General features: G+C 39.2%; 8 protein-coding genes and 1 long non-coding RNA gene across 12 annotated transcripts in view; 5 read left to right on the top strand and 4 right to left on the bottom strand.

The window, feature by feature from the left end:
* Positions 1 to 3,147, bottom strand: part of parp4 (poly (ADP-ribose) polymerase family, member 4) — an 18,720-nt gene extending 15,573 nt beyond the window's left edge. The window contains exons 1-7 of the mRNA XM_033986454.2: positions 3,080 to 3,147; positions 2,606 to 2,733; positions 2,112 to 2,289; positions 1,291 to 1,408; positions 1,120 to 1,198; positions 941 to 1,045; positions 328 to 486 (exon numbers count right to left, since the gene is read on the bottom strand). Of these exons, the coding sequence (XP_033842345.1) occupies positions 328 to 486; positions 941 to 1,045; positions 1,120 to 1,198; positions 1,291 to 1,408; positions 2,112 to 2,289; positions 2,606 to 2,731 (765 nt within the window). The 5' untranslated portion in view covers positions 2,732 to 2,733; positions 3,080 to 3,147. The remainder of the gene's footprint in view (positions 1 to 327; positions 487 to 940; positions 1,046 to 1,119; positions 1,199 to 1,290; positions 1,409 to 2,111; positions 2,290 to 2,605; positions 2,734 to 3,079) is intronic.
* A 7,203-nt stretch (positions 3,148 to 10,350) lies between these two features.
* Positions 10,351 to 12,174, top strand: LOC129457269 (uncharacterized protein KIAA2012 homolog). The gene is made up of 3 exons (XM_055230374.1): positions 10,351 to 10,437; positions 10,642 to 11,027; positions 11,929 to 12,174. Exons 2-3 carry the CDS (start codon positions 10,770 to 10,772, stop codon positions 12,172 to 12,174), a joined length of 504 nt encoding a protein of 167 aa, XP_055086349.1. The 5' UTR covers positions 10,351 to 10,437; positions 10,642 to 10,769.
* Positions 12,175 to 14,219: 2,045 nt separating this feature from the next.
* On the bottom strand, positions 14,220 to 139,347 carry ddx18 (DEAD (Asp-Glu-Ala-Asp) box polypeptide 18). Its single transcript, XM_033987511.2, has 15 exons — positions 139,212 to 139,347; positions 137,549 to 137,743; positions 136,432 to 136,575; positions 135,450 to 135,585; positions 135,269 to 135,369; positions 134,639 to 134,838; positions 134,204 to 134,318; positions 133,801 to 133,940; positions 133,000 to 133,161; positions 132,576 to 132,728; positions 132,099 to 132,212; positions 131,695 to 131,751; positions 131,434 to 131,611; positions 129,813 to 129,957; positions 14,220 to 14,233 (listed from the first exon to the last, which is right to left on the bottom strand). Coding segments are annotated over exons 1-15 (1,944 nt in total). The 5' UTR covers positions 139,315 to 139,347; the 3' UTR covers positions 14,220 to 14,232.
* trpm2 (transient receptor potential cation channel, subfamily M, member 2) lies at positions 22,765 to 50,206 on the top strand. 3 transcript variants are annotated; one of them, XM_055230348.1, is made up of 33 exons: positions 22,765 to 22,918; positions 26,129 to 26,202; positions 27,551 to 27,716; positions 27,994 to 28,174; positions 28,644 to 28,810; positions 29,586 to 29,766; positions 29,835 to 29,896; positions 30,741 to 30,941; positions 35,104 to 35,206; positions 36,238 to 36,359; positions 37,418 to 37,783; positions 38,150 to 38,284; positions 38,356 to 38,485; positions 39,309 to 39,454; positions 39,532 to 39,644; positions 40,333 to 40,431; positions 40,513 to 40,738; positions 41,169 to 41,287; positions 41,379 to 41,511; positions 42,069 to 42,240; positions 43,143 to 43,323; positions 44,119 to 44,300; positions 44,905 to 45,037; positions 45,190 to 45,277; positions 45,882 to 45,969; positions 46,041 to 46,186; positions 46,487 to 46,542; positions 47,245 to 47,271; positions 47,343 to 47,429; positions 48,360 to 48,438; positions 48,772 to 48,873; positions 49,442 to 49,567; positions 50,032 to 50,206. In XM_055230348.1, exons 1-33 carry the CDS (start codon positions 22,784 to 22,786, stop codon positions 50,155 to 50,157), a joined length of 4,452 nt encoding a protein of 1,483 aa, XP_055086323.1. In that variant the 5' UTR covers positions 22,765 to 22,783; the 3' UTR covers positions 50,158 to 50,206. The 3 variants fall into 3 exon arrangements, with proteins under 3 accessions (XP_055086323.1, XP_055086324.1, XP_055086325.1); XM_055230349.1 differs by lacking the exons at positions 40,513 to 40,738; positions 41,169 to 41,287; positions 41,379 to 41,511; ... (12 more) ...; positions 49,442 to 49,567; positions 50,032 to 50,206 and having other exon boundaries at positions 39,532 to 39,669; positions 40,333 to 40,388; XM_055230350.1 differs by lacking the exons at positions 36,238 to 36,359; positions 38,150 to 38,284; positions 38,356 to 38,485; ... (18 more) ...; positions 49,442 to 49,567; positions 50,032 to 50,206 and having other exon boundaries at positions 37,418 to 37,544.
* si:ch211-45c16.2 (mitogen-activated protein kinase kinase kinase 13) lies at positions 55,566 to 104,620 on the top strand. Its single transcript, XM_033987510.2, has 15 exons — positions 55,566 to 55,629; positions 70,719 to 70,793; positions 92,281 to 92,993; positions 93,762 to 93,945; positions 94,374 to 94,565; positions 94,899 to 95,057; positions 95,467 to 95,625; positions 95,841 to 95,949; positions 96,038 to 96,147; positions 96,891 to 97,007; positions 97,322 to 97,465; positions 97,981 to 98,710; positions 99,081 to 99,148; positions 99,762 to 100,053; positions 100,805 to 104,620. Exons 3-15 carry the CDS (start codon positions 92,348 to 92,350, stop codon positions 100,901 to 100,903), a joined length of 3,009 nt encoding a protein of 1,002 aa, XP_033843401.1. The 5' UTR covers positions 55,566 to 55,629; positions 70,719 to 70,793; positions 92,281 to 92,347; the 3' UTR covers positions 100,904 to 104,620.
* LOC117389789 (glycerol kinase-like) lies at positions 106,179 to 128,374 on the top strand. 2 transcript variants are annotated; one of them, XM_055230351.1, is made up of 20 exons: positions 106,179 to 106,356; positions 112,834 to 112,907; positions 113,483 to 113,589; positions 113,848 to 113,925; positions 114,264 to 114,343; positions 116,121 to 116,258; positions 116,982 to 117,091; positions 117,837 to 117,903; positions 118,499 to 118,534; positions 118,714 to 118,781; positions 118,869 to 118,911; positions 119,312 to 119,392; positions 119,870 to 119,948; positions 120,030 to 120,126; positions 120,263 to 120,347; positions 120,449 to 120,569; positions 122,410 to 122,553; positions 124,421 to 124,507; positions 124,845 to 124,919; positions 127,186 to 128,374. In XM_055230351.1, the coding sequence occupies exons 1-19, from the start codon at positions 106,303 to 106,305 to the stop codon at positions 124,916 to 124,918; spliced, it is 1,623 nt and encodes a 540-aa protein (XP_055086326.1). In that variant the 5' UTR covers positions 106,179 to 106,302; the 3' UTR covers position 124,919; positions 127,186 to 128,374. The 2 variants fall into 2 exon arrangements, with proteins under 2 accessions (XP_055086326.1, XP_033843407.1); XM_033987516.2 differs by lacking the exon at positions 124,845 to 124,919.
* Positions 139,348 to 148,798: 9,451 nt separating the features above from the next.
* Positions 148,799 to 150,478, bottom strand: LOC117389798 (uncharacterized). The gene is made up of 2 exons (XR_004542891.2): positions 150,413 to 150,478; positions 148,799 to 148,928 (listed from the first exon to the last, which is right to left on the bottom strand). It is a non-coding gene; the product is annotated as an uncharacterized LOC117389798 (long non-coding RNA).
* A 50,845-nt stretch (positions 150,479 to 201,323) lies between these two features.
* On the top strand, positions 201,324 to 221,624 carry LOC117389792 (indian hedgehog B protein-like). The gene is made up of 4 exons (XM_033987518.2): positions 201,324 to 202,084; positions 211,675 to 211,832; positions 212,178 to 212,281; positions 219,175 to 221,624. The coding sequence occupies exons 1-4, from the start codon at positions 201,791 to 201,793 to the stop codon at positions 219,819 to 219,821; spliced, it is 1,203 nt and encodes a 400-aa protein (XP_033843409.1). The 5' UTR covers positions 201,324 to 201,790; the 3' UTR covers positions 219,822 to 221,624.
* A 10,360-nt stretch (positions 221,625 to 231,984) lies between these two features.
* On the bottom strand, positions 231,985 to 254,528 carry LOC117389796 (myc box-dependent-interacting protein 1). The gene is made up of 21 exons (XM_055230373.1): positions 254,182 to 254,528; positions 248,190 to 248,270; positions 246,976 to 247,030; positions 246,796 to 246,890; positions 245,871 to 245,966; positions 244,923 to 245,033; positions 244,590 to 244,682; positions 243,545 to 243,630; positions 243,085 to 243,160; positions 242,867 to 242,922; positions 242,264 to 242,308; positions 240,851 to 240,920; positions 239,647 to 239,769; positions 238,699 to 238,707; positions 238,098 to 238,175; positions 236,767 to 236,787; positions 234,952 to 235,464; positions 233,767 to 233,823; positions 232,935 to 233,027; positions 232,756 to 232,857; positions 231,985 to 232,149 (listed from the first exon to the last, which is right to left on the bottom strand). The coding sequence occupies exons 1-21, from the start codon at positions 254,266 to 254,268 to the stop codon at positions 232,048 to 232,050; spliced, it is 2,049 nt and encodes a 682-aa protein (XP_055086348.1). The 5' UTR covers positions 254,269 to 254,528; the 3' UTR covers positions 231,985 to 232,047.
* Positions 254,529 to 256,670: the final 2,142 nt, after the last annotated feature.

Genomic DNA, 256,670 nt, shown 5'->3' with positions numbered 1-256,670 from the left:
TTGTTACCTTTTTAATGTGATAATAATCTTTATATTTTTCTAGTCACTGTCCATGCGTTTAACTCACAAAAGACTGGTGTAACGTGAATTATGCACAATTTTGCAGGTACATTCGAGTCTAATTGTAAATGTATGTTTTTTCACTGTTGTGATTGGTCGATTACTTTTAATGGGGCAGTGAACCAAGACTGAGACAGTGTGCAGGAGTTTTCTTAACCTTACTCCAAAAATAGTAAAATAATTCAATTGGGGATTGACTGTGCTGCCACAGTCTTGGTAGAAGCCTGTGGAAAACACTGCTTGATGGTTGTAAGGGTTGTAACGAACCTGCTGTAGTGGAGCAGATCCAATCTCAGAGACTTGAGGAGGAACATCTCTCTGTTGCTTCAGACCATCAGTCTTCATGGAGTCTGTGAGGTCCTGGAACATCGCTACTGCCTCTTCTGACTTGGACAGAAACGCCATATGGTCCCTCACAGCCACTCCCTGTAAAAACACATGTATTTACGTAGACATGGGCACAGCTAGGCATCCAAACAGTGATATTATCCTGAATATTGTTTTGAAGTTAAGCAGAATTTGAATATCAAGTATGTAAGTATATATATTCTGTTGTTCTGTCCTTAGGCAACACACTTCAACCACCATAGAATTACCATTTTATATTTTATCTCAACTAATTTCAATTACTGGATTGAAATGATACTGTAGTATAATAATATATAATGTAGTAATCAAGATAGTCCAAAAAATATCAATATTGATTCATTTTTGTCACCTGTCCAGTCATGGGTGTGGCCAGTTTAGTCATGTTTTTGTTTATTGCGTCAGTGATTATCCATCACTTTCCTAAACACAATGTCTATTCAGGCTTTCGCTTTTACTCTTCCTCGTGAGACTATTAACATTTAATATGATACTTTTGTCACCATTAAATTACCTTGGATTGAATGTCCTCCTTCCAGTACTTGACAACACGATACTGCCTCCCTGTCTTTCTTTTAGCACTCTGCAGCTCCAGCAAACACCAACACTGACTGTTAGGCTACAGAAAAATTAAAACAAATTATACCTAAAGTGAATTCCATATTTAAGCAGAATCAAACATGGTTTTAGTACCTTTTGAAAGACTGAGTATTTGGCCACTTGAAAATTCTTAGGAAATTTGGGCAGACCATGGTCCATTTCAGTGTATTCTCTGTGAATGTATTGGAAGTATCATGCTGAATTTGTTTAAAATATTTGGACATTGAATTGTGTAATAATGCTTAATAAAGTATATATCCCAACCTATGTTTGTACTGTACGACACTTGTTCTGCCCATGGGAGACTTCACTCTCTGCGATACAGGCTGCAGAGGTATGGCCTGGGAATTGGGTGCAGTATCTTTACTCTGAGACCAGTTGCCTAAAAGAAATTAAATCAGTTTAACACGGAATGATCAAACAGACTGAAATCTACCACGTTTGGCACATTCCTCAACACTGCCTTAGTCATCAGCTCTTGAGAAAACCTTATGCACACCTCATGAACAAACATACCAATCTATAAATGCAGAGTAGTTAAACCTCAAAAAATGTACTCAGGTGTAAAGCTAAACTTTTCAACCCCCTAATATTTTAAAAATAAAACACTGCTCGGTTTTAGTTGAATTCACACACCTTCTAATGTTCTTTTTTTTTTATAGCCCTATAGTTTTACTTTAGTTGCACAGTGATCGCTTTTGGTATCTTAACTGTATTAAAGTTATATTGTTGAGATTTAAGCCTATTTTTAATAGTTAGTCATCTGGATTTTTTATTGCATATTTCTATTCTACTGCTGTTCGCAAACTTATGTGGCACACATAAAAGGTTCTCTTATCTTACAATATTATGCTAGTCAATTTTTCCATCTTTTTAACATATAGGTCATAGCGTTCATTATGGTCTATTATGGTTGTACCCTCTACAATGCTCCACACTTTAAGAACCACTGGTCTAAGACATTCCTTCTACAGGCAGGTGCTACAAAACAGAAAGTATCTGCACTCTGAACTATTGCATTCATATTATTATACTGTATAATAAGTGATTGTAAAACTTGAACACTAACATATAACACACCAGACCTTTATTTTTAACAGGAAGTGAAATGCCCAACTTGAAATCCTCCACTGGCAGTCGACAGTTCGCCTCCAGGCAGCGGTGCACATACTCCACTCCAACCACAGGGATCTGGTACTTCACAATGTTACGAACTCTGCTGGGACTTAGACTGGACACACCACTGGCCACTACCAGAGAGCACTGGAGAGAAGAGACTAGGTGAAGACCTGCATTATATGATGCCAAAAGGCCATATACAGTACTATCAATGGTGGGGGTGGATGGAGGCGATGCTGTCAATCAATGTGCATTTAAATTATACTGTTTACAACTTTATCAATCAATCATCTATCTATCTATCTATCTATCTATCTATCTATCTATCTATCTATCTATCTATCTATCTATCTATCTATCTTATACTGTTTACAACTTTGAATTGAATTTCAAGTTTGGTCAGAATGTAATAATACAAGTGAGTTCCTGTTGTGTTAACCTGAATGGAGTGATAGCTCACCTGTTTACTGGCCACAAACGCCATATTCCCTCCATTATCAGTCACTGCGAGCTTGATCTTCTTCTTGTCTTTGAAAGGCAAACCCTTGAGCTCAAAGAGCACGGAGCAGTGCTGGAACACAGACATGTCTGGAAGGAAAACACACACTGTACATAACTTACTGATGAGTATTGGCGCATGGTGATTTCCCGTAAAGGAAAAGCGGAAGCAACTTGTTACGGCTCTTAAATACAGCGACATGAACTATGAATACTCACCCATCTAGAATATAATGCATGTTATTATGTTAGACAGCTCATTGTTCGAGTTTATGCATAAAAGAAGCTTTTATAGCTACGTGCCTGAGTTGGCAATTACAGATGTCAAGAGCTACGTCAAATAGTTGTTTTAAAGTCTAGCTTCCTCTCACAAATAGGCCTAGTATTAATGTATAAGTGTTGATTTTTATAATATAGAAAAAAGGACAAAACAAACCTGCGCAGTGACTCTCCTGTCCCCCTGTGACTGCCCCGTCTGCGCTTCAAAATAAAGAGCTCAACACCAGGAGATAGGAGACAGGAAACAGGTACGAATCAACGTATCCACAGTTTCAAAATAAAAGCTTGGTACATTTTAGTAAAACAAATCTGAAAATAAAACATCTTTATCTCTATTTGAAACAACTTTTCTCCGTTTTTATCATCATCAACAGTCTACGCATTAGGTAGGATACTATCAGGTTACAGTTAAGAATAGTCTTTTACTTTGAATAAACCTGCTGCTTCGCGAATCTGCTGGAACCAATGTAACAAACTTTACATTGGAACGGATCTAGAGCTAAATACAACTTTGATTAATGCTCGTATTTCATCCCTGTAAAATAAAATTAACTGTAAGTAAAGGAAAACCAGGTTAATTTTGATTGTACAAAGTAATCCAACTGCTTCCGACCTATTTGTATGTTGGTGAGAATTTTATGTTTGTGTGTTACCTGCAGGAGCATGGCCCAGAGATGGTATGGCAGGAATGTGCTATTCATATATTTTTTAGTATGGGTCTTGAAATAATGTGAAAATTATAATCTTTCATAGTGTTTTCAAGGTCTCCTTGAAAATACAAATACAAATAAGAAAAGGAGAATAAGAATGAACAAACAAAAATAAAACAAAGATTTTAAATTGAATAAAAGGGAGGAAAGAAAAGGAAAGATAGAAAAAGGAAATACATAGACAAAGACGTACATATTAATGTAAATTTAAGGTGCAGTTGTTGGTCAGAGCAGGTGAACATAATTTAGGTTGTCTCTGTAGTTTATGTTGCTCTATATAGCAGCAGGGTGTGTGTGTGTGTGTGTGTGTGTGTGTGGGGGGGGGGGGGTAGTGTATGTGTGTGTGCTGCAGCCACGGTAACAGGAACACACAGTACCACCTTAAACAAGTCTAGCAACAGGGATTAAGTCCAAACACACTAAGAAGTAGCTGCTGTCAGGTAGGCTAAAAAACTCATCAATTAAAGCATGTGTTTTGGTGTGTTATATAATGTTATGCTTCATGTTACAGATTTGCAGTTGTTTCTGGCAGAGAATATGAGATATGATGGATTTGCCACTGTCAGTGCTAAGTCGAGGGTGTGGTCAGTTTGTCCCATGTGAGGGGAAGCAAAATGGACGAGTAGATGTATGTTTCACATCAGAGGTATAACTGAGACACTGATTTATAATTATTTTACTTTATTAGTCACAACATTAAAGCCACAAAAGCCACTTTTTAGCCAAAAAATAATTTTGGTTGTTTAATGCACTGAAGAACTTAGAAAAAACATGCGTCCTTGCTCTGAGTGGGCTTGCATCTCTACAAACCTGACTTTTATCTGGCCTGGAGTAGGGCCTGCTCCTGCTTGTTTTGCATTGAAATATTCCTTTGGCTAAAATGTCCCACATTATGGAATAAAACTTATCTATCTCCATGGAAAATGGGTTTTTTTTTATGATTTATTTTTCCTGGTACAATATGTGCAACATGCCGACTTATTTGGTGTGAATAGAGCAAGTCATAACCCTTCAATTCAAGATGAGCAAAGTTTTTATAATGATTGTCATGATATAATTGTTTTTATATTAGTACTATAGTATTTAAGTACTAAGTGTTTTTGCAGATTATAAATGTGTTAACGCATTTATAAATATAAATGTAAATATAGTTCTAAACTGTAATCTAAATACAGGATTACCACCTTTGGAAGGCACATGGCCCTGTGCTGCGACTGTCCACCAGTGACTGTGTGTTCACAAGACCAGAGTCTACTCTCCCCAAAACCTTCAGTACCCGGAGGGGCACACTGCTACTATACTCACAGGTATTAGGAAATCATGGAAATTATACATCATTTTATACATATTTAGGATACATAATTGATTGAATTGTGCTTACAGGGTATGGTCACTTTGACTATGTGTACATCAAATTCTTATGAAAGAAACGAATATGGAGAGTGCAGCGCTCTGCCAGTCCAGCAGGAGAAAATCGCCTCACTTTGCTCTATTCTGAAGTACAGGGGAGAAAGTGTAAGGAAAAAACAGTATTTTAGTTTGTAGCTGTAGTTTTTATAAAATACTGTTCTTATTAGGAAATCAATCATGGGCTACCCACCACCACAATTAGCAACTCCCATCCTCCTGATAAAAAATATTTTGGGACTGTGTATTGTAAGGAGCCCACAAGAGCCCCCCAAGAGCAGCCTGTGGGAATACAAACACTGCCACTCTCTGCAGACAGGGGCATTTTATCTGCAGAGCGTCGACATGAGGGTAAAATACACAATACAGAATTATTCATTAGGTTATGTTCATGATAATTACTGCTGCTCCCAGGAGAGACAGATCATTGTTTATAGATTTAGAGATATTTAATCATCAATTTGATATTGTATTGTATTGTCAATAAGAATCATTACTTCATTGAAGAGTATTTTCTTATAGATGGACACAAAATGAGGATGCCCTCAGTTGCTACAGACTCTTGGAATAACATGGAAGCATCTGAAGTTAATAAAGACTTAATTATATTTGCCAAAGGTATAATGTAAAATACAATTTCAGTTAACCTTTTCCCATTAGAATCCATTAAGGACTGGAGAAGAGCAGCAATCACATTCAAACAGCAATAATGATCATGGTAAAAGATATCAGGACAAGGCATCTCCTAAACAGTCAAATACAAAACAATCTGAACAAGGTAAGTGTTTTCTCACAGAACCTTGATCCATTAGAATTATATAACTTCATATGGGTAATGCTCTCATTATTATTTCTATCCAAAATAGGTGGGTTTCTTCCTCCTCTGAAAACAGGACAACCAGTCAAGTTTGAATCTTACAGAGTGCATTCAGACCGGGCAAGTGAACAACCACAAATAGAAGTTATTTGTGCATATTGTTGTATACAAAAAGCCTTATTGTGTCACTTTTTTAAAAACTGCATTTATATAACATTATATCTGCCCTGGCAGATGTAGTTATTATGTATTTTTGTAGGTAAAAAACAGGTTTCTCAATGAACAGTGTCCAAACCATCTACCCTCAATAGAAGAAACAGCAGTAGGGAAAATAAGAGGTTTGAGTCACAACCCATCGGACATCAAACCTTTAAAAAACACAAATGGACCTACGCAGCCCTTCCTCCCTCGACTGGTGCCTGATGAATATGAAGGTCAGAGAAAACTTACTTATAGCTGTACTAGACTTGATATTTGAATCTACATAATGTGTATTTATATACCCCGCGTACTGTCTTAAACTAATCTTAAACACATGCATTCAAATAGAAATAATTAGAGACTTACTAAAAATCTTTTTGGAAATAAAAAGATATAAAATGCCCACAAATAACGTATATTGCTTTTGGTACAGTAGTTATCCTTAGACTTGGACAAACTGATCCACAGTAGCTCACACATTACAATATAATAACAGTGTTACTAAAGTTTAAAGTAAGTAGCAAAAATAGCAAGAGGCATGTAAGAGGCAAATAAGACACAATTATACAAGTTGTTTATGTTTACTAAACCCAGAAGTATGTATTTAAAATATACCGGTATGTATTTTAAATACATTTATTTAAATCATATCATATTTAAGTTTGTAATTTTACTGCAGTTGTAATTCCAGAGTGTACGGCACCATTCGCACTGCACACTGGAAAACGAGGCTCGCATCGTCAGAGGCCCAGAGACCCCGACAACGCGGAGGTGGTGAGGGGCATCTTGCCACTGGAGCTCAGAGGTAAGACAACTGTGGAGTCAAATTATTATATTGTTTTTTATTTTGCAAGACCAAAACATAATTGTACCCTTTAGATTTGAACGGTCAGTCTGTTGGGAGTCTGATCTTGGGCCCAGATGGTGAAATGATCCAACTCTCAATGTTTGACAACGCGCAGCGCAGCACTCAAGAACAAGGTAAAGTATGTAATGGTCTAAAGTTGGATTATGAGTTGAAAAGAAAAATGCTACAGTTTAGTATATATATATATATATATATATATATATATATATATATATATATATATATATATATATATATATATATATATTTAAAACCCCAATTCCAATGATTTGTAAATCCTTTTCGACCTATATTGAACTACAAATACATAAACTACAAAGACATGATATTTAATGTTCAACCTGGTAAACTGTTGTGAATATTTGCATTGTTTTTATTATTTATATTCACTCATTTTCAATTTGATGTCTGCAACACGTTCCAATAAAGCTCGGACAGGGGCAACAAAAGAATGGGAAAGCTGAGGAATGCTTAAAATACACCTGTTTGGAAGATTCCACAGGTGAACAGGTTAATTGGAAACAGGTGAGTGTCATGATTGAGTATAAAAGGCATCCCCGAAGGGCTCAGTCATTCACAAGCAACGATGGGGCGAGGTTCACCACTTTGTGAACAACTATGTGAGCAAATATGTGAGCAAATAGTCCAAGAGTCTAAGAACAACGTTTCACAATGTACAATTGTAAGGAATTTAGGGATTTTCTCTGCACTCCACTGTCTGAGACATTCGCTGAGCACGTCATCTGTTGGGGCCTTGTCCCTGATGTACTTATGGATCTTGGATGTTTCATCCTGGACAGTGGCTCTCACATTCACTAGTCCTCGGCCTCCTTCCTTACGGTTCACATACAGTCTCAAGGTGTTGGATTTAGGATGGAACCCACCAGGCATTCTCAGGAGCTTTCGGGTCTTAAAGTCTGTGGTCTGATTCCTACTGGGTATCTGATTACTGACAGGGTGTAGTTTATTGGCCGGGTCTTTTCCTTGCCATTGAGCTGACTCTTAGGACTTGCCTTACTCGTTGGAGGTATTTGGCCGTGGCTACTTTACTTGTTTCCTCTTCAAGGTTGCCGTTTGCTTGTGAGATACCAAGGTACTTATACTTGTCCTCAATGTCTGCTATTGTTCCTTCTGTGTGGACGACCTTCCCTCTCTTTTTCACCATCCGAATACTCAAACCCAAAGACATTGATGATTTTGCGGAGGAGGTTCAGACTTTTGCAGAACAGCAGTGGGGACAGTGCGTCTCCATGGTATATGCCATTTGCCTCAAGGGTGGTTTTCCACAATCTCATCGAGTTTGCAATGAAGGCTCTTAGAGTCCTGTTGATGTTGTACAGCTCCGGGCATTCAGTGATCCATGTTTGTGGCATTGAGTCGTAGGCTTTCTTGTAATCAATCCAGCCAGTGCACAGGTTGGTCTGAACCAGGAGCTGTTTGGCTCCCCGTGTAGTGCAAAATGCCCAAGGACCCACACTGGCTGTTGGTAACCAATTGCTCATTACGCCCTAGGGGGGATTCGAACCTGGGTCCCTCATGTGAAAGTCAGATTTTTTTTTTTATTAGTATCCTCAGTATCCTCTCACACACAGTATTCTCAAATACTTTATTCAAGTCAAGTTTGTGTTTAAAAAAATACAAGACTGTAGGTTTCTAATAAGATGACTGTTCCTACTCTGATTAGCTCTACAGGTGGTGTCTGCAAAGGGAGAGGAGCTGCCTTGGGTTGTAATGATGCAGCCTGAACACTGCATCACAGGTACAAGTATATAATAAGAAATAAAGCTGTGGCCATATTAGTCTTTTCCCTCTCAAGTTTCATTTTAAATCACTTGGGATGATTTTTGATCTCACTATTTTCATCTTTCTAGACAAATATAAGAAGACAAGTTTACAAATGATTAACATTCAACAAGGCCAATCTATTGATACGGTGAGCTTGAAATATACCTTCAAAACAAAAAACAAATGAAAAGAACATCTGCTTTGGTGAAATGGTACAATGAGGAGGTGGGGCTTCAGTTCTGCAGTTATGAACAGAAGGTCAAGGGATCTGTTTCTATTATTATTAAGCCGTTATCAATATTGCAGTTTACAATGAACACATGTCTGCTTTAACTGTAATGAGTAATACTCATACTTACCATTCTACTACTGAATTCTTCTCAAATCCCCAGAGATCAGCAGGTTCTGGTCCTGGATCTGCTAAGACCAATTCGGACTCAGGTAATTAAGCAACATATTGCTGAACACTTGTGGTCTGGTTTGGTTTTATATTATTATTAACATGTTTATTAAGTTTGCAGACATATACTTACAGATGCCACGGACAATAGAAATCTTATGGATACCAAATCTGTAATAAAAACAAGACATAAGAGCACTAAACTAGATGAAGTTGATAATATTGTCCCGTATTTGTCCGCTCTGGATGGGACAGAATTGGATGCAGAGACAAGAGAAGACACTGCAGTGAAAGCCAAAAAGGACCTCATAAGTGGACAATTGTCTCAACTACAGCAGCGGTTAGTGTCATTCTATCCTTATGCAGATTTGTTTATTAATACCAAACATGAGAAATATTTAGGAAGTATTATTCCTAAGTATTTATTTTGACTGCACAAGTTTTCTTTTTTACAGAGTAGTGACAACAAATAAACCAAATGATGCACCCAAACTGAAAGATGTGAAAGACAGTGAGAAGCTGATTGACATAAAGGGAACTGAAGAGGGGTTTGTATCCAACAATTAAACGCATCATCTCATTCACTAAGATCTGACCTGTTGCAGATTTACTCATTGTAATTTTTTGATTTTGGGGAAAAAGAAAAGACGTGAGATCAACTACCAATCACCAAGTTGGTTCAGGAAAAGAAAGGGAAGAAAGAATAGCATTGCATGATTCTTGGCCTGATAGTGGATCAAATCAGAACAAGACCAAGACTCCTTCAACAAACACTGTAAGAAACATTAATTAACATTCTTAAGACTAAACATCATTTATTTTCAGAGGTGGTTAGAACTTCCTCTTCCAACTGTGAGTAAGTCTACAAGTGACAAAAGCTTTATGTTGACAATATGAAATGATTTGAACATTTGTGTTTCTTGCACCGCTCCTTCAGATATGATTTAGTTTGTCTCATTTTTGTGTCTATCCTTTGAAAATACCAGATTTTGTGCATTACTTAACATTTTGTCCTTCAAATTACATTCACTTCAAATTATAAATAAAATTCTCACTCTTCTCCACTACTTTGTACTTCTACTTGAGTAATAGTTATTAAAAGTAACATTACTTTTACTTGAGTACAATGTCTGGCTACTCTAGACTCCTCTGTTTGTTTTAAAATGAATTCAGACTAAAGGAGTAAAGGACACAGAAGCAACGATAAGAGATATAAAGAAGACAAATGATAAAAGTGTGAATAAAGATGCTGTTGAAGTGGAGGATGCAGCAAGTGACAGGAACAAGAAGAAAAGAAGAAGAAAGTCAAAACATAAAGGCAGCTCAGGTAATACATCCAAATATTGGCCTTACAGATAAGAAAGAGAAATATGTTTTTTCCTAATAAATATCATTATCAAAAATAGACTTTCTTTTCTGAAAATTCACTGTAGTAATGGCTCGAGGTTACATTTGTTTTTTGTCAGGTGAGCCAGATTACAATACATAGAAATTACAGTTGAAATTGAATCATTATTTCTCCTTTCTTCAGACAAAATTACATCCGATATTTTGGGAACTGAAGCAAGAATTAGCCGCCAGGATATTGAAGACGAAGTCAACAAACAAGGAAGTATTGGTCTTTCTGCCAAACAAAAACACAAAAATACAAAGTTGGACATGATTGAAGATCGTTTTGCCATAAAAGAGCCCGGACTGAAATCGGACAAACTCAGCAGGTCTATGAGGTCTCTAAGAGGGGACAGTGGATCCAGTCTGAAAAGTAGCAGCTCTCAAAAGTCCCTGTCCTCATCCTGTGAAGGCAGAACATTCCAGGGGACCCCTGCTCACCTGTTCCTGTCCCGCAGCCGTCTGTCCTCCTGCTCCACAGTCATGATCCCAGAGGAGCGACTTATGCTCAATCCAACCAAATCTGATGTAAGAAGGACACAGAGATAAGTGATTGATAAAATGTCATTTCTATAGCTGTGTTCACCACATACAATTTGGAACTAAACTGGAATTAAACCAGGACTAGAAAAGAAACAAACCAAGTTTACATCAGGACTAAACTGGATTCAAGCCAGGACCAAACCAGGACAAATGTGATTGCACCATTATTGTCTATTCCACAAAATAATACAATCAAACAGAACATTATTACCAATGATGGAACGTAACAAAGTAAAAGTAGTAAAGTACTGTACTTAAGTATTAATTTGTATCTGTACTATGTCGATACTTTTTACTTTTACTTCACTACATTTGAGAGCAGGTATCTGTACTTTGAACTCCACTACATTTTTGAACTGGAAAAAGTAAAAGTATTTTTCATTTCATTCAAGGCGAGGGTTTATTTTTATCATGTTCACAATTTGAGAAAACGAAAATATACAAATAAAAACAGCCAGAAAAAAAACAACTGATTCAGTTATTTCTGTTGAACAAAATTCCGCTCAAACCCTAAGACCTCAAAATCTGCGCTAAATACTTTTACTTTTGACTCTTTATGTATATTTAAAAGATGCACTTTAATACTTTTACTGTAATCAACTTTTTTATGCGATACGTTTACTTTTACTTGAGCTTTCTTTTGCTCCGGTATCTGTACTTTTACTTAAGTAACAAAAGTACATCTTCAACCACTGATTATTACTATTCACCAAGGGTAAAAAATACAAATGATTATTCAGGACTTCACATGTTCTTCAAAAAGATATATTTGGAGGCAGGTCTGTTTTGGGAAGTCAGAATTCATGTTAAACACACACGGTCTGACCAACAATGTTTGAGAGTGCATGTAATCACCACATTCTGTTCTCATTAACATCACATTCAGGAGGTCGAGACAAAGCAGTCCAAAATAAACCAAGACGATAACGCCAAGTTTCATGAAGCTGAGAAAATGAGGATCCAAAGAGAGGAGGAGGAGAGGAAGAGGAGGCAGGAGGAGGAAGAGCACAGACGGCAGCAGCAAAAGGAGGAACTGGAGCAGAGAATGAGGAGTGAGCTGCAGAACGAGAGACAGAGGAGGGCAGAGGAGAGCAGGTGTGACAAGTTCATTCATTATTATTTGGAAGTGTAAATATATCTCAAATTTACATAAGTAATCTGTAAGTTTTGTATTAACATTCAAGACAGTAAAACAGAAGTGCAATTTTATAGAATACATATCAAAGCACACATTTTTGTTTGTTTTATTTTCTGTTTGTTAAAGTTAAAGGTTAAGTTAAAGTTGCACTATGTAAGTTTTCTGGTGGGGGCGCTATTTATTTTCAAAATTAGTACAACTGCACTTTTTGCTCTTCCAGACTAAAAAAACAGAGAGAGGAGGAGGAGAGACAGAGGCGTGAGGGAGAGGACCAGAGGAGAGGACAGAGGCAGCAGGACCAACGCGAGCGAGAGATCAGGAGGAAACAGGAGAGAAAGAGACAGATGGAGCTTTTCCAGAGAAAGAGAGAAGAGGAGGAGCAGAAGAGAAGGGGTAACTGTAACGCAGACATGTTCATATATTAGTGCTTTTCCTGACACATAATTATTTTACATTAGATTATTTACTCGCTAAAAACGAAGCTGTCAATATACATCAGCCCCCAATCCAACATTCAGACACATACCACAAGTGTCTTGCTTAAGGACACAACAACAGTTTCCACTAGAGCCACAACCCCACTCTGGCACTTAGTATTCCATTCCAAAATCTAACAAGACCACATACAAGCAATTAATGCACAAAGAATGTTTTTAATACAACAATTTGCTTTTTTGACAGCTGAAACAGAGCATTTGAAACTGCTTGAGGAGAAAAAGCTCCTAGAAGAAAAGTTTAAGCTACAAGAAATGTCTGTGAGTGAAAGAGCAGAGTACCAGCGTAAAAAGGAGGAGGAGGACAAACGAGAGAAGGAAGAGGAGGGACAGAGGAGGACAGAGGACGAGGCTGCTTTTTTAACTGCAGAGAAGGCCAAAGTCGAAGAGGAGCTATTGGCAAGGTATAATAAAACCATAACAAAGACACTGCTGACAAATTATAATGACATCTTATCTTTCTGAAGGGAGACGGCCCTGTTGCACCAGAGGTTTTTCAAAAGGGGTCTTGTGGTGGAGTCTGAAGGTTTGGAAAAGAGCCAGGGCATCTCCAGGCCTTGGACTTATTCATACTTCACTTTGTTACAATTGTTGGGTCTGTCCTCTGCAGGAGAGCGCCACACCTGAGCTGCAATATATAACTTATGCAAAAAAAATCTATAAATGTTTGTCTAGAATCTTAGTCATTAAAAAGCTTTTGTTAAAGTTGATAAAGATTAAGGCTATTGTTGTGACCAATTATACACATGGTAGACAGAAAGTTATTTGCCATTAAATGGAGATTATGAAGAGGTCCAGTTGGTTACACATCAACATTCCACACCTGCAGAAGGTAGTAAAAGGCTACTTGTAAACTGATGAAGAATTATTTTTGATGTGATTAATTATGCACCATATTTACAACTGTCCCGTGAACAGTGATAGGAAGAATACTTTTAAAATGAATACTGAGCACTGGGCCGAGTGCTGTATCAGGTAAGGAAGACATGTCAGCTGAAAGACCTTTGAGCAACTTTTGTCTCTTGTTCATGTTCTACAAGATTCTTTATTGAGTTGCTTTACTGTGCGTAACACTACGCACTGGCCTAAAGCGCCTCTGCCACAAATGCCCCACTTTTGCAAAAGCAGGACATGTAACCGATTTCCAGACTTCCCTGGATTCGCCCACCTATTAAGTCCCAGGTATTAATTCAATTAGGATTTATTAAGTTTTTTGTGGGTGGTTTGTCATTCTAGGTTAATGCTTTGACACCTGTAAAGCACTTCACCAAAAATATAAATTTTTGACACAATGAAGTCCAATCGATACATAGGCCTAAACAACTGTGTAAAAGTATTTTAAGACACTGAGTCATGACTTTTTTTTATCATTAGTATCATTAAACAAAGCTCAAGAGCTTCATAATGTGCCAAGTGGTAAGCACCATGCACAGTGCACTCCCTTGTCAAAAAGATTATATAATAGGGCTATACAAAGCCTTGCTCCTAATGAAAAGAACTCCTTTACTAGATGTGTTAATATTTATTCTAGACATCTCACGATTCAGGGAGGAAGGTCCAATTCAGCCATGCCCCTTTTCAAAGACCCAGAATGGTAAAAGAATGAGTCCTGGTATAAAGATAATCCATGGCTAGAGTACTCAGCAAGTAAAAATGCAACCTATTCTTTTGCTTGCAAGCATTTTTCATTATCTGACTCCATGTTATTGTCTGAAATGGACTTCATGTCCAAGTTTGGGTTTTCCAACTGGAAAAAGGCACTTTTTAAAGATGCTGGATTTAAACAACATTCAAGGGTAGGTCAGCATAAAAATGCAACATATGCCTGCACTGAATATAAAATAGGTATTGATAGTAATAAGACCATATTTGATGTTTTGAATTAAGTTTGGAAACAAGGTTGAGGAAAACAACCTTGTAGACTTACTAATAATGAGCACTGCTGGGCACAGACACACACACAGACAAAGTAATGAGTTTAACAGACATGTCTCTTTATCAGATACTGCATTGTAGCATTGCAGAAATAGAGGCATTTTTCACAAAAGAACTGTGAAATAATGGTGGGATTGCAGTCTCTTGACCCCAAAAGACCATCCTTTGTGAAAGAAGAACTACCATTTGCCTTTGACAGAACATTTGAGTCCAATTTAGATGATCTCAAACATGAGGTGTCCCAAACCAGGCGATCTGCTGAGGAGACAAGAAAATGGGTTAGCGAGACCATCTACTATGTTGGATTTTCTTGTGTTTCTAGAACCATATTAAGGTATTTCATGATTTTTTAGACTTACCAAGATTTCTGTAGTTATTCCAGTCAGTATTGCATGCTGAGAGAGACGTTTGTCTGCGCTAAATCTAATAAAGACCTCACGACATCTCAGGACTACCATGGCAGATGACAGGTTAAGTCATATTGGTATGCTTAGTGCTGAGTCAAGGAGGACACTTTCCCTCAACATGGATGAGTTTGTGAAACTTTTTGCTACTTCTCACAATGACAGTTATTTGGCTGAAGTTTAATTACAGTACATTTAATACACTAAAATATTATTGTCATACACTTTATGTTCAGACTTTGCTGCTAAAAGTATTGTGTACACATATTTTGATTGTATTGTTGTTGATACTAAATTGTGTACATTGTTGTATTTATTTTATTAATTTAAAATCTTTTATTCTTTTTTGTGGATCTTGACTAGATCTGGCTTCACCTGCCCACTGCCAATAATGTAACCAAGGAAACAAACTGTGAAATTCACATGTCTCAGCCTTGACAAAAAGATAATTTCTTTGACATGCTCCACTGCAGAATGGGAAAGGATCAATGTATTGTGAAGATATACAAAAACACATTTGTTCAGGTAAACTCTCAGAACATCATTTACGAGAGCTTAAAAAGCTGAAGGGGTGTTTGTTAATCCAGTGGCATTACAAGATACTTAAAATGGCCCAGAGTTGCAATAAAAGGCAGTTTTTCCTTCTTGAATTCAAACAAGATAGTCAAGGTGTGGTACTCTTTGGGCACACTGGACAGGTCTGGAGGCATAGATGGTGAAGGTGTAGCACAGACTGCAAACAAACAGAATGCACTCCAACTCATCACTTTCCCCCCATACCCAATCAAAATGTGGGCTGTGACGCTTTAGCCAGGGGTATTCAAGAATGAAAGGGGAATTAGAGGAAGACATAAGATGAAAACTGATCTTTATGATTCCCAAAGAGGAAAAGGGTCAGTGAGAGGTACAATGACTAACCTTAGCAAGGAGTCATCTGTCTAAGGCATTGACAGCCAGAGGAATATTGATTAGTTCTATTGCCAAAGCAAATTCAACATCTAAAATGTTTTTGTTTGCTTCAGAGTTAATTAAAACTGTTAAATAACATTAATTTTAGCATTAAAGTACATTAAATTTAGCATTAAATTACTAGATGCAGATCCTGAGGGTTATTTTTCTATTAGCAAACTTTATTAAGAGATTGTCATACACAAATATGTAAAACAAAGTACTTTACAGAAAATTACAAACATTCTCACATGCATTTCCATCCAACCTGTCCCCATGAAGACCTTATCCTACTAGGGGTTCCACAGATTTTTCCTTCCTGTTACTTTCAGGCAGTACATTGCTAGCCCCATGTCATCCATTTAGTGTTATCACATGTAATACTGTAGGCGACAGGAAATAACTTAAAATCTGTTCAAGTTGCAGGCGAGCTCTGCTACTCAGAAGATATTCTGTTTTCTGTTGGTTGTTTGTGCCAGCTGTTAGTCAGTGGGCGATACTTCAATAGATCCATGATAGTGTTTTCCGATTGCCAGGATCCTGAGCTTCTGAACCACTTCAGAGATCCACGTCCTCAGAGCGTCCCCTGGTGGTGTTCCGATTCCCCCGCAGCATGAAAAAGTCCCACAATGTACTGTAACTTTCATTTTTTTAAGAACTTTATTTAGGCAGTAAAATGCATTTAAACAAAGTCATTACACAATAAACAAGACCTAAATCTTTTTTTTTCTTTTTAAACCACATTGTTGCAGATAACACTATTATCAGATCAAATGAACTGAAATAAGGACAATTTCAGATTTAGAATTAATCACTTGTTTCAATGAATGCTGACACAACGACACTTTTAAATATGTTTCATTTGTAAAAGCATTGTTTTGTTTTTTTAATCAAAAAGAGCTCCCTCCTGAGCCTGTCCCATACGCTCCAGGCGGCAGTGAGAGCAGGACACTTCGGTCATCTTATTCCAGTGGTTAAGGACGCTTGTGTAAACAGCTGGTAGATTAAATCTCAGTCCCCAATTTCTGTTCAAAGAGATTAAAAATAGCTTCTGGGTGGGAGCCTAAACGTCTTGATTGCAAAAAAACAGTGTCCGGATGACCACTGTTAAATCCTTCTCTACATTAAACCCCTCCTGGACAAATGAGGGATTACACAGTCTTGATTCAAGAAAACAAACAGATCGACATACTTTTGTAAACACAGACGTTTCCTCCAGTGACCGTATTGAAATCCATCACAGGTGTAAATTAATTATGGGTTTTTTTAATAGTGACAGTCGCCGAATGAATGAGGGAATGATATTTTCTACAACTGAAGTGAGAGCTTTTAAACTACAACCAATACAACCAGGGATAGAGAATAAGAGGAAAAAGTAAGCGAACTCGCCTCAAACTCCCGGCGGACCCGCGCTCACCTTCAGGACTGTGACAGTTTTAAAGCCTCGTGTCCTGTTGTCCTCGCTCCTCCACGCGTTTGTTTAATTCATAAACTCACAGAGGAGCGTATCACAGTAGGACTCATATCTGCCTCACTATTTAACAGATATTTTGTTCCATTGGACTTATTTTCTCCGCTAACGTGATAGCACTGCCGCGCGACATGTAAACAAACAGCGCACAGCGATGACGTCACAGGGCTCGGTTGTGCGAGTGTGAGTTTATTAAAAAAAAAACAAAAAAAACAATAAGCTGAGAGAGATAAGATGAGTACGACGGAGTATAAGGGTCACTTAAATAAAAAAAAATGCGGGCACTACGAGAATAAAAGTCGTAATATTACGAGAATAAAAGTCGTAATTTTATGAGAGTATAGGCTGCTGTGCGTGAATGAGTGACCAGTGCGTTGTGTGTTATGGAGAATTTGGAGCATTTTGTTCAGATAAACTTTCAACTGGGGTTTACGCAGATGAAAACTGTCTTTTAGCCCTCCATCACCGCACTATCATCAGTATATGTACTTTGAAGGGACACTGCAAGCGTTTGAGTTTGTGCGTGAATGAGTGACCAGTGCGTTATGAAGAATTAGGAGCATTTTGTTCGGATATAGCAATTTCTTCTAAATCTGTCTGGTTCCTCCGACTAAACAAACTCAAATGCTGGCAGTGTCCCTTCAAAGTACTTATACTGATGATAGTGCGGTGATGGTGGGCTAAAAGACAGTTTGCATCTGCATAAACCCCAGCTGAAAGTTTATCTGAACAAAATGCTCCAAATTCTCCATAACACACAACGCACTGGTCACTCATTCACGCACAGCAGCCTGTACTCTCATAAAAATACGGCTTTATTCTCGTAATATTACGAGAAAAAAAGTCGTAGCGCCCGCTTATTTTTTTTTTTTTTTTTTATTTAAGTGACCCTTATACTCCGTCGTAGATGAGAGATGTGTCCTTTAAACTAATGCATCAAATTTACCCTACTTATCAATTTATGCTCATATATATCAGAACAATTGACCCTAACTGCACTTTTTGCAAAAAAAATACCCGAAACGGTAAGTCATCTTTTTTGGAAATGCACTATTACAAATCTTTTTGGAAAGACTGCTTAAAATTGATAAAAGCCCATATTGACCCTAAGTTTTTACTAGAATTTGAGCATATATCATTTTTTTAGTATACATGATAAGAATTTGGACTCAAATAAAAAAAGGCAATTAATTTAAGGATTATATTTGGCAAATGTTATATTCACAAAAGTACATTTTCTTGTACATCTTTGTTTTTTACTGTTTTTATTAAGCAATTAGAAACCTACCTATCTACTATTTCCATATTTGTGCCCGATCCAAATTACTGTCAGATGTTTTATGTTTTTTTCTTGAGTGACATAGCAAAAGACTAAATTAAATCTGCCAACTGGACAAATCATTCTAGGAGTGAAGACGTTTTGTTGCTCATCCAAGCCGCTCCTTCAGTTCAAGCTGCTTGTTCAAAACTGAAGAAGCAGCTTGAGCAGCAAAACATCTTCACTCCTACAATTTGTCCAGTTGACAGATTTTATTTCATCTTTTGCTATGGATCAGACCTGGACGATTGAGGGATTACACAGTAACTGCACCGCACTGACCTCTAACCTGCTCTTGTTTAACTGCAATGCTTCACGTCACTATAAAACTAATTACTAGGTTTATATGGATAACAGGCATTTCAAAGATATTTTTTTCTACATTATGTTTATACATTTATGATGCAAACACCTCCACTAAAAGTATAGCAGATACCTTTTCTATGAGAGCAAAACTTTACTCTGGCCTCTGAAAGTTCTGAAAAGTGCTTATAAACTCATCATGATGAATAATTAGGATAAGTGAGGAATAACTTTGCACCACTGTAAACTCTTTCAAATTATCTAGTTCTGTTTTTCATTTAAGACAATAAAAGTCTGGCACAGTGCCTTTAACAAGAAAAAAACAAAAACAAAACTACACATTTTAATTATCAGCCATTTTTTCAGGAATATGTAGTTTACTTTAGTACTAAATTAGATCAATTTCATAGGCCAAGCACGCAATCTAGGGAGTTACTGTAGTATGGAGACACAGAGCTGTGGTAGTGATAAAAAGATGAGTAAAATGCAGAGGCCACATTTCCAACAAAGTATAGCCTAAACCTTACCCCTCTGGTCACCTGGAAAGGCCTGGGGGTCATTTTAACCCCTAAGAATCATGGATCGAGGTAAATTTTAAAATGCCACCATGATTTTTTTTTTTTTTTTTTATCTCACATGCTCAGTTCAAAGGCTAGAACAAAAGGGTTTGTTTATCACCTCGGGAACCTTCGATGGTTCCTATTTTTAAATGGCCATAACATTCATATAGATTTCTACTTTCAAAACTCAAATCTCTTCATTTACTTATACTCATACATGTGCAGACTTCATATTATATATATTTGAGGCATTTTTTTTAACATTATAATGCCATTTTGCCATAAAAGTACACCCAAAGTAAAATGGTATATTTTCAGTATTAAAAGAGGGAAGTGGGAACTGATTATATGTCAATAATTGAGAGGATTATGCAAAAAATTATGTTTCTCAAACTTTATATATGCATTATATATCTTTTACATTATAAGCCAATTTTGCAATAAACATACAACCCAAATAAATAATAATTGAAATCAGGGCAGTCATCTTGTTGTTTTGGCCTGAAGGTAAAGCTGACTTCAGACCGGACACAGGCCTCCCCATCACTCTTCTTCTCTTTGTCACACTCCTCTCTGCTCTCCCTCTTCTTTTGTCTCTTTCCTTCTCTTTGCTCTTCTATCTCCACCAGCCTCCAACTTATCATTTTCCTCATCTAACACATTCCTGAGACTTGTGCTGGGATCTTCTTTGGTTTCTCCATAAGTTGAGCTTTAATCCTCCTCATCTTGGCTGCTGAGATCCTCTTCTTCATTGAGCTACACAACAGCATCAAAAACCTCTAGCCTCATTTTCTAACTCAAAAAACTAAAAAATATAAAAAAATATATATCTGCCAACTTTATGTGGGCCAATCAGAGGAAAGATATTGTTGTTTGGGGGGCACTTGTTTTGTTCACACAGGTGCCACAGGGGGGGTAGTCACAGGGTCCCAGTGTCTATGCTGGACTCACAGCCAAACTTTACCTTCAAACCAGAACAATCAGACCAGTTTTGTCATGATTTCTGTTGGAATCCATCTTATTGTAATGTGACATACATTTATAAAGGTCAACCTCTCCCATTCAAAACACAGTGATGCACCTTTTTCCCATTATGAATAATTCACTTATGCTGCAATAAATTTATCAAAGAATTTCAAATTTTGGAAAGGCGTTATTTTTAGATATTTATTGTTTACTTGGGGTGTACTTTTATTGCTAACTTGCCTTATAATGTAAAAATATGCATTGTGTTTATAAAGTCTGGACATGTATGAATAAATGAGAAGTAGTTGAAGAGATTTGATCTTTGAAAGTAGACTGGATTTTACCATTTAAAAATGGTGACCCTCGTTGGGTCCCTAAAGAGATGAATGTGACGTTTTTGCATAAACCTCTCTCATTCAAAACACAATTTTTGCCAAGAATTATAGACATAAACTAGTCTTTAATAAATATAGCTGAAGTTTCCCACTTCACTCTTAATTTTGAAAAGACATTTTTTTCAGTTTTCTTTGGTGTACTTTTACAGCAAAATAGCCTTATAATGTAAAAAAGTTACATCAAATATATAAAGTCTGTACACGTATGAGTCGAGAAGTGTCTCCATAAATGGAAATTTTCATTTATTGCCATACTGTGGACATTCTAGGTCAAGCACTCACATCTCAAAGGACACAAGCAGATGACAAACCTCCCAGAAATCTTACATAGTGCACCTTTAATATTATGTGACATATGATGCTATCCATCGTGCTTCCTAATGCACATTCTAAACAGACAAAATCATTCATAAACTGTAAATTGAATCATTCCTGGTGTAATCGGAGGCACCGTTTGAATCTGGGGGTATCTGGGCAACAGAGACAGTGACAATAGAACAAAAGAATACAACACAACTACAACAAAAATCCAACAGAATGTCAGAGGGTCTAAGGTGTAAACTCTTGCACTCTGCCGAATGTTCCTGACGCTTTTCCATTCATCGGGAGCCACTTACAGTGAGTAACGTCTTCTATTTAATGATTTATGCCAAGAACTACTATAGAGGTTATTCAGATGATGTCACAAAACACTGGCAACATTATATGAGCGTCAATGGTGAGTGATGACATTTTCTTCTGTAAAAGCTCAAAACATCTAAAATGTGAAAGAGCTGCTACAGTCTAATAACAAATATAAAAGTCTGTAACTCTGCTTTTTTTTGTTTATACCTGATATCTAAAAGAAAAAAATCAAGACAACCATAGTACAAAACCAGTTAACAGTTAAACGACAGGGGCACTGCAGACTACACCCACAGTTTGACCATGGGCTTCTAGAAATTATTTGTTTAAATGTATTTGGGGGTTTTTCTTGAGTTTTCAGATGATCTAAACACTTTTGTCAGTGTTTACTAATGTGTGCATTGTGTCACCATGGTAAATAATGAACATTACTCCTTATATACATGTACAACACCTTCAGTGTAAAATATCAATTAGCAACATTGTCAAAAAAGATTTAAGATAATCTCAAAACTCAAGAGAAAATACATAATAGATTTAAACACCGCATTTTCAGGAGCTTGTGATCAATACGAGCATTCATGGTCATGTTTAGGAGATTAATCAGTTTGATTTTCAGTAAAAAAGATGAGTGACTGACTGTTGGTTAATGCTATCTAGCTGCAATTTTATTTGAGGGACTTGTTTAACAGCACATGTCACCTCAACTGTTGTAGTTTGGCTAGCTCAGTTGTTTCTGTTCAGATTGTGTCAAAATAAATCTTGGATTAAAGTCCAACTTGAGTAACAGAGCTTCAGACAGAGCAGAGCCTACAGTAAGTGTTACACCCCCAGGGAATGATGAAGACATCAGCTGCAAAGTATAAATTATGTGAGGTCCTTTCTCTCTCTCTCACTCTCTCTGTCTCTGGAGTGGTGTCACATGACCTCCCTGACAGACTCTAATGTTCTGACCACAGCAGACATAATGTGTTTGTAAGAGGTTACTTAGAATCTGTAATACCGGAAATTCACCTTCCCTTTCACGAATCTCGAGATTACACGAGCCTGCGAGTGTGCACGAGTCTCTGAGCGTGCACAAGCCTCTGAGCGTGCACGATTCGTAGCACATGCACCTGCGGTATAGGGTTCAGCTGGGTAGATAAGATAAGCCCTTAGAAGTCCACAGTCCCTCCTTGTGTCCTCATGTCTCTCCACCGCAGACATGCTGTTTATGTCCTCACAGAAATGCTGCCAGAGTCCATCAACAAGGTGCAGCCCACCCTCTTCTCCGGGCAGCTCGAGAAGACCAACTTCAACCGTATCATCGGCAACCTCAAGGTAAGTCCGTGGTAGGGAAGAACGACTTGGGAAAGCATTGCTGTTCTCATAATAATAGAATTCTGTACACCGTCACATTTTAAATATCCAGAAGAATTGAGAAAAAGGCAGAAATATCAACTAATACAACTAACTAATACAAGAATCATATTTCAGAACATGTTTGTATAGACCTAAACTACAGGGTTAGTAGTTTTTTATGCAGAATAAGACAGGAGATTTTGTTTTTTATGGAGGAAATGATGGCACTTCAAAAATCTATGTTCTTTCTAATTGCAATTTTGATTTGATTGTGATTGCTGCTGTGGAATAGAGTTACAAGATTAGTGTCAAGAGCAGGCACACTTGAACAGTAGAGCGTGTGGATGTCTCACATGGAGCAGGAGTATTTATGTGTCTGTTATATGATACCTAAGAAATATCAATATGTGAGTAAAAAATGAATTTCTTGATATATATGTTTTAATGTTTGGACAGTGTGCGCTAAGATGCTTGTAAATGTCTCGGTTCACTTTCAAGTATTGCGTAAAAAGTGAATGGACAGTAAAATTAAAGAGGCAAGTGCAGAAATATCACTTTGCACCCTCATTAAGAAGCATTTTTAATTTGCTCAGCTATACATCACTGTATGTAGCTTGCACTCCTACTGATTTAAAAATGTACGACAATCACAAATGAATTCCTCCAGAATTCACTCACTGAGCTGTAGAGGCTGCACTAGCACTCATTCATATTGGCTGCAGGTGCTGGGGTTTAGATAGTGACCATTCAGATCAGAGAGAAGCCTTTTAGATTTTATTCCAAATGGTTTTAATTGTAAAAACTGGCAATCCAAATGAGAGATTTAGAAATTCCAATATGTTTTATGAGCCAAAACACCAACAACAGCCACAATGTTTCTGTAATTAAGAATAAATCAGCATTGCAGTTGATATCAGTAAAGACTATATTTGATTTGAACATGTTTACCTCGAATCTTGAGACACAGATAGGTCATGCACAATATACTTCAATATCTTTATACTGCCTTAAGGTGCTAATTAAAGCCATCTGCTCCTTCTGAGAGTCCACACTTCATCGTGATTGGTTAGATCCACCTGTCACTCAAGAGCATTACACGGGTTACTCCAGACTCACACTTGTTTCTAAGGACAGTGACTCGTGGCTTGATTTGAGATTCAGACTGGACTAGGGCTCAGATCTGTCAATCAAGAACTCAGACTTGGACTCGGATTGGACGAGTCAAGATGAGAACAGGAAATGTATCTAAAAACAATATAAAAAAGTTTATTTCAAAGGTGCTACAGGTTTAAGGAACCGTATACAAGATTTTGATTCAAAATTCCATAAACATGACTTAACTGTGTCCCAAGATACAAGTGCATATCAAGTTTAAATCAAATACAGCTTTGACTGATAACAATCTTAATGCTGATTTATTCTTAATTACAAAAACATATTACTCTGCTGGCCAAGTTGTTTATTATAATTTGCTGTTGTGGATGGTTATTCAGTCAGATGCTGAAATCTAGTTGGTTTAAACCTAAAATGACTCTCTCTGATCACTTGCAGCCAATCATGAATCAGTGGTAGTGCATCCTCTGCAGCTCAGTGAGTAAATTCTGGAGGTTCTGAGATTTCACATGAGGCATGACCTGTCCATATATGAAAAATGAGAAAAACTGTGTCCTTTATCTGCAGGTCAAGGCTATGGTAACACAGGTTCAGTTGTGATAGTAAGTTTTTTTTAAGAGCGCAGGCTTTAAAGATGAGTTACAGTACTGCCAGGTTTTTAATGGATGTTCAAAGGTTTAAACATATACAAGACTTTACAGATAGAAAAAATAGGACAACTCTCGCTTCATGTGCTAAAACTGGGACTCAGATTTAGATTCATGACACAATTTGACTCAGACTCCTCCTACTACACCTATAGCTAACAAACAGATACTGTAAACAAATAGGTGTGTTAGTTTCAGTGTAGTTAGCTCCTCTGTCCAGACAGATATGAGACAGCGATCTGACCAGAACTGAAGAAGCGGCTTGGATGAGCAGCGAGACATCTTCACTCTAAAACTTTTGTCTAGTTAACAGAATTTTCTTTTTTACTTTCCCACGTGGACAAGTGAGGGATTACACAGACATTATGGTTGCTTGGGAGAATGTGAAGTACCTGTTAGAACATGCAAACTCCATACTCAATAACTACAGTAAATACTTGAAATGATTTTACTAGAGAATATGATCTAGCAGCAGTATTTTGTGCAGTATCGATCGCCCCTGTGCTGGTTTTCTGTCCTGACGTTGGCTCACTGCAGTTCGTGACTCAGCACAGCTCTGCCTCCCTCTCTCTCTTTCTCTCCATCTCTATCTCTTTCTCTCTCTGCTTCCTATCACATTCCATCACTCTCTAGTCTACTCTATTTAGCCCTTTTCTCTTACCGCTCGCTCATCCACCTTTGCTTTCCCTTCTTACACTCATCTCTTTCCTTCCTTTCTATCTCTCTTCTCTCCCTTCCTTCTCTACCTCCTCTCTGCTTACTCATCATCTTCTCCTCCTTGCTCTCCTTTCTCTCCTCTTCTTTACTTCTCACTTTCTCACTCTCTGTACCTCCCCTGCCTTCCCTCCTCCCCCTTTTCTCCCTCCTCCATTTTCTCTACTCATCATCTCCCACTTTGTCTGCTCTTTTTCCATCCCCTCTTCTATTTCCTCTCAACCTCCCCTATCTTTCCTCCTCTCTCTTTATTCCCGTCCTCATTTTCTTACCCTCTCCCTTCCCTCTCTTCTCTCCCTGCTTCATTCCCCCCTCCCATCTTCCCCCTTTTTCTCTCCTGGCCCTTCTATCTCTCACTCTCCCTTTCTATTTCCTCTTTCCCTTTTCCTTCCCTACTCTTTGTTCCTTCTTCCTTCCCTTCTCATCTTGTGCTCTCAGTTTTTCCTTGCTGTCCCCCTTCTCTTACTCTCTCCTTTTTCTTGCCTCCTTCACTTCTCTGTCTCTCTTTTTTTCTTTCTCTCTCTCCTCTCTCTCTCTCTTTCTTTCTTTCTCTCTCTCCTCTCCTCTCTCCACACACTTGACCGGTGCACAGGACTAGATCCAGCCTCTGGTCCGGTCCGGTTGGGGTCTCGGACTGGCGTCTGGGATCATGGGTCAGTCTGAGGAGGGTTTGAAAGTGACCACTGCCCCTCTGACCACATCCTCTTCTCTGCAGAGGTACAACTACTCGTCCTGGATCCAAGGACACATCTCTAAGAAGGAATGCTGCTACTACAAGAGCAGTGACAGGTACTACTACTTTTGACTCCTCCTCCCATTGACTTCGTAACTCAAGTTCAGGAGGAATTATCGAGTTGTTAAGTGATGTCACTGCCAGGTTCAACCATACTGTAAACTTCACAACTGATTTTTTCTTTTCTTTTTGTTCCTTATTCATCAAACAAGAGACAGTTACCTTTCAAAAACATATGTTTAACTACAAACTGTATCAAATATGTAAATAATGTAGTAATAATCCACCTTAACATATAATTACCAGTGTGTTGATTTCACTAACTGCTGGTCACTGCTTACCAACGGTGGAACGTACCAAAGTAAAAGTAGTACTTAAGTATAAATTTTAGATATCTGTACTTTACTTAAGTACTTTTTAAAGTGGATACTTTTTACTTCACTACATTTGAGAGCAGGTATTTGTACTTTCTACTACACCACTACATTTTTGAACTGGACTGAAAAGTAAAAGTCTTTTTCATTATTATTATATTCAGAGTTTGAGCAAACAAAAAAAAACCCAAACAAATAAAAACAGGTAGAAAAAACAATCTTTATTTTAATCGATTATTTTTCCATACCAAGGTTTAGTTTTCAGTTTTGTAAGACCTGAAAATCTGTGTGAAATAGTTCAACTTTTTACTCTTTGAGTACATTTTTAATACTTTTACTTAAGTAGATTTTTTTAGGTGATACTTTTACTTTAGTACTTTGTTGCTCCGGTATCTGTACTTGTACTTAAGTAACAAAATTGCCTACTTCTTTCTCCACTGTGGCTAACACTAGCTTACTCTAGTCCAGCTTCTTACCTCATCCTCCGTCATAAACTGTCACAGTTTAACCATAGATCCTTGTTAGCCTTAAACTGCTGCAATCTCTTTTTAACATGACATGTGTCGTCAATAAAAATTTGTAAATTATAAACATGTTTATTGTTTTTAAACAGCTGATGGACCCGGAAGTGACATCACACTTAACAACTGCCTACTCTACTTCACAGTATGGCATTAAACTTTACTATCTCTATGGAGGCAAGGAAATCTGATCTGTGAAGTGCGCACGCAGGTGTAAGAATGATTGATGTTCAAGTTTTAGTTTGAGCAATAACCCGATAATTTAAACAAAAACATGTCAGATAGGTTTAATGCCATGGGATATTCCATAAAAAGGCCTTATTATGTATTTATTGTATCATTATATTACTTTTGTCACTAATTGTGTCACGAATAGTAACCTAATATTCTACTATAAAAAGGAGCATGTTACTTGGTAATTACATTACCCAAGTACAGTTAAAGTAGCACAACTGTTGTGTAACTACAGCTGTTTACTAAGTGTATCACTGTTTCCTGTTGTGTGACAGTCAGGACAGGTGCGAGTGTGGCCACAGCAAGAGCAGTCATGGGGAAGAGGCCCTCAAACCTGCTGACCACACAGAAAGCTGGAGTCTGCACAAACATGTCAGAGAGAGCAGAACGGACGCTTTCGGCAACATCTGCTTTGGAGGGCTGGGACACAAGACTGCTAAGGTACACACTACATACAACAAACATGTGGCCTTTCTGTCTGTCATACATGCATCATCAACATTAGACTGATATAGAACTTTTAACACCCACATACACATTTCATTAACTCACACTCACACTTAATGGGTACCTTTTTGTTATAAGACAGCCACTTCACACCGGAGCCACTGTGTTTTTGGATGACATTTAATTCATAACAGAATGAATCAATAGTTCTTGTGTCGCGTGTGTGTGTGTACATGTGTAGTACATGTCATATCTCTGTGTATGTGTGTAGTACGTGCGTGTTTCCTCGGACACACAGCCCGAGCTGCTGTATGAGCTCCTGACAGAACAATGGAAGCTGGCCACTCCAAACCTGCTCATCTCAGTCACAGGGGGAGCCAAAAACTTCTACCTGAGGGCCCGGCTCAAGAACATGTTCCACAGGGGCCTCATCAAGGTGGCCCAGACCACAGGTGGGGCCACACTGCAAGCATAAGTATTACTGTAGCTTGGACTGGATCGTATTGCCAAGTTTAGATGTTTTACTTACTAGACATTAAACATTTGATTGAGGATATTTCTGAAAAGTGCAATTGCTGGGTTACAGATGACATCAAAACATTCCCAATTTTTAGAATAAGTGGCAATTCAAAGGCAACTCTTCTGTAAAACCTCAAAACACAAAATCTAAAATGTGAAAGACCTGCTACAGCTTAAAAACAAATATAAAAGTCTTGCTGTGGAAGAGGCTGGCTGGTACCTCATAATATTAAAAGTATTATAATGACATTACATAGTCTTCAGGAGCGCACTTATCCTGCAAATCTGACAAAATGATAAGATAGAATCAGACTATCTGCTGATCAGAGTGGCCTGAGCAGACTTCCCAGAAACATGCAGATAACCTGTAAATATAGCCTGGTCTAATGTTGTCTGTGGCAGGAGCGTGGATCCTGACAGGAGGCACTAACACCGGGGTGATGAAACATGTGGGGCAGGCAGTGAGGGACCATGCGCTGAGCAGCTCCATCGGCGGAGGACAGATCGTGGCCATCGGTGTGGCCACTTGGGGCATCCTCCACAACAGACACACACTGGTCAACCCACAGGTGCTACAGTGGATTCCGTTTTTACACTCACTTTAGTGGCTTTCTTTTTTTTTATGGTGAAGCTAGATAGTCTAATAAAATTTAAAATGCATGTAAACTCGGGAATTACAATTGAGCTGTGTTATGATTCAAATAACACATCTTCTTTGTATTTATTTATACAGGGAGAGCCCAAAGAGAGTACTCAGGTTCTCCTTTTCATGGGTGCCTTGATTAAACTACAGAAAATTACAAATAAAAACAAACAAATAAGTCCATTTAAAGCATTAAACACGGGTACAGGTGTGATTATAAATGTTTGTCACATCTGGAGAAGCTGGTTCATACTCAGATGCCCATTGCACGTAACCACACAGCCCGATTTACATTATATGCAGAGTAGGAGAGGCGTTAAACTGCAATAAATAAGTACCAGCCTTGAAATATTAGACATGTTTGGATGGATAGTCATTTTAGATCAGCAGTGATGACAAACTACTGTCCCTCCACTGTGGACTAACATGTGTTGGCTCATTGTTTTGGTCTGCTACTTTAAAGTGAAAGTGAAACCTGAAAATCAAATGCTCACCATAAATGAGATGTTACTTATGCTAAAAAGTGTGGTTTTAGCTGTTTTTTTTTTTATCAGCAATTCTAGCTACAAAGTTGTAGTGGTAACTTCTCGTGGTCTTACAATGAGAAGTGTATTCAGACCACACAAAATATAGTAATATAACATATGACCAGTTTTCTTGTCAGGACAATATTTCTGACCTTATCTTACTCTGTGGCCTAGGGTTGCTTCCCTGCTCATTATGACGCAGACGTGAAGGGTCAGGGCCAGTTGTGCTGCCTGGACCACAACCACACCCACTTCTTGCTGGTGGACAATGGTACTCATGGACAGTATGGAGCTGAGATTGAACTGAGGGCTCAGCTGGAGAAATGCATCGCCAGGAAAAGGCTCAGCAACAAAGGTCAGGAGGAATGGCTTAGTTTATTCAGTGTTTTTGATATGGTAATAATACTGATTTGGTGACTTTAGCAAGTGGAGTGACCATCCCTGTGGTGTGTGTGGTGTTGGATGGAGGACCTGGAACTCTAGATGTAAGTCTCCTCTTCTTCTACTAAACCTAAGCCTGGTCAACCAACTTTAATTTCAAACATTTTCTGGTGTTTTTTGACAACAAAAGACTTGGGCCCGGAGCGAGAAACTGGGCCATTATTTAATTATTATAGTAAGAGAGTCCATTCTGCGACAGAGAAAACACACTCTTTTGACAAAGATGGCCTCTTCTGCCAACTGTGGATCACTGCTTTTCTGCCTGTGGTGTTCATACATCTGCTGAGGTTTTCCATATTTTTATTGTGTGAAATCTTCAATAATGATACAATTGTTTTATACAGTGCTTTTTGAACAAAGAAGCTTTACATTGCATTTTTACACAGTGGTGGTAAGCTATTATTGTAGCCACAGCTGCTCTGGGACAGACTGACGGAAGTGAGGCTGCCAAGTGGCCTTTGACCAGTTTCACACTGTGGCACATCCCAGCGGGCTTCCATCCAAGAAATAACCAGGCCTGGCTCTGCTTGACTTCTGAGGTTTGACAAGGTCAGGCATTGACAAGCAGATATGGACACATGTTCTGTCTAAAAAAGATTGTTAGAGAGAAGAGTCCAAAAGGCAAAAAACAGAAAACTTTTATAATGTAACCTGATAGACCTTACAAATGATAAGATACTCCTCTACAGTGTTTTACAAGGGACGTATTAAGTCAGGGCTTAGACCAGGCTGATTCTATCAATTCTTAAAGTTGCCAAACCTTCCCCCCAAACTTTTTGAAACCCCTGGGTGACTGTGGGATCACACCGGTACATTACATGAATAAGAGCTTTTCGTTGAATAGTAAAAGTAAATAAAGGCTTTTGGATCTTCTGTATCTCCTCTCAGACCATGTACAATGCCATGCTGAACGATACTCCGTGTGTGGTACTGGAGGGTTCGGGCAGGATAGCAGATGTGGTGGCTCATGTAGCAGACCTGCCTGTGAGCAGGGTCACAATCAGCCTCATCCAGCAGCTCATGAAGAGGTTCTTTGGACAGGAGTATGAGGACTTCTCAGACGCCAAGATCATCGAGTGGACAAAGAAGGTAACACAACATATTTCTAGCTTTCATATTTCTATTTGAATGTAGTTTGTCCACAGTTTTGCTGGATTTCTTCTTGAATCAAAGAGCATAAGTGTCTACAGTGCTGATACCAATAGAGTCTTTTGTCCTTGGCAAAGTTCAGTTCTATACTAGTTTATTAAAAGGTATTATGTAAGGGTCATTTTCTTAGCCACAAATGGGCACCCAATAAACACGAAACATCCACCATAGCTCAGATGGTAGAGTGCTTGTCCTCTGATCCGAAGGTCAGTGGTTCTAATCCCATTTCTGGCATAATCATTATTGGTAAAGCACCAAGATTCACTGACCAACAATTTGACGGTTAAATCTCAAATCCCACAGATGAATACCACTGTTGTTGTCTCCTTGGAGACCCACCTAACCCCCAGAGTCTCCATACACTGGTGTGTGTGTGTCAGTGTGAGTGGTTCCTTAATGTAATCAGAATCAGAATCAGAAGACTTTTATTGCCATAGTCTGTGAACACAGTTCACAAACTAGGAACTTGATTTGGTGAAAAAGTGCAACATAAACACACTGAATAAATACAAATACAAATAAGGGCATGCACAAAGGTAAAAAGATATGCTTAAAAAAATCAAATTAAATACTTAAATTGAGAAAATATGTACAACAGCAGCATCAGAACAACAGTGCAAAGTGGCTTATTAAAGTGACTGGTGTTATTAAGTGTCCAGTTTAGTGCAGATATTATAAAGTGTTCATGAGACAAGAAAGGCCTACAGTTAATGAAAAGATATTCCACGGCGGGAGAGCAGTGTTGGGAGATCACAGTTACATCCGTACACCAGGCGTTGTTGATGTAGAAACAGACACCTCCACCTTTCGTCTTTCCCACGGAGAGTCCCCGTTGTCTGTCCACGCGGAGGAGCTGGAATCCCTCCAGTTGAAGCACACAGTCCGGGATACGCTCGTTGAGCCATGTCTCCGTGAAGCATAAGACGCAAGAGGAAGAGAAGTCTTTGTTTCTCCTCATCAGCAGCGCCAGTTCGTCCGTCTTGTTGCTGAGTGAGCGAACGTTAGACAGGAAAATTCCAGGTAGGGGCGTGCGAGCGCCGCGTCTCCGGAGGCGCACCAAGGCCCCTGCCCGCTTTCCTCGTCTTCGGCGCCTCAGTCTTTTGGCCAAAGAGTAAACAAAATCTACTGCAGGTACTAAAAAGACTGGCAGTAGATCAACAGGAGTTGTTGTTCTGATTGTTAAGAGCTCTTCACGGGTGTAAGAGCACGCAGACACAGAAGAAACACACAAAAACAAAAAACACACAGCGCACCAAGTCACCAGGGCGACTGTACGTGGCGCCATCTTGGATCATCTGGGACTCAAACTGTAAACCTTTGAATCAGAGAACAGTATAGGACATTTTTACTTGAGTAAAGGTTTAAGGTACTCTTCCCTCTGTGAATGAGTCTAGTGACACAAACTATATAACAGTTAACAATATAAAATTATTAGTTTTTGTGGTCTATCCCTTATACCAGATAACAATTCCAGATTGTGTATATTATTTCAGTTTTTTATCCTTCCAATTGCATTACTCTTACTTAATTGAGTACTAGTTATTATTTTTACACTTGTTTCCTAGACCGCTACTTTGTACTTCTACTTGAGCAACATTATTTTGAAGTAACAGTACTCTTAGGGCCACAGTTATCATTCCAGGTGCTAAACTACAAGTATAAACTTAAAAATTGCTTGTGCAGTTTGTGTGTGTGTTACATATGATTTACTACTGGGAGCTGCAATATTATTTCTGCTGCAAAATTGATCTATAAATGAGAGTAGTTAGTGAGTGCTTAAGTTGCATGACTCTGCTCCTATGGGATATTGAATTGCTGAAGTGTTTTTGCATGTTTATGATGTTGGTTGGTTGTAGCAGTTAAAGCGGCGGTTAAAATCAATATCTGATGCTTTATAGGTGCTCAAATTGCAGCAGTTTTCCTGTTTAAAACCACTTAGCGTTCCGACGGCCCGCGGGCCTTTACGTTACAACTTTACAGCAATGTATGTGTATTTCTGCGTCACCCACACAAACAATCTACACATCAAATGAAAGCTACGGCATTCATCTTTCTGAATATGTAAACCACTTACACCTCTAGTCACCACAGTGCTGACAGGAAAGCCGTTTTTACAGAGAAGTCAGAAATGTGGATTTGCACTGCACTTACCATTGAGCGCTCTGGTTCTGTCAAACATCAACATATTCACAGAAAACTGGTCTCATTCGTTCCGTAAAGGTCCAGAGAATATAATCGTGTCAAGAAATTATGTCCACAAAGGAAGTTAGAGCCTCCATGTCCAATCTGCTGCAGGAAAGTGAAATCTGTTCCGTCGCTTCTCTGCATTTCTTTTGTCAGTTTCAGGCATAATAAACTTCTGACAGCGCCAACTTTGTTCCTCAGTGCAAAACAAACTTGTTAGCTTGTGATTGACACCAAAGTTGGCCAATAAGGTGGGGGCTGTGGGTTACTGGAGCCGCGGACAGTGAATGAGAGCTACAGATGACTGAAAGAGTACGCCCCACTCTCCCCCTTGTAGAATCAAGCTGTTACATTACACACGTTTAGTGATGTTTTCCTCTTAAAGCCCATGAACTGCGGAACACGCTGATGCGTGACATGCAGTGGTTTACTGCAAACAGACGGAGTTTGCTGCGTGCGTAACAAGCCGAGGCTGGATACAAAGATCCGCGCGTAAAATTACGCGCGCGAGTTGCGTAATTTTACGCAGCAGTTTTGCGTTTTAAACATGACGAAACGGACAAAACAAAGGAAGTGCGCGACCGAGGACACTGTGGATGTTTGTACAAGTTAAACTAGAGGCATCTCGGACCCGGAGCGGTTCGTGGAACCGAGTGAAGATCTCATGATGGACTGAGGAGCAGAGGACCTTATGTTTTGATGGACTGGATGCTGTTCCTGATCGGTAAGTGTGGTTTATTCTGCTATTCACTTAATTGTGTATCATGTGTAAGGCATTGGCATTAGCTAATGCCAATCTGCGCCCCCCGACCCCCACCAATCATCACGCACACACCACTTGGGTGAAGTGTCTTAGGGCACTAAGGACACAATGACAGAACTAAGGACACAATGCAATGGTTGCGGGACCAAAGCTCTAACCACTGAGCCACTGTTGCAGAATGACTGTCTCACTGTACGATCATGTACAGTGTGTTCTCAGTTTCCAGTGTGTGTTTGTTTACATTTTGAAGCGTGTGTGTGTTTGTTGATTGTTTGCAGTGTGTGGTTTGTAAATATATATTTATTTTGACCCATACCACTTGTTTTGACTGTATTTTATATACAAATATAAATTTTATAATGTGTTTTGATATGATATATAAATGTACAGTAATAGAGCAGCTGGGTGTGCAGATACAGATTCCTCTCAGTGTGAGTTTTCAGTAGAGCCCTCACTGATGTCTGTGGGTTGAAACATTCAAAAGTTATTGCACTTTTTCCAAACGTTCTCCAAATGTCTTCATTCGGATAGGTGTGGAGAGGCCTGGACTTACTCATGATAAAATGATTGTAAAACTCTCATTTTTATAGGTATTGACCTCAAATTTGAAATGTATGTGGTCAACAGTCTTGTCAGTTGAGGTATGGTGTATTTTTGTCCCCAGCTCCCCACTGCAGCTTTCTACACCTTCATTTTCACAATTTTTTTTTTGGCGAGGATGACAAAAACATTTTTTTATGTGTGTTCCAAAGTGTATAAATGCTCAGCAGACAAACTTACAGTGATTCTGACACCTGTGGGTAAAACTATAGGGACCCCAAACTAGTGCAGTTACTACTGAGGGTTCAATAATGGTGATTATTTTAATTTGGAGAGGTCAGAACAAAGGCAATTTCACCAAAATCACCCGGAATGCTAAGGGGTTAAAAAGTTTGCACCTGTCCCTCTAGCATACTATATTATCACACCGATCATGCTGTCAGAGCTGTGATAAATCTTTCCTTCAACTGAATTTTTGCCCATGTTGGTGAAAATGTCCCATTCCTCTTTACCATCTCTGTGATAAATTATTTCGCACATGAACAAATGCTTGAGAAATTAGGTCCTTAGTACAATTTTTGACTCCTATCCCCCCTTGTGCTTTTGCTTCTTCAGATCCAGGACATCATCAGAACTCCACATCTGCTGACCGTTTTCCGGGCAACTGCAGACAGCGATGGAGATGTTGACGTGGCTATTCTTCGGGCACTCCTCAAAGGTCAGAGGAAGCTATTATGTTAATAGATCTACAGCGAGAAAGCATCGCAGTGATTACAGAAAATGGACAGAGCAGAAACAGCAGCGCTAGTGTATTGTAATGTAATTTGGATGGTAAAGAATGATGAGTTTAATGGGGTTGGAAGGATTTAGTAGACCAGAGTAGATCATCTAAACCAGGACTATAGCAGGGTTAAATTATGGCTGTACATGGTCTTAAAGAACACATATTATGCATTATTTGTATTGCTACTTGCCTTTAGTACCTTTGCTTTGGCATTTCATATTTTATAAGTTAAAATAATGGCTAATTAAAGAAGTACACCTTATTTCAAAGTTCTGCTGCAGCTTGCCATCTAGTGGTAACAAAGGCATTACCATAGGGAAAACAATTAAAGTAATTGTATACAGGGAGATATATGAATGTATACATGCTGATATATGAATATAAGCGCGCAGCATTAATGAACGAGAACATGCTGTGAATGACACCAAATACAACTCAAGATATGTTATTGTGGTATTATTTTTTTTATAATGAGACTAACTAATAATTAATCCAAATGAGGACCAAACATTTATAGATTTGTTTCTAAATAAAACAAATACTCAAACTGCAGATTGCCCTGTGTATTAAGGGCACATATACCACAGTTTGGGAAACACTGTAGTATCTATTTGAATACTTGCTACTCAAACGATAAGAATAAATAAGATTGTACCAATGATCGAGTTTAAATAAAATATTCAAATTGCTCGCACATCACATCAAAGCCCTAGTGTTAAAATGACAAAGCCTTTAACACTAGGGCTTTGTCTTTTTTTCTTTTTTACATGTCTACAGTCACAGTTCTGACTCTGGAGGAATACAAAAGAGTTTGCATTGTCTAGGTTCATTAACTTTACTACTACTAAAAGCACTTTATAAATAGAAAAAATCCTTGCTGCAGATTTGCTCATATACTGTAGAAGTCAGATGTGGTATTACAGTTAACAATACAGTAGTAAAAAAAATCCTTATTGTTCTCTCAGCGTCCAGGAGTGGACAGGGCATAGTGAGTGTGGACTATCAGAGGCAGCTTGAGCTGGCTGTGGCCTGGAACAGAGTGGACATTGCCAACACCGAGATATTCACCGATGAAAGCCAGTGGAAGGTAAGCAGTAGTTTACACCAAACAAAAAACAACTGGGACAGAATTTATTCATAGTACTAAGTATGTATATAAAGATAATGTTTTAGTGGCTTAAAATTAGGCTAGGTTTTTTCACAATCTGATGCAATTCTCAATACATGGCTCCTTGATAAACTGATATGATAATTCTGTGATAATCAATACAAACAAAACAACCTAACAACATAACATACATTTATATTATTTTCAAAGAAACAAAATCTATTTTTTATTGAGCCTAAAATGGCTCATTTTGTTATTACTTTGCTTATTTTATTTATTTATTTATTTATTTTTTATTATGGTTTATTTATAGCAGAGTGGGCTTGCAGCTCCACAAACCTCACTCTTATTTGGTCTGAAGGAGGGTATTCTCCTGCCTGTTTTGATGGCAATGTTGTTCATTTGACTATAGAAGTCCACAGTATTATAGTATATATATATATATATATATATATATATATATATATATATATATATATATATATATATATATATATATATATATATATATATATATATATATATATATATATATATATATATATATATGAAATTTCCAATCGCTACCGAACAAAAGGTAAAAAGTAGCTGTTAACTTGACATTACATGAGATCACAAACTGGAACAGAGCATTTTGAGCTTAGAAGATGTAGACAGACTAATAATAAAGCATCACTCAAATGTGTAAATGAAATGAAACACAACTCCAGGTATTTTAGAAGGTAACAACATTCTAACATGGCTTAAAGCTCACAAGAATTCAATTCAATTAATTTTATTTTTTTAACGCCCAAAATCACAACAACAGTTGTCTCGAAGGGCGTTCATGTTTTGGTTGATGGGGGAAACCGGATTACCTGGAGGAAACCCATCCAGACATGGGGATCGAACCAAACCTTCTTGCTGTGAGGCATGAGTGTTGCCACTCAGCCACCGTGCTGCCTACACACAAAAACAAACAGGAAAATCAAACAACAGGAAAAATCAGACAAAACAAGAAAGAATCCATTTTGTTTTCCTTGTAACCCATTTCACAGTCGGAGCAGCTCCACAATGCCATGTTCTCAGCTCTGGTTGGAAACAAGCCTGAGTTTGTGAGTCTTCTGCTGGAGAATGGGGTGAGCCTGCGGGACTTCCTACAGGAGGAGACCCTGTGTGAGCTCTACAGGCAGCTGCCCAACTGTCTGTTCCTGAGGAGGCTAGCCAAACGCGCTAGCTCCTCCCAGCGCACCAGAAGACCGCACTTTGGAATGCGCCCGCGAGCCTTCTCCACCCAGAGCCAGACCATCTCTTTGACCCACGTGTCCGAGGAGATTCGCCGTCTGCTGGGGAGCTTCACCTGCCACATCTATTCCACCTCTGATACTGTCTACCAGCTGGATATGTCCACAGCCTCAGATTCAGTAAGCCTCATTCAAATACTATATAAAAAAAATGATTTGAGTAACAATTATCAGTACAGAGCCTCTGATGAGGGAAACATTCATACAAAATTGCCCTTAACCTTGATATAACGTTGTTCCCTTAGCTTTGTTGTTGGTTTTCACATTTAATGCCTATTGCAATCAGCAGAGGGAGCTTTAACTCACATCTTATTAATATATAAAGTTCAAAATAATGCAATAACAGGATCTAAATGCATTTCTTAATCAAGATGGAGGTGAGAAATGGCAGGATGGATTCCTACTGGGCTTAATTCCGTATTAAATAACCTTCCTGGAATAACCCGCACAAGATGATGTTCCACATGCTCCTTGTTTCTCTTACAGCTCTCCAAAAGTCTTGGATCTCAAAGCAGTTTCAAAGAGAAACCTCCTGATCTACACAGAAACCCAGAGAGTGACCTGTTCCTGTGGGCCATTCTTCACAACAATAGAGCTCTGGCAGAAATCACCTGGGAGGAGGTGATTACGACTCTGAATGTGTTTTATGAATGAAGGTCAGTGAGCAGTGTCTTGATGTTTTTTCATGGCAGTGTCAGGACTGCATGGCCGCTGCTCTGGCTGCCAGTAAGATCTTGAAAAAACTGGCAGAAGAGGACAAAGATGCAGATGAGGCAGAAGAAATGAAAGAGCTAGCCAAACTCTATGAGAAGCGTGCCATGGGTAAGAACTATCGTACATGTGCATTTAAAAATGTAACCTGCTATACGAAGGAAGGAGTTTCAGAGAGTTCCTGGTGAAAGACAAAAGTCGGCAGTTGGGCAAACTAGACTGAGAGGCAAGGATGGTTGCACATTCTTTAAGAATGTTTTTGAATGAGATGAAGTGGCTTGCCCTCTCCAGGTGGGTGGAGAGTCCCTGCCTCAAGTGGATGAGTTCAAGTATCTCAGGGTCTTTTTCATGAGTGAGGGAAGGATGGAGCGTGAGATTGACAGGCGGATCGATGCAGTGTCTATAGTGATGTGGTCACTGTTGCGACTACATTGGACTGTTGTGGTGAAGAAGGAGCTGAGTCAAAAGGCAAAGCTCTTGATTTACCCCTCAGTCTACCTTCCTACTCATGAGCTTTGGCTAATGGCAGAAATTAAGCTGATATGAGCGCTCCCTTAGACCACTGGTAAAGTGTTAGGAGCTTTGTCTCATAAGAGGAGCTTGGAGTAGAGCTGCTGCTCCACCACAGTTTAGGTGGCGTGGGCATTGTTTGGGCTACGTCCGCCTTGTGTGGCCTGGGAATGCCTCAGAATCCACCTGGAGGAGTTGGAGCCAGTGTGTGGGTTGAGGAAATTTCAACTCTCCACACAACCTGGCTCCAGAGAATACGCTGAAGACATGGATGGATGAAGTGCTCTGTCTAAAATACTGTGGAGGCTATTCTGTAATGTGAAAATAATGATGTCATATTAACACTGAATATTATATTAACACTAAACCACACACTTGGAAATACACTCAGAATGACAGTGTGTGAATTTCCATTGAATCCCAGATGTCTTCAGTGAGTGCTACTCCTGTGATGAGGAGCGTGCTCAGAAACTGTTGGCGCGAGTGTCACCATTTTGGGGTAGAACCACTTGTCTGAGGATGGCACTGGAGGCTAACAACCAAAGCTTTGTGGCCCAGTCAGGTGTTCAGGTAATCTGGGTTCTCTTGTCATGATTTACACAAATGTGGCAGATTTGTGTTGACTTTGCACCATCCTCTGTGTTCAGGCTCTGCTGACTCAGATCTGGTGTGGAGAGCTGTCAGTGGAGAACCCAGTTTGGAGAGTCCTGCTGTGCCTCCTGTTCTTCCCTCTCATCTACATGCACTTCTTGGACTTTAGGTAGTTGTTGATGAAACAAGAACATGTAAGCCCAGTGGCATAAAGTTAGCCTAGGTTCTGTCAGTGGAAATAATTGTATATATTCTTACTGTGAGCAGGCTTACCTCTTCCTAGACTTAACTTTGCTTGGTGTAAGGTTGCTGCTTCTCTCCATGGAGATAGTATCGCTTTGCCTGGAATTTTCCATGGAATGTCATAAAAAGAAACAAAATGTAACTATGGATCTATGAATCCCGGATTACTTACAGGAATTTGTATTTATTTATTTATTTATTTATTTATTTATTTATTTATTTATTTATTTATTTATTTATTTATTTATTTATTTATTTATTTATTTATTTATTTATTTATTTATATGATTGGGGCAGTAATGTTAATGGACACACATGATACAACATGAACACACTGGATTATAGCTCAAGGTTAATTTCTATTCGTTGTCCCAGAGTTTTCATCACTGCCCTCTGACCATCAGGAGATCATGGAGAATATTCCAAATCTTGATTTTAACTTTCCTGCCACCAGAAATCTCATATAGGGGTGCTTTAAATAGAATCTAATGAAAAAAAAAATCTACTTACAAACAAACATTACATCACTGCATTGTGCTCAGTTGTGTAGTTTTTGCTTTGCTGTTGTAATGTTGGGACTAGTAAAGGTTCCCTTGTCTGACTGACTTCCACAGAAAAGATGAACTGATCCAGAGAGAGGCTGAGAGAAAAGAGGAGATGAAAACCATCGAGTCGGTCACAGGAAGTGTCTTGCACATGAAATCTGAAGGCCTGTGCGTAGCATTTACACTTTCACAAGGCTTTTGAATTGGAAAAATGTAAACTGTCTTGTTGAAATGTTCATGTCTCCTCAGTGAGTCATCTCAGGACGTAGAGTTGAAACCCTTGGATGGATGGGCACGCCTGGTGTCTCTGTACACCTCTCCTCAGGTCAAGTTCTTCATGAACATTGTGTCCTATTTTGCCTTCCTGACATTGTTTGCTGTGGTGCTGATGGTGGACTTCCAGACCACTCCTTCAGGCTTAGAGATCCTGCTGTACATCTGGCTCTTCTCCCTGGTCTGTGAAGAGATCCGACAGGTGAGACCATTTTGATCATAACACACAAGGCTAAATTAACTTCTTTGAGTCTTTTACAATGCTTTTCTTCATAAGTCTGTTCTCTATCACTGTCTGAACCTCTATTCAGTTTGCAAAGTTTGCAAATTGGTTCAATTGGTTCTGCTCAACTGCTGATGCCATGTCCACTTCAACACATGCAGCACCATCACAGTTAATCTGATGTCCCTCAAGAATGTGTGCTGAGTCCCCTCTTCTTCACTGTGTTTTTACTTCCTTTTACTTACTCAAAGATTTCAAACTCCAATAAAATGACTATTTCACTTTTGTATCTCATTGACCCTAATCATTTTCACTGAAGTATAATTTAAATTGAGTAATTTATTTTTCAATATATAATCTAACTTTATATAATCTAACTTTGTGCTTCTTCTTTAATATGTATTCACAGCTGTTTCATGATCCTGACGGGTTTGGGTTTCGGAAAAAGGTCAAAATGTACATCAACGACGTGTGGAATATTTTAGACGTTTTGTCCATCATCCTTTTCATCTTTGGCCTTGTGTTCAGGTTAGTAGGCTTTTATTGAAATAACATGTACATTTCTGTGTGGGGTATTATTTCCATCATTTTGATAACTGAATATGCATTTTCCATTTAGGTTAATTGATGGCCTGTTTTATGCTGGAAAAATCCTTCTCTGCATCGACTTCATTGTGTTTTGTCTGCGTCTCATGGCTATCTTCACAATCAGTCGAACTTTGGGACCAAAGATCATTATTGTCAAAAGGATGGTGAGGAGAAGCCTTACAGTGTAATCCTTAGTTTACCCTAAATGTGGTATGTGCCTAACTCCTGGCTACCAAACCTGACAGACCTCACACACCACATTCGCTGCGGTGAGTGAACGTTTCACAGGTAGTCGGTACCATGAGCAAAGCCATAGGCCTCTCATCATCATGTAAAAAGATTGTACCATGTGTTCCTATATTTCTTTATCAAACTGAGGAATTTCATCCATGAGAATATTCAGTCTATTAATATCTAGTCTATCTGACGTCAAGGCATCTGTTTCTTTTCTGGTGTGGTATCAAGTATAATAAGCCTCTATATTGAACCTCTTGAAGTCCATAGAAAAACATACAAATGAATTTGTCTAATAAAGAAGTGTACCTGTTTAGCCTTAGTTTGTGAATAACACATTCTCTTATCTGATACACTCTGGAAGTATGATTATAAGACTGAACCACATTCAGTGTGAACCAGGTGTAACAGTGCCTTAAAATAATGTAAGTATATCTCAAACCATATTATGAAGAGTAACCTGCTTCTTCTGACCTGTTTGCTGCAGATGATGGACATGTTCTTCTTCATGTTCCTGTTAAGCATCTGGGTAGTGGCCTATGGAGTGGCCAAGCAGAGCATCCTCATCCACAACGAGGACCGGTTGGGCTGGATCCTGAGAGGGGCGGTCTATGAACCCTACCTCACCATATTTGGAGACATGCCCAAAAACATTGACAGTAAGTGCATTTTTATACATTTTTGTCGGTACTGCTTTATAATAAGTAATCCTTAAAGAGGGTTTTTTTATTTTGGATTTTGGAGCTTTTTACTATTATAACTTTGTTCCCTGAACAGATTTTAGATGTCATCCGTGCATGTTTGAGTAATTTAGTGATCTCTCCCAGGCCCTATTCAAGCAATACAATCCTATTATAGGACAAGATTGTACTGCTCCTTACAGTTACCTGTACGATTTGAAAAGCTCAGCACACAAGCCTAAGTCACCCATGCTTCAGCATAGCCATTTTTCATAAATATGCAAAAGCAGGATACAAAGCAATACACTATAATGTCACAAATCTGATGCGATGTACGATAGTTTTTTTAGGTGGCTGCGTGCTGATTGTGGTGTGATAGTGCTGTGATGGGGGAGTGCCTTAGTGTGGAGAGAAAAAGGGAGGGGAGACTCAAAGCATCAAAAACAAAAGTGAAATTTCTAACTCATGTAAATACATTAGTACTTTCATTACTCGCACCCCCTCTATAAAAAAATAAAAAAATAAAGCACGAACAAAAACATTATTCATCCTGGACAAATAGTTTATATAGTTTATTGCCATTTTTAACGGTTTGCAGTGGTCCATGTTATTCCTCACTTACCTTATGCATTCAGAGCATCCTAATTAGTCACCATGATACGTTAATAAGCATGTTTGTTTGTTTGTTTTTTTTACAAACTTCTAGAGGCTAGAGTGAGTTTTTTTCATCATTCTTTATCAAACATTCTAACATGCTAATAGCTCACTTGCTGATTCTAGGGGGATGAAACTCTAAGGCTGAATAAAGTGTAGTTATTATAAAGGATTATCCCTTTGTCCACACATTGCTGGAGTACAGTGGGTCTCTTTGCTGTTTGCAGACACAGATTTTGACATAAACTTGTGCAGTATGAATGGCAGCGACCCGCTCAAACCCAAGTGCCCGATGTTGAACGAGCAGGAGATGCCTGCGTTCCCAGAGTGGCTCACCATCCTCATGCTCTGTGTGTACCTGCTCTTTGCTAACATACTGCTGCTCAACCTGCTCATAGCCATATTCAAGTGAGTGGGTATCATTTTGTCTCAAATACATACATGCTGTTTGATTTTCACTGCCCACGACCCTGTTCTTATTGCGATTGTTTGAAAAATACTGGTATATAGTTAAGAAATATGCAATGTTTGAATGAAACACTTCCGGTTTTAAGGAAACAGCATTGTAACATGGTTCAAAGCTACAAAACAGTCAATTTACCGTCAGTTGAATTAGTAGGATTTAGGATTAGCCTGGAGAACCAGCTTTTCCTCTACTTTCTGTTTGTCAGTAAAGGGTTTGGGGTCAAGTACACAGCAAATCTCTATCACATTTCTTTTTGAATATTCTCATTCTTAACAAAATCTGTAACTTCTATCTCTCAGATGAATGTTTTGCACAGTTACCATGTGTTTCTTTGATTAGTTAATCTACCTGTGAGTCAGTAGCTGCAGTTACATACACACTCAAAATTAGATTATTATCACATTGTTAGAGTTCTAAGATGATTGAAATGTAAACAGCAAAATCATTAGCAAATCATCCTAAAGGTCCAGAATTCATATTATAATCATATTTTGGTGTGTATGTAACCACAGCCAGAAACCTTTCACTAGACCCTGTAAACTGCTATATAACAACAAAAATATAATTTTAACAATATTCATTTCCCCCATTTGGATTATTTATTGTTGGCTGATAGAATGCTGTGATTCATTTAAAACCCACCATTAGGAAAAGTGTGTAGTCTTGGTTAGCCACAAAGTTGGCCACAAAGCACAAACAGAGCTTTTAAAATATGAATAATTTGTGATGTGGGACAGCTTTACCTTCCAGGAAGTGCAGGACAACACTGACCGTATATGGAAGTTCCAGAGGTATGAGTTGATAAAGGAGTACTACAGCCGGCCCGCAGCCCCACCCCCTCTCATCCTCCTGAGTCATCTGTACATGTTCTTGAGGAGTGTGGTGCTGCGGAGAGCATCCAACCCATGGACCGACTTCAGTGAGTTTGTAGTGTGGGCCCAGAGAGATTTATATTTTCTCATACTTTTACATCAGTTAAGTGGCAGTTTCTGGGAAAAAATAAGAAGTAAATTACAAAAACACAGGAAGTAGCGCCGATTTCCAAAACAGAATACCTCTACTCATGTGATAAGCACTGAAAACACATTACCTATGTCAACACGGTAAACTCCATCCAAACTGCAGGGACAGTTTACGCACAAGAAAAGCGTGGCAGTTTCAACATGAATTTAACAAAATAAAGATGTTGTAATTTATATTTTATTAATGTAATCATAATCTGTGTCATTTTGAAATGTTTTAGCTCTTGTTAATGTTGCTAGATTATCCCCTTTATCACACACACATCTGCTGCCCATGTCCAAAATTATCAATAATTTTTTAACTATATATTATATATATGTATGTTAAAAATGTTAAATATACATATATTCACTGTTCAAATGACATGAGTAGTCTAACCTGTCATATGCATTTCAAAATAATTGTACTCCTACAGTTGTAGGCGCCTGAATCTCCCTCTATCCAAATGGTAAAGTAACTACACCATGCTTTTGCCTGACAATTGTTTTTATTCCTTGTAGAACACAAGCTTTCTCAGACAGAGGAGGAGGAGCTTCTGTCCTGGGAGCAGCTCATGAAGGACCGATACCTGACGTCCATGAAGCAGGAGCAGATGCAGAGTACAGAGCGCAGGATACTGGACACTGCACAAAAGTGAGAGACACCAATGGCCTGCTCATGAGTGTTTTAAAAGCATTGAAACGGAATGTGTCAAAATTCTATATACCATATCATTTAGAAATGTATTTGTATTTATCTGTCAGTATATTTTTCTATTTTGTGTTCTATGTCTTTTTGTCCTGCAGAGTGTCCACTCTCTGTGAGCATGTGGACCGAGAGGAGGAGCCAAGCTCTGGCCTTGTGGTCAGGCGCCTGGCCCGGCTTGAGGAGCAGGTTTGATTACTCTTACAATAGTCTGTATCAAACACTTTACAATATCCCATTATTGGATGTAATATTACATTATAATATTACATTCTGTCTGATCCCACAGCATAAACAGATGTGATAGTTAGTTTAGTTTAGTTTAGTTTATTAGTTTATTTCATAGGGACAATGTGCAAAAACATTAAAGATGCTTTGCACCAGATTATAGCCGAAGCTAGTTTCCATCTGTCGTCCCTGAGCAGGTGAGAAATACAATACAATATTACATCATATTACATAGATCACATTTTGGCCAAAGTATTGAATGAAGAATGTTAAAGGTGCCTTCTGTAACTTTTCCATAATATAATGATATCCTGCAATTGCAGGTGTTTTTAATGCTTGAAAATAACTTTGGTGGTACAACCTGCTTGTCTCCATGGAGACAGGCAGGTGACGTACCCTCAGCCAGAAAAGTTACTTAGGGCACATTTTGTTGCAACATGTCCTTTTCTTATTGATGTATATATTTTCTATGTTGCCTGCAAAGTATAAAACTATTTGTACATATATTCACAAAGTGCTATCTGGCCTCTACTTCCTCTAAATGTCTCCTCTTTGTTTCCATCAGGCCATGCAGTCTGCCCGCGCTCTGCAGTGGATCATGGACAATCTGAAACTGGCAGAACTCAAACCAAAGGATCCACCACCATCACTGAGTAAATAATTTATCCTCAGTAAATTTCACCTGCATACTTTGGTAGTTCTTACCTTCATGTTTCCTTTACAGATCTGATATTAGTAGGGGATGTCACTGACAGCATAACAAACCCGAAGGAGAGAGAGGAGAGCTACCACGTGAAAGCGCGACGACTCCACTACCCTGACAGCAGAGTCACTCGCTTCCCTGTGCCTGAGGAAAAGGTGCCCTGGGAGGTAGGATTTTCAAAACTTTTTTGAGAATTTCTACTTATAAGGGGACCTTTCTAACAACATATTTTTATTGAAGTGATAGTACTCTTACTGGAGTACACAATTTGGTTACTTTTCCCACTGTGTAAGTCTACAAGTAACAAAAGCTTTATGTTAACAATATGAAATGATTTGAACATTTGTGATTTTTGCACTGTTCCTTCAGATATGATTTAGTTTGTCTAATTTTTGTGTCTGTCATTTGAAAATACCAGATTTTGTATATTATTTAATGTTTTGTCCTTCCAATTACATTCACTTCAGGTCAGCTTCAGCTCCTACAACCCTCCATATTACTCCTCTCCGGACAGCATGGATGAGTATGTCTAGACCTGTTCATGTTATTAAAGCTGCACTGCGCAACGTTTTTGTCAGGGATGTCCAAACTTTTTTTCACTGAGCGATAAAGAATGAAACATACTTAAAGCAGAGGTGGTACACTAAACTACTAGGCTTTTAGATGGGTGTATTTAACACAGTTTTGACAGAGCCGCCGTACCTTTAATAAGACTTTGAACTTAAATTTTCTGACTGTGTTACAGTGCAATTATTTGTTATTGAGGTTATAGTGGCAGAAATACTTAAAGTGGGACTAAACAGCTAAACTCAGCCCACAACCACATTTCCATTTTAAATTTTTAGATCAACTTATGATTATTCAGAACCAATTCTCTAGCATTGATTTTATTACTGATGATTTTACTTCCCAAAAATATCATAAAATGCATTCTTCTTTAATGCTCCAGGTACTGCTCGGTTTAGCAGCTCTATTCGAAATGTGTTTTTTGGTGGAATTTAGGTATTTAGTCCCACTTTAACTTGACAGGTAAAATATAATCTCCAACAGAAAAGTTACACACTGCAACTTTAAATGTTTTGTTAAAAAAATCTATTCTATCAAGTTGTATTAAGTTTTCAGTAATGTTCCCATCCAAATTGTAAAGACCTGATTACATCCATTGCATTACCATTAGCAAAACATCCATATTGCAAACTCTCACTGATATTGTCTTTTGTTGTAGGTCAGAGCCTGGAGCTCACAGTTATAGGTAGAGTTCACACCATTGTAACATAAAGTTTAAGTACTTCTTGTGACTGATTGTGGATGTGTTGTACACAGTAACCCTGGAGGCAGGACTGGGCTAAGAGGCCGTGGGGTGCTCCCCCGGCTGGGCCCCAACTGCAGTCTCGACCTCATCCTCACACGGTAGGGTTAAAAGCTAGAATTAAGGGTGTGTTATTAATAAATAATTATGTTGATAATTATGTTTGGATTCTATGTGCTAACATTTGCATGTGAATGATTTGTTTTACAGATGCTATATATTCTTTGGCTTTAATTCTCTTTTAAACATGCTTTTGTCGCCTTGAGATTTGACCACAGTCTGTTGATGGTTTATGGACCAAGAGTCTGTAGTCTAGAGTTTTATCTATGACGCAACAATCTAGGCAAAATGCCAATGGTGCATTCTTGAGTGCTCAGAAAAAAGTATTCTTTAATCATCTCTTTTTTTTTTATAACCTTTCTACTGTGGACTGCTTGATATTGTATTTTTTGTAATAAATTGTTATTTCTTCTGCATTCACATACACTGTCCCAATCAAATAAATAAATACATAACATACAGATCTAACTGCAAACTGTAAACCATTTTAGATCTGAGACCAGTGCTCAAGTCTTTGCACTGGCTGCTGTAGCTCAAAGAATAGACTTTAAAGCAGCTCTGCTTGTGAACAAGTCTCTCCATGGCCTAGATCCAAAGTACATCTCTGACATGTTAGTGCCATATAAACAATCTCGCACTCAGAGGACTTCAGGGACCGGCCTCCTGCTGGTGCCCAGAGTCAGAACTAAACATTGGGAATTGGCGTTTCAGTTTTATGCAGCTAAAACCTGGAACAATCTTTCTATGTTTAACTCCAGGCTCAAAACAGTTCTCTTCAGTTGTGCATATAACTGAAAGGTTTTTATTCTACACTCTTCTGTTTTAATGTTAATTTTATGGTAATTATTTGTGATTATTTATGTTTTGATTTGTGTGATTTTAATGTCTTTCTTATTCTGTAAAGCACTTTGAATTACTTTGTGTACGAATAAACTTGCCCTGCCTTACCAGTCCATATGTGTGTTTTACAGGTGGAGAGACAGAGCGTGTTCTGAGCTGGAATTTCTGGCGCTCAGGGATGAGCATCAGAAATCCCTGGTGTTACCCGGGGTGAGTGTGTGTGTGTGTGTGTGTGTGTGTGTGTGTGTGTGTGTGTGTGTAACTACAATCACAAGTGAACCTGGGTTGCTAGTCCTTTAACCTGCAGATAGAGGTTAGAATAAATAAAAGTCAGTTGTAAAATACGTCTACTTTTTTATCTCAGAGCTGGGCCTAACTGCTAAACATAGCAGTCGACTAAACTGAATTTTCTGTTGCTATGGAACCTACCTGGACAACTGAGGGATTATACAGACAGCCAAATTATTTTAATTTAGCTCCAATATTCACCCTGACAAGACCCTAACCACAACTGGCCCTGTGCTGTCCTCGGGCTGTCCTCAGGGAGAAGTCGACTCTGTGGACGATCTTCCTCAGACTCTTGTGAAAACACTGGGGAAGAAAGTGTCTCATAAGATCAGTGAAGTACTCTCAGAGAAAGACAAGGTATGTCTGATCTATGTGTCCTTAAACTGCTCACTGTGCTGCAAATTTACTCTTGGGAAACTTTTGTCAAAACACTATACAAGCTTTCATAACTTTATTCAAATTTAAAACGTACTGTTTATCTTGATATGTCTAGTTTTTGAAAAGTTTAGTCAGCCAGGTTAAAATTATTTCTATCTTTTTATCGTGTTTGATCATTTTTATACATTTTCCAATCAAAAATACCTCAAGAGTTCTGAAATATAGTACATTTATTAAGGGTGGAATGAAATGCAAGATGAGACAATATTTTGACATAATAAATTGTAATAAATAAATTGTGCACATCAGTTGGCCTCACATTGTTAAATTCAGAATGTATGTATTTATTTATAATACCACTGCATTTCACTACAGATTGTCAAGGAGGTGAAACTCTAGCATGTTTTTTGTCCAATGCAAACACAAAATATTTTACTCATTCGTGCACAATCTTTGTCTCGTAAGATCTTGTGGCATGAGATCTTGTCCCATCCCTAATATTATAGATGAGGAACTGTATAGTATATTGGAATGGTGTCTTCCTCAGGTGTTTGAGCTGTATGAGGGTTATGTGGATGACTCCAGGAACACAGACGACGCCTGGGTGGAGACCACAGTCCTGCACCTGCATCTGGACAGAGACTGCCCCCTGCTGGCTGACATCAACAGAACGGTACTGACAGAAACGCCCCATATATTATAACTTAATATAATAGCCAACAACAAAATTAGTGGGACGGGGTGGGCAGCTTTGTATCCAATTTTTACATGGGGACTAGGTAAAAATGTACTATATCTCAACAAGCAGGGGAAGCCATCAGGCTATAGGCCACATTTATGAAGAGAGGAAACCCTCTCATTGTGAGGATGGCATGTTTTCCAGTGGTATTTTAACCACTGAACACACATCTAATCGAATAAATACAAGATGGATAACACCCAGGGATTTCATATTCATATATTTCATTTGGTGACCAACTTAATACATTTCTGATTTACAACATTGAGATGAAAAGTTATTTACTGTAATAAATATTATTGGTCATTTTACTATTTAAAAACATGAAAACCTAAGCTACATGTTGACAGAATGATTTTAATGGTTTTAAAAACTTGATGGTTAATATTGATTGGCAGGTGATCCGGAACAAGCACTCCATCCAGTCTTTGGAGTGGCAGGAGGTCAGTGGGAAGACCAGCCTCAGCTCAGACCAAAGAGACTTCCTGAAGAGAGTGGCCCAACTACACAGCAGCAAATTCTGAGCCTGGCTCATCCATCAAGCCGTACACGGGGCCAAACCTGAGAAGAGTGACTGGGACATAAGAGCACTGATGTAATGTGTCATTGCTGTATGCTGTATGTTAGTGGGTGATCCTCCTATCCTTCAGACCAGCTGCACTCATTTACATACTGTATAAATGTCTCATACTTGTTGCTGTAAATATTTATCCTATACATCCGTAAAGTGGGAATTACAGAAGGTTCTATGGAATCCCTCAATCTGTGAATACACAAAATCCATTCAAAATGCTGGGAGAGTTAACACGCAAGTTGCAAAATCTGTAAAAATATAACCTTCGCGTTTTGTGAACTGACTAGTCTAACCTGTCATATGTGCTTTAACCTCATCTCATACTACTAAAAAATCAGGGTCCAGTGCAGATTGTGCCTCAAACTAGTTTACAAATTACTTATTTTTATTTATTTTATTTGTGCATTAAGTCAATAAAGAAATACTATGTGGCCATACCACCTTGTCAGTGCTCGATCTAGACAGACTTCAGTGAGCTTGCGAGATCTGTCATTCTACTTTTTCATAGAGTGCATGAGTTTTTAATTCATCTTCTGTTATGAAACGAAGGACTGAGTGAAAGAGTGTACCTAAAGGTTTCAAAGTTGAATCTGAAGTCTGCACGTATATTATATCTCCATAATCCAGTACAGAAAGAAAGGATGCTTGAACAGTTTCCTGCTGGTTTTAAAATTGCCGGATCAGCAGAGGGAGCACAAATGTATGAGGTTTTCTCTTAAATTGCAACCAATGTAATTCATAAATATAGTAATAGCAGCAGGCCCAAAACTGAACCTTGGGGCACTCCTTTGCTTAAAGTTAAAAAAAAAAAAAAAAAAAGGTTAAACTCATTGGCTACTACTGCCTGGGTTCTGTTTGCGAGAAAATGTTAGAACCAATTACATGTAGCATAGTTAAATTCAATATGCTTCAAGCGCTTCAAGAGGATTTTATGATCTACTGAATCAAAAGCTTTAGTTGCATCAATAAACAGAGCTACACAATCTTGTTTGTACTATGCACTATACCCTTTTCTGAAACCCAATGGAGAAGACTTCATTCAAATCAATTGTAACTTGATTTGCAACTAACTTTTCTAAAACTTGTGCTAGACAAGGTAATTTAACTCTTCCCCTGACCTCCTTCCAACACCCCAGCTGTCTCCTCCTGCCCCTCCCATCCCCCTGACACCTGCCTGCTGATAAATGTTGCCCTTTTCATCTTCAGAGTGGTCAGGTTTCTGTATTGTTTTGAAATGCACACAGAGGTGAGTGTGCTCTGTCACAGCTTCACACCCCATCAGGAGACTTTCTCATCTTAGACAGTGGCCCCTGTGGCACTCATTGCTGCTGTCAGCATGGCCTCTAATGACTCTTTTGACAGTGTTCTACAAACATTCACGACTACTGCGTGTGGAGTGAAGCATTGTGCTGCATCATTTAGGAGAAAGGATGCACCAATCCAGCCTTTTCAGTTTCAATACCAGTTTTGATACTAAAGCTTTAAGTATCTGCAAATACCTGATACCAATCAATACCAGTATAAATATATATATTCCTATGTATATTTGAGCAATACAAGTGTGTAATGAGTAAAATGCATAATAGATCAGTTTAATGTCATACTGTGGAACATTCCAGTCCAGAGGTGGGTAGCACTCGGCTACAGTTACTTTACTTTAAAGAAATCATACTTTTCTAGCAACATACGTTTACTCATACTTGAGTAATATATATATATATATATATATATATATATATATATATATATATATATATATATATATATATATATATATATATATATATATATATATGTATATATATATATATATATATATATATATATATATATATATATATATATATATTTATTTATTTATTTTTTATTTTTTTAATTGAAGTAACAGTATTTTTACTTAAAGTAAATATTTTGTTTACTCTTCCCATTGTGATAAGTCTAACGGTGAAACAAATCTTATGTTGACAATATGAAATGATCTAAACATTTGTGTTTCTTGCACCAATTTGTTTTTCTAATTGTTGTGTCTATCCTTTGAAAATACCTGATTTTGTGCATTATTTAATCTTTTGTACTAATTACAGTCACTTTAAATAAAACAGATGTTACGTCCCTACTCTTTAAGTTACTCTTACTTGAATAGTAGTTTTTTCTAAATACTTTCACTTGAGTAATTTCTTGGACTACTAATTTGTACTTCTACTTGAGTAATATTACTCTTACTTGCGTTCAATTTTAGGCTACTCTACCCACCTCTGTTCCAGTCTAAGCAATAACATCTCCATGGTGATAAGCAGCAGAAACGTTACATAGTGAACCTTTAAATAAATTAAGTGAATTAAAAAGTGCACATAATTCAAAGGGTAGGGGATTTTAGGAATGTCACATTTAAAAGACATGTCTGAAATATGGATTTTTGCATTTCTATTCACGCGTACTTTGTTTTGTTATTGCGGTTTTCCCCTTGTATTTTCAGCACTGTTTGGAGTTGTTTGTGTGTCTGGAGTTGAACTTGTCGGACGTGCCACGCTCTCTGCCAGTATCGGCGCACGCGGCTCCAGCGCGCGCTCATTGGCTCGTTCTGAGGTGGCCGGACTGCGCACTGGTATCGGTCTCACTCCTCTCCTCTCTCCTCCCGCTGTGATCAACCTTCAAAACCATGCTTATATCCTGGGCTACTGTCATTGACTCGACTGGGAAGTAGTAGTAATAGTTTCTCTGGCTACCCTCTCCACCACTATATAGGCTATATCAGGACCTAAACAAAAGCATATGCCTTTAAATATGTGACGTTTTCTGTTTATCTTTTCTTTTTTTTCCCCTTTTCTAACGTTAAATGCGATGATTAAATTACGCATCAAACGCTGCTATAATCCCGCTGTGGCTGTAACGCTCGCAGCCTTAGTTTAGTTTTGTCCCGTCCCGTAAATCCCCCGAGCCATTCACGAGAAATAAAATGCTATTTATAGAAACTACAGAGATAAAAGCAGAAGACAGAGGCACCACTGCGGACTGAAATCACAGACACAGGATTTGAAGTGGATGGAGACACGGGCTAAACACTGTGCTGAATAAAACAATTAGGCCTGTAAAGAAAAAAAGATTTCTTCACTATTTTGATATTATACAGCTGTCTCTGTCTTGCTGCAAAATAAAGCATGACAATAAATAAAATAAATAAATAAATAAAATAAATAAAATAAATAAAATAAATAAAATAAATAAAATAAATAAAATAAATAAAATAAATAAAAATACAAATAAATAAAAATACAAATAAATAAAAATACAAATAAATAAAAATACAAATAAATAAAAATATGAATGAATGAATGAATAAATAAAAATATGAATGAATGAATGAATAAATAAATAAATAAATAAATAAATAAATAAATAAATAAATAAATAATGACCTAGTATGAAAAATAAAACTGGCACAGATTTTAGCACCAGCATAAGGCAAATTTATTTTTATTAAATTATTTTATGTAGTTTTTTTTTCTATTAAAGCCAAGTACTGAGTCCAAATGCAACTAAAAGCATAACAATTTCACTTCTTGAATCAAGCTCTACAGTTGACCACTATTCCTTTTCTCACACACAAACTTATTTAAGGAGTGTTTAGTGCAGAAATATCCAGAGGAGACGAGAGTAGCCAATAAGTCATACTCTGGTGGTAGTGATAAACTACTCCTGAAACTAGGCGCCCTGGGGCAAACTGATACAGGTTTGGCAATGAATCTGCTCCAAAAGCCTCTCTGGCCACCGTCACTCACATCACTCAGTTGGTTGAAGTGTTTTGCCCAAGAACACAACAGCAATACGCAGTTGTTCAGAGCTGGCCACTCAAGTCACTGCTGCTGTGGAAATGTATGTGTTGGTCAATATACTCATTAAAGTGTTTTAGCTGTTTGGACCAATGAAGAAGAAAGCCTGAGCCAGCAGGTCTGTGGTCCAGGCCTTTACATCAAATAGAGCAAAAGTGGTGACATTTAAATGCATTTTAACATTTTCATTTATCAATAACTATAAATAATACTTATATGTATCTATTAAGCATTTGTCAATTACAGGTGTTATTATTACTCATAAGAAGAAACAGACATGACCTGTAACTTGGCCAGGTAGCGTCACCGCTTGTCTCAACAGAGATAGATAATTTTAATGCCATACTGTGGAGCATTCCAGAGGCAAAGCATGGACATTTCTATAGAGTAAGGCATTTGGCAGACCCTCCTCCAAAAAGTTCACATGCTTTAGCTAACCTGAGCCATTGTAGTGTTTGGATTTGAAAGGAGGACTACAGACAAAAAACCCCATAATAAAACAAAAACTAAAAAATAACATGGCCTAATAATAGTAATACACCCAACCAGAAAACAATGACAAAACATTTGAAGAAGAAAATATAAAAGGTGAACTATGAAACTTTTCAGGTGAAGGGTCTATTACCTGCTGGTTTCCAAAGCATGAAGGACAATTTACAGGTAAGATCTGTAGGGAGATGACCCTACTCATCAGTAAGAATGCAAGTTTTTCAATAAAAAATATCATAATTGAATAAATGTAAGGTTTTTAAAATACTGTGGAACATTACCGGCAAAGTACTCAGAATCAGAATCAGAAGACTTTTATTGCCATTGTCAGTAAACACAACTCACAAACTAGGAACTTGCTTCGGTGAGTGCAACATAAAAACACTGAAGAATCATGCTAATAATGCTAATGCTAATAATAATAATGATAATAATGCTAATAATAATAATGCTAATACTAATAATACTACTACTAATAATAATAATAAGAGTGCAACATAAAAACACTGAAGAATCATGCTAATAATGATAATGCTAATAATAATAACAATAACAACAACAACAACAACAACAACAACAATAATAATAATAATAATAATAATAATAATAATAATAATAATAATAATAATAATAATATAAAAAGTAGAAATATAGTTATTATAATAAAAATATATATACAACAGCATCAGAACTACAGTGCAAAATGACATATTAAGGTGTTTAATAACATCTCTGTAGAAAAAACAGACGCCACAACCTTCAGTGGAAAAGTTACATACCGCATTATTTATTTTTGTTACTAGTACTTTTTTTTTTTTTGCATTGTTTTATACATAAAATAAAAATAATCTACAATATATTATCATAAAAAATACTCATTTCCAGACTAGTAGTGGCCATCTCGCCCAGAGCGGATCTTCGGAGCGGATTACAGGTGCACGGCTGGAGCCAGAGTGTCCGGATGTGACGTATGACGCTCCCGGTCTGTCCCTCTGCGCGTCGGGATTGGTCGAGGCTGGTCGGACGGTAAATAGATGGACCGAGCGAAGCGAGCGAGCGGCGCTGTGTCGGACATCTCCCCGGATTACCAACGCGACAAAACGGTAAAAAACACACACATTATCACCCGTATTCCTCCTATGACGCTTTTAAACACGTATCTAAAACTTTATTCATTCGCACTGTTTATTGTCAATGTTTATTTTGATGAATGTTGACGTGAAAAGTGAATTGTGCTGATCGTGCCAGCTGCTTATTACGCACAAATACAGAATACGAAGAGACTACAAAAAGCGATTAGATTCAGCTTTACATGGATATTAAATAGGTAGATAATTGTGATTGACGCTGTATTATAACGCTATGTACGATTAACAGCAGGTGACAGCTCGTGCTTGGTGTAAAAGTATTAAAATGTTGTTATTATCGATGTTATTACGTAAGTAGTGCATGCACGGGGTTGCTTGCAGAGAGGATAGTAATTTCCAATGGTGAAATTATGTTCTTGCATGGGACAGAACACGGGGTGATACGGGACAGCACGGGACAGGGCAGGATGGTGGTGCAGGGTCAATGCGTAAAAACTAGCGCCAAGCTAATGTGAGGGTTGTTCAGACGGATCAATAGCCTACTACAGCGTAAAACAGAATGCTAGGGGATTTAGATATTAAGCAGTTTTAGTACAGTGAGTTATTATGGCATTAGCCTCGGTTTAGTGCTGGTTTAGAGCTTGTTTCGACGTTGTATTGTTTGGATTTGGTGGTTTAGAGTTTGTCTTGAGCAACTGTAGTCGTGTTTACATCTGAGTCTGCACTACTTTTTTACTGGATTAGATCTTGGTCAGACCTGATTTGCTCTTGGTTCAGTTTAGACCTGTCTGAAGTCTGGTGTAGTCCTGGTTTAGTCCTGGTTTAGATATGGTTTAGTCCTGGTTTAGTCCTGGTTTAGATATGGTTTAGTCCTGGTTTAGTCCTGGTTTAGTCCTGGTTTAGACATGGTTTAGTTCTTGTTTAGACATGGTTTAGTCCTGGTTTAGACATGGGTTGGTCCTGGTTTAGAGATGGTTTAGACATGGTTTAGTCCTGGTTTAGATATGGTTTAGTTGTGGTTTAGACATGGTTTGGCAGTCCCTTGGCTTATCATCCCTGGTTTTCACATGGTTGAGAGATAGACTTGACATAGTTTTGTTTATATTGATCCTGCTTTAACCCTGGTTTAATCCTGATTGTTTTAAACCAATTTAAATTATAATTTAAAAGGTTCAGTATTAGCCACCTGTTTGTCTCTGTGGAGATTTTATTGCTATGTTCAGAATTACAGATTTCTGTGGGGTTATAACTGCCAACACATAACATATTTAGAACATCATGTTACCTTTTATTGTTCTGAAAATGCCAGATTGGTCAAAAACAGTGTATTAACATGTCTTTTGTTTTTGAGTCCCCCTTGCTATGCTGTCCTCACTAAGTTACTCCCACTTCAGAGCGCTGCCACATTACAATCGGCTTGCATTTCACTAATGAAACTACTGCACATCGCATCAGATTTGTGAAGTTGTAGTGTTTTGTTTAGTATCATGCTTTTGTAAATGGAAACGTGGTTGACGTGTGCTTGTGGACTTAGACAGGATTGTACAGGAGGGTTCAAATAGGGCAGGAGAGATCGCAAGATTAGTCACAATTTTGGATGTGAATTCAGGCATGTTTTTGATGAGGAACAACATTGGAAAGTAAATTTAGCAAAATACCCCCTCTTTAACAATTATTTTAGTAGTTGACTAGTTAAACATTATGTCTGTTGTGCACTGAGACTTTTAAAATACATTATCAACCAAATAAAGGTTGAAATGTGCTGATTGAAGGCATGAAATAGAGAATATTTACAGATAAAGAGTATAATTTCTAAAAATCTGAATTGTTTATTATTATTATTTTTTACATTTTTATGTAGGGTTAGTAATACCATAAGAATGATTGTTTTCCGAGGTTGAATGTAAGATATAAAAAAAAAATTATGCTGTACTGTGGAACATTTCGGACAAAGCATCTCCATGGAGAGAAGCACTAATGGTCTCCTACAAGAAAAGTTACATAGTATACCTTTTAACACTGGTTTGAACCTGGTTTAGTCCCTCTAACATTCAATTTAAGTTCTGATTTAGTCCTGGTTTAGACTTGGTTTAGTCCTAGTTTAGACCTGGTTCTTAACAGGTGAGCTCATGCCCATAGTGCCCTTTGCCTTCACAGATAAATGTTATTGGTGTTGGTTAGACTATGATCCTGTACTAAGGCAGAATTTGTAGTTTTAACACAGTACTTGAATGTTTGTTTCATTTGTATAGAAAAATACTAAGTATACTACTAGGTCTGATTTGATTTGTATTTTGATACTAAGTTATGTTTTTATAAAAAGCATTCTAGTAGTACTAATTACAGTCCAAATATTACCTGTCATTTTGTTGTTGCAGGTAAATTAACTTTAATGGGGTTGTCAAAAGTGCCAAAATTCAGATTCTAATTGATACTAAAACTAGTATCAAAGCTATTGATAATAAAAAAAAAAAGTCACATTCACAGGACACAAATTAACTGCGAACCAGAAAGTGTGGTGTTGGCATGCTAGTTGTTGTTAGCTTTACAGTGACTGCAAAAGTCATCCGTCTGGTCTCTGAAAGTTGTGAAAATCATTTATTTACTCATTGAATATAGGAATAGGAATATATAGAATATAAACAGTTTGAAATTAGAGGTGAGTAGAGTAGCCAAAAATTGTCCTCAGGGAAAACTAACATTAATTCAAAATTTCATTACTCAAGTAGAGGTAAAAAATGTATTCGGGGAAACTCCTGAGTAACTTAAACAGTCATTAATGCGATGTAACATATGATTTATAGTTTGAAGTTAATGTAATTTGAGGGACAAAACATTAAGTAATGCAAAAATCTGAAATTTTCAAAAAATAAACCACAAAAATGAGAAAAACTACATTATATCAAGAAAAGCAAATTATTTCATATTGTCAACATAAAGCTTTTGTTGCTTTTAGAATTACTCTCAATGGGAAGAGTAACCAAAGTTTTACTCTCATAAGAGTACTATTACTCAATTAAGTGTAAAAGTATGCTGGCAGAAAAGTACTTGGAAAACTACAATTTCATTAAAAAGTTACTCAAATAAATGTAACTGAATACTACTTACCTCTGTTTAAAATGAGCTAGTCCTGTTTTGACTGTAGAAATCAGGTACACAGATTTTAATATTGATTAGTCATTATTTATTGTAGACCTAGTTTACCTCCGGCTCAGTGGTTGAAACTTCACATAATCGAGCATTCCTGTGGTCTTGACCTCTGACCCCCTCATTGCTGTGTACTGTTGTTGTGGTTGTTGTTCAGTGGCTTAGTTACTGGAGTCCCTGACACGGAGCTGCATTGTGTTCCCTGACCTCATTGTGCAGAGTGGAGGTGTGCGTTTGGCTAATGATGAGCAGCCTCTCCTGTAGCTACTGGGAGCCAGTAGTGCATGCACAGGTCAGAGCCAATCTCATAGACACTCTACACTAACAGCTCATAGAGTGAAATTCTTAACACGCAAAACCGGTGTGGCATTAGTGAAGAGGAGCATTCTGATGAAGGTCATCAAGGCTGATACAACAAGTGTGGACAATAAATAATGTTATTGGAGTCATATCTACAATAGTAGTATATTTTTGTATTGTGACATCACTAGTCTTTCACTCCCCTGTACATTTAGCTAGAATAAATACCAATAATCCAATTGTAGTTTAAATGCCTAAATAGTACATTGTCACACTGTTAAATAGTAGAAGTTAACCCTTGAGCAAGACACTTCCTGTACTAGTAACTGTGTGTGTAGTTGGTGTTCATGGCTACTTGCCTGGGATCCAGAATACACATATCTTCAATTGATGGTCCTCTTTTTTATACAGTCTTTGTGAACAAGACTAAAGGAATGTGAAGTCACCCATAGCGTTCGGCTCCTGTTAAATGAAGGTCATTGATGCTAGTGGTTAGCAGCTAGCCATTTATATATATAAAGTCTATGCTTGTGATTGCTGAATCCTCCCAAGTTCAGATGGGCATGACTGACAGGTGGATTAGCCAATCAGGAACATGCATGGTCCGACTGTATCAAAACAAATATGGCTGCTTATGAGGGGAAAAGAAAAGAACAAAATATCACATGGGACATAAAAACATTGAGGATTTATGCAAAATTATTGAGCAAAGCACTAAACTCACTGATCTGATTGTAAATGACCAATGAGCTCCTTTGTTTCACATGTGTCATCAAAATAAACAAATCTGACTGCACAATCACATTTGGTTCTGGAATGGAGGGAGCGGTGACCAGACTGATATTTCTCTGTATGAAAAAATACAGAGAGATATCAGTCTGGACTTGCCAGGGAACAGGGACACTATTGACAGAGAACTGACATATTGTTACAGGTCAAAGTCTCAGTCACTACGTTTACAGATTAGAGAACTCCAAGTGCGCTACCAAACAATCAAATTGAAATCACCTTTGCCCCAAAACCTGTCAGACCACTCTTGTTCCAGTCTACAGCAAGTCAAAGAACCAAATAGGCCGGCTAAGAGACATTCAGATAGCATCTAGTAATTATTAGATTACATTATCACTAAAACTTTGCAGCTATAATTGCCGATAAAAAAATCCTATCATACATATGACCACACTTTTGGCAGAAATAGATAAGTGACATCTCATTTACATGGAGCATGTAATTTTTAGACATGTGACGAACTGCGTTACTCAAGTTTTTTGCTCCTTGCAGCTCAAATATTGCCTACATTGAAGCTCTGGTAAGTTTCATTTTCACTTCAATAATGGACCAAAACAAAATAACTTGTTTTTTTCGAATATTTCCTTGACTGTTTCTTACCTCGTGCAGTTGAATGCCTCTCCTAGTCTGCCCCTTCTGTAAATCGGACTGTGTTGTTACATGCAGCAGATATCAGAGTACATATCGGCTTCTCCAGATGTCTTATTAGGATCTTTGAGGTTCGATTCATGACCCTCAATTGTAGTTTCTGGGTTTTACTTGCATTTGTAGGTGTCCGGTTTTCCTGCCGTGAATATAAACGCAGTGAATGTACAGCAGAAAGAATAATTTGACTAATCAATTAATTGAAAATATAATTACTGACTAGTCAACTGCTAAAATACTCATTAGCTCATTATTTGTAGCTGTAGTCATGTGTCTTGGGCTTTATGTAAGTGACATGTGTAGTAACAGCATCAGAGGGCAGATCTAATCCAGCCTGTGCCCACACTGTTTGTTTTCACTGAGCCATGCTGCTAAGCTAATGAGCAGGCTTATACTCTGGGCTTTCACTGTCAGCAATATATAGTTGAAGAAAATATAGATGACAATTGAAACTACCACTGACACAATGACCTGAAAGCAGCACTATCACTAAAGATAAATAGCAGAATGAAATACATTTTGTTTGTATCTGAGTTATAGGAGCTATTTATTCAACCGTCTACAAATCTTATTGTTGTACAGAAAAATAACAATTTTCCCACTAGTACCGGTACTAAGAAAGTACCCATGATAAATATTGGCCCCCAAAACAATTTTCCCTTATATCATTTATGGAAGTCAGTCAATAATAGTAATTATCATGACAGGACGCTTGCTGTGTTGATTTTAACCTGCTAGGTTGATATTCGCTTTAGTTGTTTTGTTAATAGTGATTTGTTATTGTTGATCTAATTACATTTGCACCATTTTGGTGCACTTTTGGTCAACAACAGTTGAATTGATCATGGCATGTTTGCCCCCCCCCCCCCACACACACCACACACACACATATAGTAAAATGGGTGATGTAGGCTTGTGGGCTGAGCCTTGTGCAGGATCGTACTGCTAACCATAAGGGGAGTTTCAGTTCTTTGAGATTACTCAGACATGAATGGATTACTTGGACCTCATTTGCGAAACTTACGTCTCCTACTGCCTGGCAAAACCAAGTAAAGCAGCCTACAAGACACATTACCACACCACGTGACACTTCTGAGGAAAGCTTCAGGAAGTAGCTGAAATTTCTAACTATTTTTATAAAACTGAAGACAGAATGAGCTTTTACTGAGGATTTCTTGACAATAAAATTCTAAATTCTTGCACTGTAAGTCAAAATAAATGTGTTAATAATAGAGTGTGCTCCCAAGTCCCTCACCTCCCCCCTCCTGGACCCTCTGCAGTTTGCCTACAGAGCCAATCGGTCTGTGGACGACGCCATTAACCTGGCCCTTCACTTCATCCTCCAGCATCTGGACTCCCCGGGAACCTAAGCCAGGATCCTGTTTGTGGACTTCAGCTCTGCGTTCAACACCATCCTCCCTGCTCTGCTCCAGGACAAGCTCACTCAGCTCAACGTGCCTGACTCCACTTGCAGGTGGATCACTGACTTCCTAATGGACAGGAGACAGCGCGTGCGGCTGGGGAAGAATGTCTCGGACACTCGGACTATCAGCACAGGATCTCCACAGGGCTGTGTACTTTCTCCCCTGCTCTTCTCCCTGTACACCAACTGCTGCACCTCCAGCCACGACTCCGTCAAACTGGTTAAGTTTGCGGATGACACCACCCTCATCGGACTCATCTCGGACGGCGATGAGTCTGCCTACAGGAGGGAGGTGGACCGGCTGGTGTCCTGGTGCAGCAGCAACAACCTGGAGCTCAACGCCCAGAATACAGTGGAGATGATTGTGGACTTCAGGAAAGTCACAGCCCCCCTGCCTCCCCTCACCCTGACGGACTCCCCCATCACCACTGTGGACTCTTTCCGCTTCCTGGGCACCTGCATCACCCAGGATCTCAAGTGGGAGCCGACCATCAGCTCCCTCATCAAGAAAGCCCAGCAGAGGATGTTCCACCTGCGGCAGCTGAGGAAACGCAAGCTGCCAGTCCAGATGATGGTGCAGTTTTACACTTCCATCATTGAGTCCATCCTCACCTCCTCCATCACTGTGTGGTTCGCTGGGGCCACTGCCAGGGACAGACAGAGACTGCAGCGCATTGTGCCCTCTGCTGAGAAGGTGATTGGCTGCAGCCTTCCATCTATACAGGACCTGTACGTCTCCAGGACTCAGGGGCGAGCAGGCCGTATAGCAGCTGACACTTCTCACCCTGGACATGGACTATTTGAGCCACTTCCCTCTGGCAGGAGGCTACGGTCCATTGGGACCAGAACCTCTCGCCATAAGAACAGTTTCTTCCCCTCTGCTGTTTGTCTCATGAACACTCTATAATATCTGCACTAAACTGGACACTTTATAACACCGGTCACTTTAATAAGCCACTTTGCACTGTTGTTCTGATGCTGCTGTTGTATATATTTTCTCCCTTTAAGTATTTCATTTGATTTTTTTTAAGCATATCTTTTTAACTTTGTGCATGCCCTTATTTGTATTTGTATTTATTCAGTGTGTTTATGTTGCACTTTTTCACCGAAGCAAGTTCCTAGTTTGTGAACTGTGTTCACAGACTATGGCAATAAAAGTCTTCTGATTCTGATTCTTGTGTATGATGTATCACAGTACTATAGCTCGTGGGGAGGTGACATTCCCCAGATCTGATGCTTTGGAGCTCAGTACTGTAGCGGACAAGCTGAAGCACTCGTGTGGCTAACACGCTCCCCATGAGGTGCTCCGGGGCTGAGGTAAATATAGCAGCCAGCAGACGCACCACATTCACAGCAGTATAATAGTCTACTGAAAACAACACAATAGCCCACACTGAGAGCACTGAGAGAAGAGAGGAGAGGTTTAACCAGCACAGAGCAGTCTTTTTGCCCTGGGTCTATGCTCTTTACGAACACAAACCGCTCACCCATTCACACACATGCTGGTACAAAAGGCTAGGAGGGTTAAGGGTCTTGCCCAAGGAGACAACAGCATGTTCTGCTGGGAGCAGGGATCAAACCGGCGATCATTGGGTCAGTAGGTGAGGGAGAGCTGTATCAACGGTCACCCAAATACAAATTGAGAAATCCAGATGGCTTTTATTTCTTGCTGTATGCATATTGTCAATCGCAGGATTTACACAAATGAGCGCAATAACGCTAAGAAGATAGCTTTTTTTTACGTTAAAATGAGCGATATGCAGTGTGGGATGAGGTGTGAATCAGCTGCGCAGCGCTACTATTTGTCACCTGCCTGTGCTCTGTGGCAGGACATCTCGGGCTGATACGTGAGCAAATCTTAAATCCAGTAGCAACTGAACTTTTGACCATGGATTGTGTAGGAATATTACACACCCCCAGGCACTCATAAGTTTCATAAGTAAAAAAAAAGCCAGAGAAAGTAAGACCATGGTCCCCATCATAAACTAATCTATCAATGAGAAACACCAGAGTGATTTGTGCATGTTTGAGCAATCTTTAATCGCTTACTTTCAAGAAGCCATTTTGCCCTTCAACCCCTGCTCATACTTTCTTCTCAAGTTTTATTTTGCATAGGATTCAGCAGCATTGTGTAGCCATTTTGGTAGAAATGTAAAAGAAAATGCTACTCGCTAGCATGATCTGCAGCTATCCAACTGAGGTGTCAACAGCTGTGATGACGTTTACGATAACGTCTGCTCCCATTGGGCACCACAGTTTATTAACGCAGAAGTCAGAAGACAAGAACTTTTTTTATTAAGTTGTTTTACATTAATATTGTGATTTAAAGTGCACAAATTATAACATAATGATCCATGGGTGTCATAGATTATAACTATATAGCAGGCTCAAGCACAATATGTCTTCTTTAAATAAAGTAAATCAACAATTGTGATGCCAAAATCGTGAACAGAACCATACAATTTATTCCAAATATTGTAATAAATTGTTTTGTCGATACAGTTCAGTCCTACATATTGTGATGAAGTTTTCCACTCTACAGAGAAGACAGGAGAACAGCAGATGGATCTAGGCCTGAGCTTCCAGTCCAGTGCCTCCCCGTTGTGCATGTGATACACATGCACGCACACACACGCGTGCATTTACACATATGACTATATATGTCAACTCTCTGCTTCATAACCCACATAGCATTATTTCATAACCACCAACAGACACACAGCTGATGAACTGTAGGTGACAACAACAAGAGTCCTAATTGACAACAGTGTTATGTAACCAGGGACAGACCTAAAGAGTGAGGTCAGAGTAGGCTGTGTGTAATTTGTATAACATAATTTTATAAACATGTTTTATCTTTGTCCCCACATACAAATTGAACATTGCTTTTACTGATATCAATTGTAATGTTGATTAATGCATCCCTACTCAGACTGCTGCCACTGGGACCTGGCCCCGGATGAAACGAAAGAAAATGGGAGGATGGAAAGTAGAATGAGCCTCATGTTTAGCTTGCCAGTACTGCCAGTACAAAAATTCCAGTTTGTTTAAACCTAAAAGGACTGTCTTTGATCTGAATGGTCACTACCTAAACCCCAGCAGCTACAGCCAATCATTAATCAATTTTGTCTCAATAAACCATGATACACATTGAGCCTTCTCATACAATGTGTCAGTTTAAGAGCAAGCAGGCCGTATAGCAGCTGACGCCTCTCACCCTGGACATGGACTATTTGAGCCACTTCCCTCTGGCAGGAGGCTACGGTCCATTGGGACCAGAACCTCTCGTCATAAGAACAGTTTCTTCCCCTCTGCAGTTTGTCTCATGAACACTTTATAATATTTGCACAAAACTGGACATTTTATAACACCGGCCACTTTAATAAGTCATGTTTGCACTGTTGTTCTGATGCTGCTGTTGTATATATTTTCTACCTTTAAGTATTTTATTTGATTTTTAAGCATATCTTTTCTTTAACTTCGTGCATGCCCTTATTTGTATTTGTATTTATTCAGTGTGTTTTATGTTTTATGTTGCACTTTATCATGAAAATAAGTTCCTAGTTTGTGAACTGTGTTCACAAATGATGGCAATAAAAGGATTCTGATTCTGATTTTTTTGTGGCTCCAGTATGACATTATAAGAGACCTAAACACTGGTGCTGGGGTGAGGAGGAGGAGGGTGGCTGAGGAGGCTGATGGTTCTGCTGCTGCATTGAAGATGGGTTAGAGGAGCTGAAGATGCAGGAGGAAGATGGGCAGAGAAAGTGCATTTGTATGAATAGCTTAAGCTCGTTTTATTTGTTCCCAACAAATCAAAACAAATGTCTTCACTGTTGCACATATGCAGGCTGCAATTGAATATGCTGAATATTGACTATTGACTTTTGTAGCATTAGAGTTTGGGTTAGGCTTAGAATTTCTGAAGGTAAAGGAAAATAGATTGTACAAACTTGAACAAAATTGTGGTATTCTTGCATTTGTGTGACCCTAGATTCCTCCTCTTTCCAAACTTGTGCAGCCTGGCGTTGGATGGTTATCTAAAGCTGGTCATGTGCATTAAACTGTCGCTCAATCCCTCAGGGCTACAGCAGCAGTGGCGGTGCCGGGGGATTATCAGGTGCAGTAGGTGGGGAAGGATCTTATATAATTTCCTGTCATTGCGGATTGGGCAGATTGGGCCGGGCCGGGGGCGGGCTCAGCTCTAATCTGGTGCTGTGAGCAGGACAGAGGCAGGGACCACTGTCAAGTTCTGATACCGATTTTGACCGATTTCAATGCAGAGACTGACAACAGCATTTATTTCCTTTAAACAATAATAACAAATGACAAAACTGCTCCAGATGTGTTATGTAGCTGTTATTTATCCCACAAGTCACTACAGAACAGCTTTGTATAAATAAAAGGTTGAACAACAGCAGTAAACAGCCTTATTGCATGAATTTATTTATTTATTACCATTAGAAGTCACTGAGTTTTGATCTGAATTAAAACTCGATCAGTTGCACAGCCCTAGTTTTCCGCTCTGTCCCTTTCTTGGTTGTTGCGTAACCCTGAGTACAGTGGTTATGCAGCAGTGCGATGGCAGATTGGAACAGTAAACCTGAGGCGGCCTTGTGTCTTATTGATGCTGGGACACAAGAGCTGTCAGTGCCGCTGTCCTGTTCCGCTGCGCCCGCTGAAATAGTAATGAGCGCGGACAGTGTGCTTTTCCCGGGCAATGCCAGGACGCTCATGGGTGCTGCGAGCCGGGCGTCACAGCGGGGATGGACGCACAGAGGCAAGGAGACGCTACAGTCGAGACTCAGGTCAGACCACCGTATCTACTGCAGAGTCTGGGGTTAGATATAGTTTAGTCCTGGTTCAGACTGGTTTAGCACTGGATTAGACCTGATTTAGTCCCATTAGTCCCTCGTTGTTCTTGGTTTAGACTGAATGTAGGGCTTGTGGTATTTGTAAAGCCTATCTTTATTCTCTCATGATACTTGTTTTGTGTTAAAAATTTCGCTGTATTTCAATAGATTTTGCGTAGAGAACTATCTACGTTAAATCTCCAACAGTGGCTGATATTTTGTTTGGACCAACTAGCTGCCTAAAGAGCTTTATTTGAACACATGACATTTGTGATAAAAAACAAAGAGCTCTGAATGAGTTTGTTGTAAATTTTAATTAATTCATCATTTTTTGACCTACATATTGGACCAAAAATATCAACAGAGCTTATTAGGCATTGGTTTCACTGGATTCTAAACAGGTTTGACATCAGTAGGAAAAAAACAAAACAAAAACATGTCATCTGTATTTTCATTATGTACTTACTTGGAGACTTATAATAGATTGATTGTTTTGGATGGTCGTTTACTTACGGCTATTTCTCAAGCTTCACATATCATAACATTTGTAACTTTATGTTGGGTCTGAGAGGGACAAAACTGGAACAACAACTTTACTTATGTTTAATATTTCTACATTTTGTTCAGCAATCCATAAGGCTGTGCAACTAATAGAACAAAATGAATGAATTGTGATCATTAAAACCTATAATTACAAAAACTGAGTAAAAAAGTTTGAGTTTATTCAGCTTCCTTTTTTCAAGATACGACTCCTACTTTCATTTTCATCAGTTTGTTTGAATTTTAAGTGTTGCGCTGGGCTCTCTGTGTGTGAAAATCCATAATCAAGCAGCCCTAACATTATCCTAATTAATATTAAATGTTCTATAATCTATAATGTTGCCAAAAATATAATATTGGAATCAGTTTGTGGGTTGTTCATGAACATCTTTCTAATGTAATTTTGTGTTTGTTTGATATTTGTCGATACAAACACTGTGCCGGATGATATTGGAAAAATAAAGAGTTCTGTGATATTATTGTATTATATTAGGTAGTGGTAGTAGTTAAACCAAGTGGATTTCTGCACAATGTGACCGAGAGAGATCAGGAGACAGAGCAGAACCAGATCCTGCTCCACAGTCCCAGCGCTTTGACTTTAGGGAATCTTAGACGCCTTTAAACATTCATCACGACTTCTTTGATTTCTTTCATTATAGAGTTAGGTCGAGCACAGACTGGCACATGCTGCTCTTCTGGACTTAATTTAGGTGTTTTTTTTTTAAATAGGAGACATATTGTGCTTTTTGGGATAATAATATTAAACTATAACATATGTAGATCATTATTTTTTGTTCATTGTAAACAACATTATTGATGTAAAACGGTTTAATAATAGAAGCATGTAGAAAATGATAAGGGAAGCCATTATAACATACAAGTCAATTTTACATAATGTCCCCTTTTACAGAATATATAAATGTTTTCATGCTGCAAGTTTTTATAACATCTTCTGTGGAGGTTCTTTTTGTTTTAATGGCTGCGTAATGCTGAAATTACTGCGAGATAGAATAAAAAACAAACAAACATTAATTTATTTGCCATATTGTCCAATCCTTGATATTATTACACTTCTATGTGGTATTAACTGCTAACACATAACATATTTAGATCACATGTTACCTTTTATTGTTGCTAAATGCTATTATTCACCAAAAACAGCATATTCACTCTTGTTTTTGATGCACTGAGCAACCTTCTCTTTGCTCCCTGTGCTAAGTCACTCCGTCTTCAGAGCGCTATCATAACACAATTAACGTGCATCTCTAATGAAACTACTGCACATCGCATCCGGTGTTGTGTATAGTTTTGTGTCATGCTTTTGTTTATTTATGGAGAATTGTCGTGTGGGAGCATGGATAATGTAGGCATGTGGGCTAAAGAGATCGCTAGATGACTCAAACATGCATGAATAACATCTAAAACCTCTTCTGGCGTGTTTTTGATGAGGGAACATTATAATATGGTAGAAAGGTCAAAAAGTTGATTTTGCATAATATCCCCTCTTTCCATAAAATGAAATAAAAATAAATAAAACTAAATAAGTGGAAAAATAGAGAGTCAATAGAATGTCTATGATCAAACTAAGCATTTGATCATAGACATTGTTAAACCGTTTTGATATTGCTCCATATTGTCAGTAATGTTACGTCATCTGAAAATACAGACTGTCATGTGACGCGTGGAGTTTCGGGCTGAGGCGTCAAAGGTCGTGGCGGACTCACAACTTCAGTCTGCTCCATCGTATCTGCAGCTCTGGTCATTATTTAACCAGCGAGCAGACTGTTTATGGGAATCCTGCTGTTTGGAAATATGCTCAGGCAGTGTGTGACAGGCAGGGCAACACTCTCAGAAGTATGACCTGATTCTAATATTTGATTTCAGAAATACTGCAGTGTTGGAGGTATTAAAAGACTGATTACTAATAATAAGTCAAAATTTGTTCCTCATATTTTAGCATTGCAACTTACCTGTATAGATGGACGTTTGAATATCACACAAAAGTCATAGTATGTCACTTTTTAGTCAAAAATAGACTGTAATAAAAGCATTTCGGTTGTAGTATTGCACAGAGAAACTTAGAAAAACAAGGGACCCTGTTGCGAGCAGGCTTGCATCTCCACAAACCTGACTCTTATGTATGTATGGTTTTCCATGGAATCACATAAGTGACATGCCACCTCCAGAAAGATAGTTTTAATATCGAATGGGCTTCGATTTTTTTTTCACAACCCCATACTTGATACAGCGAAAACAATAACCTTGCTTTATTGCTGCCATAGCCCACATTTCCCTGTGTTCTGTGTCAAAGCTTCAGCCGTGCACAAGAGACACATTCTGACTCTCCACAGACCCCATCATCATCCGTCATACTAACGCAGCAGCTTGGACATGTACCCCATTTAAAAGTGCCATTTCACGCTCTTAACAGCCTCTATACAGCCTCTATACAGTCTGGTCTGGAGACAGTACCACAGCCCAGCCCCTTGTGGCAGTGTGCCTTGGTGTGCCCCTCCCCCTGACCCACCCCCAAATCCCACCAGTGCCCCTCCCTCCTCCATCAGGTCCCAAGAGAGAAGCTCAAAGCAGGATGGAGTGGAGCATCTGTTTGTTTGGCCTATCCTCTTACCCCCTCTGTGTGTTTATATCCTACTGCTTCAGTCAGGCTGCATAGGCTTTACACCTGCCAAAGATTAAATCGAATTCAGGACGGAAATATAACTAATAGCATTATTCTGACAAAGATTTAATTTATAGATCTTTAGTCAAGATTCAGTTCATATTGCATTAAACAAGTCTATAGAGACAGTATAATTTTCCCCCATATGTATTTATTTGATTTGATTTGATCCAATAAAAACAAATACAAATGTTAATTCACACAATACAGACATTGCCATTTAACACGAAAATTTCTCCAAAGTCTGAACTCTATGCCCTATTATCTATGTCCTGTATCATCAAAACTGTAATACTTCCCACAATCAAAGCATGGCCAGGCTTGAATGGACAATACCACAGTGTGTTCACAGAGACATGCACGTCTCTGTCATGGTAAATAAACCTCTCCTGGATTAGACTTGGTCTTATGCCTCTTCTTACAACTTATTTTTCATTTTTGTTTCTACTTGGTTTTGAGTTTGATTTGACTTTCTGTATCATGGCCACACTTTAGGCAACCTAGCCCAAAGTTAGGTCGATGTTTAACAGCTGTAAAGGTGCAGTGGTCCTGTACCTCCGTTAGAACCTTAGCTCCTGCTGCAGTCTTGTGATGATCTCATGACTCTCTCCTTGTTACAGATTTCTACAGCTGCTGGATACGCTGTTTTCAGGGTTATATACTACTATGACTGTGCTGGTATATTCTACTGGCTTTAAATCTAACTCAAAATGTGTGTGTTTTTCAGGTTAAAAGCCAGTCACAGCCAAAAGTGAGGCACCAGCTCAGAGGAGGACTGCAATGCTCACAGGGTCCTGTACAGGTCAGTTAATTCAGACGCAACTGCACAAAAATGACACCACTCAAGTTTACGGTTCAATAAAACTGTGAATCGACCTGCTGGTTTGAGACCTGTGTTAAGGAAAATTTAACCCTCGATCTGCTGATGATAAAGTATTGACTTCTTTGTAGATCTACCCACAAAAATGTTCACATTTTTCTCTCTATTCAACTTAAAATGGTTGTTTATATTGTAAGCCCCACTGTGTAACATTTTAAACCAAAAATTTACTAAAATATATGTTTTAATTTTTTCAAAAATGTAGAAACACATGTGCCCTTATCGTTAATCTTATTTGGTCTTGAGGAGGACTTCCCATTTGTTTCCATGGAAATGCTGTTTCTTTGGCCATAATCCACCAGGCCATACCATAGTATGGTATAGAACGCATCCATCTCCATGGAGAATGTTCTGAAGTATGGTTTTAACCAGTAGGCGCTGGTGGTATATTGGGGACCACCAATTGTGTTTATGTATTTTTTCATACAGAACCAAAACAATAAGTGATAAAAACTATTGGCTACACTATGCATCCAAATAATAGAGTTTGATTTTTTTTTCCTTTTTTTTGGCTGATGCTGATTGTTTAGAATCCAAACTTTCTCATTACCTAAAACACATATTCATGCTATTGATAATGGAATTTTCAATACTGATAACCTATAATTTCAAGATGTTTGAAGCTACAGCGCTCATGCACAGACAGGTGCAGTCTCAGCTACCTCATGTTTTCACACTTTTACATGACTTGTTGCATCTAATGTGAGAAGCCTGTATCCCCCTCTCCTGTGTCGTGGGGCTGGTACAAAGCGGTTACTCTTAAATATGTTTCCTTCAAATGTAACAAAAACGCTGATATATGTAAACACTTGTCCTATGCCCTCTGCCTCAGACCCAGGGCTGCTCTGTGTGTGCCTGTGGGTGGAGTTGGGGCTCAAAGTGAGGGCTATGATGAAGGAGACCTTGGAGGAAAAGCAGCTGAATCTGTGTATTTTTGGCTTCTAATTATCTAATTTAATTAGCGGTCAATTTTGTTATTATTGGAATTATCAGTGTGATGTCATAATTGCCATTATCGGTGATGGTTATCAGTAACTGATATTATTGTGCAAGCCTAAACAAAGCTATTTCCTAACACCGCAGAATGTCTGCTGAGTTAAGTCATTCTGAAAGATCTTATAAATGACCTGGGAAGAAATGCTATTTGCCTGACATTTTGGCCCTGGCATTTCTGTTCCATTCTTCCTGTGGACCCGTCATGTTAGCCCTTGAGCCAAGGCTAAACCTAGACAACCACATATCAACACACATTTCTCTTCAAATGAATCAGTCATTTCTCCGTTTTATGTGATAACAGGAAGAGAATTATGGATCTACCTATGATCTAGTCACTGGTGATGGTAAAAATGAAAGGATGGGGAGGCTGAGGAGGCTTATAGGCTTATTCTGCTGCTGCGGTGGAGATTGGGCAGACTAGAGTTGATGCTATGCTGGCAGAATTAAAGGTACACTATGTAAGTTTTCTTGTAAAGAGCCCACCACCTGCTTGTCTCCATGGAGATGGATACAGAGATTACTGGTCTCTGAAAAAGCGCTTATAAACTCATTGTGGTAAATATGATTTTTAAGTAAAAATCTGGTGCAGCACCTTTAAGGATGGGAGAGAGGGTGTATTTCTATGAATATTCAAGAGGTGAATCATTAGTGACTTGATTCATTTTTGACAGCGGAGATAGACCCAAAATGATAATTGAAGATTAGAAATTAATAAATCTCAATTAGATTCAAATCAGATTAGTCTGATTGGCTGACAGTGTGACGATCGTCCTGGTTGGATGTTCTCTTTCTTCTAGTCTTCAGTGTGGTCCTGTCCCTCCATATGAAGCCTGCATTGGGGTTCTTGTGGGATGCAGAGACTGCACGCTCTGAGTGAAGCGATTGGGCACAAAGGGATTTTGTCTTCGCTTTGTCCTACTTTCACCAGTGCTGGCATATCATGTCCCCTGTCTCCCTGTATGTGTCTCCCAGTGTCTCCCAATATGCCTATATACATCTTCCTCTGTGTCTTTCTTTCTCCTTGCCTTTCCCTGTGTCTATAAATATTACACATTTGTCTGGGTTTCCTAAATGCACTCCCGCTTCCCCCGTCAAGCCAAAAGATGCATAATAAGTCGAATCCTCCAGCTAAGGTAGTCCTGACCAAGACTAGCTCAAGATCTAGAGTCCCCAGGCACCTCACAGCTTCTGACAGATTTAACTTAGTTGAAGTATGTTTTAATAAGACAATGATAAGGTAAGAGTAATTTTTCGTCTGCATTTGAACCATCCATCATCATTCAAAGCACAGTTGCAATGCTGTTCAGCCCTAGTGTAAAAGTGATGTAATATTGCAGTTATTTACTTATTTGAACCTATAGCAAAAGAAAAAATCCATTCTGTCAACTGGACAAAAGTGTTAGAGTGAAGACAGTTTGTCGCTCATACATGCCGCTTCTTCAGTTGTGGTCAGGTCGCTGGTGAACACTGCCTTATATCTATCTGAAGGGAGGAGCTAACTACACTGAAACCAACACATGTTTGTTTACAATTTCTGTTTATTGACTAGGTCTGTTGAACTGAGTGTGACCTGTGCCTGAGTCATATTTTGCATAATCATTCAGGCCCTTAATGAGTCTCACATTTATTAGCATACTGGCTATCACTATAGTTTTACTTGTTTTGATTTAGGTCTGAGGATGGAGTTATAAATAGGAGGTAAATGATGTCTAAGGCCCTGTCTAGGTTTCTGTCTTAAAGTGTTTGTAGGATGGAAATAGACTGGGATTTCCTGAAAATCCTTTGAAGCTCTTCAGTCGCACCAGCTGTGTAGGAAATAGCTACACCTTTTCTTCTAGATTCGGATTCTCTGTTGTCCTGTTTTTTTTTTTTAGCTTTCTTAGATCTATTGAAGGCCCATTTTGGATATCCACAAGCAAAGAGGGTTTTCTGCATGTGATGTTTTCAGTCTTCCCTCTGTGCTTGTAGGAAACACTTGAGCCCAGTGTTGTATTGTTAGTGTTTTTGTGCTGCAGTGGATGGTGTGAATCAAACAGCAGGTATTGGTCGGTGTGTGTGGGCTTTCTGAAGACTTCTACCTCGAGTCGCTGGGCTTCTCCTAGTTACTGTGCAATCTAAGGAGGTCAAGTTGTTCTCCTTGGCCTCTTCCAGTGTGAACTTGGTGTTCAGATTTGATAAGTGCAGTGAAAGGTTCCTACTAAACCCTAAAACTAGTATGGAAATAACATTCTATTGTCTAAAGAAAGAGTGTATATTATTATCATTGTGGTATCAGAATCAGTATTGAGTATCGAGTCTATTCCGTATTATCAAAATCAAGTTTGAAATTTTTGTATTGTCACGACACTAATATCTCATAATATCTAATAATATTACCATCTTTCTATCAGTGCGAACAGACGCTACGTATCGGCACTAACCTCATTTTTACTGTCCAGCCGTCTTCTCCTCCTCATCCTCATCCTCCCCCTCCCCCTTTTTGCTCCACCCCTCACCCCTCCCATCCTCCATGCCCCTCTCCCTCCTCCACCTCTACACCCTCCCACCCCCCTCCGTGTCCTCTCCTGCGTCAGACCTGCTCCATTCATGAAAACCGTGACGTGGGCAGAGACGCTTTACCTTGGCTCCTCACTTCTCGCATTGCACTCATCTCCCCCACTCCACTCTCTTCTACAAGCAAAAATATCAAGCGATCAGATATTTTTTATCTATACATGCCCGGATCAACTCTTTCTCCTTTTGCTACTATGGGATCATGATTCTTAGTAAGTATTGTCCTTTCATTGTCCAGATTGATGTCTTTGTAACACCCTTATGTCCTCTGTTAACTGGTTTGGAGTGAATGGGTTCGAAGATGCTAATGTGAAATGCTAAGTTCTACATGGGTCTTGTTTTGGATGCTAGTCGTGAGTGGAGCTAGCCTAGCGTTGGTGCGTGGTTGTGCTATTTTAAGCTCGCAGTGATGGTGATGCTGGTGCTCTGATGCAGTGCCCTCTCTGAAGGACGGGCTCAGGGAGAGATAGAAACGAATAATTATTATAACTTTAAAATAGATCTGTAAATGTGATCTGTATTGATTATTGACTGGTTATGACCATATGAGGAAGTATTGTGTTTCATATGTTGTGGAGAATGTCTGACTTAAGGGCTAATCGATTTTGGAAACATGTAATTTCAGACTTGAGAGTTATTGATAAAACTCATTTGTGATGTTTTTTAGGATTCTAGACAGGTTTTTCAAGACAAGACATGTTTTTCTTTGTGTATTAAAGGCACAGTATGGAACTTTTAAGCCAAATACTGTTCCTTTGGCTATAATCTCCCACAATATGGCATGAGGAAGTATTGTGTTTCGTGTGTTGTTGATAATATTAGACTTGAGAGCTGATCGATTTTGAACATGTAATTTCAGACTTATTGATCTACCTACTGACTTATGATATATTTTTTTAAAATCATAGTATGCTTTTGTTTGAGTATTAAAGTCAAAGTATGTAACTTTTTGGCCAATTGTCATTAATTTGTATATATATAATATATAATGGCATAAAACCTATCTATGTCAATGGATAATGTTCATGAATGAAGCGGGGTTTTAACTTCCTGTTTCCATAGAACAATGCAGGCAACTTGCCATCTCTAAAAAGTTACATACTGTACCTTTAAGTATCAAACTGTGACCTACATAGATAATGGTCTCAAACATGCATGAATCAATCAAAATACAACTGTAAACTAATGATGACAGAAAGCTATAACATGGTTAAAAACTCATAAAAGTTGATTTTACATAATATGTCCACTTTAAGATTCAGTTTACAGTGCATATTTTTTTAGGTGGTTAGTTGCACTACCTAACTTTGCTGGTGGGATGCCACCTGATTGTCTCCATGGAGATGTTATTTTGCCTGGAATGCTCCACAGTATGGCATTAGACGCAAGCGTTTTTATTGCTCAAAAAAACATTGACAAACATGAATTCTTACTCTGAGCGTAGTCGCCTCTCCACAGATCTGACCTGTAATTGTGCCTGATGGTGCCACCTTCTTGCCTTCATAAAGATACATGAGTTTAATGCCATACTGTTGAATATTCCAGCAAAGCAATTACATCTACAGGCATCTACATTAGCAAATTGCAGTCCCTCCAGCTGCCAAGTTATATAGTGCAGCTTAAGTAAATTGCAATTTATGTTTTATTTGACATATTATGCCAATAAATAAATACAGAAATACATTTAAAAAATCTAAAATCTAAACCAAACATTACTGCAACTATATAAATTAAGCTATAACAAGTATAGTTTGACAAAATATATAAATAACATGTTCGCTTTTGTAGTACTTAGACTATCTATCGCAGGTAAATTTGGCTCGTTACCTGTAGTGTTTTACACCACATTCATCATTTCATATGTGCCTTATTATATTGTACCTTTTCTATTGCAACACTGACATTTTCCCATTGTGTGACCATTAAATATTCTCTTATATATTATATATATTAACTTAAACATGTACATTTGAGAGAAGACTGAACTAATGCAAAGGTCTAAGATACAAGGTTAGCAGCTTTACACAGAAAACAAGTGTCCTGTGTCCCTATGGAGACACAGGACACTTGCAATCTTTATAATTTGTGATTCTGCAGTTGTGATTTGATCTTTTAAAAATAGAGGTGTGCAAATTTCACATATCAAACAGGTTCAGAACAGCTGATGAAAAGACTAAAATTTTGCTCTTTGGGACTCACTCAGCTAATGGTTTGGTTCAAACATGGCCGATATTCCACACTTGTACTTATCAACAGTGTGAATTATACATGGATTGGCAATGTCCATTCTCCCATAGCTGTGAAACCCTACACTGGCCTTGATTATGGTACAGTCCTATTCTTAACCTTGTTCCATTTGACCCTGCGTTTGAGATTTCTGCCCTGGATTTCCGCAGGTCTAATTGAGGGCTACACAATACATCGCAAAAGTATTGATATCTCAACAAACTAAATATATCACAGTAACACAGTTCTCCATCTGACAGAAGTTTGCCATTTTTATTATAATGTGTAAAAAAGATTAAATGAAAAAGATGAACTCATTTACTTACCGGTACTTTTTGTCTATGTCAAAAGGAACTGCATGGTACTACAATGAACCTGTGTTGCCAGTGCCATAACCTGCAGATAGAGGACACATACAAGTCTTTCTCATTCTCAGTATATGGACAGGCCAGGTCTGTGAAAGCTCAGAACATCCAGAATTCACTCACTGAGCTGCAGAGGCTGCACTAGCACTGATTAATGTTTGGCTGCAGGTGCTGTGGTTTAGGAAAGGATTAGAGAGAGTCCTTTCAAGTTGAAACCAGCTGGATTTCAGCATCGGAACTGGCAACTCAACTGCAGAAAGACTGCTTTCTGATTGGTTAATTGAAAACCAACAGATTGAATTATAACATACACAACTTGAACATCATGTCCAGTGCTTTTGTATAAGTTAATCGGCATAATAGTTATCAGTAAAGGCTATATTTAATTTGAACAAGTTTATCCCATATCTGGGGCACACGCCATGTTTATGGAATTTAAAATCACAATCTTACATGTAGTTTCTTTAATAATAAAAATAGGTCAATTAATTTCCTGTTTAAAAGTGACATACTGATTCTTGCCTACCCTTCAACCCCACTTTGCCCTGAACATCGTGAGAACAAATATCCATGCATAAGGTGATGTTATGCCACTATGCAATCCTGATCTAATCAAGGCTTATAATATTATAGAACAAACTTCTGGCGTCATAACTGCCCATGTCATTTCTTGGCCAAATTGAGTGTTGTCAAAGACCCTGCTACAACTGTAGGTGTCATTGGCTCGGCCCTTGACCAATCAGAAACATTTTTACAGCCAGTTTATGTATTTTTTATTTACTAAACAACTTCACAAGGATCTGTGCTTGGTCCAATCCTATTTACTCTGTATATGTTGCCATTGGGTAACATTATCAGAAAACATGGCATTAATTTTCACTGCTATGCTGATGACACTCAGCTGTACTTATCAATGAAACCAAATCAGACTGATCAAATAGATAAACTCAGTGCCTGTGTGAAGAACATCAAAACCTGGATGACCTTGAATTACCTGCTCTTAAATCCTGAAAAAGCAGAGGTCATTGTCGTTGGTCCCAAAGGTCAAAGAGATTCTATGTCGGACCAGATAATCTCACTCGACAATGTGAGTATAGCTTCTAGCCCTACTGTAAAAAATCTTGGAGTCCTATTTGATCAAAATCTCTCATTCACAGCCCATGTAAACCTAGCTTGTAAAACCGCATACTTTCACCTGCAAAATATAACTAAAATTAGAAATATTTTACCTAAAAACGATGCTGAAAAACTCATCCATGCATTTGTTACTTCCAGACTTGATTACTGTAATTCTCTGCTCGCCGCCTGCCCCAAAAGTACTATAAGGAGCCTCCAGTTGGTCCAAAATGCAGCGGCCAGAGTCCTAACAGGAACTAAAAAAAGAGCCCACATCAGTCTTGTACTAAAATATCTGCACTGGCTTCCTGTCGAGCTTAGAATCAAATTCAAAGTCCTCCTCCTGACATACAAAGCCCTAAACGGTATGGCCCCATCCTATCTGCAAGATGCTATTGTCCCATACCAGCCAAACGGAGCACTCTGCTCTCAGAATGCAGGACTATTAGTGGTTCCTAGAATGTCCAAAAGTACAGTGGGAGGGAGAGCATTCAGTTACCAAGCTCCTGTGCTATGGAATCAACTCCCTGCTGATGTTAAACAGGCCCCCACAGTCTCTGTATTTAAGACCAGGCTTAAAACCTTCCTCTTCGGTATAGTGTATGACCAGGTTACATAGTGAGGGACTCAGGGACATTAAAACCTGGGATAAGACGGGCTGCAGTAGGAGATAACTAGCTGGGGGAAGTATGGCAACCTGAGCACTATCCTCTGCTTTGTCCTATTTTCTCATCAGCAATGCTATTCACATGTTGTCCCCTGTCCCACTCCCCCTGTGGAGTGTAGCTCCTTCAGATGCCCCGATGACAACTGGACCCTCTCCTCCTCGCTCTGGCCCTCCTCCACCCGCCTTCCTCTCCTCCTCGCCCGGCTCTCCTCCTCCTCACCTGGTCTTCCCCCTCCTCGCCTGGCCCTCCTCCGCCCCCCTCCCTCCTCCTCGCCTGGCCGTTTTTTCTTGTTTTGTCTGATTTTTCCTGTTGTTTCATTTTCCTGTTTGTTTTTGTGTGTAGGCAGCACGGTGGCTGAGTGGCAACACTCATGCCTCACAGCAGAAGGTTTGGTTCGATCCCCGGGTTGCCCAGGCCTTTCTGTGTGGAGTTTTGCATGTTTCTCCCTGTGTCTGGATGGGTTTCCTCCGGGTACTCCGGTTTCCCCCATCAACCAAAACATGAACGCCCTTTGAGACAACTGTTGTTGTGATTTTTGGTGTTACAAAAATAAAATGAATTGAATTGAATTGAATTAAACTTGAAAAATGACATAGACAACTATGCTAGGAGGCTAACGGTAAATGTATGTCTCAGTCACTGCTCCACCTACAACTTCTGTAATGCTAATGCTACCTCCATTAGCATGTCGGACACATCATGTGTTGTACACGTGTGTCCTAGATAGATTCAGCATGGCCACCAGCTACAGCTCTGCACCACTAGTCCCCTGCACTCCTCCTCTCTGTAGCCTAAATGTAACGCCGGCATACAATTCAAATAGACTGAGGGTGTATGATTTTGAAAATATATCAAACCACAATTTTTTTGCCAGGCATTGTGATTACGGTTTGATTTATATTTGAATGTTTTTGACAGTAGGATTCTATCAAAACATTCAAATACAATTAATTACAGAATTCATTTCAGAGAAGACTAAAATCTGAACTGATAAACTACCACAAGAATCTCCTGCACATGTGTGCAGAGGTCTAAACTATAGGGTTAGCTGTTTTTCTTTACATAATAAGACAGGTGATTTTTATAAAGGAAATCATTTTGGCAGAATTATTGTAGTTTTTGCAAATTACTAATTACGACAAATTGTGATTTTCATTTGATACTGGATACTGGAACGATACTGGAAAAGAGTGTTTTGTCACAAGATGATAATCCAAACAGAACGCACAATGACCCTCGCAGGACACTGTCATTTTGGGTTGACAGTTCCAATGCTGAAATTCCAGTTGGGGTTAAAAGGACTCTCTCTAATCTGAACCCAGGCACCTGCAGCTAATCATTAATCAGTGCTAGTGCAGCCTCTGCAGCTCAGTGAGGCATGTTTACATGAGGCATGGCCTGTCCATATACTGAGAATGAGAAAAACTCGTATGTGTCCTATATCCTCAGGATAAGGCTCTGGCAACACAGGCCCAGTTGTGATTGTAGTAACTTTAAAAAAAAAACAACAACTGTAAGAGCTCATGCCACATACAGTTCCTTTCATTAGTCTTAGATCAGTGTTATGATTTACAGTGCACACAATGTAAAAGAACAACATGTAATAATTTACTAAAACGTGGTAATATATTTTCTTTAAAAGTGCACGTCTGTGCTTCACACTCTGGGTGGGACATCCAGTACAAACAATAACACAGATCAATAATGTACATCCACTTTAGGACCACACTGACATCCTGTGTGGAGCTGTCCGGTTGGTGAGTCTCACAGATGGGGGCAGAGTCCTGTGTTCTAAGCATGTTTATGTAACTCAGTGAGTAGAGAGTGGCTGGCAGCAGGCTTTACACCACAACACCAGAGAACAAGAGGAGGGAGAGAGACAGAGAGAAAGAGAGATACCGAGAGGGAGAGAGAGAGAGAGAGAGAGAGAAATGAAGAGGGAGGAGAGAGAACGAGGGAGACATTGGAGAGGGAGACAGAAAGAGGGGGGAGGAGAGAGATAAGGAGAGGGGGAAAGAGGGACAGACTGACAGAGAGAGAAAGAGAGAGAGGGAGAAAGAGGAAAAGGGGGAAAGAGACGGGATGGGGGGGGGGTCATCCATCTGGAACAAACAAGCTCTATGCCTATACAGCATACTGCACAGGGAGTCCAGAACATTTAGCATACAATGTGTTATTTGCATAGAACAAATAATCACTTTTTTGTCATTGTTTTACAGCTGAGCTAAAGCAGCTTTGTACAATATGCTTGTCTCCTTGGATGTAAATGGCATTTAACATTTATCTTGCAATTATTAAATTACCAATGCTCAAAAATACCATAGAAAACATGCAATCTTACTGTGAGTTGGATTGCCTCTTTAAAGATCTGACCTGTATCTTGGTCGTGGTGGCGTTACCTGTTTGTTTTCATTGAGATAGTTACATTTAATGCCCTACTGTGGACTATTCCAGGCAAAGCAATAACATCAAAATGGAGACTAGCAGGGTCTGATTCTAGAGATCTTTTTTAATGACTCTTTTTTATTGACTAATCCGTGGGCACATCTTTAATCGACCAGGAATTTATTCAGTTGACTTCAGCCCTAGGCCAGGACCAAACCAGAACTAATCAAACCAGGAACTAAACCAGGTGACCCCAGTCTTATGGGTCCAAGGTTACCTGTGATCCAGAACCTTCTTCAGATGGGCGTGGTTAACAGGCAGAGTAGTGGCTGCTTACGAAGGAAAAAGAAAGGGAAAAAAAAATATCACAGGGCCTGAAAAACAAACCAGATTTTTGCAGCATCAATGAATGAAGCACTAAACTGTCTTAATGTGAGGTGAGAATGTAATTTCCTTCAAAATTATGGGTGACCAAGGGGCTCCTTTTTTCACATGCAGCACTAAAAACAGACCTGCCCTGGACTGTGCCTGGAGAGATTTTGCTGGTGACATTGTTCCACACAATCAACATACCCGACCACCTCATCAACATGTCCAGCACTGCACTTTAGAAGCATACACTACACGCACGTTTGGACAGACATCTCTTTTCTGTAGGAGTTGTTTTTTAAAGATATTGTAGTACTTTAAACACAGTAGTCCATGAACAACCCAGTGTTGTTTCCATTGTCACGAGCCATGGTCATGAATGAGCATGAATATTAGAGCTGTAGTCTTTAAGTCACAGAGTTGTTTAGTCGCTTTATCGACTGATAGTATGTTAGTAATTTTATTTAAATTTTAAGAAATGGTGAAGGGCAACTGCAGCAACAGCAAGTTATGTGATGCAGGTATAGTGAGTGAGCTGATTGAAGATGAGTTTTTTTTAATTTTTATATATAAATAGACAGATTCCTAGTATTTTTCTGTATAAATAGTTGATTTTGCATGGACTCTTGTGCAGTTGTTTTCTTGCTAGTGCAGCTTTGATCAGATACATGATCAGATTTGAGAAATATTTAATAGTTCTGAGATGTTTTGCCACTCCCTCTTTTTACTTGACTAATGGATCGGCACGACGTGTGTGTCATTAGTCGACCAAGAATTTCTTTAGTTGACTGCAGCCCTAGCGAATATTGATCCTTCAGCTTTGTGTTTCATTCCTAACAGTAGTAGCACTTGCTCTGTACATATTGTTTGCCTGTGGCTAAGCTCTGGTCTGGAGCAGACAGTCCTCTTCTCTCTGCTCCTCTCTTCTCCTCTCTGTCCTTTGTTATCACTGTGAAGCTTTCTTTTCTTTTCCTGACAAAACAGATAGAGCTTTGGAAAAGTCAAATGAGTCAAACGCATAAAGTGCCCCAAAATTTCTAGATTTCAAATATTTGTGATTCTTTCTTATTGTGATTAGGGTTGTTAAAAATATTAAGAAACTTTTCCTGAATCGCTTTAGAATGTTCATGCACCCCCTACATGAACCTACCTGGATGACTGAGGGTTACATAAGGCCACATGGTAATATAAAAGAAAATACTACGTTGAAAATCACATTCTATACATTACAATTTACTTTTGATGTAATCCTTGGAATACTGGGAGAAAATAACAATCATACTATCTAATGTATACATTTTTTGTCATTCAATTCTTTTGCAGGTATTCAAAGCTAATTTGGAGATTTCAAGTCTTACTGCCTGAAATGTATATCTTCAGACAAGATTAAATCATTACATATTTGTTTAAAGGGCCCATATTATACTATTTTGGATCTATGTTATAATGTTGTTTCCTCATCGAAAACATAACTGAAGTTTTGTTTTGTTTCATTCACACATGTTAAACACACATACCCTGCATATTTAGGCTCTTCTCTCAAATAGAAAAAACACTATTCCACCTTGTGATGTCATATGGTAATACATGAACCACTCCCCTCTCTTTTTAAACTCCATACACCTTCACTAGAATCATTTGGACAATTTCAGCCCTGGAATTTCCAATCTATACTGAACAAAATGTAAAAGGTATCTGGTAACTTGAAAACTACCAATACATAATATCACGAGGTGGAACAGAGCATTTTGAGATTTGGGGATGTAGACAAACTAATAATACAGGGTTGCTAAAACATGTGTGAATGAAACAAAACATAACTCCAGATATGTTTTTGATGAGGTACCAACATTTTAATATGGCGTAAAGCTTATAAGAGTCAATTTTACATAATATAGGACCTTTAAAGCAATAATTGTATTCTCTGGAAAATTCATATTGATGCTTATATAAGATTGATCTAGACAATGTGTGTACCGTGAATAGAATTTCACTAGATTTTGTTCAGAATTGAAAATGTTTTTAAATGTTTCTTTACAGTCATTATTTGTGTCATTACGATTTAACATGGTTGCTCACATCCCTATAGCCTTATGTCTTGAGTGACCTACTTTCCATTCAAGTCTCTATAGGCCTTGTACGGCTCTTTTCATGCCCATCATAGGTGCACGTGGACGGGGTCAAAGCACTCGTGAATGTCCATGGAGCTTCCGGAACAAAAAGTGCAGTGCCTGTGTGAAATAGCACAGAGTAGACAGTGTAGGCAGCTGGATAAAGGAGAGACCTGGCCTGGATACTGTCTGTGGAGATAGAGGAACATGTCCACGCACAGCTATGGATGTTCACCTCATTTTTGTCCATTTTAGCTAACTGCTACTAGCTCTTAGGGTCATAATAAGTTTGCTGTGTGCTGTCTTGTTAATAAAGCCTTTGGGGCGCTGTTCTCATGCTAGCTGTTGTTAGCATTGCTGTGACAAAACTCATGAAAAAGTTTTAAATGTCTTTTGTTTAAGACAGTAAAAATCAATAGAGATCCACTTTGTCCTTGATACCTGCTCAAATGTGTATCTGGTTTAAGTACTAATTGTAGAATAGATTTGGACAGAAGACCCTGGTAGAGTTTATTGTACAATTTGCTTGACCTGGTTGGATGAAACCTCTTGGTCCTCTGGCATGCCCCTGTATATGGCTAATGTCCAGTCCTAAACATAAGCCGATTTGAAGCTTTCTCCCTCAGGTATTTAGGACCAGTCAGCCTTCTCATCGTGTTCCCCTGAAAAAGAAAGTCCATCTGGTATAGCTCCACTGAGGTTATATTTCTTACAAAATGTCTGTGTGATTAAGTGATTAAGGTTGTCATAAAAATCATAATAAAAACAGATGCCACACTATTGATACTATGAATGGATATTTTAGTAATGTGAGAAGATGCAATATATGGCCTGAATTACCCTAAATGTCATATATGCCACAAAATTTCGTCTTTTAAAACTTTTTGACACCTTACTGTTGGTATTGCATGTTGGAACGACTTCCACAATAACTTACCTTGCAACCACATTGTAAAAATGGGCCAATACTTCCTTTTTAGATCTCAGCACTACTTCCTATAGTAAAAAAATAAAATAAAAAATCTTGTCATTTTTTCTTTACAAACTGCCACTTGTCTGCTGTACAACTTAAATAATAGGTAATAGGTAGATGATTTAGCCAAGAAAAATCTGCTCGATCACTCAGACATGCATGTATGAAACAAACCAAACTCAAGATGGCAGCTTTTGTTTTGACCCAGACAAGTGTTTTTGACCTTCCAATCATTTTAGGACATGTGAAAGTACGAGGCCGCTTCTGTTTACTTGTTTGAACTTTGGAGTGAGCATAAACATGCTTATGAAACACAAACACACACACTTTGGCTGGGTCAGATACACTGCAGTACAGAGACTGAGGAGCTCCATCGGTCTGGCAGGACTAACTAGTAGAGATGTTACTGTGTCAGAGTTAAAACTACTTTAAGAGGAAACAGAGGTGAGTTACCATTAGGGCTGCAAGATTAATCACAATTTGAATTGGTGTAATTAGCAAATCGCGATGGCTGCAATTTTTGAAGTACCATTATTGCAAAATATCCTGTTTTATTCTGCATAAATAATAATAATAATAATACATTTTATTTGTTAGGCGCCTTTCAAGGCTCTCAAGGTCGCCGTACATACATACAAAACATGTTCTGAAATTTTTGTATTGATTCTTGTATTATTTGTCAGTTCATGATTCTTTTTGTCAACACTTGTGGACGTGTTTAAAATATGAACTTTGAACAGAATCCTTTGCCAGCCAAATCCAGAATGATCTCTCTGTATTTTTTATACAGAATGATATCAGTCTGGTCCCCACATCCTCCGTTGCCGCTCAGTCAAACATGATCTTGCAGATCATTTTTTTTCAGTGACAACTGTGAAATGAAGGAGCTCCTTGGTCACCTATGATTTGGAAATACAATCAAATTTATCTCACCTCAGATTAACAGAGTTTAGTGGTTTGCTCATTGATTTTGAAGGAATTCGAGATGTTTTTTTTTTTTTATCTCCCTGTGATATTTTTTCCTTTCTTTTCTTTCCAATATGGACAAACCATGCGTGTCCTTGATTGGGTAATCCACCTGTCAATCAGGCCCATTTTTAAACTGAGAGATTCATTCGGTGACCAGACACATCTTCGTAAAGTATTGAAGAAGTGTGTAATAAACATACCAGGATCATGTAGAGCGGGTCAATACGAACATTTTAAGACCAAAATAACGAGACTGACAGCAGCAGTTACAGACAGAAGGGCGACAGTTTTCGATGGTGTGTCGATGGATCCTAAAGGGCGTCCATACTCACTTCCTAGTTGGAACGCGGCGGCTAGCAGATTAACTATGTCCACTTATACACAGTCTATGATTCTAGTCCTCTGTGCTCTTTCTGATTGGTCACTCCTTCAGTACTGTTGCTGATTGGTCTTCCCCTCAGTGCTTTTTTGATTGGTTCCTCCCTCAGTGCTGTTTGTATGCCTCAGTACTGTTTCTGATTGATAGTTTTCTCAGCTCTGGTTCTTATTGGTTGTTGCCTCAGTGCTGTTTCTCTGTTCTGCTTCTGATTGGTCTATTTCTCTGTGCTGTTTCTGATTGGTCACTCCCTCAGTGCTCTTTCTGAAGGTCAGGACGGATGCTGTGTCGTCATGGAGACCTGTGAATGATGCTGCAGGATGGTGTGGGGGTCTAAATTGGGCCTTTTGTCAGTGGAGCAGCTGTCACCTAAAGGACCTCCCCCCGGTGGTGTCAGTGGGGTTGGGTCTTAATGAGGAGGGTAGTGGGAGACACGCACATGGGACCCGGGTCGTGGAGGGACGAGGGAGGAGGGGGGGGCATGGAGAGAGGAGGAGCAGCCGCGGGGGTTTCATACATCTAAGGGCAACATCAGGAAGAACTGTGGAGATCTGCGGTAGATATTTTTATCACCAGAAAAAGGTTAGACACACATTTGCTATTTGGTATGCTAGCAGCGGTTCTCAAACTGTGAAATGCAGGCTTCTTCTTGGTTTAAAGACGCATTTTAGTCCTGGTTTAGATCTGGTTTCAAGCTGGTTTTGTGCTGTAGTAATCATGTTATAGAATTTGTTTAGTGTCTAGCTTTGTGCTTGTTTACATCCTGTTTTACTCCCGGTTTAGAAAAGATCTGTAGAACTTGGTGTAACTTAGAACACCAAATATTTAAAAGCTGGAGACATTGGCTTGAAATATGTTTCTTGCTTTGCAAATGATAAAATTTACTCTTTTTGTCAGCCATATGTATATTTTGTGATTTTTTGTTAACTATACTTTCAATTCTAATCAAGTAATAATCAGCTAATATTCTCTTTCAAGATGCCTCACATTGTATCTTAACTGGTACATATGAGAAAGAGACTGAAATCTGAACGGAGCTTGGGTCAAGGGAGGGTCAGAGGACAGAGGTACGGGACACGCCTGGTGAATGTGTGTGTGTGCGGCCTGTGGTCAGTCAGCCAAGCCCCATCCAGTCTCTGCTTCAGTCTGGACAAGAGCAGTTAGACTACCAAAAACTAAGAAAGGTTGTCTAGATTCTTTGACTTTAACAATATTCGTACAACTACCTTTGCCCAGCATTGTGCTAGAAACTTTAATTGATCTCAATGATAACACAAGCAAATTTAAATCGACAATCTACACGTCTGTGGCAGTAAGAGGGCATGGTGCTGAAGAGGAGTCACCGCTGTCTTGTTTAGGTGAAAGCTCTGAGTCACGACCACAGCTTTATTTTCCGTATGTCCTTGCGTTTTTACTTAAATCTACAATTTGACAAAAAGTCCAGTCTCTGCTTCCCTCCTGCCTCTGTGTGTGTAGTGCTGTCTGTCCTGTCTGTTTTCTCACCATTTATGAGTGAATCTTAAGATCTGATTTAGCGCACCGACAGCTCACATGTTACTGCCGATAGCGATAACATGTAAACGCTTTTAGGCTTAATATATTACACAAACTCATTCCAAACTTTAAATGTGGGTTATTGGTCTTATCAACACACTAAAAACTTGATCCTGACAACCTGCTCTTTATTTCTACCTGTCAATGTTTTTAATAAGATGGAAGAAAAATCTAACCGAAAATTGAGATCAATCAATGTGGGGAAACAAATCATGATTCTTTTTTTTCCCCATCTCGCTCAGGCCTAGTTATATGATAGCTGTGTTTATTAACTATCATAGCTCCATGTAAATGTAGTGAATGATTCTGGCGAAAAAAAAAAAAAAAAGACAAAAGGCAGAGGAGGTTCTTATAGTATCACTAGATGATGACAACATACCTGTGTACTTAGAGGACATTTTGAGATTAAAAGAGGGTGAAACTAAATGGAGACACAAAATTTTATTCTATTTATTTCTATTTTGTGTGATTTGACAAAAACCCATAGTAGGAGTGGAGCTAGTGACAATAATAATGAGTTACCTGCCGTTGTGCACAGAGCCTATTTGAACCCTAATTTAACAACATCATGAGATTGTTCGATGAGTTTAGTAGTACATGTTTCAGTCTCTGCGCAGATGTTATTGCTCCTGCACTTATTTATAATTTTGAGCTGTGAACTCAAATTTGATGTTAGGAAATAAATGCAATATTGTCTGAAAAAAAATAAATTAGATATTTTGTTATTGGGTGTTAAAAGTTTGTGTGATTGATTGAGTGTTCTGATCTCAGACTGGTCTGGACTTCTGCTGTATACTCTAGGGTTATGATTTGTTTGACAGGAAGTGTGTGTGCAGGGGGAGGGTAGGGGCATGGAGCTCTGGACAGGATTAAAGGATCAGTGCTGATTTCTCCTCCTCCCATCTCCCTTTCTCTGTAGATCTGCATTCTGAATAGTTTCCCTAAGGTCTGGGTGACAGCATATAACATACAGTATACTTGTGGGGCAGACCAATATTTCTTCTATTATTAGTGTAAGAAAGCTGTTTTAGGTGAACACTTTCTAGAGAATTAAACAATGGCCTTCCACACAATTTTTAATATTGATAGGAATTTCTCTACCTAGAAATTACTATCCTTATGTTTATGAGACACCAGCGAAGTGATATTCCATGTTGAAGTGATGTTTCCATGTTGAAGTGATGTTTCCATGTTGAAGTGATGTTTCCATGTTGAAGTGATGTTTCCATGTCTGGAGATCTGATTGTCGAGCCCCTTATGGCCCCTTACGGCATTAGACCCCCTGTGGCTGCTCCCGCAGGTGGTGGGCCCACATCACTCTTTTGAGCTGTGCCCAGCCGGCCCCGTGAAAGTTGTAAATAGTATTTATCACGGTGTATAATTAGGATGCTAGAAATGCATCAGTTAGGAACTTGAGCATCACTGCAAACAGTTTAAAATGAATTAGCTTTGTTTTTCACATTAGTCGTGATTGTCTCAGTGACCCACCTCTTCCTCCGGCCCTCTCCGCACGTCACCGACTCAGAGCACTGTCCTGGGGGTGGAATTACAGCTCGATTGTCTGGACTCTGGAAGGGCCGGATTTATTGGACACCCGATCAAGCGTTCTCCCCTTGCCCTGCACTCTCAGCAGAAACCTACATAATGCATGAGGCCGAGAGGAAGCTCAGGTTACAGGCTACATCCAGGACGGTATGGGAGATGCTACACGCAGGCAAACAAACACACGCGGCAGAACCCAAAGCCAGCTGCCAGGAAGCAGCTTCAAATGTACCAGTGGGTAACCACATCAACACACAGATGAATGATTAAAGACTAAAGAGCAAATTGGAAAGGGGACCAGAACCAACATCTTCAGAGATTGAGGCATAGACTGTATATTTAAGTGGACTGTGTACCAAATCGGACGTGAGCATGGACGCCAAGTGATTCCATCAGAGTCTGGGTCCAGTTGACTTCTATTGAAAAATTTTCCCCACTCTCCCTGTAACTGCGGCTGTCAAGCTCCTCAATCTGACCGTATTATGCAAAATTTATTGTTGTATTATGTTACATTCACATTTGTTTCATTAATCCATTCATCCAAAATCGTCTTGTGTGAGCATTCAAAAATGGTCCGTTTGCATTTTACCTGGATTGTTGTGTCACACTTAAAAATCTGGACTTATTCTGCACCATTTTTAGACACATAAACCATCACTGGATTCTGTGGTCAAATTGTGTTTACCACTCCAACTCTATTAGCATAGCATTCACATGGGATAAGGGCTTCAATAGTTAACTTTCCCGTTGCTGACAGCAGAGGGAGCTCGAGCGTCTAAATACCTCATTACACTCAGAGGTATATGCATATATTTTAAGTTAGAAAATCAGAAATACTTACCTCAGAGTTACCAAAAGCATAAAAGGGAATTAAATCCATTAAAGAATGCATATTGCATAATATGTATTATTTAAAGTGTTCATTTTTAACCCACTCTCCATGATCCTGGTGTCCCAGCCCTAGACACTGAACTATTCATTTAACATAACATCATACACATTTAAAGCTCCTTGGTAAATCTGGACTAAGCGTTGTCTGCTGCAGCGCACTTAACACTGGGATTAACCAAAAAAAAATTACCCCAATTCTTCTTACTCTGGCTTCTGATATAGAAATTGAACCACTCTGTCCAACACTGCCAAGTCAGTCTGTTATCGAGGGCTATATATAATACTCCCTACAATGGAACCATAGGCAGACTAGACTGTACTAGACTGGGATGGATAACACTATCACAGTGTGTTGAGGGTTCATGTCTCCAGGTGCTGGGTCCTGCTGATGGTAAATAAACTTCACCTGCGTTAGACCTCCAGCATCGTGTCTCTTCTCTTCAACTTTCTGGCTTCTACAATGTATTCTACAACAGCGTCTTCCAGTTCATTTTAGAATTGATTTTAAGATTTTATTGTTTGTTAAAATGTAAAGCTTTGAATATACACAAACATTACACTTAGATCATGCCAAACATTTAAGGAAGTTAAAAGCTGATCTGAAATACTACTATGGGTTTTCTGCTGTGTTGGCCGCCTTCTCGTCCCCATGGAGATGTTATTACTTTGCCTAGAATGTTCCACAGTATAATATTAGACCTACTGATCTCCACAGAGACAAGCCGAGTTACATGTCAGATCTGTGGAGAGTGGAGCGTTGCAGTCCATGATATCTCTTTGTAGTTTAGGCAAAGTATTGTCCCCTCTTTGAACAGATTGTGTGTAATAATACGTTCAGATTAAAATGTGGCCTTCCTCATGGCACAGAGAGGAGGAGAAAGAGGACAGGAGAGAAAAGACAAAGACAGTTGAGAAGAGGATGAGAGAGGGAGAAAAAGAGTAAGAAGGAGAAAGAGAGATGACGAAAGAGATAAAGTCCAGAAAGAGGAGAGAAAGGGAGAGAGATGAGAAGGAGGAGAGGAGAGTGCACAAAGGGAGGAGATAGAGAAAATGGGGAGAAGAAGAGAGAGAGTATAAAGAGGGGAGAGAGGAGAAAGAAATGGGGGGAGGATGGGGAGAGTGAGAGGAGAGAGAAAAGAAGGGGGAGGAGAAACAAGTGAGATGGGGAAGTGAAAGAGAAAGGACAAGAGGAAACAATTGTTCTCTACCCAAGAGAGAGGGTAAGGAAAAGGGATGGTAGAGAGGAAAGACAGGAGGAGAGAGACAGAGAGGAGAGAGAGGAGAGATACGCAGAGAGAACAGAGGAGAGGTGATACTCTGGCCCTTCTTTGTGCTGCTGCTGTGCCAGATGTTGCACTGTGGACTTGCACACAGTTAATCCCTCTGCTTCAGTGTATGTAGATTCTCAGTCACTATTGAAGGTTGCTGGTGCCATTCCAGTGTATGTAACGTTGTGTCCTTGAGCAAGATTCATGGACATAAAATTATCTTAAATTCTGGTGAATAACTTTAAAGAGGAAAGTGCGAGAAGGAGTGCATATAGAGGGTTTTATACATCAGAATATTTTTTAATCTACATATTTGGGTTTTGTTCTTGGGTTTTGTATCTTTTTAAAGTGTTTTTTTTTTTTTTCTAATGGAGCCCCCTGGTTTGTATCAATAAAAAAATTATATGACATGATGTGATTTTGTGGTATATCACCCACCGCTAGTTTTGATAATCTGAAGCAACTGCTTCTATATTTAACTGCAAATTACTTAAAATAAGTTCCCCAATCCCTTATATAGTGTACTGTGTACTAGTTGGCTGTACCAGATTTTTTTCCCATGTACAGTAGTACCACAGATATATTGTAAAAGCAGCTCTTGGGTCAAAATGAAACCGCAGTTTTCTGTCTCTCTAATTCTCTAATGTTTTATCCTCTAAGAATCAGGAAGTGCATTGTTAACATGCTAGTTGTTTTTAACATTATTGTGATGATTTTTTCAATAATAATGTAAAGTGTCTTTCCCCAGTACAGATTGGCTTTTTAGGGGTCAAAATGAGACCGCTGTGTTCTGTCTGCTGGTTTTCTGTTAGCATGCTAATTATTGTCAGCATTATCGTGACTACAAAAGCATTGGTCTCTGGCCGTTGTTACATGTGCCTAGAACTCATTGCGGTGAATAATTAGGATACTCAGAATATGTTGAAAAAGCGAAGAATAACTTTGGATCAATGCAAACCGTTTAACATGAACTAATTCTGTTTTTCTTGTTTTTAAGATGTCAAAATCATTTATAGCCCCTTTAACCCTGCCTTCTTTGTGCCGCAGGTGACATCATCTTCCACTCTTTGGTGCCTGCGCGTTAGCTTGGCTCCCGTGCCCCAGCAGGCAGCCCATGCACCCTCACGACACCATGGGTAGTTCTCCTGAGGTGCTGTCCTGGACCTCCTGCCCTAGCCTGCTTGTGGGCAAGCTCAAGGAGGAGCTCAAACTGTCGGTGGTGGGCGATGCCATGAAGAAGTCCTCCAACAACTCCCCCTATCCCCCGCAAGCTCCACCCACCATGCAGACCCCGCCCCCTCAGATCATCACCGACCTGGCTCCACCCACCCACCTACCCGTGCCGCTGCAGACCCCCGTTGCCGATGAGGACATGCTGGGAGGGGTCAGCCCGCAGAACGTGGCGCTAAGTGTGGACTCGATGCGGAGCGAAGGCGGCCATTTTGACAACAGCGTCCTACAGCTAAGGGAGCAAGAGGAGGGGTCACCCGGGTCTTGCGAGCACGGAGGGGAAGGAGGAGAGGGGGGTAGTGGTGGGGAGGAGCAGACAGGGGAGGGGGAGTGTCCCGAACATCAGCAGGGAGGAGGGGAGGAGGAAGAGAGGAGGCATCAGCACCCACACCCGGATGATATCAAGCTGCACTTCCAGAGGGCAGGCCCGGGGCAGGGGGGGTTCCTGGAGGGGCTGTTTGGGTGTCTGCGGCCGGTCTGGAACATCATCGGGAAAACCTACTCCACCGAGTACAAGCTGCAGCAGCAAGGTGAAGCTATCTTAACCATTCATATACCTAATTACAGACTGTTTATAAGTTTAATATTGTTAGGTTAGTAGGTCATATTGTGAACGTAAAACTAATGAGCGAGAAACATTTCAGTAACTTTACAGGAGAGGTAAAAAAAGGTCTAAACATAAAGATACACTATGTTATGGTGGTCCACCGCTTGTCTCCATGGAGACTCACCCACCAACAGTAAGAATGAATGTTATTAGAGTTTTTTTCAGTAATAAAAACTCTTAAATTTTGGTGACATCATGAAAGACTGCCCTGATTACAACCAGGAGTTTCTGATTACAAACACTTGGCTGCAACACTCATACTCCAAAACCCCGCCCTTCCTCCCCATTACTCTCCCCTTTAGTCCTCCAGGACTCCAGGAGTATGTTCAACTTATTTAATTCTTAAGTAGAAGTAGTTCCAAATATGGGGGGCATTAGTACAAATTATTTACATAATTTCACATCAGACTGAAAGCCCAGGGCCATAGCTGTGATCTGCATGTACATTCAATTATTTTTATTTATGAAAATATCAGACAATGTAAGAGTTCTACTACAGTCAGGTTGTGTTCACATTTGTCGGGTTTGACCTCATTTTAGTCCTGATGTGGACTCAGTTTGTTCCTGTCATAGTCTACACTCAACTCTGATCTGGTCCTGATTTTCAAACAGTCAAACTTGTTTTCTGTGTGGAAATTAGTTTGTCATTTAGCGTTGGCCTTGTTTCTCATGTTGTGCTGTGTACTTGCAGACATGTGGGAAGTCCCATTCGAGGAGATCTCAGAGCTGCAGTGGCTGGGCAGTGGGGCACAGGGTGCAGTGTTCCTGGGCAAGTTCCGCTCTGAGGAGGTGGCCATCAAGAAAGTGAGAGAGCAGAAGGAGACAGACATCAAGCACCTGAGAAAGCTCAAGCATCCCAACATCATCAGCTTCAAGTAGGTCCCCTTCCATCTTACATTTTTTTAGATAAACATTTTAATTATGTAAATGAATTCATATACATATATGTTTTATAAATAGTCGGTATGATTTATATTGTTTTAATGTCTGTATGAAATTACCCCAGGAAGATTAGCTGGCCCTTGTACAGCTAATGAGGATCCTAGTAAAAGAAAATAAAATGTGACTTTTCTAGCAGGGGCCTATCACCTGCTTGTCTCTATGTAGAGGATATTGTTTTGTCTGTGTGTATGTTCTGCATTATTATTTCAAGCTTTATAGAACATTTTCAATGTGACCGATATACGAAATATCAAATAATCATAGAATAGATAATACTTTATTGTCATGTTAGAGATCTAAAATTTGTTTAGGAAGCTCAAGCACCCCTGGTGGTCCTTAAACCTGTGTGTCTGTTCCTCAGGGGAGTGTGCACGCAGGCACCCTGTTACTGCATCATTATGGAGTACTGCGCTCAGGGCCAGCTGTATGAGGTGCTACGTGCAGGCAGGAAGGTCACCCCCCGCCTGCTGGTGGACTGGGCCTCAGGCATCGCCAGTGGAATGAACTACCTGCACCTGCATAAGATCATCCACCGTGACCTCAAGTCCCCCAAGTGAGTCTTGTTCAGCCACACATTTAAGGAACACGGTCTGCCCCAAGTCCCACTCTGAAACCTAAATAAGGAACTCTCAAATATCTCATTCATTACATAGCCCTGCACTCTCTAGTGGACTATTCAGTGCATTCACAGAGCGATTCGGACACTCATTACATACATATTATATTATTATTACATGAAATAACTATTTATCACTAACTGCCATTTAAGTATATATGAACTAATATAACACACAATAGAAAATCTGATAATAATGTAGTTGGTGTGAAATATTTATCCAGTAGGTACCATTACAAATCCTGCTTATGTGTGTGTGTATGTTTGCAGTGTGCTGGTGACTCAAAACGACACCATAAAGATCTCAGATTTCGGCACATCCAAAGAGCTCAGCGACAAAAGCACCAAGATGTCCTTTGCTGGGACGGTGGCCTGGATGGCCCCAGAGGTCATCCGCAATGAGCCTGTGTCCGAGAAGGTGGACATCTGGTAAGACATCAGCCACTCATGCTCAAGGCAGAAGGACATAGCAGGTTTTCCTATCCAACTCCACTCAACTAATCTGTTATTTACTGAGGACATATCAGATCATAGAGAGCTCTTTTGGGTTTAATGCAAGCTGGTTTTAGTTGTAGAATCTGGCAACCCCTCAAAAAAGCAAGGAGCTCATTCTGCTAACTGAACAGATAATCGTCGTGAGAACCAAAACACCAAATTATTCCACAAACAACTTGGCCAACATGTCCAATGTTTTTGCAATTAAGAATAAATCAGCACTACAATTTGATGTAAGCTTGTTCACTTTGTATCTGGGGACACAGATAGTTCATGTTTATAAAATCTGAAATGAAAATTCTACATGCTATGTGTCCTGTGTGACTCTGGTGGCTGTGTGCAGGTCCTTTGGTGTGGTGCTGTGGGAGCTGCTCACAGGAGAGATCCCCTACAAAGACGTGGACTCATCGGCCATTATCTGGGGAGTGGGCAGTAACAGCCTGCACCTGCCTGTACCCTCCACCTGTCCCGATGGCTTCAAGATCCTCATGAAACAGACCTGGTGAGAGCAAAAAACAGGACTGAACCAGGACTAATCCTGGACTGAACCAGGGCTGAATCAGGACTGGGTCAGGTGTGAACCTGTACTAAAACAGGACTGGACCAGGGCTAAAATAGGACACGCTCTAGATGTGTCCAGGACTGAATCATAAATAAAACCAGGCCTAAGCCATGACTGAACCAGCATAAATGTTGTACTTTTGTTTGTTGTTTCAGGCAAGGGAAGCCAAGGAACCGACCGTCGTTCAGACAGATCCTCCTGCACCTGGACATTGCCTCAGCAGATGTTCTGGGAACCCCTCAGGAGACCTACTTCAAGTCTCAGGTCTGAAGCTGGCCTGATACCTGTTCTGGTTGTCTGACTCCTTCTCACTCGACATTTAAATGCTGAGTTGTTGTGTGTTGCTTTCCAGGGAGCCTGGAGGGACGAGGTAAAGAAGCACTTTGAGAAGATCAAGAGTGAGGGCACGTGTATCCACAGACTGGACGAGGAGCTGATCCGTCGGCGCAGGGACGAGCTCAGGTCAGGAGAACACTGGAAATAATCTATTATTATAGTTTAGGTGATACATCGTGTCTTTATTGCCTGGTCATAGCTCAAATTTGGTTTAGAAGGGGCTCTATCTGGAACTAAACCTGTTTTAGCCTTGTTTTAGTCCTGGATTAGTCCTTGTTAAGGTGCACTATGTACTTTTCCGGTGAAGGTTCTGTCACTTGCTTGTTTCACTGTATGGCATTAAACTTATCTATCGTCATGGAAACAAGTAGGTTATACCACCAGGGTATTCTGTTTCTTTTCAAACCACATGCTTTGACTAACAGAGGATTGCTGTAGACCATTAAAAAGACACAAAGCCTAGCCCTATAATACTGTAATACTGTAGTGTCTTGTTACTATGCTACAGTTAGGGTTGGCAAGTGTTGAAAATCAGAAACTAATTGATACTAAAACTAGTATGGATTTTAGATACTCATTTGTACATTTATATAGTGCTTTTTTGGAGACTTAGAGACACAGTGCGTTATTCATTCACTCCACACTTGGTGGTAAGCTACTATTCTTGCCACTGCTGCACTGGGGCAGACTGACGGAATCGAGGCTGCCAGTTTGCATCATAGGCTTTTCTGTTGACCACCAATCACTCTCACACACCACTTTCATACTAGGTAATACGGGTGAAGTGCCTTGCCTAAGGATGTAACAACAATTTTTGCAGCTGGTGCCTCATTCTCCTCATTCACATTGTCCCACATATATTCTGTTAGGCACGCTCTGGATATCCGGGAGCACTACGAGAGGAAACTGGAGCGAGCCAATAACCTGTACATGGAGCTGAGTGCCATCATGCTGCAGCTGGAGGTGCGCGAGAAGGAGCTCATGAAGTAAGATACTTTCATGCTTAAAGGGGACTTATGCTTTTTTGTGCATTTTTTTATATTACCTAAAACATATGTAGATTATTATTTTCCAGTTCATTGTAAACAGTAACACAGATCTAAAACAGCGCAATAATAGAAAACAGGTCCTTTGACTTCACTGTAACAAGCAGCAGATTTTTATTTACTAATTACTATTCACAATGTTTTTCAGAAAAATTACAATTACATATTTTCCTAGAACAGTAGATACCATTGGCTTAGTTTTGACTTATTTAAAATTGATTGCTGAGTCTTTTTGTCCTGCTGCTGCCCACCAGGAGAGAGCAGGCAGTAGAAAAGAAGTATCCCGGGTCGTATAAGCGGCACCTCGTCAGACCCATCGTGAGGCCCAATGCTGTGGAGAAGCTCATCAAGAAGAAAGGCAGCCTGTCCCACAAGCCCGGATTGCCCCAGACTAAGAGGTTCGGTTTTCTTAAAAGAAAGGAGTTTTACAGTACATTTGTTTAGTTTTATGTTTTCATTTTGTAAACCAAGAGGGCTGCAACAGTTTTTTTTAGGTAATATAATGGTGCAGAGAATATGCTGTGCCTGTAGTTTAGATCTCTACAAACATTTTCTGAAATGTTCATGTTTGTCAGATGACCCTCTCTTTGTCCCCATGGAGTCTTACTCTGTGCAAAAGCTGCTAGTTTAAACCTCTACAAACATGTTCCGTAATGCATAGTAGTTTTGGATTAGTTTAGCTTAGTTTGGATGAGTACTTCAGTGTTCAGTTCTCAAATGTCAAAGCTCCTGGACGTGTTTATAATGCATTTTATATGAATGAAAAGAACAAATGAAGATAGTCATCTCATTTGATATTTTCCAATAATGTTAAGGACTATTTGCCTACAGGAGTAAGGGAGAAGATTGAAATGAGTTTGAAAATGTTTTGTAATTCAAACATTGAACATTCCTTGTGTCTTCTTCATATTAGGCCGGACCTGCTGCGCTCTGAGGGCATCCCCAGCCTGGACCCCCTCCCCACCCCTTCTCCTCTGTCGGCCAGCCCCAAAGTTTCCACTCCCCCAGGAAAGTCCCGCTATAGAAGCAAGCCTCGTCACCGCCGCGCTAACAGCAAAGGCAGCCACAGCGACTTCCCCGGAGCCCTCAGACCTAACACGGGGCCCCTGGAGGACACACAGTCTATACAGGACCTGCCCCCTGTCCACCCGCTTCAGGACACCTCCAGAGAGGTACGCGACGGCCCCTTCCTCCCTCTGCGGGGCCGAGAGGAAGCTGTTGTTAACTGTGCCAACAACCTGCGCTACTTTGGCCCTGCGGCGGCTCTCAGGAGCCCACAGAGTGACCACATGCAGCGCCGCGTGTCAGAGTCCAGTCCTGACCTCATCTCCACTGCGGTGGATGCACACACACGCCAGAGGACCCCTTCTACGGGCTCCAACCCTAGTGCAGGGGCCGGCTCTCTGTGTCCCTGCCAGGCACACCCCTTCTCTGGGTGCCAGCGCTGTCAGGTCCCCCCGCCCTCCTCCAGCCTCCTGGATGTTCCCACCTACCCTCAGGAGGGCACCACGACCCCTGCAGTGCCCACTAAAGAGACAGGCTCAGAGGCAGAGGACAGGCCTTTGGGAGGGCATCCGGAGGGTTTTAAACCCTCCTGCCCTGTTCCCACACCACTGTCCCGCACCATCAGACCGCTCAGGAAGGTATGCTTCCTAAGTTTTATGCTTTTACCATGGTGTAATATGTGCAATGTTATGTTACCTGTGTCAAAGCTGGTGTACAGGCATATTGTGTAAAGTTTCTGTCATTACATCCTCATATACAGTTGAAACCAGACATTTACATACACTATATAAAAGACACATACGCATAAGAATTGTCTAAAAAAACATCTCATTATTCTGGCATTGAGCAAATAAATAATTAAATAATAATAATTTTGGTAATTCTAATTGACCTAAAACTGGAAAACTTTAGTCTGCTTTCATGTCAGACACTGATTGAAAAAAGCATATGTGTCTTTTTATATAGTGTATGTACACTTGTGGTTTTAAACCTGTGGTTGTGTCTCAGGGTGATGATTCTTCAGAAGAAGAGGAGGGAGAGGTGGACAGTGAGGTGGAATTTCCACGGCGACAGAGGTAAATGCAAACACATTTGATTAGGGATGGTTTTGATTAAAAAAAAATCTGTTTTTGGATTTGGTAAATGCCAAATCACAATGCTCATATTCAGTTCACTAGATTTCTGTTGGCTTAGTTTCAAGGGCAGGGTACTTTCTTGGTTTAAAATAATTTTTTGATATAAATTAAGTAAAAAAAAAAAACTAAAACAAAAAAACACCTATTTATTCTTTGAACCTGGTTCATTCATGCCTTAAGATCATTTGAATTTGTGTTATACGTTATTATTATTATTATTATTATTATTATTATTATTATTATTATTATTATTATTATTAATAATAATAATAATAATAATAATAATACGCTTTACAGGTTTGTCGAAACCTCTCAAAGTGCTACACTTTTGTCATGATTCATTCACACCATGCTTGTTGGTGGTAAGCCCTGCCCTGGGGCAGGCTGACAGAAGCGAGGCTGCCAATTTGCATCATCGGCCTCTCCGACCACCACCAACACACACGCGCCACAGAAGTGGGAATTGATTTTGCTGTTTTGTCTGTACATTTGTTTAAGTGTAGAAATGAGTACTTCTTCTTCCAATTGATCACTTTTGTCTCTGCTTCTCCAGGCCTCACCGTTGTATGAGCAGTTTCCAGTCGTACTCCACCTTCAGCTCGGAGAACCTGTCTGTATCTGATGGAGAGGAGGGGAACACCAGTGAGCACTCTCACAGCGGGCCTCTGGAGCGCCTCAGTGCCAGTCAGGAGGAGCACCTGGATGAGCTGCTGTCCCACACCCCCGATATCCCCATCGATATCTCCACCCAGTCTGACGGCCTGTCCGACAAGGAGTGTGCCGTACGCAGGGTCAAGACGCAGATCTCTCTGGGCAAGCTGTGCTCCGACGAACACAGCTACGAGGTAAGAGCTCTACTGTCTGTGGGTGTGTGATACTGTATATGCCCTCTGTGGGGTGTACTACAAGTCATAGGTGGAGCACTGCTGTGTCTGTGCTAGGAAGCAAAAATGTATAATTAAATTGGCCCTACATATAGGTAAAATTCTTCAGCTAAGGTGGCCCTGACCAAGCATAGCTATAGATGTGGGGATGGGGGGTGTGGTCTAGGGTGAAAACACTGTTAATTCAATGGAAAACATAAGTTTTCCCATCTTTTAACACATATCCTGGAGGAATCTGAATATTTTAAGCACAACAAATTTAAGTCGGGTCATTTGACAAATGTTGGTTCTGTTGATGTTAAAATACAGTAGGTGGAGCTAGGATGGCAGCATGTGGTACGCAGCTACTGTTAACATTCAATTTTTAAAATTTTAACCACTGAATCATTTTTTTTTTCTTTTCCATGTCTTCCTGTCTGTATTTGGCTGCTCTAGTAGTTGTTGAACAGAGTGTGATAGAGCAGCTTGTCTACATTAAAATGAATGGTTTGATTGTTAAATATACCAGTAAATTATTTTTGTCAGACTCTGAAGTAGGTGACATGTAAACTTGTAAAGGAGGTAAACAGACTCACTCGTCTGACAAAAATAATTGATATTTAACTGACAGGAAGAACCTTTACCATTGATTCAATAATATGGATGTGTTCCAACCTTCTGTTAAAAAAATCCATATCGAAAAGGCTCTAGTAACCTGTCCCTGTGCTTTCAGAACCCTCTGCAGTTCGGAGACTCAGACTGTGACTCCTCTGAGGCAGAATGCTCTGATGCCACCATCAGGAACAACAAGGGCCCTCCCTCCTCGTGGTAATGGGCCCTCTGTCCTCGTGGTAATGGGCCCTCCTTCCTCGTGGTAATGGGCTCTCCTTCCTCATGGTAATGGGGCCCATGAGGCGCTCCTTTCTCCGGGCTCTCTTCGTGTCTGGATGCTCTCTGCTCAGCAATAACTCCACAAAACTCCTCTCAATCAAGCTCCCCAAGAACAAGTCCACCATGCTATTTTCCATCTCCGCTCACTACTTATAGCATCCAGGCAACCCATGGCAGGGATCCCCTTTTTGAATGATATTGTACAGTAGATAGAGATGCATTCATACATTTATTTTTGTCCAAGTTTTGAAAGAAAATTCAGGATTATCTTGTAAATAGGAGCTATTGTACCATAGGCTGTTGGGTGGGAAAAAGACTAAATAAGGCATTTGAATCCCCAACTGTTACTAGCCTGTCTGAACAACCATTTTTAGCTTACCATGAGCTTAGCTAGCTTCCCAAAACTCTCCCACATTTTGCACTGTGGCCCGGAAAAGTGAACGCTTGAATTAAACGTATGAACACCAGCATGAACAAAAGCAAACAAAACAAAAATAAACTCTCAGTTTTTTCGCAGAATTTTTTGCTGAGCTGTGCTAGCATGGCGCTCGGACAGCTAACGCTAGTGCACAACTGCATGGAGAGATAAACAGCGCCATTCCCATAAGTTTTAATGGAGCAAACGGCAAAAAACAAGTGATTTTTTTGTTTTGTTATTCCAGTTGATATTTTGAGTATCATTAGACATCTCAGGATCGAACCAGGACTGTGACCAAGTGGAGCGGACCAACTTGAGTACTGTAGGCTAGAATGTGGCGGACCATGCAGGGATATTAATTTAAGTGCTTGGTCTCGAAAAGCAACCCTTTATCACTGTAACCATGTGGCGAGTTGGGAGTTTGTGTGGTGTCCCAGGGGTATGTGCAACCAACTAAGCAATTTTATTTTCCTTATATATTTTTATTGGCTGTTCACAAATGAGCTTTAATTCCAGTATCCAAAAGAAAAATTCACTAATGTTGAACCCCCCCTATCTCAGTTAAAAATTACATCAATGATGTGTTGTGAACATGTGTAAAATTGGACATGACTTGAAAGGTAGATAAATATTAATACAAATACCAGCTAGATAAATATCTAATATTTGGATGGAAAGAACAAATTTTCTTGCAAAAATTAACAAAAAATACCTTTAAATGTACTGCTTCAGAAGTCTACGTATGTTAAAGGGAGCATATTAGGTAAAATGTACATTTTAACCATGTTATGCTCATGGTGTTCCCTCATCGTCAGGTTAATCAAAGTTGTAAATTGATTGTTTCACGTATATTTGAGTAATCATGTATTATTTTGCATTTGAGGTGCTCAGAAAATTCCAGTTTTCACTTACTCTCCATCTCTGCCCACTTTTCTGTACAGATTAGTTAAAAAATTCAGACTCTGGGTTACACATGTAGAGTTCAAAATGTCTCATAGTCATTATATAATAATTAAAACAAGTAGGTGAAAGTCCACAGCTTTCTACAGTAACATGCCATTATGAAGAGGTGAGTCCATTCTGCAGTTTTGAAGAGTCAAATGACCTGTTTCTAACAAGTAATGTATGTTATAGTTTAATACTAAATATGAGAAAATTTTTTAGAAAAATCAGCATAATTTGTCTTCTTTAACAGTCTGTTATTTAATTTAGCCCCTGCTGCTGCTGAAAAGGCTCTCAGGTGGAGGTGCCCACGTCTTCAGGCGTCTATCAGGCTTGGCTCATGTAGGCCTCCCCCCAGGTCTGGTTCACTGTCTTATGTGTCCATGCTCAGGTTTATTCTGTTGTTTGTCTTAAATGACAAATAGAAGCAATATATGATCCACTAGATGGAGACAGTCACAGCAATCAAAAATGAACTAGATTATTATTTAAAAATATGATTCTGAAGCTATTTAATATAGATTTTGTGTTTTATTAAGTTATGTTTATTAATTTTTGACCTGTCAAATGTTTACTCTTTTTTTTTTTATTTAAGGATCTGTTAACTTGCGCATATGAGACCAATATTAATAATAGCAATGTTAATTTAGCACTTTGATTTTTTTTTTTTTTTTACATGTATTAATATTATTTTTTGTTATTTTTATGTAATTACTTAAATTCAAAATAAGTATTATACAATGCCCTCCACTGATATGGGCACCCTTAACAAATAAGAACAGTGATACCCCTATACTATAGCTTGGTAGTTTGGTCTGTTACCAAGTTACCCTCACCCCCACCACTGTTTATTCGTACATGAGTGAAGGGCATTATATATTTTCTTGTTTTGACCTGGGACACTGCACTTAAGTTTGAGTTATGTCTCCCTTGTTTGAGGATGTGGCGTTTTTCTGTGAACCTAAAATGTTTGAGTGTACCGACCACTCACAGCTCCCGCTAGTGTTAGCTTGGTGTAATAATTATTATCAAATGATGAAAATGTGCCGTGGATTGTCCCTTATGTGTTTGAAAACCTTTCACCAAGCAGTATGGCTACACTGTTCCAGAGCCAAGAATGTGGCAATGTCCTCAGTATTCTATATTTATTCTATAAGAAATATCCAAGAGCTAAATCCACAATTGTTGAAACTGATCATTTATTTTAAATGATGTCCATTATTCTTCAGTATAATTCAGTAACCAGTATTTTCCTACATCCATCAGTGCTCAAAATGAGGAAATGTAATTAACTGTGTTTAAAACCAAACTGCGTAACATTTGTTGTTTTTTTACAGCACTTTTCTTATATTATTATTACTAGAAGCTACTCTGGGCATCTTTTTTATGGAGGGAAACCTGGCTTGTCTGCACAAATATGTTATCTCTTTCTTTGGAATATTCCACAGCATGGCATTTAATATTTCTGTCTTTGTTTTATTTCATGACATTTTAATTATCAAAAAATGTGAAAAACAAGCATTCTTACTGTGAGCGTCTCTCCACAGATCTGATGTGTAATTTGACCTTGTGATACCACCTTCTGAACAGATTTAATGCCATACTGTGGAACATTCTTGGCAAAGCAATAACATGTCCATGGAGACAAGCAGGTAGCAGACACTCCTCTAGAAAAGTTTTGCGGCGTAGCTTTAAGATGATTTTAGAAACATTTTCCAATTACTGTTAGACTCTGTTTGAAACTATAACTTTATTAAGTAGGGATCCATAATGTATTTCTTGCTCCATGTCACATACTGCTTGGTGGAAACTCCAAAATGCCTAGTTTTTCTAACCATGTCCACCGTCTTCTCCCCTCGTGAACAAACCCCCTTATGTACGAGTGTTGTTTTAATGAAGGAACTCCAATTATGATTTTCTTTGTAGCTGGCCTACATATGTAATTCTCTACTTTAATTTATTACAATGATCTATTACAATGAGTGTTCTTTTTGCATTTATGGCAGCTTTTGTTGTGGTGACCTCTCCTGACCAGTGTTACCCCGGAAGCACAATTGATCGGTGGACAGTATTGTTGAGAGACTTGGATATCATTTGCATTGGTTCCATATATACTTACATGAACAAAGCAGGGTATTACGGGGTATTCTCCTGTCCAACTGTGACTCCATGTTGCCTCTCCATGTGGTTTTAGTTCCAGCCCAAAGCCGGCCTCCTCGTCCTGTATTCTGTGTACAGTGCAATGGGACAAACCAGAGCAAACAGCTGCATGGAATAAACGCTGATGTGCTGTACCCAACCCTCTGTGTCAATGGTGTTTCTTGTGTCAATCATAATGTCTTTGATTTGAAGAATGTAACAAAGTAATTTCGCTCTATAAGTTATATGCCGATTTTCACAAGTACAGCACAGAATTTCCACACCTAAAAAACAATTGATATAGAGAAAGAGTTTTATTTAAAAGATTTACTAGGGGTAACTTTTCTGAAGTGCCTGCTATGCTTGCCTCCATTTGCTTAGGTTCCACACGCAGTATAGCATTAAATCTATGACAGATCATATCTGTGGGGAGGAGGGGCCTCTTACAAAAAGCATGTTTGTTTAAAAAAAAAACCCAAACATTCAGTTAATCCAATTCATCTGGTTTTATGTTGTTTCATTTTTGTTTGTTTTTTAGCAATAAAAACAGTACTTGTCATTGAATAAATAGGTTATGTCACACTGTGGAACACTCAATTCAAAGTAGTCTCCTTGGATACAAGCATGTAGCATACCATTCATTCGAAAAGCTGCACGGTGCACCTTTAATTTACCATCTTTTTTTTTTTTTTTTTTTGTGGTTTCTTTTTAATAAAGCTCAAAGTGATACTTGACTGATGCTCCTATTGGAAAATAACAGGTGCAGTGTGCAAAATGTACCAGCAGAGGGCTCCATTCATCTACAATCTCTCCACTTGGAAACTCCACATACACAATTCAAAAGGACCACATAACAAGATAACCATTTATATCTAAATGATGATAGGCTAAATAAAGAGTTATATTTGCAATTAATTCGTAATCCCTAAGAAGCACGATTTTTATGGCTAAATTTGCTGATATTTAACAAAGACTCTCCCTGTACCCTGGTAGACTTCTGAAACTAACTTATCATTATCTGCTCAGTGGTCTCCAGTTACTCTTTGACTTTGTAGGTGGTTTATATTTGTGCTGTGGCGCAGAGGGAGATTCCACACAAAGCCCACAGTTATTTATAGACTTTGGTACGAAACAGGAAGTAAGGAAACAGGTGTCCACTAGTTTGGACAGAGCCAACTTGAAAAGTAGCAGAGCCAAATAAGAATATAAGTATGTACGAAATTGGTAAAAAAAAAAAAAAATAATAAAATAAAATAATAATAATAATAATAATAATAATAATAATAATAATAATAAACAAAAAAAACAAAACAAAACGCAGCTATCTTGAAAATAAACACATTTCTTTTATTGTTTTTAGTTTTTCTTTTCCATTTTTCCTTTTTTATTCATCGGGTACATCCCATTTCTCTTCACTTGTCCCCTCAAAGCCTCCTACTCCTCGACTCCTCAGCTGTCAACCACACTCTCATGCGAGTATGAACCAAAAGCCTTTACATTTTTTTCCCCTTATTTTTTCCACAGTGGGCGGAATTAATGAACAACCGAGGAGCTGCACGTTAGGAGCCAAGGCACGAGAAATTGGAAACGCCACGCGCCCATAGTGATCAGCCCCGCGCTCTGATTGGCCAGAGACGCATCACGCCTCTAACGTTAAACCAATCCGCTCTCTAGTTTCAGCCGGCCCCTGCGTACACTTCCTGTCCGTACGTCCTGACAGCGCGGCGCGAGGGACAATCCCACCAACACCACCGCACTGTCCACTGTCCCGTGTCCTTTCTCTTGTCCAGGCACAGAAAGCGCTTTGTTCGGACCCGTTTCAAGGGGACTACCGCGGGACTATGGAGCCGTTAGTGGCCGCCATTGACCAGGGCACGAGCTCGACCCGGTTCCTGGTGAGTTTAGCCTCATTCATTTTTACGCTGAATGTCACTGGGTCAGTCTGATTATTGACACGTAGCCCACTCACGTATTTTAGAGTTTGCATCAAGCTGCATCGGTGAACTTACGCAATCTGAACATATTTGAGCACGTTTTGATTCGTACTAGACTGGTAACTATGGAAATAAAGCAAATAAGCAACAGTTGAGGAAATCTGATCTGATGAGCAAGAGGAGGAATGTAAATAACGAGTTAGGCTAGTTATGTCACGCTGCAGCGAAATGAGAGTGAATCAGACATTTAATAGTTTCATGTAATAATAATAATGCCTTACACTTGTAATGCGCTTTACAGGCTTGTAGTTTCATGTATGTTCACGGGGCATGATCCCACCCCAGTAGTTACATATAAGGGGGTGATTGTATAACTAGGGATACGTTTCACTTGATTAAAAAGTGAAAAGGTTTTGATCCATCAGGTGGAATACTCCCCATGACTGATACTTATATTTATGCATAACTTTAATAATTACACATATGTAAATTGTTTGTAGTAGTGGGGTAAAGGGTCTTGTTTGAGTGATGCCCTAAAATATTTAAGGAATTGGATGTAAAACACGTCAACTGGGTGAAGTTACACAGTGTGAATATGTTTGTTTATATTTATAGTCGCTGAATGAAAAAAAAGTACACTACATACATTACATACATTTGTCTTGCTTGAATAAAGTAAGACAAATTTATGTATCGTGCTTCAAAACGTTTAAACGTTTAAAAACAGCCACCACTAAATCTCAGATGACATATTACTCAAATGATATTTTGCAACATTTTAGGATGTTGTGCTTATTGTAAAACTTACAGTATTTCCACATTACAATGAACGATTCCTGTCATTAAGGTCATTCCTTTGCTCTTAGTAAATATAATTTGTATGTAATTCTACAAAAATATGTCCGTTATGCAATTGACGTCTGAAAAGTTTTGAGGGTGGGTACAGAATAAAGCAGGATGAATCTTTCAAAGAGCCAGGTTAAACCTGAGCAGGATCTTTTCAAATATCACTGAGACAGGCTGAGGCTTCATTGTGGTGCTGAGTTTAAAGTGAACCAGTTTTATAAGGACTTATCGAAGGTGTTACCCAGTTGACAAACATTTTTTGGACAAGAGATAATGAGCACAAAGGTTGACACATTTAAATCAGTCTTTTCTAACATTTAGGTTGTTACATAAGACAAAAAATGTCTACTCAGATATGGATTTGGGCTTTATAAATTAAGTGAAGCTTTGACGTTTTAAAAGCAGACAACACAAAAATGCTATTTACATCATATAAATTGATTGATTCTGCAAAAATCAATAATGCCACCTTATCCCAAGAGGGGATGATGGGCCAGTATGAAAACTACCATTCCTTCAAGGAAAGTGTATAATTGTATAAATATAGTTTCACAAAGGAGATTCAATACCTCTTGGGTTTAAGTGTTAACTCAGGGTTAATCTACCCTGAGAGAAACAACTCAGAGTTTTCTGTTTCACTAAACCGGTTTAGAGCAGACTTACAAAACTCAGAGATAGTAAACCTTGAGGTTAGCAAAAGACACAAGACTTTGTCAGTGGATCTTACAAAAAGAGGATTCACTGTAGCAACTGCAAACCTGAGGAGGCTTCTATCTTAAAGGGACAGAAAGTCATGTGACTGTGGATTAGTCAGGTTTAATATAAACAAAATGTGGAGGAGCACATTGTTTAATCAGCTTATTCTATTTTAGTATGAAGATTCAAATAATACTCAAAATAATTTATATAAAAGTATCCCGTTGAACAATACGCTCTTTTAGATTTTTAGAAAAAATGAAGAGTTCTCTCTGAAACCAAATGGATTTACTGGACTTGGAAAAAGGGTTGTCAAAAGTGTCAAAAATCAGATACTAATCAATACTAAAACTAGTATCAAAACTAGATACTGATATCCTACTAAAAACATCACATTCACAGGACAGAACTGAACCTTTCCTGAAGAGCTTTAGAATGATTTTGAGCTGTGTCAGAACAAATATAAGACCACATAGTAATATAAAGGAAAATACTCTATTTAGACAGTACAATGTGATTTTCAACATTAAATCAAAGAGTGTTTTTATTATCACTGTGGTATCAGACAACACTCCTTAGAAACAGAAATTCAGCATATAAAATGTACTTTGCATTTGCTTTGGTAATAATTTCCAACAGAATAACACAAGGTGACTTATTACAAATGCAGGTATTTAAAGCATAAAATGGATGATTTATTACACAGTGCCCTGACCTCTGCATTCATCTTTGTGTTTAAAATCCCGTCTTACACCCCACTACTTGTTGTTCAATATATGAAATCTGGAACAAAATACTTTGGGGCTCAGTATTTATCATGTGTACATTTTATTTGTTACTGGGGAGATTTGGAGTGTTTTTTTTACTAAGAAAATAACATTAATAAGCTGCAAAAGGGTGGAAAAGTAACTCCTGTGGCTAATTATTGGTTCCTTTGGCTATTTATCTGTTGCAGCTCAGGCCTTTTGAATGATACTGTCTATTAAAGTGTTTACCAGTATTGTCTTGTCTTATTGTATTTCTGTCAAGGGCATAAAGTAGTTTCAATATTATTGTGTTATCATAGTACTGTATATCTCTGTAGCAATATATCGTGCTTCAAAATGTGTTATCGTGAAATGCCAAGCGTAACATCTTATTTATAATTTGAAGTTACTGTAAATAGAAGGACAAAACGTTGAATAATACACACAATGTGGTATTTCAGAATCAGAATATATGAATTGTTGAAATGATTACATGATGGAAATAAATGCTGTGCTCTGTTTGTATTCATCTTATTCCGGAGGTTGCCTTGGGCGTTGCGTCCTCGTCATTCCGGTTGTATAATTTTACATGGGATTACTGATCATGACAGCAAATAAGTTCTACAAAGCCATTTTAAAGCCTCACAGAGAATTGGTGCAGTGTTGACTTGTTGATCACATGAACCTAGAACATTTTACACAAAACAACACTACTTTATATCATATTTTAGTGCCAAAACTTTTCCCAAATTCTCCATTGAAATGAATGGGATTCTCACTTACTGGAAGTGCCACCACAAACAAAGCTCAGTTTAGTTGCGTTTACAGCAAAAGTGGGCGGGGCTGAATAAAGTTAATAGAGTTGTGACCCAGTGATCTTTATCACTGAGTTCCTAGTTAGACCTTTGTCTTGTTTGGCAGTGTCGTCACTAAGCTCCTATCAAACAGAGTCGCTCATATACGTGTGCTCGGCTGGGCTATACTCAAATATTCATGCAAAATCAACTTTTTGAGCTTTCTACCATTTTTTAACATTGTCTGAAGAGGTTTTAGATGCCATCCATGCATGTTTGAGTGTTTTACAAATCTGTCCTGGGCCCTATTTGAACCCTCCTTATGGTTACCTGTAAGATGCTGTGCAATACTTCGCCCACAAGCCAACATCACCTATGCTCCCAGACGACGATTCTCCATAAATATACAAAAACATGATACAAAACAATACATTACAGCTTTACAAACCTGATGCAATGTGCAGTAGTTTCATTAGTGGGATGCATGCTGATTGTAATGTGAGACTGTTTTTGTCAAAACTCTGCCTTCACAAATACAAAATACGGTAATTAAATATGTTAATGCATTCTTAGCATTTTCAAAAGAATAAAAGGTAACATGGTGATCTCAATATGTTATGTGTTAGCAATTAATACGCCATAGAAGTAAAATACCCCCTTTTTAAGGTTGGGTTTAGTTCAGCCGATATTTGACCTGCTGCTTAGACTCATGACCAATATTTGATATTGATATCAGTATTTTAAATATTTTAAATGACCCATCCCTATTTTTTTATTTTGCCTTTTGGTACCTCCTTCAATACAAATATCTGTCAAACCATGATTACCAGTACTGTTAAAGTGACAGTATGTAACTTTCTGGAGTCCCTCTGCATGATTCCATGGGAATAGAAAGTTAAAATCATACTTCAGAACTTCATCCATGGAAATACATATGTTAAATGCCATACTGTGGAAAAATTATAGCCAAAGGAACACCGTTTCCATGGAGACAAGCAGGAAAGCCCTCCTCCAGGCCAAATAAGAGTCAGGTTTGTGGAGATGCAAGCCAGCTCACAATAAGGACACATGTCTTTCTAAGATTTTCAGTGCTATAAAAACATCCATGATGAAATAACATGCTTTTATTTTAGTTTATTTTGGAGAAGTTACATATCCTGGCATTAGAGCAAGAACACATTTCGTACTAATCTGGTTGTGAAGTAAAGGAAGTGTTTCGGAGTTCATAGGAGTCCAGTCTTTATGGAGCTCAGAGGTTATAGAGTTTGTGAGTTGCTCTTTAAGGTTAATATTTGTCTCTCCTCCTCCTCCCGTTTGTTCACTATCTCTGTCTGTCTAGACTGAACTTGGGCAGTCCGAACTTATCAAGCTTTTTACAAATTTTTATCAAATTCTTTTCAAATTATGTGTGTTCAGTAAATGAATCATTTGTCCCTAACGTACAAAGATGCTAGTTTAAACCTTGCATACTGTTATAAGCAAGAAACGCTGAACTAATTTAAAAGATGAGATAAACTTAATGGTCCCCAAGTGGAGATTTGCTGTGGGCTGTAGTACGACATATAAAACAACTTTCAATTCTTTCATCATAGAAATAGAGAAAAGTGCTTTAGTGCTGAGCAGTCTGTCCATCTGGCTGTGTTCATAAATACTTCATATGAATGATTTATTCATTAAAATTCTCAGTTGACTTAAACAAGCTGGAGCTATTTCAAAACAATTTCACTCTGTTCCCAGCTAAGGCTGCTAATGGAAGAAAGTGATCACAATTATAGTGTAATGATCAGTGTGTTTAATTCAGAGTTGACACTTTTTGTTGTCCTTGTTTATGTGTTGTTAATGTAATGGCTTTTGTATGTGACACCTCACATGTCTGAAGAGGTTTTATATGTCATCCATGCATGTTTGCATAATCTGGCGATCTCTCTCTGTGGCACTATTCAAACCCTCCTTAGGGTTAGCGGTACGATCCTATTCAAAGCTCAGCCCACAAAGCTACGCCACCCATGCTCCAGCACGGCCATTTTACATAAATGTACAAAAACAAGATACAAAACAATACACTAGAACTTGACAAACCTGATGCGACATGCAGTTTCATTAGTGGGATGCACGCTGATTGTGTTGTGAAAGTGCTAAGAAAGGGGAGTGACTTAGCGTGGAGAGCAAAGTTGTAAATATGTTGTTTTCAGTGAATATAGCGTTTTTAAAACAATAGAAGGTAACACGATGACCTAAATATGTGTTAGCAGATAATAGTCCATAGAAGTAAAATACCCCCTCTTTAAGAATCTTAACAACAAAATTTTCATTGAAATGTGATTAAGTGCAAAGCCCCACACCTTTTGCCTGCAACAATGGAAATTTGTATAAAACAGTATGCTTAAAAGTTTCAATTTCTGACAGGTAAAAAAACAATGCACAGAACTCTAGGAATACTTTAATAAAAAGCCTGAATAATACATAGTATAGGACAAAATGTCTTAAAACTGTCAAATCACCATAACCGTTTTAGCCGCTAGATTATCTGCTTCAGTCTCTGCTCCAGTCTGCTCCAGCGCTGATGTCAGAGGGGCTGTGTTTATCCTATTACCTAATCACACAAGTGCTGACATCCTTTGCTCGGCTCAGGATGACACTGTAGTACACCCCCCTCTTTTCCAAGAACTGGACTCTTGAATATAAATGACTAAAATTAGGGATGGGACGACACACATTTTCCACAAGACAATACAAGAACGAGACATCATGAGATTTTGACAGAATTTATCACATAATTGTGAGGTTGACTACAAACTCACTATCGCATAACCCTTTTTATTTTGTCCAAGCCAAACGTAAACAGTTTCCACATGTGTACACAATCTTGCAGCACTTTTATCTGCAAGATTAATGTAACAACTGAAATGTAACGCGCATCCCTATTGACGACCTCGATCACTTTTAACCAATTACAACTGCTTCAGACAGGTTGCCCCAGCTACACTGAAGGATGGGTCAAATGCAGGGGACACATTTCCAGTGTTTCCTATAGACTTAGTTTAGACTAATTATTTTGATTTGAATAATTTAATTTGTGGAGTATAAATGTCACTTGCCTATATTTAATCTTTATTTGGCCATTTTTGACCAGTGCAGTCTCTTTTGTAAGTTCATGATAATACAATGAGCAACAAAGTCTAAAAACAACCTGGACTATATTAGCATAAAAAATTTGACTATGGGGGAGACTGTGGGGGGCCACCATAGTCTCCTGTATTAATGGGAAGCATTGCACTTTTCTACGGAACAATACTATTAATATACCTTAATGCTAAAATGAGTGAAAAATGACATTTGTCTGTTGTGTGTTGTAGGTGTTCAATGCACGCACAGCAGAAGTGGTCAGTCACCACCAGGTGGAGATCTCCCAGAGCTTCCCCAAAGAAGGGTGAGTTTATCACATACAGGGAGGATACAGGAAATGCACACAAAACATTAGCTGTATAAGAATGTTCTAGAGTGAACTGTAGTAGTATGAAAACTGAAGAGAAGAGGTATGAGAAGTTTATTTACCATCTGTAAGAGACCCAGCACCCTCAAGACATTATGTAGGGAGTATTATACCCCTGATGACATAGGCCAAGATAACACTGAGCTGGCAGTGTGGGGCTGGCATAGTACAGCAGTTTCTCTATTAAAGAGGGTTGGGAAACAGGCAGAGGTGCAGTGGGTTAAGCACACGTAGGAGTAGGTCATATTTTATCTGAGTACTGTTGTGTTCCTTGGTTAGGCACATATTTTCCACTCTATTTGACTGGTTGGGCATCTAGAATATTGTCACCAATTTATTATTATGACAGTTGAATACATACTTTGTGGTAAATGTAATAATTTAAACACAACATACCTGATTTTGTTCCACGAGTGAGAAACCACGATAGTCCCAGACAGTTGCTTCCACATGGTCCATCTTCCTCAGAGCTGCAGATTCTGATGGCGTACCCCATGCTCTGTGTGTTTCAGCTGGGTGGAGGCGGACCCAAAAGAGATCATGCAGTCTGTGTACCAGGTGATGGAGAGAACCTGGGAGAAGCTCCACCAGCTCAGAGTGGACATCTCCAGAATCAAAGGTCTGCACACCACTGGATTTCAAAAGCAAAATGCCAAAATGTAAAAATATATCAAATGTCTTCATGGTCTGAGTAAATGCTTATGTTTAAATTGTTTTTTTAATCAGGCCGTCTGAACTGGAATTTAAAAACAGTCTCAAAATTCTACGGCTATTACAGTTTTCAACATTAAACGCTTATTTTGTCTCTTGAAGCCTTAGCACTTGCATATAGTTACTCTAAGTCCCACCCTGCTGACTTCGTGTTACTTCTCAACAGCCATCGGAGTGACCAACCAGAGAGAGACCACCCTGGTGTGGGACAGGGAGACCGGAGAGCCCCTCTACAACGCCATTGGTAACAGCCGCACGCCATCATCTCACTAAAGGGGCTATAATCTGCTGAAGTAAACCTTAAGAGTCATCCCTGTTGTATGTGATATCTGCAGTCTCCCTCTTCACAGCAGAAAACACTGTGGGGTAGAAGTATTTATCAGTTGTTTGTTTTTCCAAAGAAAGAGGAGAAAATGCAGATGGAGTTGTGCAAACTTTGGGAAGGTTTAGCACATTGGAGAGACAGATGTGACGTTTTGTACTGTATAGACTACATCCAAGCTAGACTCAGTAATTCTGGTTATTGTTTAAAGTTTTGTCTGAGTTTTTGCTCCATGCTTATCAGCTGATATCTGTGTGTAGTGTGGTTGGACTTGCGCACTCAGTCCACAGTGGAGAGACTCATCAGCAAAGCTCCAGGACGAAACAAGAACCATCTCAAGGTAAGGCACGGTGCATGGTCTGCCACAACTCAAGTCACATGACCTTTCACATTTTATTAAGTCTAGAAATGTTATTATTAAGGCAGAATTTGGTCAGTGTTGGGGATAAGCAGCAAAAATCCCTATAGCTGGAAGTTTAAAAAGTGCAAATGTGGGATCTGTCAAAAAATTATGAAAGATAATTTGTTTAATCAGACTTATTTTAAATGCCAATGAATATCTCACTTTGAATTTCAAGGGTTTAAAAATTCTAAATAAAAAAAGTAAAATAATTTAACCATTTAAATATTCAGCACAGTCATAGAGCCAAGATGCCAAGGTCTAAGCAATTGATCCTAAGTGAGTCGATCTAGCTTAGTAACAACCAGGAAATGCTGTTAAGGAACAACTCTGGTCAGAATTAGCCTCATCAAAATCTCATTTCTTTGGTTCCTTAACTCTAAGTCCCGCCCACTGAAGAGAAAGCCCAATAGGAAATGTCCTCTGTCCTCCTCAGTCACACACAATGGAGCGCTTGTGCCTTGGCATCTTGGATCTTTTCTGCAAATTTTTTCACTGCGAATTTTGACTGCTGAATTTCAGGGCTTGAAAATATTTGTGCTGAATATTTAAAAGATGATTTTTTTTAATTAACTACAAAGCAAAACCTGTGCAGTGGCATATAAATAAACCTAACCTATCCGCATTCAACACAGACTAGGTTGTTCCATGATTTGTGAATTCACCAGGTCTGAAATCTATATTTGGTGACAACAGCAAGCTCAGTCCATGTAGTGTCTTGGATTTCATCACAAAAGTAGGACATGCAGTTTGAATGTGCTCACACCCTCTCGCGAGCACTTGCCCTGTGCCTTAGGGTGCTGTGGGCTCACATGATCACCGCTCTCTCCTTCACCATGGGAGCCAGGTCAGGGCGAGGTTTTGAGTTTGAGTCTATTGTAGTTGTATTGTTATATTGCAATACAGAACCATTGTATAAATCCAGTTGGTTTAAACCTAAAATGCCTCTGTGATTTGAACGGTCACTACTTAAATCCCAGCACCTGCAGACAATCGTTAATCAGTGCTAGTGCAGCCTCTGTAGCTCAGTGAGTGAATCCTGGAGGCTCTGAGCTTTCACATAAGGCGATGCCCTTCCATATAAGAATGAGAAATGAGGTTGTAGTCATTTTTTGCAAGCTGCATACTCTACCTTAACATAAATTGGACAATGTGACGAATGACATACATTTTAAGAGGTATGAAAACTCTTAAAATTGTGATTGGTTTATTCCACCTGTCACTCGCTCAGATCACAACTGAGGTTGACCAAGAGAAGGAGTGGGTTGGGAAAATGTCTGTTTTAGAGCTGCATTACAGAGAAGCACTGGATCACTGTTTTGAATTGTGATCTGTTATCTGTGACAGTATGTTAATTTAGTGATATAACCAATTTTAATAGCCATATTAAATTATAATTTTCCAAAGCCCCCCTGTCCACCGTTGTCCCTCTTTTAGTTAGTCCTCGTGCACAGTCATGTAGTCCCCCGCTCGCACCACTTATTTAGAGAATGATTATTTCAGTCTTCTCTCAAATGGTAATTCTCCTGCAGTTTTTAAGTGCATTATGAACAGAATTCTTCTAAACATATCAGTCATAATAAAACAAAAGCTGAAGGTAGGATTGTGAATTTTCCAAGTCCATCCCTCCATGTCCCATCACATTATTTAACCCTCTATTTGTACAATTTGCGGTGGTCAGTAGCTCTGGTTTTGAACAGTGTTTGTGTCCCCACAGCATAAGACAGGCCTGCCCATCAGCACATACTTCAGTGCGGTCAAACTGCGCTGGCTGCTGGACAACGTGGACGAGGTGAAGCAGGCGGTGGTCAGCGGCAGAGCCATGTTCGGGACTGTGGACTCCTGGATAATCTGGGTATGTGTCATCAGAGACGGATCCTAGCAACTAGCCTCAACTATGTCCCTTTTTAGACAATTGATACTTTATAACTGAAATCCTCTACAGTCCCTGGGAGTGTGATGCTAATGTGGGCACTGCTCTGTCTTTATACCTATAAACAAACTACAGTCTAAACAGTCTAATGTTTAATATAACCACCTTTTAACACCAGGGTAATGCATTTGACTGTTTCTATTGCTCTTGAACCAAAGTGATAATGCTGACTGTTGTATTTGTCATGGACATGTAAACCCACTTATTAACTATAAAAATAAAGACCTCATTAGTGCTGGGTTTATCATGCATGTGTTATCTGCAGATATAATTACAATAGCACCTGATAAAGCCTGCTTCAGCTAAAGGAATGCAGGCTTCACTATTGTAGTTTAGTCTGTAAAGAGTATCGTATTTAAAGGTAGACTATGTAACCTTTCTAGTGGAGTGTCTGGCACTTACTACTTTCCATGGAGATATAGATGCAACTAAACTAGTAAACTGTTAAAATATAATAAAGATAACAATTAGTCAAAGTTTTCACCATTTGAGAAAAAAATATTATGTTACTTTAGAGAGTTTTTAACCCTTTGAAAATGTTGCTTCCTTGGAGTTTAATTTAGTTTCATTTACACATTTGAGTAATCTAACCACCTTAGACATTAGCAGAGTTTGTTGATTATAATTGTGTTGTTTCGACTGCAGTGTCTGACCGGAGGCAGAAATGGAGGGGTCCACTGCACAGACGTGACCAATGCCAGCCGCACCATGCTTTTCAACATCCACTCTCTCAGCTGGGATAACGAGCTCTGCAGGTCAGCACTATGCTTACTACTTCTACTCTACTCTACTTTTTATAGAACCTACTACAGCTCTGATTAGTGTTTAGTACTTAAGCTGCAATATATTTATACAATGGCTATGTAATGAATCAAATTTTCATTGAATTGAGACTTTGGAGGAAGAAATGAGAGGTTAAAACATGAATAATACAGTATATAAAGCCAGACAACTTCAAACATATTTATATATTCATTTAGGTATGAATTTCTTTTTGATTTTCAATTCCAAAAAGATGACCTAACTGTGTCTCCAGATATGAGGTTAAACCTATTCAAATCAAATATAACTTTTACTGACAACTATTGTAATGCTAATTTATTCTTAAATGCAAAAATATATGCTTTTTAAGAAGATTATCCAATCAGAAAACAGAATGAGCCTCACGTCAGTCTATCATTTGGGTTTCCAGTTCCAGTGCTGAAATACATTTGGTTAAAACCTAAAAGGACTCTCTCTGATCCGAATGGTCACTACCTAAACCCCAACAACCCTCCAGTTTCTGAGCTTTCACATGACCCATGGTCTGTCCATACACTGAGAATGTTAAAATCTTGTATGTGTCCTCCATCTGCAGGTTCTGCTGTGATTGTAGTACATTCTTTAACACAGTACAGAGACAGACCACATACAGTTCCTTTAAACAAGTCTTTGCTCTGTCTGTCCTTAAACCTTTAGCGTGTATTTGTGCTTTATTTTCTCTTCTGGTGTTGTTTTTAGGTACTTTGACGTCCCCATGGAAATACTTCCCAGAGTCCGGAGCTCATCGGAGATCTACGGCTACATGGTGAGATCAATGCGCTAAAAAAATTCCACTTTCCTTAGATGTGCTCAGGATAATACAACAATCATAAATGTTTCTTGATGAGAAAGCCTGTGGTTATATGGCCATGAAATCTGACAGCTGATTTTATACAGTGTAATATAATGATTACTTCAGTGCTATCTCGCTGATTAATGATAAGATCTCAGGCCCTCCCAAGATATCAGAATCAGAATCAGAAGACTTTTATTGCCATCGTTTGTGAACACAGTTCACAAACTAGGAACTTACTTTGGTTTAAGTTTGGTTATAAGATAAATGCTAATTCCAGTCTTGCAAAACATAGTTCAAGAACAGCAGGAGAAAAGAAATATGCAATTAAAATGTTTGTACAGATCTAAACTACAGGATTAGCAATTTAGGCTAAATGAGACAAATATTTTGTAGTTTGTGGAGGTTTGTGTGATACTTCAGAAATCGCAGCCTGTGTGATTTCCTAATTGTGTCCATTCAAATTGTGATTTCGATTTGATCATGATAAATCTAAATAAGCACTAACCTTTTCTAGAGCCATCTGCAGCACAGAGTAAACACTTTGTATTGTGTTTTTGTTTTTCAGAGCGCTGGGCCTCTGGCTGGAGTGCCCATCTCAGGGGTAAGTACTCCCTCACACACTACTGTATTTCCATCTTTCTTGGATTGGATTCTGAGACATGCACACACATTCACTTTTGAAATGATAGTACATTTACATGGCCAAAAAAATACCAATTACCAATTACTCAGTGTTATTGCATATGAGTGCTGTTTACTTAGCTGAAGTGTGTGTTCCAGTGTCTGGGAGACCAGTCTGCGGCATTGGTGGGTCAGATGTGCTTCAGCAAGGGCCAGGCCAAAAACACGTAAGAGAGGATGAAACATAGTGTTTATAATACTCTGTGAAAGATAAAGTTATTCACCTGATTTTAACATGTTCATGCCATGTTCAGGTATGGGACTGGATGTTTTCTGCTGAGGAACACTGGAACTAAGGTGAATGGGTGTAATGTTGTCACAATACTCAAATTTCAAACTTGATTTCGATACTAAGGAATTGGCTTGATATTCATCACTGATTTTCAATACCACAATGATGATAAACAGATAAGAGTGGAATTTTCAGCACAAAATAATAATTATTACCATGTTGTTGTCCTATTTTAAGCAGTATTTTTTTTTTTAGTATTGATACTTGTTCAAATGAGTATCTAATTTCCTGACTATTTTTGGTGTCGTTTATTTCTAATATTTGATCCTTGAAATGTGTGCACACTGATTTGGGACTATGATGTCAAATTTTAGCTTTGCAGTTATTCTGGGAATTAACTGTACATTTATTGATATTGTTTATTCAGATACTGTATTTCTCTTCTTGTGTTGTTGTGCTGTGTAGCCCCTGATGTCGGAGCACGGCCTCCTTACCACTGTGGCCTATAAACTGGGCAAAAACCAACCAGCACATTATGCTCTTGAGGTGAGTCTGGGGTCGAACAGAGGTGGTAGAATATCACACAAATGTTTTCAAGTAAGAGTTCTGTCACAGCTGTTTAAACAATCTGGTCAGATCCACACCATCCTGGCTGATCAAAAGGAGCAGGTTGTACAAAAGTCTCAGGTAGGCTAACCACTCTGCAAGCATGGACAACAAATCTCTACTGACTGGTATTGGTCAACGTCAAATATCCATGGGTTTCAGAATGATGGAAAATTAGGAGTCATGCCCTAGCTGTTAATAGTTTAAAACAAATGATTATCTTTTGAAAGGGGAAAATGTAGCCTATAACGGCAACAATAGCTCCTCTGACTCTTTGTAATGCAGTGCTCTGCTGGGTAACTGCAGAATGATAAAGTCTGTGGCATCTTCAACTCTATGAACCTAGTCCACATAACTACAGTTGAGCATCATCCCTCAGTCATCAGCCAAGTTAAACAGCTGGTCTCTGTCCCTCAGGGCTCTGTGGCCATAGCAGGAGCTGTGGTGCGCTGGCTCCGGGACAACATGGGCATCGTGCAGTCCTCAGATGATATCGGTACAAGCTTTATAGATTATATCCAGGCTATATACTCATACTGTGGGGTTATACTGTATTCTTTTATTGGTGTGATTTCAGAAAAGCTGGCAGCCGCTGCAGGCACTTCCTATGGCTGTTACTTTGTACCAGCATTTTCAGGACTCTATGCCCCCTACTGGGAGCCCAGTGCACGAGGGTGAGACTATTGTCAACTTTTATTTGCATTTAAAATCAATGTAATGTCTTGTGGCAAGACACTTCATGTAGCCTACTGTGTCATTGATAACAGCCTGGTTAGCACATACACTGTATAATGTGTTGTGTGTTGGCAGGATCATCTGTGGACTCACACAGTTCACAAACAGAAATCACCTGGCCTTTGCAGCTCTGGAGGCCGTCTGCTTCCAGACCAGAGAGGTAAAACTCTCCACAATGTTAGTACATATTCGACACATACTGAACATGTGCAATATAGAGACACAGTGGTGTATGTGAACCCTGTGGACTCTGTGTCTCAGATCGTGGACGCCATGAACTTGGACAGTGGGGTGGAGCTGTCTCAGCTACAGGTGGACGGGGGTATGACGTCCAACAGGCTGCTCATGCAACTGCAGGCCGACATCCTCTGTACAGCTGTGGGTGAGTCTGAACACATGTGTGCACTCTTGTGGGTGGGTCTGATAATATGTAATGCTTGTAAGGGTTTGTAGAAGCATCTCAAATAGTTACACTGTAGTAAGCCTAAATGATAACACATTTTATTATGCAATATATTGCTGAGGAAAAAGTAGACGATAAACTTTTATAATGAGACTAATTCATGTCACTGACGCAGTGACTCTAAAGCAGGATTCTCCCAAAGTAATCATTCTAAATGTACAATATTAATATAAACCGTGAGCTTTTATAAATAAACAGCAAAAATTAAGCAATTTAGTAGTTAATTTGTATCTATAATAAGTTATTAATTCAACCCTCTTCAGCTCATAGTTCAAAAAACTAATAAAAAGTTCCCACTAGTACAAAGAAAAAGTCCCCACGATAAATGCTGACCCCCTAAAATAATGATTCCATCGATCATGTATTGAACAATAAGTAATTATTGTGAAAAGCCTGCACTAGTGATTATTCTTTCACTCCACACACTGGTGATATGCTGCTGTAGCCAGTGTCCTGAGTTACTGAGTCCCTCTGTATGAAAACACAGTGGTTATCTTTGCTCTGTCTCTCTCTGTCTCTCTCTGCTGCACTTTGGCCTGTTTAAATCCATGACTTTTGTCCCACATCAAACAAACATTATCTCCAACGGAACATGCCAAGTGTCTCATTATGTTTGTCTTGTCTGGGTAGACTGAAAATGTTGTCCCTACTTTAAGTTATGGTCCAATACAAGTGCATTTAGTTTCAATACAGTTTTTTATAACAGTTTAGACTTGTTATTTTTAAGTATTTATTTTATTTTTGTTGCTAATAAGTGACTAAAAATTAAGTTTCAGTGAGATTTTGAGGACTTTTGACCTTACAAAAGATATAATATTTAGTTGTGAATTGTTGATTGCTATGGTAACGGTGCTGATTTTTTCATCTCTGTCACACCCATGGATAGCGCTGACTGGTCAAGTGATGTTCTATAAATGGAGAGGACATTGCATGGGGCTGCAAAACCAGATTTAATTACATACAGATAATACATTTGAGTATTTTTACTACTACCACCATACAAAGTCTCAATACTACACAGTAACTTATTAGTTTAGGATCACCCCTGCCTCACAGTACCAACAAATTCAAGCTTGTTTTCAATACTAAGGAAATGCTTAATACTTGAAACAATATACAATTTTGATTATTACATTATAGCAGTCTTCAATGTTACCATCAGGTCGTACACTAGGTCTGATAGTAATTTGAGCAAGTATTGATTTTAAAATAGGGCCCTTTCTTGAATAGTACTATCTAGTTTAAATAGTAGCTTTTGTATCGATTAGTAGCTGTTGTTTTGTTTTGACAACTTTCCCCTTTCCCCTATATCCTGTGTGGCGCCAGAACTTGGTAGAGTGTGTCCTCTGAACCGAAGGTCGCCAGTTCAAATCCCACAGATGAATATTACTGTATTTGGGAAAAACACTGACCCATCTCTCCTCACTGTATTCGTAAACTGTTGTATGAAAGTGTGTGAATGGGTATTTTTTGAGTGTCTGAAGGTGGAAAAGAGGTATATAAATGTGACATTTATCATTTTTATCCTAAAAATCTCTGTAGTAACAATAATTTTCCTGTTGTGAAGGCTTCCCGTACAGACTCGTATAATAATATGGTAGATCACAATGCATACTTACTGTTTCTTGTAGTGTTCTCATGATATTAAAATACTTGATTTTGATAATAAGGAATAGACTCGATACTAGTTTTAGTATTGATTAATATCTGATTTTTGATACTTTAGACAACCCTAGTCTCTTGTGTGTCTTTGTACCAGTGAAACCGTCCATGCCGGAGACCACGGCTCTGGGGGCGGCTATGGCAGCGGGCGCAGCAGAGGGGGTGGAGGTGTGGAACCTGAGCCCAGAGCAACTGCCCCTGGTCAGTGTGGAGACGTACGAGCCGCAGATCAACATTGAAGGTACCTGCTGCTACTGCTACTACTACCACCATGACTTCTATTACTGCCAACTACCACTACTACTACAATTACAATAACATCTACAATTTCTATGAGTACTACAACTACTAGCACTGCTATTACTACTATAACTACTACAACCATAACATCTAATACTGCTATTGACACTACAACTTGTACTACTACTACGCCTACTGTTTACTACTATGACTACTACTATAAATGCTACTGCAACTTCTACTACCACTACTATTACTGCTACTACTATAGCAAAAGACGAATTTCAAATCTGTCAACTGGACAAATCGTTGTAGGAGTGAAGACGTTTTCCTGCTCATCCAAACCTCTTCTTCAGTTCTGGTCAGATTGCTGGTGGACACTGCCTTATATCTATCTTAAGGGAGGGGCTAACCACACTGAAACTGGAAACGGCTATTGTCTCCAGTTTCAGCTGAAACTATCCTATTCAGCCTTTAACGACCCTGCAATTGTTCTCATTGTTCTGGGTCTGAGGATGGTGTTATAGATGAGGGAGAGGTTATGTCTCAGGCCCCCATTCCTGTTTAAGGAAGGATTCTCTTTCCAAACAAAAATAGCTTCTTTAACTCCTCTCTCAAAACATTTCTTTTCTCTGGCTAAGATCTGAACTTCACTATCTTCAGAGGAGTGATTAGTGGCTTTGAGATGGAGATGTACAGTGGACTGGGGTCCAGAGGAACTCTCCCGTCGGTGTTGGTACATCCTCTTATGGAGTAGCTGTTTAGTTTCTTCAATATAACGCTCACTGCACTCTTCACTACACTGAATGGAGTAGACTACATTACTTTGTCTATGGCTCAGGGTTTTGTCCTTTGGGTGAAACAGTTTTTGTCTTAAAGTGTTTGTGTTTGAAAAAGACAGGAATCTCAAACTGCCTGAAAATTCTCTGAAGTTTTTCAGACACACTGACTGTGTAAGGAATAGTTACACCTTTCCTTCTGGGTTCAGAATCCCCGTTGTCCTGTTTTTTAGCTCTCTTAGATCTACTGAAGGCCCATTTTGGATATCCACAAGCAGAGAGGGCTTTCTCCACATGTTGCTCCTCCTTCACTGTTCCCTCTGTGTTTGTAGGCACCACTCGAGCTCTGTGTTGTAGAGTACGGATCACTCTGAGAACTTCGTCTTTTGCTATGGATCAGACCTCTACACAGACTACTACTACTATACCTACTACTATTGGTTGTAATACTAATAGTGTTGCTGCTATTGCTGCTACTACTACTATGACTGCTACTGGTACTATTACTACTACTGCTGCTACTGCTTATTTGGAACTACTTGTAGACAATACAGGTGTATCACATTTCACAGATCACAGTACTATAGTATGTGTAATGTAATGATAGAGGCAGAACAAGTACCTGTCCCACAATGTGGAAATTTTACGCAAAGTACAGGAACAGCAGTACAATATAATAGTACATAATAGTAATAATGTATAATAATTTCTGAGCATACAAAACAACATCAAATGACACAGTGACTAGCTCTATGGTGGTGCCCCTGAGGCTAAACACAATAGCTGCTAGTTTCAAAGGTGAAGTCAGATTGGGTCTTAAGTTTTTGTCATTTTTGCTTCTATCCTTTACGTAATGCACAAAATCTGGTCCTTCCAGATCCTTCCAGTCCTTTGCTCTTTCAAATGCATAAATGTCAAATTATAAATCAGATATCACACCCAGACAGTTAAAATTACTCTTACTTGAGTTGTAGTTTCCCCGAATACCTTTTTACTTGAACCACTACTTTACTGCTACTTGAAAATAATATCACTCAAGTAGACATTTACTCTAATTCGAGAACATTTTTGTGTCCTGTGTCCTGTCAGAGAGTGAGTACCGCTTTGCTCGGTGGAAGAAGGCCGTGCAGAAAGCCATGAACTGGGAGACCACAGAGCCGAGCTGCCAAGACAACGGTGAGCTGTGTACAGAGGAATTTTAAAGTCCAGATGTTCTTATTAACACACAAAAAGTAATCTGGTCATACCTACTGGAGATGATGATGAGATTTTAGAAATTCATTTAACAACAGGAACTTGAATATTTTATGATATACGCCAAACTTTTACAGCCAAAGCAAAGAAAAACAATGACACCTCCATGATGATTTCTGGCTTGGCTTAAGCGTGTATATACCCTGAAATGTTGTATTTTTATCTATATTTAATACAATAAAGTATACACAAAATTTCCTAATGTGAATAAGTCTTGTGAGTAGACTTTTGTCCATGTTAAAGATTGTCTCCCTCCCAGGTGTAGGAAAGAGGCTGAACGGCGCCCCCTGGGGAGTGTCTCCCAGCCCCCCCTCCTCCAGAGTGGACCACTGAGGTCACTGCAGCTGCTTGTGTCTGTGTGTGTGTCTCTGTGTGTCTCTGTGTGTGTCTCTGTGTGTGAGACCACAGACTGGACCAGAGTACCTCACATAGAATCACTCATGTTTAGTTCTCTTATTGATACTTTGCAGTGACATCACACTGGGGGTGTTCTACATGACTCTCTGTGGCAGAATGTTCTTCAGTTACCATGGTGACACAATGTACACTGCCAAAAAAGTTTTAAGAAAAAATACAAAATGGAACAACATATTTTCAGGAGTCTGTGATCAATGCACGTGTTCATGGTTCTGTTTAGGTGATTGATTTTTCAACACAAAGGTGAGAGCGACTAACTGAAAACTGTTGGCTGATTCAAGTTAGGCCAGAAAGAACTGACTTAGAGCTTTATTTCAACACAGTCTGTAAGTCAGTCTAACAAAGCTTCAGACAGAGCATGCCTACTACATACTTCACACCCCAGGGAATGTTGATGACATCAGCTGCAAAGTATCATTATAGGTGGTTTTCAGATTCTACGATGTGATATCTTATTTCCAGACAGGGGCATGAGCCAGATTTTCCTAGTTACATTGTACTTTGCCATGAAATATCCAAAACGTAAATGTGCAAATGCTGAACCTGATCATTTCTATTGACTAGACCCAAGAGCTCACTGTATTACAATTTAAAGGTGCTGATTTTTACTGTCTTTAAAGTGAACAAATTCAGTTTTTCACATTTTTAACAGTTTGTGGTGATCTAAAGTGTCTATCTTTATGATCTCTTATAATCCATGATGGCCCCTGCTCTTCAGTTTTAAAATACTAAAATTTTAGAACATGAACTCAAGCTATTCATGAGTTTTCAGACTGATGACAAATTTTGCCATAGCGATTAAAAATTGAAAATAAAAAAGTATATAATTTGAATAGTGAAAAGTCCTCAAGGTGACGCCTATAAACAGGAAGCTGAAACTCCTTACTCATTCAGCAATATTGTCAGTAATGTCAGTTGTCATCTATCTTAAAATGGAGTCCAGTATGTTAAGTTGAGGTTAATGTCCCACATTAAAATACCATTGTCCCATGTCCCGTGCAGAGGTCCAGTCTGTGGCCAGTGGAGTGTTTGGTCCTTCAGACTCACTAATGCTGTGGATGTGATCTGCTTGTTCTGCTCTCCTCACTGCACGCGGCGTCTTCTCAAACTGCTTTGTGTCTGTTTTAATGGAAGCATGTGAAACTTTAGTGGCCCACACATGTCCTTGTACCTGTTTGTATTTATTTCTAACATTTCTACAGCAGCTGATGACTTTAGAGCACAGTGTCATGGCGATTATCCACCTTGTTCCACCTGCCCACTTCCACTTGTGACTGCTGCTGAAGTGCGCTGGCACTTCTGGTTAAGTGGAGAACTATAAAAAGGTTGATTTGTGTAAAATGTTCATGTCCACCCACAAGTCAACAGTTCTCTGGGATTGAAAACGTCTTTGCAGTTTTTATACTTATTTAATAGTGGCACCAGTGGCAACGTCTGGAACAAGGTGGATGGGCTGAGGTCACATGATATAACGTTCAAGAATGCCTTAATTTAAAAATTTGGCCTGGTGCTGCCACCTAATTGTCTCCATGGAAACAGATAAGTTTAAGACAATACTGTGGAACTTTTCACACAAAGCAATGGAATTTATACATACACAGCAGAAATAAAGACTGTAAAACTGCATTTCCACACATGTAAAATGTGTTTTAACTGTTATGCGCTGAAATCAGAATCCACCTGACGCGAGCGTATAAACTTTAATGCAGACTAAGGATTCTAATTGCAAATTTGGCATCTCCATCTCACGTCACAAATGCCAATCCTCAAAATGCACATTTAACACAAGGTGATGGAAACGCAACTTGTCTGAATAAATATGTCCTCCAGTTGAATTAAAGACAGGGACAGGAGCATTTTCACACTTAATAAAATCAGGAGGTACAACTAAAATTGTTTAAGCAATTTCATTTTTAATCTGAGAATAATTATTGCAAATATGTTGTCATTTATGTTTAGAGATGATTTACAAAGGCCTGGAGCAGGTTAAATTCGATGAAATGTCACTAGTGAATGAGGCTGGAATTCCATTTTGCCAGAAGTAGCTTAAGTTGGTGATAATCACATAACATTCCTTGGAGACAAACAGGTGGTGGAGCCTCTGCCAGAGAAGTTACATAGTGCACTTTTAACATACCTTTGCATTCGCTCAAGGAAATGACTTTATCTATTGCTACCCACAGGTGATCAGCAGAAGCATAATGGAAGTTAGAATATGAAGACTACGATAAATGGACCGACTTGAACCTGAATGCTGCTCCTCCCACACACAGCTGATGAAGAACAAAACCACAAGTGCCACCACCAACCACCAGGGGTCCTCACTTCTCATGTATTTCAATATGGACACTGAGGTTTACATGCAGGTCTACAGAACCAAATTACAGCCCTACTCTGAGCATGTCATTTTAAAAACTGCATGTAATCATGGGACTACTGTAAGAAAGATTTCACTGAACGTAATGATCTGAGGACTGGATATTTTCAACTACACAATGAACAGTTAGGAAAATACCATATTTTATCAGGTGTTAAACCCAGCTTGCCTTTCTCTCTTAAAGGGATACTGTGTCACTTTTCTATTAAATATGAATTAATTTATTGTAATTGTGTTTTCAAATGTAATATTGAATGGACTTGCTATGAACTTTTATTCTATATGATGGACATCATTTTGTAAGTTCTAACTATTTATTCGCAATCCTGCCAATTGTTTTTGATTTGATTTCTTTTGTATAATCTTGTCTACAATTTATCATTTTAAAACAAAAACACAATTTTCAGATTTCAAAGCACAACAGACAATATAAAATGTATACTTAAGCAGAGTAAAAGTACAGCTACATGGCAACAAGTACAGCTGCCAAATTTGAACTTAGGATATAAAGTACGTATTTTTACTACACATTTTAGATCAGGATTTTAAACAAAACTTAATTTTTTCATCAAGCTCTAGCCAATCAGAGCAGTGCATTTGGACAGTTGGGACTTGGCCTGTACTCAGTAACTCTAGATTTTAAATGTAGCAAATTACGATTATATGGAAATTAAACTCAACTACAAGTACAAAAAAATCAACTCAATTTAAGTAACATGAGTATTTGTAACTTTACACCTCTGAAAAATATATACCGAAGGATTATGTCTCTTAATTTTGTAGCATAAAATGTTTACACCAAATTGACCGTAATTTTTAATTTTTTTTGTTTTATTTTGGGATTTTTAGTGTTGTACATAGAAGTTAATCCGATCCTGCCTACTGTAATTTAAATTGAACTGTGTGGTTTCTTTGTAAATGATGAACGATTGAACCGATCCTGTGTGTTTTGGCAAGAGTCATGTAGATTGTAACGCCATAAAATTCTTGTCAAAATCATTTATTCTAGTTGCTTTATTTTACAGATTATTTCCAATGTTTTGATAAAAGGTTTGACACAGTGCCATCTTGGACACAACACTGAAAAGGCCATTGCCACTCTGATCAGTCTACATTCACACTAGGAAACAGGAGTGGAGTGATTAGCTCAAGGACACAACAGTATGTACTACAAGTGGGAATTAATCCTCATCCAAAATGTAAATAAAGAGCAGCACACATGACAGACTCTGTGCCCTTAGTTGTTGGGAGTTTGATTCCTGACAATTTGCTGAATGCCCTCCCTGCTCTTCACCCCCATTTCATGCAACACTGTCCTGTCTTATAAAGCCCAAAAGGGACAAAACATATTTTTTTTAAACATAATATATTAAAATACTATATTTTTAAATTGCACTGAATATTTGTTCTTTGTCTTGAGTGCTGTGAACTGAGCTATTTAAGCCTGAAGACTCTTTGAAGGTGATATTGAAATAAAACTGCAGTCAGACTGGTTAGAAACATTTATGTACCAGTCCCACATCCTTCGAAGTCCACTCTAGTTCCATAAGTAATTTTCCATAGATTTTCCCCAAAGACTTTTGAATTAAAACATTAAGAGTTCAAAGGCATCGCAGAGGATAATGTCTTTAAAGCGTTTGCTCAAAACGCACATATAAAATGCATGATGAAATGTTTTAATAACTTAACTCTTTATAAAGTTTCAGAAGCAGATTTTACATAAGATTATATGTAAAATTACATAAGACTGAAAAATGAAGGGGAAATTTCACTTCTGGAACCAGGGGATGGACTGTCACTATTGAGCTCCATTGTGTACATATATATTTTTCCATGTTGTTCTTCCATGGAAAAGACCTATGAAAGAACAACAACTATCATTCAAATATATTTTACATGTAACATATGGGAAGAAAGTAGAACTCTAAAACTTACCCTCTTCCCAATGAGGAAAGCTCTGGAGCTCCCCCTGCTGTCAACAACAGAAATGAACAATCCCATGAATGATATAATAGAGACGTGCGTTCCTTGTGAAAAGTTTGCCCCCAGAATGAGTCCAGTTATGGATTATGGGCTTAAAACTGCACAGAAGTGCACTTTTGTCTATGACAACAAAACTAGCCAAATGCAAATAGAGCATTTTTGAGAGCTCAACAATTATTTTGGATTAACGAAACAAACGTGAATGAAACAAAATACAACTCCAATTATGACAAATGAAAAACAATGTAACATGGTTAAAATAGAAATAAAAAATTTGAATAATATGTTCCTTAAAAAGATCAGTCAGAGATTGGTTAGAAATGTGTATTCTATACATCAAAAACAGGATTTTCATACTTTACAGTTGACAAATTGGAACAAAGTGTATATATGACCAAAGGCTCTTAAAATAAGTCCAAGAGGAGACAAGAGTCCGACAGGAGACAGTCCTAGCGGGAGAATTGTCTCTGGTCCCTTTTGCCTTTGTTGACATGTTTGAAGATCTTGGCCTTATGGACATTCTTGGACTTCTGGTATCCAAAGCCCCCTCCTCCTCCACGTTTCTGCAGCTTGGCTCCTTTACTGCTGTGAGCGTCTGAGAGGGTACGGTCAAGGGGGACAACATAATACTGAGATCAACCATTCCATCAGGTGATAGCCACATACGAGTCAAATACAGTGGCTCTTTTTAGAATAAATACAAAGTAAGACAATATTTAGCCTTCTGAAGAGCGCCAGCTCTACACCGCTGGTCTCAACTAGGGCTTAATGACATGTGCAATAATAGCTTTATATTACCGTGAAGATGCAACTAAAGCTGTCTAAGAGTCATACATTTTTTTGCCATATGACCCAGACCAAGGATCATGTGACAAGTTTTACTGCATAAGAAAAAAAAATGAAAAATTTTATTTTTTTGTATTAGCCCAGTACTAGGAAGAGCAAAGATACTGCACAGAAGCCTCAAGCTCCCAGGCCTCTGATAAGGGAGCATGGGATAAGAGAAAAAAAAAAAAAAGGATGAGACCACCCACAGAGGGTGAGGATGAGATCATTTTCATTATATATATATATAATATATATATATATATATATATATATATATACACATACACACACACACACACACACACACAGTAAATTTCGGACTATAGAGCGCACCTCAATATAAGCCGCACCAGCTAAATTTGAAAAGAAAATCAATTTTGTACATATGTAAACCGCTCCTGAATATAAGCCGCAGGTTCCGCAGGCTCACACTGATGCAGCGGTTTGTTGAGTTGTATTTTTTATGCACTTAGTTATTTTTGCCATATTTATCTGCCACGTGTAGAAGGCTTGTCCGTGAAAATAAAACCTACATTATTCCGTTACATTATTATTATACACAGTGTCATCTTCATTTTAGATGTCAAAAAGTATTTGCGGCTCCCAGTGTTTTATTTTACGTGGAAAGTCGGTCCAAATGGCTCTTTGCGTGTTAAAGGCCGACCCCTGCTCTATTTCCTTCTTTATCTTAAAAACTGCATCATATCCATTTCATGATGCGCAAAATGATCGTTCAAAATCAAAACTAGTGAATTCTTCAGAGCAGAATCTTTCCCCACGTCTGACTCACTTTTACGTTTACAGCTAGAGAGCGCCCCCCAGGGGCCGTTATCCAGTAAAATTCTATAAATAAGCCGCATTTTATTATATTATATTAATATATTAATATATAAATATATTAATATATATAAATATATTAATATATATATATTAATATATATAAATATATATATATTATATATATATATATATATATATATATATATATATATACACACACATATACACATATACACACACAAAATTAAAAGGTCCAGAAATCAGAAAAGTATCAGGTTTTGGGGTGTATGTAAACATAGCCACGATTATTGAGTTAGTTGGCTCTTGGGGTCAGATGTCTCCAAAACTACACACAATGTTACCAAAGTCCCATAGATTCTACCAGACAAACCAAAAATCTAAGAAACAAATACATATCGAATATGTATCAGAAAAATAACTAAAAACAGTAATGAAAGGATACTGAGGTCGACATATGGGGGCACTTTGAAGCCAAAGGACAGTGCCACCATGGGGAGGTTGAGGGTATTGACACTGTAGATCTGTTTGAGCGAGTGAGAGTCATAGGCCCGCACGTAAGACTTGTAGGCCTCCTGGGCTGACTTGTGCAGGTAGTAGTTCTTTTCGATCAGCTTCTCCAACTGCAGGAGGACAGAAAGGACAAGGGTTAATGTTACAGAGGTCACCACCACCGCAGAGTAACACTAGAGGACTGAGCCTTCACCTGGGACTGAATGTCTGAGATCTTACTCCAGGAAAACTCAAACTCGCTCAGCGGTACCTGGATAAGACAAAAAAAAAGTAATGCAGTAGTGAATTTATCAGGAATATAAAAGCCCTTTTTAGGCATAATAAATAAAACATGTGACATGACATTAAACATGTGATGTTTAATGTTTAGTTTATGTAACTAATAAATCCATTCATGGACGCAAGAAAGAATATGCCGGTTTGAATTGCAAGCTACCAGGAAATGCTGTGCCAGTGCCACTCTTCCCAATGACATTTCCCCCAGAAATGTAATAAAACCAGTAGTTTGAAGACGTGTCAACGAGTGTGTGATCAGAATCTCTATTTTATAGGTTTGTGATACCATGGCTTGTGTATATGTGCCTGTATATGTGGTACCTTGGCCTGCTTGAGGAAGCGTAGAAATCCCAGCTCCTCAGGGCGCAGGATGAGCAGGGCGTGGCCTCGGCCGTTGATCCCTCGGGCTGTTCTGCCCACTCTGTGGATGTACTCCTGTCACACAGCACATGCTTTGTCAGGGTACAGAGTCTGGCCCAAGTGAATGTGCCAGAACACTTGGCTTAGCACATTTTAAAACTTAAAATAATGTAGCCTATGTGTGCATGTTCTGCTTTTTCCATTTTAGGTATAAGGCGCCCTCTGCTGGAACCTGTAGCAAGTGAGGCATTTCATGAAAATTAGCAACAACCTTCATATTGAATAAAACATATCAAAAAAGCCTGAAGATGTATGGACCCACGGAGCACGTTGTCCAGTCAGTTACATAACTGACAAAACATTATAGGGCATTTTAGAGGCAGCATCAGCTAACAGACACCACCCTGGCAGTAAACTACAGGAGGAGTGGGACCAGACCTTAGGGTCATCAGGCGGGTCATACTGGACGATCCAGTCCACCTCGGGGATGTCCAGACCACGGGCAGCTACATCTGTGCACAGCAGGATCCCAGAGTCTGCATTACAGAATTGGAAGAAGGTGGTGGTGCGTTTGGTCTGCTTCTGCTTCCCCTGAAATGGCACACGGCGAAAAGGTTAGGACAACCTGTTTGGTAAAATCACAACCATCTTTTGTTTTTTGTTTTTTTCTTCATCTGCCTTGTAGTATTGTCACAATGATAGTATGCTTGTCTGTGTTGTCTAATACTTGTTCTGATGCAGCTCCAGATCATTCAGGCAAGGTTCATTTCTGTCCTTTGAATCAAAATTTTGTCACTAGATCACTAGATGTCTTATTTGCTCTCCCCTCTGCCTTAGATAGTAAAACAGTAAAGTCCCTCACGTGGATGGCCATGACGGGCAGGTCGATGTAGTTAAGCAGCTCGTAGTGGAACTTGACGGACATGCAGGAGGAGAAAAACACCATCAGCTTCTTCTTACGGTTCTTCTTCAGGAACGTGAAGAGCAGCAGGAAGCGCTTCTCTGAGGGACACACCACGTAGCCCTGAGACATGGCACACCAGGACGGAGGACAACAGAGGACAGGACAAGAGTCACAAACATGCCACTTTAAAAGGTTGCTTATTGTGACACTTAGATTAAAAGCAAGTCTTATAAATTATAATAGTAAGTTTGTTGTTCTTGCAGTTTCTCTGAGGAGCAGACTAGAGCAGGCTGCTGTAGATCACCACATGGTTCCTGTGTGCCTTTACTGACACCCGCCTCACGATGGGAGCGCTCAACGGGCAACACAAAAAGGCAGGTTGGCCCTCAAACACCTGTATATGAAATTCTAAGGCTAATAGACCACTGTGTTGTGTGTTATTACTGTCTTGTGTGTTATTATTGTGGGAGGCACAGTTGATTCTCAAATATTTTTTTGGAAACACCTTTTCTGTGCATCAGCCCAGACATCCTCTACTAAGTACAGTAGGGAGCACTGCATTTTCAAAACGCAAAAGGAACATGGCCATTGTCAAAACTAACATGTTATACATTATGCAGAATTTATAATTCTGCTAAGGTGTCAAAAGTACAAGTGCCTGAAGAATGCAGCATGTATACTGTTCAGCTCAGAGCTCTAAGGCAGCAGTAGCCAGGAGGTACAGAGGAGGTGTGGTAGTTGTATGATGAGCAGTCCCACCTGTTCCAGTCCATCCACAGTGGCCTTGTCCTTATTGTCGTCCACACCCACGTACAGAGGCTCTTTCTTCAGGGAGATACGAGCCAGGTCCTCCACACGGCGAGTCTGAGTGGCCGAGAACAGCATTGTCTGCCTCTTCTCTGAGTGCACACACACACAAAATACAAGAACATGTCAGATACATGTCAGAGCTGGTCACATTCACTAGCACTGACTGATTAACCCTAGGCCTAAAGTTTAAAAAATAAATAAAAAATTGGTATCACAAAGGATACATTTAGCTTAAACATAAAAAAATGGCTAGGCTTTATCTTTTGAAGAATTTACAGCAATGCCCTCTAGAAATTGTATTTTGTATGTATTTTAATAAAAGAAAGGAGAAAAATAGATTAAGTCTACGCACTGGGCAGCAGTTTGATGATCTGCTTGAGCTCCTCCTCAAAGCCCACCTCCAGGATGCGATCGGCCTCATCGATGATCAGACACTGCAGGTTTTTGTACATAAAGCCAGGTGTGTTCTGAAAAAAGTGGTTGAGAAACACATGGTCATTTAAAGTTTTATCAAACTACCAAAAATAATAAGCCCACAATTATTAACAGCCCTAACGAATTAAACTATAAAACGATAGCAAAAGAAGCTGCTGATAGTCCAGAAAGCAGACAAGCTAAATATTACTTTTACTTTCACATAGGAGTGGCCGATATTCACAAAATCTTAACAAAAACTGAGACAATACAGTATAGAAATGTGCTAAACCATCTTCATTGAGGTTACAGTATTGCATGGAACACAGGGTATTACATATTGGAAATCCTCTGCATATTGTTATTCTCTGACCTGTAGGTGGTCCAGCAGTCTACCCGGCGTGGCTACCAGGATGTTTACTCCATTGGCCAGTTTCTGGGCCTCAGCAGAGCGGTTGCTGCCACCCATGATGAGGCCATACGTGTGGACGTGGTGGGTCATCAGCTCCTTCATCACTCCATACGTCTGCATGGCCAGCTCTCGAGTGGGAGACAGGATCACCACCCCAGTGCCTGCAGGACACAGACACAGGGATAAACACAAGGTCACTAACTGACGGCTACAGAAGTGAACTCAAGTGGGAGATATTCAAAGTAAAAAGTTTTTCTATACATTTAATAGGGGTTGGAAAAAATTATAATTTCATAGATGCATTGTCAATTTTAATAAAACAATTCTGAATCAATACAGACATGCCAATAATTTAACTGAAGCTGCCCGCTGTGCCCGTTTATTTTTCACTTCTCTCTCCGAGTCCTCCCTTCAGTCACTTAGAGCAGCACTGAAGCAGACTGCTGCTGCCCAAAGACAAAGTGCAGCCCTAAGATTTTGTCAAGTACACCTTTTACAATACACTATATGGGAAAAACACTGCTTTCAGTCATTAAAAAGAAAAACTGGGTAATGCAGCTTTAGATAGTGATGAAGCTGAAATGTGCTCACCGTTCCTGGGCATGAACTTGAGTTTGTAGATGAGCTCAATGGAAGGGATGAGAAAGGCCAGGGTCTTTCCGCTGCCTGTCCTCGCAGCAGCCAGCACGTCCCTGCACACAACAGCGCAAGGGGTGAGAGGTTGCACATGTCTGTCAGGTCTACCTCTGACTACACAGGCACCCAAACTCACCTCCCCTCCAGCAGCGGACGGATGGTTTTATGCTGAATCTCTGTCATATGCTCAAAGCCCATCTCCTTGACTCCTTTGAGGGTGTTGTCACTGATGAGGTCAGAGAGGGAAGCAAATGACGTGTCCTCGAACGCTCCTGTGACAGACAATGCTCACGTGTCAATGATGTGCACATGTGTGTATGATACATTACATTACATTGGTAGTAGTGTTGTTGGGCTACTAAAAGCTATTTCAATACTAAGGAATACACTCCATACCGATTCTGATGCCATAACAATAATAAAAACACTCTTTAGACAATAGAATGTGATTTTCAACATCAAATTATAGTACTTTCTGTTATTAGTTAGTGAATCTGTAATCCCACAGTCGTCCAGGTAGGTCCATGGGAGTTGATTAGTCCATGCGGTTTTATACTTTTTCTGGCAGGAGGTTCATTTCTGTCCTGTGAGTGTGACCTTTTTTGTATTGATACCTGCTCAAATGGGTATCTAGTTTTAATACTAGTTTCAGTATCGATTAGTATCTGATTTTTGATACTTTTGACAACCCTATATGGTAGAGACTGGGGTGGTTGTTCTGGCAGTTTAAGAGATAGAGATCTGCTTCTTCTCACTTCATTGTGATTGGTTCAATCCAGCTGTCACTCAAATAAAATTTTGCACAGTTTGTAAAGTGTAAGTTTGAGCAGATCGTCACAGGAAGGAGATCATAATTTGATTTTAATCACCATTTCACCCAGACTTAATATGAAATCTATTTTTGGACATTATTAATAAACTTTCTTAGCACAGGGTCTGCCTTAATAATCTATTTATATACAGTAGAATACACTTTTGTCTTAATCTGATAAATGTGTCCATGATTTATCCGGATGCTGTCCAGGTCAAATTCAGAATAAAACCACAGTTGCCGCAATCACAGATTATCACTTATATGGGCTTAACCTTCATGGCAGTATGATGTGGTTAGTCTGTACCTGTGAGTCCAGATGGGAGCTCTGGCTGCTCCTCATCCTCTGTCCCATCCTCCATCTCCGGGACATCCTCAGCTCCGGCCTTTTCTTGATCCCCCTCCTCATCCTCCTCATCCTCCTCTACTTCGGAGGGTTTAGTCTTCTTAACTGAAACAAAAATTCTTCGTTTACATAACTAGGTATGAAATTACTCTGCTGCCAATAAAGGTGAGCATATATATTTATATATTAGAGATAGTAAAAGGATAGTTGTTGCGTATGCAAAATAAAAATATCAAGACAAATCTGTATTGTCTATAAAGAGAAACTGTCAAATATCTGCAACATGAGTATAAGATGATCAAATGTTTTGCTGCAGAAAATTCCAGTCCATCACTGTGACAGACAGGGTACCAAAAGTCCCTACTCATACTTTTTTAAACTTGGCAGTTAAGTACCATTACATTAAAAAGAAAGAAATATTCAGTGCTTTTTTTTCCACATCCACACCTGCACTGCACCTGGCTGTCTGCTCTTCTCTACCACTGCCACACCTCACTGTGTGCTTTGTGTTAAAGACGTATCTGAATTCATAATTTATCTTCACAATGTTTCTGCTGCATTTATTTGTCCGTCCTGAATCCTGACCGGTCACAGTAAAAATGTCCCCTTTAAAATTCACCTTACCTTAAGTGAGACTGTGGTGAGACAAAGGAGAGCTGAATGGGATATTATTGCTACTTCTAGTCACGTTTGCTCCATTGTTTATTTTGCCATGTTGTAGCGAAAGAAAGCTAATGTGCCAACTACAGCCACAACTTGTCAGAGCTAAAAGGATGATTAAATTATTTATAATTTCTAACTTTGACAATTATATACGCAAGTTTAAACATTGCAATATGACATTATTTCAGCCTAGATAATGATTGCGTAATTATACAATTATCATTATCATAATAATAAAGGTGATATCTCTGTACCACTTTATAATAACTACACCTTAATTAGCCTTAATAAAGTATTTGTTCATCATGAATTAGGTTGTTAATGCTTCAGTAAGAATGACTCATTATGTACGACATAATGATGTATTCATTTTTGCCTCCATTGCCGAACTTTCACAGTAAACGTAAGATGGTACCTGGCGTCTCTTGTGGTGTGGCATCTCCCAGCTTCCTCTTCTTTTTCTTCTTCTTCACTGGGGGCTCTGTGCTGTTTTGTGCAGTGCTCTCATCCACAGCGGCCTCTGTCTGCAGCTGCTGTTTCTTTTTGGGTTTGACTTCAGTCTCTGTGAGGGCAGACGTCTCCTCAAAAGCCTCTTTCTCAAGTCCATTAACTGTTAGGAACGAGATCATAGGAGGTTAATGGTACATTGAAGTGGGGACAATATTCACTTTTGAAAATGCACCATGACGGAGAAGCAAGTGTCTGGAATAGTGTCAGGCAGTTTCCCATGATACTTATCAACGATTCCACCCGATTGCAGGGTTCCCCCAGGGTCTGAATATGTGTCTAACTTGGCACCGCTATAAAAGCTAAGAAAACAAGCTATGTTGAGGTGCCTGTATAGTGCAGACACGAGACAAAGTCCTGGACATCATGGTCACAGTGATGAGCGCAATGATGGAGGGACAGGTGCGCACCTGACAGAGGTGTGATCATGTGGTAGATGCAGCAGCCAAAGACCTGCACACATGTGCTGGGATTCAGCTGTCTACACATTTGGTTGACCCCGTCACCCAATCTGGACAGGGAACTATGCAAGGAGGGACAAAGTAAACTAGACCTCTATATTGTGTTATGCTGATAAGTAATTATCTAAATTGAAGTAACAGAGATATCCATTAAATTCAAGGGCATATTTCAAAAAAGGAAAGGCAGTACACTAGTTATAGATTGATATAACAAAGGCCCCATAAAAAAATAAATAAAAAAAATCTACATTTTAGTAGGCCATTTATTTTGATTTTTAGTGGCTGCTTTTTTTGTTCTTAACACAATTCCATTGAAGGTATGCAGAAAAATAATACCTATAATGAAGATAGTAGCCTTATAAAAGTTATACATTTATATATATGAATATGAGAGAGAGAGAGAGAGAGAGAGAGAGAGAGAGAGAGAGAGAGAGAGAAATTGTGTGTGATCTTACATTTTGATTGGGTAGGGCTTAAAAAAAAAAATCAATCTAGAAGTTGTGCAGGAACCCTGGATTGGATGAAAATGAGTGACCCTGTCAGTCGTTTCTGTATTAGATATAACCCGAGATGGATAAACACATTTCTGAAACGCGCTCAGTGCCATAATTGGTCCGATCGGGATGAAACTCATATGTGTAAAAACCTGTAAAAACACACATCTGTGTGAATTTTCATGACCATCGAACAGCCAAACCTATGAAAAATATCCCTTCAGATACACATATTTTCGTTAAAAAGGCTTAACTAGGAGAACTTATAAACAGGAGAGAATAATTTAATCGTGAATATACAGACTTTTCCCATAATTATAGTGCTTTTCCCTAGATATACATAGAGCTACCACTTCATTTTGTGGAACGTGTCTGGAGATGCTTAAGTCGATACATCCAAACAAAATCCTGTGATATCGACACTGATAAACTTCTATCATCATACAGAATGACACGATCACTTTTTCGGCACACCCATATTTTTTTCTGTAAACTTAACACTGCTTTTATATTTTCTGATGTAGAGCTAAAGCTAACGTCGCCAGCTCGTCGGACCCACACCAGTCCCTTCGTCCCGGACACGCGCACTGAATCCCCGCAAGAGATAGTCCCGTACCCGGCTCTCCGTCCTGGGCCTTCTGTTTGAGCTTCCTCTCCTTGTTCTTGTCGTTTCTTTTCTGGATTTTCTTGCGGAGCAGTTTCATTTGGAGGTCCGCCATGGCTCCAGTAGCAGCAGCAGCAGCCTGTAGCACACGTGTGTTTGGGAGGAAGTGCTCAGTCAGGACCCCAGAGAGAGCGAGCTGCCCCTGCACTGCCTGACCAAAAACCACCACCGACCAGAGGCGGGTCGTACTCAATCACATTTACACTACAGGCAAACTTTTGGACTCATTCACATTTCCTCTTGACTTGTTTTGACTATTTTATTTACATTGTAGATTCTCACTGAAGGCATCAAATCTATGAATTAACACGCCTGGAATGCAGTAAACTAATAATAATAATAATAATAATAATAACTTAAATTTGTAGAAATAGCCACTCTTTGATCACTGCTTTGGACACTTGGTATTTCATGACCCTGACACCTGTGAAATGAAAACCAAGAGTTTGCACCGCTGTTAACAAGGCAAAGCATGGCTACTTTGAGGATTTAATATAAAATATTTAATATAGCCTATTTATTTCAGTTATTTAACTTTTGTTCTTTGCTATATAATTCCATATACCACGCTTCATATATTTGATGTTCTCTGTATCTAGGCCTATCTAAATTGTAGAAAGTAGTAAAGAAAAGAAACAAACAAAAATCATTGTGAAGGTGTCCAAACTTTTGAATGGTAGTGTAGAGCAGTGGTCCCCAACCACCGGGCCACGGACCGGTACCGGTCCGTGGATCAGTTGGTACCGGGCCGCGGGCCGTCCAAGAAATAATTAATTATTTCTGTTGTATTTATTATCTGAGTCTGAACAATCGTTTATTTTGAAAAATAAAATGAAAAATGACCGGATTCTCTCGGTTACATTTCCGTCACTTGAGCGCCGACAACTTAACCACTTAGCGTTCCGACGGCCCGCCCGCGTTACACGTTAAAACTTTACAGCAATGTACGTGTATTTCTGCGTCACCCACACAAACAATCTACACAGCAAATGAAAGCTACGGCATTCATCTTTCTGAATATGTAAACCATTTACACCTCGAATCACCACAGTGCTGACAGGAAAGCCGTTTTTACAGAGAAGTCAGAAATGTGAATCTGGACTTCACTTACCATTGAGCGCTCTGGTTCTGTCAAACATCAACATATTCACACAAAGTTGGTCTCATTCGTTCCGTAAAGGTCCAGAGAATATAATCCAGTCAAGAAATTATGTCCACAAAGGAAGTTAGAGCCTCCATGTCCAATCTGCTGCAGGAAAGTGAAATCTGTTCCGTCACTTCTCCGCGTAAAAACACGAGACTGGATATAAAGATCCGCGCGTAAAATTATGCGCGCGTATTGCGTAGTTTACGCAGCAGTTTTGCGTTTTAAACATGACGAAATGGACAAAACAAAGGAAGTGCGCGACCGAGGACACTGTGGATGTTTGTACAAGTTAAACTAGAGGCATCTCGGACCCGGAGCGGTTCGTGGAACCGAGTGAAGATCTCATGGTGGACTCAGGAGCAGAGGACCTTATGATTTGATGGACTGGATGCTGTTCCTGATCGGTAAGCGTGGTTTATTCTGCTATTAACTTAATTGTGGGTCAAATGTGTATCATGTGTAATCATTAGCATTAGCATTAGCATTAGCCCCCGGTCCACGGTAAAATTTTCAAGCGTTGGCCGGTCCGCGGTGATAAAAAGGTTGGGGACCACTGGTGTAGAGTACTTCAGTAACTTCTCAGTTTTCATAGCACCATACTTACTCCTGCTTGAGTTGGATATTTGACCGTATAATAGGATTTTTGTGAAAAACTTGGGTTCCTCTTCTCATTGTGTAAGTTTACGAGTGACAAATGCTTTATGTTAACGAAATAAAAATTTTGTGGTATAGGTCTAGCCTTTGAAAATTCAAAACAATGTATGCATTATTTAATGTTTTATCTTTCAAATTGATCTCCAATTATAAATCACATGTCTTTTAAATCAAATCTCACCTAGGCCAAGGCTATTCTTACTTGAGTAGTCTCCCTAAATACTTTTAATATAACTATTTTTAATATCTAGAACCACAAGGTTAACTTGTAGCCTACTTTTACTTATTATGAAGTAAAGCTCTTATTTGTGTACAATTTTGGCTGTTGGATGCCTTTGCTGTTTTGACTCATTCCTTCAATAGTTAAAGACCTTTTATATTTATATTGTGTAGATTATGAACAATGCAGGCTTATACTTAGGCCTTTAATGAGTTGATGCTCCTTGTAGTTTTGTACAATACAGTGCACAAAAGGTTTCATTTGTCTACACAATAAAAGGATTTGGAGGATGTTAGCATGTTAGCTATGTCCACTTATCCATATATACAATCTATGGTTTACTTCAGAACGATCAAAAGTTAACGGTTTCCATAACAACCATCCACAAAATGGCACAATAACAGGAAGCTGAAAGGCAAGAATGTGAACAGATACAAAAATATGTCTTTTGTAGGTTTTATTTTCCCAAAAGGTGAATCTTTCCTTTGCATTTGACACCTGCGCGACCTCTGCAGCCCCTGGGGACCAGATTTTGTGTAGAACCCGGGACATTATCACGCAGGCTTCATTGAAGACTTCACACATTCACACAATGACTCCACCCAACAGAGTCCAACATCACCAGTAACCTGTCTTTCGTGATAAAACACACGTGCTCGCACGCGCCCCCCCCCCCCCCCCACCCCCACACACACACACACACACACACATGCACACAAACATGCTTAATATCAAAGATGAACTTCATATAGCCTGTTGCATACATACTATATTCTAAAAATACACACTGTAGACAGGGCTGTAGTGGCTTGAAGACTATGGCTAAGGGCTATGGCTCTAACCATATCTAACTTTAATGCTACACTGAAAGAAAAAAGTAAAAATAATATGGAAAGTGGTTGCGTGCAATAAAATTATGTTAACATATTCAATACACTTTATGTATATTTTTTTCACAACATAAACATCACTTTCATGTTGATGAAACGTGATCAAATGTGATCAAATGCTCCCTAATCATGAAAATGTACCCTTTTATATTTATTTTTATTTAGTTCTTTATTGTCTTAAATGAATCAAACACAGAGAGTACACAGTGGCAAACAGCTGGACAGTGTGGAGACGTACTCTAACATAGAAGTTCTGGTCTCTGCCTGTGGACACAGGAATAAAACATGATTACAATATGATCTCCCTTGTGTTGTGGACATTTAAATATACTGACAGCACTTATTACTCTCTGATACAACAGCAGACCAGTCCAGGACAGAATCACACTGAATAATACAGAAATGCAGAAAGAATGCTCACCCTGTAATTGTCTTTAACTTCCTCAAGAGGCATTCAGTAACAGGTAGGGCATCAGGTACTAAGTCCTCCTATTCCCAAACCATCCTCTGGATACAAGTGATGATACATCTTCACTATAAAGTATATATTGTAAAAATAGACCTGTTAAAATAGTTTGAGTTGGTTCACTTACTATGATCTTCAGTGGCCTATGGTGGTTTTTCAAAGTCCTGTCTTTTTCTGAAATAGATAGAGATTTAATTAGCTCAGACGTTTTATTTTAACTCGTACTGTTTGCAGAATGGTGCTGCACATAATCACTAAATGTCAACTATAAAATGTGCTAGCTTACCTGTATTTATTGCAATATGCTCTGGATATCACTCTTTCATGTTTGCAGACTCTGTGGAGGCAACGCAGTCAAACCTTAGTGTCACACTGTAGATGAAGAGTCACACTTTCATGGAAACAACCCTTACATTAACCTTAATTTCAAATAAAGCAAACATAACATTTACAATGACTGTATTTGAAGCTGGAAGCTTACCTCCAAAGCAGTTCTCATAATCCACCTGCATCCTCAGTGCAGAGGCTCCTGTAACTGTCCTGTGAGCATTGGAAATGGAGCATTGGAATTTTCCCTCCGAAAGTTTTGGGGAGGGGATTCCCGAGGGAGGAGCTTCACCATAAATGATAACAAAATCATGTTTCCTCAGCTTGGTTAAAACATGCAGATCCAACATCAGCCACAATCAGGCGACCTTTGTAAGACTTAAACATGTTGGACAAAGAATTGTAATAAGTCAAGTTTTTCATTGTACAATACTGTGAGAAGAAAGAGCATGATTTAATGATTATTCACAATAACTACCATGATACCATGACCAAATAACAGAAAAATCCTTAGTTCACTTTTATTTACATTGTCTAATAGATCAAAGTTACGTTACAAGAAGAGCTCTGTATGTGACAGGTGCATGCACAAGAGAACAGTTTTTAACTTGTAGAATAAAGAAAGTTCCTGCTCATAGTGTTTCTTCTTTATATGATTTATGACTTACATTTAATAAATATGGTCCCGGGGTAGGGGATGTATCAGATATTAAACACTTATGTCAGTTCTTATCTTCACTTGCCAAGATGGATTCTTGCGAAAGAATATTGTGAGAATTCATCTTGCTGTGGAAGGTCACAGACATCGTTCCAGCTCACAAATGCACACTGTGTCTCTCTGTGCTGCCTATAAAACAGTGTATGTATACACCCATGTCATCATGTTGGTTTGATTGGTTGGCTCAGTTTTCTTTTTCATTTTCACAATGAATCAGAAGTCCGTTTCATGTTCCACAGTTTACCTACTGTCAGCTCTTTATTGTCTTTGAACAGTTCCTTGATCCACTCATCCAGTGACTGTATATGCAGAATTCTCGGGTGGTCTCTGAAGCAAACGGGGCAGAGAAGTCTAGAATTACAACTTTTTGAAAAATGACCTTCACCCAAACACCCAAAACAGAGACCTGCCTTTCTTATCACTTCCAACTTTAGATCGTGTGGATGTTTTGCAAACTGAGGACACTCTTTAAAGGCATGCATTCCCTTACAGTATAAACACGGAGGGCTGAGTGCTCTGTTCACTGTTCTTAGATGTTTAGAATCTTTGCTGAATTTGACCATTTTGGGAAGTTGTGCTAGTCTCTGTTCTCTCAGATGTATTATGCTTTTGTCTTTTTGACTTTCCGAAACATCCACAAGCCTCCATCGGTCTGAAGTCATAGAGGTGGATCTTCTTAAAAGCCGACCGGTCTTAGGCCTGGCTCCCGTGGCTTGGTGTGGGTGTGGGGGCTTGTGTTCAGGTGGAGGGTTTCTCACAGAAGATCTCGCATCCGCTGCTCTGCTCAAATGACCAGGTTTGTTTATTTTTTCATCTTCTTTTCCATTGCGCACAGATCCCTCACACACTTGGAGTTTCGCCATTGATGACATGAGCATTTTTGGAGCTTCTAACTTGTCCATTGAGGGTTTTGCCACCTTGAATGAGAATGTCTTTTTGTGTTCTACAGTGAGCATCTTTTCTGCTAAGGCGGCTCTCCGGATTACTTCTTTAAAGCAGACAAAAGAGGATGTAGCATGAACTGAACCTTGACGCACTTTTATTTGAGAGGCATCTTCTAAGAGCTTAGTGTCCCTCGGGCCTCCTCCAGCCATTGCAAATGACCCAACAAAACAAATGTTATGCAAAACACAAAGGAAACAGAAGCAGGAAAACAGGATTCAGTGTAGTTGTCTCTTCATATACAACAGCAAAGTTAGTTGACAATAATCTGCTATTTTTTTCTAATATACGTTTGCAGCAGTGGTTGCAGGTGTCAATCATCTCATTATATGTCGGTTTGACTTATAATAGTGAATAGTGAATAAATTACACCAAACTTACAGATGCTGTTGTTAGAAGTGTATCAAAGGTGTGTGTTCCCAAAAGAAAAAGAAAACAAACCAAAAACATTAGCAGCTTCACCAGGTTAAACCGTGTCCCACCCCGAAGTCACATCAGTCCAGCATAAAAAAACAAGGACATCGCTCATAAAATGTTGGTCCCAAAAACAGACAAGACGGATGCAAAAGGTAAGCCATTGTCCAGGTGGAGCCTTTCAAGTAAATAAATGAGATTTCAAAAAGTCCTACTGACAAACACCATGGAAAAGGACGGAACAATCTGGCAAAGTCCGGCTCCTGCTTTATTTGCCTTAAAGGTGGCAGACCTAGGAAGACTCCACCCACACACACGGGAGGGAGAGATGGAAGGAAGGGTCAGTGTAAGTAGTAAACTCCAGAGGGATGGTGATGAAGTCTAGAAAGGTTATACGGCTTAAGATAAAATGTCAAAAATCAACCATTGCATTTCTGGCAATAGTGTAACACGTCCATACATAAGTCAAAACAATGTTAAAAAGTAGGACGAAAGATCAGACCGATAAACTATTGGGTCCCTACTGGTAAATACATTTATCAAACTACAGTGTAAGAATGCTTTTGAACACTAAAGTTTGTATTAAAATCACAGTTGGTATAACAGTGCTCAATAGTTAAAGGTGCAGTGTGTAACTTTCTGGAGGTGGCACGTTACCTGCACGATTCCATGGAACTAAGTTAAAACCATACTTTGGAACATTCTCCATGGATATAGATATGTTTTATGTCATACTGTGGAATATTATAGCCAAAGGAACAACATTTCCACGGAAGCAAACAGAGCCAGGTTTGTGGAGATGCAAGCCCAATTCAAGGGTATGTTAAGTTTAAGGAACAGGGTTGAGTGAAGGGCTGCAACAAATACAATTTTTAGTAGTTGACTATTCAGCAATGATTTTTCCAATTGGTCAACTAATTGTTCTTTCTACTGTACATGAATACGTTTTTAACTAAATAAATAACTAGATAGAGTAGAGAACATTATAAATAAAGTGAATAAGCTTTAATTATCGGTTTATAATGAGTTGATGGAACCTTGGTTGACAATTTTTTTTTTTTGTGCACAACAGAAGAAAGGAGAAAGCAGGGAGTGGATTATTTTAAGATTTGGGAGTAAACTGTCAGGTCAATCTGCTTTTTCCATACAAAGATACTTTTTCCTAGTACTTTTCTGTATAAACAGTGGTTTTTGCATGAACAGTTGTATTATTTGAGTGTAATTACAGGCTCAGACAGGGTCATAGGAATAATGAATAGTTTTTCCACACCACCTTTTTATTTGATTGATTGGTTTGAATGTTTTTAGTTGATCAAGAATTTATTTAGTCGACAACAGAGCACCTTTCACAAATAAATCACAAAACAACAAAAACATATATATCACAACATGACAAGTTAAAACACACAAGATATCTGTGTAATCTCTTCCTTTAATGCAATATCTCTGCCTTTCCAGAGTAATCTGATAGTAATGATTTCAATAGATGTGGTGGTTCGGAGCTCGTGACCTACCCACTTGGTCATTAGAGCTTTTTGTCCTTTTTGACCAGTAAAAAGTTTGAACGCACTTAAATTTTTTATTGTCATAAGTATTTACATTGTAGAATCTCACTGAAGGCATCGTCAAAACTATAAGTGAACATGTATGCAATGTAGCAAACAAAAAAAACCAAACAACTGGAAATAACTCAAAACTGGTTTTAGATGTTAGATATTAAAAAAATAAAATAAATAAATAAAAAAATCCACGTTTTGCTTGTATCACTTCTGCTTTTGGCCCAGACAAGGCACAACGAAAGTGAAAACCATTTCAACAGATTTCATCATGAAGCTCATTGAGAGAAGTCCAAGGGTTTGCAACGATGTCACAAAGCAAAGAGTGGACACTTTGAGTATTTGAACATGAAATATTAGTTGAGTTATTTAATTATTTTTCCCTTTACTCACAGTTCCATATATCGAGCGTCATACATGTGATGTCTTCTGTATGTATCAGAAAAGTGCTAAACATAAAGAAAAAACATGTGTCTGGGACTGTATATGTTCTTGATAAAACCCAAATAAGTTGTTTATCTCTTTATTACACTTAAAGTCAGATAATTACTGTATTTCATTAAAAAGCCCACGATTCAATTGATTAAAATTTTAACACACCTCCATGATTGTACTTTCACTTGAGTTGTGAACTTATTACTTTTGTCACCACTACTGACTCATGGCTCAAACTCAGGTACAGGCTCTTCAGCTCTTAGAGACTGAAGGCCCCCCCACTCACCACTAGCATAAAATGTAAGTTATTTTTCTCATCTCTCTCCTACGTAGCAGCTAAATCACTCATGTCAATGTAATAAACACACAAAAACACTGATTCAACTTTAGTTTGTGATTTTATTTTCTATAATCAACATTTCTAAACAGTCAGCTAACATGCAAATTAACAGTGTTAAAAATCAGCAATGCACAATTTTAATTAATTGTTATAAGACAGTGATTGATTACAGAATTTGAATCGGTGCAATTAGCAAATAGAAGAGGTTGTAATTTAGTCCAAAAACAAAACTAAATATCCTGTCGTAATCTGCATAAAAACTGCTAACCCTGTAGTTTAAATCCATACAAACATGTTCTGAAATACACACAAAAACTCCTGATTAGTACAAAGAAAAAGTATCCATGATTATAGTACAAGTATTTTTCCATCTAGCATGTATTAAATGATAAGTAGATTTAGTCATTTTAAGCTCTGGGACATAAAAATCTTAAGTAAAGGTGTCCAAAAAATAGATCTTTGTTTTTTCCGTGTTTGCAGTGAATCAGAAGTCCCTCTCATTGTAGATAGATGTATCTTTTATTCTATTTAGAGAATGCGAGCTGTTTGATGTTTTTCGAAACTTAATATCAAAGTTTTTCCAACCAACTCAGTGTCTCTATTGTTTCCTCCATCATTTCCTCCAGTGTCTGTCTATGCAGAATTCTCGGGTGGTCCAAGGAACAAATAGAGCAGATGATTCTAGACTCACAGCTTCTTGAAAAATGACCTAGTGCCAAACACCCAAAACAGCGGCCTGCCTCTCTTATCACTTTCAACTTTAGATCGTGTGGCTTCTTTGCAAACTCGGGACACTCTTTAAAAGCATGATTTCCCTTACAGTATAAACATGGAGGGCTGAGTGCTCTGTTCACTGTACTTGACTCTCTTGATTTGTCGTTTTTTGTTGGGGTCGTCTGAATGCTTCTGTAAAAAGTTTCGCGTGAGCCAAATACCGAGACATCGTGTTTTGGAAGTCGCGCTGGACGCTCTTCTCTTGGGAGCATTTTGGCTTTCTCTGTTTGACTTTCCATAAGCTTTGATCCATCTGAAGTCCTAGGTCTGGATGTTCTTAAGAGCTGACTGGTCTTAGGTCGGGCCCCGGTTGCTTGGTGTGGGGGCTTGTGTTCAGGTTCAGGCAGAAGGTTTTTCACAGATGATCTCACGTCCACTGCTCTGTCCAAAGTACCTGGTTTGTACATTGAATCTACATACACTTGGCGTTTCACTGTTGATTTCTCAAGTGTTTTTGGAACTTCAAACTTCGATGGTGGCACCACCTTAAATGCGATGGGCTCTTTGAGTTCTACTGCTCTTCTGACCAGCTCTTTAAGGCAGACTGACGAGTCTTCATGTTTGGAGCAGCCTGATGCCCCCTGCCTCCAGGCACTGTCCATTTTAGCAGCTCTATTTGAAATGTGGTTGTGGGTGAGTTTAAGTGTCTAAGTTACTTTTCAGTCCTCACAATGGAGTTATGATCAGGGTTGGATTGATAAAACAGACTACAGTCCAAAGTACATGCAGAGAACTAGGTGTGTCTTCAAGATATTTCCTCTTTCCACAGTTTCTGGAAAACAGCAACTGCAACAAAATATATAAAATAATTAGCATATCACTTTAGAAAATGTAAGTACTTATAGTAAAACAACATTTGTATCAGTGCATTATGAGCAGTATGAGACTTTTACCAGGACTAACTTTGTCAACTAAAATATTTCATCACAATTCTTGTCACAGTTTTGCTGAAAATAATTCAGTACAAAGTCATAACTGGTGACTAAAATGATGTCTATAATTAGGTATTTTTGTGAAATAATACAAATGCAACAAAAGAGAGATTAGTGTAGCATTAAACTATTCTTTTAGAACCAGTATAAATCTGGCCTGACTAAAAATTCTACGTCAGGCCCTAGGCTCCTCACTTTTCACAACATGGAAAATATTACAACTAAAAACCCCACAATTTTATACAGTCAGTTTGAAAGCATCTCTCATGGCTATACACTAGACCACTAACTGTGGTACATGTGGTACTTGGGCTCCCACAGGTGGTACTTGGTTACTAGCTTTTCAGTTTGTGGGTTTGACTAATTTAGAATTCACTTTATCCATTTTGTGTTTTAATTTCTTGTTTAGAAGAACAGTGGAAATGATGTAGTCCAGTTTAGACCTGGTTTAGTCCTAGAATAGACCTGGAGTAGTCCTGTTATAGACCTGCTTTAGATCTGGCGCTACTCGGAAAGCCAAATCCTTTCTTTGGTGGTGTAAAAAGTTTGAAAGCCACTGCACTAAACATGCCTCTGAAGGGCGTTTTTTAATTCCCAGACAAATACAACGGTCTCAAACGCACTTCTATTTACAGAGCAATCAAAGAGTGGAATGTGCTGCCATTATCTCTGATTAAAACTGAATAAAAACTATTTTTAAAATTCAACTGAAATGTTTTTTCAGGATAAGTTATCTGTAATTGAAATAGCCTATTTATCTGTGTAAATTATAAACTTTTATATGACATCCATACAAATGAAATTATATTCCTGTGTTTTTTATGTGTTGTAAATACTCATGTCTGTCATTACTGTCACACAAATTATAATACTGTATGTTTTGTATTTTAAAGAGGAGAAGCGGCTGTTAAAACTCAGATAATGGGGATCCTAATAATAAACTAGATCTAAGCTTTCACTTTTCAATTCCCTGAGCCTCAAACCAGATCATACCTCACGTCCAAGAGCCAGTCGTGCTCTATGAAGTAATACAACAGAATGCTCATTGTTAAAATAAGTGGGCTAGACTATGTCTTTTGAGACATGAATTCTGTCAAATAAATTGATGATATCTTTGCACCAAAACAAAAACAATTATTTGACTAAATCTTGACTAAAAGTATAGCCTAAATACACCTATAACTTCACTCAAAAGCTTTATCAAGAATGGTTATTAACACTGGTCTTTTTTTTTTATACAAATTAACATTTAGCACATTTGTGACAATATATTTGAAGAGCAGAATAAGCCTATATTTCCAAGTACATCAACTTTAGAGCAAAAATGGTTAGACTTACAGACAACGATCTCCGAGTGGTGAGGGGCACAATATGAGCAATGAGCACAGTATGCTTTAGAACAACACCTTTGACTCAAACAGAGAGTGAAACCTAACTCAAGAAAACCAAACCTAACTCGTAACTGTCCACTAGAGGGGAGTAAAGGACCAGCGTCTGAATGAACGGTGAAACAGCACAGCCAAGCACTCCACTCCACTGAGGCCTTTCACATTTAAACCACCTGACAGCATTGAAACTGGCAACTCAAAAGAGAGACTCATGTGAGGCTCATTCTGCTTTCTGATTGGATAATCAACTTGTGAAGTGAAGCACCACATTATAACTCAATCCATCATGTCCAATGTTTTTGTAATTAAAAATGAATCAGCATTACAGTCGTTATCAATAAAAGCTGTATTTGATTTGAACAGGTTTACCTTGTATCTGAGAACACAGTTAGGTCATGTTTATGAAATTTAAAATCAAATGTGGTCCTCAAAGTTTCATTTTTTTCTCAGCCTCATCAGATTCAGAGTTGTTGGACTCTACTGCCACCTGCTGGACAACTACCTGAACACCAAATCAAATGAAATACTCAGATATGTGGTAAATCTGATTGAAGCCAGAGGGATTCAACAGCCAGCTTAGATACAAATTATGCATGTATAAGGAGACATATTATACAAAATCAACTTAAATGAGCCTTTAAAAGAGACAGTTGTCAGCCCCTCCCTTGGAAAGCTGCAGATTTTTACATTTCCCATTAATTTTTCTCATAAACCTTTGTAAAAAAAATAAAAAATAAAATAAAATAAAATAAATAATAATAATAATAATAAAAATAATAATAATAAAAATAAATAAATATATATATACTATTAAAAGTTCAAAAGCTTGCTCAGGGGTAATCAGCTACATGTTAATTAATGACCACAAGACTTATAATTGTATTTAAAATCTCTTTCTGAAACTTTATGAACCACAATGTTTAAGTATTTCGCCAAATCTTTTAAATGGTCTTTTTGGATTTAGTTACCGCGTAGCTGGTTAGCCTCTGCGATGCCTTTGAACTCTTTTATATATTTTTTTTTTTAAGTCTATGGGAAAAATGAATAGAAAATGTGTTTCTGGAACTGGAGCAGGCTGTCAAATGGATCTATTAAAATATTCTGTCACTGTCGAGCTCCATACAGCAGAATAATACAGTTTTGAGACAACTCATTCATAACATGGTAAAAAAGTCGATTTTGCTTTAATGTGGCAAAAGGATTCTCTCATTTTTGTTTTATCCAGAGTTATATTTACATTTATTCATGCATGTTTGACTAATCCTGAATTGATCTGCATGTGAAGCTCGAGCGGTCTGAAAATTCCTGTTTTCACCTTCCCCCCATACCCGCCCACATACCTGTACTTTGTTCCAATTATTTGTAAAATTAAGACTCCAAGTAAAATATACTTTTGTAAAATGTCAACTAGTCACTTCTCCAAAATATAAACTAGTAAATGAAAATCTGAAGTCAATAAACATAAGAATAAATACAGCTCGTACCAATTGTAATTAGAGATGCCACTGTATTAAATTTTAGTTTTACCATTATTGTGAGAAGAACTATCATGATTTTATGATTATTCACCATTATTAAATCCTTCATTCACTTTCATCCACATTTACAACAGATTAAGATCATTCTATTATGTGACCTGGTTTATGAAATCAAACTTTCTGAATAATAAAGTCAAGTTAATGTGACATAACCAGAGATAACAAAGCACTTTACATGTACATTTACTTTATTAGAGTATAGATTGAACTGAAATGACTTATTTTTGCTTCTAATCATTCTCACGATTATTATATTTTAGTCCTCACGATGATACTGTGACCTGAGTAATCACAATTATCATTTAAATGTCTCATATTACTTTATTTTCTGTTATAATGTTGTACCTTTCTCAAAAACATAGCTGGAGTTGTTTAGTTTCATTCACACATGTTTAACACACAAATCCTGCATATTTAGGCTGAGTTCTTCTCTCAAACAGAAAACACTCTGTTCCACCTTGTGATGCCACGTCGTAATACAGGAAGTGCTCCATTGTGTTTTTAAAGTCCACACACCTTCACTAGAATCATTTGTATTATTTCAGCCCTGGAACTGCTTATTTCTACAGAACAAAAGGTAGAAAGAAGCTGTTAACTTGAAAACTACGGCTACATGACGTCACAAGGTAGATGAGAGCTTTGGAGATGTAGACAGGCTAAAAATAATGGGTTACTCAAACATGTGTGAATGAAACAAAACACAACTCCACTTATGTTTTTGATGAGGTAACAATTACAACATGGCTTAAAGCTCAAAGTGTGGGTTTAATGTAATGTAGGACCTTTAACCAAATGATCTTGACATCCCTAGTGATGATGAATTCTTGAAAATACATTGGACATGATGATTTATTTGTTTATTTATTTAAAATAAGGACAATGCAGAGATTACTTTGATCTCACAAGAAAAGATGCTCTGTGCCAGAATTAGCTACAGGTTAATTTCCATCTGCAGACATCTTATTTATATAAAAGCACCTCTGACAACAACATTTCATCAGTAGCAAATCGCAACTATCCAAATCCAGTTGGTTTAAACCTAAAAGCTCTTTTTAATCTGACACGTCACTACGTAAACCGCAGCACCAGCAGACAATGCTAGAGCAGCCTCTGGAGCTCAGTGAGTGAATTCTGGAGGTTCTGAGCTTTCAGAAGAGCCATGGCCTGTCCATATACTGAGAAAAACATGTATATGTCCTCTATCTGCAGGTTAAAGAGCAGGTATTGTACTTCTATGGAATATTAACTGTTAAAACATAACATATTTAGATCACCATGTTACCTTTTATTGCTTTGAAAATATTGTTTGCCAAAAACAACGTATTAACATGTTTTATAAGTTTCTCTTTCGTTTTGACATTCTGAGTCCCTCCTCCTTTTGCTCTCCACACTAAGTCACTCCCCCTTCAGAGCACTGAAGGGGGAGTACATGCAGAGAACTAGGTGTACTGTACATTGCATCAGGTTTGTCACATAGTTGTGTACAATTTTACATCATGCTTTTGTATATTTATGGAGAATTGTCGTGTGGGAGAATAGTAGGTTTATGGGCTGAGCATTGCACAGAATCTCAACCTTAAAGAGGGGTTGAATAGGGCCCAGGAGGGATTGCTAAAATACTCAAACATGCAAGGATGACATCTAAAACCTCTTCAGGCTTTTTAAATGAGGGAAAAATGTTATAATATTGTAGAAAGCTAAAAAAAACAAACAAACAACACTTTGCATAATACCCCTCTTTAAGGCAATGCAGGCTCAGTTCTTACACAGTTCTTTTTAAGATTATATTATGAGCTGAATAATCCCAATTATCCATTAACCATATCTCTAAATAAACAGTGATTCGTGCGGTCCAAAAGCCAGAGGAGCTGTGGTGCATAGTTGCCATAGCAGCTGTGGGCCAGCTCTGGACCAGGGACCACGGCGCGGCTCTAATTGGACATTTGACAACTTTTTATAACTTTTACGACGCTCCAAATAACTGACATTCCTGCCTATAGTTAGCCCTGTTTTTGTTTGTGTCTATAAAGGTTTGGGGGACACTCCTGCTTTATTTTGGAAGGTGCAAAGGGAAAAAATTTTAAACGCCGCTATAGGATCATGCAGTTGAATGCTTAGTTTTTGTTGGTTTTAAATAAATAATTTAAGTCGAATATTCTATGTAGCCACTTAAAAAGTAGTTTCACTTATTGAGCAATAGAGGGCAGCAAAAACTGGGTTGATTTGAAAAAAAAACAACATATGATATGTCAAAATAATAATTAAAAAAACTCTATCTTGATATTGACAGGCTTATTGGTGCAGCGTCTGCAGTGATGCGGTCGCTGTATTGGACTGTGGTGGTAAAGAAGGAGCAGAACCTAAAGGCAAAGCTCCTGATTCACCGGTCAATCTACGGTCCTACCCTCACCTATGGTCATGTGGTCATGAGCTTTGGGTATGACCCAAAGTTCATGACCAGGTCAAAATGAGTTTCTTCCGCAGGGTGACTGGACGCACCCTTAGAGATATGGTGAGGAGCTCAGTCTCACTGGATGAGCTCAGAGTAGAGCCACTGCTCCCCCATGTCGCGAGGAGCCGGCTGAGGCGGGTCGGGCATCTGTTCAGGATGCCTCCTGGATGCCTCCCTAGGGAGGTGTTGTGGGCATGTGCCACTGGGAGGAGACCCTGGGGAAGACCCAGAACACTCTGGAGGGACTATGTCTCTTGGCTGTCCTGGGAACGCATTGGGATCCTCCTGGAAGAGCTGGAGGAAGTGTGTGTTGAGGAAGTCTGGGACTCCCTGCTCAAACTGCTGCCTCCACGACCCGGCCCTGGATAAAGTGGAAGAAAATGGATAAATAGATATTTTGATGTAAAGCGCTTCCTGTGTCTAGGTGCTATCTAAATGTGACCAAACAAACAAAAACAAACTAAAATTGTGAATAAATCCCCTGCACAGTTGATATCAGTTGACAGTGTCACTGTTGCTTGGGAATACACACTTCTTCAATACTTTACAAAGATGAAGATGCTGTGAATCCCAAAGTTCAGATGGGCATGAATGATTTCAAAACAAAAATGGTTGCTTACAAAGGAAAAAGAAAGAGAAAAAAATCACAGAGGAACATCACGTAGTTCTGCATTATCAACTCTGTTAATTTGAGGTGAAAGAAACTGAATTTTGTTCAAAATGATAGTTCAGCAGTGAGCTTGGTGAACTATCATATTCCATGATCAATTATTTTTTAACAATAAAAAAGTGGAGAATTCTAGGCAAAGCAATTACATCTCCATAGAGACAAACATGTGGCGGGACCCTGCACCAAAAATATATATCACCTTTTAATATATACAATTTTAAGAGGCAGATGTATAGGAAGTACAGAAGAAAAAAACTTGAATTAGATGTTAAGTGCTGCCCCCTGTTAGACTGACCTGGCGCTGGTCTGGTCACGAGTGTCCAGTGGTCACAGAGGTCAGCACACATGTCTGACTGCAGCCTTCATTTCCTCCTCACTCATTGGTCTATTCCTGCTCTGTGCTGTAAAAGTATTAAATGCCACAGTCCACACCCAAACGCAGGCCAAAACAAGAACAAATATGTCACAAATATAGAGATATGGAAATATGACTCAAATAAGACCGCAGTGTAACAGGATAATGCAGTGATGACATAGTAGAGGAATGAAGTACTTTATATAGTTTGGACTGGTCTTGGGTCATAAGACTGTACTTTAAAGTGCATATGACAGGTTTTCATGTTTTTCTAATTATGACTTGGTTTGGTGGGACAGTACCTGTGGTAAATATTTATCATAGTTTTACACCAGGCAAGTGGTAGTTTGTGGAAAAAAAGTTTAAAAAGAAAAGTAAAAACAATACAGGAAGTAGCGGTGAAAGTGGAATCCCTCTACCTATGTCATCAACACAGAAAATTCCATCCAAAATGCAGAGACAAGTTATTTTTCTGACTGTTTAAACTTTTATTTAACAAGATTAAGATGTTGTCATTTATTTTGATTAATCAGAACTATTGTGATTAATTACAATTTAACTAAAATTTGAATAGACGCAATAAGCAAATCTCAAATGCTGCAGTTTTTAGTGCCACAATTTCCTCTACAGACGGTGGACGTGTTAGCGCAACAGAGCATGGCCGTGCACTGGTTTGACCAATCCTGTACCTCCATACAACTGTCTACCCAAGATTAATCAATCAAATCAAAATTATAATTTGAATAGATGCTAATAGCAAACTGCAAAGGCTGCTGTTTTTGAAGTGGCTAGGCGTACCATAATTTCCTCCCCAGACAACAAAATATCCTCTTTTCATAGTCCATCAGGAGCCATTCCCGAACTCCTGAATGTGACGCATGATGTGTTTTTAGAGAACTTATTTTCAGCCTGGAGACGCTCCACTGACACTGAAAAATTTGAACACCGACCCTCATTTGAGCGACATGTAGCGTAATTATGGCCACCGCACGTGCATGTGACATTGCTGGTGGACACAGTCTGACCGGTTAATATTAAAAGCGATTCCTGCACAGTTAGGTTTATGTTGAGGATCATGAGAAAACAAGACAGTAAAAAGCAGATATGAAAAGAAGATAATAGTTTCTCACCACAGGCTGACTTGGTCTTGTGATAAACCGCTGTATTTCCAGTGTTGTGATCTATATGTTGAGTCGCTGAACAAAGCTAGCATGATAGCAACTGCTGTTTCCTGTAAGATCATTAAGATGCATGACACTCACACGTTAGAATGGAAAATAGTATATTCCCAGTACGTGATGCATCTAACACTAACCAACCCCAATGCATTACATAACGAGAAGTTAAAGCGTGGTGTAAAGACGTAGAGAAGTGAAATAAATGCAAAAAAACCTGAAGATTAACCAGGAGTAGTTTTGTGTTTAGCTTTAGTTTTAGTCGCGTCTCACGGTGCCACAAACTTGGCATTACGAAACGTCTTTTTGTGAATTGTTGAGATCCACCGAGGCAGCCCCAAGCGAACCATCCCAGTGGAGAAGAGGCTTTATTCTGCACAAAAACCGCTAAACTTCTATCCATTTTCTTCTGCTTGGATCGAGTGGGCAGCAGTCTAAGCAGGGATGCCCGGACTTCCCTCATCCCAGACACTTCCTAAAGCTCTTCCGGGGGATCCTGAGGCATTCCCAGGCCAGTCGAGAGACGTAGTCCCTCCAGAACGTCCCGGGTCTTCCCTGGGGCCTCCTCCCAGTGGGACATGCCCAATGCTAACCCTGTAGTTTAGAACTGTGCAAAAATATTCTGAAATGTTACTGTTTGGTTTTTTTTACTTTGTCAGGTCATATTACAGTTGTTTTTTTCAATTCTTCCGGACGTGTTTAAAATGAATGCTTTTATTAAAACATAAATCACAAATCTAATCAAAATCAGATATCTCTTGAAAGTGAAAGTTTCCAATTACTGATCTGCACTTTTTTTGGGCTTGTGTCTCTCCTCCAGCTCCATCCATCACACGGTGCTGACAAATGAAGACGCTTTAGCCTAGGATGGTCGCGCGCTGATTTGACTGACGCTGCTCCCCCCTATCCCCTCCCCCTTCCTCCTCTCTGGGGCTGGGAAGAACACATGTGCGGTGTGAGCGGAGCTGTATAATAAGAAGCGTGGCAGGACTGCGGTCGCCTCTGGTCCGTGCGCGATCGTCCGGGACCACATGAAGAGCCCCGGGTATTAAAGGACAAGGCTGGGCTGGCAGGAGGAAGGGAGAGAGGGAGGGAGGGACACTGCATGCAACAGGAAAACATAGGCTACTTTGCACCCATTTTTCCACTTCCACTTTGTGTGTGCACTGTAAAAACAGAATCTGGACATTTGATGCTGTTTTGACTGAAAGGGTCTATCAATTGTACAGGTAATTTCACTAAAAATGTTAAGGCAACTGAGATAATTGTACGTTTTCAAAAAAGTTCAATTTAATATTTACCTTTTTTTCAAGTTTGTGGTTTATCAGGGGTAGAAGGTAACCAGTTACAAAAAGATGTGAGTCTGGTCACCGGTGAATCGCACGTTTTCAAATGGCCGTGATTGACAGGTGCATTAACCAATCAAGGACAGGCGTGGTCCGTCCATATTGGAAATAATAAAGGGGAAGAAAATGACACAGGATATCACAGAGGGCTGAGATGAATTTGAAATGATAGGTGACCAACGAACTATACGAGTCACTCAAAAAAACAGATTTTATTGCACTATCACGTTTGACTGAGGCAACAGAGGACACAGGGGCCAGACTGATATCAATCTGTATAAAAATATCACTCTGGATTTGCCACGCAAGTAAGAGTAAGAGTACATTTTTGTCGGGATTGTACTTTTGAAAACAAGTACATGTACCATATAATTGAAATTTGTTACTGAGTACTGTACAAGTCCCAATTGTCCAATCCACAGCTGTATCTGTTCTTTTCTATATCGACAAACACTGAACTATTGGTCGGCACCGCATCGCCTGCTCTGATTAAACACATATCATACACAGATTGCGATTTAAAACAACTAAATTCATTTTACACCTTTAAATTGATCATGTTTTCTGTAAAAGTGTGATCTATTTTTTTTAATATTGTGTTAAAAGTAACTAGTAGTAATTTCCATGCTTACTTTTAACTTTTACTTACAATTTAGGCAGCAGGACTTGTACTTGTAAATGTGTACATTATCAGACATGCAACTGCGCTTTTACTGGAGTACAAATTTCCAGTACTCTTTCCATCACTGTTTATAATGACTAATTAATACATTTATACATTTATTAATACAATTATGATTGGATAATAATGACATCACACTAGGTAACTATACAGTACTTTTGGACAAGCCTTATTTAATTTACACAAAGGCAGATGCAGTAGTGGTACCAGATGAGATCACACCTTCCTCGCAGTATAATTTTACTTCTACCTTTTTTTAATGATTTAGATATTGCACCTGTGCCTAAAACAAAAATTTGAAACCCAATTACAGTTCCATTTGTATATACACACAAACGTATATATGTATATTTTTGCAGTGCATGTTCTCAAGTTGTGCTCTTCACCAAATACTCTCCCATCCATTTCCTACTTGCCCCATTTTTCCATCATTTCTTTCATTGAGCGGCGTTGTAATCCTCTGCAGCCCAAAATGCCCCAAACCGCCGGAATGCACCGTCAAAAGAGGTGGGCGGAGCCGGGAGGGGGCGGGACAGACCAACATAACCAATTAAGGAGGAGATTGAGGTGAGACGGACAGCTCGGTAAATGGTGTAATAACAACCTACTAAAATGTAATTACAACGCCATAGCAATAGACACGTGTAATGAGAGGATGGTGGGGCCGGTGCGAGTGCTTAATGAGGGCCCTGGGATGGAGTGAGCCTGTTAACATGGCCCTGAGATTATAGAGAGGTGTCTGGGACCAGCGCTCTGGCCACAAACCCTTGTAACGCTGGGCAAGGCAGAAGGAGCAGAGAGGGTTGAGCCAGGAATGAAAAACACATGATGACTATTTCAATTCTGATTAGTGCAGGCTTTTTTGTTACTGTTATTTATTATCTTTAGGCTTTTTGGTAACACTTAGCAGCTGTACCTGAATTTACCATCTTCAAATTGTGAAAAAGTTCATTTAAAACAGTTTGCAGTGGACCAAGGTTTAATCTCACTTCCTTAGAATCCTAGTTATTCACCGCAGCGAGTTTATAAGTGGTCTCATTTTGACCTTAATAGCTGCCTTTAGAGGGACGAGACAAATTTTACTCAAATACATGGGAAAAAAACGGGAACGGCTCCTTAATAATAACTACACTATTCACAGTCCTCAGAAAGCAGGAAGAAAGACTTAATTAATCATGTGCAAACAGTTTGTTAAAAATGCTTTAGTCTCAGTAATTGTTCAGTAAATTAAAGGTACGGCATGTAACTTTTTGGAGGTGGCACGTCACCTACATGTTGAACAGAATGTTATAATCATCCTTCAGAAGACTCTTCATGGAGATAGACACGTTTTAAGCCATACTGTGGAATATTATAGCCAAAGGAACAGCATTTCCACAGAAACAAGCAGGAAGAGGCCAAATAAGAGTCAGGTTTGTGGAGATGCAAGCCTGCTCACAGTAAGGACACATGTATTTCTATGCATTTAGTGCAATAAAAACAATACAATTTTACGATTCATTTTGCAAATACGGATAAGTGAAATTTTAAAATCATCGAAGGCGTGCAGTCTGCTCTTTCTATGGAAATGTTTTCAAAAGTCAAATGTATTCTACTGGAAGCAAAAACATTATTCCATCTCTCCTTGATAAAATTCACTGTACATTATTTTCATTGATAATTTATGCAGAAGATGGTAACAAAAAGAAAAATACCTTTTGACAATTTTTCAAAACAAATTTATATCTGTTTTTTCAATTGAACTCTTGTTTTAGTGAATACAGTGACTTTGATTGATTGATAAACTATTTGTCTTTCTTCATGCTTTAGTATGGCCAATTGTTAAGTTCAGGCATTATTATAAAGTGTTTCAGTTTTTTGTAAATCAAGACTTCACAGTGTATATTTTATCTAGGAGTACTAAAGCTACACTATGTAACTTGTCTATAGAGAGGCTGCCATGTGCGTGTCTCAGTGGAGATGTTATTATTGCTTTGTCTGAAATGTTCTATATTATGGCATTAAACTTATCCATCTTGCTCATTCGCAGGGTTCCCTCTCCACAGATCTGTCCTTCAACTTGGGTAGGGTCACTGCATGGCTCTATTCATGGGTGTTAGCTGCCCGTTATGTGCAGCATTTTGAAGACTTTTCCAATTCAAAAGATGTAATATTTAGTTTGAAATTGGTATAGTATGGGAACTATGGTAACTGGTAATTTTTTTTATAATTCTAAAACTGATAAATGCCGTACTATAAAACATTCCAGGCATGAATTCTTACTGTGAGGCATGCATTCTTCCACAGATCTGACCTCTAACTATAGACCTTATAAAGAAGTGGACTAAGGGAGTGTGACGTCACCCATAAGCCTCTTTTCCATTGGCGCGGTTCGCTTGGGGCAGCTCTGTTTGGTGCAGCTCCCTTTAAGGAAGATGCATTAACATGCCCTGGATATGGCCCTGGGTCCAGGGGCAGGGCTGACGTCACCAAAGCATAACTATTATTAACTTAATGAATACAATTTAAATTGCACCTGAATTAAACTTTTAATCATAAAGCAGATTTCAGTGGGTCACAGAAAGACATTCAGTTTGTGGCACTGTGAAACATAATGTAAAAACCAAACTACTTCTCATTTATCGTCAGCTTTTTCTGCATGTATTTCACTTCTCTGAACCTTTACGCCACATTTTAACATCTCTTTATGTAGTACGTTGCGTTTGGCTCATATTAAATGCATTATGCACTATAAATATATAGTATTTCTGATCTTGAAGTGAGTGGCGTGCATCAGTAAACAGGAAACTGCTGGTTAACTTTGTATTGTGAAGCATATTGGTTCAACATATAAGTCTGATCAGTGGAAATACAGCGATTTAGCACAAAATCAAGTAAGTGTTAGGTGAGAAATTATTGTTTTATGTTTATAAATTTTTTTTGCCATCTTAATGATGATTGTTTATCCAAAGATTGCATGCAGGCATATCCAGTCCCACCCTAGTGAGCTGAACCTAGGTCCAAGACCCCCTTGGAAGCTAATACCTCCAGTGATTCACTTGGGACCCCTCAAACGGGGCGGCAAAAATCACTTTAGACAGTGGAAACACTCAGGGTCCACAGTGTTTCAATGAGGATTGAGGCTGCTGAAGGTAAAGCCTCTTCCTGTTCGCACCCCTGGTTTGGCAGGCGGCAGGCAAACCTGTTGCTTACGCCTCAATGGTCTGTTATTATTGTTCATATCTTGATTTAGTGACAAAATACAGAAATAATCACCACAAGATCATATAGAGAAGTTTAATACAAACAGTTTAAGACCAAAATAATAAGCCTCACAACAGCAGCAACCATTTTACAGTAGAAAGTGAACTGGTGCCAGATTGGGTGGTGCTGGATGCGCGTCCATGCTCACTTTGGAGCGCGGTGACTAGCAGGTTAGGTATGTCCATCTATATATTCAGTCTATGCCTGTAACATGGAGCTACATAAGTGTGTGCAGAATTATTAGGCAAGTTGTATTTTTGAGGATTAATTTTATTATTGAACAACTACTATATTCTCAATCAACCCAAAAGACTCACAAATAACGAAGCTGAATATTTTTGGAAGTTGGAGTGGGGCTTTTTTAGTTTTGGCTAACTTAGGAGGATATCTGTGTGTGCAGGTAACTATTGCTGTGCAGAATTATTAGGCAAATTAATAAAAACCAAATATATACCCATCTCATTTATTTATTTTTGCCAGGCAAACCAATATAACAACTCAAAATTTACAAAAAACTTTTCTGACATTCAGAAACAAAACAAAAACAAATCAGTGACCAATATAGCCACCTTTCTTTACAAGGACACTCAAAAGCCTTCCATCCATGGATTCTGTCAGCTTCTTGATCTGTTCACCATCAACATTGCGTGCAGCAGCAACTACAGCCTCCCAGACACTGTTCAGAGAGGTGTAATGTTTTCCCTCCTTGTAGATCTTACGTTTCATGAGGGACCACAGGTTCTCTATGGGGTTCAGATCAGGTGAACAAGGGGGCCATGTCATTATTTTTTCATCTTTTAGACCTTTACTGGCCAGCCACGCTGTGGAGTATTTGGAGGCATGTGATGGAGCATTGTCCTGCATGAAAATCATGTTTTTCTTGAAAGATGGTGACTTGTTCTTGTACCACTGCTTGAAGAAGGTGTCTTCCAGGAACTGGCCGTAGGACTGGGAGTTGAGTTTGACTCCATCCTCAACCCGAAAAGGCCCCACAAGCTCATCATTGATGATACCAGCCCATACCAGTACCCCTCCTCCACCTTGCTGTTGTCTGAGTTGAAGTGGAGCTTTCTGCCCTTTACTGATCCAGCCACAGGCCCATCCATCTGGCCCATCAAGACTCACTCTCATTTCATCAGACCATAAAACCTTAGAAAAATTAGTCTTGAAATATTTCTTGGCCCAGTCTTGACGTTTTGTCTTGTGTCTCTTGTTCAGTGATGGTCGTTTTTCAGCCTGCAGGCACCTTGGCCATGTCCCTGAGTATTGCACACCTTGTGCTTTTTGACACTCCAGTAACGTTGGAGCTCTGAAATATGGCAGAACTGGTGGCAAATGGCATCTTGGCAGCTTCACGCTTGATTTTCCTCAATTCTTGGGAAGTTACTTTGCGCCTTCTTTTTTCAACATGCTTCTTGCGACCCTGTTGGCTATTTGCCATGAAACGCTTGATTGTTCTGTGATCCCGCTTCAAAAGCTTGTCAATTTCAAGGCTGCTGCATCCCTCTGCAAGACATCTCACAATTTTACACTTTTCAGAGTCCGTCAAATCTCTCTTCTAACCCATTTTGCCAAAGGAAAAGGAAGTTGCCTAATAATTATGCACACCTGATATAGGGTGTTGATGTCATTAGACCACACCCCTTCTCATTACCCATATGCACATCAGCTGATATACTTAATTGGTAGTAGGCTTTCAAGCCTATACAGCTTGGAGTACGACAACATGCATAAAAAGGATGATGTGGTCAAAATACTTATTTGCCTAATAATTGTATATTTAATGCCATACTACATAACATTAATTTCACATGAAAATTAGATACTGTCAGTCTCATTTTAATTTCACATGAAAATTAGATACTATCAGTGTCATTTTCATGTGAAATTAATAAGTATAAAAAGTAATACAAGGCAAAAACATCTCCATGGAGACAAGCAGGTGGCAGACCCTTCACCCGAAAAGTTACATAGCACACCTTTAAGAAGTTAGTCCATCTTTGAAAGCTTGAACACTGGACAGGTGTTGTTATTGGTCCTCTTGTCCCCCTTCCAATGATGTCCATCTGTCCTTCCGTCCCTAACAAGAGGAGTGGCGTCCATTATTACAGAGCATCCCAGAATAGTCTCCCGTTTTATTACAAGTCCCTCTGGTCGCCGTGGCTACCCAAATTACAGGCCAGCCTTCTCACACATAAAAAAGGTTGTGCTGCCGAAACCCAGCCACCTCAATAAAGGATGGATTAGAAAATGCTTTGCCTTCTTTCCTTGGCGTCCCGTTTGGAGCGACATTTTTTGGGGCTGTTTTTGCTTTATGTCGGGCTGCGGCGGTCTCCTCTGGCGGTTTTGCTCCCCGACCCTGCGGCGGGAAAATACGCTCACTTGTGGGATTCTGGGAAGGCAGCGGTGGACGAAACATCTGCGCTCCGAGCTGCATGTGTGCCACTGTGTGTGTGTGTGTGTGTGTGTGTGTGTGAGAGAGAGAGAGAGAGGAAGGGAGGGAGAAAAAGGAGATGGAGCGAAAGACAGAGTGGAAGGGAGGGGGTCTCAAGTCTCAACTGGAAGGAGAAAAAGTTGGAAGTCAGAACTAAACCAAGTTGTAACCAGAACAACACCAGGTCATGATGTCATGTTGACTAACCACTATTAACTGTCTGCTTGTCTCCACGGAGATGTTATAGACCCGTCCAGTGTTTGTAAACAGAATGTCTGTGTTCAGAAAGCTCGTAGCACTGACCTCACGTGAGTAACATCCATAGACTGTACAAAAAAGTGGACTAAGCGAGTCTGATGTCACCCATAGCGTTCAGCTCCAATCAGATGAAGGTCACTGAGGATAGTGGTCACAGGGACGAATTTGGAACCGAATTCCATATTTGGAATTCTGACCAGTATCATAGCAACCAAAGACCCAGTCGGGAGTGAGGCTGTTGACCACTGGTTTAGCATGGAGTGGGCGCTGTCAATCAGCCAATCAAAGAATTACCATGTGTGGTACTGTTTTGCGTAGTTTATTAATGTAGCATACATTCTAACAACCACCTAATAAACATTTCTTAAATTTTACATTATGCAGGACAATAATGCACCAAAAAATATAGCCTAATGGGCCATAAGAGTTTGGCAGTAAAATTCTTGTTTTATTTCATCAAATACCACAAGTCTTGCACACATTAGTGAACTTTAGAAACTGGAGTGGTTTGATATTGGCTTCTATTGGTGCCAAATATGCCCAACATATTGTATAAATAACAAGCATTTACCTGAGCTGTCTACAAAAGTCAAAATCTATGTTTTATTTTTTATTTTCCTGTTCTTTAAAATTAATGTTAATATCAGTAATGGGCTGTGTGCACAGTAATTCTAAGCACATCACTCCTGAAAGGTTTTCTTTGCTTTGTCTGAATGTTCCACAGTATGGCATTAATCATATCTATAATGAAGAGAAGCAGGTGGTACCACCAGGCCATGTTACAGGTCAGATCTTTGGAGAGGCAAATCTTCTAACAGTATCAGCATGGCCGATGGAGGCACTCAAAAATAACCTTGCAATATTTGAGAGTTCACAAACTCTCAAGAATCCATCTTGAGATACTCACGCTGTAAGGTCCAAATTCGCCCAGGAGCCGGCGGACCAATGAGCAGCATTGAGGTTTGAGTGGAAGCCAAAGGCGAATCGCTCAAACCAACCACAACAAACATGACGACACTGACAGACATACTTCAGGCTTTTTTAGTGAAAATACGGACTATTTTTTGTGGAAAAAATGTGCAGATGGAAGAGCTTTGTGTATTTGTGGACAGGAAAGATGTCTGCTTTTCTCTCAACTGGATATAACAAAAGTATTTTTACACTTGTTGCGCTGTTGTGATCAATCAGATTCAAATATTAGTCATGACGGTCCACATTTTCAATAAACTTTCAGTGACAGCCATTATAGATTGTTGGTTTATTCCTGTGGGTAGCAATTGACTTGTACACATCAAAGAGGTGGAAATGCTACAACTAAATGTACATCCAAAAATACATCACAATTAGGCCCCAAATGAACTGAAATATTGTACATGATTCACTTGCATCAATAAAGAGTAAAAAATAATAATAATGAATAATAATTAGAAAAAAAAATTATATATATTTATATATATATATATATATATATATATATTTTATATATATATATATATATATATTTTATATATATATATTTTATATATATATATATATATATATATATATATATATATATATATATATATATATATATATATATATATATATTATATATTTTATACACTCCTCTTATGCACCTGTCGCCCAGTCAGATGTGCAGGTGTGCAGATTCTACCCAGAAATGAGACAAAAAGCTTTAGCCTCTATTTGTTTTTAGATCACAACAAAGCTAGCTCAGGTAAGTACACTTTACCAAAACTAAATTACTCGAATAAACAAGTAATGTAAAACACTTCACAGGCTCTCAAAGTGCTACACTGTCGACAGTATTCATACTAATGTAGCCACAGCTGCCATGGGACAGACTGAGGGAAAGGAGGACACAATGAAATAAATGGTAGATGAATATGTTTAATTCCATTATTCCATACTATAGAACTTTTGTGGCACAAAAGTTACAAAGAGCACCATTACATTTTTGTAGCATTTACTTATGTAAATACAGAGCTCCTAGAGACACCTAGTGATGTCATCAGGGTGAGGTGGTAAATCAGGAAGTGTTTTAATGACACAAATTGCACACATTGCACAGCATATCAACTTAAATGCTAATTAAAATAGTTTCCCTCATCAGTACTTCAGTATGGGGATGGATGATACCAAAATTACTTTAGGACACATGTGTCAAACTCAAGGCCCGGGGGCCAAATGCGGCCCGCCATGTCATTTACAAGGTAAATTAAAACGTATGACTGATGATGTCATAAAATTTCAGTTTATCGGGAGATACGCAGTTACAGTCATATATATATATATATATATATATATATATATATATATAATATATATATATATATATATATATATATATATATATTACATCTAAACAGATATATATTTTACATCTAAACAGATATATATATATATATATATATATATATATATATATATATATATATATATATATATATATATATATATATATATATATATATATATATATTTTACATCTAAACAGATATGCTATGTTTGTAGTCAAGTAATAATTTAAAAAAGCAGTTACATGTATTTTACATTACATTCAGTTACATTTATATGGTTTTACAATTACATCTGGCCCATTTTGCTGATGTGGCCCTCAGTGAAATTGGGGTTGACACTCCCTGCTTTAGGGGGTCACTTTTACAATACCAATACTCGATACTGGTCTAATCTCAAGGGTGAAGGAATTTAAATAATAATACATGTATAAAAAGGACAAACACCTGACACAGATGGATCAGTCCAATAAGCCACTGGCGAAGATGTTTTGACACAAATCACAAATGTCTAAAATTGATACCAGCCTCTACATTTACATACTAATTAGTACTGGTATTTGCGTAACAGTATCAATGCTCACATTTGCACTCAGTCAGTACTGATATGTCAGTACTTAGATATCAATACTCCCATCCCTACTTCAGTACGTGTAGTATCAAGACAGAGTAACCTTTAATCCCACTCAACATGTACAGTACCAAAATGTCCTGGGTTAAACATTCCAAAAATGCACAATACAGAACCACTAAAGGTCCATTTCAAACAAAATGTAGGAACAAATAATAAACTTTAACTATATTTATCCTCAGACACTAACTTTCAACGCTTTCGAGACATTCATCTGTGGGTCTGAACTGTGGTCAAATGTACGTGAGTCAAATGTCACGGTGCAAGCGAGTTTATTTACACAGGCTGAGTCAAATGTGAAATAATAACACGAGGCAGTAAGAGGCAGTGAAAGGTCATCCCCAGAATGGCATAAACCCTGTATCTCCATGGAGAGTGCCCCAAAGTTTATCTGCGTGGCTTCAGCGGGATTGAAGGAGAATAAAGTTCCCTTCCGAGCGTCAAGTCCAGACACTGGTAACATAACTAATAGGCCTGGCTTAACTTTTCTTAATAAATCTAATCTCTTTGGCTACTATGATACTCGTGGTCGAAATTCGCTTCATTTGACTGGAGCCGAGCGCTACAGGTGACGTCACACTCCCTTAGTCCACTTCTTTAAACAGTCTACGGTCAAAAAACAGGAAACAGTTGTAATGTAATGTTCCTTAGCTTTGTTTGGCTTTACATATAAGTCGCCACACTCAAGGTTCCATAGTGCACTTTTAAATGGCCCTTAAAAACATTTGTAGAACAGTATGTACTTAAATCCAGCAGTGTTCTTGTCGTTCCCTGTCACGTTGTAAACTGCATGCGCGTAAGTTGTTTTTGAGGAGTAGCGTTCACCTAAATTTACAACTGTAAATGGACCAAAACCTTATGTATATATCCCCGTTTTAACTGTTTCCATGGTAAAAGTTTGAGGTGGTATGAGTGAAAAGAGAAATTACAGAGCCTGGATGGGAGGATGATGAGAGGATGGTGGAGGAGAGGAGCGATTGAAGAGTGTCATTGATAAAAGAGAAAGGAGTTTTATGGCACTTTAGAGCTAGCCTCATTAAGCAATATAAGGCTGTGTATCATGTGGGCAGCCGGCGGAAGCAGCCCGGTGAGCCATCCCAGGGCCCCGCACCGCAGCTTTACGGGAAGTGTGAATGTGGTGTGTGTCTGTGTTTGTCGGTGTGTGTGTGCGTCTGTCATTATGTCTGTGGTGGGACATGATGTCAGGCCGCGCTGGAGTAAACAACAGCAGCAGCACGCTATAGGGCTAACTATCAGATATGAATGGCAGTGTAGTACTTTACTCAACTAGACATGAATAAACATATCTCATATTAGTGGTATCAGAAAGGCAAAACGGGCCATTGGATCGGTCTCTTTTAAACCATAAAGAAATTCACAATAGACCTACATCGAACATAAAGATGCCATATATTAAGAGTATTAAGAGAGGCTGATGGAGGCTAACCAGCTACGTGCTAACTAATGTCAATCGCATTGTTGTTTCCGGTCTAAAAATACATTAAAAACTTTAAATTATGCAAAATGTTTTAATAACTAAGTAAGTTTCACCTTAATTTTTTCATTTTTTTTTCTCAAAGTATGGGAATGACAGTATTTTTCTTGCCTGACCAGCCAGGCCCTTCCACATTCAGTTCAAATCCAGAAGGATGTGGATGTGGACCATAGAGCGTGAAAAACCTCTGTCCTAACTTGGGACAGTCCAACCACAGCCGCTAATTTGTGTCACGTGTCTCTGAAATGTGGAAGACATCTCTCGATTGTTGATTCTGCAGAAATTTGCGCTGTTCTTGAGCTTTCTGTGTTGTTTTTTTTTTCCTGTTTTACTCGTGAGCCGCCATGTTTGTTTTGTCCTGGATGGACCATGTATCTCTCTGATTGGTTCCTCCGCCTGTCAGTCAAGCCTAAAATTGGGCAAACACAATACAGTTCTAGTCCTACTCATTTTTGTAAAGTTTTATCAAAGTGTGTGGTTCTGACCAGCCAGGTACAAGTATTTTTAGCACTAAAAACAACTGTAACTGAAGAAATCCAAGATAGATAAGTTTAATGTCAGACTGTGCCAACAACAGACAGACAAATTATGTCTCTATGGCGACAAGCGGGTAACAGAAAAATGACACTGTACTGACCATGAAAATAGAAAGTAGATACAAATTTAACTTTGGCACATCATCCTAAAGTATCAAACAGTGACTCACATGGCTTTGTTAAAAATATTTCAGACTGTTAATAATAATAATAAAAAATAAATATAATAATAATAATAATAATACAGTGAGCTTATATAGCCCTTTGCTGACACTCAAAGACGCTTTAAAAAAAGAAAAGAGTTGAAAACAATGATGGAAATCATGGGGGGAATGCCAGAGTGAACAGGTGTGTTTGGACGTTCTGTAATGAGTCCAAGTTCGTGGGAGTGAGTTCCAGAGGGCGGGGGTGGCTGCAGAAAAGGTTCTGGCCTTCATAGTTTTCTGCTTTGTCCTGGTGAGGGGAGTGAGGAGGTTGGTGTCAGGTGATCTGAAATAAATAAATTGGACAGTTCAGTTGATCTCAGGGTAGTATCAATAATGAAATTCCACTATTTGCATTTGGATGTATGTTTTGTTCTACATTATGCAGAATTGACTCTTGTGAGCTTTAAGTCATATTATAATGTTGTTACCTCCTCTAAAACATACTCGGAGTTGTGTTTTGTTTCATTCACACATGTCTGGGTAACCCTTTATTATTAGTCTGTCTACATCTCCAGCTCAAAACGCTCTGTTCCACCCATAGACTGTATATATAAATGGACGTAGCTAAGCCGCCGCTTTCCAAATAGGAAGTGCTCATGGGCGCACTTTCAGCTCCATTGACTCTGGCTCCAATTCACTTTACACTGGAAAATTGTCACTCCTCTCTCTGTAACTGCTGCAGTGAGCCTCATCACTTTGGTCTTAAAATGTTCGTATTGACCCGCTCTACATGATCCTGGTGTTTTTATTTCACTATTGTGTCTGTAAATTAGTATGAACATAAATAACAGACAAATCAGCCGCGTTTAAATAAAAAATAAAGTTCTTTCCCTGAGGCTGCTTCCGCTACCATTAGCAACAAGTTTGATTGACAGTGTTGCTAAGCGCCCGCTCCCTGTTAAACCAGCGGTACGGGCAAAAAGGAGCCTTACCTTTAACAACCTTACCGCGGATTGGCTCTTTGGTTGCTATGATACTCGCGGTCGGAATTCCTAATATGCAAATTGGCTCCACATTCGCCCCGTAACTGCTGCAATTCCAGAGCTGAAATTATCCAAATGTTTCTAGTGAAGATGTGTGGAGTTTAACCCTATAGTGTCGGATGCTATCGTCGCCGTATAGAGCGCGGTTGCAGACTTTCCATTAGCGTAACTCGGCAACCAATTGTGCTATCACGTAAATTGAAACGGCATCTCAAAGCAGAGGCGTGGGGCTCTTTAAATGTTTTACTGTCATTACGGTAATCTGCTTACGTTGTCCCTCGAAGATGACGAATGAGAGGTGCCATGGAGATTTTCAGTCAGTTATCCGATGCGTCAAAGGAAAAATACGGGTGGATATGTAAAATAGAAGTAGTTGTGTGAAAAAATGCAGTACGTTCTGACACTTCCTTTAACATGATTTTTATGGCTAGAAAAGAATAAAAGTCTAGGCGAGCTATACTGGTCTATAATTTGCTCAGTCATTAAAGGGTTAAAACACAGTGGAGCATTTCCTGTATTACCACATGACATCACAAGGTGGAGGAGAGTATTTTCTGGTTGAGAGAACAGAAGAACTCAGCCTGAATATGCTGAGTTTGTGTGTTAAACATGTGTGAATGAAACAAAACACAACTCCAGGTATGTTTGTGATAAAGAAACATTATAACATAGATCAGAAAATAGCGTAATATGGGCCGTTTAAATAATGGGTCCATATTACACTGTACTGTAGCATTTTGCCTGAGATTAATTTAGCCCTGCAACAATAAAACCCATGATTTGATTGATTGCAAAAGAGGTTATAAAATGCAAGCAGAGCAGTAGTTTCTCTGTTCTCTGGTGGGGCCTCTCAGTAGGTGGTTGTGGTTGGTCCTTTTTCATTCTCTGTCACCTCCCAAAGTTCACACATGTGGTAAATAAAGTGATGACTGTACTTTATGAATGAATGAGAGCGTACTTGTCACCGCATTTCTGTGCTGGCTTCATCACAGTAGTTCCTCGTTAAGAATTACTAAGGAGTAAACCTCACACTAAAGTCAAGTGTTTTCAGAAGCTTGGGAACCAGAGATAGCTGAAGTTAAAAATGAACACATTGTTGGTGAAAAGTACTCTTATCACTCAAGAATGTTAGTTTGGATTCAGTTTTGGTTTTGTTACAACTACTACACATACGGGTTTTGGGATTTTTTTGTTTTTTTCACAGTATCATGGTAGATATGTATCAAATCATACTGCAAACATAGGAGCATTTATGGAAAAAATTCAATATTTTTTCTCACATCCAGGAATTATTATGCATTTTAGAACAAATAACATAAGTCTAAACAACAGGATTAGATGGTATTATATAACACTACACTAAATAATAACCAGAGCTGCTGTATTCTGCAATTGCAACTATTTCATTTCATCATTTGAGCTGCAAAATACAGTTTAATGACATAAACTGTTTTAGTTCAGGTCTGTCATAATAAAAACATTTTGAGTGCAACACACCGGTACAGAAAATATTACAATAAACGTTTGTAAGCTTGAAGACTGCTGCTGATTGACACAGTCTTCTCCTGCACAGATGCACATGGCCCCGTCTAAAGTCTAAAGTATCGATATACAGTATGAGCCAATACCTGTACTTTACTTAAGTGCATTTTACAGTGGATAATGTTACTTCACTACATTTTAGAGCAGGTATCCGTACTTTCTACTTTACTATATTTTTGAACTGGATTGAAAAGTAAAAGCATTCTTTATTGTCTGAGACCTGCTGAAAAGGCTGAGGGTTTATTTTTAACAAGTTTGTTGTTTGAGCAAACCAAAAATATACAAATAAAAACAGCTAGGAAAAAATATCGCTTTAATTGTTTTTATTAAACAAAATTCAGCATAAATTTTAATCAAAGTCACTGCAATTGAAGCCTTATAAGACCTCAAAATCTGCACAAAATGCTTTTACTTTTTACTCTTTAAATACATTTTCAAACAAGTACTTTTATACTTGTACTTAAATAGATTGTTTCATATGATACTTTTATTTGAATATTTTTGCATCAGTGTCTCTACTTTAACTTAAGTGACAAAATTTAGTATTTTTACACCACTGGTTGTTTATACAAAAGTTTACTCCTGCTTCTTAAATGTACTACATTTTTATAGTTTTTGTTCTTCTGGTCGTAATAACTCAATGTCTGCTGCTCAATCAATCAAATCAAAATAACTCTGTCAGAAGTTCAGTTGGAGACTATAACGGAACATGATTTGCATTTTCTCTGCCTGAGCCTTTATAGACTTTGTAAATCTGGCTCTACATGTGTATCACAGACTGTATATATAAATGGACCTGTTAGTTGCCACGTTCCAAATAGGAAGTGACCATGGGCGCACTTCTGGCCCCTTCAATTCTGGCTCCAATTCACTTTACATTGAAAAACTGTCATCCCTCTCTCTGTAACTGCTGCTGCTCCCGCTAGCGTTAGCAGCAGGTTGATTGACAGCATTGCTAAGCGCCTGCTGCCTGCTAAACCAACGGTGTGGGTGGGAAAGGGCATTACTTTCAGGCGCCTTGTTGTGAATTAGCTCTTTGGTTGCTGATACTCGCGGTCGGAATTCCAAATATGGAACTGACTCCAAATTCGCCCCATAAATACTAACCTCGATGAGCTTCATTTGACTGGAACCAAACCATGTGTGATGTCACACTTAGTCCACTTCTTTATACAGTTATTCGACTCTCTACTGCTCACATATTGTCATAGTTAAGATGATAAATAATTAAGGGTTAAAAGTTCTAAAACAACACGCAGTACTTCCCTGAACAATCCTATGAGAAAGCCCATTGTCCTCCATGTTGGCTCTCCCTCCTCCTGCTCTGAGCCGCACTTGTCAATCAGGAGGAGGAAAGAGTCATTAAATGCTCGTATGTAATTACAGTGTACCGTGTGCCGCTCCGGTCTCTGGTCATGTCCGCCCTCCCCCGGCCCCGCTTCAAGTCGTCTAATTGGCCCAGGCAGCGTCTGGGGATTAGAGGCTGCTGGTTTGAAGCCCTCCCTTTGCCCATGAGCAAACCAGAGACCCCAAACCGCAGCTCATTTTACTGGGCATGTCGAGGGAAATATCATAAACGCCGCGCTGTAAACAGACTGGTGCGGGGGTGGCCAGCTCTCTGAGAAACGAGCGTGGAATTATGAGAATGCTGTTTGGGACGTTTGATGGTATTATTGTGAAAATGTGGTACATGAGTGGAAAAGTTCTGTGGTCTATTATTAATCCAGCTAAGAGATTGGAAATGATGGGATTAGGTTTTTAGATTGTTTGATATGATAAAGGGAGAGGTAGATTTGTTTGTTTCTACAGGGCCTAAAGACTTATGGTGGTGAAGAGGAGGGTATGGAGAGGCTGAGGAGGCTGATGTTTCTGCTGCTGCAGTGCTGAATGTTTCCATCTTTGCATGTTTCAGTAATTTAGTAATCTCTCTGGGTCCTATTCAAACCCTCCTTAAGGTTAAGCCTATGTCATCTATGATCACACACAACAACTCTCCATAAATACACAAAAGTATGACACAAAACTGTACACAACTTGACAAACCTGATGCGATGTGCAGTAGTTTCATTAGTGGGATGCACGCTGATTGTGTTGTGATGGAGCTCTAAAGGAGGAGTGACTTAGCATGGAGAGCAAAGGGCGGGGGGATTCAAAAACAAAAGTGAAACTTTTAAAACATGTCAATATGTTGTTTTTGATTAACAAGTAACATAGTGATCTAAATGTGTTATCAGTTAATACGCCATAGAAGTAAATTAGCCTCTCTTTAAGTAAAACATATTATTAACCTATTTTGTCGCACGTTAACACATGTCATGTGTATCAATCCAAAACTCAGGATCAAAGAGCCCCGCTCCGGCCTGTCCCTCTCTCAGGTCAGCACACACACACAAACACACACATACACACAAGTGATCTGATCAGTGAAAAAAATCAGTAATCAGTGGCGCTAAATACCTGATTCAAGATGCGCGCAGAGGATTAGCGCTCTGTCAGCGGCAAAGCGCGAAGTTTACTGCACGTGTCAATCGTGTTTTCTTCTACGGAGATATTAAAATCCCACATGTTTAGAAACATGTTTAGTCAGGTTTGAACCAGGACTGAACCAGGACTGAACCAGGACTGAACCAGGACTGAACCAGGACTAAACAAGGACTAACCTTTACCAGACCTGAGTCTGGAGTAAAGAGACTAAACCAGGACTCTAGCAGACTTGTATTAGTCTCATAGTGAGCACATTACACAGGACAAACAGGAAAAAATAGGTTCAGCTTCAAAAGGTTAATTAACTTGCCAATTCTATATTTGAATGTAGAGTTTAGAAAAGTAATAAATAAATGAATAGGCTAATACTGAGCCTTTTTAAAAAAATATTATTTTAACTTTTATTTGGAGGAAAAAACATATCCAAGTCAAACCAGCACATTACTGGATGAATACTATAGTATATTTAAGCCTAAAAGGTCAAATAAAGAGCTATTTAAGAGCCATGTCTTTTGACCTTTGTGTATGATATTCAATAATTGTTATTGTTGTTTGACTTTAGGAAAATTGAGATACAAGGGCAAAAAACCTCTCAGACAAAAGTATCACATGAAAACATTTACTTATTTTTATTTTACCACACTTTATATTATTATTCTTATTTGTTCACTGACAATGGCAATAAAAGTGACCTGATACTTAAGTACAGTACTTTTACTTTAGTACATCCCAGAGAAGTGGTGGGATAATTAGCTTCTTCCACTGCTGAAATGAATGAATCAATGAGAGAAAAATACTACTAATAATAATGGCTTACACTTGTACTGCACTTTGCATGTTTGAAAAGCAATACCCATTAGTCATGAATATTCACTCCACCACACTCAGAGGTGTTAAGAGGTGACTGTGGCCACAGCTGCCCTGGGGCAGAATGACAGAACCACAGATGCCACTATTGCCCCTGAAGTAGAACACTGATTGTCCTGTAATGAGAAGTTAGCAGTTTGATTTCAACAGCGACCTGTGCCTCCTTGTGTCCTCAGGCAGGACCCTTACCCCTTGCCTGTGTGAATGTAGTGAGTAAGTGTTCAGTGATCATCACAGAGGCTATTCATGGGCTGCAGCTTGAGTTTGAGAATGTCCTCTTAAAAGACATTATTTTGAAATGATAATTGCTATGGTGACAGTGCTAATTTTTCATCATTCTGGCAGCTGTGGCTACAGCATAAGGAATGATTAATTTACATAATTCCAAGACATAATTTGTAAGCATCTAAGCTCCAGAAGCAAAAAAACAAAACAAAAAACAAAACAATACTGAATGTATCCAGAAAACCCCTGCATCTGACAGTCAGCCCAGGGCAGCTGTGGCTACTGAGTAAAGCATGATCACCACTGTGACTTGTGAGAATGTTTATCTCAGTGTCAAACACGTGCTCTCCTGACTTATACATCAGCGTTAGATACAAGTACATGTTTGAATTGGGCCTTGTGCCTTATCTCCCCACGTGGCTGCGTCACAGGCCCAGGCTGAATGACAGTGTCAGGCCTGTAAAGTTTTACAGCTCTTAATTAAAGTCAGGGTATATTTGCCTGGAGCCTGCAGGACGCCTGTGGTCACTGTCTCCATCTCTCATCTCACACAACACGCTTATTCATGACAACCAACCTGGCAACCACTGCTAAAAACAGCCATGGTCAGACTGGAAAAGTGCCATTTTATTCTCAAAGATCAGAGGTGGGTAAAGCAGCCCAAAACTGTACGCACATAAGAGTACTGTCAGTTGAAATAATATTACTAGTAGAAGTACAAAGTGGTGGCCCAAGAAATTACTCACGTTGGAGTAAAAAAAGTATTTGGAGACGCTATTACTCAAGAGTAGTAGTAGTACTAGTGGATTTTTGTCCATGCAGTTGAGCAAAATGTGTCTTTCACCTGTACAGATATTGCAAAATCAACTCTTAGGGTCAAAATGAGATTGCTGAGTGCTGTCTGCATCTAATTATAAAGTGTTTTATGCTCCGTGAACCAGGAAGCATGTTGTTAGCATGCTGTGGTTTGTTAGCATTAATGTGACAGCAAACTTCTACTCTGGTCTTTGAAAGTTGTGAAAAGTGCTTATAAACTCATCTGTTTGAATAATTAGGATGCTCGGGATGCTTTATTTTGCCTCACTGCAAACTGTTGACCTTTTTCACACACACAATCTGGTATTTTTAGAGAAGAGACCAGAAAAAATAGAAAAACGAAATCATACCTGAAGGACCTGTAGAAACGCTGATTAGTTTAGTCGTGACTCTGGGCACCAGCAGGAGGTTGGTCCCTGAAGTCCTCAGAGTGTGAGATGGTTCATGTGGCACTAACATGTCGGAGATGTACTTTGGCGTTAGGATATGAAGAGACTTGTACACAGACCTGCTTTAAAGTCTATTCTCTGAGCCAGTGCAGAGACCTGAGCACAGGACTTGTACTTTTTGGTTCTAGTCAGGAAAGTATGAAAGTATGCTGCTAAAAAGTAAAATAAGGTACTTGAGTAAACATAACTGCGCACTACCATACTTTGACTTAGTATTTAATCTGAGCGCTGAAACGGTGAGTGTTGCAGTAGGCTTGTGGCTGGACTAATGGAAGTTGGGGTAGGGTTCAAAGCGGATGGTCAGGAGGAGGCTCGGTGACTCATGCTTTTCTATGGTCACACTCAACATATATTTATCAGTCCACCAGCGCTCCTTTTGGAAGCTCTGTCAAAACGCCTTACACATGGGCTCTGCAGTCTAGAACACTTCCTGGCTCAAAGATGGAAAAATGTCGACAATATTTGGTTGAAATACTTTGCCTGTCATGATAATTACTATATGGACTTCAGTGTGTGATGGGTAAAGAATGTGTTTTAGACAGTATTTAACGTGTATCTTTTCTTTTGGGGAAGCTTTTTCTTACTTTTTTGAGCAGATTTGAGCAAAAGAATATTTAATTATCTAGTACTCATCATAATAACTAATTAATTTCTATAAAGAAGTGTCGATTTTGATACTAAGGAATAGACTCGGTACTCAATACTGATTCCAATACCACAATTATAATTTTTTTAAAAAAACTCTCTTTATTTAGACAATAGAATATGATTTTCAGCATTAAATCATAGTACTTTCTTTTATATTACCACGTGGTCCTGATCCCTCAGTCGTCTAGGTGGGTTCCATAGTGGTCCATGTGCGTATACTAGTCTATGTGCTCTTATATTTGTAGGACACTTCAACTCGCCAAACGACAATTAATCTCCTCAACACGTCGACTCAGAAACATGTGCTTGTAGTCTGCAGTGTCCTTGTTGTGTAACTGTTGTTTCTGTACTAACACTGACTTATTTTTTTTTTGTTTTAGACGTCACGTACAAACTAAATATTAGAGTAGAGTAGTAGAGCTGTAGCTGTAGACTTTTATATTTGTTATTAAGCTGTAGCAGTTCTTCCACATTGTAGATGTTTTGAGCTTTTACAGAAGAAAATGTCAACACTCACCATTGACGCTCATATAATATTGCCACTTGTGACGTCATCTGCGTAACCTCTATTGGGGGGGTTTCAGATGACATCACAGGATTGTATTGGCCAATAATATTTAATACAGATGTGGGCCAGTTTAATATTGTTAAAATGCTGATTTATGTTGTAATACAGTGAGTTGTTGGGTTTAGTCAGTAATAGAAATCATCAGTTTAAACATCTGTGAATTTACCGTTTAGATATTTCATGGCAAAGTCAAGTGTATTCAATAGGGAAATCTGGCTCTTTCCCCCCTTATCTGGGAGTATGACATCATCACTGAATAACACCAATTGGAGGAGGTATAACCCATACACAGCACAAATGGTTTATGGGTAGTATACTTATAATCTATATGGTACTAAAGATACTTGAACATTCTTTAAAAAATGCATTGTGCTTTGGTAATTGATGATTCTGTATTTCTTGTTGTCTCTCACGAGCACTGAGAACCCTGGCCTTGAGGTTTATAGTCACGGTACGTAGATTTAGACATAGGAAGAACAAGCAAACTCCATATAAACCCTCTTTGTCCAGCATTTTTCATTGCTGCTGATGTAGAATGAGTGAATACATGTCCAAACACATAACATTTTCTTAGCTGTTTCTTACCGCATGCAGTTAAACGCTTCTCCTAGCCTGCGCCTAATGTAAATCAAGCTGCACTGTTACATATCGTACATATCGACCTCTTCAGATGTGTTAATGAGGTCTCGGAGCTTCAAACTATGACACCTCAATCGTTGTTCTCAGGTTTTCATGCATTTTGATGAATCTGTTTAAATTGGACCAGCCCAGTTATCCAGTTTTCCTGTATAACTCATGTAGTGTGTGAGAGTCTGGAAAAAGCTGAGGAGTGTGAGCACCTCTGTGGGCTCTACACATCTTAAGAGCGACATTAAAGTCACCAGTTCAAAAGGGAGAGCCAAACCAAGCAAACAGCAGCAAATGAGTCAGAAAGGGACAACATGAAAGTGTCTGAGGCGGAGAAGAGGTGACGGCAAAGAGGAGATTCCTGGAGGAAACCCACTCTGACACAGGGAGAACATGCTTAATTTAAAGGCCCAGGAGCTAAACCTGGGGAACTTCTTGCAGTGGACATCAGCGCCAGTCACTCAGCAATCTTAGCAAATACAAAATTTCACTTTGCCTGGATCTCCCGCCCAGTGGCCTTTTGACCCTCCGTGTCGTGTTCTGCACAGCACGTAGTCTCAGAATGTGTTTAGAGTGAGCATTGTGAGCAGAGCAGAAGAATGCGGAGAATCTCACAGAGCATCAGAGGAGTTTATATCTGTTCAGTAAACAGCAGAACAATAGAGCACCAAGCCTTTCCTCCTAAACACCTCAGGCTTACACAGTGGAGGAGTCTCTGTGCTGCTGAGGGCTGGGCTGAAGTCCTCCAGTTCCCCAAAATCAGCTGTTTCCAACTCCCCATCCATCTCTTTGGACTTCCCTCCATCAAAGACACATATTAGCAGCAGTTCTTGCACTTTTAGCATAGTGAATATAGATATTTTGCTTTCCAAGTTCCACCAGGACTAAACCAAAATCAAAGGAAACTAAATAATAAATGATAACCTTGCAAGATGGATTTGTGTGATATTTGTGCGTTCACAGACTCACGGGAATCAATCTGGTCTGGCTTCTGCTGTTGCGATCGCCTGGTTGACCAATGGGTCAGACCAATCACAGAGCAGCATTGTTGTTTGGGCGGAGCCAAAGGTGAAGCACACAAATGAACCAAAGCAAACACGTCAATGAAATATGTACTTCAGTCTATTTTAGCTGAATATTTTGTTTTTGAAAAATGTGCAGAGGAAAGCACTTTGTGCATGTGTGGATGAGAAAAATGCGCTATACATATCAATCTGATGTGAGCCAGGTGACAGGTATAATATAAACTGGATATAAACAAGACTTCACTAAGTTAAAGCTAGAGCCATGTATAGGTCTGGTAGAATCACACTCAAGCAATACAGCAGGAAAAGGCACATTTCTTTCATTGAACACTCACTACAATTTAATTGTTAACTAAAAGAAATCCATTACCAGAGCATTTTCTAAACAATTATTATTATTATTTTTTTACTTCTGTCGACAGTTGCTGCAGCTTTAGAGCCCTCCTCGGACAACTGTCACAAACCACCAAGGACATTTGGTAAACTGGAAGTGTTTTACAGAATTTGCGACTGTAGACTCAAGACAGATGAAATGAATCTGCCTCCAACCTTTAATATTTCCAAGGCTGGTGCTACTGTCCATCTGGGGTATTTTAGCTTTTAAATGGAACTTCTGTGGAGAGGTAAAACATTTAAATTAGCCTTTTAATCTCTCCCAGCTTCTACTTCTGTTTTGGCTTAAAGCTTTGTGCCTGCTTATTTATTTTAACTGAATCATTGTGTTTTATAGTCAAGCGCCTTCATTATTTGAAGTGGACCTATTCGGCAAATTAGACTTTTTAGAGTTTTTAACCATGTTATAGTTGTTTCCCTTCTCATATACCTCCTTTAAGTTGTATTTAGAGTGATGCATGCATGTTTGAGTAATCTTTATTCTCAACCCCTATTTTCACCTCCACCTGTACAGCCCACTGCTCTGTACTTATTTCATTCTCCAGTTTTATTTTATTAATCGGTGATATGCGTAGGATTCGGCAGCGTTGCGTAACCATTTTGCTGCGAATGAAAATATAAACAACTATTTGTGTGCGTGATCAGCTATCAAACAGGGCTTTATTGTGTTGTTTTTTTCTCACGCAGAAGTCAACAGACCTGTTTCTTTTATTATGTCATTTTAGATCAATATTGATCCAATTAGTGTCATAGATTATAATTATATAGCAGATACGAGCACAATAGGCCTTCTTTAAGAGTGGTCTATCAACTCAGACTGTAATGAACCGCTGCACCTCACATAACACAAAGGTAATTGCACCATGACTTGGATCCTGGCTCTGTTACTATGGAGAAAGGAGTCAAATCACTTTTCACACAGTATTTAGTTGTATTTTCCTCCTGTATGACTTGTCTGTTCTGTAGCGTCCTCGCTCACTGGCTGATCTGCGTCACAGCCTCACCACACCATCTGAGCGTGTCCTGAATAGTCCTGGTAAACTGACACTGTGCAGGGGCTGTATAATGTGCTCGCTGTTGAAAACACGCCGCTGCGGCCCAAATACTCTGGCCCGTCCGTGTACTGCGTGTACTGATATGTTGCCCGTGCAGCTGGCCCCGATGGAGCCGCAGTGGTGAACCAGTGTGGTGCCCTTGAAGTGGTGCTGAGGGATTGTGGGTAGGCATGTTGTGAGTTAAGCAGCTGACCAATCGCTGGGCCGCATCACAGGCAGCTCCTGATCAGTACCAGTCCTGCGCTCTCGCTCTCTCTCCACCCCCCATCACTCTTTCTTTCCATCCTCCTCTCTTTTCTCTCTCTCCATCCTCCTCTCCCTCTCTCTCTTTCTTTTTCTCCTCATCCCTAACTCTCTGTCCCCTCTCTTTCCCTTTCCCCTTTCTCCCCCTCCCTATTCTCACCCCCCATGTCTCTCACGATCCCTCCCTTCATCTCTCTCTCTCTCTCTCTCTACTTCTCTCTCCATCCTCCCCTGGATTAGATCATTTCCCTGAGCTTGCTTGTCATTGGCTTCTGTCTTTCACTGCTCCGTATTTTTGATGTTGAAATGACAGGACAAAGAAAGGGAAAAACTAAGAGAGGGGCCTATACCTGATTTTTAACCATGAGTGAGGAACATGAACTGTAGCCCCGCCCACTTAGTCGTTTCTACCACTGTGATGTTGCACCATTACATCAAAACAACTGTCTGGGATTGTGTCATGCTGTTGTTTACACACGACTTCCATCAATCTCCACTCTCTTAGTGCTGTATTTTCACACTGCATCGCACAAAATGCACTGTGGCAGAGAATCAAGTGTATGGGATAGTGCCAGACAGTGGCTTTGCTTTTACTCTATTATCTGCATTTACATACTCTATGATATAAAAGCCATTTCTTTCCACCAGAAGAAATAAAAATCAGGTACACACCAAAATTGGGGGAATTCATCCTCTGCATTTGACCCCTCCTTTAAAAAGATGGTATTTGACTTCTATGGCATATTAACTACTAACACATAATGTACTTTGATCACCATGTTACCTTTTATTGTGTTTTATAAGTTTCACTTTCGTTTTTGATAAAAGTCCTCCCTTCAGAGCGCTACCACAATACAACCGTCATATATCTCGCAAATGAAACTACTGCACATCGCATCAGCTTTGTGCAGTTGCTGTGTACAGTTTTATAGTTTGTTTTTGTGTATTTATGGAGAATTGTCGTATGGAAGCATGGGTGATGTTGGCTTGCGGGCTGAGCATTGAATAGAATCAAACAGCAAACCATAAATAGGGTTTGAATAGGGTCTGAGAGAAATCACTAAAATGGCCAAACATGCATGGATGACATCTAAAACCTCTACAGGCATGTTTTTGATGAGGGAACAATGTTATAAAATGGTAGAAAGCTAAAAAAACAAACAAAAAAAAAACAACAAAAAACTAAATTAAATATCTCTAGGGCTAAACCTGCCAGGAGTTGCAGGGACCCATCTCCAGATCTTGAGCTAGTCTTGATCAGGGTTACCTTTGCTGGAAGATTGCGCCTATTGTGCATGTTTTGGGTTGACAGGGGAAACCGGAGTGTCTGGAGGAAACCCAATCATACACAGGGTGAACATGCAAATTGAAGAGTATATTGGTGTAAAACGAGATCTAGAACCTCAGTCACTGTGCTGTAGTTTATTTGATTGGCTCAAGAGGTGACATTTTCTTAGGCTTTATCTGTGGTCACATCGCAGAGGCAGCGGTCTGAGCAGGGTGGCCCAAACTTCCCTCTCCACATACACCTCCTCAAGCTCTTCTGAGGGAATCCCAAGGCATTCCCAGGCCAGCCCAGAGATATAGTCCCTCCAGTATGTCCTGCTTCTTCCTCGGGGCCTCCTCCCAGTGGGACGTGCCTGGAACACCTGCCTGGAACACCTGCCGCTTCTCGACATGGAGGAGCAGCGGCTCTACTCCGAGATCCTCCTGTGTGACTGAGCTCCTCAGCCTATCTCTAAGGGAGCACCCAGCCACCCTGCAGAGGAAACTCATTTTGACCATTTGTATCCACGATCTTGTCCTTTCGGTCCTTACTCAAAGCTCATGACCATTAGATACTCAGGATGGATCTTATCCACCCGCAGAGTCTTTGCCACTGAGGAGCTTGCCATCCACCTCAGTAAGGGTGATGGATGAGTCCACCTCCAAGTCCTCAGTCTCTGCTTCTTCCTCGGAAGACGTGGCGGTGGAATTGAGGAGATCCTCACCATCCAACAACATCCCCAGTTGAGGTCAGCTGCTCTCCACACAAGACACACAGCCAGAGGCCAGATGACACGACAACAAAGTCGATCATCAAACTGCGGCCTAGGATGTCCTGGTGCCCCCCAGGAGCCCGGCCTTTGCCCATAGGGCCCGGCTGGGCTCAGCCATTTGAGCCTCAACTTCAGGCCTTGCTCCAGGGTGGGCCCCAGCTGTGCCATACTGCACGACGTCACAGTCCTTGGTATTATACTATTCATAGAGGTATTGACCTGTTTGACATGGGAGACCCTATTAATGACATAATGCCCCGGGTCACGTAGCTCCTAAGATCATTCGGGTACGCAAACTCCCCCACCACGATAATGTGGTAGTTCAAGGGGGAGCCTTAAGTTATTCATTTACTTCAATTTTATTATGAGGATAAATAATAATTTAAAAAAATCACAACTTTCTAATATTTTGGTCTTTTGCATCATGAAACAACAACATTTATATTGGCCTTAATGTATATTTCAAATTGAGATTACTGAATGTCTGACAGGAGACACTGGGCCTTTGTTCTTGTAGTTTTATTGGGAGTCCCCAGTATCACTTCCTTTGATAACAGCCTTTTTTTAGCTCTGCATAGTCCATAAAACCGCTCATGTATTCACATTTCCTTCCTCTGCTCTATGATCTACAGTGAATGAAAATATGAATCCTCTGTACTCCTGTTAGGAACACTGTTTGTGCAGCTGTTTTATCGGTTGATAAGTGAACTGTTAACTTTGTGGTGATGTATTCATTTTGTTTTGAACTTAACTATAAACCTCCTCCATCCACTTTTGTAAAGGCCATTGTGTCCATACTGTATAAAGCACCACACGTCTTTTCATTTGATGTTATACAAACAAAACAAAGAAGAATACTTACTTTTTTATCCTGTGTTATCATTGTTCTTACCAAATACTGTCCTAGTTTTGGGGTACAATTGTAGTAATTGTCACCAGTACTGTTTTATTAAACATTAGGAATATTCATCACCAAGGACCTCAAGTGACACCTGTCACTCTATCACACCAGTCACTCTATCACTCTATCACACATCTTTAACATTAGCCTACATCTGCTCTGCTGGTGCTGCACTGTGGTGGACATGATCAAATCACACTCCTGGGTTGTGTTCTCTCATAATGGTGTTAAAGCTGATTCTGATTCACAGCAGATGCTTTGCTGTCACACAATATATTCAGCAATCATTTCTCCTCTTGTGCTTTTAGTCAAACTCACAAGCCCAAACTGGTGCATATGTGTTGCAGCCTTACCACTGAGCCACTCTCAGGACAAGGGTTAGGGTTAGACCAACTATAAAAGCAGCTGAGCTGAAGTGAGTTGAATCCACTTTCTGTACCTTTAATTCCTCCTTCTGCTCCCTCCTCCTGCTCAGCTCTGGAGCCCGGCTCTGGAGCGCAGCTGGCATGGTTTTCTGGTGGTGTAGTAAAATATAAATATAATAAGGAGGTTTTTGAGCTGGTGAATCCATTCTGAGCAGAGAAACATCGCCACACAGCCCACAGCCTGAGAGAAAATATCCCTCCTCCTCTGTGCAGCCAGCGGTCTGTAAGCGCTGCATTAGAGGATGCATTAGCAAGAAAGACCATAGACCTGATATCAGAGGTAACAAAATCAGAAACTCTATTCTAAGTTAGAGTACTGTTACTTCAAAATAATACTGCCAGAGTCAAAGTATATATAGTATAAAGTATATAGTGCTCTTACAATTATGCAACAATGCAAAAGTTCTGGTATTTTCAAAGGATAGACACAAAAATGAGACAAACTAAAACATATCTGAAGAGCTGTGCAAGAAACACAAATGTTCAAATCATTTCATATTGTCAACATAAAGCTTTTGTCACTTATAGACTCACTCACAGTGGGAAGAGGAACCACAACTTTTACTCAAGTAAGAGTACTGTTACACTGTACAATATATATTACCCAAGTAGGAATAAAAGTATGGTGTTTGAAAACTACTATTTGAAGTAGTATTTTATTATAAAGTTACTCTAAGAACTCATGTCTCACTTTACCTTTACTCTGTTATTAAAGATTCAGCTTTAGAAGGAAAATGATGGTTCACATTTACCTAATAACTACACTATTTATACATATTTTCTGAGGTTGTAATTTAAATTTCCTCCTCAGCTGATATAACATTACTGTGCCAAAGTCAAAAACTAAAAATATATATATTTCTTTTTCACTGCTTTTTTTTCCAACTGAATGAACACACAGGACTGTTTGTAAGATTATGATGTTAAATTTTATATAAATGTCCTATCTGTATTGTCAGATTTGAGGTAAACATGTTCAAATCAAATATAGCTTTTACTGATAACAATTGTAATGCCGATTTATTCATATTTACAAAAACACTGGACATGATATGCTATTTATTTATGTTGCAATTTGGTGTTTTGGCTCTTCAGAAGATTATCCAATCAAAAAGCAGAATGAGCCTCACATGAGTCATTCGTGTTGCCAGTTTCAATGCTGAAATCCAGTTGTTTTAGACATAAAAGGACTTTCTCTGATCTGAAAGGTCACTCCCTAAACCTCAGCACCTGCAGCCAATCATGAATCAGTGCTAGTGCAGCCTCTGCAGCTCAGTGAGTGAATCCTGGAGGTTCTGAGCTTTCACATGAGGCATATATGTCCATGTACAGAGATCAAGGGGGTTAAGGCACTGGAAACCCAAGTTCAGTTGTGATTGTAGTAACTTTTTTAAAACAGTAAGAGCACAGGCCACATGCAGTTCCTTTAATTCAAGAAGAGTGCTTTGTTGTTGTTGGAAAATAAATGTTCTGGTGTGCAATTCCTCAAATGACCACCGGAGGGGTCTGGAACCAGCCCACATGTTTAAACTGACAGTGTAAATAAACAGTGATTTCAGAGGGAGTTGTTAGCGTAGGCTGTAATACAAATTAGTGTCATTCACTTTTATTACATTAGCACAGCTCAAGGTTTGGTTGTTTTGACAACTCCTCTTTTGAGGAACTTTTTTATTTGTGAGGGGGAAAAGACTGAATGATATTAGATAAACATTTTCAAAGCCATTTTATTGGTTGAGAATCATAAAGAAGCAACTGCCAGGAACAGACAATTTTATTCAATCAGAAGTTGGATGAGAACCTTGCAGAAACAATTACCTTAAATTGTGGCTGCATTCCTACATGGGAAAAATGTGTTTTCAAGGAAACAAAGACTGTGCAAATGTTTATCTCACTCCTTCCTAAATCCACACAATAACCCCAGACCTGATCATCAATACGCAACAATGTTTTATAGAACTGAAAACAACACTGTTATTAACTGAAATTATCAACAGTATGGATGCCTCCTGGACGCCTCCCTAGGGAGGTTTTCTGGGCATGTCCCACCGGGAGGAGGCCCCGGGGAAGACCCAGGACACGCTGGAGGGACTATGTCTCCCGGCTGGCCTGGGAACGCCTTGGGGTCCCACCGGAGGAGCTGGAGGACATGTCCGGGGTGAGGGAAGTCTGGGAGTCCCTGCTTAGACTGCTGCCCCCGCGACCCGGCCACGGATAAGCGGAAGAAAATGGATGGATGGATGGATCAACAGTATTTTTTGATTAAACCCTATTAGAGATTTGTTTGCTTAATCTATACATAAATTGGACTTGCCTCCCTGTGGAAGATGGGATGATCCCTCAGGGAAGAGTGCAGAAACAGTCTGGAGGAGCAGCAGCTCTACTCTGAGCTCAGGTCCTCATTCCATCTCCAGAAACATTCATCCCTGAAAAATTCCGTCACAACTGTTTCTCCCCTCAGTACACATGTGCGGTCAGTCTCGATGTTTACAGTCCCAATGGCTTATGCTGTTTGTCAAGTGGAAAGTTATTGCGGTTTGGTTAACTTGTATTGCCAAGTGTGCATGCAATGGTCAATAATATCTGAATATAGCGTCTTGTCAAACATGAGAGAGTGTGTGTTGTGCTGCCTGCGGTACCTGTGTGCCTTTGAGCCAGGCACTCAGAGTGTGAGCAACACAGAGGCGCGCAGTAGTCCCCCGGGCAGCCCTGTGTTTGCTTTAGCCATGCGGTGGCTAGCTCCGGCCGCTAACTCCAGGACACTTTTAGCCCGTGTTCACTTTTATATCCTCTGCTTTATTTTCCTGTGTCTGCCTGTGCCCAGGAACACTCCTCTCACTGGGATATGGTTTGGGGTAGACTGCTCAAAAACTGGACACTCAAATACTAAAGGATTCAGAAACTTGTGTACCAATTTCAGGTAGATACAGAAGGAGTGAGTGATTATAACAAAAAAAAAAAACCTCTCTCATTTTATTATTCCGATGACAACATTTAAATCATAATTACAAACAATTAATAATGTAATTTTGCATATCTTCAATCATATCTTTGAGTGCAGCTTTGTTTAAATGCACACCAAAATCTCATTATAATCAGATTTCTGGAAATGTAACATGATTATTTAAATGACGTGCAAACCTCAAAATTTAATATGAGCAACCAGACGGACCAGGATCAGAGTCGAGCTCGATGATTTTGCTGTTTACTTGTTATTTGAATAATCTCATACCTCAAAAAATCTGTTAGTAATCAGATTTTGAGTGTGCATGTAACCACAGCCATGGTCACTGCCCTGGTCAACGTGCTGCCAACAAAAGCATTATGGAATTAATGAGTCATTCTTACTTGTTTGCATTTTTTTTTCTTTTTTTTTCTCCAAATGTGAGAATAGAGTTTTTCAGTATGGTCGTGGCACAGTCCTAGCTGGTGCTGCCCAAAACCATTGTCAGACGGAATCGGTCAGTGTGGTTTTCTCTGGCTGTAACTGGCTACATAGCAGAAGGAAGAGTGGCCCAAAATTGAGTCATCTTGTTACTTTAAAGGGCCCATATTATGCTAATTTTCTGATCTCTGTTCTAATGTTGTTTCCTCATCACAGACATACCCGGAGTTGTGTTTCATTTCATTCACGCATGTTTAACACACAGATCCTGCATATTTAGGCTTAGTTCTTCTCTCAGATTGAAAACACTCTGTTCCACCTTGTGATGTCATGAGGTAATACAGGAAGTGCTCCACTGTGCCCTGGATTTGCCAATCTCTACTGAACTAAAGGCGAAAGGAGCAGTTAACTTTAAAACTACCATTAAATGACATCATAAAGTGGAGCAGAGCATTTTGAGGTTTGGAGATGTTACTGACTAATAACAAAAGAGTGCTCAAATATGTGTGAATGAAATAAAACGCGACTCCAGATATGTTTTTGAGTAGCTAACAGCCTTAAGACATGATTTAAAGCCCTTAATAATCCTTTTTGTGTAATGTAGGACCTTTTAAGGTGCACTGACTACATCACCTGCTGGTCTCCATTGAGATGTTGTTGCATTTCCTGTAATATTCGGATATTATAGTACCTATCATTAGACTACTAATTTTACTAAAACACAGTTAAGATTATTATATTTAAGATATTTTTTTTAATCCACTTTGGTCATTTTTGAGGTTTACAATTGTACTTTTTGTCTGTCTCACATAAAAATACAGTAAAACACCCTTATTTTGTTAAATTATTGTTTAAGATTTCAGAAAAAAAATGTATTTCTGTGAGTAAATTGTGGATGGAATTGTCCCTATGTAATCTATATGTTTCAGAACTTTCTACTTCCTGTTATTTCCAAAACATTTTTCAACTTTTCTTTGCAAATTGCTTCTTGATTGGTGCATAAGGTGATGTCTACCAGAGGATCACAGTCATGGAACACATGGGGGGTAAGCGCACACAAGTATTTTACTTCGGCTTACTCCTTTTGAGCACAAACTTGGGATCTGGGTGTACACTGTTTTGTTTTTGTTTGTTTTTTTATAATGCTCAAATAAACAATATTCATTCATTCATTCATACCTGCCCATGTCAGGATCTGTGGGTCCTTTTCAACCTTCAAGAACACTCTGAAACATTGGTTGAAAAATAATCAAACATGCTCACACAGGTAGATTATCTTCTTCTTGGGGCCTCTTAAACTCAGAGAATGGTCTATTGTGGTTAACTTGTTGTCATGTCTATGTGCACTTTTGTCTCGTCTGTGTGTTTCTTTAAATGTTCTCTGTTTCTGACCTTCCTTAGGACAATGGATGTAAACTAGCTATTGTGTTAATTCCTGCATATTTACATTGATGCTGTTTGTTGACATGTTGCTTAATATGCACTGTCCCAATTAAAATAAATAATTAATTAAAAAAATAAAAAATAAAAGTATGATTTATATATATGACAGGTGTTATTCCACTAGGCCTGCCCTGGCCACAGACCGCCCATACCAGTCTCTTTTCTGTTCACACACTGATCTCACACTCTTTGGAGCGACGGTCGGATACACTGACCTCACACAGGTCAGTGTATCCGATTCTCACAAGCCGATGGTCAGACACCTCTCACTTTATGGAACAATGGTCATACGCACTGACCTGCTCGTATCGTGAGAAGCGCTGGTTGAACACACTGACTTCACACTGTAAAGAACAATGGTCTATCTGCCGACTTGCTCACATAGAGGAGCCAAAATTCTCCCAAACTTGCAAATTGTTGTGCGACTAAAGTTTGTGTAAAAATTGGCCAGTGTATGATGTTAAAAACTGAGCTCAAAAGTAACAAAAGTACCGAGTGTGCCAGCCAGGTCGCTACAACAGCAATTCCTTCAAAAAGACACTTCAGTAAATAGCACCCACTGCCAAAAACCTATAGCACAAAATAAGTGTGAAAGCTCTGTTTCCCCATTCACAAAAGCCATTGAGTGCAGCCTTCCTCCCTCCCATGATTAAGGCTTACAGGATTTCAGACTGAACCACAGTGGTCCGAGGCTGCAGCACTTGTTTATTGTGGCTTGGGGCTGCTGGTGTGTGTATGTGAATGGAGAAGAAGAAGAAGAAGAAGAAGAAGAGGGAGGAGGAAGAGGAGGAGGGAGTGGGCCATGTGGTAGGAGCTCCAGCTGGTCTTACCTTGAGCGTAACGTCCTCCAGCCCCCATTACAAGCCCCGCCGCAGGCCACAAGCACGCAGCCTCCCCCCGAGTGCAAAACAGACTCTTGTTTACCAGCTAATGTCCCGCGCCGCTGCTCATTTCCTCTACACCAAACCAGTGTGGTGGAATTTTACATTTTCGTCTTCCCCAAATGTAATTCTCCCATTTATTGCCATTATAAAAGCATCATACCACACAACTTATTTTTCAGCTCGCGTTCGTGCCTGTGTGAAATGGTATTTACGGCCCTGGCTATAGTGATATGCGGTGAGCAGAGCGGGACCAATCCTAATTGTTCTACTTAAATTGGGTGGGGTTTGTGTGAAGTCTGGTGTCTCTGATTGGATGTGTGATTTTTGATAGCATCCGAAGGAATTTTTATAGGTGCTGCCCTTTGCAAATGGAATCCGTATCCCCAGACTAATATATTTATCTTTTTCACTTTTTCAGAGCTGGGTTAAAAAATTGGCATGTTTTAGTGAACTTGAAGTAAAGTCCGATATAACATGAGTATACTTATACTTATATAGTTATTTAAGATAGAGTCTCCTTTAAATAGAATAGAGACTTTAGGGACTCACACCACTTTCTAGTGCCTTGAATAAGAAAAACACAACGTTTTTTGTTTTTTGCCACTGGTGCCCTACTGTTTTGATTCCCTTACAAAAATATCAATACTTACAATTTCTAAAAAAAAAAAAAAAAAAAAAAAAAGACATTTGTTTACTTTAATTAAAATTAAAGTCAGCTAAAATTATCTCTCCCTTCAATTATAGCTCCTGGGGACACATCTCCAGACCTGTTTGGTCAGGACGTCCTTATCTGGGGTAATTGTTGCACCAGTTAAAAAATGAAATGTTAAACCTAAGTAAATATATTCACCCTTTTACATTGAATTAGCCTATATTATCTCAAAGCGAATTACTTATGTTCAACTGTCTATAAGATGCTTTAATCCATCTGGACTTCTCCCAAGGCAGGAGCGCTCTGTATACACTCCTCACCCCATTACCAAACAGGAAGTACAGGTATGAGAGCTGTGGACAATGCCTTAATACTAAAAGCATAATATTTCTTACATTCATCCACAGCAAAAAGATTCCCATTCTGCAGCGTGGTCACAAACCTCTCATGTCGTGTACCTGCTCTGCATCAGTGAGCACAAAAGCGCCATCAGACTGCAGGACAAGGACGTGCGGGTGGCAGTCAAAGGTAAGCACGTGGTCTAATTACCTGCTGGATCCCTACCTGTCGAGGTCACTGTGATCGGAACTGCCTTTTAAATACTTTGTACACGGCCCAAACTGCACCCGACTCGCAGTTACTGTACAACTGACACGAGCCAATCACAGCAGTCGGCTGATGCGTTTTGATATTAAAACGATGTAGTGTTTGGCTATGAATGTGTAGCATCATAACTATCGTTCCTAACACTTAAATGTTAGCAAGTATTAATGTTTTTGTTGGAAAAGACAAACGTTTTCTTCTGCTCTTCACCAAAATTTGTATCAAGATTCAAACAGATCAGCTGGAAAAAGTTTGAAAATGCTTATTAACGCTGATCGTAAATGAAAATATCAGTTAACCTTTTCCCATTTCAAGATTTTTACACTAAATGAACATACATATCTTAAATGGCGCATCCTCAAATGTGAAGGATCTGATTTGGATCATCATAAGATAAAAGCGTAACATATTTATTTCGAGTCAACATTTGAGTTTTGTGAGCTTTGGTGAGAGCAGACTTTTATGTGGCGAGCAGATGCTGGTTCAAACAGCTGTCACCCTCTGTAATAAGTGTGACATTTGAATATTAAGATTTGAGCCCAAACCTCTCCTTTGGTCTCATCTCTCATTATGTGTCTGTCATGGCGCGACGCACACACATGGTAAACAGCACCTTTGATGTGTCTTCTTTCTCGGGCCCCTCCGCGTTTGTTGGTGGGGCCCCGGGTGTGTGTGGGTAACCCCGGTGCCCATCAGAGCAGGTTGGCACCCCGCTCCCTCTGTCCTCCACCACAGCCTCTTATTGCACTCCCAAAATGAATAAGTCGCAAACATCAATGGAGCACAAGCTGGAGATGGGCCTGTCATGTGGACGCCGAGCAGGATAGGCGAAAAGAGAGAACGATGTAACGACAGAAAACAACTCCCAGTTTTACCCCATAAGCAGAGCACAAATATCACTTTGCTTTTTCATTTGCGATGTCAAGTACTTTGATTTTTTTTATTTTTTTTTTACGAACAGATTTGAGTTGCACTTTGAAGGGCGGGGGGGGGTCTCAGCTCGAGATAGATTGATATATATCGGTTGGCGGATATATTGAGCCGATACTTGAACGTTTTAGCAGATTTACTATCAACTGTCAATCTCCAGCCTAGGTCGATATTTTGTTTGAGTTGATCACTTGATTAAATGAAAGCGTTTAGGTTTAAGTTTTATTTGAACATGCAAAAATAAAGGGTTTGATGTGAAACAGGGCTGTGGATGTCCAAATATCGGTGCCATTTTCCTTATTATGAAATTAATATGTAGTACGGCGCAATGTAGAGATCGTGATTGAGGTTTTAGTCTTTTGAAATCATATATTATGGGGAAAACAGACAAAATCAGCCCTAAGTATCCTTCCAAAACACAAATGCAGTTGGTTTAAACCTAAAAGGAAGCTCTCTAATCTGAATCTAATCATTATTCAGCGCAGCTCTGTGTGTGCAGATACTGACAAAACTGAGAAAACGTGTATGTTTCCTCTATTTGCAGGTTCAGGCTTTGGTGACGCAGGTTCAGTTGTGATTGTGAAGAACAGAAATAGTTCATTTTAAACAGTTTGCAGTGGTCCAAAGTTATTCCTCACTCCTCAAAACATCCAAATTTTTCACCTCGATAAGTTTATGAGCACTTTTCGCAACTCTCTGACACCTGTGCAGAGTTTTGACAGTAAAACTAACAACAACTAGTATGCTAACATGCACATCTTCATTATCAGACAGTAAAATGCTTTCTAATTTGATGTGGAGTTTTGTTTTTCTGTGGAGCATCTCATGTCTCCAATAGAGCAGCCTTTGAAACACCATTTAAATTATAACATCAATTTCAATTCCAGAGTACTGTGAGAATATGCCCCGATCACAAGCTGAGTGAGAAAGGAGGGAGCATGTGACCACTTCACTCAGGGAGGGCATCAGGGACACACCTCTTTTTATGACACACGCTCTCACGCACAGTGCAGCCACCAAATACTGATAGTTACAGGAAAACATGTGCACTGGGACGGCCGGGAAGTACCATCCACGACTTTTAATGTGGCTCGTCTATTGATTTACACATACGGTTATTCAGAATCTGACAACTGAGTGTTTTGCATTTCACAGCGAGTCGAAAATATCATTAAAGCAGACCTATTGTGCTTGTGGCTGCTGTATAGTTATAATATATGAGACCCGTGGATCATATGTTATAGTCTGCACATTTTAAAATGCAATATTCATCTACAATGACTTAAGAAAAAAAAAAAAAACTCCACTGACTTCTGCGTTAGAAAACTGTGGTGCCTAAAAGGAGCAGACATCGGCGTAAACATCATCACAACAAAGTGCCACACGCTGTTGCCACCTTCACTGGATAACTGCACATCACGCCAGCGAGCCACCAATTTTTATTTATTTTTTCCTTTATACGAAAACGCTACATGACCCTGCCAAATCCTACACATATCACTGATTAAGAAAATTTAATTGTAGAATGAAATAAGTACAGAGCAGCGGGCTGTACCCGTGGCAGTGAAAATGGGAGTTGATTGGCAAAATGGCGTTTTGAAATTAAGCAATTAAAGATCTCCAGATACAACCTCGGGTGAGTAAAGGTAAGGGAAAACAACTATAACATGGTTAAAATCTCTAAAAAGGCTATTTTGCATAATAGGTCTGCTTTAATACAGATGGGAGCAGCTAAAATTAAATAGTTATAATGCATTTTTTTGTTGACATAACACTGAGCTCTACAATCTAGTCACTAATAGAAATGATCAGGTTCAACATTTGTGAATGTACTTTTTGGATATTTCACAGAAAATCAATATGATCAATAGAAAAAACTGGCTCAACATAGTCTAGAATCTGAAAACTACCAAGGTTAGATTCACAACATCCTGGTTTAAACTGAGCTGCAGGACAGGTCAAAATTCTCAGGTAGAATATCCTGTTGGACTGTCTGCAGATTCGTTGACCTGATTTATGGTGAACATCTTTGTTTTTACAGGGCCTATCCACATGAAACAAAAACTGGCACAAAGTTCAACATTTTCTTTGTCAGCATAAATAAGCAAAAGATTTATTTATTTTTTTTCACAATACCCTCAGTGTCACTATTCAACCCCAAAGATGTGACTTAAGATTAATATTACAGGTTGTGGCCCGATCTATAACAAGTATTGATAAGATTCAACGTTGGTCAATTCTATTTTGGATATTTCTTCCAAAAAACAATGAATCTACCATCAGCGTTACACAGGCCTTTGCCATCTGAGATTACAACATCGTCAAATTCTAGAAAATTACAGGACGTCATGTGACTATGGGATGTCAAGTATTAGTATATAGTATATTTGAGCATTTGGAGTGTAGTAACATAAACTGTTCTTCTTAATGTGACATTAAATCATTTACATTTATTAAAGTAATACAACAATTCAGGTCACAGCTCAGGTCATTGATCTGTTTGCTTGACATTGAGCTGATGTCACGAGTCATGAGCAGTAAATTGTAAAAATAAGTAAGCCTATTAAAAAATAGAAACTGAAATAAAATGTATGAAAGTGGAAAATAAATTCCCTTTATAAAGTTAAATATGCGTCATTAGTTTTAACTGTCCTTATACTTGTGTGAATGGTGAACTGTTCACAGAGTGAGTTATCCTGGTAACTGAGTCCGGGTTTAGGCTAACCCTCTCTGTGACACTGAGAAGTCTGAGTTGACCTCTTTTCAGGGTTAAAAAAACCACAGAGTTTGGACTAAACCGGCTTCTTGAAACAGGACTATTATATTAAAATACATTTTATTTATTTTTTTTTTACAAAAGGGAGTTGTTAATACGTGGGCTTTACTTCAGTTTGTGGGTCTTGCTATAGATTTTATGTTATTGATATTAGCAGTCGTCATTCAATTATTGGATCATATTGGCCAAAAAAATCTATATCTCACTTTACCTCTGTTGGGCACTCACTCAGTCACACACATTTATACATCAGTCTATGCGTTTCCATGGACACAATGACTATAGTGTCAGATGCACAGATTGACCCAGCCTTTGAGTTAGTGGCAGATGTCTCTAGTAAAAGGTGACCCTTAAAACCAGGAATCAAACAGCTGTCAAAGTAAAGTCATGATATTTTACTCAACTCATGCTCAAGTCCTCGTTGTTAAGGGCAACAGTGGCTCAGTAGCGCTCGTTCACCAAAACGGTGTGAGGATCAATTCTCGCTTAGGCAAGACACTCCCCCCACCTTATCTAATCTTAATGTGGTGTGTGATTGATGGTGGTCCGAGAGGCTGAGAGCTCAGATGCGTGATTACTCATTACAAGTGCAAGGTATTTGTTCAAGTCCTTGACAATATTGCGATAAAAATCCAGTCGATCTCATTCCTATAACAATATTCTTTTCTGTTTGTTATTTTATACCGTCATTTCATACTTCACTTTTTCTCTATTAAATGCAGCTTTATCCTCAAAGAGACCCCTTTGCCCTGTTGCCTGGGAGCCAGAATACACATGTCTCCAATTCATGAGATTCAGCTTCCTGTTCCATGTAACATTTTGAGAACTTAATCCCATTCAAATTATATAATATTTTGTTTTAAATTGTTCATTGCTGTACCCATCATTCTGAAACCCATGAATAGAGTCTTAGAACCGCTGAATCTCCCCGTTTTCAGATGGGAGTGATTGACAGATGGATGAGCCAATCAGGAACATGCATGGTCCATCTGAGAATTTTGTTCAAAATAATAGACGACCAATGAGCTCCTTCGTTTCACATGTGCCACTGAAATAAATAAATCTGATGGCAGTTATGTTTGGTCGGGTTTGGGGCACAACAGAGGGAGTTTTATACAGATATTTATATAGATACTAAATGCAGAGAGATATCAGTCTGGATTTCCTGGCAACTGAAAATAATACTAAGTTTACATAAATTGTGATAATGTTGAAACCTAAAATCCAAGAAAATCACACTTTTTGCCATATCACCCACCTCTAACTCTAGACCACTCAAGTCAGTCAAGTCTCCCAGGGTAAGTCCAAGTCCGAGTCTTCATTGTCTGAGTCTAAGTTCGAGTCATTAAAATAAAGTTTGAGTGCAGGAAGTGTCACAAATCCAAGTCTAGAAATCAAGTACTACATCTAAGTAAACTTTGTTGTTATTATGCCCCTAAAAAGTGTAGAGATTCATTTAGTTTTACATATAAGACTGAAGCAGATATGAAATGATACAAAATGTCAGTAGTCCCGGGTGCATTCTTGTGTTGCAACCCGCAGTCCTTGACAGAGTCCCACATGCACATACAGCACAGTGCAGTGAATAGCACTTATCACACAGGTCAGAGTTCACGTCTGTGGAAATACGTGTGGAAGGATAAGTCTGTGTGAGAAAAGGGAATAATCTGAGCTGAAGTGTTAGCACAGGGCCAGCACGGGACCACACATTTTATGTTTGGTTATGCTGTGATTTGCAAACTAGTCCTTAATAACTTTGTTCAGTTTTTAGACCCTATACTTTTAATTTATTTGATGAACAGTACCCTTTCTTGAGTAAAAATTTTGGTCACTCTTCCCACTGTGAGTAAGTCTGCGAGTGACAAACTGTTGACAATAAGAAAAGAAATGAATGACATGTGTGTTTCTTGCGCCGCTCTTTCAGACATGATTTTGTTTGTCTCAGTTTTGTGGTTTATCTTTTTAAAGCAGCAGTTTTTGTGCAGTGTTTAATATTACATCTAACTTTGCACAGAAAGATGGATTCTCATGATATTTGTGGGTTCGCAAACTCAAAAGAATCCATCTTGAAGAACTCCGCTGTAAGGTTAATTGACTTTTTCCGCTCCTGTTTGCTTCTGTCTGCTCTTCCAAACTAACAAACCCCATTTCCTCCTCCATTAACACGACAGGTCTATATTTCCTGAGCGGCTCATAGTATCAGTATACCCCCAGAACCCCAATACTCCTGTCACTGTTCCTCTTATGGCTTTTGTTTGCTCCTGTCTCTGCTCCTGTCCCGCTTACCATCAGAACGCTAATGAATGGAGCGCCAGTCCACTTCTAATTCATCCCAAATGTAAACCGTTCTAAACCAGGCTGTCCACACCGTCTGATCCTGTCACTACTCCTGTGTGCTCCTGTCTCTGCTCCTGTCATTGCCCCTGTCACTACCCTTGTCCTGCTTATCCCTCGAACACTAATGAAAGAAGTCCCAGTTGTGTTCTATTTCAATCCCAAAAATAAACCGTTCTAAACTAGGATATCTATACTGTCTACCCCTGCCCCTGTCACTGCTCCTGTCAAAGCCCCTGTCCCTGCTCCTGCCACTGCTCCTGTCCTACTTACCCCCAGAACACTAATGAATGAAGCACCAGTCCAGTTCTATTTCAGCCCAAAAGTAAACCGTTCTATACCGGGCTGTGTACACTGTCTGCTACTGTCCCATCTGCAGACATGAAAGGTGCCCGCCGATCAAAAAATACTTTACGGTGTTTGCGCTGACAAATAATAAAACATAAATTGTGGATAGGCCCAGGCCCGGTTACAGTCCAGCTCATTGAAAGACGTGAGACCACTGATTCGGTCAGGATAAATATTTGAGGAGCTAATTTGGAGGGGCTGGTCAGTTCTGTTTGCCCAGCCCACACAGGCGCAGTCAGGGAGCCGGGAGCCAGGAGGGGGAGAGGGGGGCAAAGGGTGAGGGTTAAGGTTAACAACAATAGCTGCTAGAATTGTAATTGGTGTGTTTGTATGTTTTAGTTGTGAATCTAGGAAATTGAAACAGTTTTTGAATAATTACGTATCAGTAAAGTATGTCAGAACTTGTATAATTCATGGTAAAGAAGAAAAATGCACTCGAATGTACTCAAATGTACTCAGATACTTCAAAATAATATAAGTAGAAGTGGTGGTCAAAGAAACTCAACTCAAGTAGACATGCAACACTGGATTTGTAATAAGTTAAAGTTAAAAACATTATAATGGAACATTCTCCATGGAAATAGATAAATTTTATGGAAGATTCCTCCTCCAGGACAAATAAGAATCAGGTTTGTAAAAATGCACGCCCGCTCGCTGTAAGGACACATGTTTATCAGTGCAACAAAAAACACCAGAATGAAAAAAAAGCCATGTTTTTCTAATCTATTTTTGGGCTAAAAAGTTAGATACTGTGGCTTTATGTAATGCAAAAAATCTGGCATTTTCACACAAAAGGATAAACACAAAAATATCAAAAACTAAATCATATCTGAAGGAGCAGTGCAAGAAAAACAAATGTTCAAATCATTTTTTATTGCCAGCATAAAGTTTAAAGTCACTTGTAGACTTACTCACAGTGGGAAGAGTACCAAAACTTTTACTCAAGAGTACTGTTAAACTGTCAAATACACTATATAGGTGTAAAAGTATGTTAAGTTTCCTCCAGCAAATGTAACTGAGTTCTATCCATCTCTGTGCTTTGAGCTATATGTGAGTTCTTTGGAAAACTGCCAATATTACAGTCACAGCTAACAGTGGTCTACTTTTACCTCCTCCTGGTGGGCAATCCCGCCACTGTACGTCACAAACATGTCTGTGAGGGCATCTGGTGTACAAGATGGAAACCCTAACCAAGGATTGAGGGCTGCTTTCTACAGAGCTCGGATTAGAGATGCTGCTCCTCCACAACAACAGAAAAGCCACCAGACAAGTGTGAGGTGGAGTTTGGAGTAAAACAAATCCAAATAATAAATTTAACCAGGATGAGTGCACGTCCTGCTTGCTCCTATCACCTCTCACCCCTCCTTCATACTGCTGTTTTGCCTCCTCAGCCTCTCCATCTTCTCCTCTTCATCGACATAATTTCACCAATCACGTCTCATTCTTTTGTTATTACATCTTTCCTGTTGAATTATAGATAAAATTTGTACTTTTTATTGAACATAATAAGAGCACTATGACTTTACTTAAGTAGAGGTAAAAAAAAAAAAAAAAAAAAGTGTTTCACAGCTGTTCTTAAAGCCCCACTATGTAACTTTTTTATGTAGTTCCTATGACTATAACCTTCTACAGTATGGCATAGAATGTATCTCGATGGAAAATGTTCCGAAGTATTGTCTTAATTTTCTATTTTCATGGAATCATGCAGGTGACATGCTGCCTCCAAAAAGTTCCACAGCGCTGCTTTAAATGCAGATTAGGGCTTGTTTGATATTAAGTGCTTTTCAATCTGTGGTACATGGATTTGGAATATGACTCAGGAGCCTTTACAGATGGCATTTGGACTTTGTTTAGACCTGGTTTGTACTGGTTTACTCCTGTTTAAGTTTAATCCTTCAGAACTGGCATATTGTAGTTATTTAAAAACTAACGTGTGTTTCGTCAAATAGATTAGATGTATTTTAAAAGTGCACATTTTTGGATACTCCACTTGCTTGTCTCGTAGATATATTGATACGTTGCATAGAATGTTCCACAGTCATTAAATGTATGTATCTTGCATTTATTTATTACGTATGTTTCATTGGTCAAAAAACTTCACGAGCGGGTTGCCTCTCCACAAATCTGACCTGTAACTTGTTCAGGTGGGTCAACTGCCCGTCTCCATGGAGATTATTTTGCAAGTTCAATGTCATATTGCGGAATATAGCAGGGAAATCAATAACATTTCCATAAAGATGAGCAGATGGCAGATCCTCCCCTAGAAAAGTTACTATTGCACCTAGTCTCCAGATTAAGACCTGTTTTTCACCTCATGGATATTGCCTGAAATGTTCCATAGTGTGATATTAAACTCATGTATCTTATGTGTATTCTTAGTCCCCAAAACCCTGAAAAGTAAATAGAAAAATGTGCATTATTTCTGTGAGCAGATTTAACTTTTGGAGTCACTTGCTTTTCTCCATGGATGTATTTAAGTTTAATGTCACTTTTTTATGTTGCCAGGCGTCTATAACAACAATAATATGATTTGTCTTCTGTTTGATGTGTCTAATCCTGTCACTGCTCCTGTCTATCGTTCATTTTCTGCAGTTACTTTGATATTTCTCTGTCCATGGCTCTGTTTTCGTTCTTGCGTGGGCACACTTCAGTGCGTAAAAGCCCCACACTGTGTACATATAACATGATTTGTATCGATCGCGCTGTTTACATCCTGAGCGCTGCCTGTCAGTCCGGGGACGACCAGTGGAAAGTCAGCGGCCGCAGAACAGTCCCGAAGCGGCCGCTATAGACTCCATGCTGCACCCACTGCCCAGCTTTGTGCCAGCCGCCGCGTGCCCACGACCGAGGGGCGGGCCGGGCCTTGAGGTGGGGTGGGTGGCGCACTGAGAGACGCTGGCAGGGTGCGGTCTAGAGTGGCAGCCCTTGGATCACTCAAACCCTTCAAGTTGCAGCGTAAAGGAAAGTACAGAGGCAGTGGAAGAGCGAATCGCGTTGGGGACATAATCTCGAGAAACACCGCGGTAGAAGAGGCGCTCCGCACGGATCACTGCCTGGCCGTCACCCCCCTCCCCTCTCTCCCTCTCTCTCTCTCTGTCTCTCTCTAACTGGAACTTCGACTTTGAACCTGTTTGTTTAAATCCGCGGACTTTACAACTTCCTCCGCGGCTCCGTTGCTCCTGCTCTTACGCGCTTTCCACCAGAGCTAAAAATGAGCTGAGCGCGTAAGAGCCGTGCGCCATGCTGCCTCTATCCCAACTCTGAAGCATGTGAGCCGGCCTTGACAGTTCTGGGGAGGTCCTGCAGACATCCACGCGTGTCGCTCCCCCCCGCCCCCACCACCGCCACAGAAACAAACTCCCTCCATGCGGGTCTCGGCGCTCTTCCTCGGTGCGCTCCTCCTGTCGCTCGCACCTGCCGCCGAAAGCTGCGGTCCAGGGAGGGCGTACGGCAAGAGGCGGCCCCCCAAGAAGCTCATCCCGCTGGCGTACAAGCAGTTCAGCCCCAACGTGGCGGAGAAGACCCTAGGGGCGAGCGGCAGACCGGAGGGCAAGATCACGAGGAACTCCGAGCGGTTTAAGGAGCTGACGCCGAACTATAACACGGACATCATCTTTAAAGACGAGGAGGACACGGGAGCGGACCGCCTCATGACGCAGGTGAGCGCAGCGCGGACCGGGCACCCCGCGGGGCGCATGTTGTGTGTCTGTCTGGGAGACGCTTCGGAGACGCAACTAAAACGTTTGCTCTCATCTACAGGCTGTTGAGGGCGAGGTTGCGATTTGTCCACGTTTGGTTGTCGTTCTTTTGCGTAATGGAAACGTCAATAACCAATAATCAGCTTGACTTAAAGTATGCAGGTCTGTGGAGGGTGTCAACTAGTTTTGACATTTTTGACAAAATATTTAGCCTATCAATACTGACTTTATTGAGAAGAATATATATATATATATATATATATATATATATATATATATATATATATATATATATAAATATAAATTAAATGTATTTTTTATCAGATTGTCTTGTACAGATTTTGAATCTGACCATTCTGATTATGTGCATGTGTGATTTCCATTGGTTTATCTCATGCTCTGTAGGCCTATATTTCATTATTGGTTCAGGCTGAGTCCTGGTGTAGACCTTTTTCAGTCCTGCTTCAGTCCTGCTTCAGTCCGTCTTTAGTCTGGGTTTAGTCTTGGTTCAGTACTTCTTTAGGTAAATCTTGAATCAGTCCTCTTAGTCCTGATGTAGTCTTGATTTTGTTCTGGATGAATCTTTTTACGCCCTGGTTGTAGTTTAGTTCTGTCCTGGTTTTGTCCTGATTTAGTCCTGATTTAATGTAGTTTTGGATCAGACCTGTTTTTTCTTTGTTAAATCTGGATTTAAATCCTGGTTTAGTGGTCACTTAATCCTGGATTAGACCTGGTTTAGTCCTTGTTAAATCCCTGTTTAGTCCTAGATTAGAAATGGTTTAGCCCTTGTTAAACCAGACTATGACTAAATAAAGTTTAGTCCTTGTTAAATCCTGTTTTATTCCTCGGTTAGACCTGGTATGGGCCTTGTTAAATCTCCTTTAGTCCTGGATTAGACCTGGTTTTGTCCTGGATTAGACCTGGTTTAGTCCTTGTTAAATCCCGTTTTAATCCTGGATTAGACCTGGTTTAGTCCTGGATTAGATTTGGTATAGTCCTTGTAAAATCCTGGTGTAGTCCTGGATTAGACCTGGTTTAGTCCTGGATGAGACCTGGATTAGTCTTTGTTAAATCCCGTTTTAATCCTAGATTAGACCTGGTTTAGTGCTCGAGTAGACCTGGTTTAGTCTTTATTAAATCCTGGTTTAGTGCTAGATTAGACCTGGTTAATTCCTGGATTAGACCTGGTTAAATCCTGGATTAGACCTGGTTAAATCCTGGATTAGACCTGGTTAAATCCTTGTAAAATCCCGGTTTAGTCCTGAATCAGTCCTAATAGTGTCTAAGTGCAGCATCTGGTTTTAGTTTGAGTCGCGGTGAGCAGAGGAGATGTTTGCTCTGACTCAGTCCTCTGCTCCTCCAGGACTCATCCCGGGCTATTCCTGGACCTGTCGTGGTTTCCTCCTGGTTTAGTCCTGGTTTAGTTCTGGGTTAGTCCTTGCATAATGAAGCCATATGGTATTAATTTATCTGTTCATGTTTTTAACGTCATTTGACATAAGATGGTTGGATATGGTAAAGACCTGAACCGTACTGAAAAAAAAAAACACCTACATTGTTCAGATTTCAGATGTTCAAATGCACATTTAAACACGTCGAGGAGCATAAAATATTGAGAGAGGATTGAAATTTAGTACTAAACGGATGTATGTTTTTAATGCTGCGGTTAGCACAGGTGACCAAATACCACATGGAAAAACTATATTGATTCAGCTTCAATTCATATTTAAATTTTAAAAGTGGTATACTGCATTACAAACACTTTTCAGAAATAAAAATCCAAAAAGAAAATGTACAAATGTTTATTGCACATTGAGGACAAAGAGGTCTATTTTAACAGTAAAACACTGCAGGTGGATAGGAAAACATAAAAAATGTTAAGATATATCAATATGAAACCTCTTCTGTAGTTATGTTGTAAATATAAACTGAAAGGAAAGTCTGTGATTTGTAGATGTAAAAATAGCACATATTTGGGACATATAATTTAAAAAAATCATGTTTGGTATTTGACCGAACTAGATCTTACTGTGTCAAAACCTTGCCTTATTTTTTTGCATTTAAAACGTCACTAAGTCATCATCATCAAATCCTCCTGTACCATCTGTCAAAGTCTCAAGTACTAGAGGTTTGGTGTATATAAGTGTGATTTAAGCGGATGATCCTTATGTCCCTATGGGAGAAAATGATCTCTGAAGTTCCAATGTCCTATGTAATTCTGTGGATGCACGCTGATTAAATGAAATGGGACAATATATAAAGAAATAGCTTTGCCTTAAGATTAATGTGAAATTTTAACTTTTTAAATCAATTATACAAAACTGACTCACATATTTTAATCATTTGTATGGATGTTGCTCCTAAAAAATAGATTTTTATTGTCATAAAATGTGAAAAACAGAACAGGTTCATTTTAAACATCTTGCAGTGGTCCAAAGATATTGTTCACTTACCTTATGCATTCTGAGCATCCTAATTATTCAACATGATGAGTTTATAAGCACTTTTCACAACTCTCAGAGACCAGTGCTGTGACGGTAAAGCTTAGCGTACCTCTTAGCATGCTAACATGCACTTCCTGATGATCAGTAAAAAGCTTTATAATTAGAAGCATGCAGCAGACTTATTTTTACCTCTAGAGCTGCTTATACAATATATCTGTACTGGGACAAGACATGTTTAACACAAATGCATGGTTTATCATCTATATCTACTTCAGCAATATATCACACTTTGTTATCGTGGCAGGCCTAGTTATGGGTGATACCAGTGATTTTGTTTTATTCTGACACAAGCAATACTATGGAACGTATCACATCACCAGTCCGATACCAGTGAGTCTTGTGTTAAAAAGCTGTGAGGCTCCTTTAGAACAGCTTTTTCACACGGAGAAGTGAAGCAGGGTAGACTGCCCTTGCACAGCCCTTCAGCTCTCATACCAAAGCATCATACAGTCACTCACACGGCTCTTTCTAACAAGTTTGCAATTGATTAAAGATGTTGACCATGAGCAGCAGCCTGACTTTATCATTTACAAGACAAATATTGAGTAATACAGCTTCAATACAACTGGAATAACAATGAACCAACCAACTGAAGAGTATCTGGTTCAAACCTCATCCTAGAGAATACTGTTGTTGTGTACCAGAATTACGAGTCAAAATGTTTAAGAACAAGGCTTTTATATATCGACCTACGTGCACAAACTACTTCTCTGAACACCACCAGTCACTCCGACTCCCAGGCAATTTGGGCGATGTATCTTGATTTTTACTGTCATAAAATGTGAAAAACAGAACGAGTTCATTTTAAACATCTTGCAGTGGTCCAGAGATATTCCTCACTTACCTTATGCATTCTGAGCATCCTAATTATTCACCACGATGAGTTTATAAGCACTCAGAGACGAGTGCTGTGATGGTAAAGCTTAGCATACCACTTAGGATACTAACATGCACTTCCTTATCAAATAAAAAGCTTTACAATCAGAAACATACAGCAGACTTATTTTGATTTCTAGAGCTTCTTATACAATATATCTGTACTGGGACAAGACATGTTTTACACAAATACATGGAAAAATCAGGTACAGAGTCTTAAAGTGTTTTGTTCTCAGATGTTTTACCTTGTTAAATATAATATAATATTTATATAAAGCTAAAAAAAAACAACAAGTTAAGTAATCCTTCATTATTCTCTGTTGCACGTTGTGACATCATTAAGAGGAAATCCAGTAAGTGCTCCTCCATAGATCTCTGCATGACTCATTCTAACCAATTAGCATTTGAAGCTTCCACCATTTGCTTGTACACACTTTTTTCCATCTATAATTTTAATCTGTAAAGTGCTAAAAGCCTGCCGTTCACAATAGGACATTAAATATCTGTAATAACTTAAAGTTTTGATTAGATTTAAACTTTTCCACGGGAGTGTCTTTTCTTCTTACGTATACACTGTTTCATGAAGTCATTTTAGGTCAGCGCTACGACAAACACTTACCTTTGGGTGTATCCATACATTTTATGATCTGATGAACTTTGAATCTATAAATTGCAAATGTACAACAAGAATTTACAACATAATTATCATCAGTGTAATTATGGATTTTGTCAACATTCACAAGGAAAGAATCATTTGTCACAAGTTCCTTAGTTTGTTCGGGCTTGCATCTCCACAAACCTCACTGACTCCTGCTTGTTTCCATGGAAATGTTGTTCCTTTGGCTATAATCTTCCACTGTATGGCATAAATGGAGAATGTTTCTGAAGTTTCTATTGCCACTGAGTAATGCAGGCGATGTTTCACCCCCAGAAAGTTAAATACTGTGCCTTTAAATGAGTTTTTAAACTGTGAGAAAAATGCCTTGCTTGTGAGTAAGTTGTCTTTGCATTATGGATGAAATTTTTCATGTTGAACTGTCGATGACAGAGGTGAAAATATTCCAGTTTAGATCTTTAGACTTCTTTAGAGTGCTTCTTCACCACTTCACTGATGTAAGTTATGAAGGACACGCCCCTTCCCGTCTACACACTGCTGGGTTAACAGGCAGGAGGGCCCTTAGCAACGCTGTCAATCAAACCTGTTGCTAACACTAGAGAGAGCGACCTCGGGGAAAAAAGGAGCCTGATTTGTCTGTTATTAATGTTCATATATTGATTTACGAGCACAATAGTGAAATAACAACACCAGGATCATGTAGAGTGGGTTAATACGAACATTTTAAGGTCAGAATGATGAGGCTCAATACAGTCGTTACAGAGAGAGGGGCGACGGAGCCAGAGTCGATGTAGCGCTTAATATTTGGAACGCGGTGACTCGCAGGTTAGCTATGTCCATTTATATATACAGTCTATGATCCCACCAAACCACGCTATAATTTGAAAAACACATGAAAACAAATAGGCACTTAAGTTTTTGCTAAATGTAAAAAAGGTTCCTTGTGCGTAAACTGTCCCTAAATATGTGGATAGAAGTATATGTGTTTAGAACCCAGCACTACCTCCTGTATTTTTCACCTTCTTTTCTTACATTTTCCTCACAAAATATCAATTAACTTTTTGTAAAACTATGACAAATACAAATACTATCCCACCAAAACAATTAATAATTTGAAAAGAACAAAACAAAACACGAAAACCTGTCGTACGCACTTCATTTTGATAAAAGACACATATAAAAATGTGTTCCACGTGCATAAACTTGGATGGAATTTTCCACGTTGAAGTCATAGGTAGAGGTATTCTGTTTTCAAACTCACTACCACTTCCTGTATTGATTTCAACTTTTCTCTTTCAACTTTCTCTTCACAAAATACCACTCAACTGATGTAAAACTATGATAAACATTTACCACACATACCACCCCACCGAATGAAGTAATAATTAGAACAACATGAAAACCTGTCACTTTAAACCTCGCTGCAGACAGATGTGACGCCCTCTTGTATTTTGACTTCCATAAAGTACGGCGTGAACCTTGAGCCTTGAGCGGCCGGCCACAGCGCAGCATGGGAACATTTATGATTTCTATAATAATGCACGCGGCAGCATCATAAAAGATATTTATATTTCAGGTGACCACATTAGCGGCTGCAGACAGAGCTAGGCCTGGTGTAACCTTGGTCCGGTCTGGGTTAGCGCTCTTGAGTCAGAATTTCTCGACTCTAGTTTTAGTTTGATCCTGGTTTGGTTATTTTTGGATTCGTCTCAAGTTTAGTCATAGCGTTTTCTGGCTGTTTTAGTTTATAATTTTTTGTACATTTTGTGCAGAAATATGTATAAACTTCCAAACCAGAGGCAGAATTGAAAAACAAAACCATATCGCTTGCACATAGATATATCAGTGCATGGGTATACAGCTGTAACTTGCACATTTTTATTAATTTTTTTAAAGAACACATGCAAAATTGACTTTCAACCATGTTAGACTATAGTTTTCCCTCATTAAAACACACCTAGAGTTGTTTTTACCTTCAGTCATGCTAGTTTCAGTAATCCTCTATAAAAAGTCCTAGTTTGAAATTCCCAGGATTGTGATGCCATAGATAGAGCACAGTTTTTAAGCCTGTAAATCATCTGCAGACTCGATTTAAGCATTTCTACCATCACATCTTGCTCATTAGCGCTTCGTTCTAACGTTCTCATATCCGGACATGTTCCTCATCAGCTAGTTTTATTGTTTCCACTGCAGGACTTCCCACCACTGCCAGTAGATGCACCAGTAGATCAAAGTATGAGGCGCACTGAGGTTGTGAAATTAAGTCTGTTTTATATTATTATGGGTTCTAAAGATACAAAGATACTCAAGAGTCAAGACCCTGTTTAAAGCTCAAATAACAATACGATTAACGCTTAATATTTGTTTTTAAATGACTGTCATTACTTTGTCATCTTTTTTTGTGAAAATTGAATAAATTTAACACAGATAAGAACTCTAGTCAAACTACTAATACCTTTATGGAGTCTTAGAGTTGACAGATGTTTGTAAGATGCGTATAGACCTCCAGTTTACATAATTAAAAGGGTTAAATCAATATTAGTTATGGATAGTACTATATCGACTTATCATTCAATACATGACAGATGGAACAATACTTTTTGGGGGTCAATATTTATCGCAGGGACTTTTTTTCCCTTCTTTGCACGAGTTATTATACAATTTTTGTTTTTATTTTTCTGTACTATGATGAGATTTGAGCTGTACAAGGTTGAATTATGAACTTCTACAACACATTATTGAAAAAAAACTACTTACCAACTAATTACTAAAGTCACCATTCTGTCATTTATTTATTTGCATTTTTTTTTTTTTTTTTTTTTTTTTTACAATTTTGTACATTTAAAATACTTTTGGGGGAAAATTCTTCATTATTATCGTTTATCGTCTATATTTACTTCAGTAATATATCGTACTTCAAAATTTGTTATCGTGACAGGCCTTGTTTGTTTTGTTTTTACACAATACTAAGGAAATACTATGGAGAGTATCACAATACCAATCCGATACTGATACCAATGAGTCTTTGCAGTTGATTAAATGTTTTATAGTTAGATGTTGACCTTGACCAGCAGCTTGATTTAGAAATATTGAGTAAGGTTGAGTTTTTCCACACCAAGTGAAGAGTATCTGGTTCAAACCTCATCCTAGAGAATACTGTTGTTGTGTACCAGCACTGCAAAATACGGCCAAAATGGTAATAAACAATCAGGCTTTTATAATGGCGACCTACGTGCACCAACTACCTCTCTGACCACCGCCAATCACTCCGACTCTAGATACACAAACATAAAAATAAGGCTTTTTAATATCTCTAATGCACCATGGATATACGATTAGGCTACCTGTACTTCTTATTAAAATGCCCCTCTCAAGAAATTGCATCATTTTTCTTGTTCGTGTTTAGTCTGCGCTGTGTCCTCAGTGTCCCAGCCACAACAGTGTAATCCATCTAATGTCTCAACCCCCTCCGCCCCACGCCCAAACATACACAAGCTCCGCCCCCCTACACCAAAACACGCACAAACTCCGCCTCCCGCACCCAAACACACTCTGACCTTGACCAGAGGCTGCACAAATGAGCGTGTTATTGTTACTGTGTTACTACTACTACTTCTGTTTTTATATCAAATTGTTTTATAACCGTTTCCCCCATTCAACTATAAAATACTTAATGTACCTAATTCTAAACTAATATTCGTATCTTTGGACATTAACAGTACAAACTTTTGAAATTAGAAAAATAAAGTAAGCTGTCCCAAAACAAGACGCTCAAGCCACAAAGGAAGGTTTAGGGAAGGTTTATGTGCTTAAAGGGGCACTATGTAACTTTCCTGGTGGAGGGTCTGTCTGCGCTTGGAGAAGTTTTTACTTTGCCTAATATATGTTTCAAAGAATGGCATTAAACCTATCTATCTCCATGGAGACGGCAGGGGCCACACCAGGTTAAGTTAAATCAAATCAAATCAAATCAAACTTTATTTATATAGCACTTTTCATACAAAAAAAAAGTAACACAAAGTGCTTTACAAACCATTAAAATCAGTCCCACCCACCAAACCCACCCAGCCACCCGACAGCCCAACAACCCAACCCCAACACATCAATAATCATAACCAAACAACCCCCCACCCCAACACACACTCCCACCCCCCACCTCAACACATGTTAAAATACCTCAGTTTCATTTAAAATATGTTTAAGTGGAACAGGCTGGATAAAGATGAACCAGATGAGAGAGCGCCACCAGAGGAACCATCTGCACCAGGAACAGGGTCACCCACAGCCACAGGACACCAGCCCAGGGCCCAGAGAAGAGATGAGGTCAAGACCAAACCTCCAGGGCCCACGAGCCAGGGCCCAGCAGCCACAGCCAACCACAGCTCCCGGTGCAGAGGGCTCCTCAGAGGAAACACTGGCAAATCTAAAATGATTAAAAATAATAAAATAAGTCAAACCTAATAAATAAGTCAATAAATAATCAATAAATAATAAAATAATCAATAAATAATAAAATAAGTCAAAACTAAACAAGTAAATAAAACATAAGTAAAACATAAACACACTAGCCAGCCTAAATAAGACTAAATAAATAGAGAAGTAAACTAAAATGATAAATACTAATCAAAAGCTATGCTAAAAAGATGGGTCTTGAGCCTGCTTTTAAAAACCTGAATGTTCTCTGCGGCCCTGAGGTCCTCCGACAGGCTGTTCCATAGACGGGGGCCATAAAACTGGAAAGAGGCCTCTCCATGCGTGTGTGTCCTGACTTTGGGAATGACTAGGAGCCTGCTGCCGGAGGAGCGCAGGGGCCGCGAGGGTTCATAGGATAAAAGCAGTTCTGTAAGATAAGAAGGCCCAAGACCATTAAGACATTTAAAAACCAGTAAAAGAACTTTAAAATCGATCCTGAAACACACAGGGAGCCAATGCAGGGATTCTAAAACCGGTGTAATGTGGTCCCGCCCCCTGGTCTTAGTCAGGACACGTGCTGCTGAATTTTGTAATAATTGTAGACCTGAAATCGCCTTTTTGGGAAGACCAGAGAGCAGGGCATTACAGTAATCTATACGACTGGTGATAAAAGCATGCATCAGCGTCTCTGTGTTGGCCCGAGAGAGAATGGGACGGACTCTGGCTATGTTTTTCAAATGGTAAAAACCAATTTTTGTGATGTTTTTAATGTGTGGAATAAAAGTCAGCTCAGAGTCAAAAATAACGCCCAGGTTTCTTACTTGTGATGATGGATTAAAAGACTGTGACTGTAATTTGGGTAAAAGTTTCTCTCTCTGGGCCTCAGGACCGATGATTAAAACCTCAGTTTTAATCATCATTAAGTTAAACGTCAGAGCGTATGTTTTCAGGTATTTTTGAAAAATGAAAACACATGTAATTGAATATATACAACTTTGACTTGGAGCTTTAAAGGAAGGACTGATTAACTCTAATATAGTAATGTGTTATATTTATTGAATAACCTTTGAAAAGTTATGTTACCTGTTTAACCGTAATCAAAACTTTAATGCAATCAAAAATAAAATTGTTGTGTGTTGCAGCGCTGTAAGGACAAGCTGAACTCCCTGGCTATCTCCGTCATGAACATGTGGCCTGGAGTCAAACTGAGAGTGACTGAAGGCTGGGACGAAGATGGACACCACTCTGAAGACTCCCTGCACTACGAGGGACGGGCTGTGGACATCACCACCTCAGACAGGTATCTATCTATGTACTGCAGACTATACGGCAAAACATCACCTCAGACAAGTATCTATACAATGAAACATTACTACTGTATATAGTGTAACATTATCACCGACAGATACTGTAAATCTCTGACTTTGAGGAAAGTAATGAAAAAATGTCTAAAAAATCCTTCTCTCATTATTCTAGCATTTAGCACATAGAAATAATGTTGCTAATCCTAATTGACCTAAAACAGGAAAAGTTTAGTCTGATTTCATGTCACAATGAGAAAAAAAAAAGTGTATGTAAACGTCTGGTTTCAACTGTATCTGTGCAGCAAAACATCACCACAGTCTTTGTGTCTTCCTCCAAACAGGGACAGAAATAAGTACGCCATGTTGGCCCGTCTGGCGGTGGAGGCGGGGTTTGACTGGGTCTACTATGAGTCCAAGGCCCACATCCACTGCAGCGTTAAGTCAGGTAAGAACATGGACCTTTAGGGAGAGAAAGAAAGAGAGGCAGAGTGGAAAGAAGGGAAGCATGGAGAGAGGAGGGAGGAGAGGAGGACACAGGAGACTTAAGAGACTTGAACAGAGACCGTGGAGAGAGAGGTGATAGACTGCCATGTCTTTTGGGAGCCAATCAGACAGTGCACCTGCTTCTCTGCTCACAAACTTTTGGTCAGATGTTCTGTTGTATCAGAAAATCAGGAAAGGACATTCTGGTACTTTGTCTTTTAGATGTTTGGTCAATAATTTGTTTCTGTCTTCACCTAACATTTCACATGAGGGTGCCAGGTTTGTGCATGAAAAGCATTAGGTCTCATACATGAAGCATCCTTACAAACTTGTACTTATGGCCTCACCATGGGGATTTTTAACAAAATGTTCTTCTGGAAGAACAAATTCTAAGAACAATAAGGAGCATTAAGGGCACAGAAATTCTGCTGATTTAGTATATTACACTTGTGAATACCTGTATGATTAAGTTATATATTTTCAACGAATATTCCTTATGAAAGTAATACTATATCATATAAGTTTTATAGAGCAAGTTTTATAGTTTTACAGAGCAGAGACTCCAGAGTTTGTGTTTAAGTTTCCATTAGCAGTATCATTAGCCATAGACCTGCATCCACATGACCTCATTCAGAAAAATAATGCTTAATCAGAACTTTAGCAGAAAGTTGTATTGGTGTGTGAACAGCCCTGATGGAATGTTTCATTCATTTGGTGATGATTCATTGAGGTGATGAAAGCACCTCATTGACTGATCCTTTACTCAATGACAGTTACTCATCAAGGAATAGTTTCGATATTGTGAAGATGTTTAGTCTTTGATACAGTCATAATGGTCTTTGTCAAACCTGTGCAGTTCCTCAAACTGGAGACAGGATTATCTTTATGCTACAATGGTCTTCTACAGTTTTATAGTATATATATTATACTATATTTTTGTCTCACAAGTTTCCTAGTTTAGTGAAGTTTAGTTCTTTATCTTTCTTATTTAATTGAGACTGTCGCGGCAAACTCATGGTGCATAGGAACACAACCCAACAGGAACAAAGGTGGAAGCTTAACTCACTATGTCATTTATGCGTTTGATTTGTGTCCTGATGGATGGTAGGGGTGGGACTTCACAAGTTTTCTTTTTCCCACTCATTTTCGAGACTGTGAGATGTGCTTTAGGTGTACCTCAAAATAAATAAAAAAAGATCAAATAAATAAATAATGCCCAATTTACCTGTACCTACAATATTCATACTTGTTTTTCTTTGCCATAAATATCGTGGCGACAGTGGTTAAGAAACAACAATGCCTCAGTGGTTAGAGCATACATCCACCAACTTTGTCTGAGGCAGGACACTTCCTACCTGTCCCAGTACAAATGTGCATAAATGATTGGTGGAAGTTGGAGGAGCCGTCTATCTCAGGTTGTTAGTGGTTGATATAAAAAGGTTATAAAACATCCAACTTTTGTTTTGCTCTTTCTTGTGCATAATATTCCTGTAGCATAGCTCGATAGTCTGAGGCCTCGTCTTAACCCAGGTTTAATATTGAGAGAGGGCGGGGCTTGTAGTTGCCATAGTAATTCCACACAAACAATAGTGGTGCACATTCCACCTGTGTGCGTTGTGCTCGTGTCTGTGCCCAGTGCCCAGTGCCTGCACCACTCACTGCTCTGTCAGATCATTAACTCCGGCTTTGTCTCGCTCGCACCTTATCTCCATCTTATCACCTGCTCGCCCTCCTTCACACACACCTTGGACAAATATTTCGCCTGAAGACTCCTTTAGACTTGTTTTATCCAGGTCATATTAATACAGCTGAAACTCTGATGCATAGTTCATGTGCAAGTAAAGGTGCACTGTAAAAAGGGAGAAAGTGAGTCACATGTTGAAGAATAGATACATGTACAGTCAGTGATCTGTCCCATTTATTTTAATGAGGAAAAAACGAAGAAAAAACATGATTTTTGTTTCTTTGCAATGCAGGTGAATGGATGTTGTCTGTATGTTTGTTAGATTTGCCAACAGATGCGAAGACCAAATATCCAACTTTTGACTTCAGTTTTAAAAGTTTACTTAATTAAGGTTTTGTAGTGCTTGATGATTTTAACACAAAAAATTAACTGTCTAGATGTTGTGACTTGCTGTATTTTTGGTGCATTACTGTCCAGCATAACATTTAGCCGCTAATTTCTAACGTGAATAATCTATGTGCTAAATAACAGTGCTATAAACATTCATATATTTTAACAAAGATTTAGGGTTTTTATAGTTTGTGATGTTTGGAGACTAAAGCTAACTCTCTGATTGAAAATGCATTAGAGCTAATGTATGAAACTAGACTGGTATGGAAGGGTCTAAAGATACACTGTCATTTTTTGTCTCCATGGAGATGGTGTTGGGTTGCTTTGAATGTTCCACAGTATGACATTAAATGGACCTAGCAGACATTAAATGGACCTAGCAGATCTATGTAAAAGCTAAACAAAACAATAAAAACACTGTAATAGAAATTGAGATAGATACATTTCATGCCATACTGTGGAACATTCCAGACAAAGCAATAACATGACCAAGGAGACAGACAGGTGGCAGAACCATTTAAACAGACCAAAGTACATGGTATATAGTATATTCTGCATTTAAGTCATTTTAATATGTTCATTTTTGCAGTGTACTTCTTAAGCCATATAGCTCCTATACGAGCAGCTCTGATAGCAGTACTTTGCATTGGTCTGCGTGTACTTTCTTGTGGTGAGCGTGCTCTGATACAATCGGCTGGTTACACATTAGCCCTGCACGACTACCTTTCCCTGCCACTGCGTCTCCCTCCACGACATCTTAAAGGGACTACTTCTTACAACAATTCACCCAAATGGAATGTTTGTTATGTATGAGTTTTATACACATTTCTATACCAAGTTAAAGAGCAGATATTATAGTCAAATATCAGCTCTTAAGGTTGTCATGTGAGGTACTGATTGTAAAGTAGTAAAAAAAATAAAATAAAAATACCTGAACTGGGGCAAAGTTCAATGACAGGAATCTTTATAAGAATATACACTGTACAGATATCTTTATGGATGTAAATTCATATCAGAATTCTGTCTTAAATTAATTTATATTATATTTTTGTATGTGTTTCTGAACATTCCTGGTTTTAAAGCAGACATTATAGAGCTTTTTAGAGCTGTTAACCACATTACAGTTGTTTCTCCTTCTCATTTATTTACACTCTTGAAGTTGTATTTAGCGTGATTCAAAACATCATTGCTCCAGTCCTTCATTTTCACTGTCCCTGGCACACGCTCACTGCTCTGTAACTAAAGAGAGGGGCAGAGCTGTAGAGCACCACCTGCTGGTGAGGTGGGTCCGCTGGCGAGGCAAAAAGCCGGAAAGACCTGGCAGAACTGTGAGGGTCTGTTGGGAATGTCTGGTTAGAACCCTCCCAGATCCTGGGGGAGGCTGGAGACATGGAGTGGCCCAATAGGACTCTTTCTTCAGCTTGATGGGTGCTGGTAGGCCAAGCATGCTGCAGTTCTTGCGGTCGCTGAGGAAAAAACTCAGGATTGGGAGGAGTTCTGACAGACCATGGAAGAGGACAATCAGTAGGCCTCAAAGAAATTCTGGCAAACTGCCTCAGGAGGGGGAAGTAGTGCTTCACCAACACTGTTTAGAGTGCAAGTGGAGAGCTACTGACCTCGCCTGGGGATGTTGTCGGATGGGAACTGAGGCTGGGGACTCAGAGGCGGACTCATCACCCTGAAGGTTGAGGGTGCCTGAGTATCTTAAGTCTCTGGGTGTTGTTGTCATGGCTGATACGCCTTTGCAAGTAGGAGGCCCCAGGGAAGAGCCAGGACACATTGGAGGGTCTCTCAGCTAGGCTGGGAAGGTCTTTGGAGCCCCTTGCAGGAGCTGGAGGAAATGTTTGGGTTGAGAGAAGTCCTGGAGTCCCTGCTCCACTTATCTGAGGACCGGGCCCCAGATACTTGGAGGCAGATGGATGGATATGTCTTTTATATGGCTTTTATTCAACTGCTGGGTTAAATTCATGTAAACTTCAGCTAGAGATTTGTTTTTGCAGTGTATACTGCAGGCAGCATTGGCAAAATCCTTAGTTAATTCCCATGGGCACAGTGGGACAGTGTAGGTCAAACTATGGTAGTGCTAGCACAGGGGTCGGCAACCCGCAGCTCCGGAGCTGCTTGCGGCTCTTTCATTCTTATACTGTAAAAATAAATTATAAGTACTTAATTGAAGTGTATTTTATTTGTGTTAGTTTTTTATTTTTTATTTTATTTTAAATAAGCATCACATTCACGCAACTATATTAAAAACAAAAACCGCTCACGCCTCACAGATGACAGTTTACAGTCCTGAGAAAGGTACAGCCCTGATTTCCAGACGCTGTGCAGATGTTCAGGAGCAGAAGTCTCTGTAGCACTTCATGGATTTCAGAAGCAACATACTGTAGTTATTTATACAAAGCGTAAAAGGAAAAAAAAAACCCAAACAACCAATATATACAGTGTTATTTTCAAAAAGTATTTGCGGCTCCCTGTGTTTGTTTTTTTTCTCTGGAAAACGGGTCCAACCTTTGGGTGAAGGTTGCTGACCCCTGTGCTTGCAGGTCACGCAGTGCAGTGATTAAATGCTAATGGGGTAAAAGGTCATCGAGGGGTCAAGAGTCTCAGGATATGAGGAAAAACTGAATATTTGAGAAATATTATATCAACATTTTGCAATATTTTCAGTTTTTCTAAACTGACTTTTTGAACTTTTTATGCAAGTTGCAATGTTCCCTCATCACAATGACTGAAGGTACTGTCAGCTGCTTGTCTCTGTGGAGATATAGTTGTATTGCCTGGATTATTCCTTTTTGTAGCATTATATTGTATTATATTGTATTATATTATATTATATAACATATAACTTTTATTCAATTACAGGTTTTTATGTGGGCTCTCCTCTTCACAGATCTGCCCTATACCTTGACCTGCTTGTCTCCATGGAGCTATTTACGTTTAAGGCTATAGTGTGGAACATTCCAGGCAAAGCAATAACATCTCCATGGAGACAAGCAGGTGAGAAATTATGGTGCGTCTTTAAGTCAATATTCAATATGCCAAATATTTTGATTAGAATGTACAGTATTTGCAGTATTCTTTTTAACTTGGTGGTTACAACACATCCTGGTTGTCTCCATGGTGATGCTATCACTTTGCTTTATAAGTTACACACTATATATATATATATATAAATATATATATATATATATATATATATATATATATATATATATATATATATATATATATATATATATATAAATATATATATATATATATATATATATATATATATATAAATATATATATATAAATTGAACTGATCTATCTCCATTAGCAGCCAAGTTACAGGTTAGAGCTGTGGAGAGGCGACCCCTTTCATAGTAATAATGCATGTTTTCAAGAATTTTTTTTAATAAAACACCTGAAAATAAATGGACACAAGATAAGTTTAATCATACTGTGGGACATTACAGATAAAACAATAACATTTAGAAGCAGATGCCCTACCTGAAAAGTTACACAGTGCACCTTTAATTTAAAACAGAAATATTTCACAGGGTAGATGTTAGTTGTATGTTTGATTTCTGGAGGTAATAAGGAAGTGCTTGTTTTGAACCACCTGCACTCATGTGTTTAGAGTCTGATCCAGATAAGCAGGTCCTTGGGTCTGAGGCAAAGTCTGACTTTTACAGGCCTGCTGACATTGACCCAGTAGACCGTCCACCGTCACCAGTAGGTTCAAGTGCACTTCTCTGTTGTCATCCTATTGTTACATTTAAAGAGGGGGTATAATGCAAAATGGAGTTTTTGGAGCTTTCTAACATGTTATAATGTTGTTTCCTCAGCAAAGACATGCATGAAATGGGTTTATGTTTGAGTATTCTTGCATTCTCTCCCGGCCCCTATTTGAACCCTCCTCACAGTAGTACTCAAACTTCTGTATGGCATTTTTTTTGTAAATATACAAAAACATGATACAAACTGACTCTGGTGCACCACAACTTGACAAACCTGTGACGTGCTGTAGTTTCATTAGCAGGATGTATGCTGATTATGCTGTTATAGCGCTCTGAAGGGGGAGTGACTTAGCACAGTGAGCAAAGGGAGGGGTGCCACTGAGCAACAAAAACAAAACTAAAATTAATCAGACATTTTACGACGATGTTTTCAGCAAATACAGCATCTTCAAAATAGTAAAAGATATCACGGCAATCTAAATGTTATGTGTTAACTAGTAATACCCCAGGGAAGGGTAATGCCCCCTCTATTCATGGGTGTCACAAGAATTATAAAAAATGTTGACTGTTGCCATAGTGTTTAACAATTTAAAATAGAATATATCTTTTGAATGTAAAAACAAAAAAAAGCCTTCAAGGTGTAGTAACAGGATGCTGAGACTCATGAATATTGTGTACTTGAGTGTTGAGTGAAATATCTAAATAAGCCCCCATGCCTAAAATATGATTTTTAAAGCAAATTAAAAAGTTAAGTGATTCATATTAATGCATAATATGTGTAGTATACTGTATAGAAGTATATGTAAAGGTGGTGGTAATGTGTAACGCTTTGGATAGTTCTGACATATTTAGGTGCAAAATTTTGACCCGTTGTTTTACAGAAGATTTATAAGAGCAAGAATAATAAATAACCAAATTTAGGGAAAAATATCAGATCGAACGCTATAAGAACAATTATTCTAAGGGGATGAAATATTGTCATCAAAACCTGGGCTGGGTATAAACAGAAATCAACATCTGTCCTGAACCTTCAAACCTTCTTCCATCTCTCCACAGAGAATTCGGTGGCGGCTAAGACCGGCGGCTGTTTCCCCGGCGAATCTCTGGTGTCCCTCAAGGATGGTGGGACAAAGCGGATGAGCGATGTCCTCCCTGGAGACATGGTCCTGTCCTCCTCCTTAGACGGGCTGGGTCCCCTCACCTACAGTCCTGTGCTGTCCTTCATTGACCGTCAACCCCACGTCAACAAGACTTTCTATGTCATCAACACAAGTGACGGAGCTAGCATCTCTCTCACAGCAGCGCACCTCATTTTTGTGTCAGACTGCACACGTAACTCTCTAAGGACAGTATTCGCCAGCGATGTCAAACCCGGACAGTGTGTGGTGACATCACGAGGGGGCGAGGGGACAAACATGGCCGTCGTGTCCTCAGTGAAGGAGAGGAGGAGTCGCGGGTTGTTTGCCCCGCTAACACAGCACGGTTCCATAGTGGTGGATCACGTGTTAGCGTCATGTTATGCGGCGCTAAACAGACCAGGGCTTGCTCACTGGGTGCTAGCTCCACTCAGACTGCTCCACAGCCTCGTACCCCCTCCTCAGGCCTCAATCGTCGGGGTGCACTGGTACCCCCGAGCGCTGCAGTGGTTGGGGAGGTACCTGCTGCCTGACGCACAGTTCCATCCTTTGGGGTTCGACGTGTAAACTTTAGTGACTGGACACAGAAGGAGAAGTGCGTGCTTGTTTGACCTATAGTCCAGGACAGGATCAGTCATTATTGGACACTGTGTACATTGCTGTCGTATGTTCTTGAGGCACGCTCTTTAATGTGAGACAGAGTATATGGACACGCACACCTGCCATATTTATGGATTCTCTGATTGGTTGACTCTGCACCTAAGCTGTAGCCCCGCGGACCAGACTATTGTGTTATAGAATAAAGGGAAAGCTGTATGGTTTGCCAGGCTATGATTCTATTAATGGGGCCATACCATGCATTTTAGACTTTCAAAACTGTCTAACCGTGTTGTAACGTTGCTCCTTCATCAAAAACATACCTGAAGTTGTATTTTGGTTAATTTCACAGGTTTCAGTAGTGCTCTAAGTCCTCCACCCTGAGTGCTTAGAAATCTCTCTCTGTCATTTTTTTAAACTTTTTATACAAGATCTTAAACCCAGAAGTCTCCTGCACAGTTTTTAAGTCCACAAACTATCACCGGACCTGTTCTATGCATTTCTTAAGTCAAATTCCCTTCGCTACAACTATGTGCATATAGTAGCATGCCGGTCACGTTGCTAAAATGCTGCTTTTGTTTTCTTTTTTGTTTTTTCCATGGCTTATTCCCACTGTCAGTAGATGGTAAGCTAATGCTTTAACAGCGCTGCTCATTCAAAAAACTTACAACTAATGTAAATGTAAAAAATAATGTACAAAATGATGATGAAAGGACCAAAACCAAAACTTTGAAGATAATTTTTTATTAAATTTAAGTGTTACTGTTGTTCGTCGATAGCCTACACAATCAACAAAGCTGATAGTTTTCCACATCTCCTCAATGAAGGATCCTGTTAGTATGAATTGCTAAATGAAATGCTAATGCAGTTTGGGCTAACACTGTGACATTTTTGTATACATTAAATGAACTGGCCAATATAATTATGGCATCAGAAGTGCAGTTTTTTTTGTCCTCTTGTACAAATTTGTAAATGTAAGTTATTTTTGTATTTGAAGCCAAAATGAAGTGTTTTGTGTTTGTTTTGAATATGTCACAGTCTGCAGTTAGAAAGCGTCGGATGTAGTAACACGGCTGATCTCGTCATCTCTGTAACAACATCTAGAAACCCACTTTTTCAAAACTGCCTTTCACGAATTTCATCTTTTGTTTTCTCTGTTTGTTCCTCATTTTTCTTTTTGTTAAGGTCCTGGTTTCTATTTTGACTTAGTACCTCGGTTTCAATTGCGCAATAATCGACGGGACAGTTTATAAAAAGCTTTATAAAAATATATATATACATCTTTAAAGACACACTATGTGACTTTTCTAATGGTCTCATTGCTTTGCCTGGAATGTTACATGGTGTAGCTTTTAACATATCTCCATAACGGGTCCAAGTTCCAGGTCATTTTCAAGCTATAAAAACATCTGTAATAGTAATAAATGTAAGATAGAACATTCCTGGCAAAGTAGTAACATCTCCAAGGAGACAAGAAAAGTTACCTAGTGCGCCTTTAAGCAGTAGTCGTGTTTTTGTGCAGTCATAAAATGGATTCAATGGAAAAATGACAGTTTGTATAATATTTTGACGTTCATGTTATGATTTTCTGATGTTCAGGTCTCACATTTCAGGTTGTGGAACTACTGTGCGAAACATAACACATATCAAATAACTAATTTCACTTTGTCATTAAAAAAGAACATATTTAACATGTATTTAATGAAATCTGAGAAGGGAATTTTCTGCAAACACATTCAATCATGTGTCATATGTTTGTATATTAAGCTATTGTCTGAGAAAATATTTAAAGATTATTTTTAGAATTTATACTGTAAATGTATTATTATTATTATTATTATTATTTTGAATATAATTTGATTATTTGGAAGATAAATGTTTTCTTAGTGTTAACTTTAAATGTGTAATCATTTATTTGAAATGTGCTGAATAAATTTATTCTATATTTTGTTCACATTTCACAGTTTGTTGTTAATTTTGACAATAGGAGTATAATAGCCATTTTTATTTTATATTTGTGAATTTACTTTTAAAGATATTAATATGAGCAATAACACTGTAGGCAACTGTGGCTTAAGTGTTTCATTTAGAGGCGGGGCGTCCCTTTACTTTTAAATGTTAATATTTACATAAGAGGAACAGGAACATAACTGTCTGGATGTTACTTCTAAATAATAGTTTGAAGTTTATGTAATTGGAAAACCAAACACTAAATAATGCACATGTTTTGACCTCAACAAATATATTCTGAAAAGTCCCTGTGCGTCAGATGCCCTCCCACTGTCTCCATGGGGTCTTATACTGTGTAAAAGTTGCTAACCCTGTAGTTTCGACCTCTACAAACATGTTCTGAGATGCATGGGATTCTTGTATTAGTTTTAAGTTCAGATTTCAGTCTTCTCTCTAATATTACTGCTCTGGACGTGTTACTCATTTCTTTCCGATTAGTCAGCGGTGGATCACCAACAAGTGCTCAAGTGGAAATACTGTTACAAGTAGTGAAAAGTGGTGCTCCAAGGAATTACTCAAGTGTATTGTTACTTCAAGTAGTGGACCATGAAATTATTCAAGCGTTAAAAAGTATAAAGACGTAACATCTGATTTATTATTTTGGAAAGATAAAATAGTGATTAATGCAAAACTAAATATTTTCAAGGACAGAGCATAATAATAAGAAACTAAATCATATCTGAAGGAGTGCTGCAAGAAACGTTGCAAGAAAGAAATGTTCAAATCATTTCTTATTGTCAGCATAAAACTTTTGTGACTTGTCGACTTACTCTCAGTGGGAAGAGGAACCAAAACTACAGCACATTTACACACACTAATAGTGATTTAATATGTTGAATTTACAGGAATAATTTCATTCATTCAAGGGCACATATTACACTATTTTCTGATCTGTTATAATGTTGTTTACTCATCAAAAACATACCCGGATGACCATGTTTAACACACAAACCCTGCATATTTAGGCTGAGTTCTTCTCTTAAACAGAAAACACTCTGTTCCACTTTGTGATGTCATGTGGTGATACAGGAAGTGCTCCATTGTGTTTTTAAACTCCATACACCTTCACTAGAATCATTTGGATATTTTCAGGTCTGGATTTTTTCCAATTTCTACTAAACTAAAGGTAAAAGGAGCTGTTAACTTGAAAACTACCACTACATGACATCACAGCAGAGCATTTTGAGCTTTGAAGATGTAGACAGACTAATAATAAAGTGTTACTCAAACATGTGTGAATGAAACAAAACACAACTCCAGGTCTGTTTTTGATGAGGTAACAACGTTATAACATGGCTTAACGCTCACAAGAGTCAAATTCAGTGAACAATATTGCTAAAGTAAGACTGCTCTTTGGTGTTTTGGTCCACTATTCCCCTCCCCAGCAGCAGCTCACACCCTGCCCAGACCGTGGTGGCTGGAGGGTGGGCTGTGTGGCTTCAGCACCTCGGACAGCGCTGCTCCCTCTCCCCCCTCCCTCCCACTCCTCTGCCCCTCTTGTCTTTGAGCCCAAATGCTCACCATGGAGCAGATGGACATATTTGTGTAGAGGCATCGCCCTCTGCTGGTCACACAATGCACAGACATATCACAGGAGTTAAGAGACTACTGTTAGTGACTTCTGTTCTAATATTAGATGATGAAATTACATATTCAAAGTTTGGCACTGAATCTTAAACATAGCGATTTAAAATTAGTTTAAAAAAAAAGTATTCCGGGAAAGTATAAAGTTAGAAAATTGTAACAGTAACTTATAATTTCTTGATATATATGCACAACAACAGCTAGGTCTTGAAAGGTGGTTTATAATTTGAAGTTAGAAGAAACAAACACTAAATAATACTCACTTCTGGACCTCAACAAACATGTTCTGAAATATCCCCGTGTGTCAGATGCCCTCCCTGTGTCTCCATGGGGTCTTATTCTGTGTAAAAGCTCCTAACCCTGTAGTTTCGACCTCTACAAACATGTTCTGAGATGCATGGGTTTCTTGGATTAGTCTGAAGTTCAGATTTTTCTCTAATGTTACTGCTCCTGATGTGTTTCCAACCAAATGTGTATTAATCAGGGTAAGAGGTGGATAGCCAACAGTTGCACTAAAGTACTATTACTCAAGTATAAGTACAAAGTAGTGGTCTGTGAAAATACTCAAGCATCTCCTCTGTTTCTCCTCGCATGAACAGACAGACAAATATGTGGAAGTAGCGTCCTCTCCTGGTGAAAAAGTTACAATTACTCTTACAATAACTCTTACTTAAGTTGTAGTGTCCCCAAATAATGTTTTACTTTTATTTGAGTAATTTGAGTAACTACTTTTCACTTCTACTTGAGTACTTTGAGTACTTGAGTTTGAGGTAAGCTTGCTCTTGCTTGAGTTTATTTATGCCTACTCTACCCAGCACTGCTATAGACCGCTACTCCTAAAATAAGCAAGGCTGGCTGCAGACCTCCACACAGACGACCCTACCCCACAGTCCTCTACCAGGATGAGCCTCCACCCATATCTCCCTCACCAACTTTCATTTGTTTGCTTTATAATTTCTATTGTCACCATTATCACCATTATCATTTCTAGTGTGGAATTAACTGGTTTTGTGTTGTCTCTGCTCTACACTGCTGGCATGTGTTAATTAGCAGTTGTAAAACGTGTTTTACATAAAACAGAAATTTAACTGTTAACTGTTAGTTCAAAGGCATCAGCTACATGCTGTCTAATACCAATAACACAGTCATTTTAAGCCCCAAAAAAGAAATTTAGAACACAAGATTCAGTGAAATGCTTTAATAATTTAGTGGTTTATTCACCTTCTTCTGGAAGTTGCCATGAGCTCTGCCATTGTCATTCAGGTTGTATAATTTTACATGGGGTCACCAATTTTGACAGAAGATAAGTTCAATATGGACTACAAAGCCATTTTAAAGCCTCCCAGAGAATCGGTGCAGGGTTGATTTGTTGGTCGCATGAACACTTTATACAAATCAACCAACTTTATATCATATTTTAGTGGGAAAACTTTTCCCAGATTCTCCATTGAAATGAATGGGATTCCCGCTTAATTGGAAGTGCCACCACAAAGAAAGCTCAGTTTAGTCGCATTTACAGCAAAAGTGAGCGGAATAAGGTCAATAAAGTTTCAGAAACAGATTTTTGATAAAATTATCAGTCTTGTAGCCATTAATTATCACATTGCTGATTAGCACTGAACAAGCTTTCAAACTTTTAATATGATTTTTTTTCAGAAAGACAATGTGAAAAATAAATGAGAAAGTTCTTGAACCGGAGGATAGACAGTCAGTGCCGAGTTCCACAGGGGTAAATTTGGAGCCAAGTTCTATATTTGGAAATACAACCATGAGTATCATAGAAACCAAAAAGCTCCATTGCTAATGCTAAGGCCCCTCATCTGTGGTTAATATGTTTATATCTTGATTTACACAATAGCAAAATAAAAACCCCATGAGATCGGGTTCATTTGAACATTTTAAGACCAAAATGATGAGCCTGACAGCAGCAGTTCAGGAGAGAGGGGTGACGTTTTTTCAATAGAAAGTGAATTGGAGCTGATGGAGCCGGATGTACGCCCATGTCCACTTCCTATTTGGAACGCGGCGGCAAGCAAGTTACCTATGTCCATTTGTATATACAGTCCATGGTGTAAAACAACGTCAGCTTTTGTAACATTGGCTTACTTTTAGGGACCTGTGGATGGAAGTATGTCATGTCAGGGTCCTGCTGGTGGAGGTCTACAGCCAGATCCGTCTAAATAAAACCTAAATGTGTTGACTCTAAACTTCTCTTGATGAAAATTTGTTATATTGTTTAAAATCAAGGACCAAAAGCATGTTTCTGATCATCTTTATTGTTATTGGTCACTTATGTACAGGAAGGTCCTCATATATTTAGTTTAGTTTCTTTAGGAGACGACATGGGTCTGATTTCAGGTAGGACTCTCCATAAACTCAAAATAGATAAATGTACAAGTTTATCATTATGACATCCTCCAATATCCACCCACAACAAAGAGAGAATAGCAACGATTTCAGGTTCAGTCAGGTTTAGTCCTCTACGTTTCATTTCTATCCACTGATAAATGCACTGCAAAAATATATCCACATGTGTTAAACTGGATTTGAATTGTAAATATTTATTGATGCTTGTTTTAAGACATATGGAATAATTGTACATTGCAAAAAAAATCAAACAAAAAAAAACAAACAGAAGAAATGAATTAAATGTTCATAATGTAACCTTTTCTGCTTGCCTCTGTGGAGATGTTATTGCTTTACCTGGGATGTTCCTCACTAAAGCTTAATAAAATGCTGAAATTTTAAGAAACCTTGAAAACATAGGAGTACTGTGAGCGGGCTGCATCTCCCCAGATCTAACCTGCCACTTGTCATATGGTAAAAACATTCCTGGCAAAGCAACATCTCCACGGAGACAATCAGGTAGCAGACCCTCCAACAATTACATAGCACACCTTTAAAGTGCCTGTATTAGCATATTATCTGATGTATGTTATAATGTTATTTCCTCATCAAAAACAGACTTGGAGTTGTGTTTTCTTTCATTCACACGTTTAACACATAAAACCTGAATATTTACAAGTTCTTCTCTCAAACAGAAAACACTCTGTTCCACCTGGTGATGTCATGTGGGAATACAGGAAGTGCTCCAGTGTGTTTTTAACCTTTGTACATCTTCATCACCTGAATAATGTGTATAATTTCAGCCCTGGAATTGACAATCTGTAATGAATTGAAGGTAAAAGTAGCTGTTAACTTGAAAACTACCACTTCATGACGTCACAAGGTGGAACAGAGCATTTTGAGCTTTGGAGATGTACACAGAGTAATAATAAAGAGTTACTCAAACATGTGTGAATGAAACAAAACACAGGTATGTTTTTGTAATATAGGACCATTAAGTTGTTAATTTTTCCTAATTCCACGTGAAAATTTCTATTACCAATTATTTAGTTTTAAAATCAAAGCCCTGAATATTGTTTTAAGGTTCAATATAATGCAGTATATCAACATATTAACAGTGCACTTTGTAACTTTTTCTGCTGGGGGGACTTCTACTTTGTCTACATAGAGATAGCAGCCGTGAATATTCCACAATGCAACATTAAAGTTATCCATCTCCACTAAGACAACCAGATGGTGGCACCCTAGGCCAAGGTACAGGTCAGATCTATGAATGGGCGACCCCTCTCTATTAACAATGCATTGCAACTGAATAAATGCTAAAAGTGAATATATTCAAAGCATAAATATAGTAACTCGAGAAGCCCTCACCAGAAAAGTTGCACAGTGCAGCTTTAAACAAATTTAAAATGATTTGCTGTTGACTCTGTATGCATCTAAAATCATGATAAATACTCTGAATTCAGATAATTTTCACTTAGGTAGACATTTATTTTTTACAGTGTATAGTCACATTTTGAGGCAATGGCAGAACCAAATACAAGTGTGTAACCACCTCTTTCCGCAGATCAATAAATAAAATAAAAATATGAAAAAAAGGTGTTACAATGGCCCCAAAAAGTCACCATAGCATCATTAGCATGGTTAGCATTTGTACATCCAATAGGAGGAGGGAGGGCGGGAGGGGCGGCCGCACAAATACACGTGGGGAGGTGGGGGCGGGCAGTTCAGCATGCTCACAAAACTCACACGGATATGAATGTTTTCTTCTCCCGTCACAACTTCGCAAAAAAGTACAGTTCTTTTTATACACAACAAATTTTGCACGATAATACCCGGAAACGATAATTTTCTCAAACGCACACACATGTACACACTCGCACGTATCACAATAGAGTATTACATAAAACGCTATGGAAGGGCGCTTCATAAAGAGGGGTCGGGCTGCAGATAGGACTGAGCTGAGGCTGTGTCCACGTAAATGCATTTTCAGTTTCAATGTGAAGTTTGGATTTCGTGATTAATGTTGATACTGTTTTTCTGGTCTTTTTTGTTGATTTTTGTTGCTTGCTTTACACATTTCTCCCATGCTTCATGAAGATCTGAGTGTGGTCACCGGTGAATCCGAGTTCAGATCACACTGGCTCAGAAATACCATCTTCACGAGGAGAAACAGGCAGATCCCCCACCAGAAAAGTTACGTAGTACGCATTTAAACTCCCTTTTTAAACTTCACTCTGTGATTTCAGAACTTTGATCTGAGAAGCTTCAAATATAAGATTTTGTTACGAGTTGGGATTTTTTTTGTGTTCTGTGCTGTTTTCCCCCCTCCCTTCTGTGTTTGAGCCTGGAGCTGGGCGGAGAAACTGGCTCCTCCCACACACACCTGCAACTCAGCATCAATCTCGCCTACACCTGTGAGTACAAAAGGACTGAGGATGCGACGCACAGGGCCAGATTGTCTTATCATCTCCAGGTATTTCCACAGGTCGGCCATCATGTCATGTCATGTTCCAGTTTATTCATCTGTGTATCCACCGTGATCTCACTCTGCACCTCCGTCTCCGACCCAGCTCTCTACGACCGGTACGAACACCTCAGCCTCTGACCCTGCGACCCACGACCTGCTCCAAGACGACTGCCTACGACACTGCTCCCATCTGTCTGCTCTGTCCACCTTCATTTACGTTCCTGTATCTGCAAATAAACTCTGTTCTCGTCACTCCTTACGACCGATTTATATGTTGAATATCATACAACTGAACATTCCAGGCAGGGAAATATCTCTCAGAAAAGTTACTTAGTGCACTTTTAAAGCTACCATCTGTAAGTTTAGTTTATTTATTTTTTTCTGCCAGTAGAGAGCAGAAATGAACCTGCCCCCCTCTACGCCCTTCCCCCTGACTTTTTTCATTTTCCTCTGTGCTCTAATCTTTTTCTCTCAGACCAAAGATGTCACTCTATCTGACTAATTACAGAGGTTAGCTTTAACTAGATGATTGTTCCTTTACGTGCTGCATTTCCCTGCATGTCAAGAGTTTAAATGAAATGATGCGTGTGTACTGAAAGTGTCATTAACATCAGCACAAGTGTAGAGCTGTAGGATGAGAATTTATAAGAAGAAATTACCAACGGAGAGGTACGTTGGAGAGGACTGGATATATAAACAAGAATAGTACGTATATGAGTTGTAAATGCATCAACGTGGACATAACCAGAGCCCAGAGAAGCAGGCAGACACACAAACCACTCGAAAACACCCTCGATTGGCAATAACATGGACATATCTGGAGCTATACGTTCTATGTAACCGTATGTAATCATTGATTGGCAGCATACAAAAATAAAAGGAGTTGCTCTGGTGCATATTTTGAGTCATCTGCATTTCGTCTCTATGCAAATGGAAGGAATAGTTACTAGGATACCACCGATACCACAAAGATACGTCGATTCCTCCTTTAAATTACCCCTATCTAATATTTTCTACCATAGCAGCTCCATATAAGAATTGGCTAGCTTCGTGAGCGAGCCTGGCTTATGCATATTTGTAATCTGTTCTTTAAAAAAACAAATCAGAGTCCGTCACAGACACATAGAAAATGTCCTATAGGTTTGGAACTAGTGAGACTGCAGGAGTGTAACAAGGGGGTTTTACGTGGATATTTCGTGAACAGCTATCGGAGTACTTGGGTTTTCTATAGTCTGTCAGTGTATGGGAGCCTATTTGTGCCATTTCGGTTATAGAAAATACTGAATTACAACTCTCGCCGACCATGCCTTCTTGCAAGGTTAACATTAAATAATCAGTTAAAGGAGACATATAACTTGAAATAATGAGTAGATTTTGTCACGGCTAAAAACAGCAACTAACCAACATGTCACTAGCAAAACAGATGCTTTGTAGTGAAACTGTCAATAGCATTTTTTCTTCATATTTTGCCAGGAAAATACGTCCAGGCCTTAGTTGCTATAAAAACTGTGTACTCATGGGTTCCACCTTTCTTTTATATCCAACTTTTTCACCATTCAAAAGATATCAAATGTACTTTTAAATGGTTAATCGCTACGGTAACTGACCTAATTTTTCATCCTTCTGAAACTCATGGATAAAAATGTGTCCAAAATAGAAGCTCTTTACTGGGGAGTGCTGGTGATTTAAAGCAGCACTGTGTAACTTTCTGGAGGTGTCACGCCACCGGCATGATTCCATGGAAATTGAAAGTTAAAACCATACTTCGGAACATTCCTCATGAAGATAGATACGTTTTATGCCATACTGTGGAGACAAAGGAACTAAATTTCCATGGAAACAAGCAGGAGGAGGTTTTCCTACATTTTTCAGTACAATAAAAACACATGTTTTTCACGAAAAACTTGCACGGTGGGGCTTTAACCACTGCAATGCGAGTGTATTAACTGGATAAAGAAAAAAAGGTGTCTCATGGATTACGACTTGCTGATGTTTGTCAAATCTGGGTCATATGTCTTCTTTAATATTGGCACAAACATGGTCCCATACACATCCAATGATCTACAGAGGGAGAGTGCATACCCAGGTGAGACTACACTACACTACTGTCTATGTGCACAGAACTGGATTTAACATGGCCAAGCCCTTGGACCGATGACTCCTGCTGTTAGGCTATATGGACTACTTTTTGCACTTTTTAATTTAACAGTCGCTCACACATGTACAAATCTTTCTCTGTTTCCAAATAATACCCAATGGAGAGCAGACACATTGCTATACAACATATTGTTTTTGCAATAGCACCTCCTTGTTAATATCTCTGAATCATGATCATGAGTTTAGAATGAGGTGGAATATAATATATACTTTTATGATCTTTGTATGTATCATCTAAAGCTGAGACTCCCACCTGTTTCTTCCGTTAAAGTGGCACCAATGCAATGGCTATACTTGTGTGTCTGAAAGTGTCATTAACGCCAGCACGAGTGTAGGGCTGTAGGACGAGAAGTTTTAAGAAAAGGTTGCGTTCATTTTCTTGAGTTTGAAATTTTCAGATGAAGAGAAAGGTACAACTTTTTTCATTTTAAATTTGAGACTGGATATATAAACAAGAGTAGTATATGGTAGAAGCAGTAGCTCAATCACTAATGCAAAGATTGTTGGGTAAATCCCTGCTACTGGCACTGAATACTGACGCTGTATCCCTGAACAATACATTTCCCCCATCTTGCCAGTATGTGTGTGTGCATGCGATTGGTGGTGAGAGGCTGGATTCACAAAATGGCAGCTGTTGCTATGGTGCTAGCTTAATGTGATAAAGAAAATTCAAACATCAGTGACAGCTTGTTGAGATTGTCTAGGGCAGGCATGTCCAAACTGTGGCCCGGCGATCAAATGCGGCCCTCAGACCAATTTTTCTAGGCCCTCACGGTTCCAGGTGAATTATCCCATATTACCTTAAACAGTACTTTTTACTGTATATTTCTGAAAATCTACTTTAACAAGCCCGTATGAAATATTTAATATGTCCCACTGAGGATGTAAGCATGAATAAAGATCTATTCCATGTATCTTAATTATTCACCACAACTTTATAAGCGATTTCAGCAACATTTAGAAGCCAGACAAGTGTTTTTCCATCAACAACTAGCATGTTAACAGTGCATTTCCTGATTCTCTGATGATAAAAACATATAGATAGCACACTGCTGTCTCATTTTGACCCTTAGCGCTGCCTTTACAATAATTATTTTGTCGGTAATGGAAAAACGCTTAAACTGCACAGCCATTTTATTAGTTGTGAGCTAAATTAGCAAATAATAGCATATATGGAGGAATAATACTGGCACATTTTCATGCTATATTTAAATGAACGTTTTTGTGTGTGTGTTGATCATCATCAGTTTTTGTTTCACCCAGAAATAAAAAATTTATAAACCAGGGAATAACCTTTGAGTTTTAATTTGACCATAGAATTGTATCTTACCTTCCATCTCAAGTTTACCCTTTTTAGAATGTTATAACTTCACATGAACACAACCCATTTACACGTCAGACCCCACCCTCCATCCTACAGCCCTGCAGAAGTGCTCAGGTCCCCGGTGAGCACAGTGTAGCAGACCTTCCCGAATGTTTTGCCTGGAGCCAAGGCTGGGGCGGCTCGGCGTCTATGGCCAAAGTCCTAGTAGAGATAGAATATCCCAAGGAGGAGAGGAGAGCAGAGGAGGACAAGCGGAGGACAGGAGGAGGTTAGGGGTGGTCCCTCTCTCTGTCTCCCTCTCTCCCTCACAGGCGCTGGGTGAAGTTTTCTGGGAACACCCCTTTGGCGGCACTCTCTCTGTTCTGCTGCCAGTCCTGTTGCTTGACCCCCATGAGCCAGCCGTCATCCTGGACACATGAAGAAGGACGTTTAGTGATGAAAATAAACCAATTTAGTTTATTTATTGTTTAGTTGCCAGTGACAGATATGATGCCAGAACACTCAGCATTGACCCCCATTCACACATCCACATCTGTCTGCACCTTTGACATTTAATCTGCACTCTGTTTTTTGGATCACTCAAGCCTCAAATAAAGGATAATACGGGATTGCTCAAACAAGCAGGAATTTATTGAAATACAACTCTCAGTAAGTTAAAGCGAAACTGTACACAAACTCCTCCCACAACCACATTTCAAATAGAGCTGCTAAAGGGGAGAGTGAGGAGGGGCGGGGTCTGGACATATGAGGAACAGTGTGATTGGTCTAACAGGTATCCACACTTCAAACTCCTGCAGCCAGGTGTAAACAGAAACACCTGGCTGTAATCAGGGCAGTGCTGTGTGATGTCACATATTACTTGAAACTGCAGTGGTTGTTTTAGACTTTTTGACCAGAGAGCTGCAAATTTACTTTAAAAAGAAGTTGATGTAGTGTTTCATTCCACTTTAATCTAATTTAATGTGAGCCCTTGAGTATAAGACGCTCTTCTGACCCCGCCCTCGTGCACTGACCTGTTCGTCTGGATTGTCGAAGGGGATGACCAACACCACATCTCCGGCTTTCATGTCCAGCTCGTCTGTGTCATTGGCAGCGTAGTCGTGCATCACCTCCACCTACAGCACAGCGGTCCATCAGAGCTCCGTTTGACACTATGAAACTACGTGTGCTTTGGCTGTGCTCCTCTGCTCACCTTAAACAGGAAGCCCGGGGGCAGGTCTGTTGGTTCTGCTGCTGGGGTCGCCTCTGTGGGTTCTTCTGCAACGGGTGCTGGTGCTGCGGGCTCCTGCACAAACACACGGGGACAGTGAACAAGAATGTTTTGAAGAACGTTTTAGTTTTAGTCCCAATAATATATATATATTTTTTGTTTTCAGTTGATGAAAATGTCAATCAGTAGTAGTTTTAGTCAACCAGATCTTTTTTATACATTGGGGACTCGTGTCATCTTGTTCCTTCCATTCGTTTGTTTAGTTTTTATAATTAAAACAAAGTATCAGTGGTTTTAGATGATGAAAATATCTACTTTTAGTCACAGTTTTAGATGACAAAAATGCATGTAGATTTTGTCTTTATGATGATTACCAATTTGATGCCCTAGGTAAAGTATCAGATGGCACCCCCTACCACCAACTGAGGTATAACAAAGCCTCATATTAGGATTTTTTTTGCCTTGATTTTATGTATTAAACCATAGAATAAGTGCGTTCAGTGCACAATGGTGCCAGTTAGCTCTCTGTTAGCTTTACTACTTCCTGTCCAATTATCGCTATAGACTTTTTGCCAAGTCACACTAAAATAAATCAACAAATACTTTAAGATCCTGTAATGGACAACATATTAAAGATAAATCAAATGAATACTTCAACAGTATACACTTCTGTGTTTATAAAGGAACAATGCATCTGTTTCAAGTACATTATGCTTGCACATCTCTCCAAGATTCACAGAGAACACTTATTTGGAGTTAACCTGTGTCGTAACCTCACTGCAGAGTATATTACCCAGAAGTCTGCTGCCCTCACCTCCTCTGGTGCTGCAGGTGGGGCCTCTGGTGAAGTGGCAGCTGCTCCCGAGTCACTCTGACAGAAGGAGAGGCAGACCAATGTTATTGTTAGACATACAGTCGGAGCGCTTCAGCAGACTCACAGAGGACAGGACTGAGGCGTGCGGTCCATACAAGCACACGGACTACAGCAGTGTTAGCTCACACCAGGTCATTTATGTGATGTGTGTGAGGTTCTGACATCTACATCTTCATTAGTATGTTTAGTGTCTATAAAGTGTGCTAAACAATGATATGCTCCTAAAGAGTTAAGATTTAAAGAGAAAACCTCATCGATGAGATACTGGATCTAGTCTGCACTCATTATTGTTTATTATTCCAACGAGTATAGCAGTACTTTTAAACGATGAAAATATGTACTTGCACAGCCATCTAAACTATGTCATAGCTTAGATCAGGCGTGTCCAAACTTTTCTCATTAAGGGCCACATATAAAAACACAGACAAAGCTGAGGGCCGATTGAGGGCCATAGACTGGTTGCCAATACAGAGAATACTTCAAATCTGTGTTATTATTACAGGTTAGACTGAACCACTAGACCTTTATTCATGCACATCCTCAATGGGACACATTAAATGTTTGATATGGGCAGTAAGTAGATTTTCAGAAATCTACAGTAAAAAGTATTGTTTAAGATAATATGGGCCAATTCATCTGGAAGCTTGAGGGCCAAGAAAAATTGGTATGAGGGCTGCATTTTGCCCCTGGGCCACAGTTTGGACGTGCCTGGTTTAGATGGATGTAGTTTTAGTCTAGTCATTATGATAATTACCAGTGCCGGCCCTAGCTCTTTCGGCACTCTAACTTATGGCACTAAACATTTTAAAAAACAGTGTAACTACCTTTGAACACTTTTCTAAACCACTATTGGACAAGGAGTTACACCAGCTTTGGAACAACTTAAAGGAGTTGATATAATGATATAAAAATTTAAACTCAACATATATATTTATATATATATATATATTTATCAAACACCTACTAGAGTGAACACGGAGGATCACCATGATAGCACTTCCATATCTAGTCCCTGAGTTGGTTAGCAAACTTTAGCACTTGTTTATGTCACACCTTCTCCTCCTCCAGAACCGATGCATCCACCACCACTGTTAATCCGAATGCATCTCTCCTTGTGACCGTTACCTGACCCTCCTCCACATCCACTGTGGGGGCTGCCTCTTCTGGCTCTGGGTTAGCCTCTGGGTTAGCCTCTGGGTTAGCCTCTGGGTTAGCCTCTGTGGCAGCCTCCTCCTCAGCTTCTGGAGGTTCCACACATGGTTCCTCCAACGGTTTCTCAGGCTCTTCCTCCTGAGTTATGGGGGCAGCCTCGTCAGTGGTTGGCTCCGCTCCCTCATCGCCCCACTCCTCCTGCCCCACAGCCTCTTCCTCATGAGGGGCCTCCTGCTCATAGTTGCCCTCTTCGTCGTACTGCGCGTCCTGGTTGTCCTCCTGGTCCCAGCTGCCCTGAGCAGCAGGCAGCGGGTCGTAGCGCACAGGCTGGGTCCCGTCATCGCCCCACCCCTCCTGGGCAGCCGCGATTGGGTCGTACCGGATGGGCTGAGTGCCGTCGTCGCCCCAGCCCTCTTGAGCGGCGGCTATTGGGTCGTAATGTTGCCTCACGGGCTCCTCCTCTTCCTCAGCAGCGCCCTCGTCAGTCTGGGTCGGGTAATGCAAATATGGGTGTGGGAGAACATTTCAGCTAAGTTACAAAAATTCTTTCATTATGTCACAGTTGCATTAAATAAAGACTGGAATTTTTACGAATAGAATTTTAAAACAAGGGATTAACGAGAAGTTTTTAAAAAGGGTTTTAGGATTGAGTAAATTTATGAAAATCTATCTGTGATTTTGCATGTTTCAGAGCTTGATTTACTAGAATTAGACCATACTTTGCTTTGCTTTATAAAACATGCAAAAATCACTATTATGGAATTATGAAAGAAATTATGAATGAAGGATTAGATGGTCCTATTAGCTACGAGAAGGGTTAAGATTATATGTGTTACGACAGGAGCAGGGGAGATGCCATGGACATCGTCTGAAGACCTCCATGGTTGATGTGATCAGATCATCAGAAGATAGACCTTGGCTCAGAAGGCACAACTCAAAGACAGATGAAGAGAAGGAGGAGGTGGCAGGAGGAAGCAGGAAACTAAAGTCGAAGCAGGTTTTTTCCATCAGAAGATAGAGGCTGGTTCTTCTGTGAGTGGTTCTCAAACAGAGGTTCAACACACAGGGCTATGTTCAGATGGAGAAAGAGGAGGCTTGTAAGAGGAGGCGTGTCTGTCCTCAGCTCAGCTCCACAGGGTTTGCTCGGACACAGCTCTCTTACAGTTCTCAGGTTAGTTCATGGATGCATTGCAGAGGGCAGAGGGGCAGGCATGGGCTGGTGAAGTGAAACCCCAAGTCAGGGCACAGCTTCACCAGCGTAAAGAGAAAAAAAGCTCATCCCTGTGTGTCTCATGTGTGGAATAGGCCTGGAGACAAGACATGAACATACAGGGAGGCCAGGGGACAGAGTACCTTCAGGAACTCAATCCTGCCTTGAGTAAAAATACTTGAGGCAAAGTTTTCATAATTTAATTTTTACATTTCCATCTAATATTACAAGTATTTTTATCAAGACTAAATTGAGAAAAGGTCTAACTAGAGTTAATACACCCAACACGAGACAAACCAAACACAGGCACGCAGGCACACAAAAGATATAAGAGAATAAAACCAATATATAACAGGCGAAACAGCCAAAATGTCAAAAACATGCAACATGGAACAAGGAAATAGGACTGAAGGTTACTGATGTAACCTTGGTTCTCTGAGTGAAGAGACTATTTCTCTCTTCATGTATTATACAATTACGCAGTTAAAAATAGTTTAAAAGACAAACAAAGTACTAGATGAAATTGATGATCATTATTACACAGTTGTGAAGAACATGTACATGGCACTACTGCTTACCCAGGAATCCCAGTTTGCCTGCTAAGGAAAGAAGAGGAAACAGTGAGACAAAACTGATAACAACCCTCCTATGATTAGGTGTCAGGGTACCTCTAGTCCATGCTGTCTACAATATCTAAAGCCATTAGCCCACGATGAGAAGAGAGAGAAAGAGGTCAGGAGAAGCAGAGTTAGCTAAAACGCTATGCTAACCATGTCCAATGATGAGCGGTCAGATCAAAGCAGGGCAGAAGTAGAGTCATGCTAAAAGTGATCCTTGTACAATGCTACTGTGGAAGAAGTGCTCTCTAAAAAGCAGTTTGAACTCTGTATCATCATGCCATTATCCATCACCCAGTCCAGAAGACAATACAACTCAGGACACGCCTTCACGAGACATTTGCACACATGCTTCAATACCTACTATGTCCCACTATGTTGTATTAAAATCATCCAAATATATTTATATATGTATATATAAATATTCTATCCTGGTTGATTCATGGTTAAAATCTCTGCAATTATTGGATCTATCTACATGAAAAAAAGGTTTTAAAGTTAATTCAACCACAAGAGCGTGATTGTTGCCAGTTGAAAGGATTTTAAAGAACTGCTTATATGCCTGAGCTCTTACTGTTTTAAAAGAAGGGTTGCCAGTGCCTTAATCTGCAGATGGAGGACACATATAAGTTTTTCTCATTCTCAGGATGGACAGGTCATGCATCATGTGAAAGCTCAGAACCTCCAGAATTCAGGCTGAACTAGCACTGATTAATGATTGGCTGCAGGTCCTGGGGTTTAGATAGTGACAATTCTCCTAAAAGGCTGGTTTATGATCTGGCATCAAATTCTCACAGATGTCCCGCACAGCTTCCTAACGCACATGAAAGCCAATGAGATACTTGCGGGGTTTGCTGTGCCGTGTGTCTGCCACACACATGAAAATCCACCATCCAAAACCTCAGCCATGCGTTGAATTTCCACCAAATACAAGAGCTGTGATTGGTTGATAATGAGCAATAGAGTAGTCTGGCTCAGGTCATGAGACGTCACCTTTCAGTTGAGCGATGCCTGACGCTGGACTATAAACCAGTCTTTAGAATTATACAGGCCCCTGTCCTCCATCTCAGATTTAAAATTATGAAAAATTTGGACAGTTGCCATAGCAATTTAAAATAAATTATCCTATATTTTAAATGGTGAAAATATCAAAATGTTGCATACATCAGGTAGCTAAAACTAAATACATATAGTCTATTCTATAGTTCTATTCTGAATAGTGTCAAATGTCTTGTGAAGCCTGGCGTGCTCTGGGATGCCCTCTGGTAGTGTTCATGCCTGGGATAAACCACCTGTGCCACACTGGAGACAGACTGCGCCGCTGCACTGAACGAGTCCAGGTCGATGTCCAACAGGCTGCTGGCTACAGGCTGAGCACAATGACAACAACAGGAACACAGCACTGAGGGCAGAGTCACAGACAGGGGGCGGGTCACAATTACGAGGGAGGGGTCAGATAGAGTGGGAGGAATCATGGACAAAGAGGCGGTGTCTCACAGATAGAGGAGCAGTCCATCAGAAAAGGCAAAGTCACAGAAAGGGGATTAGGGTCTCACATAAGGGAGAGGAGTCAGGACACAGAGGAGGCAGTCTTAATATGGGGGGAGGTCTGACAGAGAAGGCAGAGTCACAGACAAGGGGTAGAGTCTCAGACAGAGGGGCGAGGTCACACGCATAGGAAGAGAGGTCTAACAGAGAAGGGGGACCCTAAGAACAGGGTGTAGGGTCTCATATACAGGATGGGTCTGACGCTAATGGACACAGAGGACCTTACCAGAGCTGCATGAGAACTGAAGAAGCTACTTGGATGAGTGTCTCAAGGTATCTAGAGAATTGCCCACCTTGTCCTCTAGTCTTACAGAGACTAAAGGACTGGCTGAGCATCTCTAGTACTGTACTAAACTGTCCCTATTTAGAGGACAGGAAGTACTAAGTTGAAATTGGAAAATGTGTCTCAGATCACATGGCTCTGACCTATGGGGTGCCACAGAGGTCAATTCTGTGACTCCTTTTGTTCAATCTCTACATGCTGCCATTATTCCAGTTAAAACGCAGTAGTAATGTGTCCTACCACAACTATCCAGATGACACTTCTCTATCTATCTATGTCTCACTGGCAGAAGGTGAATATGGACCAGTGGATTCACTCTGCCACTGCATCCAACAGATCAGTGTGTGGACGTAAAACAACTGTCTTCAGCTAAACTCAGACAAGACTGAAGTCATCATCTTTGGCCCACAGAAACATAGAGAAAGTATTAGAAGTCACCTCCAGTGTCTCTCTGTCTAAAACCTTCAAATGAGTCTAGAAATCTAGTGGTAATAATGGACTCAGACTTGAACTTTAACAGCAACAGCAAATAAATAACATATGCAGCTTTTTACCATCTAAAACATGCAAAAATCACAGGTATATTGTCTAAACCAGACTTGGAGAGACTTGTGTTTGTCTGTGTTTGTGCCTGTGTTTGTCTCCAGTAGGTTAGACTACTGTAACGGCCTGCTTACAGACCTGTCCAAATGAGCGATAAAACAGCTGCAGTACATCCAGAACACTGCAGCGTTCACTACATCCAGGAAGTACGAGCACATAAGTCCTGTACTCAGGTCTCTGCACTGGCTCCTGTAGCTCAGAGAATAGACTTTAAAGCAGCTCTGGATGTGTTCTTTGTGTATGAATTGTGCACAAATAAACCTGCCTTGCCTCAACTTATTCTTTTACTAACGAAGGTTTCACAATTCATCAACAGGATAAAAGTTTAAGAATTCACCAAAAGAATGTGTGAAAGGCCCAACAGAGGAGTGACAGGAGGGTCACTACAGAAGAGGCTCAGCACTGACCTCTGTAGGAGATGTGACGTTGATGTCTGGATTGTTGGCAGAGTCAAACAGGTTAATGATGTTTTCTGTCTTCATCTCTTTAGACGGGGTGACCTTTGGAGGAGGAGGCATTGCTGGCTTTAGCTGCAGGACATATAAAAGACAAGGACAATGGGGTCAACAGCAGGAATATTCATGAAACCTTATTAAATACCTGGTGATTGCAAAAACTACATACTTGAGGTATCAATGATTTATTGTAACTCTGAAGTGCACTCTAATCGCATGTACATATTTCTGAGTGAAAAAGTTGCCTGTGGATTGGAGCTTTTGGGCGTAGAATATGTTAACGGCCTATTTTGTTCTCCCATTTTTAATTCATAAGTATATATAAACTACAGCTACGTATCAACCACTAGGATCATGATGTTTTGCTCATCTTTAAAGTGTGACTAAACACCTTAACTATGCCCACAAGCACATTTCAAATAGAACTGCTAAACTGGGGAGAACCTGGAGGACTAGAGAAGATTGAGAAGGGAAAGAAGGGGCGGGTCTGGATATATGAGGAACCGTGTGATTGGTTTTACAGGTATCCACAGTCTGCCCTTGCAATTAGGTGTTTGTAATCAGCAACATCTAGCTGTAATCAGGACAGTCATGCGTGATGTCACATAGTACTTGAAAGTTCAGTTTTTGACTGTTTTTGAACAGAAAGTTCCAGATTTACCTAGTTTGTGTTAAAATAGCTAAAAAAGAATCACAAGAAACTGTAGATAATCCTATTAAAATACAATATACATGAAAAAAGTGGGTTTTCAGTTTTTTTTCCACTTAAATCTAATCATAATAAAGAAAGTTATATTATTAAATCTTCTTGAGCAAAATGGAAATGTATAATTTACCAATGATTAGCAATAATTCATTTAAGAATTTACAGAAAATTAAAATCTAAATTCCACCACACCGTACGGCTCTCGAAAATATCCATTAGTTTAGTACAATAAGGTTATTACAATTATAATACTAGTAATATATGTATGAGTTTACCTATAAAATGTACTACACTTACTTTTTTTTATTTGAAATGTTTGCACTTTAGTCTCTTCTTTAATAAGAGACAACAGAGAAATAACAGCCAATCTGCCAAATGATTTATTTTATAACTAAAATGATTCAACACATTGCCAAGTTTAGTGATTCTCTATATTTACATGCAGCCTACCTTGGAAGGAGACTTGGGGATGGGTGGTGGTCCGCCTGGCCTGAGCGTGTGGTTCGACGCTTCTTTGCCACTAAAAATAACACAGAAAATACAGTGAGATCTAACTGAGCACTCAAACCAAAGTGCCAAGAGGAGGAAACAGGTTAGAGTTAATTTAGATGCCAACAGTAGCTACAGAGAGGGTTAGCATGCTGTGTTAGGGCTCAGGCATCAGATATTACAGTGGTCATCATGCAGCTCATCGGTCCAGTGGAGGGTCCCATGCAAACAGGCCCAGTGCCTCCTCAGACTCAGAGTGGAGAGAGCATTCAGAGTTAGAGAAAAGACAGGCTAAAGTTCAGCTCCAGAACGGCACATGTACACAGCTGGGGTAAATCTGGGAATGTCATTTCAATGCAATCTACACTAATCCCTTAATGTACATGTGTCGAACTCAAGGCCCGCTAGCCAAATGTTGCCCTCCACATCATTTTATGTGGCCCTCGACAGGGTAAATTAAAAGGTATGATAGTCTTAAAATGTCATTTTACCAGGAGATACACAGTTACACAGCCATATTTTTACATCTAGGCAAATTCATATGCAATATTTGTAACTTGAATAAGTCATAAATACAGAAGAGTGAATTAACAAGTTAAAAAAGTAGTTAGATTTATTTTACATCTGGCCCTTTGAAAGCAGCCATTTTGCCACCCCTGACTTAATGCATCCACTCAAGTAATTTGGTGACTTTTTTTTTCTTGTTTTGTTAGAGTATGTCATGCAAAATATTCAGTCTAATCTCATAACTATTACCTGTGTCCTCACTCCTCAGAAATTAGGTAAACATTTCATTTTCTATTTAAATACTATCAGTAGGGTTAGGGTTGTTGGTAACAGGTTCAGTTGTGATTGTTGTTTTATTTAATCAGTAAAAGCCCAGGTTACATACCCTGCCTTTATACTATCATACTATGTTTGCGCAAGCTTAAAAATGCCTCGTTCATGGGATCTGTTGCTGTTATTTCACATTTTCTTATTTACAGTATGTAGGCTGTGTAATGAACCACGCTGAAGAGGCTTAAAGCTGCACAACTAACAATAGCAACATGATCCAACAGATGCTTTAAAGTGAAGACTATTCACTTGTTAAAACCTACCGAAATATTTTAGGTAGAAATGTGAGATCCGAAGAATACGGAAAGTGCCAACTGCTAACTTCACAACTGTTCTAGCTTTGTTTCTGTTTTATTTTGCCACAACTCAAACAAGCTAAACATCTGCAGTTCTGAAGCACTCCAAACACTCAGAGATCTCCTCATTAGCACATTAGCATTAACCCATTAGCACACATAGCAATACAGAGAGTAGAAACATTTCGCCAAAGTGAGACAAAAACAGACAGGAAGTGATGTCACAGGTTACCACGGTTACCTCCTGTTAGGTCCTGACGATGCTGCGCCACGGTTATCTGTCCTGCTGCAATGTTCAGGGTGACGCCAGGTTAATGCATGCGTTAAACTGGTTTAGCATTACGGTTAGCATCCTCATTCATTCTCTCTAACAGAAAACATTCATCCCTGTGTTAAAAAAGGGCCCTTGACTAAAAGAAAGAAAAAAAAAAACCCAGAACATCAAGATTGAAGAGGCCAAGAGAGCACAGAATGTCAGCCACATCTCTTGTCAGTCAGCCCTGGGGCAGATGTGCTCATAGAAATATAGCTTACCATCACAGAGTGTGTACTTCCACTTAGAGCTATTGAGAAATGTATTATTGTGTACATGTGACATAGGAATAGCTGTATGTCTGTTGCACTGTTTTCTATGCACTAATCAGAGAAGGAAAACTTTAAACCTAAATTACATGATTAAATACTGTCGTTACTGTCACCAGCGTTCTGTATACACATTCCTGGTACCTGTAGTTACTTTCCAACACTGACAATTAAACACCTAATGTAATACCTTAATATAAAATGATTCCTAATATGTAAACATTTAAATGAAAGAAAACACATTATACTAAAATACACCAACCTGCTTGTGTCTGTGTTCTCCAGTTTCACCAAAACGTCGTGCAGGTCCTGGTCCAACTGCAGAAGAAGACGGAATAGATTTAATGGATTGATTGGACACATGTCACTTCGCTAACAGCCCTCAGCGTCGGCCCATCAGAGTGGGACACTCTCTGCGTTTCTATGGTAACCCCTTGTGTGGTCTGCCCTGTATGTGACCTCAGCGGCACATGGACTCACCCGGCTCATCTCGTGATGGAACTTCTCCTCAAACGCGGCCAGGCTCTGGAAGGTGCTGACGTAGAATCCCACACGACTGCAGAAACACACACAGACGGCCAGAATGAGAGGAAAATAGGCTAGTATATTTCATTGAAAGATTTGTATATGCAGTGCAAACGGTGAGTATTCTGTATCAAATTAGAAAGCATTTTATTCTTCTTATCATGAACCTCTGGTCTCTGAAAGTCGTGAAACATATTTATAAAGCCATCACGGTATATAATTAGGATGTGAGGAATGCATTAGGAAAGTGAACAATAAGGATTTCAGATCTTGATAAAACGTAATGAAAACGTTTCAGTTACTTTTTTCTGGTAAATATGATCAAAAGACAGCACACAGCAAATCCATGGCATAATGTGGACTCTATAACATGATACAAACACACATCTTGTGTACTATGTACCCGTGTACAGACCTGTTCCAAAGTGAAGGCAGCTCCTCCTGCAGGTCCAGGTTGATCTCCTCAAACACCTTCTGGGCTCTCTCCAGCTCCTCCTCAGCCTAAAGTACAGTGAAATAGTATTGGCCATAGTGCCTCCTCCTTCTCCCTGTCCTCAGTGTCTGTGATGATGATGATGACCCAGTTGTACAGTGTTCTGAATACTGACAGTTTTTGTTCTGTTGGGTGTTCAGACGTCCATAATAGGTATTGGTCTGTGTGTGTGGGTTTGCGATATATTTTTATTTTAATGCACATGTGTCAAACTCAAGGCCCGTGAGCCAAATGCGGCCCGCCACGTCATTTTATGTGGCCTGCGACACAGTAAATTAAAAGGTATGACTGTCTTAAAATGTCAGTTTATCAAGAGATACAGTTAAACAGCCATTTTTTTCATGTTTATGCAAATCCATATGCAATATTTGTAACCTGAATAAGTAATAAATATAGAAACGGTTAATTAACAAGATTAAAACGTAGTGACATTTATCTTACAGTTACATCTGGCCCTTTGAAAGCAACCATTTTGTTGATGTGGCCCTCGGTGAAAATTAGTTTGACACCCCTGTTTTACTGCTTTCATTTTCATTGTGGTGTATTTTTCCACAAATGCTGTTGGCTATCTGGCAAAAACCAAGTAAAGCCGCCTACAGGGCATGTCACCAGGAGGATACTGGAAGTGAAACATGTAAAGTAGGTACACAAACGCCCCTGTCTGACAAAATGATCACTAATTCCAAAGCTGAAGACAGAATGTATGAAGACAAGATGTATTCTAATCCTTCTAATCCCAACCTACACCCGTACTACCATAAAATTACATCTACAGTCTCAGTCTCAAAGTGCACCCCACACTTTATTTTCTAGCAGTAGAATCTAAGCACTCTACCCCACCTCACAAAGTGAAATGGGCCACAGATGATCTTTGAAACCCTAGCTCCGAGACAGTGTTTATAATGGTCTGATGCAGAGAGTACCTTGCTCCCAGACAGTGTTTATAATGATCTGATGTGGTGTGTACCTGACTCCTGGACAAGCTGCTCTGGGCCACATTGTGAGCAGACAGGATTCCCTGAGCCCAACCGGGGGTGGCTCTTTCCAGCAGGGTGGATGGCTGCAGGAGACAAAGCATTTTCACATGTATGTACACCACTAAAACAAGAAGAACAGCTCCAGGGGCCTTATTACGACTGAGCAAAGAATGTGGTTGAGATCTTGTCCCATAGGTTCTGATTTTTTATTGTACCAATCCCAAGTATCAGTGTTCGTCTTACAAAACATGACAAATTACGCTCATGTTGTTCTATAAGATAATTCTGTTTTAAGTGTGTGCAGTGTTAATACAAGCTCTTACCTTGGTGAGTTTGATGCCCCCGTCCTTTTTCTTGGTCTTGTGTGTGGCAGCGTAGTTATGTCTGGCGCTGTCATAGTCGACCAGCTTTCTGTCTCTTTTGGCAATACGAGCCTGGGCAAATTATTAAAAAAGGTCAGAGAATGAAGAGACTTGATATTTGTGAGTAGCTCCGCACGAATGGAATAGTTACAACGTGTCTTTTATTTGATCAAAGTTTATATTTTGCTGTTGTTGGTCACAGTTTTATGTTGAAGCACATTCCTATTTTGTGAGTTGAAGAAATGTGTTAACTGGAGAAATAAGTACAAGATTCAGAAGTGTCTGGTCTTATCTCATCAGCTCTGATCACAGGAACAGTATGGCAAAAGGTTGGTGCTGTGACATTTCCTAGAGACAGTTGTTCATTGTTTTAATTTGAGTTGGTTTAATCCAACCTACTGGCAAGTTTATAACACAATTATTACAGCATAATAATAGATTACAGTGGCCATATTTTACAGACATTTGCTTATGAGTATTTAATACACCAACGATCACATTAATTGGCAGCATCACGTAGCCATTTTTGCACAAATAAAAAAAAAAAGTGTGATTTGCAGCTATCTGATGGAGGGGCAGACAACTTTGTGGCTCTTTGTTATGCGTTTTTACGGCGACGTCAGCTCCCATTAGGCACAGCAGTTTTCTAATGTGGAAATCAGTGACCTTGTTTCTTTTATCAAGTCATTTTAGATGAATATTGCGATTTAAAATGTCCAAATTATAACATAATGATCCACGGGTGTCATAGATTATAACTATAGAGCAGCAGACACAAGCACAATCTTCTTTAAATTATTTGGAGTCAAAATTCTTCATTGTTAAATCTGATTGTTCAGTTTAACAGCTGAGCATGACTTGGAAAACACTGCTGTGGTTATTTTTCAGTGAGCCGGGGTCCATCTTTACCTTGATGTCGGGGAACTGTCCCAGGTAAGTGTCCATGGAGATGAGGGCGTGGTCCACCAGTTTCTGATGGTAGTCCTCCCACAGCACATCACAGTCCTGCAAAAAACGCAGGGATGATTTAAGGTTCACGACGATTTACGGTTCATGAGTTATTTAATAGAGCTGAAATATGAAAAAAAGATTTTATTCATCTACTCAATAAACTTTATTGCATACTGCTGCCTGGTTTGTTAAAGTGTCAAGGCTATTGGCGTTGCCCATTTGAAATACACTTTGTAAAGTGGGTCAAAGTAAATATATTGTAAACAAGTCCTGGACAATCAACATTAAAAAGACTAAAATATGAAGTGATAAAATAATACAAGGATGCAATGAATTTCAGAACATGTTTGTAGAGGTCCAAAATACAGGCGTAACAACATTTTTCTATTAAAACATCTGAAGGCGTTTGGCTCTAATCGGTCAATGTGAAATAACTTTTGCAAATATGTAATTATGTTTTCAGGCTTGTTAAAGAGACACCGCTGTGCTAGAGGTGAAGAGGGTTTAGAAAAAAAATAAATAAAAAAATAAAATACATTTTCACGTTCTTTAATTAGCAATCACCAAAACACTTCAAGCTAAAAGTGGTTATTATTGCTCCAAGATTTTGGTGAAAATATGACAAACTAACATGCATTTCAGAATATCTTTGTAGAAATCTAAATTACAGGTAAAACAAGATAAAAAAAAATAACAGGCTAGTTTGTTCATTGCTTTGTACATTATATTATCTAAATAACTGTAGCTTTAGCAGTTAGGGTTAGGGTTAGGGTTAGGGATAATTGCGGCAAACTCAAATTGTGACTTGTACTTGAGTTAATTCTTGGACCATTGCATAAAACCTGATGACACAGTGTAACATACGTCAGATCAAGCGTCTAACCTCCACAATGGACTCCACCTTCCTGTGGCCCTTCCACTCGGGCTCGTACATGTCGGCCAGACACGACTGGATGTTCTTGGACGACTCGTGCATGGCTGAGGACGACAAGCACAGTTAATCTAAGAGATCAGTGCAACATCAAAATATGTTTCCTAGATAATCGTCTTATGGGCAGATTACCTTTGACTGCCTCCAGGTATGCCCGCAGGTCCCGCTGGAGTTTACTGCCTTCTGTCTATGGAGTACACAGAGAAGTATTATAGATTGTGTTGTTTGGTTTTAACATTGTTTTTCCCATTTAATTATCACAGGTTAATTTAATAATAATAATAATAATAATAATAATAATAATAATAATAATAATAATAATAATAATAATAATAATAATAATAATAATAATAATAATAATAATGATGACCCTTATATATCACTTTTCATGACACTCAAAGAAGCTTCACACAATTCAAAACGGGAAGGAGGTGCATGTATTTGAAGGCAGGTTTGAGCAATTGAGTTTTCAGGACTTTTTTGAAGACGGTGGATGTGGATGAGGCTCCATAGACTGTATAAAGAAGTGGACTTTGAGTGAGAGTGACATTACCCATAGCGTTCAGCCCCAGTCACATGAAGCTCATCGCAGCTCACAGTTACAGGGGCAAATGTGGTGCTGAGTTCCATATTTAGAATTCTGACCCCGAGATTCATAGCAACCAAAGAACCAATCTGGAGTGAGGTCGTTGAAGGTAACGCCCCTTGGTGCAGACAGAGGTGCAGGTAGGGAGCGGGCACTTAGCAACGCTGTCAATCAAACCTGTTGCTAACGCTAGCAGGAGCAGCCACGGGGAAAGAAGGCGCCTGATTTGTCTGTTATTAATGTTTATATCATGATTTATGGACACAATAGTGAAATAAAAACACCAGGATCATGTGGAAAGTGTTAATATGAACATTTTAAGATCAAAATGACGAGACTCATTGCGGCAGTTATAGAGAGAGGGGTGAAACTTTTCCAATAAAAAGTGAATTGGAGCCAGAGTTGAGCACTAGAATGCAGCGGCTCACAAGTTAGTTATGTCCATTTATATATACAGTCTATGGTTTGAGCAGACAGTCTTAATTATTAACAAACACTTGAAATACTCTAGATATATTCATGAATCTTCTACCTCTCTTGATGTTTGTAAAAAAAAACAAAAAACACCAAGCTTAAAAGTTGATTGTGATGTTATATCTTGACACACACACATCTCCGGGGCAGTAACATGAGCAGTGATCTGGACTGGTCTCTGTGGGCAGTGCAGGCCACATGTGATCTAAACCCCACAGGCAATGCTGTGCTCTGATTGGTCCAAACTAAATAGGGACGGGCTAACCACACCTGCAGAGCTACTCACATATTGTTTGTTGAAGTTGACCACCCACTCCTCGAAGGCTTCATCTTTGGTCTCGTCGGCCTTGCCAAGCTTTTGGAGAACCTGAGGAATAAAAAAAAGTCTGACTAACACTGTAAGGTTTCAGACGTTTCATATTTTCTATAAATAGTGATGGACGCAGGTCAAGTTGTTTTTGTAGTATTTGAACAGATATAGCCAGATAACCTTCTGATTAATGCAAATGTTCAAATTCTACTTTTTTACTTTTTTATTTGTCATGAAAATATCAGATTCAAGGGGAATATTGGCTTCTGAGACAGCAGTAGTTTCAGTAGTATTACAGTCCTTGTAATTGTTTTTTACTGCAAATTAGGATAATTTGCAGATTTGTCCTCCAGACCCCACCCCTCCACTCTCTAACTCTCCCTATTAGTCCTTCAGCCCCCCCTCCCCAGCTCTCTCTCTTTAATCCTCCAGACCCCATCCCACCTCCCCCTAACTCTCCCCTTTATTCCTCCAGACCTCACCTTTCCTCCCCCTCACTGTCCCCTTTAATCCTCCAGTCACTGCACAGTTAGATGGTAGATTGGGTTTGGGTATTTCGTTAATTAAATAAATGTGAAGTAACTGTGAAATATTGTAGGGTAGAATTACTGTCAGAACATCTAAGCAGACTTCTTTGTGCAGTCTTGTGACAGGATGTGAAATCTTGATTATAATTTTAACACTTGTGGTGTGACTGCAGCACGCCTTTGTATAAAAATAAGCCAGAGCTAGTGCACATTTCAACATTACAATAGAATACAGAATATGTTTTATAAATCATACAAATTTTAGAGTTGTTTTTAGAATAGTTTTAGCTATAGCTTTATGAAATGAAACTTGAATAAATGAAAAAGTACATTTAACACAAATGGATCAGTCAAATAATCCTGACAGCCCCAGTGTGATGTCAGTAACACAGGGCCTCATTCATAAAGGTTTTCTTGAAAATGTACATAAATTCCACTTTAAGAAAACAAAAACAAACACTCTGAGCTAGATTCACTGTTTAACAGGCTCAGCTATAATTACAAATGTCCAAAAGCTCAAGAACACACTTAGCAGGAACATCCTTAAGATACCAACTTATGTAACCAACTTAAGTCATTGTTCTATCTCATTATTGAAAGTCGTGGTAAATAGAGAGGAAGGGGGGCATGGTTGACGGCCCATGGAGATGAGTGCGCTCTGGTCATGAAGAACTGGAGGTGTGGGGATGTTTTTGTATATATTTATATTTATATATATGTTTGTATTATAAGAGTAATAATATTCTACAATGGAAGAATGTTTGTGCTTATGAATGATCCTGAATGTTTGTAGGATTTGTTCTTCCAGAAGAACATTTTCAGTTCAGAAAACGTTTTGTTAATACCAAAATGTTTGTACAAAGGCCTTAAGTACACTTTGTTGGTTAGAACGCTGTAGGTGCTTGTAATTCTATTTATTGTGACAGTCCACCATACTATTGTAAGACTTTTGATGACACAATGTCACAATATTTCAGTTGTTGTTACATCCCTTTAACCCAGCAGACTTGAGATTATTTTAGTCATTCAATAAAACACTGTTTACTCAACAAGGACAAACATTTCACAAGCTATTTTAGGTTTGCAATGAAACATGAGATGTGCTGATGTGGTGGTGGGTGCGTCTGGGTTTGGCTGTTGTGATTGGCCAGTGTGTGTAACCATGGCAACCCTTCACACCTGTGGGCCTGTACACAGGGTCTACATGTAGCCCCTATGTAATGTGTATAATATAGTTATATAAAGGTACACTATGTCACTATGAGCTACCTGTTTGTTTATGTTGTTATTGTTGTACCTATAATACTCCTCAGTGTGGTATTAAATGCATCTATGTTGTATTTATTAAATTAGAGGAGTGATGGATGATACCAGTGGTGTTTGTCATGATGTTAAAATTTCAAACTTGATTTCAATAGTAAGGCATAGACTCAATAATATCAATTCCAACACTACGATGATAATAAGAAACACATTCTATTGTCTAAAGAGTTATTTTCACCATTAAATAGTAGTACTTTTTTAATATTACCGTGTGGTCTTATATCTGTGTAATCTCTGAGTCGTCCAGGTGGGTTCCATAGTGGTCCGTGGGCGTATACTAGTCTGTGTGGTGCAATACTCTGGCCAGTATTGCAATATTGATGCAACACTGATACTAATGAGCTTTGTATTAAAACACATTGAACAGGATTATGCAGGACTGAGGGATTACACAGACAAGATAAACTAATCTAACTAAACATAAACTAAACTAATCTAACTAAACATTTATGAAAAATTTCAAGTATTGATATTTTTTCATGAGTATTAACTTTCAAGTCAGAATTGATAGATGGATATTTCATAAGAATGCGCCCATCACTAAGTTGCTTGTTGTTTTATTGTTAAGAAATACCTTGAAAAACATGCCTTGCAGAGCTGCCTCTCCACAGATCTGACCTGTACCTTGACCAGGTGGTGTAAACTGCTTGGCTACACTGAGAAAGATAAATTTAATCCCATACTGTAAGCAATTGTAGGCAAGAAAATGTCTAGTGTAAGATGTTAACCCTGTAGTGTAGATCTCTGCAAACATGTTCTGAAATGTCCTTGTGTGTCAGATGCCCTCCCTACGTCTCCATGGGGTCTTACTCTGTGTAAAAGCTGCTTAAAGTTTAGATTTCAGTCTTCTCTCTAATGTATCTGCTTCTGATTTGTTTCCAACCAAATGTGTATCAGTCAGAGGTGGATCGCCAACAGGTACTCAAGTGGAAATACTGTTACAGGTTGTGAAAAGTAGTGCTCCAAGGAATTACTCAAGAGTACTGATACTTCAAAATACTATTACTCAAGTATAAGTACAAAGAAGTGGACCATGTGTTTTCAAGGATAGAGCACAATAATGGGACAAACTAAATCATATCTGAAGGAGCGGTGCAAGAAACACAAATGTTCAAATCATTTCATATTGTCAACATAAAGCTTTTGTCACTTGTAGACTTTCTCACAGTGGGAAGAGGAACCACAACTTTTACTCAAGTAACTCGAGTACTGTACTGTTTATTACTTAAGTATAAAAGACAGAAGCACGCTGTCTGAAAACTACTTTAAGAAGTACAAATTCACATTACTCAAGCAAATGTAGGAGTTCTAGTCTCCTCAAATAAGCTGCCATTTTATATTTCAGGGGGTTCGCATCCCTTTAAGCAAAAGAATGGGTAATAACTAATTGTCAGTTACAGTTATGATTTTGTAGTTTTGTCAATTAGCTTGAGTTCTTCTCTCAAACTGAAACACTCTGTTCCACCTTGTGATGTCATGTGGTAAAACAGGAAAACCGACATTGTGTTTTCAAATTCCATACACCTTCACTAGAATCATTTGGATTATTTCAGCCCTGGAGTTGCCTATCTCTTCTTAACAAAAGGTAAAAGGTAGATGCTAAGTACTGAAAACTACCACTTCATGACATCACAAGGTAGAACAGAGCATTTTGAGTTTTGGAGATGTAGACAGACTGATAATAAAGGATTGAATGAAACAAAACACAACTCCAGGTATGTTTTTAAGGAGGTAACAGCATTAAAACATGGCTTAAAACTCAGAAAAGTCATCAAGATTCTATTCAAAGTTCACATATTATAATCTTACCAGAACAACAAGAACAGACTGAAATCTGAACGTACAAACTAACACAAGAATCCCATTTCAGAACATGTTTGTACAGATCTAAACTACAAGAGATTTTGTTGCTTGTGGAGGAAATGATGGTAAATTCTAACTTTTTTTTGCCAGTACCATGTCACACCCCATTTTATTCAGTTAATTAATGCACATGACATATCTTTAGTCAGTCAAGAATTTCTTATGTAAACTTAGGCCTGTCACAAATCACTATATCGACTTATCGTTCAATATATGAAAGTTTGAGCAGTATTTTTTTGGGCTCAATATTTATAGTGTGTAGATTTTCTTTTGTCATTTTTTCTGCACTGCGATAAGATTAGAGCTGTAGAGATTTGAATAAATAACTGCCAACAATCATTATAGATACAAACTAATCCTAAATTTCTTCCTAAGTTTCTACTGTTTGTCTATTGCACGTCATGTTTTTTTTAACAACATCGTACATTTCGAATAGTTGTTTGGGGTGTTTTCAATACTATAGTTTATCGTCTATATGTCGTACTTAAAAATGTGTTATCGTGACAGGCTTAAGTCAACTACAGCCCGATTTGATATTAATCTATCGCTCAGCTGTTTAAGACAATACAAATATGTAAAACTGTCCAGCCAAAATGTGACCACAGCATTGATCCTTCCCTATCCATAAACGAACACAATCGACAGTATACTTGTGTCGTCATGGTATTAAAATTTAACACTTGATTTCCAAATGAAGGAATAAACTTGACACTCAATACAGATTCTGATACTATGATGATAATAAAAACATTATTTAGACAATAGAACCTGATTTTCAGCATTAAATGGTAGTACTTTCCTTTATATTACCATTTGTCGTTATACACTTTTAAATCTTCAATATATATAATTATTAACTTATACAAATTTTAGCAGTAGGTAAACTGAACCTTCTGAGACTTTTGGCAATATATACGGTTATTATTGTTTACTTGAACTTATCACTACTTCAATTAAAGGAAGTAAAAATAATGTTTTTTAAGTGTCTACCATTTTCGGTTTTGCACTGAACAGCCCAATCCAACACACTTTGCGTAACATTTGAAAGCATTTCCGGGCTTATGGCTCTTATTTGATTCTTGATATTACGTTTTAAGTTGTTTATTGTCTGAGGTTTATTCACAAACACCTTTTCTTTAAGATCGCCCCACAGGAAGAAATCGGGACTAGTCAGGTTTGTGGAGATCACATACTGCCCCCTGTCTTTGAAAATGATTTATTATTCCTTTAATACATTTACGCTTGGAGCATCTCTGGTATTAAAATGTCGATGGTAACACTGCTGGGTTTCTGAATTTGACTCATGTGACTCAAAGTACCACTGTACTGTACCACTGAGGGTTCCTTCCTCGGTGCTGTATTTGCTCATATTAATGTCGGAAGAGTAGTTCTAAATGATCTGAAAAATTAAAAGAAAAATATTTAAAAACAAAAGAATTATGATTTTTTTTCAACTGTCAGTGACTTTTGGGCCACCCTGTATCTGTGCAACCCCTCAGTCGTCCAGGTAGGCTCCATAGTGGTCCATGGGTGTGTACGAGTCTATGAGTCTTATACTTGTTCTGGTACAGCTCATGTCAACTCTAAAGCTTTTCAGGAAAGGCTCATTTCTGTCCTGTGAAATTAGTATCTAGTTTGCATCTTACTTCTGACAACCCTACAATAGTCTCTAAGGAACAATATACATTTACACACAGACATTATCAACCCAGAACCCCGAATTCTCATTATAGCTCGTCCCACTGCTCTCTGTCAGGGGTATCACTTTTCATATGATGCATTATGACAGACGAACAGCGCCCCCTGTCCGCCACATCACAACACTGCACTAATACTCGGCCTTTACGCGCGTTAAACATCTCCAGAAATCAGCACCCTTTACGCATACCACTACATTTATCTCTGCCCTCATGAAACCCTCGTTACAGCAGGTTAAAAAGCGTTGACCTCCACATCCGGGCTCCCTGCGTACAGTCACCAAAAAACGTGGGGGGTGCCATCTGTCAACGCTGTGTACTGGTACAGCGAACAGGCCAGCGATTCAACTTAAGTCACATGACAACGTTTTACGGCTAATATTAACGAATTGCTGTTAAAATTCGCTGGGTTTAATGTCATTACTATGTCGTGACGTGGTAGAGAGGGTTTTGCGGTGGAAGGGGATGCGCCACCGCTGGCCTTAACCCCCTGTGACCACGTAACAAGGCCACACTCACGGTATTTCACGACACGTATTGGGAATGTGAGCACTTTACCTTTTCTTGCGCTCTGGTCAGCTTCTTTTGCACGTTACTGGCGACTTTCCCCGCGGTCAGACCCTTGCCCAGATTCAACTCAGCCATCTTGGGAGGGGGGGGGAGGAGTTCAGCGGGTCGGTCAGGTCTCGGATGCGGGAAGGAGGAAAGAGGAAGGAGGAACGGTAGAGCGCGCTACGGTGACGCGGCGGTAAAAGGCATTAATGTCGATGTAAGATGGAGGTTACCGAGAGCCGAAACGAGTGCGTAAACGAGAGAGGGGAGGATGGGTCTGCCCGTGTCCGTGACAGAGGAGGAGGATGCTGCTGCTGCTGCTGCTGCTGTCAGGATGAGGCTCTTAAAGGGACAGATGCCCAAAGCACGAGAACGCAACGCGGATGGATGGATAGATGGATCACGGAGAGGAGAAGAGGAGGTATGGCACGGTTACGCACGGAGGAGGGGAGGGGAGGGAGGAGGGAGAGGGCGGTCACGTGGGGTGGAAATGCAGGGATTTTGAAAAAAGAGGGATTCCACGAAAGAGTCGAGTTACAGGAGTTAAAATGTTTGATATTATTAAGGACAGTGCAGATTGGGGGAACATCTGCAGCATATGCTCTACATTTAACAGATTAGAGCGAAAGTGCTAGACTCCAAGTCCCTGACAGTTAGTACATCAGCCAAAACAAAGGCACATTAGAAAATATAAAAATGTAATATATTTATACTGCATAATTATGGAAAATAAACCATTTGATTTCATGTATTTATTGTTTGTTCAGTGTTGCAGTCTACATTATATTCAGTGAGATGCTCATTAAATAAAACATTCAGTATGTAGAACTTTATAATCAAATCAAACAATAAAATAAATTAATGACCTGGTGTAGGCTGAAGCTGAAGAACCTGGTGTTTACCCTTATCTCCAGTTACATCTCGTTAATGGACATTTATTTATAATATTAATACAACAGTTTATTGCACATTTTACTACATTATAATGAAATAAATCTGCAATTATTGGTTTAATTATCACAAAACTCTTCTTACTGTTTTTATTCTTTCAAATATTTTTTTTTTCCATGACTATTCCAGTTATGTTTTAGCTCATTGCACCTCCCTACCTCCTGATCAAAACCTCATCTCGTCAGATCTCAGAAGCAAAACAAGGCTGAAACTGTAACGGCTTTGAGCGTGTGGAAAAGCGATAGCCTATATAAGACCAATGTATTTTTATTATTATTACAAATAGGCAATATGGGGACGGTAGCTCAGTGGGCGACAGTAGCAGAGCTGATGGAGTGTTTGTCCTCTGATCCGACGGTTGGTGCTTCGTCATAAGCATCATTGTCATAGCGGTCACATCCACTGACCGATGAACGCTGCTCTTGTGTCCTTGGGCAAAACACTTAACCCACGTCACCCCCAGTGTCTGCGTACACTGGTGTATGAATGTGCGTGTGAATGGGTGAGTGGTTCCTTGATGTAAATTGCTGTGAGTGCCTTGACGGTAGAAAAGCACTATAAAAATGTGAGCACTTACCTTATGTGTATGTGCCGTATATTAAGACTTATACAAACATCTACACATTCTTAAAATATATTTGTATCATTTCTTGTTAAGGTGGAATTGTAAACATATACGTGTATTGTTTGTGTGTTCCTCACCAGACCTGCCCGATGTGGTTTACACAGCTCCGTTGAGAGAGTACACAAAGCCCTGGTCCCTCCACAGCAGCAGATGGCTCTTTCTGTATAGCTCTGTCCTGCTGTTATCTGCAGTCACAGCCTCTGATCCCACTGGGGCAGGGACCTGTGCTGCCGAGGTGAGATCCAGAGGGCAGATCAGCTCCATCTTTAACACCAGAATGAAACGTTCCCGTACTGTGTAATCCCTCAGCCGCCCGGGTAGATTCCACCATGAAAGAAGATTGCATTGTCAAGTGGATCAAAGTTTTAGAGTGAATATGTTTGGCCACTCATCCAAGAGTATCAAGTAGTTCTTTGGATAAATGCACTTTAGATATTACAAGATAGATAAGATGCTATACCCTACTCTTTTTGAGCATTACTGTCTTTTTAAAGGGGCAATATTAGGCTATTTTCTGATCTCTGTTATAATGTTATTTCCTCATCCCAAACAGACCTGGCATTGTGTTTTGTTTCATTCACACATGTTTAACACACAAACCCTGCATATTCAAACACAAAACACTGACATGTGGTAATACAGGAAGTGCTCCACTGTCTTTTTAAACTCCATACACCTTCACTAGACACATTTTGGATAATTTTAGCTCTGGAATTGCCCATCTCTAAAGTCAAGGTTTTTGAGGAGGTAATAGCATCAATGCTTCTCATAAAATTCTTAACTCAAATAAATAATGAAATGAGAGGATTCTTCACTCCTGACAGGGTTCTGGTAAGCCACTATCTTATATCTGTCTGAAAAAAATAGATTAACTACACAGAAACTAACACACCTGTAGTTTAAAGTAATTGTTAGTAAT

The sequence above is a fragment of the Periophthalmus magnuspinnatus genome, chromosome 21, assembly GCF_009829125.3.
Source record: "Periophthalmus magnuspinnatus isolate fPerMag1 chromosome 21, fPerMag1.2.pri, whole genome shotgun sequence".
In the NCBI taxonomy this organism is placed as follows: Eukaryota; Metazoa; Chordata; class Actinopteri; order Gobiiformes; family Gobiidae; genus Periophthalmus; species Periophthalmus magnuspinnatus.
This window is presented reverse-complemented; position numbering and strand designations above follow the sequence as displayed.

Bases quoted from the DNA above. Each gene is read 5' to 3' on its own strand.
- trpm2 (XM_055230348.1), top strand. From the start codon at position 22,784: ATGTCTCTCCACCGCAGACATGCTGTTTATGTCCTCACAGAAATGCTG. The intron at 29,767-29,834 runs GTCAGGAGGAAT...TGGTGACTTTAG, and splicing joins GAAAAGGCTCAGCAACAAAG to CAAGTGGAGTGACCATCCCT. The intron at 29,897-30,740 runs GTAAGTCTCCTC...ATCTCCTCTCAG, and splicing joins GAGGACCTGGAACTCTAGAT to ACCATGTACAATGCCATGCT.
- ddx18 (XM_033987511.2), bottom strand. From the start codon at position 139,314: ATGGCGGACCTCCAAATGAAACTGCTCCGCAAGAAAATCCAGAAAAGA. The intron at 134,839-135,268 runs GTGAGCACATTT...TGTGTCCTGCAG, and splicing joins CAAGTTCATGCCCAGGAACG to GCACTGGGGTGGTGATCCTG. The intron at 133,941-134,203 runs GTGCGTAGACTT...GTGTGCACTCAG, and splicing joins GATCATCAAACTGCTGCCCA to AGAAGAGGCAGACAATGCTG.
- LOC117389789 (XM_055230351.1), top strand. From the start codon at position 106,303: ATGGAGCCGTTAGTGGCCGCCATTGACCAGGGCACGAGCTCGACCCGG. The intron at 113,926-114,263 runs GTAACAGCCGCA...ATCTGTGTGTAG, and splicing joins GCCCCTCTACAACGCCATTG to TGTGGTTGGACTTGCGCACT. The intron at 120,127-120,262 runs GTGAGACTATTG...GTGTGTTGGCAG, and splicing joins TGGGAGCCCAGTGCACGAGG to GATCATCTGTGGACTCACAC.
- LOC117389796 (XM_055230373.1), bottom strand. From the start codon at position 254,268: ATGGCTGAGTTGAATCTGGGCAAGGGTCTGACCGCGGGGAAAGTCGCC. The intron at 245,034-245,870 runs GTAAAGATGGAC...TAATTTGCCCAG, and splicing joins GACAGTTCCCCGACATCAAG to GCTCGTATTGCCAAAAGAGA. The intron at 240,921-242,263 runs GTAACCGTGGTA...TGTTATTTTTAG, and splicing joins TCGTCAGGACCTAACAGGAG to TGGCAAAGAAGCGTCGAACC.
- LOC117389792 (XM_033987518.2), top strand. From the start codon at position 201,791: ATGCGGGTCTCGGCGCTCTTCCTCGGTGCGCTCCTCCTGTCGCTCGCA. The intron at 211,833-212,177 runs GTATCTATCTAT...TCCTCCAAACAG, and splicing joins GACATCACCACCTCAGACAG to GGACAGAAATAAGTACGCCA. The intron at 212,282-219,174 runs GTAAGAACATGG...ATCTCTCCACAG, and splicing joins CCACTGCAGCGTTAAGTCAG to AGAATTCGGTGGCGGCTAAG.
- LOC129457269 (XM_055230374.1), top strand. From the start codon at position 10,770: ATGATTGAAGATCGTTTTGCCATAAAAGAGCCCGGACTGAAATCGGAC. The intron at 11,028-11,928 runs GTAAGAAGGACA...CATCACATTCAG, and splicing joins TCAATCCAACCAAATCTGAT to GAGGTCGAGACAAAGCAGTC.
- si:ch211-45c16.2 (XM_033987510.2), top strand. From the start codon at position 92,348: ATGCACCCTCACGACACCATGGGTAGTTCTCCTGAGGTGCTGTCCTGG. The intron at 94,566-94,898 runs GTGAGTCTTGTT...GTATGTTTGCAG, and splicing joins CGTGACCTCAAGTCCCCCAA to TGTGCTGGTGACTCAAAACG. The intron at 97,466-97,980 runs GTTCGGTTTTCT...TCTTCATATTAG, and splicing joins GGATTGCCCCAGACTAAGAG to GCCGGACCTGCTGCGCTCTG.